Consider the following 288,358-nt stretch of genomic DNA (forward strand, 5'->3'; position numbering starts at 1 on the left):
AATTTTGCAGCATAATGTAGGGCCCAGTGTGAGAAAGCTGGGTCTCCCTCAGAGGTCATGGGTCTTCCAGCAGGACAATGACCCAAAACACACTTCAAAAAGCACTAGAAAATGGTTTGAGAGAAAGCACTGGAGACTTCTAAGGTGGCCATCAATGAGTCCAGATCTGAATCCCACAGAACACCTGTGGAGAGATCTAAAAATGGCATTTTGGAGAAGGTACCCTTCAGGACCTGGAGCAGTTTGCCAAAGAAGAATGGTCTAAAATTCCAGCAGAGCATAGTAAGAAACTCATTGATGGTTACCTGAAGCGGTTGGTCGCAGTTATTTTGGCTAAAGGTTGTGCAATCAAGTATTAGGCTGAGGGTGCCAATACTTTTGTCTGGCCCATTTTTGGCGTTTTGTGTGAAATGATCAATGTTTTGCTTTTTGCTTCATTCTCTTTTGTGTTTTTTCATTTAAGACAAATTAAATGAAGATAATAATACCAAAGAATTTGTGTTTGCAATCATTTTCAGGAAGAAACTGAGTATTATCTGACAGAATTGCAGGGGTGTCAATACTTTTGGCCACAACTGTATATGTAGTATGTATGTATTATGCAGTATGTATGTATGTTGTATGAATGTAGTATATATGTAGTATGTATGTTTTGTTTTTTTTACATTCAACACATTAGCCGGATGATGGGACTACTACTGTCCCATCATTGGCTAATGTGTCAATCACTGTCATTGTAGCAGGCATCGTCCGATGGGACTTATAGTCCCATCGGACAATGCCTGCACACCCACACAACTCCCAGCAGTTCTGCACAGACCCCCGGCAGGCCCGTACAGACCCCCGGCAGGCCCGCACAGACCCCCGGCAGGCCCGCACAGACCCTCGGCAGGCCCGTACAGACCCCCGGCAGCCCGCACAGACCTCCGGCAGGCCCGCACAGACCCACGGCAGCCCACACAGACCCCTGGCAGCCTGCACAGACCCTCAACAGGCCCATAAAGACCCCCGGCAGGCCCGCACAGATCCTCGGCAGGCCCGTACAGACCCCCGGCAGCCCATACAGACCCCCGGCAGGCCCGCACAGACCCCCAGCAGCCCGCACAGACACCCGACAGCCTGCACAGACCCTCAACAGGCCCGTACAGACCCCTGGCAGCCCGCATACACCCCGGCAGGCCCACACAGACCCCCGGCAGCCCGCACAGATCCCCGGCAGACCCGCACAGACCCCCCGGCAGGCCCGCACATCATGATGACATCATTTCAGCAGCCAATCACAGCCATGCCATTAGTTAACATGGCTAACACAACTGGCTGATAGCATTATGGGAACTTCCGATTCCGGTATTCGATATTGTAAAAATATCGGTACTCGGTATCGGAATTCCGATACCGTGAATATCGGCCGATACCCGATATTTGCGGTTTCGGAATGCTCAACACTAGCGGCCAACATGTTGGAGGCCGCAACACGTAATTATGTAAATCACATAGTCACTGCCACAGGATAGATGCTGCTTAATCTCAAAAACCTCACCCGTGCTATATGAAGTGATCGAGCAAGCCCCATGTTGTAAGATGTTGCATGTATAGCAATTCCTCAGTCCACATTTGTAGACGCCCAGAGTTGAATTTCTAGAGACAGCTTTTAAAAACCCACAAGTGAGATCTGTGGGTTTTTTAAGTTGCTGGGCGCTATTAAATTTCTTTCTTCTTTCTTACCCCTCCTAAAGGTAATACCAGGTTTTTTCAGTAACAAATTCTTTAAGATGGGGTCTTTGATTAAAAGGTACCAAAATTTTTCAAGGATGTCTCTTTTTTTTTTGAGATTAAGCAGCATCTATCATGCGGCAGTGAATATGTGAATTACGTAATTACGTGTTGTTGCAGCCTCCAATATGTTGGGCGCACAACACAAACTGTGAGAGCAAGATTGAATGGACACCGTCATAATACTAAAATCGGTTTCTTTCAGCATAGTTTATCGCGTCACATGTTACTAAAGCACAGCAAAAAATTCCAAATGACAGTTACACCCGTAGAAATGATACATTCTGGAATGCTTAATCGCAATCAAACATTAAACAAAAAGGAATCTTTTTGGATTTTTCGGTTACTAACCTTGTACCTGAATGGTCTGAATGATGTGATTGAGAAAGTTTAGAGATGCTATATCTACTGATATAGTGATTAGATTTTTTAGGTTTTTTTTTTTTTTATTCATTTATTTTTATATTTTTTTCCACTAGAGTTTAACCTCTTGGAATGTGAATTATATCTTTGACTTACCTCTGCTAAAGAGTTAAATCAATTAAGAGGAGTATGCAAATTAAGTGAAGGATTGGTGCTAGAAACAAACACCCCTCCCTTTCCAGTTGTAAAAAGGGTTTATAAAGACATGGTCATTGCTTTGGTATAGATGTATATTTTACCTGCTGAAGGCTTTTTTTTTAAGCCAAAACATGTTGTTTGTTTTTACTGTTACTCTTCAGAATAAAAATCTTTTTAAAAAATTTTTTTTTAAGTAAACCGATCTCTCACATTTCACTTTTTTCGGGAGCGCCGGCATCAGACTGGATTTTTTTTTCTTTTATCTTGTACCTGTGGACGACTAAGGATCGCCCCGTCGACCAGGAGCCATCCAGCAAACCGATTAATTGGGACCATGGTTTGGGACATTCCCCCAGGGCCAATACGTTGTTCCTTCAACCTCAACTTGGTGTGTGCATCAGCTTTGTATTTTTATTTGGGACATTTTTAATATTGCACTTAGATCCTGCGCGGTGCTGTCCCTTTTATATTCCCTATCCTCATGGTACTATATAAAAATTCTCCTAGAAGCAATACGTCTGTTTCTGTATAAAATGTTTGTCCAATATTGCTTCTCAGCTCATGACAACAGGGACTCCACAGAGCTCCACAGTCACACAGCTCTCAGGAACACTCAGTCTTTTTTCCCCAGCAAAGGTCTCAGGCTCCCAAGATGAAGAGTTGCAGTACACAGTCTCTTACAGTGTTCAATCTATTTGCTTCTCACAAGCTGCTCCACACACAGTGTCTCTCAGGGCAAGATCTCTTCTTCTTCTGGAAGCTTCCCTTACATCTCTAGACAGTCGACACTAGGCCCCACAACCCCAGCACCCACAGATCCCTGGTCACTCGCAACACCTGCTCTTATCTGCAGCAGGCAAGCACCACAGGGTTTTAGTGCTCGCCTGGTGTAATCACAGTTCACCCTTTTACATACTCTGCCACATCTCTACACAATATAGTATATACACTGCTCTATATTCCTTACCACGGTGTATAATATGGAGCTGTGTATATAATTGATTCTATCATACATTGTGGAGCTGTGTACTTCTGTCTTGAATACATGGAGTAATTCTCAGTATCTATTCTTATTTTGTATGTATGTATGCATGTATATACAGCTCTGGCAAAAATTAAGAGACCACTGCAAAATTTTCAGTTTGTCCGATTTTGCTCTTTATAGGTATATTTTTATGTAAAATATAAATTGCTCTTTTCTTCTATAAACTACTGACACGTCTTCAAATTTCCAAGCACTAAATTTTGTATTTATTTTCAGAAAATGAGAAATGGTCAAAAGAACAAAAAAATGCAGTGCTTACAGACCTCAAATAATGCTAAGAAAACAAGTTCATAATCATTTAGAAACAACAATACTAATGTTTCCACCAGTCTATCACACTGCTTTTTGGTGACCTTATGCCACTTCTAGTACAAAAATGTAAGCAGTTCTTCTTTGTTTGATGGCTTGTGACTATCCAGCATCCTCTTCGGTCAGTGGAGAGTCGTTTTTTCCCTCTGCTGATCTGTAGCTTTGTTGTCCCCAATGTCTACTGCTTGACTTTGTTGTAATGGAGTGCCATCTTAGAAATTTTAAGGATAGAGGCAACATGACACTCACTGTATCCCTCTGCTAGTAAAGCCAGAATTGAGCCCTTCTTTTCCTCACTCAAGACTTTTCTTTTCAACTCCTTTGGTATGGTTAAAAGTTATTTAAAAGTTATTTTTTCATTCCTATTACTTTTGGGATATTACTAGCATTTGTTTTGCCATCCAGCTTGTCCTATTGTAGGAGGATTGTGAACATCACAGCAGGGTTTTTTATACTTTCCTTCGTTAAATAAGATTTGGCTCAGGTGATCACCTATTCAAAAGCACATTAAGTAGAATGAGATGTACTCTGATTGGAATTCAACTGACACTGGAATGGAATGGCTGGCAGACATGTAGAGAAGCTGATATTCTATACAACTGCAGTAGTAGTAGCTTGTGTATGTATATCCAGTTGACAATTCCCGCATAACACTTTCATCAAATTCTATAAAGTTAACTTGCTACATTTTGGCAGGTGTCTTTAAAAAGTAGAGCAAGCACCAAGGGTAAAATCTTTTATTTTTTTTATGTCATGGTTCTGGATAAATAATTAAATTTCTTTTCACATAGTCTTTATAGAGTCAGATTTGTGAGATTTTTTTCTGTCTTTTTTTTGCTTATTTTGCTTTATTTCTTCGTTTTATGTTAATACACTGCTGCTTTTGCTTACACAATTTTGATTATTATTGAGACACAGATTACATTTTTGTTCATGCTGATTACCATTCCAGATTTTCCTATTGAGGTTTAACAATGGGCTTTCAGAGATTTTGATTTATTTCCAGCTACAAAATAAGGCCACATCCCAGCAGAATTATTCACCGTATATTCTGACTAATTGTTCTGTAAAGCTAACAGTAGCTATCAGGAGACCACACATTTGCATATGCGAAAGAAAATTGTTCTGATGTTTGTTATTACCATGTTGGTTGCTGTGCATGTCTGATAATTTTAGCATTTTACTGTAAGAAGAAATGAGCTTTCATGGATTGAATTTGACTAGCCAAAGGGCCAAAGATAATTTTGTATCCAAAGTAAATTAAACCAACATTTCCATGTAATACTTACAAAGCATATTAGCCTTATATAAACAGAGGAAAGACATTTGGGATACATGTGCCAAAAATGATTTTGCAAGCTGCCTTTTTCCATAGCATAGTGCAACATCTGGCACAGGAAGCCCAGAACACACAACAGTAAATGCATATCTAGCAGTCAAATGAAGGTAATGAAAAAATGAACAAAAGTATTATTCCGTTTCATATTGTAGTTTGATAAATAATGGCAGTTAACTAGCAAAAATACCATAAATTAAAACTGCTTTTGTTATTTAGTATCATTTAAAATTTTGCAATTTTCTTTTTGTAGCCACTGTTTTGCACACTTTATTGCTGGCTGTAGACTAAGTTAACCTGCAATTTATTAGAGATCTCATTTTGAAGATCTGTCCAGGAGTTTGAAACTCTATTATCTTTTGTTTTTGTGTGTGTGTTCCTATAAGCTGATTTATGACCACATCAAAGTTGAATGTGTTGGGAAAGAAAGAGACTGGAAAACCTAAATGTGTTTAAAGTTTAATGAAATTCAGCTGTAAAAAGTCATATCATTAACAGTCATAACATTATTTTCAGAAATAAAAACGTACAGATTTTTAGCAGTGTTTCTATACTTTTAAAAATAAAAATAACAGTACCAACAAGATTTAGGCCAGGTTCACATTGCGTTTAACCAGCCCGTTCAACGCATAGCATTGATGGGCTGGTTAAACGGTATAGCATAACGCAATCGTGTTATGCTATACCCGCTAGCGCTGATAATTCATCAGCGCTAGCGGTGACGGAGCATCAAATGCCGCAGCCCGCATCCGAGGCTCCATCACCGAATAACAGCACATCATGAACGCGTGCCGCTTTACGGCATGCGTCGCAATGCGCCCAACAATAGAGGGCAATGGCAGCGTTAATGGACTGCGTTACACCGCGTTATGCATAATCGCAGTATGAACCCAGCTTAGCAGTCAACATATTTGGAAATCTGATTTGTAATCTGTTACTCAAGTATGAATTAGAACATAACTAGTATTATTCATATATAACTTGTCCTTCCACTAACTTGTTGATCCCTATTTGCCTTATATTTTACTCAACCCACTTGGTGTTATTTCGGCTAAAAAAAACTTCAGCAGTGGCTTAAAGGGATTTTCCTTCAAACGTGAATTAGCACTTCTACTTAGGACAGATGATAAATATAAAATCTATGGGAGATTATTACTTGAAACTCTATTTGAAATTTGCAATGGCTGGAATCATGGCTGTAATTTTATCCTTCACATAGTTATTTTGAGTTGCAGTGCAATCCATATAATCTTCTGGTCTTCTGTTGTACTTGTGAGAAACTATTGGGCATTCAGAGTATTTGTACTAGTGAATGATGAGGGTGCCAGCAGTGGATATCACATTGAAAGATTTTTTATTTACATTATTTTATAATCATTTATACAGTATTTTTTATTTTAAATTTCTCATGGGCAACAGCATCTTTTGTAAGGCCATTTTGTTAGTTATTATAACCTAGTCTGTATGAGAATGTAGACACGAACATCTGTCAGTCCTGTCAAAATAATGCCCTCTGAGATCGTAAGCTCAGAAACCCAGGAATTAAGTTGATAAAATATAAATTGAATGTTTTTTCTACAAAATTAAAACTTGTGCTGACCAGCTTGATCTACTTTATAACATATGGTAATTTCTATAGAAAGGTTAACATGCTAAATGTGATAAGACTCATGTAATGATTTAACCTCTTTACCACCTCAAAGTGGTTTCCACGTTAATGACCAGGCTAATTTTTACAATTCTGACCACTGTCACTTTATGAGGTAATAACTCTGGAACGCTTCAATGGATCCCACTGAGTTTCAGAATGTTATTGGGACATATTGTACTTTATGATAGTGGTAAAATTTATTCGAAATTAATTGCATTCATTTGTAAAAAAATGAAATTTGGTGAAAATTTGGACAACTTTGCAATTTTCAATCTTTGAATAATTATGCCCTTAAATCAGAAAGATATGTCACACAAAGTAGTTCATAACATTTACCACATGAATGTATTAGACATTAGAAGGCACATAACTCAATTTCAAAATTGAGGTCTTTTGGTGCCAGGCTATCCAGAAGGAAGATTCATTTGGTCTCTGCTCTTGACATCCAGCCTATATGATCGCCCCCTCTCCAATGCATGGGAATAATTTGGATATCAAAATATTCTAACCCCTTATATGATTATGTATATCCTCAAAATGTTTTGACAGCAGGTGTTCTACAAAACCATTTTTGATGTTCTTCAGGTGTTTATCCTTTGTGACAATTTACTTTTTGTGCGTCCTACATAAATTTTTATCACATGTGCATATGATATAAATTTAATTTAATTTAATGACACTCGTAGTAGAACATGAGATCCTATCCCCAGTAGAATACATTTTTATGTCTTTCTATGTGTAGTAAAATTGAATAGACTGCTTTATTCTTCGGATCAGTAAAATTACAGTGAAATGCATTTACATAGTTTTTTTATTGTTTTGGCACTTTTACACAATAAAAACTATTTTAGAGAAAAAATTATTATTTTTGCATCACTTTATTCTGGGAGCTATAACTTTTTTCTGCTGATGCAGCTGTTTAATGATTTTCTTTTTGCGGGACAAGATGATGTTTTCAGCGGTAGCAAGTTTTTTATATTCATCTTTTTGATCGCGTCTTATTCCACTTTTTGTGTGTCAGTATGAGGACAAAGCATTGTTTTTTGCCATTTTTATGGTGTTCACTAAAGGGGTTAACTATTGGGACTGGTTTATAGGTTGTGTTCCAGAATTAGCGATGCCAAATATGTGTACTTTTATTGTTTATATTTTTTAATAAAAATAATTTTTCATGGGTGGAATATATTTTTATTTTTTTAAAACTTTTTTAACTTGTTTTTCAACTTTAACTTTTTTACTTTTGTCCCACTGTGGGATTTAAATTTTTTGCAGGCTGATCGCTTGTATACCATAGGGATGCAGGAGCATCTTTATGCTATGCAAATTCTCAGTGCTACAATGATAAACAAACTTGCTTCATCATGCTCTGAGCATGATCAAGCAAATTTGCTAGATGGCATTGGGTCACTATGGCAATGATCAATCCAAGGCCAGAGGGGTTTTCTGCCTGTTCCCAAAATGTTTTTATCAAGTTTGATTGCAGCATTTAAGGGGATAAAGTGCTGGGAGTGGTGCGTGATCGCTCCTGTCATGGCACTGAGTGCCAGGTGTCAGATGTCAGAATCAACTGATACCTGGCGGCGATAAAGCGTGCTTAGCATCTTTGCAGCAAAATCGCCTGCACATATCCAAATGGCACTGGTCAGTAAGTACCAGACCACAGGGACATATGGACATATGAACAATATATAGAACAATTTTATAGCAATGATATGTACCCAAGAAGATGTAATACTCTGTGTGTGAGCAATATGATATCGATAAATTTGGAACAAGTTTTTGGAGCCTTATATATAGCAACAAAATGTATTCCAGACCATGCAATAGTCTATAGAAAAGCATTATAATATCAATATATTTTTTAACAAGTTTTTTTGAGGCTTTTATAGCATTGAAAGGTGCCAAAGAAGATTAAATATTCTATGGGCGGGCAACTTAATACCGATAAATTTGTAACCAGTTTTTTGAGGCTTTAAAACCAACTGATTTAGCAATATAATAGCGATAAATTTCTAACAACTGTTTGAGGGTTATATACCAACAAAATGGACTCCAGAACAAGAAGTCTCTCCTTGATGACTCTCTAGTAAATAAGTTGTATGTTAGGGTTGGCGGATTGCACTACATTAAAATAAATTATGAAGTGCAATCGCAACTCGGGGTCCACCGTGCAGAGATGTGAAACTGCTGCTAGTGTGAACAATGGCGGTGCACATGGCGAGCGAATGCTCACGCACACACAGAGTTAACACCACTTAGTGTGAAACAAAATGCAGAGTTCCAAGCTCTGTTACTCCACAGAGAGGAACAGTAAAAATGAGTATAAAGTGCTAAGTCCTGTTATCCATCACAGGATAAAGCATGTGGACTGAACCCACTCTGCAACAGAACCATGTCAGTAGCACACAGTAACTAAACAGGTGCTGAGTAAGGAGCCCTAACTATGAGATGGACATGGTCTGCAAACTTTAGATGCTATGCCAAGCACCTAATTACCCCCATTGACGCTAGCTGCCTACCTACAAGTTCAGTCCAAAGTTATATGGACAAACAGCACATGCAGATTGGTACAAAGGTACAGTCTCCACACACATAACCACACATCAATGATACCAGCGTGCCCGCAGGTGCCGCTCGGAGCCTTTTGTGCACCAGGCTCTTCCCAAAACACTCATGCCCAGTCAGCCGAGACATCGCCTGCAGGCCAATCTGGAGCCACCACAGCACCAGTGCAGCAAACATCCGACCGCCAATGAGCAGGAGCCACATCACGGACATGATCAGTAAGGTGATTTCTGAACTTAGGCTCCAGAGCATCCGGTCGCCACTACCTATCGTTGGTTACCATAGACTTGGCTGGAGAGCCAGCAGTAACCAAATGAACAGCATGACCCTGAGAAAGATGCTGGGACTGACGTCTATGCTCAGCAGCACCCACAGTGGCCGAAGCTGAATGGGAGAGCGCAGAGGCAAACAAAGCTTGGGATCTACCCCATGTAGCGGGAAAATCCCGGCGCCTAACATTACCTCCCCACTAGCATCCCATCTGGTGACGCTTACCATGCTCAAAAGCCTCAATAAGCTTGGGAGCACAAATGTGCTCTATAGGCTCCCAAGTCCTTTCCTCAGGCCAATGACCCTTCCAGTCCACCCAAAAAAAAATTTTCCGCTCACCACCTGGGACCTGTCACTGGCATTGACCTCAAAATCATCCAAGTATGTATCCGAGCTCCCAGCAGGAGTCCTAGAAGACCGGCTCATATATACAGGTTTCAACAGAGACACATGGAAGGTGTCAGTGATGTTAAAATGTGGTGGAAGGCTGAGGCGATAGACTACAGTCAGCCTTGAAAGGACCTAGGTAGCGGGGAGCAAATTTAGTGGACTCTACATGCAGCCTGATGTTACGAGCTGACAGCCACACTAAATCACCAGGAGTGAAGACAGGAGCGGGATGACGATGCGTGTCAGCGGAGACCCTCATTCTCTCCTTAGAAATATTGATGTATCCTGCATGCGGTTCCAAATGTCATGAGCGTCCATTGCCCAGTCCACACCCTAGAGTCGGAAGACGAGACAGACATGAACACGGGAACCCGCGGATGCTGACCATAGTTTAGGAGAAACGGCATCTGCCCTGTGGAGTTGGAAAAAGCATAATTCAGAGCAAACTCCACCCAAGTCAGCAAGGACACCCAGTTGTCAAGCCTGGCTGACACAAAATACCGTAAATATGTAACCAGAGCCTGATTGGTCCTCTCCACCAGCACATTCGTCTCAGGATGGTACGCATATGAGAGATTGAGCTCTATGCTGAGCAGCCGACAAAACTCTTTCCACAACCGAGACATGAAATGGGGACCCCGGTTACTGACAATCTTGTCAGGCATCCCATGAAGGTGGAAAATATGCTTAACAATTAGTACTGCCAAGGTCTGTGCAGATGGTATGCACAGAAGGGGGATTAGATGCACCATCTTGGAAAAATGGTCAGCCGCAATAAAGTCCATCCCGAACATCTCCCAGGGCCTATGTGCCACTGACCAGGAATGAAGCAAGCCCACAGGTCTTAGCCTGGAAGGCCGATTCCTGGCACCTGAGACACAAGCTGGAACTTATTCCCTCACGTCACAAGCCATCTGAGACCACCAACAAGACCTCGCCAAAAGCTCAGCAGTCCTCTTGAGGCTGAAATGCCTGCCCAACTTGGAAGTGTGTGCCCAAGAGAGGACCTCTGGCTGCAGGTTAGGTGGTACATAAGGCTTGCCAATAGACACCTGCTAAAATAACACCGGAGCCACCGCTCAAAGACTCTCCGAAGGGACTATTAGCCGTGGCTCGTCCCCTTCCTCGGATGAGACTACAGAGTGGGACAAGGCATTGGCATGTAAATTCTACTTCCCAGACAAAAGATGGATAGTGAAATTAATCCGGGAAAAGAATTTGGACCACCTGGCCTAGCAAGAATTCAGCCGCTGAGCAATCTACAAGTAGAGCAGGTTTTTGCAGTCCTTCAAAACCTTGAAGGGATGGCGAGCTCCCTCTAGGTGGTGTCTCCACTCCGAGAAAGTCAACTTCATGGCCAGTATCTCCCTGTCCCCAATAGAAAAATTCCTCTCTGCCAGTGAGAAAGTCTTAGAAAAAAAGAAGCAAGGATGTTTCTGACCATGAGCATCCTTCTGGTACAGGACTGCTCCAGCACCAACAGAAGAGGCATCCACTTCCAGGATGAAGGGCTTACCACATCGGGCCAATGTAGCACAGGCGACCTAGCGAAGTGAGACTTCAGGGAAGTAAAGGCCTTAAAGACCTCATCAGATCTCTGCTTAGGATTGGCTCCCTACTTGATGAGGGCTACCAACAGAACTGCTAGGGTAGAGACGTGAGGATTGAACTGGCAGTAATAATTGATAAACCTCATAAAGCACTGCATCGCTTTAAGGGAATGCGGTTCCTGCCAGTTCATCACCAACTCCAGCTTGGCAGGATCCATTGCCAAGCCCTTGGCTGAAATAATATACTCTAGAAAAGGTAGAGACTCCTGTTCAAACACGCACTTCTCCAATTTGGCAAAAAGGGAATTGGCGCATAAGAGATCGAAAACTCTACAGACATCTCTTCGCTGAGTGTCAAGATCTGGAGAGTAGATAAGTATGTCATCCAGATATACCACTACAGACATGGATAACAACTCTCGAAAGATGTCATTATCAAAGTCCTGGAGAACTGTGGGAGCATTGCAGAGACCGAACGGCATTACCAAGTACGTACTCATAGTGACCATCCGAGTATTAAATGCAGTCTTCCTTTCATCCTCCTCTTGTATAAGTATTAAATTATAAGCCCCATGCAGATCCATCTTAGTAAAAATCCTAGCACCCTGCAGTCTATCAAAGAGCTTTGAAATGAGTGGCAAAGGGTATTTGTTTTTGACGGTGATGGCATTTAAACCCCTATAATCAATGCAAGGACAAAGTTCCCCATTTTTCTTCTGGACAAAAAAAGAACCCGGCCCCAGCAGGAGACACTGATTTCCTAATAAACCCTTATGCCAGAGTCTCCTTGATGCACTCCGACATAGCCTCAGTCTCCGGGAGAGACAAGCCCACTAGGAGGCTCTGCTCTCGGGATGAGGTCTACAGGACAATCATATGGGCGATGGGGAGGAAGAGTCTCCCCAGTCTTCTTAGAGAACACGTCAGCATATTGCCAGTAGTGCTAAGGAAGAGAGGGTAGATCTAAAGTGACCTCAGACGACCCACCCAGTTCTTGGGCCCTATGAAACTGTCCTTCACATGACCTACTCAATCTCAGTATGCTCCCAGGAGCCCAATCTATGTGAGGTGAATGGTTGCGCAACCAAGGTATGCCTAATGTACCTCATCAATACCCTCGGGGATGACTAGCAAGGAAATTATCTCCTGATGTTTTGGAGAGATTATGAGTGTAAGAGGAATGATTTGATGAGTGATTTGGGAAGATAAAGTGGACTCATTAACCACCCAGATGGTGATTGGCTTTGGGAGCATCACTAGGGGTAATAAGTGCCATTGGGCGAAGGTGGAAAACAGAAAATTGTCCTCACCCCTGGAATCCACACAAGCCTCAAAAATGTGAGTGGTCAATCAATGTGATAGAGTTACCTTGAAGATTAATTTGGAGGACGCAGCTGCCGTGTCTAGTGAGTCTCCTCTGATAGCCACTAGTTTCTCTGCCTCCTGGGACACTTGTTAGCGTAATGACCTGTCTGCCTACAAACAAAGCTGGTCGAACGTGGGCAAATGGAATGGAAACTAGATTCCGCTCGAGATACCTCCATGACCTTCACTGGCTCACTCGTTTGAGCTGGAGACTCCAAAGGATTGGTAAAACTTGGGGCCAACCAAATCCTTTGTCGACACTGGGCTCACTCCAATCATCGTTCAACGTGCCGATGACGATGTGAGTGGACACCGATATTTAGTCCTCCAGTGTAGAAGGAATCTCCCTGATGGCCAGAGCATCCTTTACATGGTCAGCAAGGCCCCTCCAGAAAACGGTATTCAAGACCTTATCTGGCCACTCCAACTCGGTCGCTAAAGTCTGAAACTAGATGGCAAACTGGCTGGCCAAAGAGGATCCCTGGGTTAACGCCAAGAATTGGAGCAGAGCATCATGAGTAACTCGAGGTCCTAAGAAGACCTGTTTTAGGGCTCCCAGAAATCTAATTGCGCTCTCAACCACCTGTTCATTACACTCTCACAGAGACGTAGCCCACTCCAATGTCCTGTCCAACAATGGAGACATGACAAATTCCACTTTGGCACGCTCAGATGGGAAACGTGAGGCCAGTAGCTCCAACTGAATAGCTCACTGGTTCATGAATCCCCTGCAAGCTGCTCAGTAAGGTGAATTCTGGACTTAGACTCCAGAGCATCCGGCTGCCGCTACCTATCGCTGATTACCATACACTTGGCTGGAGAGCCAGCAGTAACCAAACCAACAGCACAGGCCTGAGCAAGACACTGGGACAGACATCTATGCTCTGCAGCACCTGTAGCAGCCAAAACTGAATGGGAGACCACAGAAGCAGACAAGGCTTGGGATCTACCCCGTGCAGCTGGAGAATCCCAGCGCCTAATATTGTAGCCTCCAAGGTTTGCATTCCAACTATGTGTATCATCCCATCAAGTTTCAGTAATGTCTATTTTATCATATCTCTCTTCCTGTGTAAGCAGCTCAATTCTACTTGTTTGTTTCCCATGCTCTGTGCATTTGTATAGACACATTTTAGTTTGCAGTCTGTTTCTGTTGCTTCTCCATTTTAATTCAGAATCTGTTGTTTCTATTCTTTATTTCTATCTATCTCTAAAAGCAGGATTCTCATAATAATTCATTTGCTGAATACTTTTTCCTCTCTGTATAATTCCTATCCCATATTTCTCTAGTTTAAAGCTCTCCTGATGAGTTTAGCAAGGTTGAGTTTTCCTGTTTTTGTAAGATGCAACCTATCTCTAGTAAGGAGTCCATCTTGCAGGAAATTCACTCCATGGTCAAGAAGACCAAAACATTTCTCACGGCACCATCGATGTAGCCAGTTGCTCACCTGTAAAATCTTATTCAATCTCCTTGTTCCATGTCCATCCACTGGAATGATGGATGAGAAGACAACCTGTGCTCCCAATTCCAAGGTCTTCAAAATCTCTGTATATAGTTTCCAGGTGCTCTCTTGCTGTGTCATTTGTTCCTACGTGTACTAATAGGTATGTGTACTCATTTCTATCACTGAAGAGTTTTGATACCCTGTCAGACAAATCTTTTATTTTGGCACCAAGAAAGTAATCTTCAGTTGGCAGATAAAAGCTATTGTTCCTCTAAGTAGGGAAACCCCCTTGACCACCTCTCTCCTTTTCTTCTACACCACAGCACTTCTTTTCCTCCCTTCAAGGGGCTTCTGATTTCTTACTATTGTGTTCTTTGTGGGCAAAGCATTTTCTTGATGTACATCTTCATAGTTGTCATGGGTGAGAACCTGGTAGTGGTTCTTCAACAGTATGTGAGCTGACTGTCTCCTCATCCTCCTGCTTTTTTGGGTCACATACTTCCATTTCTCTTCTTCTGCAGGTACATTAAAAGGTGCTTATCTTCAGACATTTTGAATAGCTATTTCTACTCTGTCATAAGCTTCTGCAGGACCACCGAAAAGTTCTTCTCTATGAATATTCTGAAGAGATTCCTCTGCTCTGTCAAGGAAATCCTCATCTTCTTTGATACGCTTTAGTGTAGTTATTCTCTCCTGAAGACTTTGCACCTTTTCCTCTAACAGAGTCACAAGCTTGCATTTCTGCCATATAAAGTTTGTCTTTTCTTCTGGCAAGTTTTTAAACATATAGCACACATTGCAGCACACCATATGGGTAATCTCCTTCTCCATATTGAAGAAAACAAATTTCTGTGGAATCGCCGTAAAGATTTGAAGCATGGTTTGATGATTTCCTGCAAGCAGCTTGTTTCAGCTACACCCAAAGATCAACAGAATCGTGGTGACTCGTCACTTTTCCCAGAATGCACCAGGAATATGCAAATTATCTCCTACAAGCTTCAATTCTTGGTTTGATGATTTCCTCCAAGCAACTGGATCCGCTATACCCTCAAGGTGACTCATCACTCTTCCCAGAATGCACAAGGAATATACTAATTTTTATCCCTTGAGCTCCAATTTCTGTTTTGACTATTTCCTCCAAGCAGCTCGATCCAGCTACACCCAAAGATCCTCAGACTCGCAGCGACTCTTCACTCTTCTCAGAATGCACCAAAAATATGCAAATTATCTCACTTGAGCTTGAATTCCTGGTTTTACAATTTCTTCCAAGCAGTTGGATCCAGCTACACCTAAAAATCCTCAGACCTTAATTATCTCCCACAAGCTTCAATTCCTGCTTTGATGATCTCCTTCAAGCAGCTCAATCCAACTACACCCAAAGATTCTCAGACTCACGGCGACCAAATATCATATTGAGGAGAAGCAGGAATCTCAAAAATCATGTTGCTCATAGTAGAATCAGAGATAATCAGCTATAGAGAATTTTTGCACCCACTACCTTTTTCAGAAGTGTAGGTTCTTTCCGGTGTAATGAAAAAAAACTGTTTATGTTGTAAGATTATAAGACATGGAGAAAAAAGTTTTTCATAGGTCTCCACAAGGGAATCTTTATCCATTAAACAATTTGTCCACTGCAATTCTAATTCAGAAAATTTACTTACTGGAATGTGAATACACATTACAGTATGTAGGAAGAACAACCCAAGCCATACAGAATGAATGGACATAGACACAACATCAGAACGGGCATTGTACATCATAGCCTTTCCAGACAATTTCTCATTGCACATAGTAAGGACCCTACTAATCAGAGCTTCATCATATTCAAACAAATACCAGAAAATTCAAATAATAGATTGCAAAGACTGCTCAACAGGCAATTCTATTAGATTTTCAAGCTATCCACACTTAAGCCGGATGACTTGAATGAGTGCAAAGAAAATATATGACAATGCCAAGGGGTTTTAGGAATTTTTGGGGAACTTTAAAGAATTTTAGCATCCTTGATGACAAGGAACCAATTAACCATTATTTAACATGTCTTATGATGTAATTTAAATGTCAGCTTATTTTAACTTTTGTTTATTTTATAAAAAAATATACAGGATAAGTTTTGATCCTCAACACAACTGTGGTGCAATGCCATGGTAATCATTATAAATTTGCATTATTAAACTGTCACTGTTCCTGTAAACACTTGATTTTTAAGTTGATGCCCATAAGTGTGCATGTAATGGTCTGCATGCATTGCTGATGGTATATGGATGTTTTGAGCCTGAAGAAGGAGCCAGAGAAGCTCTGAAATGCATTGAAAATACATTTGTAAACATTACAGAACTCCTTCATTTGGATTGTAAGATCCTAAGCAGCACTATCATTCACCCACTGAATTTTTCTTCCCTTGTTGTGACACCATGGTGGAAGTGAAACTCTCTTTTTGGTGGGCTGCAGCAGTGAAAGTTCTTAATGCATCTAATAGCATTATTAACTAAGAACTGCTGACCCTGCCAAACCAGTAGAGACACACAGCCTATCAGTGAGGACAGAATCTGCAGTAATGTCATGTAGCAAGATTTTGCCTAACTTTTACGTTGTATGCTTTCTTCCATAGTGTCCCTTTCATCATCTATGATCCATAGCTGTTTTCCCCTAATGCATGCCATTGCAGGTGATTGGGAATAGTTAACTAAAACAACAGGCATTCTTAAAATGTGTATGTTCCCATTGCATCTAATAGGATAGGAAAAATACGGCATTTCCTAGGAATACGGCATCCCTTTCTATGAGAATTCTGGTTTGAGAAACATAAAAGAGGGAATTCACTTCTTCAGCTCTAATGTAATTTGAAACTAAGTATTGTAGTCCCTGCTTAGAGTTTTCAGATTTACACGCTGTGATCCATTGAACGAGTTTGGCTGTTAGTCATACTTCAAAAAAATTGATTAGAATCATATCTTGAAATTGTTTTTGAGCTTTCTATTTGACACTGTAATCATTTCCATTGAGTAAGTTATACAATAGTGCAGAAATTCCCTAATGACAGCTTCTGTATAAAATAGTGCAAAAACTCTTTAACACTAGGACTACTGGACTCGTGACCCCGCCTAGAACTACTGAAAGGAGTCATTTTGACTCCTTGCTTGTTTTCGTTTATTTTTAGAGTTTCATTTGTGGTTATTTATTAATAATTATATTTTTTGTAATGTATTATTATTGTGAGATCCAACAGTAATGCTTTTGATTGTTTTTTTTCTGCTTTTCTTATTTTTCTACAGAAAATAACAATAATTATAATAGACGTTTTTCAAACATTTTTTTTTATTCAAGTGCACACATATAAACAACAACTGAAGAACAAAAAGCAGAGAAAATGTAGGTGGAGGAGCATAAAAATGAAAATATGGCGCAGAATTCACCTTCTAAACATTTGGTGTTTCGCATTTTAGGCATTGCCTTTGATTTATGGCAGTACATTGCCCACACAAAGACTTACCACAAGTCTTACAATTGCCGACAGATCTATTTTTCTTGCACTTTTCTTTGATCTGGCAAAATTTTGTTTGAACCATCACTTCTGAGCATGTAGAAACTTGGGACGTGGAACCCTTTTCCCTATCTGTGACATAAGGACCACTCAACTCTCTCACAAGCGTTTGCAAAAATGCCTTGCGTGACATTTTTTGGTGGGTAATCTCCTTGAATATTATCCATGCATTTATACCCGCAAAGTCTAAGGCATTTTCAAATGCATGAACAGGCCATCTCCTTGTGCATGTTCGTGTGGTATATTTTCGTGCCATCTGATCCACTACATCTACTCCATATTTTGTTTCATTGTAAAACTTTACCGTTTCTGGAGTTTTTTGGGGGGAATCAGACGCAACAACAACATCAGGATGGACGGAACTCAAAATGACAACATTTTTGTTGGGCTTTCCTTGATATACTGTAAGTGTAAAATTATCTTCATTTCTAAACACTTTAGTGTTGTACAATTCCTCTTTCATGGATTTTATTTCTTTAGGCACTTCTCGCCTTATCTTGTTCAGTGTTCCCACGATGGTTGTTCCTTTGCTTTTTAGCTGTTTAGCTAATTTTACTGAAGTAAAATAATTATCGGTTGTAACATTGCGACCTTTTTTCAAAAACGGGTCCAATAACTTCATTACCACATGGTCAGCTAAACGGTCCTCAGCACGGCGTGTGTCATCTTTTGCCTAGATAAGGGAAGCCATTTGCCAGATATTTGTTCTCCTTATCAACAGCTAGCCAATATTTGTGGCCATATTTATCTGGTTTGGAAGGCATGTACTGCGTGAATGGACACCTAGTTTTGCTTGGGAAAGGTTGCTCATCCACCGTTATGTATGGGCCAGGTTTGTAACACGCAATACAATTTTCAATAAACCTGTCCCACACAGTAGAAAATAGAGCAAACTTGTCCGTTTGCAGTCTCTCCGATCGAGTAGATTTCTCATCAAATCTGATAAGATAAGAGCCTAGAGTAAACAAGCTATTTTGTTCAGTATTACACAGTAATACAAGCAGGTAAAACACAAGGAAAATGTGAAAAGTTGACATGTAAATTGAACTACATCTATATGAACATCAGGGTAAATAAGACAGAGTGAAAAAATTATGCACAAAACTTTATAGCAACATTTAGTGACAAAAGGACCTCAAAATATAGTAGGGAGTCAAAATGACTCCCTTCAGTAGTTCTTGGAAAATTTTGAAAAAAACGCGCAAATTTTGAGTTTCAAGCCGGAATTCTGAAAAATGTAGTCACAGAAGAGAAATAAAAAACGAAAGGAGTCAAAATGACTCCATCAGTAGTTCTAGTGTTAATACGGAGTATGTTATTGTATTATGTTCAAACTTGTTTATTGCTTGCTTTTTGGGTTTTCCTAGCAGGGCCTTTAATAATTCTGCATTTCGTGTGTAATAAAAACTATTGATTATTTGTCAAGATGATTTTCTTATTACTATCTCTTTTCCTGCATTATTTATATCATCCACCAAGTTATTTTACAAAACTTGTAGAAAATTGTTGAATTGCAATCTATTTTAAATCCTTTTGTATTGAAAAGTGAGCAAACAACACATCAATCAAGATTCATATTGAAAAAGAAAAAAATAAGTCATATCACCAGAAAAATATTATCTTTTCTTTCTCTGAAAATGTTCAATATTTGTACAAATATATATTAATTAAAAGTAGGCATGTTATACTTCCTCAAAAGAACCTTTTAGAGTATTATAGTGCAAAAAAGACAAAAATAGAAAATGCTGGGTATTTCTATGGAGTTACAGTTTTCCCAAAACAGACATCATGAGTACAGATGAGCGAACTTGTTTGGAAAATGTTCGGCAAGCTCAAATTCTGCAAGAACGTAGCTCATTTGGATTCGTGTTCGGAGTCCCAAGCATCTTTCCTAAAAATCATCAAAAGTCAGCCAAAGTAAGGAAAATGACCAAGTTCACTAAGGGCTCTTTCAGATGTCAGTGTTTCCGGTAGCAGCACAAGCTGCAAAACGTCCCACGCACATGCACATTGTTGACACAAGGATGACATCTCGGTGTCATCAGTGTGACACATACCGGCACCTGGAAATCAGCGGTACTGTTCGCGCTGTTCCCAGTTGCTGGGTGCTGAAGTGAAGATACCTCACATCACAGTCTCTTGCTCATGCTGAATCATTGATAGGATACACTGTTGAGAGTTGTATTCAACTGTTAACAGCGAGAGCAAGAGGCAGCTGATGGAAGTATTCATCAGTCTCTGGGTGTGCTATAAATAAATAATAATTAAAAATGACATGGAGTTTCCCTGTATTTTTGATAACCAGCCAGCCAAAACTGACAGCTGCAGGCTGCAACCCTCAGCTGTCAGAATGGTTGCAAAGAATAGATGGGTCCCCACTCCATATTTTTTAATTAAGTAAATATTTTAAAAAAAAAGTGGAGTCCCTCCTATTTTTTACAACAAGCCAACTTCCTGCAGACAGCTGGTGGCTGGTATTTCCAGACTGGTGAGGAGAAATGGATATTGGCCCCCTCATCCTAAAAGTAGCAGCCCAAAGCCAACCCAGAAAAGGCGCATCTATTAGATGAGCAAATTCTGGTGCTTTGCCCGGTTCTTCCCACTTGACCTGTGGTGGTGGAAAGTGGGATTCATATTTGTGGGGTTGATATCACCTTTGTATTGTTTGGTGACATCAAGCCAATGGCTTAGCAATGGAGAAGCATCTATTAGATGCCTCTCCATTAGTAATCCTATAGGAGATCATGGCTTCTGTGGACTGGGCAATAAACGTAAGTATGGTTTTATTTAGATTCATTAAAGGAGTCTGGGTATTTCTTTCAATTAATGGACTTTATTCTGCATGTGTGTTTTTTTTTATACTATTTGACTATGGGTTTAGTAATGGGGTGCCTTAGGTGTACTAAGGTGAAATTGCACAACAAATTGTTGGGTCCATTTTCTCCTTTTATCCTTGTGAGAATTAAAATGGTAAAGCCACATTTTAGAATTACTGTAATGTATCTGTAATGCACACTTTTTGAATACATGTTGAATACTTTAAAGGGCAGAGATTATTAAATGGGGTTGTGCTTGAGGGGTTTCTGACATACAGGCTCCTCAATATATATATTTTTTTTTTTAAATATGAAGTAGTTTTAATAAATATCTTTGAAAAATGCTATAAATTGCTGCAAAAATGTTAATCTTCTTAGAATTAAAAAAAAAAAAGGTTTCAAAAAGGGTGCCGACGTAAACTAGAGATATGGTAAAAATTTTATTTATTAACTATTTTGCATTTTAACCCCTTAACGATCAGGGGGGGTATTTTTGATTTTGCATTTTCATTTTTTGCTCCCCTTCTTCCCAGAGCCATAACTTTTTTATGTTTTGGTCAAAATGGCCATGTGAGGGCTTGTTTTTGTGGAACAAGTTGTACTTTTGAACAACACCATTGGTTTTGCCATGTCGTGTAACAGAAAATGGGAAAAAAATTTAAAGTGTGGTGAAATTGCAAAAAAAGTGCAATCCCGCACTTGTTTTTTGTTTGGCTTTTTTCTAGGTTCACTAAATGCTAATACTGACCTGCCATTATGATTCTCCAGGTCATTACAAGTTCATACAAAAAAAAAGGAAGCACACTGTAGCGCCATAATATGCAAACATGAAATATGAAAATTAAATTGCATTACTGCATTAGAAGTATGAAAATTTGAAAAAGTTAAGCGCCTAAAATGGCCAATTTATGTGTACCTGGAAGCCATTTCTCGTTTTCCAGGACCCTAACCTAATGCCAATCCTCACTTAGACTAAAGTCTTCATCTGAATGGGGACCTACAGTGGGGCAAAAAAGTATTTAGTCAGTCAGCAATAGTGCAAGTTCCACCACTTAAAAAGATGAGAGGCGTCTGTAATTTACATCATAGGTAGACCTCAACTATGGGAGACAAACTGAGAAAAAAAAATCCAGAAAATCACATTGTCTGTTTTTGTTTCATTTTATTTGCATATTATGGTGGAAAATAAGTATTTGGTCAGAAACAAAATTTCATCTCAATACTTTGTGATATATCCTTTGTTGGCAATGACAGAGGTCAAACGTTTTCTGTAAGTCTTCACAAGGTTGCCACACACTGTTGTTGGTATGTTGGCCCATTCCTCCATGCAGATCTCCTCTAGAGCAGTGATGTTTTTGGCTTTTCGCTTGGCAACACGGACTTTCAACTCCCTCCAAAGGTTTTCTATAGGGTTGAGATCTGGAGACTGGTTAGGCCACTCCAGGACCTTGAAATGCTTCTTACGAAGCCACTCCTTCATTGCCCTGGTGGTGTGCTTTGGATCATTGTCATGTTGAAAGACCCAGCCACGTTTCATCATCAATGACATTGCTGATGGAAGGAGGTTTGCACTCAAAATCTCACGATACATGGCCCCATTCATTCTTTCATGTACCCGGATCAGTCGTCCTGGCCCCTTTGCAGAGAAACAGCCCCAAAGCATGATGTTTTCACCACCATGCTTTACAGTAGGTATGGTGTTTGATGGATGCAACTCAGTATTCTTTTTCCTCCAAACACGACAAGTTGTGTTTCTACCAAACAGTTCCAGTTTGGTTTCATCAGACCATAGGACATTCTCCTAAAACTCCTCTGGATCATCCAAATGCTCTCTAGCAAACTTCAGACGGGCCCGGACATGTACAGGCTTAAGCAGTGGGACACGTCTGGCACTGCAGGATCTGAGTCCATGGTGGCGTAGTGTGTTACTTATGGTAGGCCTTGTTACATTGGTCCCAGCTCTCTGCAGTTCATTCACTAGGTCCCCCCACGTGGTTCTGGGATTTTTGCTCACCGTTCTTGTGATCATTCTGACCCCACGGGGTGGGATTTTGCGTGGAGCACCAGATCGAGGGAGATTATCAGTGGTCTTGTATGTCTTCCATTTTCTAATTATTGCTCCCACAGTTGATTTCTTCACTCCAAGCTGGTTGGCTATTGCAGATTCAGTCTTCCCAGCCTGGTTCAGGGCTACAATTTTGTTTCTGGTGTCCTTTGACACAGCTCTTTGGTCTTCACCATAGTGGAGTTTGGAATCAGACTGTTTGAGGGTGTGCACAGGTGTCTTTTTATACTGATAACAAGTTTAAACAGGTGCCATTACTACAGGCAATGAGTGGAGGAAAGAGGAGACTCTTAAAGAAGAAGTTACAGGTCTGTGAGAGCCAGAAATCTTGATTGCTTGTTTCTGACCAAATACTTATTTTCCACCATAATATGCAAATAAAATGAAAAAAAACAGACAATGTGATTTTCTGGATTTTTTTTTCTCAGTTTGTCTCCCATAGTTGAGGTCTACCTATGATGTAAATTACAGACGCCTCTCATCTTTTTAAGTGGTGGAACTTGCACTATTGCTGACTAACTAAATACTTTTTTGCCCCACTGTATGTAAATCTCCTCCTTAGACTGAAATCTATGTCTCTGGAGGGGTAGCGGCCCTGCTTTGATTAAAAACGCCTGCAGCTAACAGGTGGAGTGCTCAGTCAGAAGGTTAATGAATAGTAATTTCAAATAACTGAACGTCATATCCAAGCAAAAATATACAATGAACAGGTGCTTATCCTAGAGTCACCAACTCATATACATTCAAACAAAAATGGAAGCACATTGTAGCGCCATAACATGAAATATGAAAATTGAATTGCATTACTGCATTACAAGTTCATAGACATCAAACATGCCTAGATTTTTTTTTGTCTAAGTGGTGAAAAAAATGTCAAAGTTTGTAAAAACAAAAAAAGTTGCCATATTCAGAGATTCGTGGTGTCTTCCTTTTTCATGATCTTGGGCTGGGTGAGGGCTTATTTTTTGCATGCCAATCTGATAATTTTATTGATACCATCTTGGTGCAGATACGGTGTTTTGATCGCCTGTTATTGCATTTTATTTCAATGTTGCAGCGACCAAAGAAGCTTAATTCTGGCTTTATGATTTTTTTTCTCACTATGCCATTTTCCAATTGGATTAATTCTTTTTATGTATTGATAGCTTGGGCAATTCTGAACGCGGCGATACTAAATATGAGTATATTTATTTTTTTACTGTTTTATTTTGAATGGGATGTTAGGTGTCGAGTTCCCACCACTGCACAGGGTCTCAAGCCATGTCCTCTGTGGTCTCCCATTCTTCTGGAGCTGCAGAGGTTCTTGCTGAGCAGAAACGTTGGTCTCATCATCTTGCTCAGGTTAATGCTATGCGTCTGGTTGCTGCTACCACCCCAGGTTCAGCTATAGCATCCAGCATTAGTCAGCAGTGAGCAGATGCTCCTGGGACTAAGTCCTGCTTTTCCTCATCTGAGCATGCCCGTGAGACGATTGCTCATTTGTGGTCGGAGGTCACATGCTCAGGTCCTCAAGCAGCTCAGATCGGGCCATCAGGAAGGTCCCAGAAGGCTGTGGTTATAAAAGGATCTCACAGCCGCATGGCTGTGCGCTAGTATAGACAATGTAGAGTTTGTGTTGTATGCACGTATGAATGTCTCTGATGACTCATTAAGAAACCCCTACCCTTGGTACGCATGTGTTGATCAGCCTTGCCAGGTAGGAGGCAGAGTAAGGGCCTAGCTTCAGCGCCATGTAGTGGCTTTGCTTGCATGCCACTGTGCACTTGGGCTGCACTCCACAGTAGCCACCGTCTATTAGTGGCATTCTCAGTTGCGACGCCGTGGGCCTGGTGGGTCTAGAGAGGCTCTTACCCTGCATCCTTGGGGCAGAGTCTTGTGACCATACACTAGCGCAGACTCAGCTGTGCCCTGTGACAGTTAACAGGGTACAGCATTTGTGTTACGCAGTACAGTGGCTCTGTGAAGCAACAGAGCCCGCCGCTACTACGCACGGGGTAGCGTTTAACCCACGTGTGCCCAGTGCGATACTGCTATTTAGTGTCCGCCATTACCGAGCAGCAGTTAACATCTCTGCACGGTGGACCCCTGGCTGCGAACGTACCTTATTATCATCTCTTTATTATTTGGTGTGTTCTGCCAGCCATAACAGGGGGTGATTTGAACTTTTATATTTTTTAAATATTTTTAAAAACATTTTTTTTTCTTTTTTTCTTGCTTCAATTTTCTCCATGAGAGACTTGAATCTGCAGTTGTCTGATTGCCTCTGTTACATAGAGCAGGGCTGCAGCCCTTCTCTATGTTGCAGATATGCTCACTTGCTATGAGCCCTGACCACCAGGCGGTGCTCATAGTGATCCAGTAATGACAACCACAGAGGTCTTCTACTGAGCCCAGGTTGTCATGCTAACCTATCGGCGACCTGCGGACCTGTGACACGGGCGCAAATTGGAAAGTGTAATGACGCACATCCTGCGCGTGCATGTTAAATGCCAATGTCAGATGTTGACAGTGGCATTTAACATTTTAACAGCCGCTGGTTAATTGTGATTCCACCCACGGCTGTTCCGGGCACATGTCAGCTGTACCGATCAGCTGTCATGTGCCGGAAAAGGTGCAGGCTCATTGCTGGAGCTCGCATAAAACAAGGGGAGGTGTCCAATGACAGACTCTGTCCGTCATTGGGCATTAAGGGGTTAACCCCTTCACCCTTAGCCTGTTTTTATCTTCCTGAGCAAGCCAAATATTACAACTCTGACCAGTGTTAGTTTATGTGGTAATAACTCTGGAACACTTCAACATATACCAGTGTTTTTTCATGACACTTTGTACTTAACTTAGTAGTTAATTTTAGGTCATTATTTTTTGCATTTATTTGTGAAAAATTTAGGGAAATTTGACAAACATTTTTAATTTTTCACAATTTTCAAACTTTCAATTTTTATGCCCTTAAACCAGAGCATTATATGACACTAAATAGTTAATAAATAACATTAACCACAAGTTAACTTTAAATCATTATTATTTTTTAAATATCATTTTTTGTTAGAAGGTTAGAGTAGAGAAAAGTTCACCAATCTCTCAATTTTCCAACAAAATTTGCAAAAGCAATTTTTTAGGGACCACATCACATTTGAAGTGACTTTGAGGGGATTATATGACAGAAAATTCATAAAGTGACACCATTTTAAAAACTGCACCCCACACAAGCCCACCATCAATAAGATTTGAAATTTAACTTTTTACCATAAACATGTTTCTTTAGCCACAAAATTTTGCATTTTCACAAAGTTAAGTAAAATGGACAAAAAAAATTGTTGTGCGATTTCTCCAGAGTACTCAGATTTCATGTTGTGTTTGCAGAGTCCCTGATGTGCCTAAACTGAGCAAATTTCCCACAAGTGACCATATTTTAAAAACTATTACCCTCAAAGAACTTATCTAGATGTGTGGTGAGCACATTGAACCCTCAGGTGTTTCATAGAATTTTATAACATCAAGCCATGGAAATAAAAACTCACATATTTCCCACAAAAATGTTGCTTTAACCTGACATTTTTTTAATTTAACGAGGGTAACAGGAAGAAACAGATGCTAAAATTTGTTGAGCAACTTCTCCTGAGTGTGCCAATACCTCAAGCCAAAGGATCCCATTAGAATATTAAAAAAAACTTCACTAATTTAAAAGAATTTGCTATATCAAAAAGAGCTGAGCTCAGATTAAACCACACATAGTCACAAAAACAATACCTAGGTAGTTAAAGTGCTAAATGCTATCAGTATTTTAGAAGCTTGAATGCATTACTAAAGGCTCAGATATCTCCACACATAAACAAAGAGACCTAGGTAATTCATCTACTCAATGCTATTAGTGTTAATTAGGCACTGTGGGGCTGGAGGATTTGATGAGAGAGATCAACGTTCTCATGTTCGTATTTTACCCCAGGATACAGTTTGGTTTCTGAACCTTTGCAGTATTACCTCATACAGTAGTGTGGTTGCAGCCATTTCCATGTATTTTGGTCAAGGTAATGACATCTTGCACTTATAGTCAACCACCAGCATGTTGTCTTTACATTGGGCTCTGCTCTCATCCATTCTGAGCAGCTGCTCAATTAGTGACCTATGGGGGCATCTTTGGTTTCTGCACACAGTATCGCATGTGTCAGTGGCTGTGGCAGAGAGGGATTTCAAGATTTGAAGAGAGGGATGCTGGTGTAGGAGTTATCTACGTTGAGATGATAACCCTGATCCAGCAGTAGATGCATCAAATTCCACACACAGTTTTACCACTCACTTCTAAGACATGAGGGAATTCAGGGGGTTTAATTTGGCTGTCTCTCCCTTCATAAACTCTAAATCTGTGGATGTACCCTGTGGAACTTTCTCACGGCTTGTACATTTTAATTCCATTCTGGGCCCTCTTATACACCTTGTCAAATTTGTTGCTGAATTGATCAATGACTGGACGTATTTTGAAAAAACGGTCAAAGTTGGGTTCATGGGACCATCTTAAGGCGATCACTGTGCATTATTTCGCCAATGGTCTCAAAATGTGTCCGGGACATAGCCAAGGAGAAAACTGTAGTGTTATTTAATGTATCTGCACTCCAAAATTGCTGAAGTTCTAGCTCTTCACTATCCCATGAGAAGCGCAAGGCCCCAAAACATCATCATTTCTGCTGCATCTATGGGATTCCAATTAGCAAATGATTAAGTGGGATTTTGGGATAAAAAAATGTTGGGTGTAAAAATTTGTTTGGGCCACCATGAAATTGACAAAATCATTGGACAAAAAGACTTTGAAAAGTCAATTTCTGTAAGGTCGGTAATGTCAAATTAGATTCTAAATCGGGCCACAAAATCAAAAATCTAAAGCACATATTCTTCAGGGCATGAGGTCCACAGGGAAATCAATAACTGTGGTCTCACTTGCAGTCCTGATGTAGCTATATGGGGGTTCATTCTCTCTAGGGGAGTTGAATTGGAATGAAAAATAAAGGAATGTGGCATACTCTCACTCACTATCGGTGTCTGAGGCAAGGAAGGCATATGCCTCCTTGGATGAATATACTGTTTAGGAACAGTCAAACATTTTGTTTCTTTTATTTTTCACTAGGGCGATGTAAATTTTAAAAATGCATTGTGTAACAAATAAAAAAAAGAAAAGAAGAAAGCGAGAAAAGAAAAGAATAAAAAATGAATAAAAAAAACGAATATAAAAATTTTAAATATACCACATAATTACCACAGTAAATTTCTGAAGCTACACTAAAAAAATCCGCAGTGAACAGATGTCAACAAAAATAAAGTTACTGGAAGCATACAACTATGTATATTTTAGCAGAAAATGAACTATAGTTGGCAGAAAAAAGTCTGTTACGATAAAAATTCTTAACTAAAATTCTAAAGCTACACTAAATTAGTTTTTCTAGGCAGACGTCAGTAAATACAATTACTGAGTGCCCACAATGGAAGCTAATTATAATTCTACATTTTAGTTAAAATTAGCAATTTAGTTAATTGTTACAGTAAATTATTACTACAGATTATGTTGTTCCTAAATCTACACTATTATATTTTTTTTATTCTGTTTTTTAATTCTTTTTTTTTTCTTGCACTTCTTGGAGAAAACAAAAAATCTGCCTCTGCAGTGGATGCTGATCAGTGGATTGCAATACTGACCAGAGCGCTGTGGCCGCAGATTGCACACACAGAGGTGGTGAGAACATAGAAATGAAAACTTAAAAGGAAGAATAAATCCTGGCCAAAAATTGAGCACAGATGCTGATCAGTGATATGTGTCACTGATCAGCGCTCAGCAGCTGCAGGGGTGGTAGAAATTAATAATAATATACAGTGCCTTGCGAAAGGAAAAAATTTTGTCAGCTCACCAAACCGTAGCAAATGCGGAGTCTGGAGGAAAGCAATCAATCCTGGGCGGTGCAGGGAACTTGGATTCCGGAAAATCTTGTAGGCACAATACTCAGGAGGTGTTCCAGCAACTTCGACCAAAGGATGGTTAAAATCAAAAGACTTTATTCCAAAAAAAATGATTAAAAACAGAATAGAAGCATAAAAAACATATGGTTCACCATTGTGACAGACGCTTACGCGTTTCGGACTGGAGGGTCCTTACTCATAGCTTAACATCTTACAAGTATGCCTTGCAAGTGCCTTGCGAAAGTATTTGGCCCCCTGGAACTTTTCAACCTTTTCCCACATATCATGCTTCAAACATAAAGATACCAAATGTAAATATTTGGTGAAGAATCAACAACAAGTGGGACACAATTGTGGAGTTGAACGACATTTATTGGTTATTTTAAATTTTTGTGGAAATGCAAAAACTGAAAAGTGGGGTGTGCAATATTCTTTTCTTTCAGTGTAGCAAACTCACTCCAGAAGTTCATTGTGGATCTCTGAATGATCCAATGTTGTCCTAAATGACTAATGATGATAAATATAATCCACCTGTGTGTAATCAAGTCTCCGTATAAATGCACCTGCTCTGTGATAGTCTCAGGGTTCTGTTTGAAGCACAGAGAGCATCATGAAGACCAAAGAACACAACAGGCAGGTCTGTGATACTGTTGTGGAGAAGTTTAAAGCCAGATTTGGATACAAAATGATTTCCAAAACTTTAAACATCCCAAGGAGCACTGTGCAAGTGATCATATTGAATTGAAGGAGTATCATACCACTGCAAATCTATGAAGACCCGGTCGTCCCTCTAAACTTTCATCTCAAATAAGGAGAAGACTGACCAGAGATGCAACCAAGAGGTCCATGATCACTCTGGATAAACTGCAGAGATCTACAGCTGAGGTGGGACAGTCTGTTCATAGGACAACAATTTGACATACACTGCACAAATCTGGCCTTTATGGAATAGTGGCAAGAAGAAAGCCATTTTTCAAAGATATCCATAAAAAGTGTCATTTAAAGTTTGCAACAAGCCACCTGGGAGACACCCCAAACATGTGGAAGAAGGTGCTCTGGTCAGATGAAACCAACATTGAACTTTTTAGCAACAATGCCAAACTATATGTTTGGCGTAAAGGCAACACAGCTCATCACCCTGAACACACCATCCCCACTGTCAAACATGGTGATGGCAGCATCATGGTGTGGGCCTGCTTTTTTCCTGAGACTGAGACAGAGATTTGTTCTCCAACAATACAATGATCCCAAACTTAGAGCAAAATCTGCAATGGAATGGTTCACAAATAAATGTATCCAGGTGTTAGAATGGCCAAGTGAAAGTCCAGACCTGAATCCAATCGAGAATCTGAGGAAAGAGCTGAAAACAGCTGTTCACAAACGATCTCCATCAAACCTCACTGAGCTCGAGCTGTATGCCAAGGAAGAATGGGCAAGAATTTCAGTCTCTTGATTTACAAAACTGATAGAGACATACCCCAAGTGACTTGCAACTGTAATTGCAGCAAAAGGTGGCGCAACAAAGTATTAAGTTAAAGGGGCCAAATAACATTGCACGCCCCACTTTTCAGTTTTTGAATTTCCATAAAAATTTAAAATAACCAATAAATTTCGTTCAACTTCACAATTGTTTCCCACTTGTTGTTGATTCTTCACCAAATATTTACATTTGGTATCTTTATGTTTGAAGCATGATATGTGGGAAAAGGTTGAAAAGTTCCAGGGGGCCGAATACTTTCGCAAGGCACTGTATATGGATTGAGAAAAATCACTTTTTGCCAAAATTTCTGTGCAAATGCTGTTCATTCACTTGCCTCACTGATCAGAGTGCAGTGGCAGCAGGATTCACATGAGGTTAGGTTGGGCTGTTAGGGAGTAAGTAGGGTTGGGGAGGGAAGTATTAGAGATCAGGGCCTGGAGCAAAAGGCAGGGATCAAGTTTTTATCTTCAGTCTTTAGCTGTGAAACAGAACAGCAACGGCAGCAGCAGGTAAAGATAGATTCTTATGGTAGAACCATAAGAATTAGCAGGCAGTTCACACATCAGCACATCTGCCACTGCTCTCCACTAATTATTTCAATAAAAAGAAGGCAGGCACAACTGTGACCGGCAGATGACCCGACGCTGCCGGCAGTTTATTGGTTGGTTTCTTTGTTACTACCATTCTGAAGATTGCAGGTATAGGGGGTGGGTGCAGGGGAGTAGAACAAGAAGTATGATTGTTGCTGACTAGCAGCACCAATCAACATTGTGAATATGTCACTAAAACAGGGCTTTAAATGTATGATTGTTGCAGCAGGCAGTTCATAATTCACCGGCTAATAACAACAATTGCTGATGCGGGGGGACAATGATGCTCCTCTGGGCAATGAAGGAAGATGATCTGTAGCCATTTATACCTGATCACCTTGTCATAATGTATCACAGAGAAACAAATGCAGAATCATTGAGATGTCTAGAAGCATTTTAGAGTTCTTAACAAATAAAGTGACATGTCAGGACTGAAAAATTTGGCTTGGTCAGGAATTGGTCTTGGTGGTAAAGTGTTAATGTGTCATATTAGATAAATTATAAAATTCAGAAAGAAGGCTTAAATAAATCAACCTGTCAATCTATGGGGGACCCAGAAGTCAGACCTCCACAAATCTCTTCTTTTTAACTTATTTATTAATGACCTTGTGTGGGCATACAGAGTAGAATTTCAATATTTGCAGATGACACTAAACTCTGCAGGTTAATCAATACAGAAGAGGAAAATTTTATATTACAGGAGGATTTATGTAAACTAGAAGCTTGGGCTGATAAATGGCAAATGAGCTTTAATGGGGATAAATGTAAGGTCATGCACTTGGGCAGAAGAAATAAAATGTATAATTGTAAGGCTGCTGTGTTTGTAATTTGTTTACCAGGCATTACTCTGCATATCTCTGCTTTAACCCTTCGCTCCTTTCCCTCTAATGAGCTGGAATGCTGTTGTCAGTTACCTGTATGGATGCTGCTCAGTTCCTGGCTTCTTTGCGCAGCCATACGTGCGTGAATGTCTCCGCTGCGCTGCATGACCACCCGCATGTGCGGTCCCTGGCTGCTGCTGTAGAAGCTACCCATGGGTTGCAAGATCCTCTGCAGTTGTGCATGACTTACCACGTGTGTCCAGGCTTGCAGCCGCTGCCAGGTGTCCTTTGCTATGCTGATTTGAGTTTGGCTGTGCTTAGGGTGCACATGGCAAGACCTCCCCTGCTTTTATGAGGAATGGGTGTGTGTTTAAATTGCTGCTCCCAGCCTATCACTGTGAGGCAGCTCCTATAAAAAGTTCCCCTGCCCTGTGAGGCATTGTTAGAGCTTCAAATTAAGTTTCTGAGTCTTGCTATGTGTGCTTGGTGTTCAGCACCTGATCTGCCTGCCTGCAGACCAAGGTGAGCTAATGCCTGTTTTCCACGTGCTCTGGGGGCAGAGTACCCAGATCTGTTTCTGTTCAGTCTGTTATCAGCTTTGGGACAGCTGATGTCTGAGTTCCTGGACTTGTCCTGTTTGTGTTGATACCAAAGTCCTAGTACTGATTCCTGCTGTGTTATGTTCCTGAAATCCTTCGGTGTCTTGAACCCTGTATCCAGTGACTGTGACTCTTTGCTAACTGACTTTCTATGATCTAACCTGGGTTCATCTTGGAAGTAGGAGTCCGGTGTGTCTGCTGAGTTTCTACTACCCTGTACTCAGCTTGTTTTTCGGTGCAATCCCCGGCCGGCTCCAGTCCAACCCGGCAAGGCTTGCACCAGACCGCTTGAGTTCCTTTTTTGGTCGCTGCCAGTTATCCGGAGCCCGACAACTGTGGCTTCTTGTCTAGAGGCTGATGACCATGGCCTGATGTCCGATGTCTGACGACCGCTCCCAGATGTCCGGTGCCTGACATCCTCCTCCAGATGTCCGGATCCTATCTTTCGCTGCCTGATGCCCGGAGCCTGCCAATCGCTGCCAGATGTATGGAGTCTGATGACCGAGGCCTCATGTCCAGAGCCTGATGTCTGCAGCCTGATGTCCAGAGCCTTTTGATCGTTGCCAAATGTCCGGAGTCCGATGCAAGTGTTCTGATGTTCTATCTGAGATCCGAGTTCTGATGTTCTACCTGAGACCTGATGTCTTGATGTCTGCCTTGTGCCCTGATGTCTAGATGTCCTGCCTGAAATCAGATGTCCAACTGTCCTACCTGAGACCTGATGCCCTGCCTGAGATCAGATGCCCTGATGTCCGGCTTGTGTCCTGATGTCCGGCTCAAGTCCTGATGTCCTGCCTGAGTCCTGATGTCCTGCCTGATGTCCTAATTTCCTACCTGAGTCCTGATGTCCTGTTGTCCTGCTTGAGTCCTGATGTCCTGATGTCTCACCTGTGTCCTGACGTTCCACCTGTGTCCTGATGTCCTGCCTGAGTCCAGAAGTCTGTCCATGTTCCGATGTCCCATCTGTGTTCCGATGTCCAGCCTGTGTCTAGTTGTCCAGTCCATCATCCTGGTGGTCCATTTTGTATACTTGAGTTGGTTCCGCTCATGTTCCTAAACAGATTCCTCCTCCATGGTTCCCGGGAGTCACCAGCTCTGTTCCCCGGTGACGGTATCGCCAGTGAGCCCTGGATCTGAGCAGCTGATGCCCGGTGCTGTAGTGCCAACGATCCTGGACCTGTGCTATCCATATTTTGCTTATGTTCTGATGTCCTGCCGGTTTCGGAAGGCTGTCCGAGGTCTGATGTTCTCCTGCTGTGCCTGTGCTACATCTGAGGCCTGAGAGAGAAGCCATCCTAGTATGCCTGTGCTAGATAACCCTGGACTGCATCAACCCATGATGAACCTAGCCATCATCTGAAGTCTGCCTGAGGTCGGTGTTTGATGTTCTCCTGCTGTGCCTGTGCCTCTCCAGTGAGCTGAGATAGAGGTCCTCCTAGGATGCCCATGCCAGACATCCCTGGACTGCGTCAACCCATGATGAACTCTTGCCATCATCTTAAGCTTGTCCGAGGTCTGTATCTGATGCTCTCCTGCTGTGACTGTGCCACTCCTGAGGCCTAAGTGAAAGGTCCTCTTAGGATACCCATGCCAGATAACTCTGGACTGCGTCAACCCGTGATGACCTCTTGCTTTGTCTGTCAACCTGAGATGTGTTTCCTTCAGATTGTGTGCAACCTGTGACCTTGTGTTTAGATGTCTTTTTGCTTTATTTAAGTAAACTTTATGTTTTTTCATAACTGATGTTGTGCGGTGTCTTTTAGTTCTCCATGTGGCCATCTTGTCCGCTAGCTCAGCTGCCACAGAACCCAGTTGCTACCCTTCCCTAATCTTGGTAGGCCCGGGTCCCCCTCTGTGGTCAAGTGGGTCCACATTCCACGATCACCTGGGACAATACCCCATCATCGCTATGGTTCGACGAGGTGGGAGCGTCGGCTGGTAAGCCACACTGCATTCGCGATTGTAACAATAATTATGTGCTTAATTGTAAAACACTGGGCAAAACTGTCACTGAAAAAGACCTGGGTGTATAGGTGGATAACAAACTCACATTTAGTGGCCAGTGTCAGGCAGCTGCTGCCAAAGCTAATAAAATAATTGGATGCATTAAAAGAGGCATATATGCTCATGAGGAGAACATAATTTTACGCCTATACAAGCCTCTAGTGCGACCACACTTAGAATACTGTGTATAGTTCTGGTCTTCGGTGTATAAGAAAGACATAGCTGAACTAAAGTGGGTGCAGAGAAGAGCGACCAAGGTTATGGGTTAAGCACTGGGGGACCTCCAATACCAAGACAGATTATTACACTTGGGGTTATTTAGTTTGGAAAAACGAAGGGTTAACGGTGATCTTATTACAACGTATAAATATATGAGGGGACAGTACAAACACCTATTTGCTGATCTTTTTACTCTAAGACCTGTGACGGGGACAAGGGGGTATCCTCTACGTCTGGAGGAAAGAAGGTTTAATCCTAATCACAGATGCAGATTCTTTACTGTAAGAGCAGTGAGACTATGGAACTCTCTGCCGTATGATGTTGCAATTAGTGATTCCCTACTAAAATTTAAGAAGGGACTGGATGCATGCCTTTCTTGAAAAGTATAATGTTACAGGGTATATATACTATATTCCTTGAAAGGGCATTAATCCAGGGAAATAGTCTGATTGTCGTATGTGGAGTTGGGAAGGAATTTATTCCCCAGTGTGGAGCTTAGTGTTTTACAATTCTGACCACTGTCCCTTTATGAGGTAATAACTCTGAAACGCTTCCATGGATCCTGGTGATTCTGACAAAGTTTTCTCGTGACATTTTGTACTTCATGATAGTGGTAAAATTTCATTCAAATAACTTGCGTTTATTTGTGAAAAAAACAGAAATTTGGCGAAAATTTTGAAAATTTTGCAATTTTCCAACTTTGAATTTTTATGCCCTTAAATCACAGAGATATGGCACACAAAAAAACTTGATAAGTAACATTTCCCACATGTTTACTTTACATCAGCACAATTTTGAAACCAAAATTTTTTTTTGTTAGGAAGTTATAAGGGTTAAAAATTGACCAGCGATTTCTCATTTTTGCAACACCATTTTATTTTTACGGACCACATCACATTTGAAGCCTCTTTGAGGGGTCTATATGATAGAAAATACCCAAAAGTGACACCATTCTAAAATCTTCACCCCTTAAGGTGCTCAAAACCACATTCAAGAAGTTTATTAACCCTTTAGGAATTCCCACAGGAATTTTTTGAATATTTAAAACAAAATGAACATTTAACTTTTTTTCACTAAAAAAATAATTCAGGTTCAATTTTTTTTAATTTACCAAGGGTAACAGGAGAAATTGGACTGCAAAATTTATTGTGCAATTTGTCCTGAGTACGCTGATACCTGATATGTGGGGGGGAACCACTGTTTCGGCGCATGGCAGACCTCAGCAGGGAAGGAGCGCCGTTTGACTTTTTCAATGCAAAATTGGCTGGAATTCAGATCGGACGCCATGTCACGTTTGGAGAGCCCCTGATGTACCTAAACAGTGGAAACCCCCCCAAGTGACCCAATTTTGGAAAGTAGACCCCCCCCAAGGAACTTATCTAGATATGTGGTGAGAACTTTGAACCCACAAGGGCTTCACAGAAGTTTATAATGTACAGCGGTACAATTAAAAAATCATATTTTTTCCACAAAAATGATCTTTTCACCCACAATTTTTATTTTGCCAAGGGTGCAATTTGTCCTGAGTGCGCTGATACCCCACATGTGGGGGTAAACCACTATTTGGGTGCATGGCAGAGCTCGGAAGGGAAGCAGCGCCATTTGACGTTTTTGGCTGGAATTGAGATCGGACACCATGTCGCGTTGGGAAAGCCCCTGATGTACCAAAACAGTAGAAACCCCCCACAAATGACACCATTTTGGAAACTAGACCCCCAAAAGAACTTATCTAGATGTGTGGTGAGCACTTTGAACCCCCCAGTGCTTCACAGAAGTTTATAACGCCCGGGAGTGAAAATAAAAAAATCGTATTTTTTCCTAAAACATGATCATTTAGTCACCAATTTTTTCATTTTTCCAAGGGTACAAGGAGAAATTGGACCCCAAAAGTTGTTGTCCAATTTGTCCTGAGTATGCTGATACCTCACATGTGGGAGAAAACTACTGTATGGGCACATGTCGTGGCTCGGAAGGGAAGTAGTGACGTTTAGGAATGCAGACTTTGATGGCATGGTCTGCGGGTGTCATGTTTCCTTTGGAGAGCCCCTAATGTACCTAAACAGTGGAAACCCCCCACAAATGACCCCATTTTGGAAACTAGACCCCCTAAGGAACTTATCTAGATGTGTGGTGAGCACTTTGAACCCCCAAGTGCTTCACAGAAGTTTATAACGCCTGGGCGTGAAAATAAAAAAATCATTTTTTTCCAAAAAAATGATATTTTTGCCCCCAATTTTTTATTTTCCTAAGGGTAACAGGAGAAATTGGACCCCAAAAGTTGTTTTGCAATTTGTCCTGAGTATGCTGACACCCTATATGTGGGGGTAAAACACTGTTTGTGCGCATGGCAGAGCTTGGAAGGGAAGGTGCACCATTTGACTTTTTCAACGCAGAATTGGCTGGAATTGAGATCAGACGCCATGTTGCATTTGGAGAGCACCTGATGTGCCCAAACAGTGGAAACCCCCCAATAATAACTCCAACCCTAACCCCAACACACCCCTAACCCTAATCTCAGCCCTAACCCAAGCCCTAACCCTAGCCCTAGCCCTAACCCTAACCCTAGCCCTAATCCTAACACTAGCTCTAACCCTAACCCTAGCCCTAACCCTAATGGGAAAATGGAAATAAATACTTTTTTTAAATTTTATTATTTTTCCCTAACTAAGGGGGTGATAACGGGGGGTTTGATTTACTATTTATGGCGGCTTTTATGTTTGGCAGCTGTCGTACGCTAAAAGACGCTTTTAATTGTAAAAATAGTTTTTGCATCACCTCATATTGAGAGCTATAATTTTTCTGCATTTTGACCCACTGAGTCATGTGAGGTCTTATTCTTTGCGGGACGAGTTGACGTTTTTAGTGATACCATTTTCGGGCACGTGACTTTTTTTGATCGCTTTTTATTCCAATTTTTCGGACGCAGAATGAACAAAACCAGCGTTTCCTGAATTTCTTTTGGGGGGTGCGCATACACCGTTCCGCGTGCGGTAAAATTGATAAAGCGGTTTTATTCTCCGGGTCGGTATGGTTACAGCGATACCTCATTTAGGTCTTTTTTTATGTTTTGTCGGTTTTTTGCAATGAAAACATATAGAAAAAATAATTATTTTTGCATCGCTTTATTCTGCGAGCTATAACTTTTATAATTTTTTGCAGATGATCCTGTATGGTGGCTCGTTTTTTGCGGGATAAGATTATGTTTTCAGCGGTACCATGGATATTTATATGCGTCTTTTTTATCGCGCGTTATTGCACTTTTTGTTCGGTGGTATGATAATAAATCATTATTTTTTGCTTTGTTTTTTATTTTTTAAGGGGTTCGCTAAAGAGGTTAACTAATGGGACAGTTTTATAGGGTGGGTCACTACGGACGCGGCGATACCAAATATGTGTACTTTTATTGTTTTTTTTTCTTTTATTTTCAAAAAATGAATTTATTGGGGAATATTTTTTTTTTTTTTTACTAATTTATTTAGCGATTTTTTTAAAAATTATTTTTACACTTTTTTATTTTTTTTTACTTTATTACATAGTCCCAGGTGGGACATCACTGTCCTGTGACAGATCGCTGATCTGTCACATCACAGATCACTGTGACAGATCAGCAATCTGTCACAGACAGTTCTGCAGACTTCCTCATGCCTGCGCTTTGCAGGCAGTGAGGAAGTCAGCTCCCTACAGGCCCCCGAAGGCCCCCGTCGCCATCTTGAATCCGGGAGCCTGTAGGGAAGGAGTCCCCCGCAGCAGAGCTGTACATTGTGCTGCCGTGGGGGGCTCAGGGAAGCATGGAGGGAGCCCCCTCCCTGCCAATGCTTCCCTTTAACCCCCGGTACACCGCGATCGTGTTTGATCGCGGTGTACAAGGGGTTATCGTGTCGGGGGCGGTCCGTGACCACCCCTGACACATTGTGCCGGGTGTCAGCTGTGATAATCAGCTGACACCCGGCCGCGATCAGCGGCGCTCACCAAGTGGGTGCCGCTGATCGCATTAGACGTACTATCCCGTCCTTGGGGATTAAGTCCCAGGGCACATGGACGGGATTGTACGTCTAATGGCAGAAAGGGGTTAAACTCAACTATTTCTGAGTTAACAACTAATTAGAACTAAACTAGAAAAAGGCCTGATGCTATCGTATCGGGAGTGCGGTGAAATTAACATCTGTGTATGCTTAGTGGTGCTGACAGGAGCAGCGGACATGTCTCACCGTTTGCGCTTTCCAACATATCTGTTCTATATACAGTGGCATTGATGTGGCTACTAGAGATAGTTGCCGAGAGTTAATACACCTTGTAGCAGAATCTGTGGTGTGGTGTTCAGATTGTGATGCGTCATCTTGTGGTAGAAATGTGCAAACGGAATGTGTATTGTGGCAGAGTTTTTGTTGGCGAATAGCCAATCTAATAGCTTTAGAGCGATGTGACTCCTGAGCGAGACGTCTACGTTTATATGCCTGGCACTTGGTTCCAAGCCATCACTTTTTCTCCCAGTGTTGTGTCCCTGCCTTGTACCAGCTTGAGTCTGAGAACACCACTCGTACCTTTATTAATGCAGTTTTGGATTACCTTGGATTATACACTTAACAACCAACGTGTGGACAAACACTTGTGGTCAGGGACACTATATTTCCTTGACAGCACACTGGGTGAACATTTGGGGTCTGTGCGGGCCTGCCAGGGGTTGTGTGTGTGCGGGCTAAGTCCCATCGGGCTATGCCTGCTACAATGACAGTGATTGACACATTAGCCAATGATGGGACAGTAGTACTCCCATTATCTGGCTAATGTGTTGAAAGTAAAAAAAACATACATACTACATACATACTACATACAGTATGTACTACATATATACAACATACATACTTCATATATACTACATTCATACAACATACATACATACTACATATATACTACATTCATACAACATACATACTACATACATACTACATATATACTACATTCATACAACATACATACATACTGCATATATACTACATTCATACAACATACAGTTGTGGCCAAAAGTATTGACACCCCTGCAATTCTGTCAGATAATACTCAGCTTCTTCCTGAAAATGATTGCAAACACAAATTCTTTGTTATTATTATGTTCATTTCATTTGTCTTAAATGAAAAAACACAAAGAGAATTGTCCTAAAGCCAAATTGGATATAATTCCACACCAAGCATAAAAAAGAGGGTGGACAAAAGTATTGGCACTGTTCGAAAAATCATGTGATGCTTCTTTAATTTGTGTAATTAACAGCACCTGTAACTTACCTGTGGCACCTAACAGGTGTTGGCAATAACTAAATCACACTTGCAGCCAGTTGACATGGATTAAAGTTGACTTAACCTCTGTCCTGTGTCCTTGTGTGTACCACATTGAGCATGGAGAAAAGAAAGAAGACCAAAGATCTGTCTGAGGACTTGAGAAACCAAATTGTGAGGAAGCATGAGCAATCTCAAGGCTACAAGTCCATCTACAAAGACCTGAATGTTCCTGTGTCTACAGTGCGCAGTTTCATCAAGAAGTTTAAAGCCCATGGCACTGTGGCTAACCTCCCTAGATGTGGACGGAAAAGAAAAATTGACAAGAGATTTCAACACAAGATTGTGCGGATGTTGGATAAAGAACCTCGACTAACATCCAGACAAGTTCAAGCTGCCTTGCAGTCCGAGGGTACAACAGTGTCAACCCGTACTATCCATCGGCGTCTGAATGAAAAGGGACAGTATGGTAGGAGACCCAGGAAGACCCCACTTCTTACCCCGAGACATAAAAAAGCCAGGCTGGAGTTTGCAAAAACTTACCTGAAAAAGCCTAAAACCTTTTGGAAGAATGTTCTCTGGTCAGATGAGACAAAAGTAGAGCTTTTTGGGCAAAGGCATCAACATAGAGTTTACAGGAGAAAAAAAGAGGCATTCAAAGAAAAGAACACGGTCCCTACAGTTAAACATGGCGGAGGTTCCCTGATGTTTTGGGGTTGCTTTGCTGCCTCTGGCACTGGACTGCTTGACCGTGTGCATGGCATTATGAAGTCAGAAGACTACCAACAAATTTTGCAGCATAATGTAGGGCCCAGTGTGAGAAAACTAGGTCTCCCTCAGAGGTCATGGGTCTTCCAGCAGGACAATGACCCAAAACACACTTCAAAAAGCACTAGAAAATGGTTTGAGAGAAAGCACTGGAGACTTCTAAGGTGGCCAGCAATGAGTCCAGACCTGAATCCCATAGAACACCTGTGGAGAGATCTAAAAATGGCAGTTTGGAGAAGGCACCCTTCAAATATCAGGGACCTGGAGCTGTTTGCCAAAGAAGAATGGTCTAAAATTCCAGCAGAGCATTGTAAGAAACTCATTGATGGTTACCGGAAGCGGTTGGTCGCAGTTATTTTGGCTAAAGGTTGTGCAACCAAGTATTAGGCTGAGGGTGCCAATACTTTTGTCTAGCCCATTTTTGGAGTTTTGTGTGAAATGATCAATGTTTTGCTTTTTGCTTCATTCTCTTTTGTGCTTTTTTACTTAAGACAAATTAAATGAAGATAATAATACCAAAGAATTTGTGTTTGCAATCATTTTCAGGAAGAAACTGTACATACTACATACTACATACATACTATATTCATACAACATACATACATACTACATATATACTACATTCATACTACATACATACTACATACATACAACATGCTACATACTACATACATACTACATACAATACATTCATACATTCATACAATACATACATATAGACATACAGTACATATAACATAGAGTACATACTCACCATCACTTGTCAATTTGATTCCCGAAGCCAGTGTCATCTGTAAAAAATAGTAAAATAACAAACAACCAATATACTCCCTGATCCGCAGAAATCCATGAGTGTCCAATGACGATCTCCTGTGGAGAACAGCAGCATCAGCTGATGCGACCGCTCTCTAGGGGCTCCAGGAATACAATGACGGGAGGTAGGTATCCTTCCGCACTGCATTCCTCCGCCACTGTAAAAAAAATAGTCCCTAGTCTCACTTTTGGCATTGCTGTGTGAGAAAGTTCCCACGCAGCTTTTGCCATAAAGTGAGGCCGGTGAACTATAGTAACCTCTCAGTGATGCACTGCAGGAGATCGTTGTGGGACACTCGTGGATTTCTGCGGATCAGGGAGTATATTGGTTGTTTGTTATTTTAATATTTTTTACAGATGACACTGGGGGTCAAAGTGACAAGTGATGGTGAGTATGTACTCTATGTTATATGTACTGTATGTCTATATGAATGTATTGTATGAATGTATGTAGTGTGTATGTATGAAATATGTAGTATGTATGTATGTTGTATGAATGTAGTATATATGTAGCATGTATGTATTATGTAGTATGTATGTTGTATGAATGTAGTATGTATGTTGTATGAATGTAGTATATATGTAGTATGTATGTATTATGTAGTATGTATGTTGTATGAATGTAGTATGTATGTAGTATGTATGTATGTTGTATGAATGTAGTATATATGTAGTATGTGTGTAGTATGAATGTAGTATATATGTAATATGTATGAAGTATGTATGTATGTTGTATGAATGTAGTATATATGGAGTATGTATGTAGTATGTATGTATGTTGTATGAATGTAGTTTGTATGTAGTATGTATGTTGTATGAATGTAGTATATATGAAATATGTATGTAGTATGTATTTTGTACATATGTAGTCTGTATGTAGTATGTATGGTTTTTTTTTACATTCAACACATTAGCCGGATTATGAGACTACTACTGTCCCATCATTGGCTAATGTGTCAATCACTGTCATTGTAGCAGGCATAGCCCGATGGGACTTGTAGTCCGATCGGACGATGCCTGCACACACACACAACCCCCGGCAGGCTCTCACAGACCCCCAGCAGGCCCGCACAGACCGCACATCATGATGACATCATTTCAGCAGCCAATCACAGCCATGCCATTAGTTAACATGGCTAACACAACTGGCTCATTGCATCTGCACCTCAAAAACATTTCTAGAATTCGACCTTTTCTTACTTTTGACTCTGCAAACACTCTTACTGTTTCTCTTATTCATTCTCGTCTCGACTATTGTAACTCTCCTCTAATCGGTCTCCCTCTTACCAAACTATCCCCTCTCCAATCTGTCTTGAATGCTGCAGCCAGGATCATATTCCTCACCAATCGTTACACCAATGACTCTACCTTGTGCCAGTCATTACACTGGCTACCCATCCACTCCAGAATTCAGTATAAACTTATTACCCTCACCCACAAAGCCCTCCATAGCTCAGCACCACCTTACATCTCCTCCCTTGTTTCAGTATACCACCCTACCCGCGCCCTCCGTTTTGCTGATGACCTGAGGTTAGTATCCTCAATAGTCAGAACCTCCCACTCCCGTCTCCAAGACTTTACACGTGCCGCGCCAATTCTTTGGAATGCACTTCCTAGGTCAATACGATTAGTCCCCAATCCCCACAATTTTAAGCGTGCCCTGAAAACGCATTTATTCAGACTGGCCTATCGTCTCAACACATTAACCTAATCTATCCCTGTGTGGCACAGCCAAAAGTTTTACCATAACCAGATTTCCCGCATCATGTTCCCACATGCTTTATGCATCCATTAGCCCTCTGTGTCTGTACTGTCACACACTTAACATTATGGCTGGTCCATACAATCAGGGCAACTGTTACCACCCACCTTTCGTGTCTACCTCTTTCCTCATAGACTGTAAGCTTGCGAGCAGGGCCCTCTTTCCTCTTGGTATTTGTTATAATCTACTGTATGTGATTATTGTTATGCTGTAATGTCTATTGTCTGTACAAATCCCCTCTGAAATGTAAAGTGCTGCGGAATATGTCGTCACTATAAAAATAAAATTTATTATTATTATTATTATTATGGGAACTTCCGATTCCGGTATTCGATATTGTAAAAATATCAGAACTCAGTATTCTAACTCCGATACAGCGAATATCGGCCGATACCCGATATTTGCAGTATCGGAATGCTCAACACTAGTGATGAGCGAACAAGCTCGCCACTACTCGGTGCTCGCTTGAGATGCTCGGAGCTCACTGAGTATTTCTGGGGTTGCTCGTCTGGAGCTTGAGTCCCCGCCCTGCATGTTTGGTGCTTTTTAGAGAGCCAATAAATATGTAGCGATTGTCTGCCACACACTGTAATGCCGCAGCTATGTTGGTTGTGGGCTGTGGCATTATAGTGATTGGCTGGCTGCACAGCGTCATCATGTCTATATCAGACCTGGCACCGCCATGCTCGTCCCAGTGTGCTCCGGAATCAGGCAATGTAGTGAGAGTTGCTGCTGAGCTAGGGAGAGATTTGCTTGCTTCGTACTTAGTGTGGGTATGCCATAAATAATACACATATCCATCTCAACTAACAGTCCTTCTGCAGACTAATCCAGCTGCATACATATCAGTGCTAGGCAGGCAGGCAATGTATGTGGCAGACTGCAGTGCATATAGCAAGAGGGTCCATTCTAGTTCTGTATGCTGCTGTGACTGCCTATTACAGATATTTCTAGACATAGCCCCAGGTATCAGAGGCCAGGAATATTTTTTTATATATATTAATCTTGAATATTTTCTTTAAAAGCAATCCAGAGAACACCATTTTTCTGCTCCACTTGCTTGTTGGCACTGCAGAATAGAGCCAGATGCTTTGCATATTTCAGTGCTAAAAATACAGCTATTTTAAACTGGGGTGTGACCGTCACATGTATCACATATCAGTGTGCCAAAAATTATGCCATTTCAGGCCTCCATGTAAATTTTTAGCAGTGTCTAGGTATTGACACCAGTTTGCTGAAAAAAATAAGTTGCCTACAGACCAGATATTTCAGACAGGAGTTTGCCCGTCACACGGATCACATATAACTTCGCTCCAAATTCAGCCATTTGTAGTGAACATGGAAAATATTGTCCTCTATTTAAAATGGGCAAGGTGCGTGGTGAGGGACAGGGAACTGGATGTGATGGTGCATGCAGAGGCCGAGGCCGTGGGCAAGCTGAAATTGTGCCACAACAAACACCCATATCTTCTCGCATGACCTTCCTGTCCCAATTACTAGTGGACTGCAGCAGCACACCACTATTTAAACCAGAGTAGTGTCAAAAAGTTGCTGGTTGGATAGCGGATAGTGATTCCAGTCACTTTGCCACCACCATCATCCTGTCTTCTATATGGTGAAGTCTCAGTAGCCGTGAGTCTATTCCTCACCATGATAATCCTTCCTCCCAACATGCTGAGTGCCTGAAGACAACTGGTCCCACACTTGGACACTCCAAAGAGTTATTCACTTTTCCATTTATAGATTTGGGCCTCTCGCCTGGTCCACTTGAAGTGAGGCAAGATGAGATCGTGTGTAGCTATGCCCAAATATTTGAGCAGCCACAGTCTCACGAAGGCAATGATTGGAAAGTGTCAGAAGAGGTGGCTGTTGATGAGACACAATTGCCAGAAAGTCAAGAGGAGGACCAGGGTGCAGAAGTGGAAGACGAAGTGATGGATGATATAGTAACTGACACAAGCTGGCAGGAGGACATGCAGAGTGAGGACAGCAGCACACAGTGGGAGGGAGGTGTAGCACTTCAACAGGAAAAAAGCAGCAATATGGTGGCTGCAGACAGAAGTTGGGCACCGTTCTCCATAACACCAACACGAAGGAAGTTGCCAATCCAACTATTAGCTCTTCCCGAGAAAGGCTGTTTTTTAAAGACACTGCTGATAACCCCAAAAAGGCCATTTGCACCACCTACCAGGCGAGCATCAGCGGGGGTAGCAAAACTACCAGCCTGACCACCACCAGCATGATCAAGCACATGGCAGCAAAGCACCCGACTTTGTGGGTTGAACACTAGGGTCCAGAAACCGTGTCTGCCGGTGACACCACTGCTTCTTCTGCTGTTGTGCGTGCAAGCCAATCCCCTGTCCATAGTGCATGTGAAGATGCCTCCTGCCCTGCACCTGTCATTGCACACACTCAACTAGCATCATCAAGCACGTCAACATCCATGTCCCAATGCAGAATCCAGTTATCCTTACCCCAGTCCTTAGAAAGCAAGCGCAAATACGCAGCCAATGCCCCACACTACTAAATTCACACATTTTGCAACTGCTTGGGCTCGAAATGTTGCCTTTTAGGCTCATGGAGATGGAATCTTTATGCAACCTGCGGCTGTCCCTTGGTACTCAGTCCTCAGCTGCCACTATTTCTCCCGGTGTGCCGTCCCCGCATTACGCAGGGAGGGTACATCTTGCTGATGGCACACTGGGTTAACATAGTGGAAGAAAAGACCCAGCCAGACCTTGGGATGGAACACATCCTCCCGATGCTGAGGATTGTGGGCCCTATGTCAATCAGTCAATCATGGTTGTCCCCACAGTCTACAGCTCCTGTACCTCACCCTCCTACTCTTCAGCCTCTATCTCCGAAATGACCACATCAGTCACAAGCAGGAAGCACTGCAGCACTGCCTCAGCCAAGCGGCAACTGGTTGGGCTAAAGCTAATATGCTTAGGTGACAAACCACACAATGTTGAAGAGTTTTGGACAGCTCTGAAAGAGCAGGCAGATCTGTGACTGACACCACTGAACCTACAGCCAGGCATGGTCATGTGTGACAATGGCCGGAACCTGGTGGCAGCTCTGAGGTGAGACCAGCTCACACACGTATCATGCCTGGCCCATGTGCTTAACTTCATGGTTCAGCAGTTTCTAAAAACATTCTCAGAGCTGCTGGATTGGCTTGTCAAAGTATATTGCCTGTGTGCCCATTTTAGAAAGTCATATACAGCTTCCGCCTCCCTTGCCGTGCTTCAGCAGCGTTTGCAGCTTCCAGCTCAATGAATGTTGTGTGATGTCCCCATGCATTGGAACACTACGTTGCAGATGTTGGAAAGGATTTGTGAGCAGAAGAGGACAGTTGTTGACTACCAACATCAGCAAGGCCATCAGTATTCAGTTTATACTCCACACATAAGACCTCAGTAGTGGACATGGATGTCAGACATATGTACCATCCTCCAAAACTTTGAGGACTTCACCAAGATGGTCAGGGGTTATGACACCATAAATAGCATCACTATCCCTCTTCTCTGTGTTCTGAAACGCTCTGTGCTCGCAATCAAAGAGGATGCATTGCAGGTGGAGCACAATGAGATGAAGCAAGGAACCATACAGCGTGTATAAACACAGCCCAGCCTCATCTCATTCCAGCGTGGATTGGGTGACAATGAGGAAGAGGAGAATGAGGAAGAACAGGAGCTCATTTCATGCGCTAGAGATGGTACCACCTGCAAAACTGTCATACCGTCTGTTCAGCATTGATAGCCTGAGGACAGGGGGAGGAAGAGTAGGAGGCGAGCATGGCCAGTCGTCCTTTTGGTGATGACACGGAAGTCTTGCCTGTTAGTAGTCTGGCTCGTGTAGCTGAGTTTGTTACGCTGCCTTTCCTGTAACCTTAGCTTTCTTCAAATTTTGGGTGACAGTCATTACTGGTTGATGACACTTCTAGACCCTTCTACAAGGAGAGCTTTCTATCACTTATTCCCGAGGTGGACAGATCTACTTAAATGGTGCAGTATCAGAGTGCCCTTGTTGCGTAATTATTAAAAAAAATCCCATCTAAAACACTGGTTGCAGAGGTCACATTTCTTTGGAGAATCAAGGAGTACAGGTGAGAGAGACACAACTCCAATCCAGCAGAGGCAGGGGAACACTGGCAAAGTTCTGGGAGAGTTTCTTCAGACCATCCCATTGCACAGGCCGTGAGGCGCGGGGTAATCTCACAAGGAGTGCAAAGTTTTGGAATATGCTGAGGAAGTACCTTGCTGACCGTACCGATGTCCTTCGTGATTCCTCTGTGCCTTATAATTATTGGACATCCAAGCAGGGCATATAGCATGAACTGACACTATATGCCTTGGAGGTCCTGACCTGCCTTGCCTCTAGCATTTAGAGTGGGTCTTTGGTGCCGCTGGTGGATTTATAACTGATAAGTGCATTCGCCTGAAAATGTTAACAGGCTGACTCTTATGAAAATGAATAAGGGCTGGATTGGGCCAGACATCTCAACACCACCGAACAATAGCAGCATAGCATAAACTCAAATCCAGTGTCTTTTTTTGGAAGGTCTATTCCCATGCACCTCTTCACACCCACACATGAGTATACACTTCCTGATTTTGGCCATTTGCTGTTGTCCTCCTCCTCCTCATCTTCCTCAACCTCCACCACCATATCACCAGGGTGACCGTGGTCCATGATGCAACACCCACATAATTTTTTAAAAGGGTGTTTATGATGCCCGTACCAAAAAATATGGTTATACATTATGTTAATGTATACCCACCAGGGGTAAATGTTTTTCAGCCCATACACTTATTGCATGGGCATTACAAGTAAAGGAGTCCCGCCTCTTTCTATTGGGAACATTTTTTATGAGGCCCTCCTCCACATCTCTTCCAAGAAGGTTTGGAATGCCTCCAAATTTTTGGCAGCCCTTGCATTCACTGCATAGGCAAACACTATGAGAGACCCATTTCTTCAAAACGGGAACATTTTTTCATGAGGAACTCCCTCTAGATATTTTAAAAGGGGCATTGGAGTGGCTCCAAATTTTTTGCAGCCCTTGCATTCAATGCATAGGCAAACTATGAGAGACCAACTTCTTCAGAATTTGAAGATTTTTTTCATGAGTTTATCCTCTAGATCTCCTCAAAGGGACATTGGAGTGGCTAAAATTTTTTGGAAGCCTTGCATTCAATACAATGATACTCGGGTGAGTAACGAGTAGTGGTGAGCATGTTCGCTCATCACTAGCCACAACCATAAACATTACATTTGGAGAGATGTATGATGAAAAGAACACCATTCCTACTGTAAAGCACAGAGGTGGATTGCTGATGTTTTGGGCATGTGTGAGCTACAGAGGCAGAGAAAACTTGGTCAAAGTTAAAGGAAAGATGAATGCAGCACATTATCAGCAAATGCTGGAGGTAAATTTGCAATCATCAGCCCGGAATCTGCGCATGGGACGTACTTGGACATTCCAACATGACAACTATCCAAAACACAAGGCCAAGTTAACCTGTCATTGGGTACAGAAGATCAAAGTGAAAATTCTGGAGCAGCCATCTCAATCTCCTGACCTCAATATCATTGAGGCACTCTGGGGAAATCTCAAGCACGCAGTTCATGCTAGACAGCCCAAAAATTTACAGGAACTGGAGGCTTTTCACCAAGAAGACTTGGCAGTTTTACCATCTGAGAAAATAAAGAACCTCATCCACAAATACCACAAAAGACTTCAAGCTGCCATTGATGTTAAAGGGGGCAATACACGGTATTAAGAAGTGGGGTATGTGAACTTTTGATCTGGGTCATTTTGGATGTTTTGGGTTGTCATTATGATTTAAAAGCAGAAAACACAGTAGTTTGACAATAAATGGCTTCACCCAACCACTAACCATGAGTGGAGCAAAGGGTTAGGTGTTATCATTCATATTCTCTGAATAAAGGCTTCTCTACTAGGAAATTTTAGAGCACTTCATGATTTCCTCTACCGATAAGCTTTTTGCAGATGGAAATTTCATTCTCCAGCAGGACTTGGTACGTGTTCACACTGCCAAAAGTACCAATGCCTGGTTTAAAAACAACAGTATCACTGTGCTTGACTGGGTAGAAAACTCACCTGAGCTTAACCTCATAAAGAATCTATGGGGTATTGTCAAGCGGAAGATCAGAAACACCAGACCCAACAATGCAGATGACATGAAGGCTGCTATCAAAGCAACCTGAGCTTCTATAGCACCTCAGCAGTGTCACAGGCTGATCATATTTTGTATTGAAGAACTGAAATTAATTTTTTGTTGATTTTCTAATTTTGTGAGAAGCACTTGTATATACATGTACATGTGTATATAAAAAACATATATATAACTTTTTTATTATTCCCATGTGAAAAGATTTTGACTGTTGCAATATTGAGCATTTGTGAAATTTCACAATATTTTTTTGCAACAGATCAATTTGATCATCTTTACTGTTCACTACGGTAGTTTACATAGCTATTTTACCAATTTCTCATGAATCTAGTTCCATAACAGTTTAAAAATTGTTAAATTGTATGAGACATTATGTGAAAGATGTTACCAAATAAGCACTATATACTCTCCACCTTTCCTGATGTACATAATGTCAGGAACACCGCACTACACTCGCTCACTGAGCCAGTGTGTGTGTCCTGAGTACAGAAACAGTGCTAAAAGATACCTGTGGAGCAGGGCAGCAGAGGTGACAATGCGTGCTTCAAACTATCGGTGTCAGGATCCTGTCAGCGCCGGAAAGTAAAGATGCACAGGACCTGAGGACACTGAAGTTAGCAAGCTGGCACAGGACCTATGGTCATGTGACTGCAAGGGGGAGGGGCTTAGCATCCTGATTTCAGAGATGACAGGACACCATACAACAACTCAGTCAGGCAAAACGGAGGTCACACACACAGTACGGGCAAACGAGGCACAGGAGGGACAAACAGGCGGGTGGTCAGACAAAGCCAAAGGTCATACACAAGAGGGCGACGTGGAACCAAGGGGACAAGCAGAGAGAAGTCGGGTCACAAGCAGAGAGTCATTCACGAGAGGTAGCGCAGTACAAGAGGGACAGGCAGAACTCGTAACAGCGACAGAACCGGATCAAAACCAAACAAGCAAGCAAGATATCAGGCACAAGGCACACGTACGCACAAGGTCAACTAACTCAGCTGAGGGCAGGAGTATAACTGACACCGGACCTAGGACCAGTGAGCATTAAATAGCCGCCCTCTGCCAGAAAGAGGCAGAACAATTAACCCCCAATCTGATCAGGACGGGCCAAAGCGAAACTCTGTCCTGGATCATGACACATATAACATCAGAAAAATGTTCTTTTATTACGGTATTTATTTTGCCTTACTCTCATTTTATACCTTTTGTTCCTCAAGCGCACATCTTTATATGTGAATTTCTTACTGTATCTATAGCTTTATAATTATGTGTAATTTTCATATCTATATGAAGTTATTGTAAACATAAAAAGAAAAGAATAACAGACTAGCTTAGCAACACTTCCTTATGGTTGAGAAGTAATTTTAGATCCAAAAGTAGAAAGCACTAAGCACCGCTGTGCCACTCAATCCTCCATCAAAAATCCAAGAGATAAGGAGCACACGTTATGTTAAAATGCCACATAAACCCCTAAATCACAGAACATGTGCTCACTCCAAAAGAGGCAACATATAATGAATCCATATGAAAGAAAAAGAATTGATGGCACTCACCATTCAAATACAAAAAGGTTTATTCCAACATACAAGGCATCGGCACGGGAGATATGTGAAAGGTACGGACTACGGCTGTTTCGTGACCTGCCTTTTAACGGGTCCAGATGATCTGGACCTGTTTAAGCGCAGGAGCATGAAACGTTGGTTCTTATGTTTCAGTTGACCCTCTATAGTTTAGCAAAATGTTGACCGCTATGTTGATGAGTTTGCGTAGAGTGAAAAAAATCTGTATTCTGGATAAAAAAAATTTAAAAAAGTGAGCAGAATTCAATTCCACTATATTATATTTACTCATCTCTATTTAACATTAAATATAGAATATGATCAAATTATAGATATTATTCCATCTTCTCTTTGTCACACCAATTATGGATCAAATATTTAACATCCCTTGTGAGTCATGGATGGATGTGTGCAGGAGCAACTCTTAAGAAGGGCTTAAACACTGGCTATTCAATCTGTCACATACAGGTGCTCCTACATGATTTCTTTATGCTCAAGCTGATTCTTAGGCAAGACAACTCAATTTTAAAAGCCATGCTGCTTAATGTACCCTTCACTTGAATTATCATGAAATGAGACTGTGATTCCAGCTTACTTTGCATTAGTAAATGGTACAATTAGAAGACTTTCTATAATTTATTTTATCAGGGAAATATATCACTTTCATCACTTATGATCCAGGTTTTCTCCTTCTTTCAGTTTCTTTTTTTTGATCATTCATTAAACGCAATCTGTCACCCTATTTTGCTATGTAATCTGAGAGCAGCATGATGTAGCACCTGAAACAAAGGTTCCGGCGATGTGTCACTTCCCGTTCTGCATGTTGTAATCTTATACGATTACTACTGTTTTTGCAGAGAATACTGAGCCCTGTATAACCTCCCCCATAGCTCTGATAGACATCTTTCTCTGTACACTGTTCATTGACAGAAAGCTGATAATCAGTTATGGGGTTGGGTCACAAACATCATTTGACCAGGTGGTATGAGATACCTACTCACCTAGTCCTGTATTGATAATAATGATTTGTAAAATTCAGGCAAATCTGGCAAATTAGAATTTTAAATGATCTGTCCATTTCTACTATAAACACTTCAATTTTTTAATAGCTTTCTTACTTTGCAGAATTGTTACCACACCTGCCTGAAACCTTTGCACAGTAATTTATGTGTATATTTTTTTTAGTTTCATACTTATTATATTACTAACCAAGGTTCTTAATCATTATTTTGGTTTTTAGTGAAAAATCTAATCTATTTTCATGAGTTTTACAATGATGCAGTTTTACCTAGAAATCTGAGAGTAAGAGTTGCTTCAGACATCAATGCAAATTGGTTCGAGCACCCCAAGCGTAACAACCTCATAGACAGATACAGAACTGTAGCACATGCATTGGGAGACTTTTGGCCAATCCATGTATTGCGGTCCTTGTTTGGACCGATTTGCACCTGAAACAACCCTAAGACTATTGTGAGCCTCACCCATATGACAGTCTTCCTATTTATGGTTGTTTGGTTTTAATTAAAGCTGTATAAGTCTGAAGAAGATTTTATCAAGTATGAGAATTAGATTTTTATTCACAACGTCAAAACGGTATCTTTATGAGGTCAAATTTTTTTTTAAAATGATTAGACATTGAAATGTATTGTGAATAAAAAACCTTATTATCATCATCATCATTTCTGAAGAACTCATTTACTCCATCAGCGCAGTCCATTTATATGTTTATCCAACTGGATCCAATTTCTTATAATGTGACTCTCAGTTTGATGAGATATGTGTTTCAAACTCTTGCTTAGGTCTTCATCAGGCAAAAAATAGCTTAAACTAAAATCAAACAACTCTCTATTAAATATATAAAGCTGAGTGTTTATGTGTGTGTTTGTGTGTATCAATGATGATGACAGAATGGTTGCCATGGCAACAATGATGTCATAATAGGTTGCAATGGTGACGATGATGTCAGAATGGTTGCCATGGCGAAGATGTCATAATGAGTATATGGGCATGGAACTATGGGATGGAGGATGTGTGATGGGTATATGGGCACAGGACTATGGGATGGAGGATATGTATGATGGGTATATGGGCATGGAACTATGGGATGGAGGATATGTATGATGGGTATATGGGCATTGGACTATGGGATGAAGGATGTGTGATGGGTATATGGGCACTGGACTATGTGATGACGAATATGTATGATGGGTATATGGTCATAGGACTATGGGATGGAGGATGTGTGATGGGTATATGGGCACTAGACTGAGATGGAGGATATGTATGATGGGTATATTGGCACGGGCCTATGGGATCGTGGATTTGTATGATGGGTATATGGGCACGGGACTATGGAATGGAGGATAATCATTATAATTTGTTATAACTAACCACAGTTAGTTACTATGCCCGGGCAGCGCCGGGCTCTTCAGCTAGTAAATACATACATAGAAAGGCTGTTATATGCTTGTGCCCAGCCTACCTACATGTTCATCCAAGTTGATCCAATATCTCCTGGAGGTTTTATCCACCAGCCATGGGGCAGTCGCAGCTGTTTTTCTTCATGACTACATAGGAGTTATGCCTGTTACAACTCCTCCAGATGAGCGTAACCAGCTACTCTCTTTCCATAGGGTATCCCCCAATTGTGCACTTTCTTTCCCACTTCTAGATTTACACAATATAAGAAATAGCATTTAATGCTCAATATACTGTATATTAGATCATTTACTGTCATACTACAAGACTCAGCACTTCATAAGCATCCATCGCAAATGAGTCATTTTTATGGTACTTTTTATGGCACTTTAACACAGAAATGATAGTTTATTAAATATCTCATAACACGCTATATCTTGATGCATTATAACCATTTTACAGTTTCAATGAAAGTCACGTCATTTAAAAGATATAAGAAACTACTAATACAAATAATATACAAACTAAATAGTCTTAACAGATGTAAAATAAGTTTACATTTAATGTTTCTTGTTTTTTACTCAGTGTACCCAAGCGAAATGACAATCTCTTAAAGACTTATTACACCTTTTTTTCAAGTGTTATTACATGATTAAAAGAAAGTAGAATCAATTCTCTGCTTAAGCTAAGCATCTTCCATATTTACAGGTAAACACTTTCTGAGCAGAAGCGTGAACATTTCCTTAGGCAGTAGTAAATTAATTATGTCACATCACTGATTTGCCTTATTGTATGGTGAAACTAATTGATGTAATTTTGAAATAATGCACAATCATATAATTCAATTTATTGTGAATATAATTGATGCAAATCTAGGTTTAAATTGTAGGCTTCATAGCAGGATGGACTTGATTGATGCTGATTGTTTTACGCTTACCTTCCACATATAATATTGCAAACAGATTTTTCTCTTTGATTGAGGGTTTGGGTAAAGAGTTACGTGACATTTATCCATAATTAGCATAATCTTTAAGTAAAAAAAATGTTGTTATGTAATTGTGTTGAATGATGCACAGCTCAGTATGTAATGTAGTGAGTGTACATTTTGTAAAAATCTTACATTATATAATAATAATGATTATAATCAGAAAACTGAGTGGAGACTTTGTGCACATTACACAAAAGCAAAAAACATCAATCAAATAATTATACACCATGCAAATGCAAATTTCAACTCTAGAAATTCCAAACAAGGCTTGATGAATGAACCTAAGAATTGCATTTAGTGCAAGGATGCAGCATATCACAATACAAAAGTTCAACACAAGAACATAGAAAGCTAAGCACAGTGTTTATTTGTTTTTGCATTTGTAATGTCGACTGAAAAGTTCAACCAAAAGAAAAAAAGTGTATAAATAAATTGAAATAAATAGAGTGCTTGAAAGTTTATGAACCCTTAAGGATTTTCCATATTTCTGCATAATTTTGAAAACTACATCAGATTTTCACATAAGTACTAAAGGTAATTAACGATCAAACAAATCAGTGTAAAATATTAGATGTTGTATTGCTTTAAATGAGGAAAATATTGTAATAATACGTCTCTGGAAGAAACAAAAGTATGAAAAATTTTGTGTTCAGCACATGGCGTGACTGTGAAAAAATCACTGCATCTAAACACTTCAAGTAATTGTTGATTACTCCTGCAACTGATCTTAGAGGAATTTTAGCCAATTCTTCCCTACAAAACAGCTTCAACAGTGTTATCTTGGCTGGTTTTCTGCCATGAACTGCTCACTTTAGAACCTTCCACAACATTTCTTAATTATTAAGGTCAGGACTTTGACTTTGCCTTTCCAAAACTTTTATCATTGTTTTTCTATAACCATTCTTTTGTAGAATTACTTACCGTATGTGTTTTAGGTTGATCAGCTTACAGTTGTCTTGACATTTCAATTTTATTCAGGACTCATTGTTCATTGTTCCATTAAAGCCAGTAGCAATCTGTAATTGTTTATAATAGTTTGCAATAAATAGTAATATTTTGCAAAACGCAGATGGTCAACAATGTTCTTTTTGGAGAGCAGTAGTTTCTTCTTGCAATTCTGCCGCGCACATCATTGTTGTTCAGTATCCTCCTAAATGAGGATGGACTCATGAACATTAACATTAGCTAATGTGAGACATATGGTACTCCTTCCTCTTGTAGTGATCTTTGTTGGTAGATCACTCCTGTGGAGAAAAGTGCTAACTGTATTGAATTTTATTCAATTATATACATTCTGTTTGATTGTTGATTGATGAAGTCTAAGCTTTTTACAAATGATTTTAAAAGCATTTTCAGCCATATAAGTATCAGCAATTTTTTTCCTTAGGTCCTCTGAAATGTAATTTATTCATGCCATGATACACTTCAAAAGCATGTGTTATGAAGAACAGACTTTTATAGGTTTTTCTTCTTTTAAGGTCACTTCTTTCTAAGGTTTCTTCTTCATCACCTTGAGATTTTCCATTTTTGTGTTTTCATTTTTTGCTTGACTTCTTCTCAGAGCCATAACTTTGTTATTTTCCCATCAATATGGCCATGTGAGGGCTTGTTTTAATGGGAAAAGTTGTACCTTTGAACCACACCATTTATTTATTTTATTCTGCAATTGTTTTTTTGCCATGTTCACTAAATGCTAAAACTTACCAGCCATTATGGTTCTCCAGGGCATAATGAGTTTGTAGAAACCAAACATGTATAGGTTATTTTTATTTAAAAGGAATCTGTCAACCTCTGGGAAGCTTTTTAGCTGATAAGGTGTTACTGGCTTGCGGAACACACCAAATAATAACGATGGATTAAGGTGCATTCGCAGCCTGGGGTCCACCGTTCAGAGATGTTAAACTGCTGCTCGGTAATGGCGGAGAACTAAGTGAACAGCGGGGAGATATCCACTGACCCAATGTTCACAGCGAACTCTGTTACCTCACAGAGCTGCTGAAACAAATGCCGGAGCTTGTTAATACTCACAGGGCTCAGCTAGGTGAGCACTATCTAACTGTCACAAAACTCTGCCTCAGAGACTCGGGGCTAGAGTCCCTCTAGGCCACTAGCGCTCAGCACCGCAGCTGTGGTGCCAGCAAGAGAATGGAAAATATGAATTGCACCAAGTGCTCACTGCACCGCTCCGGCCACTAACCACCCAGAGCAGGGAGGAAACCACTTAACTAGCGCACGGCGGCGCTGCTGTAAGTTGCGCTGCTGCTTGTGCGGTGCAGAGGTGCCTTGTGCTGAATGGCACTGTATGGCGCTAACGCTCATGTGGAGAGCAGGATGCTCTGTGGTACATAGACTATACCACTACTGGCATGGACTCTGACTCGGTAACCCCTATACAACCAAAGGGAGGGGATCTTAAAGAGTCAGTCACCAGTCTCATGCATCCATCTTCACACACACAACTACCCATAGGAGTCTATACTAGCGCATGGCCGAGTGGCCAAGCGGCTTTTTTATAGCGGCGTCCTTCCGGGACCTTCCCAGTAGTGGACTAATCCGAGCAGGAACGGAACCTGCACATGTGACCTCCGACCTCCAATGAGAGGTCGTCCCACGGGCATGCTCAGTACCCAGAAGACAGGACTGGAGTTAGAGCAGAGCCAGAAGGAGCAAGCAGATGCCTAGCATCAGCCTGGGCAAGATGTCTGGACCAACGTCTCCGCTGAGCAGGAATTTCTGTGGCTGCAGAGGAATAGGAGACCGCAGAGGACATGGCTTGAAATTCCCCCTGTGCTGTGGGGGAAACTCGATGCCTAACATAAGGTTCCCATAACTATGCAAGTGCACGGTGCTTGTGTGGTACTACGGCGTCACAACTGCACGTCACAGGTGAGGGTGACTTGCTTGGGAGGGAGGTGGTATTTTAATGATGAGAAGAGGCAGGGATTTCTTACAGGAAACCGCAAAGCCCGGAGCCTAGAGTAATCAATAGCAGAGAACATTAAAAGTGCATTTCTCAACATCTAGACTGCAGCTGTAAAGCACACAGGTAAGACTGGTTTCATCATTTTATTAGCTGTATGCCCATAGTAATAGCTTAAAAGCATCCAGAGGGTGACAAATTCCCTTTAGGCTATGTGCACACGTACTTTTGAGAGCTGCGGATTTGTCCCCGAGGATTTGTAAAAAACCGCAGGTCAAAAGTCCTGCAGTTTACTTGTGGTTCAGCCTGCGGTTTAGCCCTGCAGTTTCACACCTCATAATGGATAAGGTGTGAAACCGCAGCGGAATCCGCACAAAGAATTTACATGCTGCGGATTGTAACCCGCAGCAAATCCGCGCAAAAAAATCCGCAGCATGTGCATGCGTTTTTGGTTTTACCATTGGAAACAATGGTACTGTACAACACAGCACCAGAGATGCTGCGGATCCGCAGCAGAATCCGCACCATGTGCATATAGCCTAAAGATTGTAAAAATAAATGAATAAAAAAAATTATGGCATCATTTTCTGTGACACCTAGAGTCTCCATTTTTTGGGATCTGGGGCTGGGTGAGGGCTTTATTTTTGTGCACTGAGCTGACATTTTATTAATACCATTTTGAGGTAGATATGATGTTTCAGTCATCTGGTATTGCATTTTATTGTGTTGTATATATTTTTTTGTACAGTATTTCGATTTTAAAAACTTTTTTTTACACTTTTACTGGCTTCAATCTCCTCCTTTAGAGATAAACGAATGTGTCAGAAAACTTTCTCCAATCTCAAGTTCGGCACGAACGCAGGACAATCAGATTCGTGTTCGCTTTCACAAGCATTTTTATTCAAAGTTGGTAAAATTCAGTCACAGTTCAGTAAATCATCGCACTGCTTTTGTATGACTTTGGCTAGGATAGTGGTGCTGTATAGTGAGCAGGTGGAATGGGGGCTGTGTTTGATGAGGGGAAGGGTGTGAAGGGAGTAAAGGTGCGTCTGAAGAGATTAAAGGAGCGGCGCACACTTTTTTCTCTTAACTTTAAGTGTGATTCCTTTAACCAATCAGGTAGTAGAAACCATCCACAACGTCATGACACAAGGTCGTCTGTAATTCATTGCCGAAGTCGCATGTCCCTGGCTCAGTGCCTCATTGCAGATAAGCTTTGTTGTTGCTCCTTCTGGCGGATGCCCAATGGACGCCACCCACAGTTGTTGGCACTCACTGGGTCATCAGTAAGTGCACGTACTTAGCTATTTAAAACCTGGCTTGACTGACAGGATGATAACTTACCCTGACGAAGCTACTATTTAGTAGCGACATGCGTTGGGTCTGGCGGACACAAATTGTTCATACACTGCGGTAAATATGTTTCTCTAAGGTTAGTTTCACACTAGTGTATGAAGGAGCTGTGGAGGGATGCTGACTTCCTCCATGAAGCTCCGCCCACTACAGCGTCTCAACCGTTCAGCTCCGCCTACGTCAGCATTCGGCCTGCGTACCCTATCTTTAGCAGTGGGTACGCAGGCCGTGCCAATTTATGTGGATGACTCCCCATGCATCGTTTTGACCGTGCGGCGAACTGTGCCGAACGCAACATGTTGGATTTTGTTGCTAAAGATAAGGTATGCAAGCTGCATGCCGACAGAGGCGGAGCTGAATGGAGGAGGCATGGCAGTGAGCGGAGCTTCACAGAGGAAGACCACATCCCTCCGCAGCTCCTCCATATGCTGGTGTGAAACTAGCCTAAAGTGAATTTTATTGACCTATTACTATTTGTTAATGATTATGTTGCTTTTCATATTGCCTCATTAGTTGGCTGTATTTTCTTCAAGAGGTGCAGGCATCTTAGTGAACCCAGTCCCTGTTTTATTAAGCTACTACCTCATTAGTATTATACTTGTATCCTTGACAACAGCAGTGGCATGATAAAATAGTAAAACAATCGAGAAACACACAAGTGCTTACTTATAAGTAAATGGGGTTATGTCCTCAACTGCTGAGGTCAAGTGAGGGTAAGTGTCAACCCAGACTGAAGATCAATAGATTAATCCCATCCATAAATACTCTGATGCATTTATAGTCGTTGATGAATTAGTCACTAAAGACATAAGGAAACTACATGAAAGAGAAACCAAGTTTATGCCTAGTAACATTAATCCACAGGAAAATAAAGCCATCAAGGATGCCAACAATAGGTAACCTCGTGGCCCCTACCATCCAACAGACTTTGAAAAAATGTGGTCATAAAACCCCAGTAAACCAACGGTTAGGGTTTACAACGTCTGGCAGTTGTTTGTGCTGCATTAGTGTAGGTTAACAGCAGGTTTGCAGGATGCAGTGATGAGACGCGAGACTGGTTGAACTTTGAAAAGCAAACTTTTTATGATTTAAAGCCGCTAGGGCTATACTAAGCAACCAAAAAGGGATAACAACAGTTGTCCTCGCAGGGACTCAGTACAACCAAACACTATTTGGAAAGAACACGACTAACCCGGCCGAGGCCAGTTACTATGTGGCTACGGTATGGCCGTCTACGGGTCCTTATACTCTATAATGTCACTTATCCGTCCTGACGTCCCTTGGCTGCTGAGGCTGCTGTGGCGTCTTTGATAAGGCTGCCTTGGCGTCGCAGCCCCTGGGCCCAGCTGCTGAAGATTTGGAGTAGTCTTCGGGTGCCACAGCGCCCAGGAGGAGTTGGGGCACAACAGGCCCTGATGGAGTCCTGAGAAGAAATAACCCCCTGTTGTAACAGCGGGGTTGCGCTTGTTAGCGAATTCAATGGGACTCCTGTCCCCAAGCAGGGTTGTGTCGCAGTGCTCATGAGTGGTGGTTTACTGGCCGCGCGCACAGCCTGGGGCTGTGTGCAGAGTGTATCTGTTGATGAGGAACAGGCACCAACTGCCGACTGCAGCGGGGTGAAGGTGGCTGTGAGCGGTGATAGACAGGCCGCAACCACGGGCTGACGTGAAATGGCAGCGTCCGCGGGTGGCAGCGGGCAGGCCGCAACTGCGGTCTGAAGGGGGATTGCAGCAGCTGGGAGAGGGAGTGGACAGGCCGCGGAGGGCTCGAGCTCAGCGGTAATGGCCGAGGATGACTGGGGGCAGATCGTAACCCAGGATTGGGGTTAAGAGAAGGTCCCCTGTCGGTAAGCTCAGCGTCTCTTTACTGAGGGCCGCTGCATATCTACCCTCTGCTGCTGGTCTCTTCTCTGAACTGTCAGTGTCCTTCCCATTCTCTCACGCCCCCTCCGTCTCCGGCTCCGTGTCTGACGTATCACCAACTGACTCCTCTGTGCGCTCCCTGTCCTTTTTATACTCGCCCCTCCCCTTGCTGTCCTGTCACTCTCAACAGTCCACTCTCCTCCTGTGTTCCACGGGTACTGTTTCCTTAGGAACTCAGATGGCGGTCCCCTTGGTTCCAGCCCGGACAGTATTGTGGGGGTCCTCCTCCCTACACTAACACGACTTTTAAGAAAATTTGCTGGTCCACGTTCATGGACTCAGGTGCGAATAGAAATTCCTGTATCAAAGAAAGTCTTTCCTGCCACACAACTGGGGTCATTTACATAATTGAATGTCCCTGTGGTAAACTGTATGCTGGACGTACAAAAAGGAAAGTCATGGTCCACATTAAAGAACACCTTACCAACATTCAAAAAGGTTACACGGGACACCCGCTGTCACGTCACTTTAAAGATTCTCATAATCAATCAGCCAAGGGTTTACTATTCTATGGCATTCAAAAAGTCCACCATAATCCTAAAGGAGGTGACTTTATCAAAACAAAGTTCAGAGCAGAGTCCAAATGGATTTATATCCTTGACTGTTTGGCCCCAAAAGGCCTGAACCATGAGCTGGAGATTTACGCCTTCCAGTAATTTATTATGACTTACTCTCCGCAAGGAGAAACCTTACTTCTTAGACCCTAGTCCAGAGACTCTCACCTTGCCAAATCAGATCTCATACTTTGCACTGACGAGAGCCAACAGCTCGAAACACCGTGTCTGCAAATTGAGATTCTGATTTGGCTTGTATCCTAAGTCATACTACAAGACTCGTTAAAGGGTTGATTGTGACTTGCAGGATCGCTACTACCAATAGGTGGCGCTGTAGAGTAAAAGTCCTCTTTCTTTCTGAAGAGGCAATTTGCATATTATTTTCCCAGAGGAGCATTGCACGGCGAATAAGTCTCCTTACCTTGACAAGCCACAGCTGGCATGTCACTCTCCGCAAGGAGAAACCTTACTTCTTAGACCCTAGTCCAGAGCCTCTCACCTTGCCAAATCAGATCTCATACTTTGCACTGACGAGAGCCAACAGCTCGAAACACCATGTCTGCAAATTGAGATTCTGATTTGGCTTGTATCCTAAGTCATACCACAAGACTCGTTAAAGGGTTGATTGTGACTTGTAGGATCGCTACTACCAATAGGTGGCGCTGTAGAGTAAAAGTCCTCTTTCTTTCTGAAGAGGCAATTTGCATATTATTTTCCCAGAGGAGCATTGCACGGCGAATAAGTCTCCTTACCTTGACAAGCCACAGCTGGCATGTCACTCTCCGCAAGGAGAAACCTTACTTCTTAGACCCTAGTCCAGAGCCTCTCACCTTGCCAAATCAGATCTCATACTTTGCACTGATGAGAGCCAACAGCTTGAAACACCGTGTCTGCAAATTGAGATTCTGATTTGGCTTGTATCCTAAGTCATACTACAAGACTCGTTAAAGGGTTGATTGTGACTTGTAGGATCGCTACTACCAATAGGTGGCGCTGTAGAGTAAAAGTCCTCTTTCTTTCTGAAGAGGCAATTTGCATATTATTTTCCCAGAGGAGCATTGCACGGCGAATAAGTCTCCTTACCTTGACAAGCCACAGCTGGCATGTCACTCTCCGCAAGGAGAAACCTTACTTCTTAGACCCTAGTCCAGAGCCTCTCACCTTGCCAAATCAGATCTCATACTTTGCACTGACGAGAGCCAACAGCTTGAAACACCGTGTCTGCAAATTGAGATTCTGATTTGGCTTGTATCCTAAGTCATACTACAAGACTCGTTAAAGGGTTGATTGTGACTTGTAGGATCGCTACTACCAATAGGTGGCGCTGTAGAGTAAAAGTCCTCTTTCTTTCTGAAGAGGCAATTTGCATATTATTTTCCCAGAGGAGCATTGCACGGCGAATAAGTCTCCTTACCTTGACAAGCCACAGCTGGCATGTCACTCTCCGCAAGGAGAAACCTTACTTCTTAGACCCTAGTCCAGAGCCTCTCACCTTGCCAAATCAGATCTCATACTTTGCACTGACGAGAGCCAACAGCTTGAAACACCGTGTCTGCAAATTGAGATTCTGATTTGGCTTGTATCCTAAGTCATACTACAAGACTCGTTAAAGGGTTGATTGTGACTTGTAGGATCGCTACTACCAATAGGTGGCGCTGTAGAGTAAAAGTCCTCTTTCTTTCTGAAGAGGCAATTTGCATATTATTTTCCCAGAGGAGCATTGCACAGCGAATAAGTCTCCTTACCTTGACAAGCCACAGCTGGCATGTCACTCTCCGTAAGGAGAAACCTTACTTCTTAGACCCTAGTCCAGAGCCTCTTACCTTGCCAAATCAGATCTCATACTTTGCACTGACGAGAGCCAACAGCTCGAAACACCGTGTCTGCAAATTGAGATTCTGATTTGGCTTGTATCCTAAGTCATACTACAAGACTCGTTAAAGGGTTGATTGTGACTTGTAGGATCGCTACTACCAATAGGTGGCGCTGTAGAGTAAAAGTCCTCTTTCTTTCTGAAGAGGCAATTTGCATATTATTTTCCCAGAGGAGCATTGCACGGCGAATAAGTCTCCTTACCTTGACAAGCCACAGCTGGCATGTCACTCTCCGCAAGGAGAAACCTTACTTCTTAGACCCTAGTCCAGAGCCTCTCACCTTGCCAAATCAGATCTCATACTTTGCACTGACGAGAGCCAACAGCTTGAAACACCGTGTCTGCAAATTGAGATTCTGATTTGGCTTGTATCCTAAGTCATACTACAAGACTTGTTAAAGGGTTGATTGTGACTTGTAGGATCGCTATTACCAATAGGTGGCGCTGTAGAGTAAAAGTCCTCTTTCTTTCTGAAGAGGCAATTTGCATATTATGACTTACAGTCACTTACTGTCCCCAATATTTAGTTTACATCAACTGTTTATCTCTCGTGCATATAACCTTGATTTTTAGCATTTCACTATTTTTTATTAAGGTTTATGTAATTTACATTTTGATCGGTATGCTTTTACCTATATATATATATAAATATATATATTTTAGAAACATCTTCTTTGAGTGGGTATTTTTGTTTCAAATGTGTTTCTACTGTACCGATCTTGCTTAATGGGTCACTGGCTATATCGCAGTGATTTTATAATGCTCAAAACAGCCACACACACCAATGTAGTTTTTTCAAAGTGATCAAATCTGTAACCACTAGGGTGACCGCAAAAAATCGATGTCGGAATTTTGTCCGTCTGGACCCCACAAAACGATTCCCCTTTCCAGATATTGAGATAGCCAAAATTTGAGCTCGATCAAACGACGTTAACCCGTGCCGCTCGTCGCTCAAAGTTTGAAAAAATCCAAATTGAGGTATTTTAAGATTTAGGTATTTTGCATAGTCTGTTAGACTATAAAGAATGTGACAACAACATTGCAGAAATAGACCTGATCAAATTTTCGACCCATTTGTGGTATTTGAATGCAGAGTTGGTGGGATTATCGTTTTTTGATCCCACCATTACAGACAATGAAAAGTTGTTAATGGCTAATAAATTGCTCAGTAGCAAAGATGAACCATCAGAGCACGCTAGGGTTGTAAATCCAAAAGTGAGGAAAGAAAAATTAAAAGAGGTAGGAAGTAACCGACTTTAACGACCTTCTGACAAAAGATGAAGAACAAAAGCAATATGTCCTGCAAGTTGTAAGCAAATGCCGAGCATTATATTCTGACGTTTCAAAAACTACTTTAACAAAAGCTCTAGAATAGAGTAGATAACTATGTAAAATTATCAACTCATGTAGGTTAGCGTGCTCTGATGGTTCATCTGTGCTACTGAGCAATTTATTAGCCATTAACAACTTTTCATTGTCTGTAATGGTGGGATCAAAAAACGATAATCCCACCAACTCTGCATTCAAATACCACAAATGGTTCGAAAATTTGGTCAGGGCTATTTCTGCAATGTTGTTGTCACATTCTTTATAGTCTAACAGACTATGCAATATACCTAAATCTTAAAATACCGCAATTTGGATTTTTTCAAACTTTGAGCGACGAGCGGCACGGGTTAACGTCGTTTGATCGAGCTCAAATTTTGGCTCTCTCAATATCTGGAAAGGGGAATCGTTTTGTGGGGTCCAGACGAACAAGATTCTGACATTTTTTCCCCCCCATATGAGATCCGGTCACCCTAATAACCACACTTAGGGTGGGCCCACTTGTTTATCAATTTAATATTTATTATTTTAAAAAAAATTAAAAAATTTTCTTTCCATCTATTGGCTCACTCATTTATGGTTTACGATTTGTGTGATGGAGCTAATATTTAAATATTACTACTTTTATTATTCATCTATTTATTTAATCGTGTCTCCAATGTACATTGTCCAGTTATGTTTTTTCCCCCTCTATTCTTCTGGTTCTGCGTAGTTTGTTTTATGTGTGTAGTTTTAATTTTATACTAATAAATATTTTTTCTTTTATGTAGATTTTTAATTACTTTCCTCAGCCATGCCTCTTTTTAACACTGTCAGCAGTTCCCACTAACTCTAGCAAGTCCCAGGAAATTATTATGACTTTTCAATCAGGCCTTTATTTTTATTCATGTTTTTTTCCTATGCATGCTGGCCTTTAACTGAGAGCACAGAGGGTATGCACCATCTCAATACTTTCACTTTGCGGTCATTAGGGCATGCGGGTGTTAATGGGGCAGACACCGAAGGTACTTATAGGCGCTGAACCTTGAGCACAAGCACCCTAACGAAGAAGGCTAATTGTGCCTTCGAAACGCGTTGGTCTCTTCTTCGTCCTTGCGCTGCCCCGTACTAGCTGTGATGTCCTACGCTTAGGTACCTGTTGGCCACTGTTTCCTAGTGGGTATCCAGGGACGCTGCCAACCGGAGCTTTCCCTGGCTCTACCCAGCTCTTCTAGCTGCCCCGCTCCCCTCCTGCCTCACGTGCAACTCACCAGCAGGTGATCTGAACTCCATGAACGGCCGCCTCATGGCATCGCCGACTCACCACCAGGAGATCTGAACCACATGAACGGCCGCCTTGCAGTATTGCCGTCTCTGAGTGGGACCCGGTAACTGCATACATCCTCCTCCTCTACAGCCACCGCGGGCATTTCCCACATGCCTGGTACTTTGGTGTGTGTTATGCTTACTCTACTGGTTTATGCCATTATTTATGAGGCTCATGTTTATTGTAGGCAGGGTAACTAATGCTGTATAGTGATATGTATCTTTATGGGGAAATTCACACCCTACAGCCTCACTGTTTGACTCCATTACCATTGTCAGTGTCTCAAACACTGGTCAAGTGACTCTCAGTTTGTTTGTACCTTTTGTTACTCTGCAGGAAATTTAGCACTTTTTGTGTTGCCTTGTCTACTACTGCTCACTGTTAGCATATACCCTTGAGGGGTTTTCATCATCCTTCTTTCAGGGTAACTCAGCCACTGTTTTCAGTATTTTGTGGTGTCCTCAAGCATGGGTCATATTTACATTTATGATAAAATAGTGCTTTGTACAGTCTCTTTTTACATTCATGTTTTGCACTTTCTATTTATGGCATGCATATATACTCCTACTTGGTGCACCTCCTGCTTATTTTGTCATGTCGCTATAGGATTAGCATTTTATTCACAGCATTAATTATTTTTGCCATACATAGGTGGCACCTCAGATTGGCATCATTTGGTTCCCCATCCAAATCTAACCTCACATAAATAATTTTTAACTATCTATTTACAGGATTTTTGATTGTGATATTTTTCTGTGTATTAATCATCTTGAATTATCAGGGGTATTTGCCCCTTTGGTGTATGTCCATGTATTTTCCAACAGTCACTCACATGGGTGATTGTTTTTAAATGTTTTTAGGGTTTGTCTTTGTCACTTATGTTTCTAATAAAGCCTTGTTAAATTTGATTATTTGTGTGTGTGCACTATCTCTTGCGTTACTTTTTTCTTCTGCTTCATCCAGTTTACAGAGCGTAATTAGTTGCACCCCCTTTTTATTCTCCATTATTGCTGGTGGTGCCCACTTCCTCCACAGACACTTTAAAACTGTGTTTTAGTGGCAAATTAGAAGGCCAAGTTATCAGTTAAATATCGTTAGGATTAATGTAGTCATGCACCCACTAGGCACAATTAGTTACTCAAAATCGTTTGTGCTAAAACTGTGTTTCAGTGACAAATGAGAAGGCCAGATTTCCACTTAAAAGTTGTTAGGCCTAATATAGTGTCGCAGCCATGACGCCCAAAGGAGTCAAAGCTCAAGGTAAATTTTTAAAAGACAAAAAATTACAAAATAATGGCACACAATATATATAAAAAACTGTCAATAGTGATGGCATACGTTATCAATATGCTACAAATCCACAATGTGATAACGGGTATAATCAACAAATGGAACAAGAGATGTATATACAGTAGAAAAAAATATATGGTGTTTGCATTGGAAAGACGTATGTATAATAGTAACATAAGAGTCAAAGATCATCCAGGGACATAAGTCTTTAAACACCATATAATCTAAACCATAAACTCATAGTAAGATCTTCCTGATGCTTATGCATGCACAGGTGAAATAAAGTGCAATTGGTATAAATAGAGATTTGAATATGGTAAAAAGACTGTCTTATACAAAGCAATTCCAAAAAAAGAAAATAACATAAAAAAGTTTGAAAGGGAGAAACAGGATATGCATCTCAGAGGGCCATCTTACCCATAGTTCCCCATGTGGAAATACATAGCAATAGCAATAATATGGGACTAACCCAGTTGTCAGCACTCTTTTGAACCATAACTATATGGGGATTATGCTGAAGATTAAGTGCCTTCTTGCTGCACATAGGTCGGGCTCTTACATGAGATCCAAGCCCATGCTGTGTTGGTGGTTGGGTAACACTGATGCTTGATTCCTCTGTCCTCTCCCCCCAACCACGAACAACAGAGAGGGTATGATTATCCTCTTCATCTCCTGACAGTGGCTCACCCATCACCTCTTCCCCCTCCATTTGTTCCTCAGTTGTTGTACCTTCACTAACCTGTTTGTCTGGTATCACCAGCCCCCCTTGTTCGCAGTAATCCACCCTTCTCTGGCATCCACCTGTGTGATGACAGTCAGAAAATTTGAGACAATGTTATCCATTCAGCATCCACATCTGCTTCCTCTTCTTCCTCTGGGACCACCACCTACTCCCACAGGCTATTGAAAGTCTGCTCCAGCATGTAGATGATGACTTTGTCAGCGCTAACCACCTTAATAGCCATTTGAAAACTGCATAATCAGAGGTCCTTAATCTGTGCCCACTCTGTAAATGCGATATGCACCACGTCTGTACTGCTTTTGGTCCAGGTTATATAACATGACATGACATACTGCACCAAGGCTTGTTGCTGCTGCCACAAGTGGGCACATTGCATCAACCTGTTAACTCACATGGACAAAGACTTTTGTATTGATGCAAGTAGATGACCTGAGGGGTGCGAACGGTGAAAGTGAGCACACAGCTACCGTTCTTTCTGCAGCAGCTCACCCAGGTCAGACTAGTAGTAAAGAAATTGCTGTACCACCAGGTTGAGGGTGTGAGCTATGCAAGGCACGGGGTGACTTTGCCTCATCAACGGGATGCCACCAGGTTCGCCCCATTATCGGACATGGCCTTCCCTGGATCCAGGTCCAGCGAAGACAGCCATTGTTTAAACTCGGCCTGGAGAGCTGTCCACAACTCTTCAGCTATATGACTGCGATCTCCAAGGTATATCAATTTTAACACTGCCTGATTGCAGTGATCCCTGGCTGTGCAGTATGAAGGTGTTGGAGATTTGCTATGCACTGTTGGATTGCATGTCTCATTAAAGCTGATGTTGAGGTCACAGGTGGAGGCCCTAGGGAAGGTGGAGGAGACAGAGACAGTGGAGGAAGTGTGAAAAACACAGGTTTGTCCTGCAATCCTTGGAGATTCCAAAAATTGTGGAGCAGCCCTTTCCCCTCCTGCCCCCACAGCCACCAGAGTCACCTTGTGTCAAGTCAGCAAGGTGTAATGCCCTTGGCTATGCTTACTTGTCCAATTGTCTGTGGTAAAATGCACCTTAGCAGACATAGATTTAGTCAAGTAACGGGTGATGTTGTCTGCAACATGCTGGGCTAGGGCAGGCACAGCTTTCTTAGAGAAGTAATCGTGACTGAGCAACTGGTACGGGAGGACTGTGGCAGATATCAGCTTTTGGAAACCATCTGCATCTACCACACAGAAAGGTAGCATTTCCATTGGCAACAGACTGGAGATGGTGGAATTAAACCTCTTAGCTTTGTCATGTGTAGGAGGAAGCAATCTTTTGCATGACCACAATTGAAAGACTGAGGGCTTGCTGCAGTGCTGAGAGAGGATGGAGAACAGTGAACCGAACAAACTACTAGACTGTGAGTGAGGTGTAGGCAGAGATTTTACGGTGGATTGATAAAGTTGTGGTGTGCTCGAGATTGGTCAAAAACAGCAGGCATGTCTGCTCCCATTGCAGCTGACGGGCTTTCACTCAGCTGACTGGAGTGGGTAAAGAAAACAAGGTTCTGCGGTTGGAAACCTGTGTGTCAATAGTTGGCATGAAAAAAGTGGTTTGGTACCGTGTTAGCCAGTAGAAAAAAATATATAAAGTGCTCTCAGTGAGAGAAACAAAATAGGAATCTTGTGTGATGTTACAAAGCAAGCTATTGAGACAACTTACGTCTCTTCATCAGGCTGATATAGCAAAATATTTGAAGAAACCTTATTTAAATACAGTGGAGAGCACATGCATGGTGTAATAAATGGACATTTCAATAAACAAACACTGAGCTTGAAGAGAGAATCCTTAATTAGTTAAGGACTTGATCTTTCAGAAGGTTTTATGGGTCATTACCATATCTGAGCTATTTCCTCCAAATAGCCCTTTGATCTCACTGAACTTTCACACCACTTATCTAATCTTACCTAATTCAGGATTCTCTCTTCAAGCTCAGTGATTGTTTATTGAAATGTCCATTTATTACACCATGCATGTGCTCTCCAAGGTTTCTTCAAATATTTTGTTATATCAGCCTGATGAAGAGACGTAAGTTGACTCGAAAGCTTGCTTTGCAACATCATTCACTATTATTTGTTAGCCATTAAAAGGTATCATACCCACAAGGTTCCTATTTTATTTCTCTCACTGTGAGCACTTTCTATAATAGTTGGCATGGTAACAGAGGAGAAAGAAGCAGCAGATGTGGTTGATTGAGTGGCTCATGGCTGTTGAAGTCCGCTGGTCTGCATTTTATCGCAGTGGGATTTCCAGAGTAATGCATGCTGAATGCACATGTAGAGGTTCGAGCATGTAGTAGACAAATTGCACTTTTACCTCTACCTCTAGTTTTTTTTGCAAAGTTGGCAGATAACATGACTCATCCTTTGCGATGTCAAAAAAGGCCCAGGCTAGGCAAACCTTGATGGCCCTGCAGTTGCAAACCCACAAATGCTGCTGGCAACAGCCACAGTTGTGGCTAAGGATGAAGTGCTCATTGTGTTTGCATCACTCCGTGTCTGCATTGTAAGGTGCAACATAACCTCCTCCTCTTCCTCCTCCTCTACCTCCTTAGATGACATACTCAGCTGCATGTCTCGATGTTCACGCCAAGTGGGAGCTACAACCTCATCATCATCCTCTGTGTTACCCAATTCCTCTCTCTGAGAGTTACCCCTCCTCCTCTTCCTGCCCTTAACAGCACAGTACAGTCCAGTTAGTCTCATAAGGATCACTTTTTCCCCCAGGATTAATGTATGGTGATGAGGATCAGGATGCTTCTCGTACCCTACTTCTTCTTGCCCCGGATCCAAGCTAAAAAAATTTGTGCATCAGTGCAGATGATTTCTTCCTCATGACTCTGTCAATCTTTGGAGTACACTTCGGTTGCCCATGGAATAGAATGTGTAAACAGCTCTGCAGACTCACCCATCTGTGGTTCCCTACATTCAGTTAGGAGGTTGGAGAGTTGTGACGCTGTGAGAAGTAAGGGTAATTGGGGGTGTCACCTTTGTGGACTGTACTGGGTGTGATGTTGAGTTTGAGGAAGAGGAGCAGAGGCCACTTGAAGCTGTGCTTGCCATCAACTCAAGCACATTCTCTTTATGGCCCTCATCAGCAAGGCGTACGTTTGTACGTTTTATTTATTATTTTGTATTGACTGATGAAAGTCCAGCATTAAGACCGAAACGTTTCTGTTACTACTTTGTGGATACCATTAAATTCCTTGTCTGATCACTTTAAGTTGAGTGCCGAGTTTCTTGTTATATACTTCATGTTGTGTGAACCTACTCTGGCACCTCCCTTTGGCTGTGCACACACCTATTCTTCACACTATACAGTAGAGTAGGACCCATCAGATAAAGGTCACCTTGCAATGGTTGATGGGCACACATGAATTGGCCAATTTATGTGCTAAGAACCTCCATTTTTGTAAGTGCTTCTTACTGAGTAATAACAGTTTATACTCAGTGTATTCAGTGATTGCATATATTTTGGCTTATACAGAGTGCTGCTGTCCTTTATTTTTTTTAGATAGATAGCTAGAAATTCAAAAATGGAGGCAGCACACCATTCACAGTCAAAGTGACATTTCGGCTCATGCTGAGCCTTTCTCAGTATGAGCCGAAACATCGCTGTGATGGGCTATTAAATTTAAGCACTTCTAACTTTGACTGTAAATGGTGTGCTGCCTCCATTTTTTAATTTTTACATAAGGTTTTGTGTATACCTTAGGGACTTTGCACATCCTTATTGTGATTTTCTGTGCTGCTCTTATTTTTTTAAATAGATAGATAGAATACAGTGCCTTGAAAAAGTATTCATACCCTGTGAACTTTTCTAATTTTTTTAAACATTACTTCTTCAAAAATGTATGTATTTGGATTTTATGTGACATATCAACACAAAGTAGCAAGTATTTGTGAAGTGTAAGGCTATGTGCGCCCGTTGTGTATTTGCTTCAGTTTTTAAGCACTTAAATGGACCAAAATGCAATGGAATACTTATGCAAGGTAATACAATTACAATCCTGAAGTGTTGTGCACATGATCAATAAATTTCAGGCCTTATTGGCAGAGATTAATTTTCTGCAGCATGTCAATTCTTTTTGCATTTTTGCCTGCATTTTGACACATTGAATGGACAGGAAAAAAACGCATGCAAAAACGCAACAAAAATGCATAAAAATGTGTGTATTTTCTGCTGTGTTTTTCTGCAGAAATCTTGCAGAATTTTCTGCTAGCAAATATGCAACATGTGCACATAGCCTAAAGGAAATGATACATGGTTTTCTAAATATTTTAAAAATCTCAATCCAAAATTTGTGGCATGTATTTCTTTTCGTCCCTCCTTAGGCTAGTTTCCCACTAGCGTTTATGAGCGCAGCGACGGCCTGCGCACGGCCGCCGCTAAGCCCCGCCCCCTGCCGCGCCCCTGCCGGTAGCTCCGCCCACCGGCGCATGACGCTGCATGCGCCCTGCGTCCCCTATCTTTATCACAGGGGGCGCAGGCCGTGCGCAGTATGCGTTTGGCGGCGCATGCGCCTTTTTGACGGTGCGCCGACGCAACCAAACTGCAGCAGGTTGCGTTTGGCGCAGGTCGGCACACCGTCAAAAGGACGCATGCGCCGCCAAACGCATACTGCACACGGCCTGTGCCCCCTGTGATAAAGATAGGGGACGCAGGGCGCATGCAGCGTCATGCGCAAGTGGGCGGAGCTACAGGCGGGGCGCGACAGGGGGCGGGGCTTAGCGGCGGCCGTGCGCAGGCCGTCGCTGCGCTCATAAACGCTAGTGTGAAACTAGCCTTAGTCAATACTGTGTAGGACTACCTGTTGCTGCAATTACTTAAGTCTTTTGAGATATGTCTCCACCAGCTGTGCACATCTAGAGGCTGAAATTGTTGCTCATTTTTCTTTTAAACTAGCTCTAGCTCAGCGAGATTGGATGGAGATCATCTATGAAAAGTAATTTTCAAGTCATAGATTTTCATTGAATTTAGGTATGAACCTTGACTGGGTGTTATGATCATGCTCACACACTCACATGGGTAACAGAAGAGGGAAAGCATTACCAAAGAGTTAAGCCATACCTGTACCCAATTGGTCTGTGTACAAACTAGAAAAGTCCCTAGCCACACAATTAAATACACCTTCTGGCTCCACAAAAGGCCATCAACGGGATTCTTGGACCTTCTGAAAAACCAAAGGGGAGACCGAAACACAAATCAGACAAAGGTTTAAGAAAGTGTGCAGGGAGACACAAGAACCCAGGGTCAGAAACTAAAACATGTTCACAAAGGATAGACAGGAAAAAATAAGGAGCATCGAAGGCCTGTCCCTGCTGAAGAAAAGCATCCACACAAGATGATGCAACCACCACCACCACATTTGAGTGGTTCCATGTTCTTTTTTTCAAAAATCCACCTGATGAAGATGGATCCTCCATCGAAACACATTGTAGTTTAACCCCATCTCTCATCTGATTCTCTTTCCTGCACTCCTAAGACATTTTCCATTTTCTCATTGCTCCTATCCTTCATCGGAGGTTTTTGGCTGGAGCTGCGGTGGAGACCTGACATCCTTGCCTGCCCCTGGGTTGCTTCCTAAGCGCTCCTCTATGACCGCTCATTACTGACTCTAATGTGACATACAATTTACTGTCATCTTTTGTGATTCTTGTACCTGCGCAACTACAAGTCCATCACATGCATATTACTGTTTTCTTATTTGCTATAGAGAGTTTCTGTTGTATACATTACTGTATCTAAATAATAATGGTCAGGATCCTGTCAGCATCGGCAACTGCCACGGCTGAGCAGGGTGACTTACCCACACTGTGGGAGAGCACGGGGCTCAATACGGTAGTGAAGGTTTTGTGAAGGGTTAATACTAAAATCAGAGTTGAAGTTTCGTTTTATCCATTCTCTGAAGGTTTCGTTTCTTCATTTTTGTTGCTATAAAATAAATTTTTATAATTGGCATGGGCTGTCATGAAACTAGACTGTTCCCATCAGGTGCAAGATAAGGGAGGCGGGAGTGTAAAACTCTGAAGAATATGCCATTATACTACTTTCTATTTGGATACGGACATAATGTAGTTTCCGGTTTTCTTGCAATATTATTGGCTTACAAAGTGAAATGATGCTATTGGTACTTGAGAACCTTGCATAATTAAGCAAAAGATTATAAAAGATGTGACTAAAATAAAGGGGCTTAGTGATCTGCCTTGATCCTTCCGTACAGAGACCCCCGTCTCCCTGTGGTCATTTGAGTTGCTAGCAACACTGTGGAATAATTCGGAAATCACTGGATCAACCGTGAAGGGTTAATTTAACCCTCCCAAAATAGCTACCTTGACAGTTTAAGCAGACAGGACCTGAGGCACGGAAAATAGTAAGGAGTACCAGGACCTACGATCATGTGACTACAGGGGGCAGGGCTTGGCGTCCTACTACTGCAGATGATGTAATGTACCTACTGCAGGAATACTGTAGTAGAGGAGAGGAAAGCGCAGGTCAGACAAGCAGAGGTCATACAGGAGAGGGCGGTGCAGTACCAAAGGGACGAGCAGAGAATAGTCAAGTCACAAGCAGAGAGTCATACACGAGAGGGCGGTGCGGTACAAGAGGGACAGGCAGAACTCGTAACAGGGACAGAACCAGATTAAAACCAAACAAGCAACAAGTTATCAGGCACAAGGCACACGTACACAAGAGGTCAACTAACTCAGCAGAGGGCAGGAGTATAACTGACACCGGACCTAGGTCCAGTGAGCATTAAATAGCCGCCCTCTGCCAGAGAGAGGCAGAAACAATTAACCCCCTGTCTGACCAGGACGGGCCAAAGCAAAACCCCATTATGGATCATGACAATTATTACTGCAATTTGTTATTGTATCCTGCAGGTTGCATGTTTGGCACATTATTGCCTAATAGGGGTTTGTTTGAAAGGGACACTCTTCGATTATAAATGAGTTTACTTGTTTTCCATGTTACTCAATAAAGTATTTTTTGTATGTTTTATCGCTATTTGGGTGTGCTCATCTATATGTGGTGGCTTTCTTTTCATGTTGTTGATATGTCACATAAAATCCCAATTAAATAAGTTTAAGTTTATAGGTGAAACGTGAAAAAAATGTGGAAAAGTTCATGGGGTCTGAATAATTTTTCAAGACACTACAGATAGACACCTGTCAATGGCAATCCTTTCACTCTTTTTTACTTGTCCTCTTTTCTATATATCTTACTTTTTAACTTCATTGCTGAAAGATTTCTTTTGTAGCAATGTTGCAGATTAGTACGCTTTCTTCCCTTCAAGCTGTTACTTAGCCAGTTGTTTTACTAGTGTTTTACTAGGCATATTTTATAAAACCAATCAATAGAATGATTTAAAGTAAGTTTAATAAAAACTATTGGAAATAAAAGTAGCTTTTTCAGCAAAGCACCTCATCTCTGAATAAGCTTTCTATTCCTCATAGATTTTATTTAAATTACTTTCTCCAGCAAAAGAAAATCACATTTATGCGTGTTAGTGTATCACTAGCCCATTTAACAATGAACACTCCCAAGCCTCTCATATTCTGTCTGCACTGTGAAAACGGTATTTTTATTACTTTCTTAAATGTCGTTTAAGGTCTTACTGTATTATATACATTACAGAAAATGCCTCATATGGCAGATAACACTGTACCTTCACGTTTAAAAATTAGTAATTTTCGAATATAAAGCCATCATAGGAAGCCGTATCTCCTTTCTTTCTTATGACTTGCATTCTCCTAAAGTAAATGAATAGATATGGTGGATTTTAGTGCATATGAGACTACATTTGATCATTTTTAGTTATTTTTTGGGGCAGAAAACTGTGAGTTGGAAACAAAATAAAAAAATAACATTTTAATGCATTTTTTACATATTTTTATGTATAAGGAATTGTTTTACTGCTTGATCCAGTTGACAAAGGCACAGCATATCTTATATAAAACATGTGTCAATCATTCACATAAAGCTTTCTTTTCTAGTAAAAAGAAATACAGAGCAATGTGTATTATAAGGGTTTTTTTCTTTGAAATCAATTTATAGCTTATTATAAGCATATTCTAAAGCATACCTACACTTTTACTAGAAATCGGATACAGTGCAAGACTCTGCACTACAGTAGCTTTTCTAAATCACTCTATGAGCAGTTTTTGATGATATTCTGAAGCATGGACCGCCTGATCTAAATTAGGTAGAATCCTCCTCTTACTGTTTGGCTACCATCTTCAAAGTGGTTGAGAGTAGAGATGAGCGAATATGTTTGGAAAACAAACGCCAAACATTAGAGATGAGCGACTTTGCCTTTTTTAGGGTCGAGTCGGGTTTGATGAAACCCGACTTTTGCAAAAGTCGGGTCGAACGAAACCGGACGACTATAGGGAAAAGTCGGAGACCGACTGAAACACGAAACCCAATGCAAGTCAATGGGGAAGCAAAGTCGGCAGGGTGTGGAGGAGAGTAAACACATCTACAGTGCCCATTTCAATGCCAAAAACATCAATTCTTATTACTGAAGCTTGTCAACCTTAATTTACTTCATAATAGTTACGCATTGAAAACTGGGGGTTATTTGGCTAAAGTTGTGGGGGTAGGGCTGGCTCCAGGTTTTCGTGTGCCCTGGGCCAAAGAGTGTCAGTGCGCACCTTTAACTCATACCACAACTCATGATGCTCCGATACGGCACAGAAATATAGGTATAGTACAATGACAAATACTTTACTGCTTACATGACATGACTGATCTATTTTAAATTGTACAATAGCTCAAAAAAAGGACAGTATATTACTCCATACAGTATTATGGCCATCACAGTGTGCGCCATACAGAATAATGAGCCTCATATATTTCTCCATACAGAATAATTGGTCAATGGTCAAATATAATGTTCTATACAGTATATGATGAGCTCCACATAATGCTACAGTATAAGATGGTCCCCATGGACGATGCTCCAGTGTGTTATGGGCCCAAATAAGGCTCCATATATAATGGGCCCCATTTCTAATGCTCCAGTGTATAATGTGCCCCATAGATGCTGCTCCAGTGTCTGATCTGCCTCATTTAGAATGCTCCAGTATATGATGGGCCCCATGATGATGCTCCAGTGTCTTATGGGCACAAATAATGCTCCATATATAATGGGCTCCATTTCTAATGCTCCAGTGTATAATGGGCCCCATAAATGCTGCTCCATTGTCTGATGTCCCCCATTTGGAATGCTCCAGTATATGATGGGCCTCATGGATGATGCTCCAGTGTCTTATGGGCACAAATAATGCTCCATATATAATGTGCTACATTTCTAATGCTCTAGTGTATAATGGGCCCCATAAATGCTGCTCCAGTGTCTGATGTCCACCATTTGGAATGCTCCAGTATATGATGGGCCCCATTTTTAATGAACCCAGGCATGGTATGTGACAAGAGCTCCATGGAGTAATCTGAAGTGTGTGCTGCCGCATCCTTCACTTTTGGTGTGGATGAAGGACACAAGGAAAGGGGTTGCTCCTGACCAGAAGCCTGCACTGACAACTCAGTGCTTGCATTTTTTGAAACTTCAGAAGAGGAGGCGATAGAGCTGGAGGCTGTTTCAGCAATGTAAGCCAAAAACAGTTCCTGATGCCCCGGCTTTAAAAGCAGTCTACCTACTCCCAGAAAAAGGAGCCTTACAGGCCTTCCGGAGCTAGACCATGACGCAGGCTCAACACCTCCTGCCTTATCTGCTATTGTGTTTTTGGCACTACCAGCAGATGCACCACCATCAGAACCAGGTGGCCCCCCATGCCCATGTCCGTGTCCTCTTCCACCATACTTCCTCATGTTTTGGAAAATGGACCCAAAATACCAGCAGATATATGGTACTGTATCAGAAGCGTACAGCTCTATACAGTCTAGGGATAAAAGTAAATCTCCGTATATATTTCATGAGTCATACACAGATGCTCACAGGCTCAGTAGGGAGTACACAATAAAATAAAAAGTTGAAAAAGGGTACAGTAACACCAGATACAAGGTATATATAGTATAGTGTAAACATTCCGAATCTCGGTATATATTTCAGGAGGCAGACACAAACGCTCTCAGGCCCAGTATGGATTACACAAGAATATGAAAAGCTGTAAATGGGTAATGTAACACAAGCGTACAGCTGTATACAGTGTTGGGGTAATCTTAAATCTCCAAATATATTTCCAGAGTAACAGACAGACGTTCAAAGGCTCATTATGGATTACACCAGAATCTAAATAGCAAAAAAGGTTACTGTATCAGAAGCGTACAGCTGTATACAGTGTTGGCCATATTTGAAATCCGGAGTCACTCCCAGACGCTCACTCAGTCTGGGTTTGACCATAATAAAAAATGTTGTAAAAAAGGTACTGGATAACAAGATTGCAAGTATACATATTATAGGGTACAATTGAAATCTCCATATACATAGTCCCTCTCAGACGCTTACTCTGTATGGATTTGACCGTAATACTAAATGTCGAACAAAGGTACTGTATAACAAGATACAAGCTGTATCAAGTATAGGGTAAAAATTGGTATCTCCGATTCACCGTATGTATAGAAGGCATAAACCACTCACGCTCACTCACAATGGATGATACCGTAATAAAATATTTTGAACAAAGGTACTGTATCAGCACATACCAGGTGTATCCAGTCTAGGGGAAATTGTAAATTTCCGTCTCTACTTCCGGAGTCAGACACAGACACTCACCGGCTCAGTATGTATTACACCAGAATTTAAAAAGTAGAAAAAGGGAAAGGTATTTGAAGCATACACCAGTATACAGTGTTGTGGTACTTTTAAATCTTCGTATATATTTCAATCTTAGTAAGCCAGTCCGGACTCTCCGCTACTGTAAACTACATGGGTACAAGTACAGTTGAGTTTTTGCAGAAATATGGGAATTGCTCATCGCGGGAAAACCTCCCAGTAGATGTTGCAGAGGTGATGCAGACCCTCAATTACTCTGTCTGTGGAGACAGCGAAAACGGTTCTTTGTGAAGAAAGGATTGCATTATCACAGTAGCGTGGATCACATTACCGTTACTCGCCTCCATCAAATTGTGATCACAGGGAGAGATGTAGACATGGTCCTCATTGCCTATCATGATGTGTCTGGTCATTTTGGAGTGCAAAAGACAGATTCTATTGGATTGGCATGAGAGGAGACATTGAAAAATGGTGGCAGGAATGTCACACGTCTGGGACAATCACAACTGTGAAAGGTGATCATAAAGCACCACTGCATCCGCTTGTAAGTTGACGGCCATTACAAATAGTAACCATTGATCATCTGAACGTAGAGGCCAGCAGGACAGGCAATAGCTACATCTTAACCATCATCGATCAATACACCAAATTTCTAGTGGCCATCCCTGTGAAGGATTTAACTGCCCAGACTACACAGCGGTGGAGCAGGGAGAGGTAAGTATTGCAACTTGCAAGTGATGTGGCCATGACAAAGCAGGGTAATTTGCCTTTGTAGCTTGGATCGCGGATGCTGGCCTACCAGTAGTCATCATCCTTCATCATTTTGGCAATGCGGGGGTCCCTTTTTAGGATCTGCAAGGCATAATCGCGCATGTGGGCCAATGTTCCAGATGTCAATAATGCACTGCCACTGCTGGGTGGAGGAGCACTTTCTGGCAAATCCACATACCTACATTTACGCACAAACACTGTACCTGACCTTGGAACGCCAACATTGTCTCTTGCCCCCGAGAAGCATCCTCCTGCCCAAAATAATCACCACCCTCATCCTCCTCCTCCTCCTCTTCCTCTTCTTCCTCCATCTCGTCCAGGACAGTTCCCTGACAAGACTGTCAGCAAGGCTGACTGTCAGCAAGGCTTCCCTCCTCCTCCTCTTCCTCCTGTTCCTCCTCCGCTGCAGATGCCTGATCCTTAATGTGCGTCAAACTTTGCACAAGCAGACACATAAGTGGGATGCTCATGCTTATGATGGCGTCATCTGCGCTTACCAGCCATGTGCATTCCTCAAAACACTGAAAGACTTTACAGAGGTCTTTCAGCCCTTGAACACTGCACACCCGACAATTCCATGTCTTCCCTCAAACTGCCTGCCCATGTATCCTCCCACAAATGCATTGCAGCCTGCATCTGTTCGCACAGCCTCTCAACCATGTGCAGGGTGTAGTTCCACCTTGTTGCAACGTCTATGATTAGGCGGTGCTTGGGGAGGTGGAGCAATCGCTGCAGCTTCTGCATACGAGTGGAGTGGATGGCCAAGCGATGGATGTGCGAGCACAGTCTTCACACCTTATGAAGCAGGCATGTTAACTCCAGATAATTATTAAGGAAGCACTTCACCACCAGGTTCAAAGAGTGAGCGAGGCAAAGAATGTGTGTGAGTTTTGCAAGGGCTATGGCTGCCACAAAATTACAGCCGTTATCACTGACTACCTTGCCTGGCTCAAGATGTAGACTGCCCAGCCATGACTCAATTTGTCGCTGCAAGTAGTTGGCCAGTACCTCCGCGGTGTGTCTGTTGTCGCCCAAAGACATCATCTTTAACACAGCCTGCTGATGCTTACCACTAGCTGTTCGATAGTGCGACTGCGCTCTGTGGACGAGCTTTTGCTTATGGAGGAGGGTTGAAAGCCTACAGCCAACTGTTTCCTATTCCGTGGGCTAGGCAGCACTGTTCCACCTCCGCTGTCCCCTGTGGAGCCCGCATCCACCACATTAACCAAGTGCGCAGTGGTGGACACGTAACGGCCCTGGCCATGCCTACTGGACAATGCATCTGTTGTGAGGTGCACCTTACCACTCACTGATTGCTTGAGTGCATGGACAATGCAGTCTTTCACATGCAGGTGGAGGTCTGGGATGGCTTTTCAAGAAAAGAAGTGCCGACTGGGTAGGTCATAGCGTGGGACTGCGTAGGCCATGAGCTCGCGGAAAGCTTTGCTTTCAAACAAACGGTAGGGCATCATCTCTAATGAGATTAGTTTGGCAATGTAGGCGTTCAAACACAGTGTATGTGGATGAGAGGATGAGTACTTTCTTGTCCTACTCAGAGTGTCTGGAAGAGTGAGCTGGACTGGAGAGCTGCATATGGGGGAAGTAGCGGTGGACCGGACGGAGTGAGAGGAGGTTGGTGATGGTCTTGGTGGTGATGGCCTAGATTCAGTGTTGTGTTGCAAAACAATTGTGATTCCCTGAGTGCTTTGGCCTTGCAACGACACCTCAACATTTAGTGCTGGTGGTGTACTTAACGGTGGTGGTGGTCTTACAGTGGGGGAAGCGATGGAGCGTTGCTGGCTACCTTCAGTCGGAGCAGGTGCACATGTGCTACCTGAGGTTTTGTAGTCCATCCACGTTTGCAAGTGCATGTTGGTTAAATGTCTAAGCATGCAACTGGTATTCAAATTTCTGAGTTGTTTACCTCGGCTAAAGGTCCTTCCGCACTTCTTACAGGTAACCTTTGCCTCATCAGTAGGATTTTGGACAAAGAAGTGCCACACTGCACTCTTCCTACTATGGTATACATTTGCTGTCCTGCAACTTTTTTATTTTTTGTTTCACGTTTTTGGACAGCTACGGGCCTGCCAGATAACCGCTGCTGCGATGTCAATGCCTGCTGCGGATCCTTCTCCTTATCTGAACTATTGCCAGCGCCACCCTCCTCCCCCAATGAATGTCAATCCGGGTCAAGAACTGGGTCATCCATCTCACCCTCTTCAAAGTCATCTGCACCTTCCTCTTTACCTTCCTCTGTGTCACCGTGTAAGGTGGTATAGTATGCGGAAAGGGGCACCTGAGTTTCATCAGGGTCAGATTCTGGCTCAGTAGACTGCGAGGGCAATGTAGTGCTCTGGGTCAATGTACTAGCAGAATAATCTAGCAGTGGCTGTGCATCTGTGCACTCCATGTCAGATTCATCTTGGACTGGGGAATTCAGGATTTGACTGGATAACTCAGGCATGGTATGCGAAAAGAGCTCCATAGAGTAATCTGAAATGTGGGCTGTCGCATCCTTCACTTTTGGTGGGGGTGAAGGACACAAGGAAAGGGGTTTTTCCTGACCAGAAACCTGCACTGACGACTCCAAGTTTGCAGGTTTTCAACATTCAGAAGAGGCAATAGCGCTGGTGGCTGTTTCGTCAATGTACGCCAAAACCTATTCCTGATGCACCGGCTTTAAAAGCGGTTTTCCTACTCCAAGAAAAGGAAACCTTAGAGGCCTTCCTGGGCCAGAAGATGACTCAGGCTCAACACCTCCTGCCTTAGCTGCTATTGTGCTTTTGCCAGAACCAGCCGCTGCACCACCACCATCAGTACCAGCTGTGCCCCCTGCCCACGTCCGTGGCCTCTTCCACCATACTTCCTCATGTTTGGGAAAATGTACCAAAAATACCAGCAGAGAGATGGTACTGTATAAGGAGCATCCAGCTGTGTAAGGTGTGTTGATTAAATCTACGTATATATTTTGTTAGTCACAGATGCTCTCACAGTATGTATTTGACCGCAATCCAACAAGCAGATATACGGTACTGTATCAGAAGTGTACAGCTGTATATGTTTTTTGTGTAACTAACAATCTCCGTATATGTATTTACGGAGTGTCACACACACATGCTGACTCTGTATAGATGTGACTGTAATGCGAACAGCAGATATACAATACTGTTTGAGAATCGGACAGCTCCATACGGTGTATGGAGAAATGGAAATGTCCGTATATGTATTTACGGAGTGTCACACACACGCTGACTCTGTATAGATGTGACTGTAATGCGAACAGCAGATATACAATACTGTTTGAGAATCGGACAGCTCAATACGGTGTATGGAGAAATGGAAATGTCCGCATATGTATTTACGGAGTGTCACACACACGCTGACTCTGTATAGATGTGACCGTATTGCGAACAGCAGATATACAATACTGTTTGAGAATCGGACAGCTCTATACTGTGTCTGTATGGAAAATTGAAAATCTCCGTCTATTTTTATACGGAGTGACACACGCTGTCTCTGTATAGTTTTGACCGTAATCAAACAGCAGATATACGAAACTGTTTGAAAAGCGGACAGCTCTATACGGTGTAGGTCTGGAAAAATGGAAAATCTCCTCCATTTTTTTTCCAGAGTCACACACAGATAGCTTGTGTTTGTCCGTGATACCAGCCGGTACACGGTAGTGTGTGAGGAGCGTACACTGCTATATGGTGTATGTATGGAAAATATTAAATCTCCGTCTATTTTTATACGGAGTGACACACGCTGTCTCTGTATAGTTTGGACTGTAATCAAACAGCAGATATACGAAACTGTTTGAAAAGCAGACAGTTCTATACAGTGTAGGTGTGGAAAAAAGGAAAATCACTTCTTTTTTTCCAGAGTCACACACAGATTGTATTTGTCCGTGATACCAGCCAGTACACGGTAGTGTATGAGGAGCGTACAGCGCTATATGGTGTGTGAAAAAATGAACGCTCGGTAACTGACCAGAACAAAATAATAAAAGTTGGAGTGCTTTGAAAAAAGCAGTTTGAACAGCAGTGTGAACACAGCAATGCAGCTATCAGGTAGCCTTAAAAGGCAGCCTAATCACCACCAGAGCTGCTGCACACAAAAAAAATCCTCCCCTATCACTGCACACTAACTGTACAGTGAAAAGCGCTATCAGCAGAAGCAATTTTTTTTTCTTCTTCCCTGCCTAATGCTCTCCCTATTCAGAACCAGCAGCACCACCTCTCCCTATTCTAAGATGGGCAGAAGTAAGATGGCGGTTGGCGGTCACAGCCTTTTATAGCCATTGTGACACCACACAAAGCCAGCCAATCACTTCAATGCCCTTCTGTAAGATGGTGGTGGCCGCTGCCCATGTCATCGCGTTGCCAACAGTGTGCGCCCTCCATCATTGGCTAAGAAAAGGCGCTGGAAGCATTATTTGAAACGCGACTTTGGCGCTCGGGTCGGCGACCACTTGGCCGACCTCACGCTAAGGTCGGGTTTCGATCGGCGAAACCCGGACTTCAGCTAAAGTTGGCGACCTTTGAATTTGACTGACCCATTTCGCTCATCTCTACCAAACATAAATTCTGCCTGCATATGGCACATATGGCATTGAAAATTTCATCCGATCCCTCTCACCCGGGACACTCCTCATTCCAACTACTCCCTTCAGGACGTCGCTTCAGAGTCCCCAAATGCAGTACCAACCGCCATATGAACAGCTTCTATCCACTCTCTGTTCAACAATTAAATCGTCATGTGTAGACTATATACTGTATCTGTCTTGTTAGATGTTACTTGTTGTATCTGTTGTTATATATTATGTTGCCTCTTTGCCACAAAGAATTCCTTGTATATATGTAATATGTACTTGACGATAATAAATTTGATTGATTGATTGATTCAGATTCGTGATCAGTAACACAAGCATTTTTCTTAAAATCTGAAAAAGTCGGTAACATTCAATTGTAGTCAGTGACACACACACACATATATATATATATATATATATATATATATATACTAGCTGAAAAGCCCTGAGCTGCCCGGGCATAGTAACTAACTGTGGTTAGTTATAGCAAATTATAATTATCCTCCATCCCATAGTCCCATGCCCATATACCCATCATACATATCCACGATCTCATAGGCCCGTGCCCATACACCCATCATACATATCCTCCATCCCATAGTCGAGTGCCCATATACCCATCACACATCTTCCATCCCATAGTCCCATGCCCATATACCCGTCATACATATTCCGTCCCATAGTCCCATGCCCATATACCCATCATACATATTCACCATCCCATAGTTGAGTGCCCATATACCCATCACACTTCCTTCATATCATAGTCCTATGCTCATATACCCATCATACATATCCTCCATCCCATAGTCCCGTGCCCATATACCTATCATACATATCCGCCATCCCATAGACCCGTGCCCATATACCCGTCATACATATCCTCCATCCAATAGTCCAGTGCCCATATACCCATCCTCCATCCCATAGTCCCGTGCCCATATATCCATCATACATATCCTCCATCCCATAGTCCAGTGCTCATATGCCCATCACACATCCTCCATCCCATAGTCAACGATTATGACATCATAATGAGCTGCGGGGCTTGCAACCTATGATGACATCAGCGTCGCCATGGCAACCATTGTGACACCATAATGAGGGGCGGGGCTTGATATGCACACACTTTTCCCCAGTATGTAGATAGGGGCAACATTGTTTGGTGAATTGGAACGCGCAGGGTTAAAATTTCACCTCACAACATAGCTTAGGATGCTCTCAGGGTCCAGACCTGCGACTGTGCCAAATTTTGTGGCTGTAGCTGGGACGGTGCGGATGCCTATCCCGGACATACTCACATACACACATACATACATACATACATACAAATATACAGTACATACATACACACTTTGAGCTTTATATATTAGATATACAGTCTGTATTTCATAGATAGATGGAAGAATAGCCAGTAATTCAGCAGTTGCGGTAGTGTAAAACCACAGCAGGAGCCAACAGGATAGAAGAGATGGATTACACACAGTAAATACAAATAGACTAGGATATATACACTCACTGGCCACTTTATTAGGTACACCATGCTAGTAACGGGTTGGACCCCCTTTTGCCTTCAGAACTGCCTCAATTCTTTGTGGCAGAGATTCAACAAGGTGCTGGAAGCATTCCTCAGAGATTTTGGACCATATTGACATGATGGCATCACACAGTTGGCGCAGATTTGTCGGCTGCACATCCCTGATGCGAATCTCCCGTTCCACCACATCCCAAAGATGCTCTATTGGATTGAGATCTGGTGACTGAGGAGGCCATTTGAGTACAGTGAACTCATTGTCATGTTCAAGAAACCAATCTGAGATGATTCGAGCTTTATGACATGGCGCATTATCCTGCTGAAAGTAGCCATCAGATGTTGGGGACATTGTGGTCATAAAGGGATGGACATGGTCAGCAACAATACTCAGGTAGGCTGTGGCGTTGCAACGATGCTCAATTGGTACCAAGGGGCCCAAAGAGTGCCAAGAAAAAAATTCCCCACACCATGACACCACCACCACCAGCCTGAACCGTTGATACAAGGCAGGATGGATCCATGCTTTCATGTTGTTTACGCCAAATTCTGACCCTACCATCCGAATGTCGCAGCAGAAATCGAGACTCATCAGACCAGGCAACGTTTTTCCAATCTTCTACTGTCCAATTTCGATGAGCTTGTGCAAATTGTAGCCTCAGTTTCCTGTTCTTAGCTGAGAGGAGTGGTACCCAGTGTGGTCTTCTGCTGCTGTAGCCCATCTGCCTCAAAGTTCGACGCACTGTGCGTTCAGAGATGCTCTTCTGCCTACCTTGGTTGTAACGGGTGGCAATTTGAGTCACTGTTGCCTTTCTATCAGCTCGAACCAGTCTGCCCATTCTCCTCTGACCTCTGGCATCAACAAGGCATTTCCGGCCACAGAACTGCCGCTCACTGGATTTTTTTTCTTTTTCTGACCATTCTCTGTAAACCCTAGAGATGGTTGTGCGTGAAAATCCCAGTAGATCAGCAGTTTCTGAAATACTCAGACCAGCCCTTCTGGCACCAACAATCATGCCACGTTCAAAGGCACTCAAATCACCTTTCTTCCCCATACTGATGCTCGGTTTGAACTGCAGGAGATTGTCTTGACCATGTCTACATGCCTAAATGCACTGAGTTGCCGCCATGTGATTGGCTGATTAGAAATTAAGTCTTAACACACAGTTGGACAGGTGTACCTAATAAAGTGGCCAGTGAGTGTAGATGTCTGTGCAGTGTCGGACTGGAGTAGTTTGGGTACACCAGGGAAAATCATTCTTGGGGCCCACCATGCCTAAGGGGTACAAGCTGCAGAGTGTTTCCTTAGCTTCCATCTTGTCAATTCTCAGAGAATGTTTTCCAACTATATACCTGTCCAAACAATCACATGAGAAACCAGCAAAACACTTATTTGTTGGGTGCAATGATTTTAATGCTCAATTTAAAACCCTCCTTATCGGCAGCAGATAATTTTGTGTAAAACAAGTCAAGTGCTGCCGAGAACAACACCATAATATAATTTGGGGCTTCTCCGCACAAATTAATTGTACGATTCCTCAAAGTCAAGCTACTGATAGAAAGGGCTATTTTCTTTTGCTTATTAGACAATGTTGGTACTTAGTGACTGTATGTCATTCCCGTATTGCATCATGAATTGACTGTATATAGTATATGCCCATATGACTGTATATGTATTTACCTATGAATAATGTTGTCCTATTATATCATGTTTAGTTTTGTGTTTCAAGTTCTTTGCTACTTGTGTGGAACACTTTGGGGGCATTATTTTATTTATTATTTTATACATCCAGTCACTTGCTTGCTTATGTGAACACAACACTTATTTATGCTTTTCTTTACAGCAATGTACTGAATAAGGCTGTGGATAGGCAGAAACATCACAATTGTTTTTTGTCGCTCCAAAAAAGAATTATTTTCCCTGCGCTACTTTGTGCTGTTATCTCTTTTTGTAATAAATATTTGGCATCACGTACAAGATAGCGTGTGCAGTGAATTTTGTTTTTTTCATATCTGGGAAGTTTTCAACCTGGATGGTGCCAAGATGCAACCATCCAGGCTAAGAACCACTGAGGAGTGAGCTACTGTGAGCACAGCATCAGTGACTAGCAGTGATGTCCTCGAGGTTACCATTGGTTACTGAGGCTGCGTTCTCAGCCAGGGGGGAACTGCGGTGACCTTGGTGAGATCACAGCTAGCACAATGAGAAAGTCTCACAGTGCAGCGCTGAGCTCAGAGAGTTCACTGCAGTTCAGCTTGAGAAATTTCTCCAGATGAGCTGTGAAGAACTCACCGCTGCAAAAGAGGCTTTTTCTCACTCCCCCCTTCTCCACACTGCCCCTCATCATCCCCCATTCTCCACACAGCCCTTAATCATCCCCCTTTTCCACACAGTCCCTCATCATCCCCCTGTTCTCCAAACAGCCCCTCATCATCCCCCCATTCTACATACAGCCCTTCATCATCCCCCGTTCTCCACACAGCCCCTAATCATCCTCCTCCACACAACCCCACATCATCATCTTCCCTATACAGCCCCACTCAAGTTACATCAACTCTTTCCAGAATAAATCCTCAGAGTGCTCACAGTGAAGTCTTGGGTCCTCATTACCATCTGTACAAAGGTTCATTGTGCAGCCTCTCAGTCCTCTCATCACATGGCTCTGTGGCACCATGTGTCTTTATTGCCACAAAAGGGTTAAATATGTACTGCTTTGTATGTGTTTTGTGAGCAATGGGAGTTATGCTTTCTCTGCTAGAGACCACAACACACACCCACAATTCACCTCCCTCCCTCATTTGTCTGAAGTTTAGAGCTTTGCAGACACACTCTAACTGGGAGGGGGAGGGGCCGAGTTGTTCTCAGTGGGAAGAAGGAGGAAGAAGGTCTTGGAAGCCATGTAAAGACATGTGCTCGATCCAGGAGTGAAAGCTAGAAGCATCAGGGACCAGCCCTTAGACCATCCATGCTTTCAGAGCAGGGTGGTAAGCTGCGAGACTGTGTGGATTTATACAACCAACAGCATTGTGTTTTCCCTGGGAAAGACTGCAACAACCTAGGATCAGTGAAGGATAGTGCAAGTGGGAACTTGAGCTGCTCACACACAGGATCCATACTGCAAGTTGCCGAAGGAGAAATACACAGTGAGTAGAGGCTATATCGGAAGTTCTAAACTCTGGGAAGCCTTGCTCCCAGAAGGGATTAGAATAGCAGGAAGTTACACTGAGTCACAGAAGGGAAAGATAGCTCCCATTCTGCTGAACAGACTGCAACCTGGTGAGAGATGTAATATCTCCTCTGAACTGCACCTGAGCAACAGTAAATGATAAAGTGACTTTCCTTGTCTCCTGCCTTATTACTCCGTGCCTTCTACTTGCATCACAATCTCTGGGGGTCTGCTCTGGTTGGAGAGGGTTTAACATCTGCACTGCCATCACCATCTACTCCCCCAGGGATCATCTGCAGTGCTGGCTATGCTACTGTCGAACACTCCAACTGGCATCACGAATCACTACATAAACTTTATCGCCATCCAATTCTACCCTTTTTACATGACTGCCTGGGGCCACGGACCGGGTCACCGCCACTGTGACATCTCCCATTGAAGTTAACGGACTCGGTACCCAGTATCCCATGGCCCCTCGGGCGCGTCAGCTCCATGGTGCAGCCTGACATTTTCCTCATCCAGCAACCTGAGCACATTGCAGCTTACTGCTATCAGGTCTTCACTGGACTCTGTAGAAGGCCATGCCCCTTCCAGTGACATCATTCCCTGCAAAAATCAACTCCGTTCTAGATGCTTCTGTGCTGTGTCTGCAGTCTCACAGTCTACTCTGTGCTGGCTTTGATGTGAGTGCCTTAGTCCATACTCTGTGCTGCAGCCATCTGCACTGCTCTCTCAGCCACAAATGTTGTGAAGTGAGTGCTTTCTCATCACCTGCTGCTGCCGGCTTTTTTTGATCTCATCAAGCACTCCGCAGCTGAGAGAGCGGAGAATGCAGTGAGAACAACAGAAGTGGCAGCAGCAGGTGATGAAAAAGCACTCACTTCACACCCCTTGTTGCTGACCAGTGCAGACTGCAGCCAGCACCAGTATAGAATAAGGTACTCACAGCTCATTGCACCCATTCAAAATAAAGGGGAGAGCAGGCAAATGAAGGAGGCAGGAATTCTGGTGCTGGCCAGGGGGTGAGCCCACTGGAGGATTCACCAGTTTCCTGGTGGATCAGCTGACCCTGTGTCTGTGAAAAATACAATTAGTACAGCGTGTGTGCAAATTACTGTACATGTGTTTAATCAATAAAAGATTATTTTTCTGAAAAAAATGGCATGGGCTCCAGTGTAATTTTTGTAAGTAGTAAAGGGAAAGCTGATAGCTGGGGGATGATGTATATTACCTGGGAAGGGGGTAATACCAGGCTATTAATATCATCTCACAGCTGTATACTTAGCCTTTACTGGCTATTAAAATGGGGGTCCCTAAAAAAAATTATGTGGGGTCCCCTGTAATTAATAATCAGCAAAGGCTATGCAGACAGCTGCAGGCTGATATTAATAGCCTAGGAAGAGGGCATGGATACTGCCCCCTCAGGCTAAAAGCATCAGCTCTCAGTCGCCCCAGAAAAGGCTCACCTCTAAGATGTGCCAATTCTGGCACTTAACTTCACTCTTCCCACTTGCCCTGTAGCAGTGGCAAGTGGTGTAATAGTTAGGGGGGTCGATGTCACCATCAGGTGACATCAAACCCCGAGGTTAGTAATGGAGAGGCATCAATAAGACGCCCCAATAACTAACCACATAGTCACATTGTATAAAAACACAGACACCCAAGTCCTTTAATTGAAAGAATGACACAGACTCCTTTAATAATCTCAATTAAACCATACTTATGACCTTGCCTAATTCCACCAAATACCTTGCTCTCCTGTAATACACCAAAAATAAAAAAAAAAACAATATACCATACCTGTCCGTCATTCTGTCCCATGCCATAATCCATGTCTGGGGGATAATTAGTAGTGATGAGCAAGCATGCTCAGTAATGCTCGGTGATCACTCAAGCATCGCAGTGCTCACGATGCTCGGCGAGCAGCGAACATTTACGTGTTTGCTCAGCGGAAGCACAGGTCCCCGCCCTGCATTTTTGGCGCTCTTTAGAGCACCGGTCAACATGCAGGGATTGTCTGCCATGCACTGTAATGCTGCAGCCTTGTTGGTTGTGGCATTACAGTGATTGGCTGGCTGCAGAGCATTATTAGGTCTATATCAGACCTGGTCCCGCCCTGTTCTTCACAGTTTTCTCTGGAATCACCAGTGTAGGCAGAGTTGAATGAATGACACAGACTCCTTTAATAATCTCAATTAAACAATACTTACGACCTTGCCTAATTCCACCAAAGCCAATGTACTCCTGTAATACACCAAAAATAAAAAACAACAATATACCATACCTGTCCGTCGTTCTGTCCCACGCCGTAATCCATGTCTGGGGGATAATTAGTAGTGATGAGTAGAGTTGAGCGAAATGGGTCGGTCAAATTCAAAAGTCAGCGACTTTCGCTGAAGTCGGGTTTCATGAAACGAAACCCGACCATAGCGTGAGGTCGGCCACGAGGTTGGCGACCCGAGCGCCAAAGTCGCATTTCAAATGATGCTTCCAGCGCCCTTTTTCAGCCAATGATGGAGGATGCACACTGTGGGCAGCGCGATGACATAGGCATCGGTCACCACCATCTTTGAGAAGGGCATGCCAGTGATTGGCTTTGTGTGGCGTCACAGGGGCTACAAAAGGGCAGGCACACCGACCGCCATCTTACTTCTGCCGATCTTAGCATTAGGGAGAGGTTGCTGCTGCTGTTTCAGAATAAGGGAGAGCATTAGGCAGGGAAGAAGAACCAAAAAACTGCTTCTGCTGTTAGCGATTTCCACTGTACAACACAATAGTTTGTGTGCAGAGACAGGGGAGGCTATATTTTTGTGCATCAGCTCTGTTGGTTATTAGGCTGCCTTATAAGGCTCCCTGATAGCTGCATTGCTGTTTGCACACTGCTGTGCAAACTGCTTTTTTAAAAACAAAAATACTTTTCTTCCTCTTTTCTGCACAGTTACCAAGCGTTCATTTTTCAACCCTTTTGTGTGCAGCAGTCCTGCTTATTAGGCTGCCTGCGTCCATAATTGGACTGAGAGCATCATTGTCAGCCTCCTAAAATCTCTAGTGAGATCCAAATTCTCACCAATACTATATACACCCTCCACCTTGTCATACACCATCCAATTTCAGCCTGTTACATTGAGGTGTAATCTCTACTGGGCCTGAGACAACAGTTCAGCGTCCTCAAATCTCTAGTGAGATTCAAATTCTCACCTATACTACATACACCCTCCACCTTCTCATACACCATCCAATTTCAGCCTGTTACATTGAGGTGTAATCTCTACTGGGCCAGAGACAACAGTTCAGCGTCCTCAAATCTCTAGTGAGATTCAAATTCTCACCAATACTGCATACACACTCCACCTTGTCATACACCATCCAATTTCAGCCTGTTACATTGAGGTGTAATCTCTACTGGGCCTGAGACAATAGTTCAGCGTCCTCAAATCTCTACTGAGATTAAAATTCTCACCAATACTATATACACCCTCCACCTTGTCATACACCATCCAATTTCAGCCTGTTACATTGAGGTGTAATCTCTACTGGGCCTGAGACAATAGTTCAGCATCCTCAAATCTCTAGTGAGATTCAAATTCTCACCAATACTGTATACACCCTGCACCTTGTCATACACCATCCATTGAGGTGTAATCTCTACTGGGCCTGAGACAATAGTTCAGCGTCCTCAAATCTCTAGCGAGATTCAAATTCTCACCAATACTATATACACCCTCCACCTTGTCATACACCATCTAATTTCAGCCTGTTAAATTGAGGTATAATCTCTACTGGGCTTGAGACAATAGTTCAGTGTTCTCAAATCTCTAGTGAGATTAAAATTCTCACCAATATTATATACACCTTCTACCTTGTTTTACAGTACCATATAGCTGGTGGTATTTTGGGTACATTTTCACAAAAATTAGGAAGTATGGTGGAAGAGGCTGTGGAAATGGGCGGGGGTTGCCAGCTGGTCCTGATGGTGGTGGTGTTGGTGGTGCATCTGTTGGTAGTGGTAAAAGCACAATAGCACCTAAGTCAGGAAGTGTTGAGCCTGCGTCATCATCTGGCTCCACATTCCCTCGAAGGCTCCCTTTTCTGGGAGTAGGTAAACTGCTTTTAAAGCCGGAGCTTCAGGAACAAGTTTTGGCTTACATTTCTGACACAGCATCCAGCTCTCTTGCCTCCTCTTCTGAAGCTTCAAAAAGTAAAAGCATCAATAAGTTTAATCTATAGGAGGAAAGAGCGCAATAGGGTCTTATCTGGGTAAACTTGAAAAAAAAAAGTAATTATACTCACCCTTTCCAGGAGAGATTTGAGCACGTAAGGTTAATAGTCAGCTTGCTGCACATCCAAGGGTCCAGTCCGTGGCCGCCAAAACATTAGTTTTATAAGGAACAAATTTATGGACTTTCGTTCACTGCTTGACCAACCACCACATCCAAGTTATGTTGAAGGATTAACCATTTATTTTCCAACGCGTTTCAAAGTGCACAGCACTTCTTCTTCAGGGGATGACATATCTGTCAGCCCCTGAAGAAGAAGTGCTGTACACTTTGAAACGCGTTGGGAAATAAATGGTTAATCCTTCAACATAACTTGAATGTGGCGGTTTGTCAAGCAGCGCACGAAAGTCCATAAATTTGTTCCTTATAAAAAATAAAAGCACTGAGTCGTCAGTGTGGGCTCCTAATCAGGAACAACACCTTTCCTTGTGTCCTTCACTCCTACCAAAAGTGAAGGATGCGGCAGGCCACACTACAGATTACTCCATTGAGCTCTTTTCACATATCATGCCTGGGTTATCAAGTCAAATTGTGAATTCCCCAGTCCAAGATGAATCTGACATGGAGTGCACTGATGCACAGCCACTGCTAGATTTTTCTGCTGGTACATTCACTCAGAGCACTACGTTGTCCTCGCAGTGTACTAGGGCAGAATCAGACCCTGATGAAACTCAGGTGCCCCTTCCCACATACTATACCACCTTACGCGGTGACACAGAGGAAGGTGCACATGAAATTGAAGAGGAGGTAATGGATGACCCAGTTGTTGACCCAGATTGGCATCCATTGGGGGAAGAGGGTGCCGCTGCCAATAGCTCAGAAGAGGAGGAGGAGGATCCGCAGCAGGCAGCGACATCGCAACAGCTGCTATCTGGCAGGACCGTATCAGTCCAAAAACGGGTTACAAAAACCAAAAGAGTTGCAGGACAGCTTGGCCAGACGGTCAAAATAGCACAGCGTGCAAGGCCTCAAAATGTCTTCCATAGTAGGAAGAGTGCAGTGTGGCACTTTTTTGAACAAAATCCTAATGATCAGGCAAAAGTTATCTGTAAGAAGTGCGCAAAGACCTTTAGCCGAGGGACAAATCTGAGAAATTTGAATACCAGTTGCATGCTTAGACATTTAACCACCATGCACTTGCAAGCGTGGACGGACTACCAAACCTCACGTACCACATGTGCACCTGCTCCAAAAGAAGGTAGTCAGCAACGCTACATGGCTTCCCCGACTGTAAGCCCATCGGTTAGCACACGACCAGCAGCAAATGTCGCGGTGTCGTCCAAGGGCAAATCAGTCAAGGAATCACAATGTTATTGCTACGAAAGACTGAATTTAGGCCATCAGCAACACCACCAACACCATCACCACCACCAACCCTCTCTCAGACCGCCATGTACACCACTAGTTCCACCATATGCAGCTCTCAAGTCCAGCTCACCCTACCAGAGACTCTGAGTAGGACAAGAAAGTACTCATACTCTCATCCGCGTACACTGGCTTTGAATGCCCACATTGCCAAACTAATCTCATTAGAAATCATGTCCTACCGGTTGGTTGAAAGCAAAGCTTTCCGCGAGCTCATGGCCTACACAGTATCATGCTATGACCTATCGTTCTTTTCACGCAAAGCCATCCCAGCCCTCCGCGTGCATGTGAAAGACTGCATTGTCCATGCACTCAAGCAATCAGTGAGTGGAAAGGTGCACCTCACAGCAGATACATGGTCCAGTAAGCATGGCCAGGGCCGTTACGTGTCCATCACTGTGCACTTGGTTAATGTGGTGGATGCAGGGTCCACAGGGGACAGCGGCGGTGGGACAGTGCAGCCTAGCCCACGGAATAGGAAACAGTTGGCTGTAGGCGTTCGACCCTCCTCCTCCTCCAGAAGCGAAAGCTCGTCCACAGAGCGCAGTCACACGAGCACTCCATCCGCAGCTGCCAGTGTTGCACACGAGGTGTCCCACTATCGAACAGTTAGTGGCAAGCATCAGCAGGCTGTGTTGAAAATGATGTGTTTGGGCGACAACAGACACACCGCGGAGGTACTGGCCGACTACTTGCAGCGACAAACTGAGTCATGGCTAGGCAGTCTACATCTTGAGGCAGGCAAGGTAGTTAGTGATAACGGACAGAATTTTGTGGCAGCCATAGCCCTTTCAAAACTCAGACACATACAGTACCTTGCCTGGCTCACACCTTGAACCTGGTGGTGCAGTGCTTCCTCAATAATTATTCTGAGTTAACAGCCCTGCTCCATAAGGTGCGAAGACTGTGCTCGCACATCCGCCGGTCGCCCGTACACTCCAGTAGTATGCAGAAGCTACAGCGATTGTTCCACCTTCCCAAGCACTGCCTAATTATCGACGTTGCAACAAGGTGGAACTCCACTCTGCACATGGTTCAGAGGCTGTGCGAACAGAGGCAGGCTGTAATTCATTTGTGGGAGGATACACGGTCAGGCGGTTTGTGGGCAGACATGGAGTTGTTTGGTGTGCAGTGGTCGAAGCTGAAAGACCTCTGTAAAGTCCTTCAGTGTTTTGAGGAATGCACACGGCTGGTAAGCGCAGATGACGCCATCATAAGCATAAGCATCCTACTTATGCGTCTGCTCATGCAAACTTTGATGCACATTAAGGAGCAGGCGTCTGCAGCCGAGTAGGAAGAGGAGGAGGGAAGCCTTGATGACAGTCAGCCATTGTCTGTTCAGGGAAGTCTCGTGGATGAGGTGGAGTAAGAGAGGAAGAGGAGGAGGAGGATGTTGGGATGATTATTTAGGGGAGGAGGATGCTTCTCAGAGGGCAAGACAAAATATTGGTGAGGTAAGGTCAGGTACAGGGTTTGTGCGTGACTGGAGGGATGTTGATTTGCCAGAAAGTGCTCCTCCACCCAGCACTCGCAGTGCATCATTGACACCTGGAACATTGGCCCACATGTCTGATTATGCCTTGCAGATCCTAAAAAGGGACCCCCGCATTGACAAAATGATGAACGATGACGACTACTGGTTGGCCAGCATCCTGGATCCACGCTATGAAGGCAAATTCCAAAACATCATGCCACAGGAGAACCTAGAGCTAATATTGGCTAACAAACAAGCAACTCTGGTAAATCATTTGTTTGAGGCATTCCCAGCACGCAGTGGCGGTGATGTTTCTCCCAAGAGCCGTAGGCTCGCTTTTGTCCTCCTCTTCCGCGGACTTCTCCAATTATTCCATTTGCAGCTGCTGAATGACCAACATCAACATGCTATTTTTTCCACCTCCCTAACTGGGCTGCCTCCCCCCACAAGGCTGGGGTCACCACCTGGCACATGCACCCTTGCGAGTGCCGTTTCCCTGGACAGGTGGGTGGGCCCTTTCTTGGGCAACGGCACTGGCACAGGGCCCCTCATAGTAAGCAAAAGTCTCTGCCGGTGGGAGGGCCCTCAACCTGCCATCAGACACACCGCCGTACTATGACGGGCCCTATGCAAGTGCCGTCACCACCGACTGGGCCCCCCTGCTTGCTCTGGATCACAGCACTTGCAAAGTTGAAATACTTACCTCTCCCTGCTCCACCGCCGTGACGTCTTCCACGTTTCCTGACAGTGACATTCTGGTCAGAGAGCGTGATGACATCACGTCTGTACGCCCTCTGTCCAAGTGCAGTGAGATGGAAGATGGGGACGATGAGGAGTTCAGACTAGTACAGGGATTCCCTAGCGGGGAGACTTATTTAATTGTTTTCAATGTTGGGACAGCAATTTTTGGGGAGCACTATACTCTGGACAATGATATATGAGGCCCACCATACACTGGAGCATTCCAAAGGTGGACATCAGACACTGGAGCAGCATTTACAGGGCCCATTATACACTGGAGCATTAGAAATGGGGCCCATTATATATGGAGCATTATTTGGGCCCATAAGACAGTGGAGCTTCATCCATGGTGACCAACATATACTGTAGCATTATGTGGTGCTCATCATATACTGTATGGAACATTATATGGGACCAATGATTCTGCATGGAGAAATATATGGGCCTCATTACTCTGTATAGCGCACTATGCGGTGGCCATAATACTGTATGGAGTAATATGCTGTCTGTTTTTGGAGCTATTGGAGAATTTAAAATGGATATCAGTCATGAGATGTAAAAAGTGAAGTATTTTTCATTGTACTATACCGCTATTTCTCTGCCGTATCAGAGGATCATGAATTGTGGCATGTGTTAAAGGAGCCCAGTGACACTCTTTGTCCCGGGGCCCACCAAAATCTGGAGCCAGCCCTACCCCCCCCCTCTACTTTAGCTAAATAACCCCCAGTTTTCAATGCCTAACTATTATTATAAAGTAAAGGTTGACAAGCTTAAGTAATAAGAATTGATGTTTTTGGCATTAAAATGGGCACTGTAGGTGTGTTTCCTGTCCTCCACTCCCTGCCGACCTTGGTTCCCCGTTGACTTGCATTGGGTTTCGTGTTTCAGTCGGCCTTCGATTTTTCACGATAATCGGCCGATTGCGTTCGACCCGACTTTTGAGAAAGTCGGGTTTTATGAAACCTGACTCGACCCGAAAAAAGGCAAAGTCGCTCATCCCTAGTGATGAGCGAGCATGCTCAGTAATGCTCGGTGATCGCTTGAGCATCGCAGTGCTCATGATGCTCGGAGAGCAGCGAGCATTTATGGGTTTGCTCAGCGGGAGCTCAGGTCCCCACCCTGCATGTTTGGCATTCTTTAGAGCACCAGTCAACATGCAAGGATTGTCTGCCATGCACTGTAATGCTGCAGCCATGTTGGTTTTGGCAATACAGTGATTGGCTGGCTGCATAGCATCATTAGGTCTATATCAGACCTGGCGCCGCCCTGTTCGTCACCGTTTGCTCCGGAATCACCAATGTAGGGAGAGTTGCTGCAGAGGTAGGGACAGAATAGCTGGTTTTTAAGTTTTTGTGGGTATTCTATTACTTAATACACAAATCCAGCTAAACCAACAGTCCTTCGAAGGACTAATTATGGGGTATATACTGTAGATAACAGTGCTAGGTAGGCAGGCAGTCTATGTGGCTATATGTACAGCGGGGGAAAAATATTTAGTCAGCCACCAATTGTGCAAGTTCTCCCACTTAAGAGAGGCCTGTAATTGACATAATAGGTAGACCACAACTATGAGAGTCAAAATGAGAAAACAAATCCAAGTCTGATTTGGCTAAATTTATTTTGCAAATTATGGTGGAAAATAAGCATTTGGTCACCTAAAAACATGCAAGATTTCTGGCTATCACAGACCTGTAACTTCCTCTTTAAGAGGCTCCTCTGTCCTCCACTCATTACTTGTAGTAATGGCACCTGTTTGACCTTATTTCAGTATAAAACATACCTGTCCACAACCTCAAACAGTCACACTCCAAACTCCACTATGGTGAAGACCAAAGAGCTGTTGAAGGACACCAGAAACAAAATTGTAGCCCTGCACCAGGCTGGGAAGACTGAATCTGCAATAGGCAAGCAGCTTGGTGTGATGAAATTAATTGTGGGAGTAATAATAAGAAAATGGAAGACATACAAGACCACTTGCAATCTCCCTTGATCTGGGGCTCCATGCAAGATGTCACCCTATGGGGTCATAATGATCACAAGAACAGTGAGCAAAAAACAGAACCACACAGTGGGACCTAGTGAATGACCTGCATAGAGCTCGGACCACTGTAACAAAGGCTACCATAAGTAACACAGTACACCGCCATTGACTCAGATCCTGCAGTGCCATACGTGTCCCTCTACTTAATCTCGTACATGTCCGGGCCCGTATTATGTTTGCAAGAGAGCATTTGGATTATCAAGAAGAGTATTAGGAGAATGTCATATGGTCTGATGAAGCTAAAGTAGAACTGTATGGTAGAAACAAAACTCGTCGTGTTTGGAAGAGAGCACCCATACATTTAAATATGCTCGAACAGAGTACCGAGCACCTGAGCATGTCAGTGCTCCCCCATCACTAATAATTTGTTTTCAACCTGGATGGTGCCAAGATGCAACAGTCCAGGCTGAAAACCACTAGTGAATGAACAGCTGCGAGCGCAGCCTCAGTGACTAGCGGTGATGTCACTGAGGCTCCATTCCAAGCCAGGATGAACTGCGGTGACCACGGTGAAATCGCCGCTAGTCCCGTGAGAATGTCGCACGGTGCAAAGGGAAGTTCACCGCAGTGAAATACTCCTGGTGAGGTTCTCCTGGTGAACTCGCCTTTGCACCATGCGACTTTCTCACGGTACTAGAGGGGATCTCACAGAGTTAACCACAGTTCATCCCGGTTGGGAACGGAGCCTCAGCAATGTCACCGCTAGTCAATGAGGTTGCACTCACAGCTGTTCATTCACCAGTGGTTTTCAGCCTGGACAGTAGCATCTTGACACCGTCCAGGTTGAAAACTAATTATCCCCCAGACATGGATTATGACTTGGGACAGAAAGACTAAAAGGTATGATATATTGTTGTTTTATTATTTTATTTTAATTACAGGAGATCAAGGGCTTCGCTGGAATTAGGCAATGCAGTAAGTATGATTTAATTGAGAATATTTTAATGGAGTCTATGTCGGTTTTTCAATTAAAGGATTATATTCTGGCTGTGTCTTTATTTAACATATAACTACAACATTAGTTAGGTATAGGTGTCTTATAGACACCTCTCTATTACTTAGCCATGGGCTTGATGTCACCTTACATTACAAAGGTGACATCAATCCCACAAATATTAACCCCACTTGTCACCCCACCGCTATAGGGCATGTGGGAAAAGCCAAGAAAGCACCAGAATTGGTGCATCTAATAGCTGTACTTTTTCTGAGCAGCTGTGGGCTGCTGTTTTTAGGCTGGGGGGCCTATGTCAATGGCCCCTTACCAGCCTGAGAATACTAACACCCAGCTGTGAGCTTTAGCAAAGCTGGTTGTCAAAAATGGGGGGACCACAATGCTGTTTTTTTAATTATTTATTTAAACAATTAAAAAAACAGTGTGGGGACTCATCTATTTTTGATGACCAACCTTGCTGAAGCTCACAGCTGAGGGTTGCAGCCATCAGCTGTGAGTTTTGCCTAGTTAGTTCAACAAAATAGGGGGAACCCACATTGGATTTTTCATTAATTTATTTAGTTATATCGCAAGTGGCAGCTGAAGAATACCCTGATCATCCACTCCTGCTGTCACTATTATTAGTGACAGCAGGTGTCGGATGATGGGAGTAAGAGTTCCAAAAGCCCCCAACTTCTTTTTTCGTTCTGAATTTAATATAACGTATCATTCTCCTCTGCTCATGCCGATCACCTGCAGAGCAGGAGACAATGATGAGAGCCGTCTTCAGCACCTCCCACCGGGCAGCAGTGCTTACTGTAGCACTTCTTTTTATTATTTATTGCACACACAGACTTCCTCTCTCAACGTTCAATTAAAGTAGACTCATTGCCACAGCTACAGGTTTCATCTCTGGGTCAGACACCGACCGCAGCACAGATCATCTCAAGTCCTTTGAATCGCTGCGTCATGGTGCAACCACATGGTATATGGCAATTATAAACTCTGACAACCTGTCTATCATGAATCATATGTCTTGTATAACTAGCTGTGGTCCAAGATATACTAATACTGTTTGTTAATATACATTTATGAATATTTTGATAAGCTTTCTATTATCAACTCTTTATTTATTTATCTTTTCATGTTGTTCCAATACGCAGTATTTTGTCCATCTCTTTCTATGAAAATTGGTGAAATTGGATATTCACAATTCACATTATGCATAGTGAATAGCGCAATGGACTATTAATGTTTGGTTTTTCATTGTTCCCTTTACCCGTGAAATGTTCCCTGTCCCATTGGCTGTAAGACAATTGTAAAACATGATTGATCCACCCCCATGCATAATGGTTGGTGAGTTGCTCTTTTCCTGACATTTTGTGCCTTTTATCAACACATACCTTTGATCATTGTGGTTAAAGAGTTCTAGTTTAACCTCATCGATCCACAGGACTTGTTTTCAAAATGCATCAGGCTTGTTTTGATGTTCTTTTGCAAACTTCTGACACTGAATTTTATGATGAGGATGCAGGAAAAGTTTCTTATGATGACTCTTCTGTGAAGGCCATGTTTGTGCAGATGTGGAACAAGGTACCAAACTCCAGAGTCTGCTAAATCTTTCTGAAGGTCTTTTGCAATCATGCAGGGGTGCTGATTTTCTGCTCTAGTAATCATACTAGTAGCTTTCACTAAAATTTTGCTTGGTCTTCCACACCTTATCTTGGCCTTTAAGGTCTGAGACCTAGATCAAAGTTATTGGAGCACACAAATCTCCAAAGTTTTCCAAATTTTGCATTTGCACATTTTCCTTTTTGTAATTTGTATAATGTAAAAAAAATGACTATATATAGTTAAGCAAATAATTATCTGATCACTTGCTGATTTCATAAATTTTCCCACAGGCAAATACATGAACAGTCTTTAATTTTAAGAGTAGGTTCATTTTAACATTGATAGATAGAATATCAAAAATTAAATCCACAAAATCACATTGTATAAATTATATAAATGTTTTTGCATTTTGCAGTGAGAAATAAGTGTTTGATCCCTACCAACTATTAAGAGTTCTGGTTTCTACAGACCAGTTAGACGCTCCTAATCAACTCGTAACCTGTATTAAAGACAGCTGTCTTATATAGTCACCTTTAGAAAAGACTCCTGTCCGCAGACTCAATTAATTATTATTGCATTTTACATTAGTTTTGTCATCCTGTAAGTGTGATCCTTTGGAGCTATAAACTGCTAAAACCTGAATTTAATGCAAAGGATATACTGTATATGGACCCAGTCTGACACAGAAAAGTTTTTGCAAATTGCATTTGTAGTTCACATATATTTTATTGCAAAAATGTTAGATTATCAACATCTTAGCTCTACAGAGGGAAACTGAGTTGTAATTTGTCATGCACATTAGTATTGAGTCTCTTGTTTGCAATAAATCTTTACTTTTACTCCTTTACCTAATTTGAAATATTTTCTATGTAAATAAAGTATTTAGAACAGAAGAGCATAGAAGAAAAATCACTGCTTTTATTGATGCCTTTAGAAACACTTGTGTGCAAAGGTCAATGCCATCATTAGAATGCAATGTCACATGGCTTTTGTTGGTAGTCCTTGCACTTGATTCTTCAAAATTTTGCACAGTATTAGAATGTGGTGAACAAGAGGAAAACAATGACAAGATTCTTACAGGTCATAGCTTGTCATTTACGTGTGTTTTTATTCAGGGACGTTAACGACTAATCATACTGCAAAATAAGTTACATTAGATGCAACATGCTCTGTCTCTTGTTTAATGACAGACAAGGCAAAATGTCAGAGCTGTCAATATGTTGCCAGAAAACGGAGTAATCCATGCATAAACATGCGATGATAAGAGCGCTTACACTTTATAATAGAGTGGGACAAATGATAAATGTTCCCCAGTAAGAAAGCCAAATCCAATAATGAACTCGAGCATTGTAATGATTGGTCTGTATTTCCTACAATAAAATCATTTTGAAAATAATTATATATTTAGTTTATGAAAAAGATGCATGTCCATCAACTTCAATAGAAAAATGGGACAAATAAAGTGAAAAGGTATATGTACAACCATATGCATGAATCAATCTGTCTTTCTCTCCTCATAAAATTTGTTGATATATTGGACCAAACTTTTAAACAACAGTTTTACATATTTACATTTGCAGTTATGTAATGTTTTTCAAAAAGTATATGGCTAAGTTCACATTGGGTCTTTTTTCTGTTTTTTTTAATGCAGCTTTTAAGCTAATTTTCATTTACGTTTGGCTGGTTATCAAAATACAGGGGAATCTGTGCTGTTTTTTTCACTTATTTATTTATTCATAGTGTAAGAGCCATCTGATGAATACTGCCATCACCTGCTCCTGCTCTCGTTGTTATTAACGACAGCAGGTGTAGGCTGATGGGAGTAATAGTTCCCAAAGTCACCACCTGCTGTCATTGTTCTCACTTGAATAAAACTCTCATCATTCTCCCCTGCTCGTGCTGATCACCGGCAGAGCAAGGGAGAATGATGAGTGCCATCTTCAGCAATCAGCACCGGGGAAAGTTCTTACTGTACTGATACTTCCCTGGCACCCCCTGTGTGGTACTGATGCGGCACACACATGGCACACGGTTGCCACAACTGTGCGCAAGAATTACACCCATGGACACTAACATCTCTACCGTTTTGATGATAGCGCAAGCACCATGGAAAAATTTATAATGGCACTTGCACTAATGTCAGAGAGGTGAAGTGAGTTCATTGGCTGTGAACTACCAGGACCTTTTTAAAAGCATCTGGAATGTGAGAGGTTTCTCATGCTCACAGTGACATCAAACAGGTCCTTCAAGTTCACCATGAGATACAGGGCAGCAGTACCAGTGGGCGCCAGTCAGCACAGGCATCACAGTACTGCATATGTTGCAGCGTCTGTCTATACGGTGCTGTGCACAGATAGTGTGCTTTACAGCAGTAAGCTCAGGCTAGTTGGAGGTGACCGCAAGTGTAGACGCAGTACACGCTCAGTTTAAAAGGGCACAGCTTTCCAGGGGGATCTTTCCCTTGCTCCATAGTAGCAGTCCCAGGCGCTTGTGGGTCTAGAGGGGCATGCTTCTCGTGTCTCAGAAGTAGTGTCCTGTGACTTCACGCTAGCACTCCTCTAGCCGTAGCCTTCGAGGTTTAACAGGCTTCGGCATTGGCTTCTGCAGACTCTGTGCAGTAACAGAGCCCATTTCCTATCACACCGGGTCAGTGGTTACCCGCCGGTGTCAAGTGAGCATTTTACTACTCGCTGTCCATTGTTGTATAGCAGTATACTATCTCTGCACGGTGGACCCCGGGTTGTGATCGAACCTTTTCATAATTTATATTTGGTGCGATCCACAAACCCTAACACATACTCGCCCATCACTAATAGCAACCATCTAAGGAATATGGTGAGCTCTCTACCATGGAGCCAGATGGTTAGCATGCGAAGGATTGCGTCATATGAGGAAAGGATTGATTCAAGGCTTGATGGGATGTGTCAAAAATTTATAACAAGAGGTTACCTGAAAAATGAAGTGTTAAGATACAAAGATAAGGCTTTAAAACTGACGCGTGAGGAAATACTTAGTGGATCACATACAGGGAAGACTCTTAGACATATTGCATTTGTCTCTACATATTGCCTGGTTAGTAAACAAATTGAGAAGATTTTAAGGAAACATTGGTCCTTACTACATCAGGGCCTGCCATCCATTCCAGAGTTTGCTCAACAGACGATTCTGTATTAAAGTCGAGGTCGTTATCTGAGGGATAGGTTGGTAAAATTTGATTTTGGTACATCAAAAATTGTGGTACAACAAACTCTATGCACCCCCAGTGTTCTGCCCTCTGAATATAGGGCAAATATGTTTGCATTATGTGCTGGTTTAGTTAGCACCATCTAGTGGTGGCTGAATTTATAGCTATGTCTTAAATAGATTTATAGCCTGTGTCTTTAACAGAGCAATGCATTGTGGGAATGAAGCAATGTATTCTGGGATAAGAGAGATGCAATTTTCTTCTGTGTATATCATAGTACGCATGTTGTTTACTTGTCCTCCTGTAACTCCACTACTTGAGTTCGTTATCCTGGTAAAGCATATCTGGTAAGATTAATATCTTTTCTTGCAATGCAGTCCGACGGAGATGTTATTAACTGTATGGCAGCCAGAGCTCAGCAGATGTAAATAGACACCTGTGTGTTTCTATGTAAAGTTTGCATCACACTGAACACTTTCTGTAATTGTGTTAGCTGTGTGATCATCTGCCTAATACTTACCCATGTTGTTTGTATTCTTTATAGTTTTACCGCATGTTCTATACTCTTCACCAACAAACAAGTTAGACTACAGAGAACAGTCTGCTTATTTTGGAAGATAGAAGGTGGTTTATTCTCTATGCTGGATTGCACAGCATGTCAGCGTGTATGAAGGCAGAACAGTAAAACAGATACTAGACGTCTGCGATAGTGAATACGACTTAAGGAGCACTTTTACCCACACCGCACTGCCTGCGGATACTGCAGCAGCTGCCATACAGTCACAAGTACCGAGAGTGCAGCCCGCCATCAAACGTTTCATCATTCCCGCCATGTGGTAGCCGCCGCACATAAACTGTTTCCCGCTAGTATGCTCAGCAGTACACATCTAAGCGCACAATGTCTCGGAACAGCACATCCTCACTCAAAACGAGATCATGAGCAAATTCTATCAGGTCGTCAATAGCAGAGCTCGCTGCTGTCGCTTGTGTTGAGGCCGAAGCAGCCAAAGCAAGATCCTCCTTCGCCAAATGAGAGATGCATCTAAAGCTGAGAGAAGCAGAGCATGAAGCAGAAATGACACACTTACAAGTCAAAACCATTGCACGCTTGCAGGCAGAGCAAAAGACGAAGAGTGCGCCGCCTGCGAGCATCTCTAGAAAGACTTATGACAGACAAAGAGATGGCAGCTGCGATAGCTAAAGCAGAGTACTTGGAAGCTGAGAAGGATCCTGATGATGAGAGACACAGCAACATTCTTGGACTATGATCTATAGCAACAAGATCCAGCGCAGCGCGTCACAGAGTATGTCCATCAACATTCCGGGGTGGATGACAGCCCTGACGCATCATATCAATCAGCCCATGCCAATTACTAGCAATCCAAATCCGAACCTCACTACCATAGGCGAGGAGAAGTCCAGCACAGAGATATCAACCACAGCTACCGTTCCACTGAGAAGAAGGTACAGATACCATCCCACCTTAAAGAGACACCACTTTCACCGACAAGGTACCCCACAGACTATTACAGGTAAGGTGATACACCACACACTGGACATGACTATAACACAGGCTCATGCCAGCACTGACCGAGCCACCATGGACTTTGCCCGTCGAGAACTGGTTACAAAGGGACTTGTAAAGTTCACTGATAAACCCGAGAACTATAGGTCATGGCGAGCCTCGTTCTGGAACGCCAGTCATGGTCTGGACTTTTCTTGTAGTGAGGAGTTAGATCTCCTAATAAAGTGGCTCGGAAGTGAGTCGGTCGAACATGCCAAAAGAATGAGAGACATTAATGTAAAGCATCCCTGAAGAGGTCTACGTAAAGTGTGGGAAAGACTTAATGAATGATATGGGACACAGTAGAAGTCATAGAGAATGCTTTATATAAAAGACTTGATTATTTTCCTAAGATAAAGGTTACCAAAAGCTTAGAGATTTGAGTGATTTATTGATTGAGTTACAGATTGCCCAGGAGGAAGGAGATTTGCCTAGATTGACATTCTTAGACACCGCTAAGGGTGTCAATCCGATAGTAAAGAAATATCCTTACAACCTACAAGAAAAGTGGATAACATGTGGTTCACGGTATAAACAAAATCATAATGTATCATTCCCTCCTTTCATTCTTGTCATGGTTTGAACAGGGTTCTTGCCCTGCACTCACAGGGTTAAGTGTTCGTGGCCTCTTTCTGGATCTGGGAGGGGTATTTATACTCACTCTTTACCAGGGTTCTCTGTCAGCTATACTGTTGTTCTGGTGTGTCTGACCCCTGGTGTGCGTGTATGCTGCGTTGCTTGTTTGCTTCCTGTGTATGACCCGGCCTGTTCCCTCACTCTGTACTCCGTCTCTCGCTTTGGTACTATTGTCTTCTCCGGTTCTGACCTCCTGGCTTGGCTATCGTTACTCCGTTACAGTTTGTCCCTATTGTACCGTCTATTGCCCGTTCTGGTTTTCTGACCTATTGCTACGTCCTGACTATCTTTTCTGTCTAAACCCCGTGGTACTGTATTGCTATCTGGTGCTTTGACCCTGGCTTCGTCTGGTTTCTGTCTCTGTCTATGCCCCTTGGTAACATTGCCCCGTAGTTACCTTTCTAGGAGTTTCCCTGCAGCTCCTAGATCTGTGGAGCTTAGGCCACACCCCCAGCAGTCATGTGCTTCAGGTCCTGATACTCTGAAGCACGCATCGTCACCTCTGCTGCACTGCTCCACAGGTATCTGTGAGTACTGTCTTTGTACTCAGGACACCCACACTGGCACAGTGAGCAAGTGCAGTGCGGTGTTCCTGACATTATAGCTGACCATTTCAGTTTTTTTTTCCCCCTCTGAGGGAAAAAAAAAAAAAAAAAAAAGTGGTTATCCTCATGGATCCCATACAAGCTTTGGCTGATCAGGTCAAGCACCTGACCCAGATGTTCCACAAACTTAATGTGGAACAGCGCACGATGGCCCAGACCCAGCAACAGTTGGTGGATACGGTACAGGGGGCTGCCGCTACAGGGGATTCTTGTGCTGGGGATAGAGATGTGTCATTGGCATTCCCAGAATCTCCGGTCAAATTGCCAGACCTTTTCTCAGGGGATAAAAAGGAGTTCAGGTCGTTCAGAGAAGGATGCAAGCTTTTTTTTTCTCTGAGGCCCCGCTCTTCCGGGGATGAGTTCCAGAGGGTGGGGGTCGTCATTTCCCTACTTCGGGGGGCTCCACAGGCATGGGCTTTCTCTCTCTCTTCCTCTGCTCCTGAATGCATGTCTGTGAATTTGTTCTTTGAGGATTTGGGGCACATTTATGATGAGCCTGATAGAGTGCATCTGGCAGAGGATATGGTGATGAATGTGACACAGGGAAGGAACTCTGCTGAATGGTTCTGCTCTGAGTTCAGATGCTGGGCAGCGGAGGTCTCCTGGGATGACGCTGCCCTCTGGGGTTTGTTCTGCAGAGGCCTGTCCGAACGTTTGAAAGATGCCCTAGCCCTTCATCCTCCACCGGATTCTTTGGAGGACGCTATGATCCAGGCTGTCCGCATGGACCGTAGGCTACGGGCAAGAGGGGTCATGCTGCAGGAGACCCCTTTATTCTCCAATCTGAGAGACTCTGCATCTAGTCCTGAGCCCATGGAGGTTGGTGCCACATCATTGGAGGGAAAAGAGAGGCGACACCGAAGAAAAAACAAATTGTGCTTTTACTGTGGATCCGCTGGACATTGGAGAAGGAACTGTCCTTCTTGCCCTTCTTCAGTGAAGCCGTCAGGAAAACGACTGAGTCTGGGTAACAATCGAGGAGGTTGCCCAGACTCCCAGGTACCCTTTTACTCGCTTACTAAAATTCTGCTTCCGGTGGAACTGGAACTTACAGGCGGTCTGGTTGGGACTACCGCCTTTGTTGACTGTGGTTCTTCTATTAATCTGATCGATGCCAAAGTTGTGAGTTTTCATAAGATAGGGACAGTCAGGTTAAAAGATCCTGTTAAAATCGTGGCAATTGATTCTTCTATCACCCAGGAGGGAATTTGTTTCATGACTGATACCTTTTCTCTGAAAGTGGGTTCCACTCACGTGGAAAAATTAAGATGTTTTGTCATAAATAATCTGCCGGCTGGACTGATACTGGGTATGCCTTGGCTTCAACGTCACAATCCTACTATTGACTGGGTCACAGGGGAGATCATTCAGTGGGGTTGTATGGCTAACGGTCTATGTTGAAACTTGACAACTCTTGTCACCCCAGTAAAATCTGTGTCAGTGTCGTCTGTCGATCTGGAAGGTATTCCGGAGTGCCTGAAAGATTTTGAAGACGTATTTTCTGAAAGTGAGGCTGAGGCGCTACCACCACATACAGTGGGGAAAAAAAGTATTTAGTCAGTCAGCAATAGTGCAAGTTCCACCACTTAAAAAGATGAGAGGCGTCTGTAATTTACATCATAGGTAGACCTCAACTATGGGAGACAAACTGAGAAAAAAAAATCCAGAAAATCACATTGTCTGTTTTTTTTTTCATTTTATTTGCATATTATGGTGGAAAATAAGTATTTGGTCAGAAACAAAATTTCATCTCAATACTTTGTGATATATCCTTTGTTGGCAATGACAGAGGTCAAACGTTTTCTGTAAGTCTTCACAAGGTTGCCACACACTGTTGTTGGTATGTTGGCCCATTCCTCCATGCAGATCTCCTCTAGAGCAGTGATGTTTTTGGCTTTTCGCTTGGCAACACGGACTTTCAACTCCCTCCAAAGGTTTTCTATAGGGTTGAGATCTGGAGACTGGCTAGGCCACTCCAGGACCTTGAAATGCTTCTTACGAAGCCACTCCTTCGTTGCCCTGGCGGTGTACTTTGGATCATTGTCATGTTGAAAGACCCAGCCACGTTTCATCTTCAATGCCCTTGCTGATGGAAGGAGGTTTGCACTCAAAATCTCACGATACATGGCCCCATTCATTCTTTCATGTACCCGGATCAGTCGTCCTGGCCCCTTTGCAGAGAAACAGCCCCAAAGCATGATGTTTCCACCACCATGCTTTACAGTAGGTATGGTGTTTGATGGATGCAACTCAGTATTCTTTTTCCTCCAAACACGACAAGTTGTGTTTCTACCAAACAGTTCCAGTTTGGTTTCATCAGACCATAGGACATTCTCCCAAAACTCCTCTGGATCATCCAAATACTCTCTAGCAAACTTCAGACGGGCCCGGACATGTACAGGCTTAAGCAGTGGGACACGTCTGGCACTGCAGGATCTGAGTCCATGGTGGCGTAGTGTGTTACTTATGGTAGGCCTTGTTACATTGGTCCCAGCTCTCTGCAGTTCATTCACTAGGTCCCCCCGCGTGGTTCTGGGATTTTTGCTCACTGTTCTTGTGATCATTCTGACCCCACGGGGTGGGATTTTGCGTGGAGCACCAGATCGAGGGAGATTATCAGTGGTCTTGTATGTCTTCCATTTTCTAATTATTGCTCCCACAGTTGATTTCTTCACTCCAAGCTGGTTGGCTATTGCAGATTCAGTCTTCCCAGCCTGGTGCAGGGCTACAATTTTGTTTCTGGTGTCCTTTGACAGCTCTTTGGTCTTCACCATAGTGGAGTTTGGAGTCAGACTGTTTGAGGGTGTGCACAGGTGTCTTTTTATACTGATAACAAGTTTAAACTGGTGCCATTACTACAGGTAATGAGTGGAGGAAAGAGGAGACTCTTAAAGAAGAAGTTACAGGTCTGTGAGAGCCAGAAATCTTGATTGCTTGTTTCTGACCAAATACTTATTTTCCACCATAATATGCAAATAAAATGAAAAAAAAACAGACAATGTGATTTTCTGGATTTTTTTTTCTCAGTTTGTCTCCCATAGTTGAGGTCTACCTATGATGTAAATTACAGACGCCTCTCATCTTTTTAAGTGGTGGAACTTGCACTATTGCTGACTGACTAAATACTTTTTTTCCCCACTGTAGACCCTTTGATTGTGCCATTAATCTAGTCCCTGGAGCCAAGTTACCAAGGCTCGCCTGTTCAATTTGTCCGGGCCCGAACATCTAGCCATGAAGGAGTACATTACTGAGAGTCTCCGCAAAGGGCATATTAGGCCTTCTGTTTCACCTGTGGCAGCGGGCTTCTTTTTTGTTAAGAAAAAAGATGGTGGTTTGCGGCCGTGCCTCGACTTTCGGGAATTAAACAAAATTACTGTGAAAAATACATACCCTCTCCCCCAATTCCTGATCTATGTAACCAACTCACCGGGGCCAAGTGGTTCTCTAAACTGGATTTACGTGGGGCATATAACCTTATAAGAGTCCGTGAAGGGGACGAATGGAAAACAGCATTCTTGACGACTGAAGGGCTGTTCGAAAACTTGGTTATGCCCTTTGGTCTCACCAACGCTCCTGCTGTTTTTCAGAATTTTATTAATGTAATTTTCTCTGATTTAATCGGTCGTTTTGTGGTTATCTATTTGGATGACATTCTGGTGTACTCGGTGGACAGTCAATCTCACTTGCACCATTTGCGGATGGTTCTCATGAGACTGAGGGAGAATCATTTGTATGCCAAGCTGGAAAAATGCTCATTTTTCATGCAAGAAGTATCCTTTCTGGGGTTGATAGTGTCAGGGGAGGGGTTCCGCATGGATCCTAAGAAAGTCCAGGCTGTTACGGAGTGGGTGCAACCTCATGACTTGAAAGGGTTGCAACGATTTTTGGGCTTTGCCAACTTTTATAGGAAATTTATTAAGGGCTTTTCGCAGGTGGTAAAGCCTCTAACGGACCTCACTCTCAAGGGAGCTGATGTAAAAAATTGGTCTGTAGCTGCAAAAAACTCTTTCATGACATTAAAAAAGTGCTTTTTTTAGCCCCTGTATTGGTACAACCCGACCCGTCAAGACCTTTTGTCGTGGAGGTTGACGCCTCGGAAGTGGGGTTGGGGGCAGTTTTGTCTCAGGGCCCTCCTACCCTTACTAGCTTGAGGCCTTGCACCTTCTTCTCTAAAAAATTTTCCTCTGCCGAGAGAAATTACGATGTCGGCAATAGAGAGTTGTTGGCGGTAAAGTTGGCTTTTGAAGAATGGAGGCATTTCCTGGAGGGGTCTGTTCATCCCATTACAGTCATCACTGATCACAAAAATTTGGCCTATATCGAGTCTGCCAAGAGATTGACCCCCAGACAGGCTCGGTGGGCGCTTTTTTTTTCTCGTTTTCAGTTTACCATCACATTCCGCCCGGGATCTAAAAACATCAAGGCTGATGCCTTATCCCGAAGCTTTGATTCGGTGTCCCCTCCAGAACCTCCCTCCTCCATTCTTCAGCCAGGAGTAGTGGTGGCCGAAATCTCATCTGAGTTACAGAGAGGGATTTTGGAGGCCCAGGCTCGGGCTCCTGGTGGTAAACCCCTGGGTAAATTGTTTGTACCGGAACATTTCCGTCTCGGACTTATGCAGGAATTTCATGATTCTGTGTTGAGTGCTCATCCTGGGATTGCAGCTACCCGGGGGGCAATTGCAAGGGATTTCTGGTGGCCCTCTATGGTAACAGATATTAAAAAGTTTGTGACTGCATGTGGGGTGTGCGCTCGTTCTAAAAGTTCTCAGGTCCGGCCGGCCGGGGAATTGGTGCCTTTGCCAATTCCGGATAGACCATGGACACATTTGTCCATGGATTTTATCACAAATCTTCCTCCTTCCAGGGGCAACTCAGTGATATGGGTGGTGGTGGATAGGTTTTCAAAACAAGCTCACTTTGTACCTCTCCCCGCGTTACCATCTGCTGAAACCCTGGCCCGCTTATTTATGCAGCATATAATTAGGTTACATGGAGTGCCTATGAATGTGGTGTCAGACAGAGGGGTACAGTTTGTAGCCAAGTTCTGGAGGGCTTTTTGCAAAAAGCTGGGGATTTCGTTGTCCTTCTCCTCTGCCTACCACCCAGAGTCTAATGGACAGACGGAGCGCACGAACCAATCGTTGGAGCAGATTCTGAGATGCTTGGCCTCTTCCAGGCAGGAGGACTGGTGTGAGGTATTGCCCATGGCAGAGTTTGCATTCAACGGTCGTGTGAGTCAGTCTACTGGGAAGTCTCCTTTTCAGGTCAACTATGGCTTTAACCCACATTTTGGAGAGTTTTCCCGTATGGATTCAGGTTGTCCTGGTGCTGAGGATGTGACAAAACGTCTTAGAATTCTTTGGAGGGAGGTTCAGAGGAATATTTCCAAGGCCCAGGAAAACTATAAGCGGTTTGCTGACAGGAGGAGGGGGCCAGGCCCAGCATTTGCAGTAGGGGAGAAGGTGTGGCTATCCACCCGCAATATCAAGCTTAATATACCTTCTATAAAGCTGGGCCCCAAGTTTATTGGCCCATACAAAGTTGTGGAGGTTGTTAACCCAGTAGCCTTCCGACTGCAGCTGCCCATCTCCTTTAAAATTTCTAATGTCTTACACAGGTCCCTGTTAAAGCCTGTGGGGACAGTGAGAGAGGATCCCTCATCAAATGCTCCGCCAGTGCTGGTAGAGGGGCAGCTGGAGTATGAAGTAGGGCACATTGTTGACTCCCAGTGGGTGCGCCGGAGACTCCAGTATCTGATACACTGGAAGGGGTACTCTCTGGAGGATCGGTCATGGGTTCCGGCCAGTTCGGTGCATGCCGATCGTCTGGTGTGGGCTTTCCACGCCAGATACCCAGACAAGCCTGGGGGTCCAGTGGCCCCCCATTAAGAGGGGGGTACTGTCATGGTTTGAACAGGGTTCTTGCCCTGCACTCACAGGGTTAAGTGTTCGTGGCCTCTTTCTGGATCTGGGAGGGGTATTTATACTCACTCTTTACCAGGGTTCTCTGTCAGCTATACTGTTGTTCTGGTGTGTCTGACCCCTGGTGTGCGTGTATGCTGCGTTGCTTGTTTGCTTCCCGTGTATGACCCGGCCTGTTCCCTCACTCTGTACTCCGTCTCTCGCTTTGGTACTACTGTCTTCTCCGGTTCTGACCTCCTGGCTTGGCTATCGTTACTCCGTTACAGTTTGTCCCTATTGTACCGTCTATTGCCCGTTCTGGTTTTCTGACCTATTGCTACGTCCTGACTATCCTTTCTGTCTAAACCCCGTGGTACTGTATTGCTATCTGGTGCTTTGACCCTGGCTTCGTCTGGTTTCTGTCTCTGTCTATGCCCCTTGGTAACATTGCCCCGTAGTTACCTTTCTAGGAGTTTCCCTGCAGCTCCTAGATCTGTGGAGCTTAGGCCACGCCCCCAGCAGTCATGTGCTTCAGGTCCTGATACTCTGAAGCACGCATCGTCACCTCTGCTGCCCTGCTCCACAGGTATCTGTGAGTACTGTCTTTGTACTCAGGATACCCGCACTGGCACAGTGAGCAAGTGCAGTGCGGTGTTCCTGACAATTCTATTTGTTGATTTTGTCACCAAGCAATCTAGGATTAGAAATGACCCTAGTTTTGACTTTACTCTGCACCTGGTGTAAAACCCAGTAGAACACCCGTGGCAGTCCACAAAACTAACATTGTTACCATAGGCCCTTCTCACAATGTGAATAAACCCCCTCCGGATGAGAGCAAGCGTCAAGATGTCAGTAAACATTGTCCTCTACACAAGAAACCACATCCTCTACTAAAAAGCAGAGCCTTCAGGGAGAAGTCTTTAGAGGATTGCAAAGGTTTCCTCAATGAGAACAACATCTGCTTCAAATGTTGTGCCACAACCTCTCACTTTGCCAGGAACTGTGAAGCTAGCGTGAAATCTGCAGAATGCAGCAGCACAGTTCACAATACAGCAATGCACCCTGGATTAGGGATGGGCGAATCTACTCGTTAGGACTCGTTACTCTGCGAGTAGTATGGGACTCACAGGAGTCGGTACTCTGCGAGTTTCCAAGCGATTACTCGCACAGTAACGAGTCCAATGCAAATAAGGCTAAGTGCACACATACCGGAACTCTCGCGGAAATTACCGCGAGAATTCCGGAATTCCATTCCGCGGGAAAATCGCATTTTAAATTCCCGCGATTTTCCAGAGGAAAAACTAGCATTTTGCAAGCTAATTACGCTTGCAAAATCTGTAGCATCGCTTGGAGAACTGATTGACAGGTTGGTCAAACTCGTCAAACATAGTGTTTGACAAGTGTGACCAACTTTTTACTACTGAGGCTGCCTATGCGGCATCAGTAGTTAAAGATAAAATGTAAAAAATGGTGTTATTCTTACCCTCCGACGTCCCGTGCAGCCTTCCCGCCTCTCCACGCATCCGTTCCCAGTAATCCTTTGCGAAAATGCCCGCGATGACGTCCGTTCTCGCGGGATCGCGATGTCTCGCGGTAATTCGCGATGACGTCGTGCGAATGACCGTGAGACTTCGCGATCCTGCGAGAACGGACGCCATCGCGGGCATTTTCGCAAAGGACTACTGGGAACGGATGCGTGGAGAGGCGGGAAGGCTGCGCGGGACGTCGGAGGGTGAGAATAATAATATTTTTTATTTTTAAATTCTATTTTTTACAGGGATATGGTACCCAAAGCCCGGAGGACAGTCTCCTCTCCTCCGGACCGTGGGTACCATCCGCAATTGTTCTGCTTACTTTCCGCATGGTGTGCACAGCCACATGCGGGAAGTAAGCGGAACAATGCATTCCTAAAGAGTAAAAAAAAGGCAGCACAGGAATCGCTGCAATACTCGCATCCCCATTCATTAACATTGGACTCGCAACGAATAGCGAGTTTCCAAGTCGGACTCGTTAGAGTCTAGCAATTCCGAGTATTTCAGGATTCGCCCATCCCTACCCTGGATCAACCCCACGAGTGTTGTCACAAGCAGAGGAGCATGATGAGAAGCAGAAAGACACCGCTGACATCCCTGAGGTCAGCTCTAAATGTATGGAGATCTGTAAGGGACTCACAGGAGGAAGGTCCTGTTCAAAAATCTGCCTTGTCCAAGTCTATCCTGCAGGCCACGAGGACAAATCCCTCAAGTATACGCAATCCTGGATGACCAAAGTAACAGGACCCTAGCCAGGTCCATCTTCTTTGACATCTTCAGCATTGTAGGCCCTGGTTCTCCCTACACCCTGAGGGCGTGTTCAGGTACCGTTGAGACAGCGGGGAGGAAAGCAACCAGATACAAGGTGGAGTCCATAGATGGCCAAACCTGCCTATAGCTACCGACCATCCTGGAGTGCAAACAGATTCCTGACAACAGGTCAGAAATACCTACACGGGAGGTGGCGACACATCAACCCCATCTTGTTAGGGTTGTGGATCGCACTAAATATAAAATATAATAAAGTGTGATCGCAACCCGGAGTCCACCGTGTAGAGATGGTAAACTGCTGCTCAGTGATGGCGAACACTAGCTGAACACCGGTGGAGTAGTGGAGTAACCGTGAGCCTGGTGTGCGCAGGAGCGAGCTCTGTTATAGCACAGAGCCGCAGAAAAAGACAACGAAGCCTGTTACCTCACAGACTACGACTTAGGGAACCGCTACTGTGGTGCCAGGGATTTACCCTAGAGTAACGCTGTGCCCTGTTAGCAGTCACAGGGTGCAGCCGACTGTTGTGTTACCACACTGCGTGAGTACAGCGCCGCCCTGGCGGATGCCACTAGCCAACTTAAGCTTAGCGCTGGAAAGTGCAGTAACTGATGATGTGATGACATAGGCAGCGGTCACCACCATCTTGGAGAAGGGCATGCAAGTGATTGGCTTGCTTTGTGTGGCGTCACAGGGGGTATAAAAGGGCAGGGACGCCGACCGCCATGTTACTCATGCTGATCTCAGAATAGAGAGAGCTGCTGCAGCTGCTGATTCTGTAGGGAGAGCGTTAGGAAGGCAAATAGAAAAAAAAAACTGCTTCTGCTGCTAGCGCTTTTCACTGTAGTTACTGTGCAGTGAAAGGTGAAGATTTTTGCTTTTGTGCAACAGCGCTGGTGGTGATTAGCCTGCCTTTTAAGGCTAGCTGCATTGCTGTGTGCACACTGGTGTTCAAACTGCTTTTTTAAAAGCAATCCAAATTTTATTGTTTTGTTCTGGTGAGGTAGTGAGCGTTCATTTTTTCACACACCGTACAGCGGTGTACGCTCCTTACATAGTACCCTGTACACAGTACACAGTACCTCTATGCTGATGACACAAATATCTACCTCTCTGGACCAGATATCATCTCCCTACTAACCAGAATCCCACAATGTTTCTCTGCTATTTCATCCTTCTTCTCCACTAGATTTCTAAAGCTTAAAGGGAAGGTGCCGTGTTTTTTCATAATTTAATGTAAAAAAGAAAATAGTATAAAAAGATATTGTCCCCTAAGCTTGACTCAGTGGTGTGTATGGTTTGTTTTTTGTACGGTATTAATGCAGCCACTGGGGGTTGCCATCTTACCTTGCTGGCTGATGAACTACACTTTCCATGCTTATTTACGGCAGTCCCTGGGCATAAGAGACAGCAGTCGGCTCCCGACCCTATCTCCTTAATTGCAGCAGCATCAGGAGTGAACTGGGCACGCCTCTGTGGGCAACTCAATTCACAGCTGTAGGTGTGGCTAGGCACCATCTTATTAGAGCTCAGTGCGTTCCTTTTAGCTCCAGTTACACTCCATTGCAAACCCTGGATGCTGTACTGTTCCAGCATAACGGCTTGGATGTTCACTCTGCACATACCAGCTGCAGGAGAGGAACCAGGATGAGCTGCTCTTTCCAAAACACCCGACCAGCTGCAGCCCCTGCTCTTGCAAAACATAGGAGGAGCTGCTCCCTGCTGTTTCAAAACACTTGGCCATCTGCTAGACATCTAATCCTAACCTGTGTGATACTGATTGCTGAGCTGTGTATCTAATCCTCTCCTGTGTGATACTGTCTGCTGATCCGTGTATCTAATCCTCTCCTGTGTGATACTGACAGCTGAGCCATGTATCTAATCCTCTCCTGTGTGATACTGACTGCTGAGCCGTGTATCTAATCCTATCTTGTGTGATATTGACTGCTGAGCCATGTGTCTAATACTCTCCTGTGTGATACTGTCTGCTGATCCGTGTATCTAATCCTCTCCTGTGTGATACTGACAGCTGAGCCATGTATCTAATCCTCTCCTGTGTGATACTGACTGCTGAGCCGTGTATCTAATCCTATCTTGTGTGATATTGACTGCTGAGCCATGTGTCTAATACTCTCCTGTGTGATGCTGACTGCTGAGCTGTGTATCTAATCCTCTCTTGTGTGATACTGTCTGCTGAGCCGTGTATCTAATCCTATCCTGTGTGATACAGTCTGCTGAGCCGTGTATCTAATCCTATCCCATGTGATACTGTCTGCTGAGTCATGTATCTAATCCTATCCTGTGTGATTCAGTCTGCTGATCCGTGTATCTAATCCTATCCTGTGTGATAGTCTGCTGAGCCATGTATCTAATCCTCTCCTGTGTGATACTGACTGCTGAGCTGTGTATCTAATCCTCTCCTGTGTGATACTGATTGCTGAGCTGTGTATCTAATCCTATCCTGTGATACCGTCTGCTGAGCCATGTATCTAATCCTCTCCTGTGTGATACTGTCTGCTGAGCCATGTATCTAATCCTATCCTGTGTGATACAGTCTGCTGATCTGTGTATCTAATCCTATCCTGTGTGATACTGACTGCTGATCCGTGTATCTAATCCTATCCCGTGTGATACTGACTGCTGAGCCGTGTATCTAATCCTATCCTGTGTGATACTGACTGCTGAGCCGTGTATCTAATCCTATCCAGTGTGATACTGCTCTCCTGAAATACTCTGTGCTGCTGTCACCCTGCTGGATTTATGTGTGAACTACATGGTGGTATTGTGTATGAACTATATGGCAGTATTATGTGTGAAGTATATGGTGGTATTATGTGAGAACACTATGGCAGTATTATCTGCTAAAAGGGGACCCATTCTAGGGTGGTTCTGACTGAGCACCTGCACACAGGTCAGGGGTAATAGTTAGGTGCAGTCAGGGGAGGGCTGGTGAGGCAGCTGAAGAGAGGGGTCTCATTTTTATTGCTACTGAATGGCTACATTTCCCCCCAGCCAGCTTCCCTGCGTCACCCCGGACTGCGCCTGTCGCCTCGCTTTCACACATTGCCAGGACAGGATCTGAGGAGGGGAATGTGTTCTTTGCATGCAAAGTCTGTCTGGATCAGAACAGGCCATCAATCAGCAGAAATGTTTCCTGGATTTCTGTGGTGCTGTCACCCTGCTCCTCCCCATATATCTCCCTCTGTGCCCCCCATAGACCAGCACTCTGCTCTCCTGAAATACTCTGTGCTGCTGTCACCCTGCTCCCAGAATCCTTGCTGCCTGCCATGCTCAGTGACGAAAGACCCCATTCCTCTCCTCAGATCCTGTCCTGTCGATGTGTGAAAGCGAGGCGACAGGAGCCTGATGTATGGTGGAAGGAGCAGGGTAACAGCAGCACAGAGTATTTTAGGAGTGCAGTGTGCTGGTCTATGCGGGCACCCTGTTCGGTGCCAGGGATTGTACATAGAGTGCTGTGTTTTATACACATGGATGGACTGTCTGCTCCACAGAAATCCAGGACACATTTCTGCTGATTGATGGCCTGTTCTGATCCAGACTTCGCATGCAAAGACAGTCAGTAACTTTGCAGGCCCCATCAAAATGGCTGCTCACTGTGTTCCTAGATGTCATCCTCTCTTTTAACTTAGCAAACACCCAGAAGGGGAGGAGAGGAGTGACATCACACCCATGTCAGCAGATTCTGCCCATAATTACTGCAGGGCAGTAATGTGAGCTAGTTGTACACTAGGTTTTTGTGCCAAATTTCAGTAGCTGCTCCCCCTAGTGTTAACAAGTGGAAATGCCATACTTTTAAAAAAAAATTTCATATTTTGCAAAATTGAAAACAAATGATAATATTTTTTAAGAAAATGTAAACATTAATTCTTTACATTTTTTCAATTGCTGAAAAATTTTTTTTGGGATGGCACCTTCCTTTAATATTAACAAAACAGAATTCTTCATCTTTCCCCCATCTCACTCAACTATCCCACTTTCTCCAGTCCCATAAGCTTGCTGCCTTGGGGTAATCCTTGACTCTTATCTCTCCTTCAAATCACATATCGAGGCCCTTTCCACTTCCTGTCGACTTCAACTCAAAAATATTTCCCGGATCCGTACATCCTTCAACCAATAATCTGGAAAAATATTAGTCCATCGGCTCATCATCTCCCGCCTAGACTACTGCAACCTCCTGCTCTGTGGCCTCCCTTCCAACACTTTTGCTCCCCTCCAATCTATTCTCAACTCCACCTGTCCCCTCGCTATTTCCCGGCTTCGCTCCTCTGTCAATCCCTGCACTGACTCCCCATTACAGTGAGACTCCAGTTCAAAACCCTAACCATGACATAAAAAGCCATCTACAACCTGTGTTCTCCATACATGTGTGGCCTAGTCTCCAGGTACTTACCTGCACGCAACTTCAGATCTTCCCAAGATATCCTTCTCTGCTCCCCTCTTATCTCGGAAAAGGAAAGGATATGTTCCTGATGCAGCAACCAGTTAAAATGAAAAAAATGTATTTTGACATGATTAAAAATAAAACAATAAAAACAACCTTGCTCACTTCTGGCACACCAGTGCACTCTTATTCATAGGATATAGTGAGAACATACAGACAGGTATAAATAAGGAACAAGCACCAATCCAAGCAAAGAAAATTAATTGATTAGTGAAATGCAGCAGCTGTAACACAAAACAAATGAGGACTGGACATAAATGGTTAATAGAATTTATTGATATAGAACAAATTAATTCCCTTTGGGAATTTTGTATTTAGGCACAATATCCAATAAGCCTCATCAATAAATGTTTATGTCAGTCCCCTCCTTGTCTGGGGCAACTGACTTTTTCTATGGCAAAACAGGTAAAATTAGTGAGGTCCCCTTTATGGATAGAAGCAAAATGTTTTGTTGCTCCAGAGTAGGAGCTACTGTTAGTGTTGATATTAGCGATATGTTCGGCAATACTCTTTTTGAATTTACGGATCGTGCAACCAATGTATTTGACTTGTCATGAAGAGTGCTGAATGCAGTACACCATGTGTTTGGTATCACAATTAATAAAATTGGATTTCTGATGATTTATTGAGGAGGATATAAAAAAATTTGTGGTCCAATGCAAAGGGGCATACATTACACCTGGTGCCACCACACTTGTGGAAACCTTTAACTGTTACCAAAGTTGAGCGATACCTTCCAATATCGGGAAATATTGGATTGGATTGGATGGGACCGATACCCCAAAAGTATCGGGTATCGCCGATTTCGATACCGGAAACTCATGCAAGTTAATGAGGCACAAATATCGGAATGAAAATAAACCCTTTCTTTCCTTGCACATCCAGTTCGGGAGGGGGGAAGAGTGTGGGCGGTGCGTGGGTGGAGACTTGCGTGTGTGTGTGTGGGTGGGGTCTGTACGGGCCTCTCGGGGGTCTGTGCGGGCCTGCCGGGGGTCTGTTGTGCGGGCTGCCTGGGGTCTGTGCAGGCCTGCTGGGGTTTGTGTGTGTGTGCAGGCATCGTCCGATGGGACTACAAGTCCCATTGGGCTATGCCTACTACAATGACAGTGATTGACACATTAGCCAATGATGGGACAGTAGTAGTCCCATCATTGGCTAATGTGTTGAATGTAAAAAAAAAACCCATACATACTACATACATACTACATATATACAACATTCATACAACATACATACATACTACATACATGCTTCATATATAGTACATTCATGCAACATACATGCATACTACATACATACTACATATATACTACATTCATACAACTTACATACATACTACATACATACTTCATATATACTACATTCATACAACATACATACTACATCATACTACATATATACTACATTCATACAACATACATACATACTACATACATACTACATATATACTACATTCATGCAACATACATACATACTACATACATACTACATATTGTGGCAGGGCTAAGGGTCGTGTAATCGATGGGAGATATGTGCCTCATAAATGGCTTGTCTCTATAATGTAAGGCATAAGTAAAACGTACCAGATATTATTATTGTTGTTTGAAGGACCTGTGGTGAGGTCACAGTCAGGTGACCAGTCAGCTGCTGAGTTCGTGGGTGTGGCTACAGCCTTATAATGTGGCCTGCTCCTGAACCAGGTAGCTGTATGTGGGGAGGACTAAGCCTACCATGTGTGCTGAGACTCCTGCTCTGAGTCTACAACCACGGACATTTTGTGCTATTTTGCCTGAGCTAAAGGCTACTTTTTGGTGTTACGCTGCCTTGTGCGTTTATGACGTGAATAAACTGCAAGCACTGTTGAATAACCTGTCTCATATTTGTCTCCCGCTGCACCTAAGCGAGTCACATCCCCACAATTGATGGTACACGTGCGGGCAGCGGTCCAGCAGAGACTTGAGACAGTTGCTGCATGTCCTGGGTGAAGTTTGCAGCGGGGCAACAAGCACTGCCTGGAATCATGCAGTTCCAGCAGAGCCAGCAGGAACAACGGCAGCAGATGCAGCTTCTGGCAACCGCCATCCAGGAGGGCAGGATGAGCGCCCCAACCCCAGGTCGGGCTGATGCCACCGACGTCGAGAAGGCGGTAAGACGCGCATTACAAAAAATGACCCCTGAGGATGATGTTGAGGCCTTCCTGCCGGTGTTTGAAAGGGTGGCTGAGAGGGAAAAACTTCAGCCAGAGCGGTGGGCGGAGGTACTGGCCCCATACCTAACGGGAGAGCCCCAGAAGGCGTACTTTGACCTGACGGTACAAGATGCCAGAGTATCCCAAATTAAAAGCGGAAATTCTCGCCCGCTTGGGGGTAACAATGACTACCAGGGCACAGAGAGTTCATCGTTGGGCCTATCATCGGGACAAACCCCCGCGCTCCCAAATGTTTGACCTGTTGCACCTGGTCCAGAAATGGCTGCAGCCAGAGTCGGCTTCCCTGGCACAGATGGTAGAGTGAGTTGTGATGGATCGGTTTGTGAATTCTCTGCCGAGACCTCTACAGACTTGGGTTGCCCAGGGTGATCCCCAAAATGCTGATGAACTGGTTGGGCTGGTCGAGAGATACCAGGGGATGGAAGGTTCCTTGGGGGAGCAGCCCATTCTGTATAGGGGGTCCCAGCAGGGGGCGGAGTCACAAAAAGGGGTGGTGCGTCCAAGGTCAAAAGGGGCGGGGGAGGCGGTGCCCAAGGTCCCCTCGGGTGTTATTTGCTGGAAGTGTCATGGGCCAGGACATATAGCGGCCCGTTGTCCCCAGACCACCGAGCAGATGGACTGCAGCATGGGACGCCGTAGTTCATACTACGCATATCCAGCCTGCAGTGTGAACTCGCTACCTAACAAGGGGCCACAAGCGTGTCCCGTGAAGGTGAACGGTCGAGCAGTAATGGCGCTTCTGGACTCCGGGAGCCTGGTGACCCTTGTGAGGGCCAGTTTTCCTCTAAACATACTCCCGGGTAAAAAGATTGGTGTTCGGTGCATACATGGCGATGCAAAGGACTACCCTATGGCTAGGGTGAATATTGAAACGGCGCATGGCACCGAGTCGCATGAAGTTGGCGTTGTTCGAGACCAGTGGCATCCTATAATTATTGGAAGGGATTTCTGTCTGTTTTGGGATCTGTGGGGGGTGGGTTCTGAGTGTGCTAGCCAGAGCAAGGAACCAATCCACCCCACTGAGGTATCGCCACCACCAGACGCAGACGAGTTTCCTTTATGTGTCCTTGATGGGGATGAAGAGGAAGGGTCCTCTGTACCTGACATCCCGGAGTTAGGGGTGGCCGGGGAGAATTTTGGGACTGCCCAACATAGGGACCCCACACTAAGGGAAGCCTTTAACAATGTCACCGTCATTAATGGGGTTGCACAAGAGCCGGAGCAGACACAAGGTTTCCCCTTTTTATGTTGAGTGGGGAATTGTTGTACCCGGTCACGAAAATAAGGGAGGAGGTGGCAGAGCAGTTAATAGTACCAGGTCCCTACAGACGAAAAGTGTTGGACATGGCCCATTCACACATCTTAAGGGGACACCTGGGGGTGGAAAAAACCCAGGAACGGATTGTATAGAGGTTCTATTGGCCTGGGTGTCACCGGGAAATAGTAAGCTATTGCAGGTCCTGCCCGACATGTCAGTTAACTGCCCCCACATCTCATTTTCGGAACCCTATTGTGCCACTGCCCATTATTGAGGTGCCATTTGAGAGAATTGCCATGGACTTGGTCGGTCCCTTAGTTAAACCAGCTCGGGGCCATCAGTATATATTAGTCATCCTGGACTATGCCACATGCTATCCTGAGGCCATTCCCCTGAGAAACTCCTCCACGAAGAGTATAGCCCGTGAGCTGGTCCATGTGTTTTCCCGGACGGGTTTGCCGAAGGAGATCCTGACCGACCAGGGGACACCTTTTATGAGCAAGGTAATGAGAGAATTGTGCAGAGTCTTGCAAATTTCCCAGTTGAGGACTTCAGTGTACCATCCACAGTCAGATAGCCTTGTTGAGATGTTTAACAAGACCCTGAAGAGCATGCTGAGAAAAGTCATAGAGGAAGATGGTAGAGACTGGGATTGTCTCTTACCGTATTTACTATTTTCTATCCGTGAAGTTCCCCAGGCCTCAACGGGGTTCTCCCCCTTCGAGCTTCTGTACGGCCAGCATCTGAGAGGTCTCCTAGATATAGCCAAGGAAACCTGGGAAGCCGAAGTCACGCCCCACAGAAGCGTCATTGAGCATGTGGCACTGATGCAGCAGAGGGTTGCGAAGGTGATGCCCATTGTTAAAGAACATCTCCGCCAGGCACAAGAGGCTCAGGCCAGGGTCTACAACCGGTCAGCCAGAGTGAGGCAGTTCAATCCGGGAGACCGAGTTCTCGTGCTAATCCCGACGGTGGAAAGTAAGTTCTTGGCCAAATGGCAAGGGCCATATGAGGTAGTGGAGAAGCTGGGAGATGTAAACTACAAGATCCACCAACCCGGAAGACGGAAGCCATACCAGGTTTACCATGTTAACCTTATCAAGCCATGGCAAGATAGAGAGCCAGCGGTAACTCCGTGCTTGCTGGGCAACCTAGAAGGGGAGGTTGGAGCCGTTACCATAGTGGAGACTCTGTCGAAGGCCCAGAAACAGCAGGGCCGGGAGTTACTCCAGAAAAACCGCGACCTGTTCTCAGAGTTGCCGGGGTGCACGAAGGTGGTGGAGCACGAAATTCTGACCGAGCCACATGTGCGGGTGAACGTGAAACCCTATCGTATTCCTGAGGCCCGGCGAGAGGTAATCTCCAAGGAGGCCAAGCGTATGTTGAAGCTCGGGGTCATTGAGGAATCCAAGAGCGGCTGGTCGAGCCAGATTGTCCTGGTCCCAAAACCTGATGGTGAATTGAGGTTCTGCAACGATTACCGAAAGCTGAATGAGGTCTCCAAGTTCGACGCTTATCCCATGCCACGCGTTGATGAGCTCATCGAGAGACTTGGACCGGCCAGATACATAACCACTTTGGATCTGACAAAGGGATATTGGCAGATTCCCATGGCACAGGAAGCCAAGGAGAAGACAGCATTCTCCACACCAGACGGGTGCTTCCAGTATGTCCGGATGCTGTTTGGCCTACAGGGAGCTCCGGCAACCTTCCAGAGGGCGATGGATAGAATCCTTGCGCCTCATAAGCTATATGCTGCCGCATATCTGGATGATATCGTCATCTTTACCCCAGACTGGGAGACTCACCTGGAAAAGGTCCAAGCAGTGTTTGACGCTCTAAGAGAGGCGGGGTTTACAATAAACCTGAAGAAGTGTGCCTTGGGGAGAGAAGAAGCCAAGTACCTTGGATATGTAGTGGGGCGTGGCGAGATCAAACCCCAAATCAATAAAGTGGAGGCAATTCAAACATGGCCGAGACCTCTGTCAAAGAAGCAAGTTAAAGCCTTCCTGGGGATTGTGGGATATTACAGGAGGTTCATCCCAAACTTCACCACAATGGCTGCCCCTCTAACTGATCTGCTTAAGGGGACAAAGTCAGTGATGGTCAGCTGGTCAGAAGAAGCAGAGTCAGCCTTCCAAGAAATGAAGGGAGCTCTTTGCAAGCAACCCATTTTGGTGGCCCCAGACTTTAAACGTGAATTTGTCCTCCAGACAGATGCCTCAGATTTCGGGGTAGGAGCAGTCCTCTCCCAAGAGATACGTGGGGAGGAGCATCCTGTTCTCTACTTGAGTAGGAAGTTGACTTCTTGTGAGAGAAATTACTCAGTTGTAGAGAAGGAGTGTTTGGCCATAAAATGGGCAGTGGACACATTACGGTACTACCTGGTGGGACCGAAGTTTAGGTTAATATCCGACCATGCCCCACTCAGGTGGATGAGGGAAACAAAGGGCAAGAATACTAGGGTCACCCGCTGGTTCTTAGCCCTACAAGACTTCAGCTTCCATGTAGAGCATAGGGCCGGGAAGCGACATGGGAATGCCGATGCCCTCTCCAGAATCCCTTGCCTGGTAGGTGAAAGTGCCAAGCCCCACGGCTTTAGGCAGAGGGGGGAGGTATGTGGCAGGGCTAAGGGTCGTGTAATCGATGGGAGATATGTGCATCATAAATGGCTTGTCTCTATAATGTAAGGCATAAGTAAAGCGTACCAGATATTATTATTGTTGTTTGAAGGACCTGTGGTGAGGTCACAGTCAGGTGACCAGTCAGCTGCTGAGTTCGTGGGTGTGGCTACAGCCTTATAATGTGGCCTGCTCCTGAACCAGGGAGCTGTATGTGGGGAGGACTAAGCCTCCCATGTGTGCTGAGACTCCTGCTCTGAGTCTACAACCACGGACATTTTGTGTTATTTTGCCTGAGCTAAAGGCTACTTTTTGGTGTTACGCTGCCTTGTGCGCTTATGACGTGAATAAACCGCAAGCACTGTTGAAGAACCTGTCTCATATTTGTCTCCCGCTGCACCTAAGCAAGTCACATCCCCACAAAATATACTACATTCATACAACATACATACATACTACATACATACTACCTTCATACAACATACATACATACTACATACATGCTACATATATACTACATTGATACATCATACATACATACATAGTACATACTACATACATAAAACATGCTACAGACATACAACATACATACTACATACATACTACATACTACATACAATGCATTCATACATTCATACAATACATACATATAGACATACAGTACATATAACATAGAGTACATACTCACCATCACTTGTCACTTTGATCCCCAAAGCCAGTGTCATCTGTAAAAAATATTAAAATAACAAACAACCAATGTACTCCCTGATGTGCAGAAATCCACGAGAGTCCCACGACGATCTCCCATGGAGAACAGCAGCATCAGCTGATGCGACCGCTCTCTAGGGGCTCCAGGAACACAATGACGGGAGGTAGGTATCCTTCCGCACTGTATTCCTTTGCCACTGTAAAAAAGTAGTCCCTAGTCTCACTTTTGGCATTGCTGTGTGAGAAAGTTCCCATGCAACTTTTGCCATAAAGTGAGACCAGTGAACTATAGTAACCTCTCAGTGATGCACTGCAGGAGATCGTCGTGGGACACTCGTGGATTTCTGTGGATCAGGGAGTATATTGGTTGTTTGTTATTTTAATATTTTTTACAGTGAGATGACACTGGCTTCGGGGATCAAAGTGACAAGTGATTGTGAGTATATACTCTACGTTATATGTACTGTATGTCTATATGTATGTATTGTATGAATGTATTGTATGTAGTATGTATGTAGTATGTAGTATGTATGTTGTATGTATGTAGTAAGTATGTAGTATGTATGTATGTATGTTGTATGAATGAAGTATATACTGTATGTAGTATGTATGTTGTATGAATGTAGTATATATGTAGTATGTATGTATTATGTAGTATGTATGTAGTATGTATGTATGTATGTTGTATGAATATAGTATATATGTAGTATGTATTATGTAGTATGTATGCTGTATGAATGTAGTATATATGTAGTATGTATGTATGTTGTATGAATGTAGTATGTATGTAGTATGTAGTATGTATGTATGTTGTATGAATGTTGTATATATGTACTATGTATGATTTTTTTTTTTTTTTACATTCAACACATTAGCCGGATGATGGAAATACTACTGTCCCATCATTGGCTAATGTGTCAATCACTGTCATTGTAGCAGGCATAGCCCGATGGGACTTGTAGTCCCATTGGACGATGCCTGCACACACACACAACCTCCGGCAGGCCCGCACAGACCCCCGGCAGCCCGCACAGACCCCTGGCAGGCCCGTACAGACCCCGGCAGCCCGCACAGACCCCCGGCAGCCCGCACAGACCCCTGGCAGGCCCGCACAGACCCCTGGCAGGCCCGCACAGACCCCTGGCAGGCCCGCACAGACCCCTGGCAGGCCCGCACAGACCCCCGGCGGCCCGCACAGACCCCCGGCAGGACCGCACAGACCCCCGGCAGCCCGCACAGACCCCCGGCAGCCCGCACAGACCCCCGGCAGGCTGTACAGACCCCTGGCAGCCAGCACAGACCCCTGGCAGGCCCGTACAGACCGCGCATCATGATGACATCATTTCAGCAGCCAATCACAGCCATGCCATTAGTTAACATGGCTAACACAACTATCTCATTGCATTATGGGAACTTCCGATTCTGGTATTCGATATTGTAAAAATATCGGAACTCGGTATCGGAACTCCAATACAGCGAATATCGGCCGATACCCGATATTTTCAGTATCGGAATGCTCAACACTACTGTTAACCAACTAGAGGTGGAATCAAAATATATGGGAAAATTGGGTGACATCATGTTCTATATCTATTGATTTTATTAGCGATTTACATCCAGTCCTCAATTGTTTTGTGTTACAGCTGCTGCATTTCACTGATCAATTATTTTACTTTGTTCTGATTGGTGCTTGTTCGTTATTTATACTTGTCTGTATTTCCTAACTATATCATATGCATTATGCAAGAAAAATAGAAAAAAAGGAAAAATAATTGGAGATATCATCATTATGGTGAGTTTGAATAGCCTAAGAAAAGTATGGAGCGATCTGAAAAAGTGAAGGATCAAATGTATCTAATAATCAACATTATATGCACAATTCATAGATGGTAAAAGTATTTAAGGCATTTAAGGTATGTCTCTATCAGTTTTGTACATCGAGAGACTGAAATTCTTGCCCATTCTTCCCTGGCAAACAGCTCAAGCTCAGTGAGGTTTGATGGAGATCTTTTGTGAACAGCAGTTTTCAGCTCTTTCCAAAGATTCTCGATTGGATTCAGGTCTGGACTTTGACTTGGCCATTCTAACAACTGGATACGTTTATTTGTGAACCATTCCACTGTAGATTTTGCTTTATGTCTGGGATCATTGTCATGTTGGAAGACAAATCTCCGTCCAAGTCTCAGGTACTTTGCAGACTCCAACAGGTTTTCTTCAAGAATGGTCCTGTATTTGGCTTCATCCATCTTCCCATCAATTTTAACCATCCTCCCTGTCCCTGCTGAATAAAAGCAGGCCCAAACTATGATGCTGCCACCACCATGTTTAACAGTGGGGATGGTGTGTTCAGGGTGATGAGCTGTGTTGCCTTTACGCCAAGCATATCCTTTGGCATTGTTGCCAAAAAGTTAGATTTTGATTTCATTTGACCAGAGCACCTTCTTCCACATGTTTGGTGTGTTTCCAAGGTGGTTTGTTGCAAACTTTAAACAACACTTTTTATGGATATCTTTGTTAAAGGGCTTTCTTCTTGCCACTCTTCTATAAAGGCCAGATTTGTGCACTGTATGACTGATTGTTGTCCTATGAACAGACTGTCCCACCTCAGCTGTAGATCTCTGCAGTTCATCCAGAGTGATCACGGGCCTCTTGGCTGCATCTCTGATCAGTCTTCTCCTTGTTTGAGATGAAAGTTTAGAGGGACGGCCGGGTCTTGGTAGATTTGCAATGGTATGATACTCCTTCCATTTCAATATGATCGCTTTCACAATGCTCCTTGGGATGTTTAAAGTTTTGGAGATCATTTTACATATAAATCCGGCTTTAAACTTCTCCACAACAGTATCACGGACCTGCCTGTTGTGTCCCTTGATCTTCATGATGCTCTCTGTGCTTCAAACAGAACCTTGAGACTAACACAGAGCAGGTGCATTTATACGAAGACTTGATTACACAGGTGGATTATATTTATCATTATTAGTCATTTAGAACAACATTGGATCATTCAGAGATCCACAATGAACTTCTGGAGTGAGTTTGCTGCACTGAAAGAAAAGGGGCCGACTAATATTGCACGCCCCACTTTTCAGTTTTTGAATTTCCACAAAAATTTAAAATAACCAATAAATTTTGTTCAACTTCACAATTGTGTCCCACTTGTTGTTGATTCTTCATCAAAAATTTACATTTGGTATCTTTATGTTTGAAGCATGATACAGTTATGGCCAAAAGTATTGACACCCCTGCAATTCTGGCTGATAATACTCAGTTTCTTCCTGAAAATGTTTGCAAACACAAATTCTTTGGTATTATTATCTTCATTTAATTTGTCTTAAATGAAAAAACACAAAAGAGAATGAGGCAAAAAGCAAAACATTGATCATTTCACACAAAACTCCAAAAATGGGCCAGACAAAAGTATTGGCACCCTCAGCCTAATACTTGGTTGCACAACCTTTAGCCAACATAACTGCGACCAACCGCTTTCGGTAACCATCAATGAGTTTCTTACAATGCTCTGCTGGAATTTTAGACCATTCTTCTATGGCAAACTGCTCCAGGTCCCTGATATTTGAAGGGTGCCTTCTCCAAACTGCCATTTTTAGATCTCTCCACAGGTGTTCTATGGGATTCAGGTCTGGACTCATTGCTGGCCACCTTAGAAGTCTCCAGTGCTTTCTCTCAAACCATTTTCTAGTGCTTTTTGAAGTGTGTTTTGGGTCATTGTCCTGCTGGAAGACCCATGACCTCTGAGGGAGACCCAGCTTTCTCACACTGGGCCCTACATTGTGCTGCAGAATTTGTTGGTAGTCTTCAGACTTCATAATGCCATGCACATGGTCAAGCAGTCCAGTGCTAGAGGCAGCAAAGCAACCCCAAAGCATCAGGGAATCTCCACCATGTTTGACTGTAGGGACCGTGCTCTTTTCTTTGAATGCCTCTTTTTTTCTCCTGTAAACTCTATGTTGATGCCTTTGCCCAAAAAGCTCTACTTTTGTCTCATCTGGCCAGAGAACATTCTTCCAAAACGTTTTAGGCTTTTTCAGGTAAGTTTTGGCAAACTCCAGCCTGGCTTTTTTATATCTGGGGGTAAGAAGTGGGGTCTTCCTGGGTCTCCTACCATACAGTACCTTTTCATTCAGACGCCGACGGATAGTACGGGTTGACACTGTTGTACCCTCGGACTGCAGGGCAGCTTGAACTTGTTTGGATGTTAGTCGAGGTTCTTTATCCAACATCGGCACAATCTTGCGTTGAAATCTCTTGTCAATTTTTCTTTTCCATCCACATCTAGGGAGGTTAGCCACATTGCCATGGGCTTTAAACTTCTTGATGACACTGCGCACGGTAGACACAGGAACATTCAGGTCTTTGGAGATGAACTTGTAGCCTTGAGATTGCTCATGCTTCCTCACAATTTGGTTTCTCAAGTCCTCAGACAGTTCTTTGGTCTTCTTTCTTTTCTCCATGCTCAATGTGGTACAGACAAGGACACAGGACAGAGGTTGAGTCAACGTTAATCCATGTCAACTAGCTGCAAGTGTGATTTAGTTATTGCCAACACATGTTAGGTGCCACAGGTAAGTTACAGGTGCTGTTAATTACACAAATTAGAGAAGCATCACATGATTTTTCGAACAGTGCCAATACTTTTGTCCATCCTCTTTTTTATGTTTGGTGTGGAATTATATCCAATTTGGCTTTAGGACAATTCTTTTTGTGTTTTTTCATTTAAGACAAATTAAATGAAGATAATAATACCAAAGAATTTGTGTTTGCAATCATTTTCAGGAAGAAACTGAGTATTATCTGACAGAATTGCAGGGGTGTCAATACTTTTGGCCACAACTGTATGTGGGAAAAGGTTGAAAAGTTCCAGGGAGCCGAATACTTTCACAAGGCACTGTGTGTGTGTGTGTATATATATATATATATATATATATATATATATATATATATATACACACATATATCTAATATATAAAGCTCAAAGTGTGTATGTATGTATGTGTGTATGTATGTGTGTATGTCCGGGATAGGGATCCGCACCGTCGCAGCTACAGCCACAAAATTTGGCACATTCACACGTCTGGACCCTGAGAGCAATGTTGTGAGGCGAAATTTTAACCCTGCACGTTCCAATTCACCAAACAATTTTGCCCCTATCTGCATACTGGGGAAAAAGTGTGTGCGCGTCAAGCCCCGCCCCTCATTATGATGTCACAATGCCCCTATTTGCATACTGGGGAAACAGTGTGTGCATATCAAGCCCCGCCCCTCATTATGATGTCACAATGGTTGCCATGGCGACGCTGATGTCATTATAAGCTATGAACCCTGCCGCCGCTCATTATAATGTCATAATGGTTGACTATGGGATGGAGGATGTGTGATGGGTATATGGGCACTGGACTATGGGATGGAGGATATGTATGACAGCTATATGGGCACGGGACTATGGGATGGAGGATGTGTGATGGGTATATGGGCACTGGACTATGGGATGGAGGATATTTATGACGGGTATATGGGCACGGGACTATGGGATGGCGGATATGTATGATGGGTATATGGGCACGGGACTATGGGATGGAGGATGTATGATGGGTATATGGGCACTCGACTATGGGATGGAGGATATGCATGACGGGTATATGGGCACAGGACTATGGGATGGCGGATATGTATGATGGGTATATGGGCACGGGACTATGGGATGGAGGATATGTATGATGTGTATATAGGCACAGGACTATGGGATGGAGGATATGTATGATGGGTATATGGACATGGGACTATGAGATGAAGGATCTATGATGGGTATATGGACACTCGACTATGGGATGGAGGATATGTATGCTGGGTATATGGGCACGGGCCTATGGGATGGAGGATAAATATAATGTGCTATAACTAACCACAGTTAGTTACTATGCCCGGGCAGCGCCGGGCTCTTCAGCTAGTGTGTATATATATATATATATATATATATATATACATACACACATATACTGTATATATATATATATATATATATATATATATATATATATTAGCTGTACTACCCAGCTTCTCCCTGGTTAATAACTGTTGTTAGCAAAACAGAATGCGTTAACAAAAATTTATTCTGCACACAAAAACCACAAAACAAATAGATAGAAATGTAATTATTAAAAGGCAAAAACTAAGCTAATAGAAGCATTTCACAACATTGGCTCTTGAGGAGTCAGTTCTTATTCTCTTGTCTGCAAGCCTCGCTTCCCTCTTCTAAGAAAGTTCATTGGCTCTTGAGGAAGCAGCTCTTGTTTTGATGTCTGCAAGCCTCGCTTCCCTCTCCTCAGAAAGTTCATTGGCCCTTGAGGAAGCAGCTCTTCTTCTCTTGTCTGCAAGCCTCGCTTCCCTCTGCTCAGAAAGTTTATTGGCTCTTGAGGAAGCAGCTGCTATTCTCATGTGTGTCAGCCTTGTTTCTCGGTCTTCACATTTTTCATTGTCCCGTAATGCAGCTTTTCTTTTTGCATCAGCTGACATTCGTAATGAGGCATTATTGTTGTAAAAATAGTCTGTAACTGGTGTGAAGATCTAGAGTTGTGGGTGTTAGTGATCACCTAGGCAGGTTAACGATGCAACAAGTTTTATTTGTATCCATACAAGCATTTCAGTAAGTCCAGGTAGACGACCCCAATGTAATGCCCCCAGTCCACGGGATCAGCAACAAGTCAGTAAAAATAGTCCATGGGATAATTCGTAGGGGAATATAGATCACACAACCGAAGCCCGAGAAAACTTAGTTCCAAGTTCGATAGTCCATTCATGGGTTTCAGGAGCGGCCTTAACTCTGCTCCTTTCGCTTCAGATCCCCAGACACAACTGCACTCCCCCATCAAGTCTCTCAACTCTACTCCCAACCCCCTAACCAAATCCAACATTCCAACCCCCTTCATCAATGTACATTGAATTCACAGCCAGTGAAGTCTCCGGCCAGTCTGGAGTGGTGTGAATCCAAGTGGACCCCCTGCCGAGAGAAAGAAAGGACATATTCCCCCACCAGATAAGGTCATTGCATGTAAATACAACATAAATTGAGTTAACTAGTCATCTGTGCTGGGAAAGTATTTCAGTTCCTCACATTCCTCCCCCACTTTTCCAGCACGGCAAGTATTGGGCTCCAATTCATGAAATTGTCTATCCTTCTTCTGCCGACAATTACCAGAGTTCGTGGCTTCCTCAGTCTGTCTCGATAGTCCATCAGCATTGCCGTGGTCTCTCCCACACTGGCGGGAGGTTATTTGGCTTGTCGAGGTCTTCTGATGCAGCGGGAATGAGTCCTTGGCTTCGGGTTGCGACACTGGTCCAGTGGCACGCCAACCCTGCTCCTAAGTTGTTGCCCAGCAACACATCCACAGGTAGGTGTCGCACTACACCCACATCCACCATTCCCTTGCTGTGTCCCCAGTCTAAATGTAGTCAGGCTGTCCGAATGTTCAGAGATTCTCCTCCAGCTACGTGGACTCGAATGTGCCCGGCATTCCCGGTGAGTTTTGCACGTGTGGCGAGTTTTGCGTGAGCCTAGTTTTGCATGTGGCGAGTTTTGCATGTGGCGAATTTTGCGCGTGGCGAGTTTTGAGTTGTGACTTTTGTGTTTTGACTTTTATGTGGCGAGGTTGGTGTATGTGTGGAGAAATGTGTGCTGAGGGTGGTATATGTTTTGAAGCATGTGGTAGCGTGTGTCGCATTTTGTGTGTGTGTGTTCATATCCCCGTGTGTGGTGAGTATCCCATGTCAGGGCCCCACCTTAGCAACTGTACAGTATACACTGTTTGGCGCCATCACTCTCATTCTTTAAGTCCCCCTTGTTCACATCTGGCAGCTGTCAATTTGCCTCCAACACTTTTCCTTTCATTTTTTCCCCGTTATGTAGATAGGGGCAAAATTGATTGGTGAATTGGAACGCGCGGAATTAAAATTTTGCCTCACAACATAGCCTATGACGCTCTCGGGGTCCAGACGTGTGACTGTGCAAAATTTTGTGGCTGTAGCTGCGATGGTGCAGATGCCAATCCTGGACATACACACATACATACAAACACACACACACACATTGAGCTATATATATACAGTATATATATACTAGCTGAAGAGCCCGGCGCTGCCCGGGCATCGTAACTAACTGTGGTTAGTTATAGCAAATTATAATTATCCTCCATCCCATATTCCCGTGCCCATATACCCATCATACATATCCTCCATCCCATAGTCCCGTGCCCATATACCCATCACACATCCTCCATCCCATAGTCCCATGCCCATATACCCATCACACATCCTCCATCCCATAGTCCCATGCCCATATACCCAACATACATATTCGCCATCCCATAGTCGAGGGCCCATATACCCATCACATATCCTTCATCTTATAGTCCCATGCCCATATACCCATCATACATATCCTCCATCCCATAGTCCCGTGCCCATATACCCATCATACATATCCACCATCCCATAGTCCCGTGCCCATATACCCACCATACATCCTCCATCCCATAGTCCCGTGCCCATATACCCATCACACATCCTCCATCCCATAGTCCAGTGCCCATATACCCATCACACATCCTCCATCCCATAGTCCCATGCCCATATACCCATCACACATCCTCCATCCCATAGTCCCATGCCCATATACCCAACATACATATTCGCCATCCCATAGTCGAGTGCCCATATACCCATCACATATCCTTCATCTTATAGTCCCATGCCCATATACCCATCATACATATCCTCCATCCCATAGTCCCGTGCCCATATACCCATCATACATATCCACCATCCCATAGTCCCGTGCCCATATACCCACCATACATCCTCCATCCCATAGTCCCGTGCCCATATACCCATCACACATCCTCCATCCCATAGTCCAGTGCCCATATACCCATCACACATCCTCCATCCCATAGTCCCGTGCCCATGTACCCATCACACATCCTCCATCCCATTGTCAACCATTATGACATCATAATGAGCGGCGGGGCTTGCAACCTGTGATGACATCAGCGTCGCCATGGCAACCATTATGACATCATAATGAGGGGCAGGGCTTGATACACACACTTTTTCCCCATTATGTAGATAGGGGCAAAATTGTTTGGGGAATTGGAACGTGCAGGGTTAAAATTTCACCTCACAACATAGACTAGGACACTCTCAGGGTCCAGACGTGTGACTGTGCCAAATTTTGTGGCTGTAGCTGCGACGGTGAGGATGCCAATCCCGGACACACACTCATACATACATACATACACACACACATTGAGCTTTATATATTAGATATAGTCTATTGTGATAATTACAGATGATAGAATTAGGATAAATTCGAATTCACCAGGTCACGTAAATATTACAGTGAAAAATGATTTATAGAAAAGTTGTTTTTCGTGAATTTAATATCTCTTATTTAATGTCATATCAGACACTGGATCATAAAAACAAAAACTTAAAAAAATAATTAAAATGCTTATACTCTCTTCAACACTCACCTGTCAGGTCATTCCCACTGCACTCTTCCCACGATCCAGTCCTCCATACCTCCATCACGTTAAATCTCCAGACCAATATTTACTGTAGGTATGGGCGAGCAGTCGCAATGACCTTCCGGGGCCTGTGGATGGAAGTCTCTGCCATGCTTCATGTGAAAGGGGAATGATGTGCTTCATCACAAAAGAAGTCAAGCCTGGTATACTGGCATATGAAATGGCTTAGCTTAGATCTCATTAGGTTCCTCTTAACATTGAAAATGAAACTCCATTAGTTAAACATAAAATAAAATAATAATGAACAAAACAAAAAAGGAGACTCTTAATGCGACTTCATCTAAGGCATGCTATGCCTAGATAGTTCATAATTACTTTACGATGTTATTCTTATAAAAAATAATTTTACGCATATATAACAAGTCTCCATGATTGTTCTGATATTACTAACAATTGCCTCATTTTTCAGAATTTGCATAGTTCATTAGGGAAGATCACTTTTATTGCCTAGAGCATACTATTCTTTGTTTCCAATTTGTGTTATACATTGAACACTTTTTTTTACAGTTTTCTTGATTACACTAAATTTATTTTACTCATTTATATAGCGCCATAAATTCCACTGTGCTTTACAGACATTATTGGCACTGTCCCCAATAGGGCTCACAATCTAGATTCTATATCAGTACGTCTTTGGTGTGGGAGGAAAGTGGAATACCTAGAGGAAACTCATGCAAGCATGGGGAGAACATACAAACTCCTTGCAGATATTGTCCTTGGTGGGATTTGAACCCAGGACAAGGCAGCAGTGCTAACCACTGAGGCACCATGCCGCTCCAAGTAAATACATATAAGCCTTAAAATGTAGCTACAGTATATACTGTAAGACATAATCTGTGGACACTGATATAATGCAATGCACAACACTGTGTGGTTATAGCAAAGTATTTGCATGTTACCATTCTCGTGATGATTTCCGAAAACAAGATTTTGTCCCCTCATTTTAATATTGTATGTAGAGATAGAAGAATTGTCCCCATCACTAGCAGTGCTACAGCCGAGAACAGAGTGGACACTTTTGACAATAGTGACAAGCACTGCATATCTATCTGTCTGTCTGTCTATATATCTATAAACGATCCCCATTTTTAGCTTACTATAGCTTTACAGTTTAGACTAATTTTCCTCCAATGAAGCTCAATGGGCTTGAATCTGAATTGTCAGATTTTTAGTGATAACCATTGACTAGAGACAAGTCATTTGACAAAATCTGAATTTGACTAATCGCGCAGATTTTTCAAGAAAATGTAATTTGCAGTGAAGGTATTCTTTGTAAATTAAATGTCCATTATTATGCTCTAGGGCAGGGGTGCACAATCATTTTTAGTCTGAGGGCCACATTGTCATTTTTTTTCTACTGAATACTCTGCAATAAAATTCAGTTGCTTTGTGTAGTACTAATATGACAATGCTACTCAAGTGGTGACTAAACAAGGAAATTCTCATATACACTTCTGTTTAGAATTGATCATTATTCCCTAGTTGCTGTTGTTCAGGTTATATTATATTTAGGAGCACATATTATTCTTACATCACACACATGCAGTACTCAAATCGCTCACTGTCAGACACTTGCCACACACACAACTCTCTTATATCAGACACATGCAACATATATACCACTCACATATCACACGCACAGGACACATTACTCCCATATAATACACAGGCAGCATGCACAATACTGACATATCAGTACTGTTGCACCATATGCCAAGTCCCTTTCTTTCTCTGCTGATGATGCTTGGAATATTCATCATCATCATCTGCCTCTAACAGTCGTAAATGGAGCAGACCTGCTCCTGCATCAGTTAACTAGGTTATTTGCAAAGATTGTTCTAACCTGCTACCACCGCCTTACCAATGACATGATCACAGTGTATAAATGGGTTGTCATGACAGTTATGAAAGTGCTCCCATGAAAGCCAGTCTGTGACTGAAGTTCAAGGAGACCATCATTTTTGCAAAGTACAATCAAATGGCCAATTAAAAGTTCAAGTCCTTCAAAGAGGTTACAAACTACAGTGAAAAGTAAACAATGAATGTGTCATGACTCTGACAGGATGGTTCCACCTCCATCCTAGTCAGGTCAGGGTTAATTTTAGTTCACCTCTCTTTGATTCTGGGGCGGCTATTTAATATTGGCAGTTCATGGATTTGGACATTCATCCATTCAATGCCGACTTTTAATCCCCATTGACTTGCATTGGGGTCGGGTTTCGGATGAAACTCCGACTTTTTTTGCCCTAGTCGGACCAGTTTCATCTAAAACAAATTTTGTTTCATGAAACCCGATCCGACTAAAGTCGCTCAACTCTACTGACACATGTTTCTCGTCCGTAATCGTTGTGCCTCTGTGCTTGTCTGCCTTGCTGTGTATAACAAAGTTTGTCCCCTGACTTTTGCCTCTGTATCCTGCTTTGTACTGCCCTGTTATCTGACCCCTTGGCTTGTCTCCTTTTACTCTCTGTCCAATCCCTAGGTACCATGCTCTCGTCTGGCTTTTGACCCTCGGCTCTATTTTGACTACGTTTACTTGCTGTGCCCTGTAATATGTGTGCTAAGCTGCCTTCACCGTCCTCATGCACGGTGACTACGAACCCCTGGTCACGTGCCTGCTTAGTCACAGGTCCTGTGCTCACTGCTTAGGCTCAGGTCTTTGCGCACTGCATGCCTGGCTCCTTCGCTTCCTGCGCTCATGCACAAGGCTGCGCCAGTGACATCATTGTTGTCATCACATTATCACTGACCTTTACAATTTTTCAGGGGGGGTTGTGTGGTTTTTAGGGACCCACTGCATGCTCTGTCAGATCAGGTATCTAACCTGAATAAGATGATGCAGAACCATTCTGTAGAGTAAAGAGCGTAAGTTACTTCTCACCAACAGGTACAGAGGGAGTTTGCAGATACAGTTAATGTTGTTTGGGGTGCCTTGTCTTCATCTGGCAATGGGGAGGGTACTGTGTCTAATGTTTCCTATCCTCTCCTGAACCCTCTGTCAAACTTCCAGATACCTTTTCTGGGGATAAGGAAAAATTCCGGGTGTTTAAGGAGAGTTGTAATTTACTTTTTTCCCTGCGTCCTTGGTGGTGAGAGTCAAAGGGTGGAGATAGTTATTTCCCTGTTACATGAGAGGCAAAAGTCCTGGGATTTCTCCCTATCCCCTACCGCCCCTAAGAGAATGTCTGTTGATCGGTTCTTCAAAGCTTTGGGTCTAATTGATGAACATGATCGAGAGAGACTGGCAGAGGACATGATTATGAGTCTTACCCAGGGAAAACGCTCTTCTGAGTGGTACTGTTTCGAGTACAGGCGATGGGCACCTGAGGTTTTCTGGAATGACTCGGCACTCATGGGGCTATTCCAGTGGGGTCTCTCTGAACATTTAAAGGATGCATTGGCCCTGCATCCACCACCCGACTCTCTGGAGAAGGCCATGATCTAGGCTGTCCATATGGACCGCAGGCTGAGAGAGCGGTGTCATGCAACGAGATGCTCCTCTGTTGCCAGTGAAACAGGATCCTTCGTAATTGATTGAACCCATGGAGATGGGGGCTGTTTCCATGAAGGAAAAGGAGAGATGTTGCAGAGAGAAAAAGCTCTGCTTCTATTGTGGGGAGCCGGGTCATTGGATAAAGAACTGTCCCTCCTGTCCACTGGATTCCAACGTCTCCTGAAACGACTATGTCTGGGTAACTGCCAAGGAGGTTACTCAGACCCACAGGTACTTTTTTCCTCAGACTTCAAAACTATTGTTAAAAGTGGAAGTTGATGTGAACAATTGTTTTTTTCCCTATTCTGCTTGTGTGGGTTGCTGGTCTTCAGTGAACTTGATTGACTTGAGGTTGGTGGCCCACTGTGAGATAGGGACAGTCAGGTTGGACAAACCCATGAGAGTGGTGTCTATTGACTCAACCCCGTTCATCAAGGACGGGATCCATTCTTTTACTAAAGAATTTGTCCTTAAGGTGGGGTCTGTTCTTCTGGAGCATATAGCCTTTTTCATTCTGGACAACCTCCCTGCTGATTTGATTTCAGGGTTTCCTTGGCTGCAATGTTATAATCCAGATTAAAAACACATGTAATTCACTGTCATTCTGTGTCTTCTTGTGTTTCAGTTAGTGGGTGTGTGAACATTGTCTTACCGACTTGTTCACATTTGTGCATGTTACATGTGTTTTTAATCTGTTTTTCCTTGCTTGGTATGGTTTCGGAGACCCCACCCCTCTCCTGTGTGACATGCACAAAAGAGCTGTCTCACACCACAAGCCCATACTAGACAGTACCTGTCTGTATCCTGCTCATATTAGACACTGTTCACATGTTCAGGTTTTAAGTACATTAGATAGGGACTGCTTCAATCTGAGTTACCGTGACGTGGTGAAGCGGCTTGGTATACATTTTTTTGCAAAAAAAGTATAGACTAAATACCAGGGTATTTGTCATCCAGCACTTGTTGATTACTGCCATATTTTTTATTGCAGAGTATTTTTGCAAATCTGTCATTCTGTGTCTTCTTGTGTTTAATGTTATAATCCAGTAATTGACTGGGATGCCAGGGAGATTGTTGAATGCGGATCCAACTGTGAAAACAGATGTCTGAATTATGTGTCTGTGTTGTCCATCGGTCTGGAGGGTATTCCGGTATACCTGATGGACATTGAGGACATGTTCTCCAAAAGTCAGGCCGAGGGGTTACCACAGCAGCGCCCTTTTGATTGTGCCATTGACCTGATTCCTGGGGCTAAATTGTCTAAGGCCCTGATTGTTTAATGTTTCTGGTCTTGAGTGGGTAGCCATGAAGGAGTACATATCTGAGAGTCTCCGCAAGGGGCATATCCACACTTCCATGTCTCCTGTTGCTGCAGGTTTTTTTTGTAAAAAAAAAAAAGACGGTGGTCTTCGCCCATGCCTTAACTTTTGGGAACTGAGAAACATAACCCCTCCTAACTGAGAAACATAGCCCCTCCCAATCATTCCCGATTTGTGTAATCAATTATCCGGGGCCAAATGGTTTTCAAAACTAGACTTGTGGGGGGCATATAACCTTTTCTGGGTGCGGGAGGGGGATGAGTGGAAATCTGCATTTCTCACCTCAGATGGGATGATCGAAAATTTAGTTGCGCTGTTTGGTCAGACCAATGTCCCTGTGGTTTTCCAAAACGTCATCAATCATGTGTTCTCTAGTTTTATTGGGTGGTTTGTGGTTATGTACTTAGATGACAATATGGTTTATTCACTTGATAAGCAGAGACATATTGGTCACCTTCGGGTGGTTCTTCAAAGACTCAGACTTTCTAAGCTAGAGAAATGGTTGTTTTTGTCCAGGAACTGTCTTTCTTGGGGTTCATTGTCTCTAGTGAGTGAGGCGTTTCATATGAATCCCAAAAAGGTGCAGGCCATTGTAGATTGGATTCAGCCCGGGGACCTGAAGGGCCTTCTGCACTTTTTGGGATTTGCCAATTATTACCGGAGGTTTATTAAATGGTTCTCTCAGGTGGTCAAGCCTGTTATGAATGGGTCACCGAGGAGGATAGCAGGACCAGGCTAAGCCACCAGAAAACCAGAGAGGTTGGTAGCTAAGCGGATTGCAGACCACTGATCCTATCCACACAACTAGCAGTATCTGTAGAGCGTACCTACAATGCCCTAGATGCCTCGGCACAGCCGGAGAGTTAACTCAGCCTAAAGTAAGAAAAAAATCTACACTGCCCCGGAGCAGACCCCAAAGGAATAGATAGCCCCCAAACATATTGTCAGTGAGACAAGATGAAAACACAAATGCAGGCAGAAAAATAGACTGAGCAAATGATGGGGCCCAAACTGACTAGACAGGACAGGAAAGGAAAGACACTGTCTGCAATCACGCAAAAAACCCTGAAAAATCCAACACGTCTGATGCACAAAAAAACACTGAAGTCACACGACTTCACCCCCCCTATATCAACACTATGGTATATACTGAAATCAAAGCAAAAAGAGACCAATATAACAGGGGACAGAACAAACTGACTCAGGCAATATCATATGGGCGGGGATCCAGCACAGCCCCAGCAGGAGCAAGCTGACCCGCACAAAGCAGAGACAGACAAAACCAGATCAAATGCAAAAAGATTAGCAAATGAACCACTTGGCTGAACCATGCAGAAACAGAGCAGGAGACATCAGACCTCAGAAGGCACAGGAAGAAAATGACCAGCAGGGATTGAGGGAAGTCAGCTGTTATGATTGAGTCACCGTAGGAGGCAAAAGCAGAAATGCTAGCTAAGTCCAGAAAACCAGAGAAGTTGGCAGCTACCAGATTGCAGACCCCTGAACCTATCAACACAACTAGCAGTAGCCGTGGGGGGTTCCTATGATGCCCTAGACCCCTCGATCACAGCCGGAGAATTAAATAGGCCTAAAGAAAGAAAGGGGAAATCTAAACTGCCCCAGAGCAGACCCCAAAGCAATAGGCAGACCCCAACATATAATGACGGTGAAGCAAGATGAAAACACTAACACAGACAGAAAGATAGACTGAGCAAAGACGGGGCCCAAGCTAACTAGATAGAAAAGGACAGGAAGGCTGCTGTCTGCAATCCGTGAAAAACCCTATGAAAATAAGAGCCAACAAACTGACAGTGAAAAAGGCCCTGAAGACGCTTGGCTTCAAAAAAGCTATGTCAGTACTCAGGAATATTCTGAAGACAGAGCTACAGGCAAAAGGAGATTCAGCTCACCCCAGCAGGGAATGGCAGAATACAGAAAAGCAAGGAAAACAACAACCAAACACAAATGCTAACAGGCAAAGCAGAAACTTAGCTTTAGAGGAGCAGGAATCAGACTGGTGTCCTAGAGGTCCACAGAGAAATCACCCGCAGGGCAGAAGGGCGTCGGCAGCCTTATATCCAGTCCGTGACTCCACTCAGCCAGTCATCCTCATTAGGCTCAGGTGCCTGATAATCGGGCTCATTACCTTCCTTTACCAGAATAGGGAGTTCACCAGACCTCAGTGACGAAGGGAAAAATGAACTCACAACAGTCAGTTGTCTTAAATACTCCAGTCAGAAATCCCAGATCTCCAATCGTCATCATCATTATCAGGTGGCAAGCCTCTGTCAATCTGACCAGCTCCACTACCTCCAGTAACCACCAGAGTGAGCCCAGAAAGAGAACTCGCAACACCTCTGTCAATCTGACCAGCTCCACTACCTTCAGTAACCACCAGAGGGAGCCCAGAAAGAGAATTCACAACACAAGCCCCTCATCGACTTGACACAAAAGGGGCCTGATGTTAAGAACTGGTTTGCCTCAGCATTTCTCACTCTGAAAAAATGTTTTATGACTTTCCCCGGTTCTGGTTCAATCTGGTCCATCTGAACCTTTTGTGGTGGAGGTTGACACCTCAGCGGTGGGGGTGAAGGCGGTGTTGTCCCAGGTGCCCGTCACCTTGACCAATCTGTGACCATGAGCCTTCTTCTCCAAGAAGTTCTCCCAAGCAGAAAGAAATTATGACGTGGGTAATGGGGAACTTCTTGCGGTTAATTTGGCCTTTGAAGAATAGAGGCATTTTTTGGAGGGGGTGGTTCATCGCATTACTGTAGTTACTGATCACAAGAGCCTGGCATATATTGAGTCTGCTTAAAGTCTGGCCCCTAGGCAAGCCAGATTGTCACTTTATTTCCCAGTTCCAGTTCTCTATCACTTTTCATCTGGGATCCAAGAATGTGAAGGCCTATGCCTTGGCGCGAAGCCTTAGATCCAGTTTCTCCCCCCAAGCCTCCATCCTCCATTTTTCAACCTAGGGTGGTGGTGGTGACTGATGTGTCTGCAGGTTTGGAATGGGAGTTTCAAGAAGCAGTCTCAGGCTCCCCTGCCCAAACCGATGGGAAAATTGTTTTTTTCCGGTTCAACTTCGACTCAGTATCCTCCAGGAGTTCCATGATTCGGTGCTGAGTGGACATCCAGGGATTTTGGCTACTCGTGGGGCCATCGCGAGGGTATTTTGGTGGTGGTGTTGTGAGGAAGTTTGTGTCTGCCTGTGAAGTTTGTGCCTGAGCAAAAACTCTCATAACCAGCAGGCCGGGGAATTGGTGCCTTTGCCAGTTCCTGATAGACCATGGACACATTTGTCCATGGATTTTTTCACCAATCTTGCTCCCTCCAAGGGGAATACTGTCAATTGGGTGGTGGTGGACAGGTTTACGAAGCAAGCACAGTTTGTACCCTTAGTGGAACTATCTTCTGCCGAGAACTTGTCTTGGTTCATTCAACATGTGGTTCATTTGCATGGTGTGCCCTTGAATGTGGTGTCTGACCATGGTGTGCAGTTTGTGTCCAAGTTTTGGAGGGCATTTTGTAAAAGGTTGGTATTGAGTTGTCCTTTTCATCTGCATACCATCCGGAGACCAATGGTCAGACCGAATGAACAATCAGTCGTTAGAACAAATTTTGCACTGTCTTGCCATTTCCAGTCAAGAGGACTGGTCTGATGCCTTGCCTTTAGCAGAGTTTGCGTTCAGTAACCGTGTTAGCCACTCTCCCTTTCTTCTGCAATTATGGGTTTAACCCACACTTTGTGGAGTTTTATCATCTGGACTCCAGTTGTCCAGGAGCTGATATTCCCGTACAGCAGTTGGGGAATTAATGGAAGGAGGTCCAAAAGAATATTGGGGAGGCTCATAGGAAGTTTAAGATTTTTGCGGACAGGAGAAGGACTGTGGAACCCACCCTTTGAGTTGGGGACAAAGTGTGGCTGTCCAAGAGGAACATTACACTTAACCCCTTCCTGACATCCGACGTACTATCCCGTCCATGGGACCCGGGCCCCTATGCCCATGGACGGGATAGTACGTCTACCACGATCAGTGGCGCCCACGTGGTGAGCGCCGCTGATCGCGGCCGGGTGTCAGCTGACTATCACAGCTGACACCCGGCACAATGTGTCAGGGGCAGTCACGGACCGCCCCCGACACGTTAACTCCTTGCACACCGCGATCAAACATGAGGGGGCTCCCTCCGTGCTTCCTTGAGCCCCCCACTGCAGCATAATGTTCAGCGTTGCTGCGGGGGGCTCCTTTCCTGCAGGCCCCCGAATCCAAGATGGTGACAGGGGCCTTCGGGGGCCTGCAGGAAGCTGGCTTCCTCAGTGCCTGCAAAGCGCAGGCATGAGGAAGCCTTCTGCACTGCCTGTGACAGATCGCTGATCTGTCACAGTGATCTGTGATGTGACAAATCAGCGATCTGTCACAGGACAGTGATGTCCCACCTGGGACTATTTAATGAAGTAAAAAAAAAATAAAAAAGTGTTAAAATAATTTTTAAAAAATCGCCAAATAAATTAGAAAAAAAAAAATATTCCCCAAAATAAATCCATTTTTTGGAAATAAAAAAAAAAAAACAATAAAAGTACACATATTTGGTATCGCCGTGTCCGTAACGACCCGCCCTATAAAACTGTCCCATTAGTTAACCCCTTTAGAGAACCCCTTAAAAAATAAAAATAAAAAACGAAGCAAAAAATAATGATTTATTATCATACCGCCAAACAAAAAGTGTAATAACGCGCGATCAAAAAGACGCATATAAATATCCATGGTACCGCTGAAAACATCCATATCTTGTCCCGCAAAAAACAAGCCTTCACACAGCATCATCAGCGAAAAAATAAAAAAGTTATAGCTCGCAGAATAAAGCGATGCAAAAATAATAATTTTTTATATAAAATAGTTTTCATTGCATAAAAGCGCCAAAACATAAAAAAAGACCTAAATGAGGTATCGCTGTAACCATACTGACCCGAAGAATAAAACCGCTTTATCAATTTTACCGCACGCGGAACGGTGTAAACGCACCCCCCCAAAAGAAATTCATGAAACGCTGGTTTTTGTTGATTCTGCGTCCCAAAAATCGGAATAAAAAGCGATCAAAAAATGTCACGTGCCCAAAAATGGTACCAATAAAAGCGTCAACTCGTCCCGCAAAAAATAAGACCTAACATGACTCGGTGGGTCAAAATACGGAAAAATTATAGCTCTCAATATGTGGTGATGCGAAAACTATTTTTACAATAATAGCGTCTTTTAGCGTGCGACAGCTGCCAAATATAAAAAACGCCATAAACAGTAAATCAAACCCCCCCGTTATCACCCCCTTAGTTAGGGAAAAATAATAAAATGAAAAAAAGGTATTTATTTCCATTTTTCCATTAGGGCTAGGGTTAGGGTAGGGTTAGGGTTAGGCCTAGGGTTAGGGCTAGGGTTAGGGCTAGGGTTAGGGTTAGGACTGAGATTAGGGTTAGGTGTGTGTTGGGGTTCGGGTTGGAGTTAGAATTGGGGGTTTCCACTGTTTGGGCACATCAGGGGCTCTCCAAATGCAACATGGCGTCTGATCTCAATTCCAGTCAATTCTGAGTTGAAAGAGTCAAATGGTGCATCTTCCCTTCCAAGCTCTGCCATGCGCCCAAACAGTGTTTTACCCCCACCTGTAGGGTATCAGCCTACTCAGGACAAATTGCAAAACAATTTTTGGGGTCCAATTTCTCCTGTTACCCTTAGGAAAATAAAAAATTGGGGGCAAAAATATAATTTTTGTGGAAAAAAAAGATTTTTTTATTTTCACGTCCGAGCGTTATAAACTTCTGTGAAGCACTTGGGGGTTCAAAGTGCTCACCACACATCTAGATAAGTTCCGTGGGGGGGGTCTAGTGTCCAAAATGGGGTCACTTGTGGGGAGTTTCAATAGTTTAGGTACATCAGAGGCTCTCCAAACGCACATGACACCCGCAGAACATTCCCTCAAAGTCTGCATTCCAAAACGTCACTACTTCCCTTCCGAGCCCCAACGTGTGTCCATACAGTAGTTTTCTCCCACATATGGGGCGTCAGCGTACTCAGGACAAATTGGACAACAACTTTTGGGGTTCAATTTCTCCTGTTACCCTTGGGAAAATAAAAAAAATGGGGACTAATTGATCATGTTTGTGGAAAAAATACGATTTTTTTATTTTCATGCCCGGGCATTATAAACTTCTGTGAAGCCCTTGGAGGTTCAAAGTGCTCACCACACATCTAGATAAGTTCCTTAGGGGGTCTCGTTTCCAAAATGGGGTCATTTGTGGGGGTTTCCACTGTTTAGGTACATTAGGGGCTCTCCAAAGGCAACATGACACCCGCAGACCATTCCATCAAAGTCTGCATTCCAAAACATCACTACTTCCCTTCCGAGCCCCGACATGTGCCCATACAGTAGTTTTTGCCCACATATGGTGTATCAGCATACTCAGGACAAATTGGACAACAACTTTTGGGGTCCAATTACTCCTGGTACCCTTGGAAAAATAAAAAATGGTGACTAAAATATCATGTTTGTGGAAAAAATACGAATTTTTTATTTTCACGCCCGGGCGTTATAAACTTCTGTGAAGCACTGGGGGGTTCAAAGTGCTCACCACACATCTAGATAAGTTCCTTAGGGGGTCTAGTTTCCAAAATGGTGTCATTTGTGGGGGGTTTCCACTGTTTTGGTACATCAGTGGTTTTCCAATCGCGACATGGTGTCCGATCTCAATTCCAGCCAAAAACGTCAAATGGCGCTGCTTCCCTTCCAAGCTCTGCCATGTGCCCAAATAGTGGTTTACCCTCACATGTGGGGTATCAGCGTACTCAGGACAAATTGCACAATAACTTTTAGGGTCCTGTTACCCTTGGAAAAATAAGAATTGAGGGTGAAAAGATCATTTTTGTGGAAAAAATATGATTTTTTAATTGTATGGCTGTATGTTATAAACTTCTGTGAAGCCCTTGGGGGTTCAAAGCTCTCACCACACATCTAGATAAGTTCCTTAGGGGGTCTAGTTTCCAAAATGGTGTCATTTGTGGGGGGTTTCCACTGTTTTGGTACATCAGGGGTTTTCCAATCGCGACATGGTGTCCGATCTCAATTCCAGCCAAAAACGTCAAATGGCGCTGCTTCCCTTCCAAGCTCTGCCATGCGCCCAAATAGTGGTTTACCCCCACATGTGGGGTATCAGCCTACTCAGGACAAATTGCACAATAACTTTTAGGGTCCTGTTACCCTTGGGAAAATAAAAATTGGGGTGAAAAGATCATTTTTGTGGAAAAAATATGATTTTTTAATTGTACCGCTGTACGTTATAAACTTCTGTAAAGCCCTTCTCTGTTCAAAGTTCTCACCACATATCTAGATAAGTTCCTTGGGGGGTCTAGTTTCCAAAATGCAGTCACTTGTAGGGGGTTTCCACTGTTTAGGTACATCAGGGACTCTCCAAACGTGACATGGCATCCGATCTGAATTCCAGCCAATTTTGCATTGAAAAAGTCAAACGGCGCTCCTTCCATTCTGAGCTCTGCCATGCGCCGAAACAGTCGTTCCCCCCACATATCAGGTATCAGCGTACTCAGGACAAATTGCACAATAACTTTTGTAGTCCAATTTCTCCTGTTTCCCTTGGTAAAAGAAAAAAAATTGAACCTGAATTATTTTTTTTGTGAAAAAAAGTTAGATGTTCATTTTTTTTAAATATTCAAAAAAATTCCTGTGACGCATCTAAAGGGTTAATAAACTTCTTGAATGTGGTTTTGAGCACCTTAAGGGGTGTAGTTTTTAGAATGGTGTCACTTTTGGGTATTTTCTATCACATAGACCCCTCAAAGTGGCTTCAAATGTGATGTGGTCCTAAAAATAAAATGGTGTTGTAAAAATGAGAAATCGCTGGTCAACTTTTAACCCTTATAACTTCCTAACATAAAAAATTTTGGTTCCAAAATTGTGCTGATGTAAAGTAAACATGTGGGAAATGTTAGTTATCAATTTTTTTTGTGTGCCGTATCTCTGTGATTTAAGGGCATAAAAATTCAAAGTTTGAAAATTGCGAAATTTTCAAAATTTTCGCCAAATTTCCGTTTTTCTCACAAATAAACGCAAGTTATTTGAATGAAATTTTACCACTAATATGAAGTACAATATGTCACGAGAAAACAATGTCGGAATCACCGGGATCTATGGAAGCGTGCCAGAGTTATGACCTCATAAAGGTACAGTGGTCAGAATTGTAAAAATTGGCCCGGTCATGAACGTGCAAACCACCCTTGGGGGTGAAGGGGTTAAGGTTCCTTTAGCAAAATTGGAACCTAAGTTTATTGACCCTTATGAGATCACGGAGATGGTTAACCCAGTGGCGTTTTGTTTGTGCCTTCCAGCATTGTTTAAGATCCCCAATGTATTCCATAGGGCCCCGCTGAAACCAATTGGGGCTGTGGAAAAAGCATCATTGGGACCCTCATTGCCTATAATGGTGGATAGTCAAGAGGAGTACGAGGTGGAGCGCATCATGGATTCCCGGTTGGTCCACTGTTCCCTCCAGTATCTTGTGCACTAGAAGGGTTATGGTCCTGAGGACCGATCCTGGGTTCCTGCCCAATTGGTTCATGCCGATCATCTGGTGCGCTCCTTTCATGCCTAGTTTCCTGGGAAACCTGGGGGTCTGGTGGCCCCCCATTGAGAGGGGGGTACTGTCATGACTCTGACAGGATGGTTCAGCCTCCATCCTGGTCAGGCCAGGGTTAATTTTAGTTTGCCTCTCTTTGGTTCTGGGGCGGCTATTTAATGTCGCCAGTTCCCGGATTTGGTGTCGGTGATTCTTTCGTATACTCGTTTTGTGGTTTCTGACCCAGGTTTCTCATGTGTAATTGTTGCGTCTCTGTGCTTGTGTGCCTTGCTGTGTATGACCCGATTTGTCCCCTGACTTTTGCCTCTGTATTCTACTTTGTACTGCCCTGTTATCTGACCCCTTGGCTTTTCTCCGATTACTCTCTGTCTAATCCCTAGGTACCATGCTCTCGTCTTGCTTTTGACACTCATCTCTCCTTTGACTACATTTACTTGCTGTGCCCTGTGCTCTGTGCACTCAGTTGCCTTCCCTGTCCTCATGCATGGTGATTCTGACCCCCTGGTCAAGTGACTGCTCCATGTCCTGTGCTCACTGCTTAGACTCCTTGGGCACTGCGTGCCTGGCTCCTTCTCTCCCTGCACTTGTACACGTGCCCCCCGATAGTGCCCCCTAAGCTGCGTCAATGACATCATTGTTGTCATCACAGAATGTTTTTAAAAATAGTAAGAATAAAGTTCAAATCACCCCTTTCACCCATTAACTCCTTTATGACATGCACAGTACATGTACAGCGCAAGTTGTATCTCTCCCATTGATGTTGACTTCGGCGCTGAGCCCACATCTCTCCCAGCACATGTTAGTCATTATGAACAGCTGACATGTGCCTCTAACAGTGTTGGGTGGAATCACGATCCACCCACGTATGTTAACCTGTTAAATGTCGCTGTCATTCTCTAACAGCGGCATTTAATGTGACCATGCCGGAAGTGCACCACTAATCCCGCCCATCATGTCACATGACCGCAGGTCAACAATGATTTGGCATGACAACACTGGGTCTGCAGCAGATCCCTGTGGTTGTCTTTGCCAGATGGCTTTGAGCACCACCCAGCTTTCGGCGCTCATAGAAGGAGAGCCTTTCTGCTACACACAAACGATCTTATCATCGTATGTAGCAGAGGCGATCAGAAGTTCCCAGAATCTAGTCTCCCATGGAGACTATTGAAGTAAGTCAAAAGTAAAAAAAAGGTTTTTCAAAATATTAAAAAAAATTAAAAACATGAAAAAGTTCAAATCACCTCCATTAGTCCCATTCAAAATAAAATAATTTAGGCCCTTAACGACCAGAGCTATTTTTGGTTTTGCATTTTCATGTTTTGCTCCCCTTCTTCCCAGAACCATAACTTTTTTATTTTTTTGGTTAAAATGGTCAAGTGAAGGCTTGTTTTTTGGCCAGACAAGTTGTACTTTTGAATTACATCATTGGTTTTAACATGTTGTGTACTCCAAAATGGGAAAAATATTCCAAGTGCGGAGATATTGCAAAAAAAGTGCAATCCCACAGCAGTTTGTTTTTTTTTTACACCATGTTGACTAAATGCTAAAACTAACCTGACAGTATAATTCTCCAGGTCATTACGAGTTCATAGACATCAAACATGTCTAATTTCCTTTTATTTAAGTGGTGAAAAAATATTCCAAAGTTGATACCCATGGCGTTTCCATTTTTTTTATCTCGGGATGGGTGAGGGCATATTTTTGTGTGCTGAGCTGATGTTTCCAATGATATCATTATGTTGCAGATACAATCTTTTGATCACCCGTTATTGTATTTTAATTAAATGTTGTGGCAACCAAAAAAACTTAATTCTGGCGTTTTTGAATTTTTTTCTCGTTACGCCGCTTAGCGAGTGGGTCGATTTTTTTTTATATTGATATATCAGGCGTTTCTGAATGCAGCACTACCAAATATGTGTATGTTTGTCTTTTTTATTGTTTTACTTTGAATGGGGCGAAAGGGGGGTGTTTTGAACTTTTATATTTTTTATTTCTAAAATATTTTTTTTTACCTTTGGCATGCTTCAATAGTCTCCATGGGAGACTAGAAGCTGCCATAACCTGATCAGCTTTGCTACATATAGGCGATGATCAGATGACCTGTATATAGCAGAATTACTCATTGCTATGACAGCTGAACACCAGGCGGCGCTCATAGCAATTTGGCATTGACAACCATAAAGGACTCTAAGAGGCCTCTGGTTGTCATGGTGACCCATCGGTAACCCGCGATCACATGACGGGGGTCACCGATGGGCAGATTTTTGGTGTGATTGCCGGAATCGCATGACAAATGTCACTGTCAAAGTTTGACAGTGGCATTTAATGGGTCAATAGCCATGGGTGGATCACGATTCCACCAGCTGCTGTTCCAGGCACATGTCAGCTGTTCAAAACAGCTTATGTGTGCCTGGAAAGATGTGGGCTCAGAGCCGGGACACTCGTGGATTTCTGCGGATCAGAGAGTATATTGGTTGTTTGTTATTTTAATATTTTTTACAGTGAGATGACACTGGATTCGGGGATCAAAGTGACAAGTGATGGTGAGTATGTATTCTATGTTATACAGTGGTGGCCAAAAGTATTGACACCCCTGCAATTCTGTCAGACAATACTCAGTTTCTTCCTGAAAATCATTGCAAACCCAAATTCTTTAGTATTATTATCTTCATTTAATTTGCTTGCAAGGAAAAAACACAAAAGAGAATGAAGCAAAAATCAAGTCATTGAACATTTCGCACAAAACTCCAAAAATGGGCCAGACAAAAGTATTGGCACCCTCAGCCTAATACTTGGTTGCACAACCTTTATCCAAAATAACTGCGACCAACCACTTCTGGCAACCATCAATGAGTTTCTTACAATGCTCTGCTGGAATTTTAGACCATTCTTCTCTGGCAAACTGCTCCAGGTCCCTAATATTTGAAGGGTGCCTTCTCCATACTGCCATTTTTAGATCTCTCCACATGTGTTCTATGGGATTCATGTCTGAACTCATTGCTGGCCACCTTAGAAGTCTCCAGTGCTTTCTCTCAAACCATTTTCTAGTGCTTTTTGAAGTGTGTTTTGGGTCATTGTCCTGCTGGAAGACCCATGACCTCTTAGGGAGACCCAGCTTTCTCACACTGGGCCCTACATTATGCTGCAAAATTTGTTGGTAGTCTTCAGACTTCATAATGCCATGCACACGGTCAAGCAGTCCAGTGCCAGAGGCAGCAAAGCAACCCCAAAACATCAGGGAGCCTCCGCCATGTTTGACTGTAGGGACCGTGTTCTTTTCTTTGAATGCCTCTTTTTTTCTCCTGTAAACTCTATGTTGATGCCTTTGCCCAAAAAGCTCTACTTTTGTCTCATCTGACCAGAGAACATTCTTCCAAAACGTTTTTGGCTTTTACAGGTAAGTTTTGGCTAACTCCAGCCTGGCTTTTTTATGTCTCGGGGTAAGAAGTGGGGTCTTCTTGGGTCTCCTACCATACAGTCCCTTTTCATTCAGACGCCGACGGATAGTACAGGTTGACACTGTTGTACCCTCGGACTGCAGGGCAGCCTGAACTTGTTTGGATGTTAGTCGAGGTTCTTTATCCAACATCCGCACAATCTTGCGTTGAAATCTCTTGTCAATTTTTCTTTTCCGTCCACATCTAGGGAGGTTAGCCACAGTGCCATGGGCTTTAAACTTCTTGGTGACACTGCGCAGGGTAGACACAGGAACATTCAGGTCATTGGAGATGGACTTGTAGCCTTGAGATTGCTCATGCTTCCTCACAATTTGGTTTCTCAAGTCCTCAGACAGTTCTTTGGTCTTCTTTCTTTTCTCCATGCTCAATGTGGTACAGACAAGGACACAGGACAGAGGTTGAGTCAACGTTAATCCATGTCAACTAGCTGCAAGTGTGATTTAGTTATTGCCAACACATGTTAGGTGCCACAGGTAAGTTACAGGTCCTGTTAATTACACAAATTAGAGAAGCATCACATGATTTTTCAAACAGTGCCAATACTTTTGTCCATCCTCTTTTTTATGTTTGGTGTGGAATTATATCCAATTTGGCTTTAGGACAATTCTTTTTGTGTATTTTCATTGAAGACAAATTAAATGAAGATAATAATACCAAATAATTTGTGTTTGCAATCATTTTCAGGAAGAAAATGAGTATTATCTGGCAGAATTGCCGGGGTGCCAATACTTTTGGCCACCACTGTATGTACTGTATGTCTATATGTATGTATTGTATGAATGTATTGTATGTAGTATGTATGCAGTATGTATGTTGTTTGTATGTTGTATGTATGTAGCATGTTGTATGTATGTTGTATGTTTGTAGTAAGTATGTAGTATGTATGTATGTTGTATGAATGTAGTATATATGTAGTATGTATGTAGTATGTATGTATGTTGTATGAATGTAGTATGTATGTAGTATGTATGTATGTTATATGAATGTAGTATATATGTAGCATGTATGTAGTATGTATGTTGTATGAATGTAGTATATTTGTAGTATGTATGTATTATGTAGTATGTATGTATGCTGTATGAATGTAGTATATATGTAGTATGTATGTAGTATGTGGTATGTATGTATGTTGTATGAATGTAGTATGTATGTATTATGTATTATGTATGTATTCTGTATGAATGTAGTATTATGTAGTATGTGTGTAGTATGTATGTATGTTGTATGAATGTAGTATATATGAAGTATGTATGTAGTATGTAGTATGTATGTTGTATGAATGTTGTATATATGTAGTATGTATGTAGTAGGAGATCGGAAAACCAGGGGAAGAGTCTTGAGGAGATTATTTGCATATTCCCAGTGCCTTCTGGGATAAGTGAAGAGTCTCCGCGAGCTCAACGATCACTGGGTTTTGGCCGTTGCAGCTGAAAAGAGGAGATCGGAAAACCAGGGGAAGAGTCTTGAGGAGATCATTTGCATATTCCCAGTGCCTTCTTGGATAAGTGAAGAGTCTCCGCGAGCTCAACGATCACTGGATTTTGGCCTTGCAGCTGAAAAGAGGAAATTGGAAAACCAGGGGAAGAGTCTTGAGGAGATCATTTGCATATTCCCAGTGCCTTTTGGCTCATCTTTCATGGTTTTTAAGAAATCTCAATATGGAAGAGGCCAGGAGCCATTTGGTGAGCTGCATTTCTTGCTACATGTTCACAGACTTACCAGTGGAAAAGCCAAACTTCACATGCCACAAATGCAAGCTTGTGTCCCTGTTGGAGGAAAAGTTGCAAAATCTCGAAGAGAGGTTAGCTACATTGAAGATCATTAACCCCTTCATGACCCAGCCTATTTTGACCTTAATGACCTGGCCATTTTTTGCAATTCTGACCAGTGTCCCTTTATGAGGTAATAACTCTGGAACGCTTCAACGCATCCTAGCGATTCTGAGATTGTTTTTTCATGACACATTGGGCTTCATGTTAGTGGTAAATTTTGGTTGATAATTTTTGCATTTATTTGTGAAAAAAATCAGAAATTTGGCGAAAATTTTGAAAATTTCACAATTTTCAAATTTTGAATTTTTATTCTGTTAAACTAGAGAGTTATGTGACACAAAATAGTTACTAAATAACATTTCCCACATGTCTACTTTACGTCAGCAAAATTTTGGAAACAAATTTTTTTTTGTTAGGAAGTAATAAGGGTTAAAAGTTGACCAGCGATTTCTCATTTTTACAACAAAATTTACAAAACCATTTTTTTTAGGGACCACCTCACATTTGAAGTCACTTTGAGGGGTCTATACGGCAGAAAATACCCAAAAGTGACACCATTCTAAAAACTGCACCCCTCAAGCTACTCAAAACTACATTCAAGAAGATTATTAACCCTTCAGGTGCTTCACAGGAACTAAAGCAACGTGGAAGGAAAAAAATGGACATTTTAATTTTTCCAACACAAATTTTCTTTTAGCATCATTTTTTTTCATTTTCACATGGGTAACAGGATAAAATGGATCCTAAAATTTGTTGGGAAATTTCTCCTGAGTACACCAATACCTCATATGTGGTCATAAACCACTGTTTCTGCACACGGCAGGGCTCAGAAGGGAAGGAGCACATTTGACTTTTTGAATAGAAAATATGCTGGAATATTTAGCGCTTGCCATGTCACGTTTGGAGAGTCGCTGTGTGCCTAAACACTGGAGCTTCCCCACAAGTGACCCCATTTTGGAAACTAGACCCCCCAAGGAACTTATCTAAATGCATAGTGATCACTTTGAACTCCCAGGTGCTTCACAAATTGATCCGTAAAAAAAAAAAAAGGACTTTTTTTCCACAAAAATTCTTTTTTAGCCTCAGTGTTTTCATTTTCACATGGGCAACAGGAAAAATGGATCCTAAAATTTGTTGGGCAATTTCTCCTGAGCACACCAATACCTCATATGTGCTCATAAACCACTGTTTTGGCGCACGGCAGGGCCCGGAAGGGAAGGAGCGCCATTTGACTTTTTGAATGGAAAATTAGCTCCAATCATTATTGGACACCATGTCTCGTTTGGAGAGCCCCTGTGTACCTAAACATTGGCGCTCCCACACAAGTGACACCATTTTGGAAACTAGACCCCTTAAGGAACTTATCTAGATGTGTACTGAGCACTTTGAACCCCCAAGTGCTTCACAAAAGTTTATAATGTAGAGCAGTGAAAATAAAAAATCATTTTTTTTCCTCAAAAATGATTTTTTAGCACGCTATTTTTTATTTTCACAAGGGTAACAGGAGAAATTGGACAACAAAAGTTGTTGTCCAGTTTGTCCTGAGTACGCTGGTACCCCATATGTGGGGGGGAACCACTGTTTGGGCGCACAGCAGGGCTCAGAAGGGAAAGAGCGCCATTTGACTTTTTGAAATTAAAATTGGCTCCAGTCGTTAGCGGATATCATGTCGTATCTGGAGATCCCCTGTGTGCCTAAACTTTGGAGCTCCCCCATAAATGACCCCATTTTGGAAACTAGACCCCCAAGGAACTTATCTAGATGCATAGTGAGCACTTTGAACCCCCAGGTGCTTCACAGAAATTTATAACGCAGAGCCATGAAAATAAAAAAAAAATTTTTCCTAAAAAAATATTTTTTAGTCCGCAATTTTTTATTTTAACAAGGGTAACAGGATAAACTGGACCCCACAAATTGTTGTCCAGTTTTTCCTGAGTACGCCGATACCCCATATGTGGGGATAACCACTGTTTGGGCACACGTCAGGGCTCGGAAGTGAAGTAGTGACATTTTGAAATGCAGACTTTGATGGAATGGTCTGTGGGCATCATGTTACATTTGCAGAGCCCCTGATGTACCTAAACTGTGGAAACCCCCCACAAGTGACCCCATTTTGGAAACTAGACCCCATAAGGAACTTGCCTAGATGTGTGGTGAGCACCTTGAACCTCCAAGTGCTTCACAGAAGATTAGAACGCAGAGCCATGAAAATAAAAAATCATTTTTTTCCTCAAAAAATGATTTTTTAGCTTGCAATTGTTTATTTTCACAAGGGTAACAGGAGAAATTGGACCCCAAAGGTTGTTGTCTAGTTTGTCCTGAGTACGCTGTTACCCCATATGTGGGGGGGGGAACCATTGTTTTGGGCACACGTCAGGGCTCGGAATGGAAGTAGTGACGTTTTGAAATGCAGACTTTGATGGAATAATCTGTGGTCGTCATTACGTTTGCAGAGCCCCGATGTGCCTAAACAGTGGAAACCCCCCACAAGTGACCCCATTTTGGAAATTAGACCTTCCAAGGAACTCATGTAGATGTGTTGTGAGCACTTTGAACCCCCAAGTGCTTCACAGAAGTTTATAATGCAGAGACGTGAAAATGAAAAAATCATTTATTTTCCACAAAAATAATTTTTTAGCCCCCAATTTTTTATTTTCCCAAGGGTAACAGGAGAAATGAGTCCCCAAAAGTTGTTGTGCAATTTTTCCTGAGTATGCTGATACCCCATATGTTGGGGTAAACCACTGTTTGGGCACACGTCGGGGCTTGGAAGGGAGGGAGCACCGTTTGACTTTTTGAACGCAAAATTGGCTGGAATCAATGGTTGCACCATGTCGCGTTTGGAGACCCCCTGATGTGCCTAAACAGTGGAAACCCATCAATTCTAACTTCAACCCTAACCCCAACACACTCCTAACCACAGCAGTAACCCCAACACATCCCTAATCCTAATCCCAACCATAACCCTAACTCCAACCCTAACCCTAATGGAAAAATAAAAATATTTTCTTTATTTTATTAGTTGTGCCTACCTATGGGGGTGATAATTGGGGGGTTTATTTACTTTTTATTTCATTTTGATCACTGTGAGAGTGATCAAAATGAAAGAATGGAATCTGCAGCCGGCAAATTCGGGCGGGCGCACTGCGCATGCGCCGGCCATTTTCCAAGACGGCCGGACCCGCGGGACACCGGGAGTGACAGGGGGACACAAAAGGTACCGGGGCAGTGAGGGGGGATCGGAAGCTGGTGGGGAGCGGAGGGAATGGGAGGGGGGGCAGATGATGACAGCGGCGGCAGATCGCCGCTGTCATTCAGTGGCGGGGGGCGATTGCCGGTGGGGGGGTCGAATCGGTGTCTCCAGCCATGTCCGATGCTACTGCAGCATCGGCCATGGCTGGATTGTAATATTTCATCAATTTTCATTGTTTCACTTTTAACAGCCAATCAGAGCGATCCTAACCACATGGGTGCAAAGTCACCCCCCCTGGGCTTGACTGCATGTTGTTCTGTTTCTACGGGTCGGGTGACATTTCAATGACCCCGGTCACCCGACCCGCAGGAACGCTATTTACAGCATGATGCCTACGGGGGCATCATGGGGCGTTTGGGCATGACTTTTCATGACGCCTACGGAGGCGTCATGGGTCATGAAGGGGTTAAGGAAGGTGAAGAGTTCTTAGACAGAGCAGAATTATCTCTTCCTGTTACAGAAAGAGAAGAAATTCGAAGTGCACCTGAACAAACAGAGGAATGGAGACATGTGACCCAGAGAAGCAGGAAGATCAGGAGGCAGTCAGCATCAATACTTCTCAGGAACCAGTACCAGGCTCTCACGCAGCAAAGCGATGAAGAAATACATCAGGATAAGACTTTGCCCACAAACAGCAACCTTGTACGCCTTCATAGTCCTCCTGGATGGAGAAAGAAAAATGTTGTGAAGAAGAAACGGAGAGTGGTGGTCCTGGGGGATTCCCTGTTGAGAGGAACAGAGGCCGCTATCTGCAGACCGGATATAACTTCTAGAGAAATGTGCTGTCTTCCAGGTGCAAAAATGAAAGATGTGTCTGACAGGATATTAGGACTCTTCAGACCTACAGATGACTACCCATCCCTGCTACTACATGTGGGGACAAATGACACCGCAAGATACGACCTGGAAACCATCTGCAGAGACTTTGAAGACTTAGGCAAGAAAGTGAAAGAACTGGGAGCGCAGGTGGTCTTCTCTTCCATCCTCCCAGTGGATGGCCATGGAACAAGGAGGTGGAATTAGATTCTGCAGGTGAACAACTGGCTACGTCGATGGTGCCATCAGCAACGATTTGGATTTCTGGATCACGGAGTGAATTACCTTTACGATGGACTACTTGCTAGAGATGGGGTGCACCTTACGAAGACTGGAAAACATGTATTTGGAAGTCGTCTTGCTGCACTTGTAAGGAAAGCTTTAAACTAGAACAACATGGGAAGGGAAGCAAAAGACCAGAAAAAGCCATACACCTGACAAATGCTATTGAGAACTCTGCTATTAGAAGTGGAAAGGAAGAACAAAGACAAAAGAATCTAATTTAATAAAAATATTGGAGAAAGAGAAAACAATCACAAACTAAAATGTTTCTATACTAATGCACAAAGCATGGGCAACAAACAAGGAGAATTGGAACTACTAACACAGGAAAAGAAATATGATGTCATTGGAATCACTGAAACTTGGTGGGACAATACACATGATTGGTATACAAGACTAGAAGGATGCAACTCATTTGCAAGAAACAGACTTGAGAAACGAGGAGGAGGTGTCGCATTGTATGTTAGAAACACGTATATCTGCAGAGATTGAAGCTTCAGAGACTGGGAGTTCTGTGGAAACTGTTTGGGTAAGAATACAAGGACAGAACAATGGAAAGGACACCATTGTAGGCATTTACTAAAGGCTGCCCGTGCAAGCTGAAGATATGGATGAACTCTTTATGCATCAAATGGCCAAGTTCTCCAAAAAATATGACATAGTTGTCATGGGAGATTTCAACTATCCAGACATTTGTTAGGAATCTCTCTCAGGTCAAGGAAATTCTTATCCTCTCTTGCTGACAACTTTATCTTCCAAAAGGTAGGGGAGAAAACAAGGGGAACTCCTACCTTGGATCTAATCCTTATAAACAGGGAGGAAATGGTTGAGGAGGTTAAAGTGGCTGGGACCCTAGGAGGTAGCGACCATGCTATTTTAGAATTTTGGATAACTAGAGGAGAAAGACCTGTGAAGACTCAGACGTCAAGGTTAGATTTCAGAAAGGCAGATTTTAAGGGATTCAGAAAGAGAATTGGAGGGATCCAATGGCTGGATATTCTTAAAGACAAACATGTCCAGGAAAGGATGGGAAATCTTGAAAAATGAAATTCTCAAAGCACAATTGCTAACAATTCCGAAAAGAGGGAAGAATAGGAAGCATTTAAGGAAGGATGAACACAGAACTTAAGCACATGCTAAAAAGGAAAAAGGAAGAAAAAATGTTTATAAAATGGAAAGAGGGAGGCATATCTAAAGAAGAATATAATGCTGTCTGCAGAACCTGCAGGGCACAAATCAGATTACTAAAGCTGACAATGAATTGAGGCTTGCAAGAGATGTCAAAAGCAATAATAAAGGATTTTGGGGATATATCAAAAGTAAAAGAAAAGTCAAAGATGCTATAGGATTTTTACAGGATGAAAATGATGAAATGGTAAGACAGGATGTTGAGAAGGCCGAACTTTTAAATTCCTATTTTGCATCTGTTTTCTCTCAGAAAGGAAATGTAACATCAACTGTTCTTCACTGTCCTATTAAGGGAATAGAAGAATCCAGGATATCTATAAACATAAAGATAGTGAGGAAACACTTAGCTAAACTAAATGAATTCAAGTCTCCAGGTCCAGATGAATTACACCCCAGAGTACTGAAGGAGATAGCAGAAGAAATTTTTGAACCTCTCTCCATAATCTTTTAAAATTCTTGGAGAACAGGAGAAGTCCCAGAAGACTGGAGAAGAGCAAATGTTGTTCCTATCTTCAAAAAGGGGAAGAAGGTGGACCCAGGCAACTATTGGCCGGTGAGTCTGACTTCTATACCAGGAAAGATCTTTGAACAAATTATTAAACAACATGTACCTGGATAAAAATGAAGTGATTAAACAGAGTCAGCATGGGTTTGTAACTAATAAGTCATGTCAGACTAACTTAATTTCCTTCTATGACGGAATCACTGATTGGATGGATCAAGGAAATGCTGTAGATATAGTATATCTTGACTTCAGCAAAGCATTTGACAAAGTATCTCATACAATCCTTATTGAAAAAATGACTAAGTATGGAATGGACAAGGCAACTGTTAGGTGGATTCATAACAGGCTTAGTGATCGGACCCAAAGAGTGGTCGTAAATGGCTGCACATCCAGTTGGAAGAATGTCTCAAGTGGGGTACCAGGGCTCTGTCCTGGGCCCTGTATTGTTCAACATCTTTATCAATGATTTAGATGAAGGAATTGAGGGTAAACTGATTAAATTTGCTGATGACACAAAGCTAGGAGGGATTGCTAATACTAGAGAAGAGAGAGAGGATTCAAAAAGATATAAATAAACTGGAGAAGTGGGCAGCAACTAACAGAATGGTTTTTAACAGGGAAAAATGCAAAGTACTACATCTGGGAAATAAAAATGAAAAAAGCATATACAGAATGGGAGGAATAGGGCTAAGCAACAGCACATGTGAAAAAGACTTGGGTATACTAATAGATCACAGACTGAATATGAGTCAACAGTGTGATGCAGCAGCAAAAAAAGGCAAATGCAATTCTAGGATGTATTAACAGAAGCATACAGTCTAGATCACGTGAAGTCATTATTTCTCTCTACTCCTCTTTGGTCAGACCTCATATGGAATATTGTGTCCAGTTTTGGGCACCACGTTTTAAAAAAGACATCAACAAACTGGAGCAAGTTCAGAAAAGAGCAACCAGAATGGTGACCGGTCTGCAAACCCTGCCTTATGAGGAAAGGTTGCAGGATTTGGGATTGTTTAGTTTTCAAAAGAGAAGACTGAGAGGAGGCTTAATAGCTGTCTACAAATATCTAAAGGGCTGTCACATTGTAGAAGTATCAACTTTATTCTCATTTGCACAAGGAAAGACTAGAAGCAATGGGATGAAACTAAATGGGAGGAGACACAGATTAGATATTAGAAAAAACTTTTTGACAGTTAGAGTGATCAATGTGTGGAACAGGCTACCACGAGAAGTGGTGAGTTCTCCTTCAATGGAAGTCTTCAAACAGAGGCTGGACAGACATCTGACTGGGATGATTTAGTGAATTATATGCATGTAGTGTGTATGTTTTTTTTTACAGTCAACACATTAGCCGGATTATGGGACTACTACTGTCCCATCTTTGGCTAATATGTCAATCACTGTCATTGTAGCAGGCATAGCCCGATGGGACTTGTAGTCCCATCGGACAATGCCTGCACACACACAGAACCCCTGCAGGCCCGCACAGACCCCCGGCAGGCCCGCACAGATCCCCGGCAGGCCCACACAGACCCCCGGTAGGCCCGCACAGACCCCCAGCAGGCCCATACAGACCCCCGGCAGCCCGTACAGACCCCCGGCAGGCCCGCACAGACCCCCGACAGGCCCACACAGACCGCCCATTATGATGACATCATTTCAGCAGCCAATCATAGCCATGCCATTAGTTAACATGGCTAACACAGCTGGCTCATTGCATCATGGGAACTTCCGATTCCGGTATTCGATATTGTAAAAATATCGGAACTCGGTATCGGAACTCCGATACAGCGAATATCGGCCGTTACCCGATATTTGCAGTATCAGAATGCTCAACACTAGTCACCAGTGATCACTGTGTTACCTGTACATTATATACAGAGCTCCTGTTTATATCATTGATCATTATATTACCTGTACACAGACACTGCATACTAAATACAGATCTCTTGTGTATAATGCCACGTATGGTGATAGCATTAAGTTTTTTATTAATGATCAGTATTGTAGTATTCAGTCACCATGTGGTGGTAATATGTGGTCTGGGAATGGTGTGGTGGTATTTGTTCCTTGTATGTGGTATTATAAGTCACTATGTGGTGGTAATGTGTGATCTAGACATGGTGTAGCGGTATTTGTTCCTTTTATGAGATATTATTGGTCATTTTGAAAATTGAAAAATAGATAAAAATATACCTAAATTGTATTGCATATTTTAACAAATATTTAATAGGTTACAGTAGCGTAGAGCCCGGCCAAAAGTGTCTACCCTGTTATGGTGGCCGCTTAAAAAAATCTTTTGTCCAAAGAAAAAGCTGCTGGCTATATGTGTGATCTGGTGATGGGAACTGTTAATGTGTGATAGGTGAGAAGTGAAGCTTTTCCAAGAGAGAGCAATGGGACTATGGACAGTTTGAGGGGTGGAGGCAGGGTTGAATGGAGCCTGGGTGGAGTCTCAATGGGGCCCCCGAAAATATTGCCAGTATGGGGCCCCGAAATTCCTAGTGGCAGCCCTGGGCAGAGGGGGGGCCGCATCGGGCCCGGTCTCCAGGGCCCGCCATCAGGGCATTACTGCCATGACTGGCGTATGGGGCCCGGTGGGCAGAGGGGGCCCGCATCGGGCCCGGTCTCCTCTGCTCACCGAGCCCCTACCAGCAGGTAAACCAGGCCCTTAGCGCATCCCTGCGGGTGGCAGCTAAACGCTATTGACATGCGGGCCCACCGGCCCGAACGTCAATAGTTAACAGCCACCAGCCAATCGGAGGCCGGCGTCTGAAGTCACAGTGAGTTGCCAGCTAAAGTGCGCCTCTGCTTCTGCTTCAGCAGCATGGAGGGACAGAGCCTCGCCTGCTGCTGGAGAGCGGCCAGGTAAGGAGAACTTGGTTTTTTTGTTCGTTTTTTTTTACAGCGGCGATCCGGGGGGCCGGGGGCAGAATGCTAGAGATTGGGGCAGAATGCTAGAGACGGGGCAGAATGCTGGACAGGGGCAGAATGCTGGACTGGGGCAGAATTCTGGACATGGGGCAAAATACTGGAGACTGGGGCAGAATGCTGGACAAGGGGCAGAATACTGGAGACTGGGGCAGAATGCTGGACATGGGGCAGAATGCTGGACATGAGGCAGAATCCTCGACTAGGACAGAATTCTGGTCATGGGGCAGAATACTGGAGACTGGGACAGAATGTTGGACATAGGGTAGAATGCTGGACACGGGGCAGAAAACTGGAGCAGAATGCTTGATATGGGGCAGAATCCTGGACTGGGGCAGAATCCTGGACATGGGGCAGAATGCTGGACTGGGGCATAATTCTGGACATGGGGCAGAATGCTGGACTGGGGCAGAATGCTGGACATGGGGCAGAATGCTGGAGATAGGGTAGAATGCTGGGCATGGGGCATAATACTGGAGACTGAGGCATAATACTGGAGACTGGGGCAGAATGCTGGACATGGGGCAGAATGCTGGACATGGGGCAGAATGCAGGAGACTGGGGCAGAATGCTGGACATGGGGCAGAAGACTGGAAACTGGGACAGAATGTTGGACATGGGGTAGAATGCTGGACATGGGGCAGAGTACTGGAGACTGGGGCAGAATGCTGGACATGGGGCAGAATGCTGGACATGGGGCAGAATGCTGGACATGGGGCAGAATGCTTGAGACTGGGGCAGAATGCTGAACTGGGGCAGAATTCTGGACATGGGGGCAGAATACTGGAGACTGGGGCAGAATGCTGGACATGGGGCAGAATGCTGTACATGGGGCAGAATGCTGGAAAATGAGGCAGAATGCTGGAGACTGCGGCAGAATGTTGGACATGGGGCAGAATGTTGGAGACTGGGTCAGAATGCTGGAGACTGGGGGCAGAATTGTGGATGCTGGGGGCAGAATGCTGGAGACTGGGGGCAGAATGCTGTACGCTGGGGGCAGAATGCTGGACGCTGGGGGCAGAATGCTGGACATGGGGCATGATTGGAGACACTGGGCAGAATGGAGATGCGGGGCATGATTGGAGACAGATGGGGCAGGGTTGGAGACAGATCGCACAGGATCATGGGGCAGGATGAATACGATGGAGATCATATGGGGAAGAATGGATACTCATGAGGGCGGGATGGGAGAACATATGGCTAAAGCCAGGAATGGGACACATGGGGGTCAGGATGGGGAATATTATTACCATAGGGGCTAATTAAGAGATATTATTACTGCAGTGATGTATTTAATTTTTTGAGGATACTGTTTTAAATGGGGGGCGGTCCTGTTGCTGTGCAGAGTGACACTATGTTGCCTTTTTTTCTTCATGTGATGTAATGTAGAAGTTGGGAAAAAATAAGTAATCTGTTCTACAAGTGGAGCTCTAGATATCTGTGTTATTTCCTGCAGAAACGAGTCGTGGCTGGAAGACGTGACGGCGATCTGTGCTGGATGAATGAAAAGTGAGGATGAAGGACTTCACCCAAAGACATCACTGGTGAGTTAGTGTGCTACCTATACACTGACACTATACATTGTATACTATATACAGAGGTCATGTGTATAATGTCATTGATTACTCTATTACCTGTACACAGACACTGCATACTAAATACAGATCTCCTGTGTATAATGCCACATATGGTGATAGTATTATTTTTTTATTAATGATCAGTATTGTAGCATTCAGTCACCATGTGGTGGTGATATGTGGTCTGGGCATGGTGCGGTGGTATTTGTCCCTTGTATGTGCTATTACTTGGTCACTTTGTGGTGGTAATATGTGGTCTGGTCATGGGGCATTGGTATTTGTTCCCTGTATGTGATATTATTCGGTCACTATGGTAGTAATCTGTGGTCTGGTCATGGTGTGGCGGTATTGTCACGATGACCCGTCCTGTGTGACGCGACTCGCAGGCCGGTAACTAAAACAACAAGACGCGGCACGTGATACTGTCCTGTGTGATACGGCCCACAGGCCAGTAACTAAAACAACAAGACACGGGGAAAGGGGAAACAGTTACAATGGTGGGCCCTGCGATAGGGAAAGGGGACGTGGGGACCTCCTGCACTCCCCAGAGTCAGTGTCCCTAACGCTCCTAACGTACCCTATGCCGGTTCTGCACCAGGCGCCGATCAGGAACCTGTCACCTTAGCACACCCTACACCTATCCCTTACTAGGGAGCTGGGTGGCGCAGGCACTGGCCCCACCGCTGTACTAATACACACTAAGGAAAAGCACAAACAGGGAAACCCAACTTAGCTTTACTCTGTTGCACTTGCTCCTGGCAATAGAGTCCACCACCAGAATGCAGCTCTCCTCCTGAATCGTTGCCACCAAGCTCTGTCAGAGCTACAAGGAAATCCCCTATGACTCCTTCCACACCAGGGCTAAGACAGTGCTGCAAGGAATGCTCTCCAGCTCCTTCCACCACCACGGATAATTGAAATGAACACTATCACCAACACTGATTGCTACACCTGTGACTCTTTTATAGCAGAGCCAGAGCAATAACACCTGCATTATAATCATGTGCACATAACTAAAGAAACAAGAGTGCAATGACGCTCACCACCACCAGGGGCAAACTTAGAACAAAAGACACCACAGTGCAATAATCCTAATGGCCAGCGGGGGCAAAAAACAAACTTAAGCACAGCTTAATAAAAAAAAGGTTACCTGTGCTTTTTATCAGTCCTGATCCAGCATGGATCATGACAGTACCCTCCCCTTAATGAGGGGGCTCTGGACCCTCAAGACCGCTCCACATCAGGGAACCACCTACAGCGGGGACGCCCAGAGTTCACCCCAGCAACTACCTGCACGTCAGGTTGATGACAAATGAGCCCACTGGTATTGGCAACGTTTCCGGAGGCACCACACATCTCCAAAGTGCTGACCTGGGGAACGAGTTGTGTATGTGCATGTTTGCTATGAGCTAACACTCCACAACACACTTCCACTGAATGTTTTTGGTGGCCACCCATACACGTTCGTTCACACACAGGTTCGGACCTGAACGTTTATTGCCACTCGTTCATTTGTCACCATTTGGAGAACTCTTTCTGGGATTGACAACAGAGTCGTCCCCCTGTGTCACCACACTCACACCCCCACACTTCACCAAGGGGTACACCACCCTCCAACCCCTTCCACCACGAGGTCTGCACCTCCCAGGGTTGGCCAATGGCGAGGGTTGAGACTTGCCCCTACTCTCCTGCAGCACATCTGCTGCTCTCACCGGAGAGGAAGGGGTCCATTGAAGAGAGACGGCAAAGACAGTAGGTCCTAGGCAGCAGCCCTCACACGACTGCCCCCAGCTGACCACTCCCCTCGCCCGCCAATCTATTACTGGGTTGTGTCTTTTCAGCCAAGGGAGGCCTAAAACAATAGGTACTGGCATTCCCTCCAAGACAGCATGACAAGGACTCCTCATGATGTCCTATATGCAGATTGATTTTCTCTACGACTTGGGTCAAGCTCCCCTGGCTCAGTGGAACAGAGTTTATGGCCTGGATGCTAATAGGTTGGGCTAGCATCCTACACCTCAGACCATTAGTCTGGACAAAGTGAGCATCCACCAGACTGACTCCTGGTCCGCTGTCCACAAGCACTGGTATCACCTTCGGTAGCCCGCAAACCTAGACTTCTGCTGACATGGTACCTTGGGAAGGAAAAATGGAGGAAATGTATACTCCCTGGTCGCCTCCCTCCAAGCGACCAGGGGAATGCGGCTTCTCAGATGGCACAGATAATTTGGCGTGCAATTGGCAAGCCCTCAGGACATGACCAGTCTGCCCACAGTACAAACATGCCGACACCACTCCCCGAACCATAGACAGCTCTAAATACAAACCAGCTCCTCCTACTTGAATGGGTTCATCAGGAGACTTGGCATGAACTGGGCAGGCTCTCATAAAATGGCCAGGCTTCCCACAGGAAAAGCATACTCCCCACCATGACGAGCCGCAGTCACCCTCTTTTTTGTATCAACAACACCGGGCTGTCTGGGTTCCTCCGTCCGCACTGGTGGGTCCTCCTCCCTAGCGAGGACATCAGGGGGCACTTTTTGTATACGTCTTTCCCTGAGGTGTCTATCCACCCAGATGGCAAGGGACATGGCAGCCTCCAGCAACCTGGGGGCAGCATACTGCACCAGAGTATCCTGCAACTTTGGAGACAAACACTGCACAAATTGACTCCTAAGTGCAGTGTCATTCCACTGAGTGTTAGTCGCCCACCTCCTAAACTCTGAGCAGTACTCCTCAGCAACCTGGGCTCCCTGTTTACACCTACGGAGTCGAGATTCCGCCAGGGCGATGCCATCAGGATCCCCATACACAAGTGCCAAAGCCGCAAAAAACTTGTCCACGGACACCAATGATGGAGAATCGTCCGGTAGGGAGAAGGCCCAGGATTGGGGATCCCCTTTAAGAAGGGACATAATGATGCCCACCAGTTGCTCTTCACTCCCTGATGAACGAGGGCGCAGCCTGAAATACAATTTACAGGCTTGTTGAAACTCCAAGAATTGATCTCTCCCTCCAGAAAATCTGTCAGGGAGGGATATCTTGGGTTCTGGCTGAGTCTGTTCCTGAACCAAGCCCCCAGAGCCCACCAACAGCCGCAGCTGCCGCACCAACCCTCCGCGCAGCCCCCTAATCTCATTAGTAAGGATCTGCAGCATTTGGGCAAAGGGCTGAACTGGGTCCATGGCTCATCAGAAAAAAAGTTATTGGTTGGTGATGTTACGATGACCCATCCTGTGTGACGTGACCCGCAGGCCGGTAACTAAAACAACAAGACGCGGTACGTGATACTGTCCTGTGTGATACGGCCCGCAGGCCGGTAACTAAAACAACAAGACACAGGGAAAGGGGAAACAGTTACAATGGTGGGCCCTGCGATAGGGAAAGGGGACGTGGAGACCTCCTGCACTCCCCTGAGTCAGTGTCTCTAACGCTCCTAACGTACCCTATGCCGGTTCCACACCGGGCACCGGTCAGGAACCTGTTGCCCTAGCACATCCTACATCTATCCCTTACTAGGGAGCTGGGTGGCGCAGGCACTGGCCCCACCGCTGTACTAATACACACTAAGGAAAAGCACAAACAGGGAAACACCACTTAGCTTTACTCTATTGCACTTGCTCCTGGCAACAGAGTCCATCACCAGAATGCAGCTCTCCTCCTGAATCGCTGCCACCAAGCTCTGTCAGAGCTACAAGGAAATCCCCTATGACTCCTTCCACACCAGGGCTAAGACAGTGCTGCAAGGAATGTTCTCCAGCTCCTTCCTCCACCATGGATGGTTGAAATGAACACTATCACCAACACTGATTGCAACACCTGTGACTCTTTTATAACAGAGCCAGAGCAATAACACCCGCATTATAATCATGTGCACTTAACTAAAGAAACAAGAGTGCAATGACACTCACCACCACCGGGGGCAAACTTAGAACAAAAGACACCACAGTGCAATAATCCTAATGGCCACCGGGGGCAAAAACCAAACTTAAGCAAAGCTTAAGAAAAAAAAGGTTACCTGTGCTTTTTATTAGTCCTGATCCAGCATGGATCATGACAGGTATTTTTTCCTTGTATGTGGTATTATAGGTCACTATGTGTTGGTAATATGTGGTCTGGACATGGTGTAGCGGTATATGTTCCTCTTATGTGATATTATTGGTCATTTTAAAAATTGAAAAATAAATAAAAATATACCTAAATTGTATTGCATATTTTAACAAATATTTAATAGGTTACAGTAGAGTAGAGCCCGGCCAAAAGTGTCTACCCTGTTATGGTGGCGGCTTAAAAAAACTTTTGTCCACAGCAAAAGCTGCCGGCTATATGTGTGATCTGGTGATGAAACTGTTAATGTGTGATAGGTGAGAAGTGGAGTTTTTCCAAGAGAGAGCCGTGGGACTGTAGACAGTTTGAGGGGTGGAGCCTGGGCGGAGTCTCAAGGGGGCCCCGAAAATTTTGCCAGTATGGGGCCCCGAAATTCCTAGTGGCAGCCCTGATTATCTCAGAACAGGACCATTTTTTAACCCCAAAAATTGTGCAACTTATCTTTATTCCAAAATCTATTAATTAAATTGTACTTTGTTCTTGAGAAAATGCTTTAAATAACAAAAAAAACTATGAATGTTTATCACTGAATTTGTGATAACCTGGATAGTCATATTAACATTTTATCATATAAAAAACTTTGCATAAACAAAATCCAAAAACAACTTCTTTTTTTTCTAATATTTTTGCCACATTTGGAATTTTTTTTGCTTCCCTGTACATCACATGATAAAATGAATGGCATCATTCCAAATAGAATTGAGCGACTTTGGGTCGGATCGGGTTCCGTGAAACCCGACTGACACAAAATTTGAGTCGGATGAAACTGGTCCGACTAGGCCAAAAAAAGTCGGAGTTTCGTCCGAAACCCGACCCCAAAGCAAGTCAATGGGGAATATAAGTCGGTATTGAGTGGATGAATGTCATCCGCTCAATGCCGACTTTTATTTCCCATTGACTTGCATTGGGGTCGGGTTTCGGACGAAACTCCAACTTTTTTTGCCCTAGTCGGACCAGTTTCATCCGACTCAAATTTTTTTTCATTGGGGTTTCACGAAACCCGATCCGACCAAAGTCGCTCAACCCTAATTCTAAGGTACAACTCGTTCCAAGAAAAATCCTTCTGTCATATTGCTGTATCAATGAAAAAATCAAAAATCAAAAAAATGAAATCACCATGTCGGGAAAGGATTTAGCAGGCTAATAATTGAAAGATGATTGTCTTTCATGCAGTCAATTGGTGGTTATTTAATTGCTGTGGTTGCCAATTAAAAATTAACCATCAGCCATGGTGTACCTACTTTCTCTTTCAGTCATGGTGTACCTGCTTTCTCTTTCAGGTCAGACACATGCATGTTACTGTATGTAGTAGTAGGTCCACACAGGATCGCTAACCCCCAACACACTGCTCATTAAGCTTCACCTACCTTCCATTAAACTGCACCATTTGGAGACTGGGAAACAGCGATGAGCAAAAAAAAGTGCATTAATTGTGCCAAAAATAAAAGTAGTAGAGGAGCAATATCCTTGGGTTCTTTCATGCTACATCGGGAATACTAGCTGTGATGATTCACTTCTTGCAACAGTGATGAAATGGAGCAGTGAGGACCAAACGTGGGTGGAGAGGAGCAGAGTGTTCAGAGAGGTGAGCAGTAAGGTGAATATAAGATTTTTTTCCAATTTTCACATTTTACAATTGTTATGCTCTTTAGTCTCAAGAGACCCCAAGAACATAATAAGGGACATCCAATTAAAGAAGAAAAGCTTTACTACAGATTGAATTTCACAGAAAAATGCATGCAATCTGGTGAATTTAAATTTTGCTAGACCTCTACCATTCTCTAAGGCTAGTTTCACACTAGCGTATGGAGGAGCTGCAGAGGGATGCTGACGTCCTCTGTGAAGCTCCGCCCACGGACTCACCTCCTCCGGTCAGCTCCACCTCCGTCGGCATGCGGCCTGTGTACCTTATCTTTAGTATTGGGTATGCAGGCCATGCTGATGTATGCAGATGCCTCCGCATGCATCATTTTGACGGTTCTTCGACCGCACCAAAATGCAACACGTTGCATTCGACGCTGGTCACTGCACCATCAAAACTACGCATGCGGACAACTACGCATGCGGACGCATCCGCATACATTGGCACGGCCTGCATACCCAAGGCTAAAGATAGGGTACACAAGCCGCATGTCGACGGAGGCTGAGTTGACTGGAGGACGTGCGGCTGTGGCCAGAGCTTCACAGAGGAAGTCCACATCCCTCCGCAGCTCCTCCATATGCTAGTGTGAAACTAGCCTAAGCCACTGAATTATCCCCAAAAATGTGATTGGCATTTAATAAATTTGTGTGACTTTCAATACTGAAAAGCTTGAAATTGTTAAATATACAGAATGTGGTGGTGAGGAGAGAGAGAACCTCGGTAACTTTAAGAGCTTGCACTTCACAGGCAAAAAAGAGTATCCTGCTAGGTTAGAAAAGCTTAGATTCTACTGCAGAGAGAGGACACTGCTGATCATAAGAGCTTACCTTACACTTTATTAGCAATAGAAAGAAGATTCCACTTACTGTAAAAGCTTAAGGTACTGTCACACTTAGCAATCCACCAGTGATCCCGACCAGCGATATGACGCGGTCAGGATCGCTGGTGCATCGCTAAGTGGTCGCTAGTGAGCTGCCACACAGGCAGATCTCACCAGCGACATAGCAGGGGTCGGGGGTCGCTACTTACCTGTCAGACGAGGCGATCCTGACGTCCTCTCGCCCGCGTCCACGCGTCGCCACAGCAGGAAGCTGACGACGAGAAACGGCCCAGGACGTTTTTGCGAGATCAGCGATAACCAGTGGGGGAGCGGTCAGAGGTAAGTATCAGACATAGCGATATCGCTGGCAATATCACTGCTACGTCACAAAAACCAGTTACGTTATAGTGATATTGCTAGCGATATCGCTTAGTGTGACAGGCCCTTTAGTCTCTATTGTAGAAAGAGATTATCTGATCAAAAGAGCTTACAATATACAGGTAAGAGAACAAAAGAGAAGAACTTACTGACCATAAGTGCTTACACTTTACAGGCAATAGAGAGAAGACTCCGCTGACCATAAAAACTTAGACTATAGCTGCAGAGAGAGAACACTGCTGATTATAAGAGCTTACGCTTTATAGTTGAGCGAAGACCCCACTGACCATAAACGCTCATCTGGAGAGAGAGGACCCTGCTGATCATAAGAGCTCACACTCTACAAAAGAGAGAGACCTACTATATGACTATTAGAGATGGAAAATTACTCTGCCATGTAAACTGTGCTTCATTTGAAACATCTGACTATTGATGGCCGGCCACTGCACAAGGTATGATCCATAAGATGTCATAGCTGCGTCGCATTACAGGGAAGCCCGTGTGGCAATGCAATATGATGTTTGCCTGCTCTCTGAGGTTTCAGCCGTGTGTGACACGTTGGGAAATTCCCTGCAAGTTGATATGCTCATTTCTATTGACAGCTATTAAAATGAATTCTAAATGTTTGTGGGCATTACATAAGTTCTGCACACCAATAGGAGTCTGTTTTAAATTTTGGCTAAAAGATCTGCTCTTTTTTTCAGTTACAGTACACAGACATACTGTACTTCATTCAACACCATGATATCTCATTTTCTGATCACATAGATTGTTATGCTGCTTGCCTTCAAACTGAGGCCCAATGTCATCTGTGAAATAACTGTTGGAATGGAAAAGAGCCAAGAATGTCATCTGGATTTCATTTTAATACAATAAATTGGATGGAAATTTAATTAATCCAAAATACACTGCATTATTAACCCTCGGACGGGACTAATGTGCCTGACAGGCGCTTCTCTTTTCCTTTCATTTCTCCCTCCTCACCAGATTGTTATGAAATCCCCTCCCTCCAGGTAGCTTCCTGGCTCTAGCTGCTGTGTGAAACCTGATACCACAGTTGGATTGCAGACCTTCAGGAGGGCATATATAAAGGGCCTGTTACACAAAGCTATATCGCTAGCGATATCGTTAAAGCGTCACCAATTTTGTGACACAGCTACATGTGACACTCACCTCCGACCGCCCCCCCCCCCCCCCGCTGGCTATCACTGATTGCGTGAGATCGGCCTGGTCCATTTCTCGTCATCGGCTTCCTGCTGGCACCGATGAGCGACTCCATGGACGCGGGTGGAAGACGTCACCCTCGACAGGTGAGTAACGACCGCCGAACATCGCTGCGTCGCTAGTGAGATCTGCCTGTGTGGCAGCTCACTAGCGACCATTTAGCAATGCTCCAGCAATCCTGACCGGGTCATATCATGGTCGGGATCGCTGGTGCATCGCTAAATGTAACGGGGCCTTAACTGTGCTGGCTTCTCATGCTCATTGTTCCCAAACACGTCACACTTTATAAGGTTGGTATTTTATGTTTTTAGTCATCACAATTGTTTATTTAGCTTGTTTTATGAATAGATAGTGCAAAGTGTGTGGATATTTTGTAGAAATAAGGCAGATTACAAATGATAGTGTGCTTCTCAGGCACATTGTTCCCTAACACATATTCTTTCTCTTGCTTCAGATTATCTGCTGAAATGGAGAGGAAAATGTATAATTTATCAGAACCCCTTTATGTTGAGGAAGTGAGAAACATGCTGCTAGATGATGATGATGATGCAGATCCCACACTGAATGAGGATTTAGGAGAAGAAAGTGAGTTTGATTCTCATGATGAGGTGGAAGTATGTGAAATTGATTCTGAAACAGAGCAAGATGGTGACAGTGATGAGGATGAAGAAGATGTAGAATCATATTATATGGGAAAAGATAAAAAAAAAATGGAACAAGAAGCCACCCATGAAAAAACGTAGGGAACCTCAAAACATTATCACTCACCTTCCTGCAGTTATAGGAACTGCAAGTAATGCAAAAACTGCAGCTGAATGCTGGAATAGTTTTTTCACAGATGACATTCTGGACTCTATTGTCACATACACAAACCAATATATAGACATTATAAAGAACAAGTTCATCTGCAACAGAATCATCAAGGCAACAGAATCATCAAGGCCACAGATGAAATAGAACTGCGTGCTTTTTTTGGATTGTTATACCTTGAAGGAGCTTATAGGGCAAATCTACAAAGTTTGGAGGAACTTTGGAGTGAAGATGGCGATGGAATTGAAAAATTTGGCCTTGTTATGTCTCTAAAAAGATTCAAGGTTCTAATTTGTTGCCTTCGGTTTGACGACAAAACTACCTGAACCGAACATAAAACATATGACCGGCTTGCTCCAATTCGCGATTTATTCCAAAAATTTGTGGAAAACTGTAAGAAAAGCTATTGCCCTGGGGCGAATCTCACTATTGACTAAATGCTCCCTGGTTTTTGTGGTAGATGTGCATTTTGTCAATACATTCCATCAAAGCATAGCAAATACGGAATAAAAATGTATGCCCTTGTTGATGCCAGTAAGATCTACACATACAACCTTGAAATTTATGCAGGAAAACAACCAGAAGGTCCTTACTGTGTCAGCAATAAACCCAGTGATGTTGTAAAAAAAATGGCTGAGCCCTTATTTGGATCGGGGCGCAATATAACAGCTGACAATTGATTTTCAAATTGTGATCTGATTGATTATCTGAAAATGCAGAAGCTTTCATATGTTGGAACTGTAAGAAAAAATAAAAAAGAATTGCCTACACAGTTTGTAAGTGTGAAAGGGAGAAAAAAGTACAGCAGTATGCTTGTATTCCATAATGGAAAGGTTTTGGTTTCCTATGTACCACGCGAAAAAAAAAAAGTACTTATTTTCTCAACACTTCATAATGATGGTGCCATCGATCCTGGGTCTGAGACACAAAAAAAACAGAGATAATTACATTTTATAATGCAACCAAAGGGGGTGTGGATACAGCTGATCAGATGTGCTCAACTTTCAGCGTCAGCAGAAACACCAAGCGCTGGCCGATGGTCATATTTTTCACTATGTTGAATTTGGGTGGTACAAATTCACAAGTCATTTACCTTGAAAACCAGCTTGAACCACTCCGTAGTTGAGTCTATCTGAAAAAAATTGGCCCATGAACTAGTGCTTGGAGAGCTACGCAGAAGTATGAAAACTATCGGTATCCCCTCTCGCCTTCAACTTCAGCTCAAAAGATTCCGCCCAGAAGATGATAGTGAAAATCCACCACCTGCACCACCTCCCAAAAGAAGGAGATGCACCACCTGCACCACGGAAAGTGGAAACAGAAGGCTTTCTAATTATGAATGTCACAAATGTCATAATGCAATCTGCCTGACACATGCAAAAATGATGTGTAATTCTTTGTTCTTTCTTTGCTCTGAAAATGTGTTTTTTTCTGGGGAAACTTCAGGATTTAATTCTGAATGAATATGTGTGTAATATTACTTTAGGCACCTTAAAATTAAGTTTGTTTCCCTAAATTTTCTTTATAGAGTTATTTGCCAGCGTCAAACTGGGGGCTATTTGATGGGAATTTTGAAATGTTTGTATTTCAGAGTTATTACTTTTATGTTAAGCAAATGGTCTTTTTTGAACATGATTATATGTAGTCTCTTTCATTACATCCCTGTGAAGGTCACTGATCACTTTTAGAGCACTGAAATTGCAAAAATTAGATATTATAGGTATTTTTCTAGTCTAGTCAGATATTGTTCCTGACGGAGGGTTAATTTTCCATGCTCTGTCTGAATCATGCAATTTCTGTAAATGATACAATACTTCCACGGCATCTTAGGGGAAGAGAGTAGAGCTCATAGTCAAAATTTGAAATAGACCTCTATGGATGACTTACTTCAATTAAGGCCATACAAACAAACAAACAATTATGATTTATGTATAACTATACCTTTAAATCAAAACACATCAGTTAATGAAAAAATAAAGTGGAATAGTAATGGGTGGTTGGTCTGTAATTATATGTTATTTGCCACGATACTGCAGAATTTTGTGCATATATAATTTTGATTTTTATTTAGCTTTCTAATAACATTATTAAAAGGAAATGAAAGATAATCATTTATGCAAAAAAATGACTAATAATGTAATTTCATCAGAGCTAATGGAAGTTGGAACATGCTGTTAATTATAAAAATACAAAAAAATAAATAAAAATTTAGCCAAAAAAATATCTTCCATGTAAATTCTGTAGAATTACCATAATGAATTTTTGCACATTCATTCGGTTTAAATGAAATTTGAGCTGAGTGCACAGGTGCGTTTTATGTACTCTAGTCTCAATCATGAATGACTATTTAGAATGTGATTTAAAATTCAAAGAAGTATTAATTTACAAAAACATCATAATTCAACAAATACGACCCAGTGCATACAAATATGGAATGCAAACTAAAAAGGACTTTTGCAACTAAGTTGTAAATAGCACAACTGATGTTAGTAACTTTTTTTTAGGTTGCATAGAAAAATATAATATACATTTCCAACTATAAAAGTGGTAAATATGCATAAACATATTGTAGAGATAGCAGAATAATATAAACACTATACACATGCAAATAACAGCTGAAGTTCAATATCATTGTGTGACATAATTGAGAGGTAGAAGATTGTATTTCACTGAATAAAAGGCTTTAACAAGAATATTGTTAATATTTATAAATGACATATAAATTATAGCGCTAGAATGATTATCTGTAGGCTGGGCGGAATAACTGCTCATTAGCCATAAGAGGTTTTTTAGCCTACAATTAATTATTCACAGGTTTTGTTATCAGCAACCAATTTACTTGCAGTATGTAGAAGACGAAAATGCCTACTCCACCTACAGCGAGAATAATTAGTAAAAACTTGATTGCAAAATTCTTTATTTTGTGTAAAATTTGACTTTTGCTAAATCTCAACATAGACCATTGATAAAATTTCAGTGTGAATGGGGTGTTACTATTTTTAGATGGCAGATGTCACGGAAGAGAAAGATATTGAGTGTGTGTCAAATTTCTGCTTGCCTAATCCATGTGAGATAAGCTACTGCAAGAAGAATCTGTCAGTATCTTCTAACTGTCTGTCGTTTGCTGAGGTTTAATTGTAATTGTTCTTATTGATCTACTGGGCTACACACATTTGTAGGTATAGGAATCCATATATAGAGATTTTGCATAGTAATATACGCATTTCTTTTTTTTTATTGTTAATCTTTACACTTTTAAGGTGCCCGATTCAGCATAATTTACACCAGAATTAAACTGTTGCAATTTTTCAGCTGTGCAAAAATTTGGTGACTTTTGGTGTTTTTAAGCCAGCATAAGCAAATAGCTTATTGAAAGATTGTGTCCTGACACAGCTGTACAAAAAAATTATAATTTGTTACTAAAATTATATTATAATGTACTCCGGTCAATTTATCTATCTGACACTTTAATGAATTTGATGGATCTAAAGCCTCCGTTACACACTGCGATATCGCTCGCAATATCGCTGTAAAGTCACCGATTTTGTGACGTAGCAGCGATATTGCTAGCGATATCGCTGCATGTGATACTTTACCTCCGACCGGATCCCCCGCTGATTATCGCTGATCGCACGAGAAGCTCCTGGATCATTTCTCGTCGGCCACTTCCTGCTGCGCTTCCTGTGGCGCCGACGAGCGACGCGTGGAGCCGGGCGGGAGGACGCAGCATCGCCGCGTCTGACAGGTAAGTAGCGATACCAGACCCCTGCAATGTCGCTGGTGAGATCTGCCTGTGTGGCAGCTCACTAGCGACCACTTAGCGATGTACCAGCGATCCTGACCGCGTCATTTCGCTAGTCGGGATTGCTGGTGCATCGCTAGGTGTAACGGTACCCTTACTCCAGTGGACTTGCAAGTCTTTATGAATCAACCACTATTGATTTAAACTCTGGTGAGTTTCCATGAAGCCCTATATATTCTCTTCTATAGCCAATACTGTACAACATAGCATTGAGTATTTAATAATTTTATTTTTAATAGATTTTGCATGAACATACATTATAGGTTCTCAATAGTCTGAGTGAATTAATAATTTATTTGAATTTCCAATGACAATCGTGGATCCATGACATTTTGAACACTTTGCAATTCGATTTGCGAAAACTCTGAGTGGGATAATGGCATCAGGCATGCCCACATAGTCTTTCCGATACTGCCTTACAGCAATAGTTCCCATGGTCTAGCTCTGCCAATCAGGGGGTCAATCATACACAGTATAAAAGAGAGGGGCTAGCAAGGGAACACTATATTATGTCTGTACTGTGTAGATATAGGAGTACAAAGCACACAGCATTGGGATAGAAAAATGCTTAATGTAATTTTGTTGTACTACTTCAGTGCTTATGTACCATATTGAAAATAGGAGTATTAATTTCAGTGTGTGAATGCTAATCTGAGGATTCAATAAATATATTGGGATTTGCTGAACTATAATGTAGTAACAAGACCTTAAAGGGATCTGTCACCCTATTTTTCCTCTACCAGCTGCCAGCACCAACATCAGGGGCTTATCTACAGCATTCTGTAATGCTGTAGATAAACCCCCGATGTAACCTGAAAGATAAGAAAAAAGAGTTAGATTATACTCACCCTGGCGTTCAGTCCGGTCTGATGGGTGTCGCCGTCCCGTCCGGTGCCTCCAATCTTCTAATGGTGACGTCCTCTTCTTTGCTGCATGTCGTGGCTCCTGCACAGGAGGGCAACAGGGCAACAGGGCAGAGCAGTGCGCCTGCGCAGGAGCCACGACAGGCAGCAAAGAAGACGCAACACCCATCGGACCAAGACTGGACCGCCCCTGGGTAAGTATAATCTAACTCCTTTTTCTTATCTTTCAGGTTACATCGGGGGCTTATATACAACATTACAGAATGCTGTAGATAAGCACCTGATGGCGGTGCCGGCAGCTGATAGGCAAAAAATGGGGTGACAGATTCCCTTTAAAGGGAACTTGACAGCTGATACATGATGCCCATTCCACAGGTAGCATACAGTTGTGCTCAAAAGTTTACATACCCCGGAAGAATTTTTGCTTTCTTGGCCTTTTTTCAGAGAATATGAATGATAACACAAAAACTTTTTCTCCACTCATCGTTAATGGTTGAGCGAAGCCAATTGTCAGACTACTGTTTTCTCTTTTTAAATCATAATAACAACCCAAAACATCCAAATGACACTGATCAAAAGTTTACATACCCTGGTGATTTTAGCAAGTTCACATGCACAAAAGTTGACACAAATGGGCTTGAATAGCTACTAAAAGTAACATCCTCACCTGTGACAAATGCCAGGAAAATTGTTCAGGATGCAAAGAAAAAACAACAAATACCATTAGCTGAAATACGGGACTCTCTGAAAACTAGTGGTGTGGCTGTTTCAAGATGCTCAATAAGGAGGCACTTGAAGAAAAATGGGCTGCATGGTTGAGTTGCCAAAAGAAAGCCATTACTGCGCAAATGCCACAAAGTATCTTGCCTACAATTTTCGAAACAGCAAAGAGACAAGTCACAAAACTTTTGGAACAGGTAATTTGGAGTGATGAGGCCAAAATTTTACTTTTTGGCCACAACCATAAACGTTACATTTGAAGAGAGGTCAACTAGGTCTATGATGAAAGGAACACGATTCCTACTGTAAAGCACGGAGGTTGATCAATGATATTTTTGTGATGAGTGAGCTACAAAGGCACAGTAGACTTGGTCGAAGTTGAAGAAAAGATGAATGCAGCATGTTATCAAATACTGGAGGCAAATTTGCAATTATCAGACCAGAAGCTGTGCACGGAACGTACTTGGACGTTCCAACATGGCAACAATCCCAAACACAAGGCCACGTGGACCTGTCATTGGCTACAGCAGAACAAAGTGAAGGTTCTGGAGTAGACATTTCAGTCTCCTGACCTCAATATCATTGAGCCACTCTGGGGAGACCTCAAGCATGCAGTTCATGCTAGACAGACCAGGAATTTACAGGAACTGGAGGCTTTTTGCTGCCAAGAAGAGTAGGCAGCTTTACCATCTGAGAAAAAAAAAAACCTCATCCACAACTACCACAAAAGACATCAAGCTGTCATCGATGTTATTGCCCCAATACACAGTGTTAAGAAATGGGGTATGTGAATGTTTGATCAGGGTCATTTAGCTTTCTTCTGGCGATTCGACCATGCAGCACATTTTTCTTCAAGTGCCTAATTATTGTGCATCTTGAAACAGCCAAACTGCAAGTTTTCAGAGAGTCCAATATTTCAGCTGATGTTTTTTGTGGGTTTTTCTTTGCATCCTTAACAATTTTCCAGCCATTTGTTCAGGATGTTACCTTTAAGGGCCTTTCTCACATAGCGAGATCACTAGCAAGATCGCTAAAGCGTCATCGATTTTGTGACGCAACAGCGATCTCACCAGCGATCTCGCTTTTGTGACACATACATCCGACCACCCCCCCACACTGGATATCGCTGATCGTAGTCGAATGGCCTGGGCCATTTTTTTCGTTGTTGGCGTCCTGCTGGCCAGCATGCATCGCTATGTTCGGCACCGACTAGTAACGTCGCAGAACTCATGGACGCAGGCGAAAGTTGTAAGAATCGCTGCGGTGTGACAGGTAACAGCGACCCCTGATGGATTGCTGTATAGCTGCTGCATCACTGGAGAGATCTGCCTGTTTGGCAGCTAACTAATGAACATTTAGCGATGCACCAGCGATCCTGACTGGGTCGTATCTTTGTCGGGATCGCTGGTGCATCGCTAAATGTAACGGGACCCTTAGAAGCCATTCAAAGTAATTTGTGTCAACTCTGCGTGTTATCAGGCCAAAATCACCAGGTTATGTAAGCTTTTGATTAGGGTCATTTGGACGTTTTGGATTGTCATTATGATTTAAAAAGAGAAAACACAGTAGTTTGACAATAAATGGCTTCACCCAACCACTAACCATGAGTGGAGAAAAAGTTTTGGGGTTATCACTTATATTCTCTGAAAAAAGGCCAAGAAAGCAAACATTCTGCCAGGGTATGTAAACTTTTGAGCACAGCTGTATGTCAGACTTTGGCTGCATGCTTTCAGCCATGTACTGTATGTTTAGCTTTGAAACTCTACTACATTTCAAAGGGAAAAGTGCAGGGTGGGCCATATATATGGATACACCAAAATAAAATGGAAATGGTTGGTGATATCAACTTCCTGTTTGTGGCTCATTAGTATATGGGAGGGGGGAAACTTTTCAAGATGGGTGGTGACCATTTTGAAGTTGGCTATTTTGGATTTAACTTTATTTTTTCCAATGGGAAGAGGGTCATGTGACACATCAGTCTTATTGAGAATTTCGCAAGAAAAAACATTGGTGTGGCTGGTTTTATCGTAACTTTATTCTTTCATGACTTATTTACAAGTTTATGACCACTTATATAATGTGTTCAAAGTTTTCCCCATTGTGTTGGATTGTCAATGCAACCCTCTTCTCCCACTCTTGACACACTGATGGCAACACCGCAGAAGAAATTCTAGCACTGGCTTCCAGTATCCATTGTTTCAGATGCTGAACATCTCGTATCTTCACAGCATAGACAATTGCCTTTAGATGACCCTAAAGATAAAAGTTTAAGGGGGTGAGATCGGGAGACCTTGGTGGCCTTTCAACTGGCCCACAATGACTGAGCCACTTTGCAGACACCCATAATTGATGGTATGGTGTGGAATATGGGGTACAATGTTAGTGGAGCCATTCTTCATCAATGGAAACCTCAATGCCATTGGATATCTGAAATTGCTACATGATGATGTGTTGCCCACTTTATGCACTGAAGATGGCACGTTCCCTGAGTATTTTCAGCAAGATGGTGCACCACCACATTATGGGTGTCAGGTTCGAGCATTCATACAAGGAATCTGACCTGCTTACACTAATATTTCATCTGCGGTGTTGCTATCAGTGTGTCAAGAGTGGGAGAAGAGGGTTGCATTGACAATCCAACACAATGGGCAGCACTTTGACAGATTTATTAATTGGTCATAAACTTGCAAATAACTCATGAAAGAATAAAGTTACACTGAAGCAAAGCACACCATTGCTTTTTTTTGTGAAATTCTCAACAAGTTTTATGTGTAACATGACCATCTTCCCATTGGAAAAATAAAGTTGGATCAAAAATGGCAGACTTCAAAATGGCCACCATGGTCGCCACCCATCTTGAAAAGTTCCCCCCTCCCATATACTAATGTGCCACAAACAGGAAGTTGATATCACCAATCATTCCCATTTTATTTAGTTGTATCCATATAAATGTCCCAACCTGTACTTTAAAAGCTGACCAGGGACCAAGCCGCACAGTGACCAGTCCAAAACTCTGGTGTCCAGTGGTTTTTCCCGACCTTCTGCTAATGATGGACAGATTTCTCCCTATACATGTACACAGGGAGGAACCCAATTTTCAAGGGGAGTAGGCAGGAAAAAGTCACCAGGCATTCTTCTTTTTAAGAAATCACCATGCGACTAGGTCTCTGATCAGCTTTTAAAGTGTGTTTTTCTATGAAAAAAACACAGAATCAAACAAAAATGACTGAAATCATACAGCCAGTGTCCTATACTTGCTGCCCATGGATCAGCAGCCATACATGAACTGTCAGGTTTCCTTTAATAGTTACATTTTGTTTCACACACTACAAGCAAAGTTGATCTGTATTAAACCATTAATTTCTAATTATGCAACTAATAACAAATTTGGAATTCAAAGCTCATGGGTCAAAGAAAATGATTTCTGTATGTTATGACTTGCAGGACAATTTTCTTTTACATGCATGTTATTTCAAGTTGCTACTGTCACCAACAATATAATAAATAGAGAATAATTTAAATCTTCAAAATTACACTTAATAATCAACCAATATATTTTCCCAAACATTGACATGTCATGGAGGTTGAAATTTTGATGGCTACATATGAAAAATTTGACTAATCTCTACATATAACGGACCCTATTTAGAGTTTCTGATTTTATCTTATTATTTAGTGTAGATAATCACAATGCTTTATTGTAAAGTATATTTCTCCATTTGACATCAATGAAGCCAACAGGTCTCTTAAAGGGATTGTCCAGGTTCAGAAGAAAGGTCCACTGTAACTCTTTGTGCCTACAGGCTGCATGGCTATATGGTCCTGATTCCCTTGTAATCACCATATGGCTGGGCAGTCATGTGACCGTATGTATTGCTTAGAAGCGGTAACTTGACAGCTAATCTTACTTTGCTTCCTTCAATTCTATGTTATTGAGAGAAACTGGGTGAGTCTAATCTGCATGGGTCTATAAGGGTGCAAATCGTATTCATGCAATCAATGTATGACCCATCCACAGCGGGAATACAGGATAATCATGATAGTGCACACATCATATAATCTCACGGTTTGTAAATCAGCAGTCACATCAAGTGAATGAAATCTTTTCTCCTGAGAATGGGCAACCCCTTTAAGATTTTCAAATGAGCTTTCTTCTCGTTATATGAAATTGCAGTTATCCTTACCTCAACTTGACCTGTTATGAAACAGGTTCCCAACATACAGTGGCTTGTGAAAATATTCATCCCCTTGTGTTTTTTACCTTTTTATATTACAACCTGTGTTTAAATATTTTTGTAATCTGATTTGTGTGTGCACATCAGCATTAAATAGTCTGAGTTGGTGAAGTGAGAAAAATATAGGCATAAATTAAATTTATGGGATGAAATAACTAAAAATTAGCATGTGCATAAATTCAGCACAATTTGATTTTTTTTTTCCATAATAATGAACGTTGAATGAATGGTGTCATTTAAAATCTAAACTAGCCAGAGAAGGTTCACCTGCCCTCATGAGCGGCCCATAATATTTTGCTGGTATCACATCACATGATATAACTTTTCAAATTAAGGGGGCTTATTATTGTGCCTTTAGAATAGCAGGGGCCAGGATTGCAGAAGCCAATTTGCAGTGAATCTGGATAATAATAACAATAGAAATAGCGAGAGAAAGTCATAACGCATTGAATAAACATTATATTTAGAATTTATTACATAACAGCAGTAAAGAATGGTTTTCATTCGTTTACACACAGCCTTGTAAGTTAAAGTCACTTTTACATTACTAAGACTCTGTGCTGCAGAGCTTGAAAAAAGCACAATAAAGTCGCTCAGGTCCTCAGAGTATTACAAATGTTTTTCAGGGCAATTGGATGCTCTTCGGTATATGTAATTTGCAGCAAATTGATTCATTTTAAATTCAATTTTGGGGAACATTTTGACAAAGATGATGAATTGGAATTCCTAAAAAATCCCTTATCTCAGCTAGCAAACAATGATTTTTAGGTCAGCTTAAACTTGACTAACATTAATAGAGCAAGAAACCATTGACCGTTCACTCATTGAACATGTCTATGTTTAATAAGTAATCTGAAAGCAGTTATAACAATCTTATGAAGTAAAAAGTTTAAACATTAAACTGTTTACTACAAGATCTAATCATAAATAATCCAGTGTCCTGAAGTTGGAGCACATGGGAGATGCACAGACAATGAAAGTACTGGGTAACTTTACAAGTCTTAGCACATTAAAATATCAGATTAATTTCTACATTTCACCCTAGGTAAGTTATAACTTGCTAATGTATGAAGGGATCACATCCCCAAAGTTATAGGTTTATATTGTACGTTACATCCATGAAGGAAATAATTATTTGATCCCTTGCTGATTTTGTAAGTTTGCCCACTGACAAAGACATGAACAGTCCATAATTTTAAGGGTAGGTTAATTTTAACATTGAGAGATAAGATATCAAAAACAAAATCCATAAAATCACATTGCATAAATATTATAACTTTATTTGCATTTTGCAGTAAGAAATAAGTATTTGATCCCTCTGGCAAACAAGACTTAATACTTGGTGGTAAAACTCTTGTTGGCAAGATCAGCAGTCAGACTTTTGTGCAGTTGATGATGAGGTTTGTGCACATGTCAGGAGTAGTGTTGAGCTTTCCGATACCGCAAGTATCGGGTATCGGCCGATATTTGCCGTATCGGAATTCCGATACCGAGTACCGATACTTTTTTCGTATCGGATACCGGAATCAGAAGTCCAAAATGCAATGAGCCACTTTTGTGGCTCTGATTGGCTGCCGAAATGACGTCATCATGATGCGCTGTCTGTGCGCATCATGATGCGCCATCAGTTCGGGCCTTCGGGGGTGCTGTGCCAACTGTCCGGGGGTCTGTACCGGCCTGCCGGTGGTCTGTGCAGGCTCCGGTGGTCTGTGCGGCCTGCCGGGGGGCTGTGCCGGCCTGCCGGTGGTCTGTCAGGCTCCGGGGGTCTGTGCAGGCATCATCCGATAGGACTACAAGTCCCATCGGGCGATGCCTGCTACCATGACAGTGATTGACACATTAGCCAATGATGGGACAGTAGTAGTCCCATCATCCGGCTAATGTGTTGAATGTAAAAAAAAAAAAAAATTACATGCTACATACATGCTACATACATGCTACATACATACAACATGCATACTACATATATACTACATGTAACATACATACTACATACATGCTAGATACATACTACATACATAATACATATATACTACATGCATGCAACATACATACAACATATATACTACATGCATGCAACATGCATACTACATATATACTATATATACTACATGTAACATACATACTACATATATACTACATGCTACATACATGCAACATACACACTACATGCTACATACATGCAACATACTACATACATACTACATACATGCTACATACATACTACATACATGCTACATACATACTACATACACACACTACATGCATGCAACATACATACTACATATATACCACATGCATGCAACATGCATACTACATATATACTGCATATATACTACATGCATGCAACATACATATATACTACATACAATACATACATATAGACATACAGTACATATAACATAGAGTACATACTCACCGTCACTTGTCACTTTGATCCCCGAAGCCATTGTCGCCTGAGGAATAAATATCAAAATAAAAAAACACCAATATACTTACCCCGATCTGCAGAAGTCCACGAGGGTCCCACGTCCATCTTGCGTGGAGAACAGCAGCATCAGCTGATGCTACCGTTCTCTACCAGGTCCAGGAATACAATTACGGAAGGTAGGTATCCTTCCGCACTGTATTCCTCCACCACTGTAAAAAAAAAAGTCCCTAGTCTCACTTTATGCCATTGCTGCGTGGGTGATGGTGAGTATTTACTCTATGTTATATGTACTGTATGTCTATATGTATGTATTGTATGTAGTATATATGTATGTTGCATGCATGTAGTATATATGCAGTATATATGTAGTATGCATGTTGCATGCATGTGGTATATATGTAGTATGTATGTTGCATGCATGTAGTGTATGTATGTAGTATGTATGTAGTATGTATGTAGTATGCATGTAGTATATATGTAGTATGTATGTTACATGTAGTATATATAGTATATATGTTGCATGCATGTAGTATATATGTTGTATGTATGTTGCATGCATGTAGTATATATGTATTATGTATGTATTATGTATGTAGTATGTATGTAGCATGTATGTAGTATGCATGTTGCATGTAGTATATATGTAGTATGTATGTTACATGTAGTATATATGTAGTATGCATGTTGCATGCATGTAGTATATATGTTGTATGTATGTTGCATGCATGTAGTATATATGTATTATGTATGTAGTATGTATGTAGCATGTATGTAGTATGTAGCATGCATGTAGTATGTAGCATGTATGTAGTATGTATGTTACATGTAGTATATATGTAGTATGCATGTTGTTTGTATGTAGCATGTATGTAGCATGTATGTAGCATGTAAATTTTTTTTTTTTTTTACATTCAACACATTAGCCGGATGATGGGACTACTACTGTCCCATCATTGGCTAATGTGTCAATCACTGTCATGGTAGCAGGCATCGCCCGATGGGACTTGTAGTCCCATCGGACGATGCCTGCACAGACTACCGGAGCCTGCACAGACCACCGGCAGGCCGGCACAGCCCCCCGGCAGGCCGGCACAGACCACCGGAGCCTGCACATACCTCCCGGCAGGCCGGCACAGACCACCGGAGCCTGCACAGACCCCCCGGCAGGCCGGCACAGCCCCCCCGAAAGGCCCGTACAGACCCCAGAGAGGCTGTACAAGGCAAAAATAGGGTTTTTCTTATTCCGATACCGGAAGTCCCATAGACTTGAATGGGACTTCCGGTATCGGAATCGGCGATACCCGATTTTTTTTTTTAGAACGGCCAATACCATCTGATCCGATACTTTTAAGTATCGGACGGTATCGCTCAACACTAGTCAGGAGGAATTTTGATTCACTCCTCTTTGCAGATCATCTCTAAATCATTAAGATTTTGAGGTTGTCGCTTGGCAAATCAGAGCTTCAACTCCCTTCATAAATTTTCTATGGGACTAAGGTATGGAGACTGTGCTTCTTTTTGAGCCACTCCTTTGTTGCCTTGGCTTTATGTTTTGGGTCATTGTATTGTTGGAAGACCCAGCCATGACCCATTTTTAATGTCCTCGTGGAGGGAAGGAGGTTGTCACTAAGGATTTTACGGTACATGGCTCCATCCATTCTCCCAGTTATGCAGTGAAGTAGTCCTGTGCCCTTAGCAGAGAAACACCCCCAAAACATAATGTTTCCACCTCCATGCATGACAATGGGGATGTTGTTCTTTGGATCTTAGGCAGCATTTCTCTTCCTCTAAACACAGCTGAGCTAACACTAAAGAGCTCAATTTTTGCCTCATCTGACCACAACACCTTCTCCCAATCACTCACAGAATCAGCCAGGTGTTCATTGGCAGACTTCAGATGGGCCTACACTTGTGCCTTCTTGAGCAGGGGGACCTTGCGGGCACTGCAGGATTTTATACCTTTACGGCGTATTGTGTTACCAATGGTTTTCTTGGTGACTGTGGTCCCAGCTGCCTTGAGATCAATAAAAAGTTCCCCCTGTGTAGTTTTAGGCTGATCTCTCACCTTCATCATGATTAAGGTTACCCCATGAGGTGAGATTTTGCATGGTGACCCAGATCGATGTTGATTGACAGTCATTTTACATTTCTTCCATCTTCTTACTATTGCACCAACAGTTGTCGCTTTCTCACCCAGCATCTTATGTATGGTTTGTAGCCCATTCCACCTTGCAGGTCTATGATCTTGTTCATGAAATCTTTAGAAAGCTCTTTGGTCTTGCCCATGTTGGAGAGGTTAGTGTCTGACTGATTAGTTGAGTCAGTGGACAGGAGTCTTTTATAAAGGTGCCTATGTAAGACAGCTGTCTTTAATGCAGGTAATGAGTCAATTAGGAGCATCTAAGTGGTCTGTAAGAGGCAGAACTCTTAATGGTTGGTTGGGGGATCAAATACTTATTTCTCATTGCAAAAATGCACATAAATTTTATACAATGTGATTTTTTGGATTTTATTTCTGATATTCTATCTCTCAATGTTAAAAATAACCTACCCTTAAAATTATAGACTGTTGATGTCTTTTTCAGCGGACAAACTTACAAAGTCAGCAAGGGATCAAATAATTATTTTCTTCATTGTATGCAATTTAATATAAAATACATTTGCATCCTTCAGTATTTACTTGTTAAATCTGTAATATATTTTAACCCTTTCATCCACGAGACTGTTTTCCTGACCAGGCCATTTTTTTTTCAATTCCAACCAATGCCATTTTATGAAGTAAGAACTCTGGAATACTTCATAGGATCCTAGTGATTCTGAGACAGTTTTCTCATGACATATTGTATTTGATGACTGTGGTAAAATGTATTTGATATGATTTGCGTTTAAAATTATTTGTAAAAAATACCGGAAATTTGGTGAAAATGTAGCAATTTTAAAACTTTCAATTTCTATGTCCTTAAATCATGGCTTTACGGCACTGAAAATAGTTAATACATAACATTTCCCATGTGTTTACTTTGCATCAGCACAATTTTTGAAACATATTCTTTTTTTATTTGGAAGTTATAAGGGTAAAAAGTTGACCAGAGATTTCTCATTTTTACAACTGAATTTACAAAACCTTTTTTAAGGGACCTTATCACATTTGAAGTGACATTGAGGTGCCCATATGATAACGATAAATTTTAAACATGTTTTTTGAGGTTTGCAAAGCAGCCAAATGTACCCAAGAAGATTTAATACTCTATGGGTGAGTAATATTATGCCGATAAATTTGGAACAAGTATTTTTATGTTTTTCTACCAACGAAATTAACCCAAGATGTCGTACCCTATGGGCGAGCAATATAATATCAATAAATTTTTACCTATTTTTTGAGGCTCTTATAACAATGAAATGAACCCATGAAGATGTAATACCCTATGGGTGAGTAACATTATACCGATAAATTTTGAGTTTTTGGAAGCTTATGTAGCATTTAAATGTACCCAAGAAGATGTAATACCCTATTGAAAAGCATTATAATGTGGATAAATTTTGAACACGTTTTTTGACACTTACGGTATACAGCAACAAAATGTAATTCAGAGCACGGTACACCCTATGGGTGAGTAATCTAATAACTATAACATTTTGAACAATTTTTTGAGCCTTATATAGAGACAAAATATACTCCAGACAATGGAATAGTCTATGGGTAATCAATATAATAAAAATCAAATTTTTAAAAAAATTTTTGGAAGGTCGTATACGAAATAAATGTACTCAAGGACACATAGCTGATAAATGTAACCCATCAACATTTTTAAACATTTTATTTTGTCTTATGTGTCACAAAAATGTACCCCAGGACATGGAATAGTGTATGGTTAAGAAATGTGAATAAACAAGCCAAATTTTCAAACGCTTTTTTGTACTGATACATGCCACTAAAATATGACATAAAGCACATAATACTGTATGAATGAGTAATCTAATCCTGAACTATTTTTGCACGCTTTCTATACACTTTAAATACCACTGTAATGCAACAATGTTAAACTGTATTGATCACTCCATCCCCATCTACTCCGAATGCAAAGCTTCATGTTTATTTGTGAGACACTGTTTAAGTTGGAACAGAGGCTGAATAGTGGCACTGACTATGGTGTCATCGCCACTCACCATCTTTGTGGAGTCCTCAAGTCATCACTTATGACTTGTGTTTTGAAACTGTTAAACTGTAAAGCGCTGCGGAATATGTTGGCGCTATATAAATAAAGATTATTATTATTATTATTATCACTCATTGAATCCATTACAATATTTTGAAAGTGTATTTGATGCACTTATACAGTCATAAAGGTTCTGCAAAAAATGCAAATCCAGACAGAAAATATGACTAGGGTCATCCACAGACCCTTCAAAGACAGCAACTGGTGGTCCTCATTAAAATATTGAATATTTCAAACACTTTGTGCTGCTGTCATCTGGTGGTTTTTAAAAGTTTGGACTAATCCAGGCTTTCTTTGTTCATTTTTATGATAGTGAACCTGTGTGCATTCTCTGTTGACAAGCGAAAACCCCTATCTGATATGCCCCAGGTGGAACTAAAAACCTGCCCAGACAATGCGTTAGTGGCAGGGCAGCACAACACTTCCAAGGCATAGAGGGACAGCTCATGCCTGGTGTCCAGTTTTGAGACCCAATAATTGAAAGTCACAGTGGAGTTAGGAAGTACGCTGGTTTGGCATTGCTTGACCATCTGTAAAAACTTTTCTTCCCTGTCTCCACCTTAATGATTCCTCTCCATCTCCTTCTCCCTGTCTTCCTCTTCATTCCTATCTTCAGCCAATCCATGTAGGAGAGACAGGATGAAGATTGTGTGACTACTAGCCTCTGTTGTACTTACCATCAGCTTCTGTTTCTCCCCTTTCTCCTCCTCCTAATTGTTACCCAATCTGCACTGAGCAGATGAGGTGAGACTGGGTTGGCTACAAACTCTCCATGTTATGTCCTCCATCCCCATCTACTCCGAATGCAAAGCTTCATGTTTATTTGTGAGACACTGTTTAAGTTGGAACAGAGGCTGAATAGTGGCACTGACTATGGTGTCATCGCCACTCACCATCTTTGTGGAGTCCTCAAAGTCTTAGAGAACTAAGCAAATGTCAGACATCCATTTCCACTCTTTTGCGAGGAGGCTGACCAGAATATCAACAGGTGTTTTGGAGCTGGTACTCAACTACTTGCCTCTTCTGCTCACAAATCCTTACCAGCATATTCAGTGTGGAGTTCCAGTGTGTGATGATGTCGCACACCAGTTTGTGGCCTGGCACTTGCATGGACTGCTCCTATACTGACAGATGGGCAGAAGCTGTGGCCGACTTACAGAAATAACCGCTGACACAGCATACATTGAGCACTAGCTCTGGCAAATCTTGGTATGTTTTCAAAAATCACTTAACTAAAAAGTTGAGCACGTGTGAATAAAGTCCTGGGAAAGAGAGGAAGAGGGGAAAAAAGAGGGAGAGTGCTATCTAAGTTTAGTAGATGAGTCAATTCTGCTTGCTGAGAAAAGTACAGCTTCAAACTTGCTCACCTAGTGTGGTTGTGCAAGGAGGCACAACACTGGGAAAAGTTTGCAAACAAGGGTGATCCTTCCACCGGTATCTTGCTTGGGTGTGTTTTTTCTGCTTCATCAACAGGCATAGTCACACCTGCCCCACGTCCTCGGCATGTGTGTGCACCACCAGCACTTCATCTTCTCTGTGCCTTAATGCATGCCATATGCATTTTGTTATTGCTAGGTCTCTTGAAAAAAAAGTTTACTTTTATTAAAGAAATAATATTGGTCACCTGCAGCAATCAAATCGGCTTTTGTGAGATAACTGCCCTATAATATAACAAAGAACACAAAATTTTATGGATAACAATTACATTCAATCCAGAAAAATGTTTCATTGCTTTTCTTCAGTTTTAGAGATCACAGAAATGGTCACAGACCACATAACACTGTATGTCCAAGAAATGAAGCCTACAAAATTTTTCAAACCTTTTGGTCACTTTTAAAGATCATAGAAATATTCACAGACAAAGAAGGCTGTGTTTCTGAGAAATGGAGGCCTACAACATTTTAAAAGCTTTTTAGCAGTTTTACAGATCACAAAAAATGTTCACAGACCACATAGCACTGTTCATCTGAGAAATGGAAGCCTACAAAAATTTTAAAGCTATTGGTCACTTTTAGAGATCACAGAAACATTCACAGACCAAGTAGAACTGTATGTCTGAGAAGCGGAGGCCTATAAAATTTATGAAAGTTTTTGTTCACTGAGATCGTAAAAATTTACACCACACTATGGAATAGAGTATGGCTGAGAAATGTAGTTCAGGAAAACGTTTCAATGATTTGTGGGTGTGTTATATTTCACAAAAAGGACCTCAAAGCACATAATAGATGACAGATTGAAATACATTCAATTTTCCTGCCTCCAAAAAAACTGCAGGTATACATTTGTCTACAGACTGGATTCTGTCACTCTTCCTGCTTTTACGACTCTCTCCTTTGGCTAAATGCAGAAGGTATGTGCTAAAATAGATTACCCCTTAGAAGAGCTGTTAGTATGATAGCTCAGCTTCAGCACCAGTATCAACATGACAGACCTCTGATAGATTATACCATGCCCACAGGCCTTGATAAGCACTCTCTTCCTCCAATACAATGTGTAACCACTGTCCTTTTATAATCTCTGATCATGTTGCACAGCCAGCCAATCATAGAAATGCCACAACCAAATTTATACATTACTCACAGGCAATCCCCAAATGATTATTGGCTGTGTAGCGGGCACTAAAGATTCAGGCTTGAGATTCGAGTTTTGCATTGAGCACCAACCATTACTTGCCGAGTAATGAACCCATCCAAGCACCTTGATACTCTAGTGATCACTGAGTATTTAAGGAAACCAGAATGGATAAACACAGAACTTAAACACATGCTAAAAGGAAGAAATAAATGTTTATCAAAAGGAAAGAGGGAGGCATATCTAAAGAAGATTATAATGCAGTCTGCAGAACCTGCAGGGCACGAATCAGATAATCTAAAACTGACAATGAATTAAGGATTGCAAGAGATGTCAAAAGCAATAAAAAAAAGGATATGGGGGACATGTCAAAAATAAAAGAAAAATCAAAGATGCTATAGGATTTTTACAGGTTGAAAATGATAAAATAGTAAGAAAGGATGTTGCGAAGGCCAAACTTTTAAATTCCTATTTTGCATCTGTTTTCTCTTGGAAAGGAAATGTAACATCAACTGATCTTCACTGTCCTATTGGGATATGTGCACACGTTGCGGACTGGCCTGCAAAATTTTCCGCACAGAATCTGCATTTCTTGGCTGAAAACGTAGGCCAAAATGCTTGCGAATTTCATGCGGAATTGATGCAGATTTCTTGCAGATTACTTGTGGATTTGTTTTGGATTTTCATGTGTATTTTGAAGTGCGGATTTGCCTTACTCTTTGTATAGTCAATGGGTGCAGAAACACTGCGTTTCCGCACAAAGAATTGACATGTTGCAGAAAAAAAACAGCGAATCCACGTCGATTTTTTCACAGCATGTGCAAAGCAATTCTCAAATTCCCATTGACTATCATTGTTACGGTACTACACTGCGGATTTGATGCAATTCCACTCGTCCAAAAACACTGCGGAAAAGCATCAAAATCTGTAACGTGTGCACACAGCCTAAAAGTAATAGAACAATCGAGGCTATCTATAAACAGAAAGATAGTGAGGGAATGCGTAACTAACATAGAATAATTCAAGTCTCCAGGTCCAGATGAATTAAAGCCCAGAGTACTGAAGGTAATAGCAGAAGAATTTTTTTGTACCACGCTCCATAATCTTTGAAAATTCTTGGAGAACAGAAGTCCGCGAAGTCTGGAGAAGAGCAAATGTTGTTGCTATCTTCAAAAGAAGATGGACCCAGGGAACTATAGGCTGGTGAGTCTGACTTCTATAACAGGAAAGATCTTTGAACAAATTATTACACAACATGTATGTAGGTACCTGGATAAGAATGAAGTGATTAACCAGAGTCACTTTGGGTTTGTAACTAATAAGTCATATCAGACTAACTTAATTTCCTTCTATGACAGAATCACTGACTGGGTGGATCAGGGAAATGCGGTAGATATAGTATATCTTGACTTCAGCAAAGCATTTGAAAAAGCATCTCATACTATTCTTATTGAAAAAATGACTAAGTATTGAATGGATAAAGCAATGGTTAGGTGGATTCATAACTGGCTTAGTAGTCGGACCCAAAGTGTCTACGAAATGGCTGCACATCCAGTTGGAAGAATGTCTCAAGTGGGGTACCACAGGGCTCTGTCCTGGGCCCTGTATTGTTAAATATATTTATCAATGATTTAGATGAAGGAATTGAGAGAAAACTGATTAAATTTGCTGATGACACAAAGCTAGGAGGGATAACAAATACTAGAGAAGAGAGAGAGACGATTCAAAAAGATATAAATATACTGGAGGAGTGGGTAGCAACAAACAGAATGGTTTTTAACATAGAAAAATGCAAAGTATTACACCTGGGCAATAAAAATGAAAAAAGCATATATAGAATGGGAGGGATAGGACTAAGGAACAGCACATGTGAAAAAGACTTGGGTATACTAATAGATCACAGACTAAACATGAGACAGCAGTGTGATGCAGCAGCAAAAAAGACAAATACAATTCTGAGATGTATTAACAGAAGCATTCAGTCTAGATCATGTGAAGTCATTATTTCCCTCTACTCCTCTTTGGTCATACCTCATCTGGAATACTGTGTCCTGTTTTGGGTGCCACATTTTAAAAAAGACATCAACAAACTGGAGAAATTTCAGAAAAGAGAGACCAGAATGGTGACAGGTCAGCAAACCATGTTCTATGATGAATGGTTAAAGGATTTTGGAATGTTTAGCTTTACTAACCTGTGGGCTTGATGTCTGTGGCCATAAAACAGCTGACGTCAACCCCACAACCATTATCCCACTTGCCATCACACCAAGGCAAGTGGAAAGAACTGGGCAAAGTGCTAGATTTGGCACATCTACTAGATATGTGCTTTCTGGTGCAGATGCTATATGTAGGCTGGGGGGCAACATCCATGGCCCCTTACCAGCCTGAGATTACCAGTCCCCAGTTGTCTGCTTTAGCTTTGCTGGTTGTTATTTATTTAAATAATTTTAAAAAATAGCTTGGGACTCCTCTATTCTTCATAACCAGCCATGATAAAGCTGACAGCTGAGGGTTGCAAACTGCAGCTGTCAGTTTTGCCTGCATTGGCTATCAAAAAAAGAAGAGACCCCTACATAATTTTTAAAAAAAAAATATTTATTTATTTATTGCGCAGACACTGGTTGATGAATACTTTCATCAGCAGCGCCTGCTCTTGCTGTTTTTAAGAGGTAACCTTTTTACTGCCAATCATAGCCGTTGTCAGATAACAGCAAGGAAACCAAAGCTCTCTAATGATCTTATCTCCAATTAGAGCCATAGTTTGCCAAGCTGTAATGCAGATATTTGAATTTCTACTAAGCTTGACTGTTGTTCCTGGTCTGCATTGGCCAGACATCTCTTTGTCTGCCCCTTGTATTTTTCTAACTTGCTACTTTTTCACATTCTCATTAGCCACCCTTTTACCTGGCTTCCTGTCCACTGTGTTTTATAATACTATGCTGTATGGCTGCTGCACTTTCTGGTCCTGCAATACTTGATATCTCCTAGCCTGCCTGAAATAATATTCTAGTGTGCTGATTGTGCTACTGCGACAGAAGTCATGCCAGCCACACAAATACTATAATACTGTGTTTTATAGTGCTATGCTGTTTTTCTAATGCTAGGGATGTCATTACTGGCCCTAAACTGCCTGTCATCTTCTTGCCTGCCCAATTTTTTTGCATTATTTGAGTTTTACTGCTGAGTTTTAGTGCTGCCACTGCTGATAGATACCCACATACATCTCCTGTGATTGTCTAATGCTATACTGTACTGTTGCTGTGAAGCATACCTTCTTCAGGGTAAAGAAACAAGAAACAGCTTACAATATAGGGAATGTTTTTTATCAACTTTTTGACAAATCACTGCTTCTTTTTTAAAACAAAAATCCTGTATCTGTTCTCTAAATAAAAGGGATCATTTTTGGATGTCTTGATAAAAAGTACTGTATTTTTTGGACTATAAGACACACTTTTTTCTCTCTCTCAAAAATGTGGAGGAAAATGGGGGTTCAGCTTATGGTCCGGATGTACCGGCTCTGATTGTGGCTGAGGAGGTGGGAGAATGGCATCGGGTCACAGGAGGCTGGAGCCAGTGGGTGTAGCTATCTCCAGTTTCTCGCTGCTAAAGACAAATGAATAATCACTGTATTCAACACCCATGGGCATGGAGGGCAATGAATATTCCTTTCTCTTTAATAATAGTATTTTGGTAAGATTTTCCCCCTAACCCCGGTCCTGGTATGCATGGCCCCATCCTTATAATAGGCCCCCACCCGATCCCCATCCTGGTATGCATAGCCCCATCAGAAAACATTAAAAAAAATCTTACCATTACACTTACGACCAGACGCTCCCTTGCAAAGTCCGCCTCCGGTGCCACCAACTGCTTTATGCTTGCAAGCAGCACATGACAGAGACATCATGCGCTGCTCACAAGCAGAGCACAGCTGCCGGAATACTCAGCGGGTCTGTGCACGCATAGAGCAGTGAGTATTTATTACTCTTCAGTAGTGCGCAGTGTCAGCCACCAGCTTCCTGCTGCTGCCGATGGTCACGTGTGCCCCTACATAAGAGAAATGAATATTCATGAACATTCATATTCATGGATGTGGTCCTGAATACCAGGATAAGGATGGAGCCATGCATATTAGGATGAGATGGGAGCCCTGCATACCAGGATAATGATGGGGCCATGCATACTAGGATATGGATGGGGCCATGCATACTAGGACGAGATGGGGGCCCTGCATACCAGGACTGGGCCATGCATAGAATCATTGAATCGTAGAGTTGGAAGGGACCTCCTGGGCCATCTGGTCCAACCCCCTGCTCAAAGCAGGATTCGCTAAATCATCCCAGACAGATGTCTGTCCAGCCTCTGTTTGAAGACATCCATTGAAGGAGAACTCACCACTTCTTGTGGCAGCCTGTTCCACTCATTGATCACTCTAACTGTCAAAAAGTTTTCTAATATCTAATCTGTGTCTCCTCCCATTCAGTTTCATCCCATTGCTTCTAGTCTTTCCTTCTGCAAATGAGGATAAAGATGATCCTTCTACAGTGTGACAGCCCTTGACATATTTGTAGACAGCTATTAAGTCTCCTCTCAGTCTTCCCTTTTGCAAGCTAAACATTCCCAAATCATGCAACCTTTCCTCATAAGACAAGGTTTGCAGACCGGTCACCATTTTGGTCGCTCTTTTCTGAACTTGCCCTCTGAGTAGAGGGCAATAATGACTTCTCGTGATCTAGACTGTATGCTTCTGTTAATACATCCTAGAATTGCATTTGCCTTTTTTGCTTCTGCATCACACTGTTGACTCATATTCAGTCTGTGATCTATTAGTATACCCAAGTCTTTTTCACATGTGCTGTTGCTTAGCCCTATTCCTCCCATTCTGTATATGCTTTTTTCATTTTTATTGCCCAGATGTAGTACTTTGAATTTTTCCCTGTTAAAAACCATTCTGTTAGTTGCTGCCCACTGCTCCAGTTTATTTCTATCTTTTTGAATCCTCTCTCTCTCTTCTCTAGTATTAGCTATCCCTCCTAGCTTTGTGTCATCAGCAAATTTAATCAGTTTGCCCTCAATTCCTTCATCTAAATCATTGATAAAGATGTTTAACAATACAGGGGCCACGACAGAGCCCTATGGTACCCAACTTAAGACATTCTTCCAACTGGATGTGCAGCCATTTATGACCACTCTTTGGGTCCGATCACTAAGCCAGTTATGAATCCACCTAACAGTTGCCTTGTCCATTTCATACCTAGTCATTTTTTCAATAAGGATTTTGTGCGATACTTTGTCAAATGCTTTGCTGAAGTCAATATATACTATATCTACAGCATTTCCCTGATCCACCCAATCAGTTATTCCGTCATAGAAGGAAATTAAGTTAGTCTGACATGACTTATTAGTTACAAACCCATGCTGACTCTGTTTAATCACTTCATTCTTATCCAGGTACTGACATACATGTTGTTTAATAATTTGTTCAAAGATCTTTCCTGGTATAGAAGTTAGACTCACAGACCTATAGTTGCCTGGGTCCACCTTCATCCCCTTTTTGAAGATAGGAACAACATTTGCTCTTCTCCAGTCTTCTGGGACTTCTCCTGTTCTCCAAGAATTTTAAAAGATTATGGAGAGGGGTTAAAAAATTTCTTCTGCTATCTCCTTCAGTACTCTGGGGTGTAATTCATCTGGACCTGGAGACTTGAATTCATTTAGGTTAGCTAAGTGTTTCCTTACTATCTTTCTGTTTATAGATATCCTGGATTCTTCTATTCCCTTAATAGGACAGTGAAGAACAGTTGATGTTACATTTCCTTTCTGAGAAAATACAGATGCAAAATAGGAATTTAAAAGTTTGGCCTTCTCAACATCCTGTCTTACCATTTCATCATTTTCATCCTGTAAAAAACCTGAAGCATCTTTGACTTTTCTTTTACTTTTGATGAATCCCCAAAATCCTTTATTATTGCTTTTGATGTCTCTTGCAAGCCTAAATTCATTGTTAGCTTTAGTAATCTGATTCGTGCCCTGCAGGTTCTGCAGACAACATTGTATTCTTCTTTAGTTATGCCTCCCTTTTTCCATTTGTTAAACATTTCTTTCTTCCTTTTTAGCATGCATTTAATTTCTGTGTTGATCCATCCTGGTTTACTTAAATGCTTCCTATTCTTCCCTCTTTTAGGAAGTGTTAATGATTGTGCTTTGAGAATCTCATTTTTCAAGATTTCCCATCCTTCCTGGATATTTTTGTCCTTCAGGATATCTAGCCATTGGATCCCTCCAATTCTCTTTCTGAGTCCCTTAAAATCTGCCTTTCTGAAATCTAAGCTTGACGTCTGAGTCTTCACACCTCTTCCTCCTCTAGTTATCCAAAATTTTAAAATAGCATGGTCGCTATTTCATAGGGTCCCAGCCACTCTTACCTCCTCAACCATTTCCTCCTTGTTTATAAGGATTAGATCCAAGGTAGCAGATCCCCTTGTTTTCTCCTCTACCTTTGGGAAGATAAGGTTGTCAGCAAGAGACGATAAGAATTTCCTTGACCTGTTAGTTTTGCCTGAGAGAGATTCCCAACCAATGTCAGGATAGTTAAAATCTCCCATGACAACTGTGTCATATTTTTTGGAGAACTTGGCCATTTGATGCATAAAGAGTTCATCCATATCTTCAGCCTACACAGGCGGCCTGTAGTAAATGCCTACAATGGTGTCCTTTCCATTGTTCTGTCCTTGTATTCTTACCCAAACAGCTTCCACAGAACTCCCAGTCTCTGAAGCTTCAATCTCTATGCAGATATACACGTTTCTAACATACAATGCGACACCTCCTCCTCGTTTATCAAGTCTGTTTCTTGCAAATAAGTTGTATCCTTCTAGCCTTACATTCCAATCATGTGTATCGTCCCACCAAGTTTCAGTGATTCCAATGACATCATATTTCTTTTCCTGTGTTAGTAGTTCCAATTCTCCTTGTTTGTTGCCCATACTTTGTGCATTAGTATAGAAACATTTTAGTTTGTGATTGCTATCTCTGCTCTCCAATATTTTTCTTATTTAGATTCTATTGTCTTTGTTCTTCCTTTCCACTTCTAATTGCAGAGTTCTCAATAGCATTTGCCAGGTGTATGGCTTTTTCTGGCCTTTTGCTTCCCTTCCCGTATTGTTCTAGTTTAAAGCTCTCCTGATGAGTGTAGCAATGCGACTTCCAAATAAATGTTTTCCAGTCTTCGTAAGGTGCACCCCATCTCTAGCAAGTAGTCCATTGTATAGGTAATTCACTCCGTGTTCCAGAAATCCAAATCCTTGCTGACGGCACCATCAACGTAGCCAGTTGTTCACCTGCAGAATCTTCTTCCACCTCCTTGTTCCATGGCCATCCACTGGGAGGATGGAAGAGAAGACCACCTGCACTCCCAGTTCTTTCACTTTCTTGCCTAAGTTTTCAAAGTCACTGCAGATGGTTTCCAGGACGTTTCTTGCTGTGTCATTTGTCTCCACATAAATTAGCAGGAATGGGCAGTCATCTGTAGGTCTGAACAGTCCTAATATCCTGTCAGACACATCTTTAACCCCTTCATGACCCAGCCTATTTTGACCTGGCCATTTTTTGCAAATCTGACCAGTGTCCCTTTATGAGGTAATAACTCTGGAACACTTCAACGCATCTTAGCGATTCTGAGATTGTTTTTTCGTGACCTATTGGGCTTCATGTTAGTAGTAAACTTACGTCGATAATTTTTGCGTTTATTTGTGAAAAAAACAGAAATTTGGCGAAAATTTTGAAAATTTCGCAATTTTCAAATTTTGAATTTTTATTCTGTTAAACCAGAGAGTGGTGTGACACATAATAGTTACTAAATAACATTTCCCACATGTCTACTTTACATCAGCACAATTTTGGAAACAATTTTTTTTTTTGTTAGGAAGTTATAAGGGTTAAAAGTTGACCAGCGATTTCTCATTTTTACAACAATATTTACAAAACCATTTTTTTAGGGACCACCTCACATTTGAAGTCACTTTGAGGGGTCTATATGGCAGAAAATACTCAAAAGTGACACCATTCTAAAAACTGCACCCCTCAAGTTACTCAAAACTACATTCTAGGAGATTATCAACCCTTCAGGTGCTTCACAGGAACTAAAGCAATGTGGAAGGAAAAAATGGACATTTTATTTTTTGCACCACAAATTTTCTTTTATCATTAATTTTTTTCATTTTCACATGGGCTACAGGATAAAATGGATCCTAAAATTTGTTGGGCAATTTCTCCTGAGTACACTGATACCTCATATGTGGTCATAAACCACTGTTTGGGCGCACGGCAGGGCTCGGAAGGGAAGGAGCACATTTGACTTTTTGAATGGAAAATATGCTGGAATATTTAGCGCTTGCCATGTCGCGTTTGGAGAGTTGCTGTGCGCCTAAGCACTGGAGCTTCCCCACAAGTGACCCCATTTTGGAAACTAGACCCCCCAAGGAACTTATCTACATGCATAGTGATCACTTTGAACCCCCCAGGTGCTTCACAAATTGATCGGTAAAAAAAAAAAGTACTTTTTTTTCACAAAAATTTTCTTTTGGTCTCAGTTTTTTCATTTTCACATGGGCAACAGGATAAAAAGGATCCTAAAATGTGTTGGGCAATTTCTCCTGAGTGCACAGATACCTTATATTTGGTCATAAACCACTCTTTGGGCGCACGGCAGGGTCCGTAAGTGAAGGAGCGCTATTTGACTTTTTGAATGGAAAATTCGCTCCAATCGTTATCGGACACCATGTCGTGTTTGGAGAGCCCCTGTGTACCTAAACATTGGAGCTCCCCCACAAGTGACACCATTTTGGAAACTAGACCCCTTAAGGAACTTATCTAGATGTGTAGGGAGCACTTTGAACCCCCAAGTGCTTCACAAAAGTTTATAACGTAGAGCAGTGAAAATAAAAAATCATTTTTTTTCCTCAAAAAAGATTTTTTAGCACGCTATTTTTTATTTTCTCAAGGGTAACAGGAGAAATTGGACCACAAAAGTTGTTGTCCAGTTTGTTCTGAGTACCCTGGTACCCCATAAGTGGGGGGGGAACCACTGTTTGGGCGCACGGCAGGGCTCAGAAGGGAAGGAGTGCCATTTGACTTTTTGAAATGAAAATTAGCTCCAATCGTTAGCGGACACCATGTCGTGTTTGGAGAGCCCCTGTGTGCCTAAACTTTGGAGCTCCCCCACAAATGACCCCAGTATGGAAACTAGACCCCCTAAGGAACTTATCTAGATGCATAGTGAGCACTTTGAACCCCCAGGTGCTTCACAGAAGTTTATAACGCAGAGCCGTGAAAATAAAAAATATATTTTTTTTCTTAAAAAAAATATTTTTAGTCCGCAATTTTTTATTTTCACAGGGGTACCAGGATAAATTGGACCCCAAAAGTTGTTGTACAGTTAGTCCTGAGTACACTGGTACCCCATATGTGGGGGGGACAACTGTTTGGGCACACGTCGGGGCTCAGCAGGGAGGTAGTGACATTTTGAAATGCTGACTTTGATGGCATGGTCTGAGGGTGTCATGTTACATTTGCAGAGCCCCTGTGTGCCTAAACAGTAGAAACCCCTGGCATGTGACCTCATTTTGGAAACTAGACCCCTCAAGGAACTTATCTATATGTGTGGTGAGCACCTTGAACCCCCAAGTGCTTCACAGAAGTTTATAACGCAGAGCCGTGAAAATAAAAAAATCATTTTTTTCCTCCAAAAAAAAAAAGATTTTTAGCCCGCAATTTTTTTTCACAACAGTAACAGGATGAATTGGACCCCAAAAGTTGTTGTCCAATTTGTCCTGAGTACGCTGGTACCCCATATGTGGGGGGGAACCATTGTTTGGGCACACGTCAGGGCTCGGAATGGAAGTAGTGACGTTTTGAAATGCAGACTTTGATGGAATAGTCTGCGGTCGTAATTACATTTGCAGAGCCCTTGATGTACCTAAACTGTGGAAACCCCCCACAAGTGACCCCATTTTGGAAACTAGACCACATAAGGAAGTTGCCTAAATGTGTGGTGAGCACACTGAACCCCCAAGTGCTTCACAGAAGATTATAACGCAGAGCCATGAAAATAAAAAATAATTTTTTTTCCCTCAAAAAATGATTTTTTAGCTTTCAATTTTTTATTTTCACAAGGGTAACAGGAGAAATTGGACCCCAAAAGTTGTTGTACAGTTTGTCCTGAGTACGCTGATACCCCATATGTGGGGGGAAAACCACTGTATGGGTACACGTCAGGGCTCGGAAGGGAAGTAGTGACATTTTGAAATGCTGACTTTGATGGCATGGTCTGCGGGCGTCATGTTACATTTGCAGAGCCCTTGATGTACCTAAACTGTTGAAACCCCCCACAAGTGACCCCATTTTGGAAACTATACCCCATAAGGAAGTTGCCTAGATGTGTAGTGAGCACACCGAACCCCCAAGTGCTTCACAGAAGATTATAACGCAGAGCCATGAATATAAAAAATAATTTTTTTTTCCTCAAAAAATGATTTTTTAGCTCTCAATTTTTTATTTTCACAAGGGTAACAGGAGAAATTGGACCCCAAAAGTTGTTGTCCAGTTTGTCCTGAGTACGCTGGTACCCCATATGTGGGGGGGAACCATTGTTTGGGCACACGTCAGGGCTCGGAATGGAAGTAGTGACGTTTTGAAATGCAGACTTTGATGGAATAGTCTGCGGTCGTAATTACGTTTGCAGAGCCCCTGATGTGCCTAAACAGTGGAAACCCCCCACAAGTGACCCCATTTTGGAAACTAGACCTTCCAAAGAACGTATGTAAGATGTATTGTGAGCACTTTGAACCCCCAAGTGCTTCACAGAAGTTTATAATGCAGAGACGTGAAAATGAAAAAATCATTTTTTTCCACAAAAATAATTTTTTAGCCCCCAATTTTTTATTTTCCCAAGGGTAACACGGGAAATTAGTCCCCAAAAGTTGTTGTGCAATTTTTCCTGAGTACGCTGATACCCCATATGTTGGGGTAAACCACTGTTTGGGCACATGTCAGGGCTTGGAAGGGAGGGTGCACCGTTTGACTTTTTGAACGCAAAATTGGCTAGAATCAATGGTTGCACCATGTCGCGTTTGGAGACCCCATGATGTGCCTAAACAGTGGAAACCCCTCAATTCTAACTCCAACCCTAACCCCAACACACCCATAACCACAGCCCTAACCCTAACACATCCCTAACCACAAGCCTAACCCTAATTCCAACGCTAACCCTAATTCCAACCCTAACCCTAATTCTAATCCTAATTCCAACCCTAACCTTAATTCCAACCCTAACCCTAATTCCAACCCTAACCCTAATTCAACCCTAACCCTCTTTCCAACCCTAACCCTCTTTCCAACCCTAACCCTCTTTCCAACCCTAACCCTCTTTCCAATCCTAACCCTAACCCTCTTTCCAACCCTAACCCTAACCCTCTTTCCAACCCTAACCCTCTTTCCAACCCTAACCCTAACCCTCTTTCCAACCCTAACCCTAACCCTCTTTCCAACCCTAACCCTCTTTCCAACCCTAACCCTAACCCTCTTTTCAACCCTAACCCTAACCCTAACCCTCTTTTCAACCCTAACCCTAATGGAAAAATAAAAATAAGAATATTTTCTTTACTTTATTAGTTGTGCCTACCTATGGGGGTGATAGTCGGGGGGTTTATTTACTTTTTCTTTCATTTTGATCACTGTGAGAGTGATCAAAATGAAAGAATGGAATCTGCAGCCGGCAGATTCGGGCGGGCGCACTGCGCATGCGCCCGCCATTTTCAAGATGGCGGCGCCCATGAACCGGACCCGCCGGACACCGGGAGCGACAGGGGGACTTAGAAGGTATCTCATTGGTCTTCTCCCTAAGACATGTTAACAGCAGTTATAGTAACTTTACTAGACAAGGCAAATCACCAGGTGTCACACAAAACATTAAACCAAATGTGTTTCCTGAAAACTAATATGGAAATATATGATAAATGTCTATTCACTTGTATAGCCCTAATACTGCAAACATTAGTTGGAACAGACCAAGTCAGCTAAGGTCTAACAAGCCACTGAAAATATGAGCTGAGTGCTGAATATTGTAGACTATGCATAGATGTTTACCTTGGATGCTGAGAATGCATTTAACCCCATGAAGTGGTCATTCGTCATCCAGTTTGTAGAAACAATCGTCTTTCAGAGAAGCATACCTACAAGTGCATCTGACAAAATTAGAATATCATCAAAAATTTAATTTATTTCAGTTCTTCAATACAAAAAATGAAACTCATATATTATATAGAGTCATTACAAACAGAGTGACCTATTCCAAGTGTTTATTTCTGTTAATATTGATGATTATGGCTTACAAACAATGAAAACTCAAAAGTCATTATTTCCATAAATTAGAATACTCTATAACACCAGCTTGAAAAAATTATTTTAAAATCTTAAATGTTGGCCTACTGAAATGTATGTTCAATAAATGCACTCAATACTTGGTCGGGACTCCTTTTGCCACTGGCTAATCGCCTCCATGCAACTTTGCATTGATGCTGCAATTGATGCCAAAGGAGCCCCCAATGAATTATTGAGTGTATTTACTGAACATACATTTCCATAGGCCAACATTTATGATTTTAAAATATTTTTTCAAGCTGGTGTTATAGAGTATTCTAATTTACTGAGATAATGACTTTTGGGTTTTCATTGGCTCTAAGCCATAATCATCAACATTAACAGAAATAAACACATGAAGTAGATCACTCTGTTTGTAATGATCTATATAATAGATGAGTTTCACTTTTTGCATTGAAGAACTGAAATAAATTACCATATATACTCGAGTATAAGCCAACCCGAGTATAAGCCAAGGACCTTAATTTTGCCATGGAAAACTGGGTAAGCTTAATGACTCGAATGTAAGCTGGGTATACATTGTCCCCTCCCTCTTCTATGTATGGCTCAGCTCCCGGTCCTCCACTGTGCTCCCCCATCCTCCTCCGTGCTGCACACATCCTCCATACTTCCAGTGCCCTCTCTGCAGCCCCCGTCCTCCTCTGTGCTGCCACCGTCCTCCTCCATGCTGCCCTGTCCTCCATGCTTCCAATGCTCTCTGTGCAGCCCCATCCTCCTCCATGCTTCCCCTGTCCTTCACCAGTCCTCCCCCATGCTGCCCCCATCCTGCCCCTGTCCTCCTCCTTCATACTCACCCTGCTGTGCCATCGCTGAACATCCCTGCATCCTCCGTTGTCCAGCGCTGACAGCTTCTTCCTGCCTTCAGCAGTCACATGGTACCGCTCATTAAGGTCATGAATATGCTTCCACTCCCATAGGTGTCCATATTCATGACCTTAATGAGCGGTACCATGTGACCTCTGAAGGCAGGAAGAAGCTGTCAGCGCTGGGATAACGAGCATGGAGGGGACGTTCAGCGAGGCATAGGAGGAGTGAGTATGACTTCCCAGCCACCGACTCCTGCTGCCGCTCCCCCTCCCCCGCTGGTTTCTGCTGAATGACTCGTGTATAAGCCGAGAGGGCATTTTCAGCACAAAAAAAGTGCTAAAAATTTCAGCTTATACACGAGTATATACGGTAACTTTTTGATGATATTCTAATTTTGTGAGATGCACCTGTAGGTCTCCTGCATAGGGCAGAATGAAGACTGTGCTTGCAATGTTAGCCATTGAACTAGCCATTACTAAGAACTTGAAGACAACATTAATCCCATGATAACAGCTTGGGTTGTAGAAGGAAATAGTAGTGACTATACATAGAAACTGTTTTTGTTGAAAAAAAAATATTTTTTAAAAACCAAGCATTTCCCAAATTTGGGACATCATGGAAATTTTGACTTCAAAACTCAAAGAATAGTGCTAAACTGTTATTTTGACTAATACAGCTTTGCCTAGATACAATACAGTAGTTCTTGTGTTGCTTTGTTTAGTTGTGTATATCTTTTAGTTATAGATAAGTATTGTTTTTTTTTTTATATTTTGTACTTTCCATCTTAGTCATATAATCTAGGATATCCACAACTTACTTTGTATAATTTAGTGACATATTGCTTATGGAATAAATCATTTGAATACTCATTAATGTGACTAATTGACCTGTTTGTTGGGAAATTTACTTCTGAAGAAACTAATAAAAACTGAACAAAAATGCTAAATGAAATAAATGGACAAGGAACAATTTTTAAATTTTTATCTTTTCACTGCCGAGCACCTTCAAATACGCCATGTTATGCATACTAACAACTAGTACTGCAGCAATCTCCATATATTACAGAAATGTGCGATGCATAGAAAACAGCATGTTTGTGGGTGGAAAGGAAGGAAATGCAAGTAGTTCTAACGATAACATTTATAGTAGCCTTATAATGTCACATTTTAAATGTATTTGTTACATTGTTATGTTTTCTAATTTTCCATTTTACTATATATACAAAAATCTTGTGTATTTCATACTGGCTACTGGGTCCATTATTAGACTTTCATTTCATGATGGGTATATGGGCATTAGCAGCAGTAGACTGATTCAGAACCTAATACATTTTTGAAGTGCTTAATAGCATGCATTCTTCAGGGGAAAAGTTACTGTGAAATGAGGAGGAGAAGGTGAGCTGTGACAAAGTCTATGGTGAATTAAGGTGTTACCTGTAATTGTATTATTGCCTGTGATAATATACCTGCAAAAGTCACCATTAGAGAGCAGGAAATATGAGACTAATATTAGGCCTTATGGTCATTTTGAAAAAGTACAAGCTTTCTGATTTCTTTATATGTATTGATATTGAGACTGAATAAAATATATTACAAAAATGTATAAAACATATTTAACGTATAAATCATAATTTAAATAGTAGACAATTTAAACTATTAATTGAGTACTGTAGTTCATTTTGTTTTTCTGTACCTGAAATGTTGTAATGTTTTGATCAGACCCACTAGCTTCCTCTTTTGTTATTAAAATAAAAAAATATATATATTTCTATAAATATACTCAATAAAAATGGAAAAAAGTTACTGTGTTATCACTACTGTGCTTAAAATTATATTAACAAACTTTTCTTTCTGAATGATTAACACAAGAAAGACATAAACTATATTAAGCAGATCAGATATGACAGAGATATTGACAAAATAAACTTATTAAAAATGACACAAAATTGATTTTGCAGAATGATAAAGGTTAGATTCTGCGAAAAATGCTTAATCCGATAGATAATATTGCATGAGTCATTTGGAAAGAAGACACACAAACCAAGGATGTCATTGTATTCCATGTTAAACTCAATATTAGCGTTAAGTTTTCACTGCCATACAGTACAAATTATACCAATATATTTACTACAAATATTTTTCCTCGAATTTGCCATGGTACATTGAAATTATTTGCAGCTTATGAAATTAATTTTATCTGTAAGCCAAAAATAGTAATCTTTAAAAATTTGGATTGGCAAGCTTTGCAGAATTTACTCAGAAAATGTGATTCTTTGTGAAACGATTTCTCGAGAATTAAAAGTACTCGAAGAGTAACCAATTGTCTTTAAAAAATGTAGATGAGACACTGAGGTCTACTAAACTGTATCCAAATCATTTTAAGCTCATTAATAAAAACACAGCCATGATAACTGTTCTCAACTTATAAAGTATAATTATAACAAGCAGCCTGTTTCCATGTCATGTCAAAGAGAACAATGGAAATTTCTAGCGCAAGAACCTACTGGTGAAATGTATCTGCTTTGGCCTGTGGTAAAGGCAAACCTAGCTGGACCATACATTTTTTTTAAATAATGGGCACAAGAAAGGGGTCTTGATGGCAATCATTCAATCAGGAGTCACTGTTTGCCCTCTTAAGTTTGTATGTTGTTTTCTATGGCTACCATGGTGACTAGATCATGTGTAAGTAGTATCAGAGATACATGCCTGGATCAATTACCCTTTCTGACCAAGGTGAGGTGGTGGAGAAAAATAATTAAAGTAGCCTTTATTTTAATAAATCCTAAGTATGATGTCATTCTTTGCTTGTTTACAGAATAGTATTGGAACTAGATCTGCTAAAACTTACCTTGTTGTGGTGGAGCAAAATCTTAGTTCCAAACAATACTGTTTGGAGGACTGCCAAAGTAATTCACCAGTCAATAACCAGAACGTCCACATTTTTACCCAAAATAAGATGGTAAATAATTATGGAAATAATAATTTATTTTTAAGGTGTGACAATTTTTTGACAGTTCTGCAACTAATTGTCTGAAAATGTTAAGCTTACTGTTAGGCATCGGGTTCCTGCAGCGGCTCGGCAGAAATCCAGAGCCTCACGTCTGGCTGTTGCTGCCACCTTTGGGTCAGCAATAGCAATGCAGGCTGCTTTGCAGGAAAGCGCTCCAGAGGCTAAGTCCTCTCCTTGCGCTACTGAGCATGCACACAAGACGATCTCCCATTGGAGATCGGGAGTCACGTGCTCAGGTCCTTCCCCTAATCTCATTGGTCCATCTCAGAGATCTGGAAGGTCCTACACGACTATAAAAGGTCCGCATGGCCGCTCGGCCATGCGCTAGTATAGACTCTTCTTGCTAGATGTGTGAATGGTGATGGATGTATGATTCTGGTGACTGACTCAGTATGATTCCCCTCCCTCTGATATTACGCATGTAGATAGGGAACTAGAGAAAGGGTCAGCACCAGTCAGTGGCAAGCCTTAGGCTACTGTGCACACCGCACCTCTACACTAGCATCCGGTGGTGTCACGTCTGTCATGGCACTATCACATTGCGGCTGTGTCTGCCACCGTGCTGCATTCAACAGCACTTACCGGCATCTGCAGTAGTGACACTGCACGCATGGTAGGTCTAGATGGACACCGTCCCCTGTCTTGGACCCGTGTCCTGTGACCAGATACCATGCGTGCTATTTCGCTGAGACCTGCGAGTCTAACAGGCTCAGTGTTTATGTTTATGTTACAGCACCTCTGTGAGTTAACAGAGCCCGCTCTGTGCACATCGGGTGAATTTGAACCTGTGCGCATTATACCGCCATATAGCGCATCTGTCATTGTTTAGCAGCAGTTTTAACTTCTGCAAGGTGGACCCCGAGCGGCGAACACACTTTATTATTTATTTATTTGAGAGGAAGAAATCAATCAGAATGTATTAACATTGTTTATGAAACAATGTGAAGCTGCAATGGTAAATCTATACACTATAGTCCATGAGAAAGTAATAGGAACCACAGCAGTCCTCAATAGACACAGAGAAATGGAGAAAGTTTGGAAACTGTTATTTTAACTTAATCCCTTGTTTGTGTCCTTGCTAGTGAGTTTTAGTACGAAAATATGAGGGTAATGTTGAAGCTATAGTTGACCATGTTCATACCTCAATGGCTCAGTAACTAAAATGTGTTCCTCACCATCTGAAAATGGCATATTTCAATGTAAAGCATGCTGCATTTTCTCTACTGTATATTCTAACAATCAGTACCTTATGTTGGTCACACCGACACTCCAACATATATGCATCTTAAAATTCTATTGCTTTGCTTTATGGCAAATAATGCCATGCTCAGTCAGGGTAGTGCAGGAGGTCTCCACGTACCCGTTCCCTATTGCAGGGCCCACCGTTGTAACTGTTTCCCCTTTCCCTGTGTCTTTTTGTTTTAGTTACCGGCCTGTGGGCCATGTCACACAGGACAGTTTCACATGACGCGTCTTGTTGTTTCAGTTACCGGCCTGCGGGTCGTGTCACACAGGACGGGTCCACGTGACACCCAGTAGGAGAACAGAGGGACTTAGTCTCTGGAGCGATCTGCTGCAAAGCAATCTCCTCTGCGGTAGATAGACAGCAGGAGACCGCAGAATGTGAGGCTCTGGATTCCTGCAGAGCAGATGCAGAAACCTGACTCCTAACAAAACCTTTCCCCCTGGGGGGTACACATCAACATAATGTGTAAACTTTTTTTTACGGGCATCATAAACACCCTTGAAAACAATAACTTGGTTTTCTACACAGTTGCTGTTGGGAAGGTGCAGGTTTTTAGCATAAATATGGTGGACGAGTTGTTGGATGTAGTGATCAGGAAAAGGGGCATGGTGATGGCAGGAATAGAAATGTACAGGATTAATAACAGGGGTCTATGGGAGCTATGAGATCCAGGATCTAGCCTACAATGATTAGTCATTTAGCCACCACTAATTACCATAATGCGTTTGCCCGTTAGAAGATAGGTGTTACAGATGCGCATCTGAAGCTTGGCCTTAAAGATGTCCATGAGAAATAGATTGCCAAAGGGGCATGTGTCCATATAAAAGGTAAAGTGCAAGATGCTCGTAAGATGATTAATTCTAGAAAGCAGCAGATCAGTGTTGGAGGAAAACCAAACAAACTGATGAATGCTTGTGAAAAAGTTTAAAGAGGAGTGCATCTGCCATTACTATCAACAGGTGGCACAAGGTTCTTCCTCTTCACCCATACATATTATATTACCAAGAATATCCAAAATTTCACAGCCAAAAAATGTCCGTTAATAATTAGCATCCAAGAGTCACAGAGGAAGATATCGTGTAGCTTTTCTTTGTCTGCGGTGCCTTGAAGCGCATCTGCTTGTTGAGTTACGGAGTTGCCGAGATTGTGTTTGTAAGAAAGTTAGATGCAGTTTGGACTCCTCATTGGGATGGGGGAGACACAAGAAAAGATAGGTGAACTCTGCAGAGACCACAAACACCCCTTTGCTAACAATAACGTGGCTGTTGCATCATAGAACAGATTCACCCTGGTGATCTAGTGGTGATGTCTGAAGAGACATGAGTATGGCCTCCGAAATATGTTTTCCCAGTTTAAAGGAGCGGGTCTCCTATACTTCTAATGTCCATACACTAAATGCATGGACTGAAAAACATGTTCCCCTGGGGGGATACTCCTCAACATATTGTGTAAACATTTTTAGAACGGACATCGTAAACACCCTTGAAAAAAATTACTTGGCTGTTGCATCACGGAACACGCTCACCCTCGCATTCTAGTGGTGGTGTCTGAAGAGATGTGGAGGATGGCCTCCAAAAAATGTTTTCACAGTTTAAACGAGTGGGTCTCCTGTACTGGTAATACCCATACACTAAATGTGTGGGCTGAAAAACATTTTCAGGAGAAGGAGGAGGATAACAAACAATAGCCAAAATCAGGAACCGTATACCCATATGTGGATGCGAAGAGGTGCATGGGAATATACATCCCAAAAAAAGACACTGGATTTGAGGTTATGTTTCGCTGTTATCATTTGGTGGTGTAGAGAAGTCTGGCCCATTCCAGCCCTTGTTAAATTTTTTTAGAGGCAACCTGTCAGCAATTTCAGTTGACAGGCAGATGCGCTTATCAGTTATAATTCCACCAGCGGCACTTAAAACCTGCTCTGACAAAATGCTAGCATCAGGGCAGGCCTGTGACTCCAAGGCGTAGAGAGCCAATTCATGCCACATGCCCAGCTTGGATACCCAATGATTTAAAGGCATAGAGAAATCAAGGAGGACGGTGGTACGGTCAGCAAAGTACTCCCTCAGCATATTCCCAAACGTTGCACTCCTGTGAGAGTGAGAGTGTCCCACGCCTCTGAGCCAGGGTGATGGGAGGGTCTGAGAAAACTCTCCCAGAACTTTGCCAGTGTTCCCCTGACTCTGCTGGATTGGAGTGGTGTCTCTCTCACCTCTACTCCTTGGTTGTCCAATGAACTGTGACTTCTGCCGTCAGCGTTTTCAGATGGGAATTATATAAATAATTCCTCAAGAATGGCCCTCTGGTACTGCAACATTTTAGTACACCTACTGTATCTGCTTCTGGAAGAAGAGATGGAAAATTCTCCTTGTAGCGTGGGTCTAGAAGTGTCACCAACCAGTAATCACTGGTCAGAACAGAAAGAAGCTACAACAGTTTTGACGCCCAATGGGGACCGTGGAAACCAGCTTATTCAGAATCCGTATGTGGGAGCTTCCTGGGAGGTTGGATATGAAGAATCCAGGCTGCAGCAGGTGAGAACATTTATTCTTACATTGATTCTGCATCTGCAGCCTCTCTAAGGATCTCTACATATCTCTGGGTAAGACTGTGCAACATGGTTCAAAAGAACCCACATCACCAGTGACGGGTGAGTATGTCTGTATGAGAGTTGAATAATAGAGTAATAAGATAATAATGGTCATCTGTATTATCTGTTAATCTGTTCTGGCAATATGCTAATATACTAACTGGTTGTGTACTGGTGTACTGTGTAGCACAAAGCCTGGGATAGACTCTGTGCAGTGTTTATTTTGGATTGGCAGTAAATCATATGAGGCTGTATTTGTATAGGACTGTGGTTTTTGGTTAGTTTGGTTTTCAGTGATTCTTGTTGTTTAAGAAGTTGGCTTTGGTGTTCTCAGAGTTCTCAGAGTGTCAGTGGACACGGCTGTAAGTTAAGGTGTGAAATCCAAAGCGCAAGATAGGCAGGCTGTGTGATTCCTTGTATGTATGTCTATGAGAACCTCTGAATGAGATGAGAGAGAAGTAAATGAGTATAGGGGATTTTTGTTATCTTCTCTTTGTAAAATCAAATGACCGCTGGAAAGTGAAGGAAAAAAAAAAATAAAAATCCCTGAATGAGCACGCATGAATGAATTTGATGAATTTGCACCATTCTGTGAAGATTGCACAGGAGTTCTAGGGATACTGAGCCAAGGGGCTGAGCCCTACAGAATTTTTTTTCATGGACTCCTAATATTGTTACCTTTCCAGTTCTAGTGCAAGGTCCAGGATGGGTACTTTACAGATATTTCAATCTGCATCTGAGATTCAATGAATTGAGCAATGATATAGCTCGTGTTATATGTGGTATGACATTGGAAAGTTTTCTGGAATCATTTGGCCAGGAAAGGGCAAGGTGTGGATACTCACATTATGCAGTTATTTGCCCATACAGTGAAGTTCAGTGATCACCAGAGATTGATGAGGGTTTTGAGGAAATTGATTCTGATTAAGTCTAAAGAACTACGGAATTCTGTGAAAGATGCTACATTCTGATGGGAGGGGGGAATGAAAGAGCTGCACGTTTTCTCTTCTCCCTTCTCCTCTCCCTCTTATCTCTGCTTAGTGTCTAATGGGAGGATTTACGGATCTGCGCTCAAAATTCCCTGTATTTCTATCCTTAGTAAGGTACGCGCTGAGAGATCTGTGGCTTGTTTAAAGCAACAGTGCTGTACAAAAAGGGGAGGAAAGAAACTGTGCCTATTTTAAGGAAATTTGTGGAAGATTGGTTGATCTTCAGTGTGATTGAAAGATTGGTAAAAGATTGCCCTGCTTCAAGTTGAGTGATTGATGCGTAGCTGAATGTGCATCAACAAAGGAGGTAGCCGACTGTATGGCTGATAAAGTAGGTTAGAGGCCTATCACACCTGGGCCTTCTTATTTTAGTCAGTGGGTTTTTTTGTTGTGGGTGAGAGGCGAGGGCAAGGAGCCTTCTGGATACACCTTGGCAGGCTCACTCTGACTTGCTATGTGTGGGCTGTAAGACAGAGGTCCAGACACACAGAAGGGCATTTCAGAAGAAAGATGAGCTGTCTAAGTTGAAGCAGCCTTCCCACAATCCATGGAGCTGGGCTGGAAGGAAAAAGGCCTATTCCTATTCTAGCCAGCTGATCTAACAGGTGAGATGCAGAGAGCCTTCTCGTTACATCCTGCAGGTCTACCGGGTGAGAGGCAAGGAGCCTTCCCGCTACACCTTGGCAGGCTCGCTCTGACTTGCTACGTGTGGCCGCCCATAGATAAGGTTAGGCACACTAGAAGGGTATTTCAGAACAAAGGTGAGCTGTCGGGAGAAAAAGGTTGAAGCCATGGGCAACTTTTTCTGTATACGGTCGGTGCCCCCGATGGGATCCAAGACAGCTATGCAGATTGTAAAAGACAGAGAAGGAAAGGAAGCAGTGAAAGATGTGGGACCAATATTGAAAAAGGCAAAAATGCCAGAGTGTGGATGTTTGGATGTACAGAAATGGCACAGTTTCAGAGAGGAGAATAGGAGGTGGATAAAAGACAAAAAGAAAAGAGCAACAAGTGAATAAATGGTGTCGTGTGGCAGAAGAAATACAACAGTATGGATATAAAGAGACTACAGTGGGAAGTAAGGTGTATTATGACTTTTTTGATACACAAAGATCTATGACTGCTAGCGCCCCACCTCTGCATAATCAGAGACCGAGACAAGACAGTTGAACTTGTAAACACTGTGGTCAGCCAAACGTAGGCTGGAGAAACTCTTGTATGACCTGTACTGCAACCCGACCTAAGCAAATTGCACTAAATCCTCTCCGGATAAGATCACATGTAGTGACAGAGGAAGCTGACGCACTAGAGAGAACATTGACTTTTGGGGAAGAAGCTACCAGTGGTCCTGAGGAAGAGGAAGCTGGGGAACAGCATGTCACCCCCACCGATCATCCAGTGACCTCCACGACCAGACCCATGACCAGAGAAGCACCCACATCGAGACCGAAAAGGGTGACTAGAATAGGATAGATACAGGAGTATCATCCCTGGAGCCCCTCTGATCAGCTGGCTATGTTAAAGCAGTTGCCTAACCCTGAAAACCAACCATTCCCATTTTATAGATAAATAAAGGAAATACAGCGGGCATATAAGTGTACCTGGGCAGACCTAGAGAGCTTGGTGAGTTCAAAGGCAGGTGACGTACTAGGACACATAATTAAGACACATACAGATATGACAAAGGATCAAACTATGGGCATGGATGATAAATCTGCATTGTCTGGGGAGACATGCTGTGAATCGCTAAAACAATGGGCTATAGTGAAACAGCAGTCCAGTCCATTCTCCTGACTGACATGACACAGCAAAAAGGAGAGAGTGTAGAGATGTACTTTGGACAGTTACAGCTGAAATGGGCTGACATGGGGTACAGTCCCATAAGCCCACTCAATGTTAAGATACTGGTAAATTCATTCATTGACGGCATGAGCAAAGGCTTACGAGATGCAGTACAGACAGCCAGACCTGAATGGAGAAATGTAGATCCAACAGAAGGTGGCTAAAGGAGTTGAACAAACAAGGACTATAAGGCGACCTGTCATGTATGCTGGAACACAAGGAAAACAGTGGAAACGTAGCAAGGGACCTAAGGACATAGAAACAGTGAGGTCCTGGAATTGTGGTGAGAATGGGCACTACACCAGCCATTGCAAAAACCCTGTAAAGGAGAGTAAGCAGGCCAATCTTCCACCTCCGTCGCATACAGACTAGAAAACTGGCAACCCAGTGACAAATGTGTACCCTGTTCTTGTCCCCTCCGGACCTGGTCCTGCCTTGATGACCACCATAACAATGCCGGGAGGGAAAGAGGCAGAATTTTTGATTGACACTGGGGCAGCCGGGACTGTGGTACACAGAGATTTGATAATGCCAGACATGGTTACTATTGAGATTGTGGAATGTGTGGGGGTAGAGGGGCAAGTGACAGAAGCCCCTATGACTAAACAAATAAGACTAAAATTACGAGATAGCCAAGAGGTGCTTACAAAACTTATTGTTAGTGACAATACCCCTACAAATTTACTGGAAGCAGATGTGCTGAGTGCGATCCAGGCCACCATACAGTACTCTCCTGAGGGTATTACAGTCACAAGTCCCCTCTCAGATAAACATTTGTGTAAGATTGTGGCAATGGTGTATATGAGAAAAGCGGTGAAACTAACACCTGACACCAAAATGCCTGAGGATGAGGAAATGGGACAGGTGCCAGACACTGTTTGGGCAAGGGGAAAAACTGATGTGAGTTGTTGCCCATTCCCCCTGTCATGATTAAATTGAAAAAAGGAACCACTCCTCCTTGTTTAAAGCAATACCCCTTGAGCCTAGCCAAATCAGTGGCTCTGAGCAAAGATATTGAAGAGTATGTTAAGGCAGGGGTTCTGGTGCAAAGATCTTCCCCCTGCAACACCCCTTTGTACCCCATTAAGAAAAAAGGACCGATGGGTTCCTCTGACACTTACAGGATGGTTCGTGACTTAAGGGTTATTAATGATGTTACAGAAAGTGTGACCTCAATTGTCCCTAACCCACACACAATACTGTCACAGATCCCAGCAACGGCAACATGTTTCACAGTCATTGATTTGGCAAATGCAATTTTCTCTGTACCCCTGCACCCTGACTGTCAGTATCTTTTTTCCTTTGCTCATGAAAGTAAACAATATTGTTGGGCAGTCCTCCCACAAGGAGGAGAGAACTCCCCTACCATCTATTTAACAGCAATGGCAGGGGTCCTTGAGCAATGGCAACCACCTCATCCACAGGTAGTACTTTTGCAGTACGTGGATGACCTTTTGCTCTGCTGCCTGGACCAGACGTCCTGCAAGGAAGCTACAATTTCCTTGCTATTTTTTTTTTTAGCAGAAAAGGGCTGCAAGGTCTCATGTGACAAATTACAGTATTGCAAACAAAAGGTGACATTTTTGGGACATTGTATTGCCGAAGGTACGAGACACCTGACTGAAGACAGAAAACAGGCAATTCAAAATCTCCCTCTACCCAGGTCACATCAGCATCTACGCACCTTCCTAGGTATAGTGACCTACTGCAGGCCTTGGATAACGTCCGCTTCACAAATGATGCAACCACTTTATGACTGCTTGTTATCAGACCCGTATTACCTCACTCAAGAAGCAATTGATTCCTTCCATTCTCTCAAACTGCTCATTGTATCAGGCCCGGCCTTAGGCATTCCAAATTATGACCAGCCATTTTTCTTGTTTTGCACAGAGCAGAGAGGACATGCTACCGCAGTACTGACACAACGACATGGAGGGAAACAGAGACCAATAGCTTACTACTCAGCACAATTAGACCCAGTGATCAGAGGGTCACCTACTTGTGTCTGTGCGGTAGGAGCAGTTGCACTACTACTAGGAAAGGCATGTGAGATCACACTGACATTTCCTTTGACAATCTATTCCCCACATGACATCCATTCCATACTCATACAAGTTCAACCAAATCATCTGTCTATGGCCAGACAGCTCCGACTTGAGTGTGCTCTACTAATTCCTGAATATGTCACCCTCAAAAGGTGTAACGTTCTGAATCCTGCCACTCTCCTGCCTGTGGATTCAGAAAAGGAGGAATTGGTGACCGTATTAGCGAGTGAGGAAGAATATGAACATGACTGCATAGAACTGATGAGTCAGGAGACAGTTGGGTTTGCACATGTTCATGAAAAACCTGTTCCTAATGCAGATTTTGAGTTTTTTGTAGATGGCTCCAAATACCACCAGGATGGACAATTCTACACTGGATATGCAGTAGTATCCTCACATGAGGTAATCCGAGCGGAACCACTCCCTCCTCACATGTCGGCGCAGGAGGCAGAGTTGAAGGCACTCACTGAGGCGTGTAGAGCCGCTGCAGGTAAAGTCACTAATATTTGCACTGATTCGAACTATGCATGGGGAATAGCCCATGATTATGGCCCTATCTGGAGAAGCAGAGCGTTCCTTACATCAGCCGGTAAGCCCATTAAAAATGCAGAGCTGGTGAAACAATTGATGGAGGCATTGATGTTACCAGTCCAGGTTGGCATTGTCAAGGTAAAAGCACACACAAAGAGTGACTCCATGGAGGTAGAGGGCAACAGAAGGGCGGATGAGGCTGCTAAAGTAGCAGCAAGGTGGCCTAGGGAGCAGTGGACGGTGGCGGGGAGTCAGCGTATTCCAGCCACACTGAGCCTAGATGTCCTGAAATCTCTCCAGCAACAGGCTGCCCAAACAGAGAAGAAACACTGGGGGAGACTGGGAGCTGAGCTGAACTCGAACGGAGTATGGGAGAATAAGGATAAGTTGTGCCTACCGAAGTCCCTGTTCCCGATTATGGCGCAAGCAACACATGGCCCCACTCACGCCTCAAAAAGTCACATGTGTGCCATGGTAGATGCCTTCTGGATCGCTCCTGGTTTCAGTTACGCAGCCGCAAAACTTTTACAATCATGCCTCATCTGTGCACAGCACAACCCAGGTAAAACAGTAAAAGTCCCTAAGAAAGCGACACCTAGGCCTCTCTACCCGTTTCAGAGACGCCAGATTGATTACATACAGCTACCAAAGGTAGGAGTGTATGCAAATGTCCTAGTATGTGTAGATCTCTTCTCTGGTTGGCCGGAAGCCTATCCGGTAAAATATGCAAATGCTAAAACAACTGCAGACAAACTGATGAAAGAACTGATCTTCAGGTATGGTGTCCCAGAAACCATAGAAAGCGATAGGGGTACACACTTCACGGGAGAAATAATGAGGGAAGTCATGCAGGCCCTGGGTGTACAGCAAGCATTTCATACACCATATAGGCCACAAAGTAGTGGGAATGTGGAAAGACTAAATGGGACACTTAAACTGAAAATTCAAAAGGCCATGGCAGACACAGGAAAGAGCTGGGTAGAGTGCTTGCCTCTTGCACTCTTTTCAGTCAGACACACTCCAAATAGAAACACAGGTTTGTCTCCTTTTGAAGTCCTGTTTGGTAGTGCACCAAAGACTGGTCTGTACTTCCCACAGGTGCTACAAATGCAACAAGGTTCTATGACAGCCTAGGTCCAGGCCTTGCAGTAAAGACTTAATGTGGTGCATAAACATGTGTTCTCATCCATTCCAGATCCTAATGCCAGTGCAGATGTGCATCAGCTGAATCCAGGTGATTGGGTGGTTATACGCAGACACGTGAGAAGGAGCCTGGACCCACGATTTGACGGCCCCTTCCAAGTCCAGCTGACCACATCCACCTCAGTAAAACTTGAGGGAAAGCCCACCTGGATCCACGCCAGTCAATGCAAGAAGGTCCTTTCACCAGCAGAATGACTGTTCTCCTAATCATCTTGCTGACAGTGACAGGGTTACTGCACTCTACAGAGACACAGGACAAACTCTTAAATGCTGACTGGGACAACAAACTTATTCGGCATCATGCTTTTCTTATAAAAGACATGGAAGGACAGAAACCAAAAGACTGTTGGATCTGTACACACAGCCCAGTATCTGCGAGGACTATGCCGTACTTAGCCTTACCTCTGGAGCCATGGGAGGTATTAACCCCACACTGCATACATAATGAGACTTGGACTCAATCTAGGTTTTGGTGAAAAGATGTGCCCCGTGATATATCTGCCTCATTGGCTGTAATCAGATGGGCCGCTAATCCCTGATTTCAATTTAATATAACGCGGCCTAAGGTACAAATGTGGTGGCGGGAATATGATTCAAGAATCTGGAAAATCTGATCGTCCAGGTAGTCGGTAGCTTCCACTAATTTTTACCACATTTGTGTTATGAAGGGGTATATTAGCATACTACTGAATAATTTATTTGTTATCCCCATTTCTACTAGATGCGGCCTACAATTTGGCCGGGGCTTATTGTCTGCAGCCCTTCTATACAAAGTATGAATTGGAACTGCTGCTGTGTCTATTTTACTATGAGGAACTATGAAAGTGGCTGGTGTCAGTTTGGCAAGAGTGCAAACCCCTCTTATGTCTGGGCTCACCCACCTGTAGGCACGATGCATGATTTACAGGAAAACAGTTTCAAGAACTAGGGTAACAGACAAACAAAACATTTGAATAGAGGTCTCAAATGCCACAATTTGTAGCAAACAGAGAGATAACGAGTCAGACAGAGATACCACACTTCTCAATATGTGGCCTTTATTTTTATTATTTTACAGAAAAATAGTTTCAAGAACTAGGGTAACAGACAGCCAAGACAGTTAAATGGAGGTCTCAAATGCCACAATTTGTAACCCTCAGATAGATGAATATTCAGATGGAGATACCACACTGTTCAATATGTGGCCTGTATTTTTATTATTTTACAGCAAAACAGTTTCAAGAACTAGGGTAACAGACAATCAAAACATTTGAATGGAGGTCTTAAATGACACAATTTGTAGCCCACAGATAGATGAGGAGTCAGACGGAGATAACACACTAAACATCAAAAACTCACTGACACTAAAAGGTGTTGTGAGCTCATCTGTTCATTCATCTTTTGTGTCCAAGGATCTCCCTCTTCTGGTGAAGGAAGGTAGTGAGGCTGATTACCAAACACCTGATCAGGTGGATGGTGACTGGGTAATGGGAACTTCTGACTGGATATTATTCAGCGGACGCCCTTCTGAGTCGCTGGTGATTTCTCTGCTGGATTCTTGGAGACCAGTCTGATTCCTGCTTCCCAAAAATAAGTTTTTGCTCTGCTATTGAACTTATTAGTTTTGGTTTTGTTTACCTTGTTTTTTGGAGTTCAGCCATCCCCGGCCGGGGGTGTGCTGGATTCTTTTTCCTTGATCAGTGTTCTCTTTTGCTCTGCTTCCAGAATATTCTGAGTGCTGATATAGGGTTTGAAGTCTAGTGACTTCAGGGTCCTTTTTGCTTATCAGTTGTGTTGGTAATATTTTTAGCAGGGTTTTCTCGGATTGCAGACAGCAGCTTTTCTATCCTGTCCTTTTTAGTTAGCTTGGGCCCCATCGTTTGCTCAACCTATCTTTCTATCTGTGTTAGTGTTTTCATCTTGCTTCACCGTCATTATATGTTGGGTTCTGCCTTTTGCTTTGGGGTCTGCTCTGGGGTAGTCAGCTTTTTCCCTTTTCTCTCTTTAGGCTTATGTAGACCTCCGGCTGTGACGAGGTGTCTAGGATCACCGTAGGAACACTCCACGGCTACTGCTAGTTGTGTGATAGGATTAGGTGTCTGTAATCCGTTAGTTTCCAACCCCTCTGATTTTCTGGGCTGAGCTTATGTTTTGTTTTTTCCTCCTCGGTGACTCAATCATAACAGAATCACCAGCCATACCGCAGATTCTAGGGTACTCAAAAGCAGGAAGGAATTGTTTAAAAAAAAAGAAACAAAAAAGGTGTCAGAATTTTTTTTTTGTGTATATTTTTCCTCTTTTTCTCTGAGGCCGTAGGAGGAATATTTTTTTTTGTCTGATGGAGTTTAAGCAATTGTCTGATCGTGTGGAGCAGCTTGCTGCTGAGGTGCGGGGAATTTCCGCCTATCTTGCTCGTTCACATGCTGCTGAACCAAAAATCCCCACTCCTGATGTGTTTTTTGGGGATCGGTCTAAATTTTTGAATTTTAAGAATAATTGTAAATTATTTCTTGCCTTGAAGCCTAACTCATCGGGGAGCTCTGCGCAGCAGGTTAAAATTGTCATCTCCTTGCTGCGCGGCGATCCCCAGGATTGGGCGCTTTCTTTAGTACCAGATGATCCTATTCTAACTAATGTGGATGCATTTTTTCAGGCCTTGGGGTTGTTGTATGATGAACCTAATGCGATTGATCAAGCTGAAAAGACCCTGTTGGCATTGAGCCAGGGTCAGGATTCTGCAGAACTGTACTGTCAAAAATTCCGAAAGTGGGCGGTCCTCACCACTTGAAATGATGGTGCCTTGGCACCTCTCTTTCGGAAGGGTATGTCAGAAACAGTAAAAGATACTATGGTGGGATTTCCTGTTCCCTCTGGTCTTGAAGATTCTATGTCATTAGCCATTCAGGTTGATCGGCGTTTATGTGAACGTAAAATTATATGGGAAATGCTGCCACCTGTTGAACAAATGTCTGAACCTATGCAATGTGATAGAGTTTTGTCTAGGGCGCAACATCAGGAGTTCAGAAGGCGTAATAAGCTGTGTTTTTTCTGTGGAGATGCTTCTCATATTATTTCTGTCTGCCCTAAACAAGAGCAACGTTTTGCACACACATTTGCTGTAGGTGGTGTACAACCTAAGTTTCTTCTGGCAATTACTCTGATCTGCTCCCTGTCCACATTTTCAGCTAAAGCCTTTGTGGATTCAGGAGCAGCCTTGAACCTAATGGATTTAGATTTTGCTAAACGTTGTGGTTTCCCTATGACACCCCTGCGGACGCCTATTCCTTTGAGGGGTATTGATGCTACTCCTTTGGCGAAGAATAAACCTCAGTTTTGGACCCAGGTGGTAATGCAGGTCGCCCCAGACCATCAAGAAAATTGCAGATTTTTGGTGTTGCATAATTTGCATGATACCATTGTGCTGGGGTTCCCCTGGTTGCAAATCCATAATCCAGTTTTGGATTGGAAATCTGTGACTTTGGTGAGTTGGGGTTGTCGGTGTGCTCTTAGTGACACTCCTGTTTTCTCCACCTCTCCCCAGTTGCATGAGGTTCCTGACTATTTGGCTGATTTTTATGATGTGTTTAGTGAGCGTAAGTCTGCATCTTTGCCTCCTCATAGGAGTTATGACTGTGCAATTGAGCTGAGTCCAGGGTGTAAATTTCCCCAGGGTCGACTTTTTAATTTATCTGTACCCGAACATGAGGCTATGCGTTCTTATATTAAGGAGTCATTGGAGAAGGGTCATATTAGACCATCCTCTTCACCCTTGGGTGCTGGGTTTTTTTTTGTGGCCAAGAAGGATGGTTCATTAAGGCCCTGTATTGACTATCGCTCCCTTAACAAAATTACTGTTAAATATCAGTATCCGTTACCCCTGATTTCTGACCTATTTTCTAGAGTTGAAGGTTCTTGCTGGTTTACCAAGCTTGACCTCAGGGGGGCTTATAATCTTATTCATATTAAGCATGGGGATGAATGGAAGACAGCGTTTAATACTCCGGAGGGACATTTTGAGTACCTAGTGATGCCTTTTGGGCTCACTAATGCCCCTTCTGTCTTCCAGTGCTTCATGAATGATATTTTCCGGGACTTTGTGGATAAGTTTCTGGTCATCTATTTGGATGATATTTTGATCTTTTCCAGGGATTGGGACTCTCATGTGGAACATGTTCGGACTGTGTTCCGGATTTTGAGGGAAAACTCCCTGTATGTTAAGGGATCGAAATGTCTTTTTGGTGTACAGAGGATTTCATTTTTAGGATTTATTTTGTCTCCGTCAACTATTGAAATGGACCCGGTCAAGGTACAGGCCATTTATGATTGGGTGCAGCCCACTTCTTTGAAGGCTCTCCAGAAGTTTTTGGGTTTTGCTAATTTTTATCGTAAGTTTATAGCCAATTTTTCTGTTGTTGCCAAACCATTGACTGATTTGACTAAGAAGGGCGCTGATTTGCTGAATTGGTCTCCAGAGGCTGTTTCTTCTTTTTAGGAGCTGAAGCGGAGGTTCACTTCTTCTCCGGTTTTGCGACAACCCGATGTCTCACTTCCATTTCAGGTGGAGGTGGATGCTTCAGAGACTGGTGCAGGAGCTGTTTTGTCCCAAAAAGATCCTGTAACATCTAAAATGAACCCCTGTGCCTTCTTTTCCCGAACGTTCTCTCCTTTGGAACGCTACTATGATGTGGGGAATCGAGAACTGTTGGCCATGAAGTGGGCATTTGAGGAGTGGAGACATTGGTTGGAGGAAGCTAGACATCAAGTTGTGGTCCTCACTGACCACAAGAATTTGATCTACCTTGAGTTGGCTAAATGCTTGAATCCGAGACAGGCCAGGTGGGCCTTGTTTTTCACACGTTTTGATTTTGTGGTCTCCTTTCTCCCGGGCACTAAGAACGTTAAGGCTGATGCCCTCTCTAGGAGTTTTTTGGCTGATTCTCCTATTGTGATCAAGCCTGCTACCATCTTAGGTGAGGGGGTGGTTCTTTCTGCCATCTTGCCTGATTTGAGATGTGCTCTGGAGAAGCTTCAGGAGGATAAGCCTGAGCGTTTTCCCAGTGGTAGGCTGTATGTTCCTGACCAGTGGAGGAGGAAAGTGATGTCTGAGGTTCATTGCTCCGCGTTGGCTGGTCATCCAGGTATTTTTGGTACTAGAGATTTGGTGAGTCTGTCTTTTTGGTGGCCTGCCTTGTCTCGTGATGTCAGAAATTTTGTGCAGTCCTGTGAGACTTGCTCCCGATCTAAGCCTTGTTCTCGTTCTAGTGGGTTGTTGATGCCTTTGCCAGTACCCAGGAGGCCATGGACCCATATTTCAATGGATTTTATTTCTGATCTGCCTGTCTCTCAGAGGACGACTGTTATCTGGGTGATTTGTGATAGATTCTCTAAGATGGTCAATCTTGTACCACCCCCTTAGTTGCCATCTTCCTCAGAGTTGATGCCCTTGTTTTTGCAACAGGTGGTTCCCTTGCACGGGATTCCTGAGAACATTGTATCGGACAGAGGAGTTCAGTTTGTCTCTAGATTCTGGAGGACCTTTTGTTCCAAGTTGGGAATTCAGTTGTCCTTCTCCTCTGCATTTCACCCTCAGACCAATGGGCAGATGGAGAGAACAAACCAGACTTTGGAGGCTTTTTTGAGATGTTTTATATCTGCTGATCAGGATGATTGGGTCTCATTTTTACCCTTGGCCGAATTTGCTTTAAATAATAGAGCTAGTTCTGCCACTTTGATGTCACCCTTTTTCTGTAACTTTGGGTTTCATCCTCAATTTTCTTCAGGGCAAGTGGAGTCTTCTGCCTGTCCAGGGGTTGACACTGTGGTGGAAAGAATGCAGCATATTTGGGACCAAGTGGTGGATAAGTTGTCTCTTTCCCAGGAAAAGGCCCAGCGGTTTTCTAACCGGCATAGGACCATTGGTCCCCGTTTTAAGGTGGGTGATATGGTCTGGTTGTCATCAAAGAATATCTCTATGAAAGTGGCTTCTCCAAAGTTTAAACCTAGATTTATTGGACCTTACAAGATTTTGTAGATTATTAATCCGGTCTCTTTTCGGTTGGCTCTTCTTGTCACATTTAAGATTCATAATGTGTTTCATAAGTCCTTGTTGAAGAGGTTTGTTGAACCAGTGGTTCCTATGGCGGCACCTCCTGACCCTGTGTTAGTTGAAGATAACATGGAATATGAGGTAGAGAAGATACTGGATTCCCCGTCTGGCTAGACGGAGAATCCAGTATTTGGTTAAGTGGAAGGGTTATGGTCAGGAGGATAATTCCTGGGTCTCTGCCTTGGATATTCATTCCGAAAGATTGGTGCGTGCTTTTCATCGAGCTCATCCTGATCGGCCTGGTGGCTTGGATGAGGGTTCGGTGACCCCTCCTCAAGGGGGAGGTACTGTTGTGAGCTCATCTGTTCATTCATCTTTTGTGTCCGAGGATCTCCCTCTTCTGGTGAAGGAAGGTAGTGAGGCTGATTACCAAACACCTGATCAGGTGGATGGTGACTGGGTAATGGGAACTTCTGACTGGATATAAGGCAGCCGACGCCCTTCTGAGTCACTGGTGATTTCTCTGCTGGATTCTTGGAGAGGTAGCAAATTGGTATATCATGATCAATAAAACATAACCTTTAATGATTCTTTAAAAACCATACATCAAATCAAAACAAACATGTGCCAAAGTGCAATTGTGCAGTGTTCTATTAAAAACAAACCGTTTTGTAATAAATAAGGTACCATATGGCCCTGGACATTATCGTATTTCTTGTCCAGGTGTTTCAAAACCTGGAATCTCCGACCATATGAGCCTTGTATATTTGTAATTGTGTGCCGACCAGGCCTTTATGTCATCAGAATTAATATTACTTAATAGACATATATCCAGCCCGTATATAAATTAGCACAGCATATGTACAGCATCGGTCAAATGCATAAGCATAAAATCACCTCATGAGCAAATTGTATCCATTTATGATACCACTATAGAAACTGAGACCGCTGTACTTATCTTTAAACGCTTCTATAAAGAACGGATGATCAGGTAAGGTCCATCTGAAAACCCAAAATCGTGACCCGATCTCCAGACTTGTCACCCAACGTGTTTCGTCGATGCCTGACTCATCAGGGGTATTGTGACACCTTCTTCTGGCGCATAGCCAGATGGCTATGCGCCAGAAGAAGGTGTCACAATACCCCTGATGAGTCAGGCATCGACGAAACGCGTTGGGTGACAAGTCTGGAGATCGGGTCACGATTTTGGGTTTTCAGATGGACCTTACCTGATCATCCGTTCTTTATAGAAGCGTTTAAAGATAAGTACAGCGGTCTCAGTTTCTATAGTGGTATCATAAATGGATACAATTTGCTCATGAGGTGATTTTATGCTTATGCATTTGACCGATGCTGTACATATGCTGTGCTAATTTATATACGGGCTGGATATATGTCTATTAAGTAATATTAATTCTGATGACATAAAGGCCTGGTCGGCACACAATTACAAATATACAAGGCTCATATGGTCGGAGATTCCAGGTTTTGAAACACCTGGACAAGAAATACGATAATGTCCAGGGCCATATGGTACCTTATTTAGTACAAAACGGTTTGTTTTTAATAGAACACTGCACAATTGCACTTTGGCACTTGTTTGTTTTGATTTGATGTATGGTTTTTAAAGAATCATTAAAGGTTATGTTTTATTGATCATGATATACCAATTTGTTACCTCTAATAATCTGACATTGGTTTGAGACACCCCCGCTATATAATTTGGATTCTTGGAGACCAGTCGGATTCCTGCTTCCCAAAGATAAGTTTTTGCTCTGCTATTGAACTTATTAGTTTTGGTTTTGTTTACCTTGTTTTTTGGAGTTCAGCCATCCCCGGCCAGGGGTCTGCTGGATTCTTTTTCCTTGATCAGTGTTCTCTTTTGCTCTGTCTCCAGAATATTCTGAGTGCTGATATAGGGTTTGAAGTCTAGTGACTTCAGGGTCCTTTTTGCTTATCAGTTGTGTTGGTAATATTTTTAGCAGGGTTTTCTCAGATTGCAGACAGCAGCTTTTCTATCCTGTCCTTTTTAGTTAGCTTGGGCCCCATCGTTTGCTCAACATATCTTTCTATCTGTGTTAGTGTTTTCATCTTGCTTCACCGTCATTATATGTTGGGGTCTGCCTTTTGCTTTGGGGTCTGCTCTGGGGCAGTCAGTTTTTTCCCTTTTCTCTCTTTAGGCTTATGTAGATCTCCGGCTGTGACGAGGTGTCTAGGATCACCGTAGGAACACTCCACGGCTACTGCTAGTTGTGTGATAGGATTAGGGGTCTGCAATCCGCTAGTTTCCAACCTCTCTGATTTTCTGGGCTGAGCTTGTGTTTTGTTTTTTCCTCCTCGGTGACTCAATCATAACAAAAAGGACTTTAAAAATCCTCCAAAAATATACAAAAATCACTGAAAGAAGGCAGAGATGCTTACCTGCCTAGGCCTCAGAACAAATGCACTATCAGGGTGCAGTGGACCATCTAATTATGGCAGCAACAAAGGTGCAAATACTAGTGCACAAAAGACTCCAATCTGTATGTGGCATAATTCACACACAGGTGATGCAGAGCATCTGGCTTACAGTCTATTACTAACGCCCATACTTTTAGATTAGGCGGGCCACCCAGTGCATTCCAAATGCATCCTGTGTGAACAGAAACCACAATTATGGAGCCATTGGGCCCAACTGCACCCTGAAAAATAGATAACGTGCACAAACGGAAGTGATGCGATCATGTGTTCCATGGTTGAACGCACAGCTAGGAGATGCATATTCGGCTGAGCATGTGACTGGAAGTGACGCAGCAGTATTCCGTTCCTGTCCATAATAGGGAGATGCCGATACATTGCAGCAAGCATAGGACAAAGTGAATGGTCTCCAGCATCCCACATTGTGCCAAACTCGGCCTCAGCATAGTGCGCCCCCTAATGGGGTACCAGAGAAAGGCACAAAAATCAGCGCCACCTCTGGTCCAGACTGTGCTGGTCATGCTGAACAGAGAAAATGTCCACAGGGGTCTAAAGCACAGTGAACAATATACATAACAGGGAAATTGGAAAATATACAAAGGTTTAGGTAGTATACTATGTCATATACATAATAAAATATTGGGAGTCCTGTATGGGAGAAAGAACACAGAGTATAATGGTGGCTTAGGGATGTTCCTAGACAAAATAAAAATTGTCTGAAGATCAAATACCCAATGAATTAAAACATTGAATTGTACTGCTAGGAATATCAGACTGTTAGATAAGAGCAGCAGAAGGTAACACAGAAGCGTCTGTCAGGCTGTCAAAGACTGCATGGCCAGATGAAATCAGTACTAATATGACATAAATTATTAATGGTATAAAAGACTGAGGCCGGACATTCATATTTTAATAAAAGAAACAGTAAACAACTGCTCATTGATGCCCCCAGGGGATACGGTATTTAATTTATAGATTCATCTGGACTCTAAACGCAAAAGGGCAGGAGTCATATCTCCACTGCAGATATTAAAGGAAATCGAGTCTAGTCCAATAACTGTCGTTCCATTGATTTTGCACCTATGATATTGCATGAAACGTGATGCTACCATTGACAGTTTTTTGCCTGCTTTAAGGTTTGACTCTCTCCAAGAGACATTGGAAAAGTGTTGTTGTATCCTTTTTCACACCTCTTGTGAGGTTTGACCCACATAGGTAAATGGTAAGGGAAAATCATGGATTACACAATGTTCCTTGTCCGGTAATTCATGTACTTATCCAGTGTATGTTTCTTATGGTTCACTGGATTGATGAGAGTATAAGTGGAGGGCATAAAAAACCATATGGAACAGGCTTTCTTGCCCTTCATGCAGAAAGCAGTGGTCTGTCAGGTACAAAAAATTGCAGTTTCAGAACCAATAGTAAGATAGACCAATTCTTTTTAGTGAATTGTAGAATTTGCTCCACTGTTGTAGCTGGTTATCCATCTAACAGCAGAGTCCTCAGTTTTTGGTTTAGGCCGGTGTTCTGCCTATTATTGTGCAGCAAATTAATTTATATTGTAGTATCAGTTATAACCATTAGAGGTCAATAAGTACCCATTTGTCCTGCCACTGGATTCAGGAACTTTTCCCCTTTAACAAGTAATGTATTCTGATTAGTACCGCCCCCTTAGATTCCCGGGCAAGAAGGTTGCAGACATTTTCTCCCGAACCTTTGAGTCTTACACATGTGCTCCTGACTCTCTCCCTACAAAGCACTGCTCCTGACCAGCAGATTCCAGTGAGGGTCAAAAGTACCTGTGTGTTATGTAAGAATCTGTATATGCAGCCACAGTGCAATGCACTGTGTAGTTAGGTATTTTGTGCAATGTATCCTGCACTTTATTATAATGCTTTTGCACTGCTTACAGATAGACTGCACTTCTGTATAGAGCAGAACAGTGTTGCAGCATTTCTGTATTATGCTATTTCTGTGCAATTTCTGTAAAGCCCCAGTTGCTAATGTTAATTGTACCCTGTATCATGCTATTGTCTCTGATATCTGCCAGTACTGATACACTGTTTATTGCCTTGTAGTTTTTACCTTTAACATCTACTCTGTGATCTTATATCATCCATTCTCCTCCACATCGACCATTATTGTCAGTGATTGTCCAACATTATTGACCAACGTCATCGTTCACTGTTACCAAGTTCACATCATCACCTCAATAACTATAGACTTAAGCATCCATACAGTCTGTTTACTGGGGAAGTGAATGAGGTTTAGCTGTATGCTGAAATCCACACAGCACCATACGTGGAGGAAGGCAGAATAGCCAGCGTAGGTCAACTCTTTAAAAACATCTGGCTCGACTAAAGGCTTGATTAATGATCCTTTTAGGGTAGCCTCTAGGTTTTTAATCGAGACAAAAGATCATCAACCTGAAATAGAAAGTCAGAGGCATTACTACAGGATGGAAGCTGTTGTAATACAGTATACTGTTGGTTGAGGTGGTCTTGCAGTGCAGACTTGAGCAAATGCGGATATGCTCTAAGGTAAGCTGGACATTCAAGCAATTAAGAGAAATTGGGGAAATATGTGACATATGTCTTATTAGTCATATATAATACAGTTATTAGCTCTAAGTGTAGAGATTAATTCAACACCCATAGTCTCTGGACCTGTCCAGAGCAAGAGGATATAACCAATGTACCTGAAACATCTATAGACATGTCTCAAGTACAGGTCCAGAGGATATATGTGTGTTCCTTTTCACCACCCCATATAGAGGTTGGTGTAGGGGGGGAATGACGCACCCCCATTACAGTCTCTGAAGTCTGCTTATAGTACACACGGTCAAATATGAAGTAGTTGTGCCTGAAAATTTATGACAACAGGTCCAACAGAAAGGTGCAATGGATGGAACTGGCTGGCTCAGAGCCCAACAGAAAGGATGCCACCAGCTGGAGTTCCAGCTCAAGTGGTTTACACGTAAAGAGGGACTCCACATCCAAGGAGACCAAATGTGTTTCCAGGGGATGTGGAGCCCCTCCAGAACTTCCAACAGTTGCATGGTATCCTGAACAAAGGAATTCAATTTTAGTACAAACGGTTGTAGGTAAAAATAAATGCATTGGCAGGGTCTATCACTAAGACCCCCGATACCGGCCACACTGGATCTCTCCGGGGGTGTAGACATTGACATGTGGACCTTTGGTAATAGATGAAAGTAAAGTCATGCTCACCTTTATCGATTAAACCCTGTCTAAATGTTTATTCCACTAGGGTGTCCAGTTTCTTAAAAATCTTGTTCATCATCAAAGAGGCGGATAAGGGAGACAACATAGTGTTACGGCCCATTGACTTATACCTTTCAGAGGTCAATAGACAATTAAACAACAAGGATTTTTACATTTTGTTCCCTCAGCTCCCGCTATTATTTTTACCCATGAAGCCATAGGAATATAGCATTACACTTAGGGTCAGGGGTCAGATACTCTCCTCATTGTATTCTGGTTTGTATTATCCTATTTAATGTTTCATTATTCGTATACTATCTTATCACCACCCTGATAATATATATCTTGGTACTTTACATGATATTCTCTATGAAGAATTTGACTGTTTCATGTATGTCCACCTGATGTTTCTCTGGGGCCTATTTCATCATAGTCCTTTTGTATGGATTCACATATTCCTTTTGTGAACTTTTTTCAGTCTATAATATCTCCTTTTTCACTCTTTTTGGAGGAGACTCACTTTTTTACCCAAATATTCTATTCATGGTGACTTGGTTTCTATTGTGGCTTATCGTCAAGGGAAAGTCGTGTTTTCACTGTGTATAAATGGTTTCAATGTATTTTTTTCACCAGTGTTTGTGTGTTGCATTAATAAAAAAAATGGACTATTGCACCTTATCCTGTGTTAAATGAAGAAAAAAAACTTGTCACTCAAGGTTGAATTTGGCATGAGAAAAAGGTTTAATCCTTTGTGCATCAGACAAACACGTTAAACATTTTCGGTCCACAAGAGGACCTTCATCAGAACTGGTAGAATAGGTGCTAAGTTTCTATATTCTCATATGGGTATCTTGCTGTATGCTGATACTCCAAAGAGGATGCAAATTTCCTGGATGCCAGAGAGGAACTTGTGCAGGACAGCGCGTTGTGCTGTGCGATCAATGTCGCTGAGGATGAGCGCTCATCCTGTGTTGTCATCATCCTTATAAATCCATCATCTTCTTTATCTTTATATGTATACATATCCCTGTGCTTAGTGCCTTATTATACACTCAATTTCATTTCTTCCTTTTGTTTTTTTTAGTGTATGGCACAACACTTGTATATATTTTGTGGTGTTTGCTCATACCTTACTTGTGTCTCAAGTCCTGCCTATCACACAACCATCAAAATAGTTTTAAATGTCAGTATTTCTGATTTAGTTGACAATTTTCTTAGTGTTGGATATGTCCTAAGTTCCTATTCCACCTCCTGATTTTCACCTTTAGATTTTCCCTGACTCTGAGTGCCAGTATTTCCTTTGCTGCCAATATAGTGCCCCTACATCAAGCATGTCTCAAAAATTACCACCATCAATACAGTTAGGCTTTTGAGTAATTTCCCCCAACTTCTCCTTCCTGTGTCATCTAAATTAAAATGCTGACCTCATCAAAAATGTTAACTGGAAGACTTTATTGTGAAATATCCTTAGCAGTAAAGACTGAGATGAACAATGTACCATATGGTTCATGATGTCTTCCACTTCCTGGGTGCGAATATGCTTGTCAGAGGCAAATGACCTGCATTTGCTGGTGCTACTGCCTGCACAGATGATGTCTGCCATCCTGGCTAATGATAAACCTCTGATTTCTGGAGGGCAAGAAAATACAAGTAGCTCCAATCAATGTCTAGAAACTACTGAATTGGACCATAGACAAGGGGTGCGTAAAGTGATTCACTCATTTCTAAACATTTTTTTCAGTGGAATAATAGCTTTATCTCCCTATCTCGATTATGAAGCTGTGAGCTGGGATCCCTTCTAAGCGTACGTCTCCATGTTACAGATTGCTAGCACCTTGAACGCAGCGGATACTTTCCCCGCCCAAAGTGCTGCCCCCTTTTGTACGCACAGTGATTCTGCATGTGTTCATTGAACACACGTGGAATCACCACATCCTATAAATAAATAGAGATATATAGACATGCTGCGGTCTATAAAGATGTGCCGCATGTGCGTATACACAGATCTGCCACCTGCATCTTTGTATGCATAATGGATATGGGAGTTCATAAAATCCCATCCACTATGCTGTAACATCTGGACACTGTCGATTGGATGCTGCGGCTGTATGCAGTGTCCAATCCGCAGCAAATACGCCACGTGGAAACATATCCTTACTGTCCAAATTCACAACAAAATGGCTGCTGCATATTCCTGATTCTGATTTTATACAGATTGTTATAGACTCTTATGATTGACTGTGGTTTACAGTGTGATATAACAGCTTCAAGGAAGCTATACACCTGTTCGAATCAAAGGAAGCCAATTTAAAATTGTCTTGCATTAAATGAATTTACTCATCTCTAGTGTATACCACATTTTGCGGACTATAAGACACACTGGACCATAAGATGCACCCCAAATTTTGGGGAGGAAAAGAGGACTTTTTTAAATATAATGGGGGTCTGTCTTAAAGGGAACCTGTCACCCTACCAGGGCCGATTAAAGTAAAAGAGCCACCTTTAGCAGCACTAAGACTGCATTCTGTGAAGGTGGTTATTATCCCTAGGAATGCTGAAATAATGACTTTGATAAATTTCCTGCCAAACCTCTATTGAGTCATGGAGGTATATTTTCTCCCCCTGATTCAACCGTCTTGCAGCCATCCATCACCCCCCTCTTGCCTCCGGGCACCGCCTCCTCTCTTTCTCATTACATCACCGGCGCCTGCACTCTGCAATCATTTATCTGGCATGCGTTGTGCACGCTGCCCGGGAACTTACATCAGGTGATGTAAAGATATCGCGCCTGCATGTAGTGGAGGCCATAAATCCCGCCCCGCAGTGTGTTATGATGTATTCACACTGCGGGGCTGGGAATCTGGCTCCAGCGCAGTGAGGATCTCTGCGCCTGTCCCCAAAGAGGCGGACTCTTTCCTCCACCGGAATACGTCGGCATCCCCACAGTTTAATATATTTAATATATTTTAAATATATTATGAATAAACACGTATTCTACCCCAAACTGTTGTTTTTTATCCTAATTTGCATTTTTGTATTATCTGGTTTTTAATATGGTATATTAATAAACGTTAAACAAAATTTTTGAATAAAACATTCACTAATTAATATTCACACCAGTCAGAATGTAGTTCTTATTTTTTCTGGTAGCCAGATCCTACATTGGTGAATTAAATACCAATAAAAACTGGGAAAAGAAAACGTGCAATAGGGTCTTATCCAATGACAATGTGGTGTCAGGAAAAAGGGGAGATACACTCACCTTGCTGAGTTGCTAAATGGCAACACACAAATGGCATGTAACAGCTGCTGCACAGATACCGGTCGAGAGGACGAACACAGGTTTAAAAGAAAAACTAATGGAGGTATCACTTATGCGCTGCTGAAATGGAATATCCTTAGAATAAAAACATTTAATAGAACAGGTTAAAAGTCAACGCGTTTCAAGGTCATGCAGGACCTCTACATCAGGACAAACCTGGTGAGACTGTATAGTGGGGTTGTCTTTTATCCTGTGTTTCTTCAAAAAGCCGCCAAAAAGGGCACAAGGTGTGTCAAAGTTCAAATATGTCACGAGGATTAATGCTGATATCAGCTTATTTTCTCATTTCAGAACCAAAATACATTTAACACCAAAAATATTGGTTGCTCTGATTGGGTCACCGTGGAGGAAAACAAAACCAAGCTAAGGCTGGTTTCACATTTGCGTTTTTTTGCGCTGTAAAAAAACGCATACGTGCGCATGCGTTTTTTCCCCTATATTTAACATGGGTGCACATACCTGCGCGCTGGCATGCGCACGTATGCGATTTTCATGCGCTGCGTTTTTTTGGGGTGTGCGTTTGTATTTTACAGACGCAGCATGTTGCATTTTTTGGCCCTGCAAAAAAGCGCATGCGCACGTATGCGCACGTTTTGCGCTAAAAATGGCCATTATAGCCTATGGATGCGCATACGTGCGCACTGGCATGCGCATGTAAGCGTTTTTTTAGCGCTGCGTTTTTTTGGTAGTGTCCACTTGTTGTACTAGTTATAATCTTCTAAAGTCAAAAAAAAAGTCTATATAAAGGAGGTGCCTGCCAAAACTCTGCCACTACTACACTGACAGATTGGAGAGCAGACAGTCAACAAGGAACCCATCTTATATCAGCGAAGAATGTGAGTATATTACATTATATGCCTGTCCTTTTAAATTATGTATGTACTAATGATTTTTATTATTTTTACATGCAGTATGTCTTCAGAATCCGAGTATTCCCCATCGCGGCAGGAATTGGCGCAAGCAGACCGTGAGGTGATTATTTTCGTGCATCTGGTAAGTATATCTGCTGCTTCTCCAAATCTCTTACGTTTTTTTCTACTTTTTTAAGACATCGTCATCATCATCTTCTGCGGACGGGACTAGTGAGGGCGAAGAGCAGGAGCAGCGAAGCCAAGTCCCGGTGGTGATACGGAATGTATGTATCAAATGATTTGTAATGTTCTTTATTTTTTATCTTCTATTTTTACTCTTTTTTATGTTTCTTTTTTTGTAACTTTTTATTCAATTTAAATTTGATTATTCTAATGAATGTGTTTTGTCTAGGTTCCACAACGGGATGAAGACGTCTACCTGGATAATGAGCAGCTCATCAGCCTGGTCCAGGAGCGTTCGCCGTTGTGGGACAGCCGTGACCGGCTGCACAAGGACATTGTGGTGACCCGGCGGCTATGGAATGAGGTGGCCGCAGCGTTGATGGATGGCTGGGATAGCGCCACAGCATCCTCCAAAAAGGCGTTTAGTGAGTATTTCCCTGCTCTGTATTGTGCCGCAGTGACTGTTGTCCTTGACGGCACTGTTGGGTTTCGTGCTAGGCATATTCTAGCAGGAAACCCAACAGTGTCATTGGGGTCTACAGTGACTGCTTTGAGTATTGTATTGCTACATTGTGCTGCAGTGACTGTTGTCCTTGACGGCACTGTTGGGTTTCGTGCTAGGTGTATTCTAGCAGGAAACCCAACAGTGTCATCGGGGTCTACAGTGACTGCTTTGAGTATTGTATTGCTACATTGTGCCGCAGTGACTGTTGTCCTTGACGGCACTGTTGGGTTTCGTGCTAGGTGTATTCTAGCAGGAAACCCAACAGTGTCATCGGGGTCTACAGTGACTGCTTTGAGTATTGTATTGCTACATTGTGCCGCAGTGACTGTTGTCCTTGACGGCACTGTTGGGTTTCGTGCTAGGTGTATTCTAGCAGGAAACCCAACAGTGTCATCGGGGTCTACAGTGACTGCTTTGAGTATTGTATTGCTATATTGTGCCGCAGTGACTGTTGTCCTTGACGGCACTGTTTTTTTTTTAACAACAGTGGACAAAGTCCGAACACGTTGGCGTTCGATCAAGGACCGCTTCAACAGTGATGTTCGTGCTGAGGGCCAGGTTCGCAGTGGATCTGCGTCAAGGACCAGAACTAGATACCGTCACTATCACGCGTTGCAGTTCCTAAGACCGGTCCTTGCCACGAGATCGTAAGTATTATAAATTTTGGGTTTTTATTTTTATTAATCTGTGTTTTTCTAATCCACAGCTGATGCTTCTTGTAAAGGCATGGTAGTAATGATTTTCCTTTATTCCACAGCACCTGGAGCAGCACCCTGCAACCTGGCCCTGGAGCGGTCCTTCCTCGGACGTCCTCTGACCCGTCCCAGCCATCCGACAGCCAGGAAGCACCTTGCAGGTCAGCCACACACACAGCTGGTGACCAGGAAGCTGGGCCATCAGGTGTTCCCCTGTCCCAGGTCTCTGCCACTGGTTATGCGGGCACTGCCCGCCAGCGGCAGAGGGCCTTGGACAGGAATGTCTTGCCCGAGTTTATGCATTTGAGCGAGGCCTTTAATTCCAGCCTCAAGTCACTGTCCGACAGAGTTGAAAGCGGTTTTGCACTCATGGAACGTGGTTTTAACCACTTTGAACACCGCTTCAATTCTGTAGAACAGCGCCTTGACCGTCTGGAGGCCGACCTCAACAGACCAGCACACCATTTTTTTAGTAAGATTGAAAAGGGCATGGCGGAACACCTTAGTCCTGAGCAACAGCTGAATGTGCTGCAGGCCTGCAACAATGCTTTCTTGCAGGCTATGCAGCATAATCGGTACGGTCAGCAGTCAGTGGTGTCATTTCCACCTGTGCCACCATTGACTCGCTTCACCTCACTACCGACTTGTGCTGCATACCACTGCACGGACACCTCTATTCAAAGCCAGGACACCCACCGTTACACCACCACAAGTCTGAGTGCAGCTGGTCACTTCACCGACACCACCATGGCAAGCGCTGCTCCTGTCTGGAGCACCACCGCCACTCCCATGCATGCGTGGAGCTCAGCCACCACTAGGCAAACATGGAACAGCCCTGCCGCTACAACAACATGTAGTAGCCCTGCCACCACCACTCTGCAAACCTGGACCATCACTGCCGCCACCAGTCCTCCTGCAAGGACGAGCACTGCCAACGAAGAGCAGCAGCAGCAGCCACCTCAGCAGCAGCAGCCACCTCAGCAGCAGCCACCTCAGCAGCAGCAGCAGCCACCTCAGCAGCAGCAGCCACCTCAGCAGCAGCAGCAACCACCTCAGCAGCAGCAGCAGCCACCTCAGCAGCAGCAGCAGCCACCTCAGCAGCAGCCGCCACCTCAGCAGCAGCAGCAGCCACCTCAGCAGCAGCAGCCACACCAGCAGACGGGGGACCTACACTCAATATTTGCCCCTAGTTCAAGGCGAAATCTATCAAGGCGGGCATTGGGCCAAAGTCGGTCCAGGCACACAAGCCTACGGCGACATGCCATTACAACTAATGTACCTGAACAGATTTCCTCTCCTCCAAGTGTTCCTAGTTTAATTCCCTTAACTGGACTACCTTCCCCCACAAGTTTTGTTGCCCCTTCCCCTCAAACACCGTCTTCAACTGCAAGTGTTGCATATTCCCTGCACACCCCCAAATTGAAACCATCTGCCCCCAAACGCCGTAAAAAATAATTTTTTGGTTTACTTTTTTTGATTAAAAATAAATTTACATTTGTGGTTCACCATTACAAAGTTTCATTAATGTTGTTTGCGCCGCTCACACACACTGATGGGTAAATACATGTTAAAAACCAACCCAAGGCCTAGTATAGTCATATGTGAAATAACACGGACTAGTATAGTCATACCAAGGCCTAGTGTAATAACTCTAGTTTTACCAACTTGGATCTGGTTTCATGAAAAACAAACTGTTGAAACTTGTCTAAAAAATAAGTTTCTTTCTAGTTTCACCAGTTTGTTTTTTGTGAAACAAGATGCTAGTTGTTAAAAATCGAGTTATTACAGTAGGCCTTGGTATGACTATACTAGGCCGTGGTATTTCACATATTACTATACTACTAGCCCCAAGGCCTACTATACTCATATTTGAAATACCACGGCCTAGTGTAGTCATTCCAAGGCCTAGTGTAATAACTCTAGTTTTACCAACTAGAATCTGGTTTCATGAAAAACAAACTGTTGAAACTTGTCTAAAAAATAAGTTTCTTTCTAGTTTCACCAGTTTGTTTTTTGTGAAACAAGATGCTAGTTGTTAAAAATCGAGTTATTACAGTAGGCCTTGGTATGACTATACTAGGCCGTGGTATTTCACATATTACTATACTACTAGCCCCAAGGCCTACTATACTCATATTTGAAATACCACGGCCTAGTGTAGTCATTCCAAGGCCTAGTGTAATAACTCTAGTTTTACCAACTAGAATCTGGTTTCATGAAAAACAAACTGTTGAAACTTGTCTAAAAAATAAGTTTCTTTCTAGTTTCACCAGTTTGTTTTTTGTGAAACAAGATGCTAGTTGTTAAAAATCGAGTTATTACAGTAGGCCTTGGTATGACTATACTAGGCCGTGGTATTTCACATATTTCTATACTACTAGCCCCAAGGCCTACTATACTCATATTTGAAATACCACGGCCTAGTGTAGTCATTCCAAGGCCTAGTGTAATAACTCTAGTTTTACCAACTAGAATCTGGTTTCATGAAAAACAAACTGTTGAAACTTGTCAAGTTTCAACACTTTGTTTTTCGTGAAACAAGATCCTAGTTGGTAAAAATCGAGTAGGCCTTGGTATGACTATACTAGGCCGTGGTATTTCACATATGACTATACTAGTAGGCCCAAGGCCTACTATACTCATATTTGAAATACCACGGCCTAGTATAGTTATTCCAAGGCCTAGTGTAATAACTTGTAAGTTGGAATGGAGCAGATTACATTCATCCACTCAATGCTGACTTGTATTCCCCATTGACTTTCATTGGGGTTGGGTTTTGAGGGTTGTGTTTTGAGAAAATTGAGAAAATCACATACTTTTTTTTCAACTAGTTGCACAATTTTCTCTTGAAAAAATTTGGTTTCCTGATTCATGGCCTGCAGCTTTGCTCGTTCCAATATATTTCACGCAGACTAGCAATGCTGCATTTTAACTCGTATGTGTATTTACCTGCCCAGGTGTGTGAACATCAAAAAATTCAGTTATACATGGGAAGTTTTTTATTTAATTGGAGTTTAAAAAATATAGTGCACTCAGTAATGGTATCAAATAAGGTTTTTTATTACCATAAACAAACAAAAACATTACACCATTTCATCTTGCCAGTGCACCCGTCCTACATCAGAAATAAAGTAGGCCGCAAATTGGTCCCTCATTTGGCCAACTTCAACGGATGACCTGAGAGTGTGCTGAGTGAATTCAGGCAATGGGTTAGGAGCATCATCGTCCAGTTCAAAGGTCGGGTGCTCTTTAGCCATCACAAAGTTATGTAGAACCACACAGGCCTTCACCACCTCATCGACTGTTTCAAGTTTAAGATTAATGGCCGTGCCCAGAATTCGCCATCTGGAGACAAGAATCCCAAAAGCACACTCGACAGTTCTTCTGGCCCTGGTCAGCCTGTAATTAAATATTTTTTTGGTGTGGTCCAAGTCCCGGCTGGAGTAGGGTTTCAGTAAGTTTCCGCACATTTGAAAAGCCTCATCGCCAACCATTACAAAGGGCAGTGGCGGAGCTTCAGTGTGAGGAAGAGGCCGTGGCATAGGGAAATTAAATTGGTTGCCATACAACCTCCGGCCCATGTCTGAGTTTTTAAAAGCCTGTGAGTCATTACCACGGCCAAATGCTCCAATGTCCACTGCTACAAACATACATCCGGCATCCGCAATCGCCATGAGTACTATTGAAAAGTACTTTTTGTAATTATAGTACTCAGATCCCGTTCTTTGGGGTTTGATGATCCGTATGTGTTTACCATCAACAGCTCCCAAACAGTTGGGAAAATTGCATACTGTCCAGAATTTGTCAGCAATTTCCATCCACTTTTCAGCGGTGGGCAGGGGCATAAATTCTGGACAAAGAACATTCCAGAGAGCCCGGCAGGTGTCAGCAACAATTCCAGACAAGGTAGAGATTCCAATACGGTACTGGAAGTGTAGTGAAGATAGGGTTTCTCCAGTCGCCAGGAATCTGTGAACAGACAAAGAAGTAAAATTAATATTTATGTATATTATTTTAAAAAACTATAAAATAAAATATTAGTACATTCACGAAAACTAATTACCCAAGGTTTTGAATACTAAATTTAAAAAAAAACCATCAGACCGCACCCCTTGGTTTTTAAAACATACCGTAATGTCACCAGTAGCCGTTCCTCAGGAGGAATCGCACGACGGAGCTGTGTGTCCTGTCTCCGGATGGATTGTTGGACACGAGCAAGCAAATCCATGAAACTTTCGTGGGACATCCGGATATAATCTGTAAATTTCTCCGGGTTTGACTGGAGCTCGCTGTAGAGGGTGTGGTATGCCCCACGGCTCTCCCGGAGTTCAACAATCGGATGTATCCACATACGCCGCCGTCTTCGCTGCCTCTCTCTCTTCCTTTGTTCATGGCAAGCAACTGCATACGCCTGAGCCATCGCGATGTCCAAATCCAAGTTGAAGTGAAAACTCTTCCAGCGCAGATCCATGGTCACGAGAAGAATCAAGCAAATGTGAAGAATACTGTAGACAGGGTCTATATATTAACATACCACACCCACAATGCAGTCCCATTGGTCTTGTGTGTTGTTGAATGGTTGTTTTTTCTTTTTTGTGGGGTTTTTCCAAAATCTGTAAAAAAACGCAAACGCACAAAAAACGCATACAAATGCACAAAAACGCTGCGTTTTTTTCCTGCATGCGCATAAAAATGCTTGAAAAAAACGCAGCGTTTGTATGCATTTGTATGCGTTTTTTTAATGCGTTTTTTTGCGGGAAAAACGCGCTGCAAAAAGAAGCAAGTGTGAAACTAGCCTAAGTCACAGAAAACCAGAGAGGTTGGTAACTACGTGGATTGCAGACCCCTGATCCTAACCACACAACTAACAGCAGCCGTGGAGCGTACCTACGATGATTCTAGACGCCTCGTCACAGCCTGAGGACTAAATAAGCCTGAAGCAAGAAAAGGGAACATCTAAACTGCCCCAGAGCAGACCTCAAAGAAATAGACAGCCCACACACATGTATTGTTGGTGAAACAAGATGAAGACACAAACACAGGTAGGAAAATAGGCTGAGCAAAGGATGGGGCCCACACTAACTAGAAAGGACAGGAAAGGAAAGATACTGTCTGCAATCACGCCAAAAACACTGCAAAAATGTCCAACATTTCTGATAGCAAAAAAAACCCTGAAGTCACTAGACTTCACCCACTATATCAGCACTATATCAGCACTCTGGCATATTCTGAGAACAGAGCAAAAAGAGGCCAATCTAATAAGGGACAAAAAGCAAGCTGGCACATACAGTAACATAAGAGAGGAAATTCAGCACAGCCCCAGCCGTGGCTGGCTGACCACACAAAAAACAGAATAGACCAAACCAAATCAAATGTGAACATTAGCAGAGACAACTTAGCTAGAGATGGCAGGAACTGAGCTGAAAACTAAGACCTCAGGAGGCAGGAAAAAAATCACCAGCATGGGAATAGGGAGTCGGCTGTCTTAAATCCAGTCAGAGACTCCAGATGTCCAATTCTCTTCCTCATTATCAGGTGGCAGGACTCTGTTAATTAGATCAGCTTCATTACCTCCTGCCACCACTAGAGGGAGCCCGGAAAGAGCACTCACAACTCCTCTGTCAGCACAAACAGTTCCCTCACCAGAAACTAGAGGCAGACCAGAAAATGAGTTCACAACAATTGGTATGATTTTAAAATGTCTTTACAATTAAAAGTCTTGTTTTTTGTAAAGACATTTTAAAAGCATGCCAATATTTTTGGTGTTAATTGTTTGGCGGCTGGTTTGGTGGCTTTTTCTACAAACACAGCATAAAAGACAGCCCCACCATACAGTTCCACCAGGTTTGTCCTGATGAAGAGGTCCTGCATGACCTTGAAATGCATTGACTTTTAACCTGTTTTAATAAATGTTTTTATTCCAAGTATATTCCATTTCAGCAGCGCATAAGTAATACCTCTTTTCATTTTTCTTTTATAAATTGGTGGAATAGGAGACCATCTTACACGACATGCCTGGAAAACCAAAAGGGTTTGAGTGCGAGCCCATAAAGCAATGTTCTGTGCATCTATGCACAGACACCCTGAGGAGGGGGAACCGTATATTCCCCGAAATGCATCGGACAGCTTTTTGGCCTCTTAGATGCTCCGTAGCTTTAATGATATCTCAGGCTGCAAGGCACAGTCGGCCATTTTTTTCTATCGTCGAGTAACCAGGGACGCCACCGACCAGGGCACTCCCTGCTCTGCGTGGCTACATTGTGGTCCCCCACTGCAATAAACTCCACCATCCCACCGTGACAGCTCATTGCCTTATCTCATGAATGGGCATATTTTCCATGGTCTGGAACCGGGGTAGAATACAAGCTGGGTAAGACTGCTTTCACATGTCCATCGGTGGCATTCCGGCGCCGTGCGGCAAAAAGATGGAGTGCCGGATCCAGCCGTGAACGGAGGGACCGGAAGTATATGCTGCGCATCTTATGGCGCCTGACACGGCTATGTTGCAAAGGAGTCGCCGGGGAAGAAAAGGATCCACGAGCTGGTGAACGGGGTATGAAAAAGAGAGAGAGAGAACGGGGTATGAAAGAGAGAGAGAGAACGGGGTATGAAAGAGAGAGAGACCGGGGTATGAAAGAGAGAGAGAACGGGGTATGAAAGAGAGAGAGAGAGACCGGGGTATAAAAGAGAGAGAATGGGGTATGAAAGAGAGAGAGATATCCGGGCATGCGCACAGGGCAAAACCATGCATGCGGTGGCCGGATCAGGTAGAAGCCTGATCCGGCGGCAGGAATGTGCCATTGAGAAACATTGTCCCGCAGAGCCGGAAGGGCCGCATACGTCCATGTCCGGCTTTTTTCGCCCGACAAAAAAACACTGCAGCACCCGTCCTGTCCGACCGCCAGACAGAGGAATTCAGTCGGATCCGGTAAAAACCGGAACAAACGGAAGCATATGCGGCGCGATCCGGCGCATGTGCTTCTCAATGACAAAAAACGCATCCGGCGGTAAAAAAAAAAACGGATCCGTTTTTTTACACACATGCCGGATTGTGCCTGATGGCACAAATCGGATGTGTGAAAGAGGCCTAAGTGACAAGCCTTCAGGGGCTGAAAGTAATTTTTCACCTGCCCACCTGCAATTTATCCCTTCCTTATATTAGGCATCTTATACATTGCCAAAGTGATCTTTTCCAGCGGCGTCAATATACTTGCCCTTTAGTGAAGTTCCATATTGTACATCTCGTTTCCTTTGTGCAAGAACTAATAGAGCCATTCACCTTTATAGCACTATGCACCTTATGTTGTAGTTTCGGCTTTGGACACTCACTCCTCATTATTAAATCAAGTATTGATTTTAATTATGGTATACAGTGGGTATGGAAAGTATTCAGACCCCTTAAAATTTTTCACTCTTTGTTTCATTGCACCCATTTGGTAAATTTTAAAAAAATATTTTTTTTTCTCATTAATGTACTCTTTGCACCCCATCTTGACAGAAAAATATCATAAATGTAGAAATTTTTGCAAATTTATTAAAAAAGAAAAACTGAAATATCACATGGTCATAATTATTCAGACCCTTTGCACAGATGCTCATATTTAAGTCACATGCAGTCCATTTCCTTGTGATCCTCCTTGAGTTGGTTCTACTCCTTCATTGGAGTCCAGCTGTAGGACTTGATTTGTAAAGGCACACACCTGTCTATATAAGACCTCACAGCTCAGAGTGCATGTCAGACCAAATGGAAATGAGGTCAAAGGAACTGGCCAAGGAGCTCAGAGACAGAATTGTGGCAAGGCACAGATCTTGCCAAGATTTCAAAAGAATGTATGCAGTACTCAAGTTCCTAAAAGCACAGTGGCCTCCATAATCCTTAAATGGATACTTTTACCTCCTCTAACCTTCTAGTCATTCTTTCCTACCCCACAGGCGAAGCTCTATAGGAGAACTATGAGGTGACTTTATTCTAAACCCTCATATGGCTTTGTCAAAGAAAAAATAAAAAATAAAAAAAAGTTTTAGGACTTGGAAAAGGGGACAAAACATAAAAAATTCAGGGTCTGTAAGAACACGGGGAGGCATGGAGGCTCAGTGGTCAGCACTGCACCCTTGAAGCGCTGGGGTCCTGGGTTGAAATCCCACCAAGGACGACATTTGCAAGGAGTTTGTATGTTCTGCCAGTGTTTGCATGGATTTCTTTCTGCTAGTCCGGTTTCCTTCCACATTCCAAAGACATACTGATAGGGAATTTAGATTGTGAGCTCCATCAGGGACAGTGCCAATAATGTCTGCAAAGTGCTGTGGAATTATTGGCGCTATATAAATGAGTAAAATATATAAATAAACATGTGTTTAGCAGTAAAATACACCTGGTGTTACCATAACACCCTTAAAAAATACTCAGAGAAAGAAATGATCCCATCTTAAAAAAACTCCAACAGATATTTTTTCAGAGGATTTTTTGGCCAAGTGGAATGCTATTATATCTCAAAGTTCCTTAAAATTACTGGACCTTATAACTTCATATGAACAATCAAGATTAAACCAGTAGAAAATTGTGATAGATAAAATCAACATCAATTTATCCAAGTTTAAAAGCACTCATTATGATTCAATCCTCAAAAAGATGACTGATTGTCTTGGTATAGGACATTGGTTAATGTCCTGCTCTATTAGGGTTAACTTTTACTGGCCTCTCTTTGGATCTGGGAGGGGTATTTATACTCACTCCAGACTAGGACTCCCTGTCAGCTATACTTTCGTTTTAGTCTGTGTGCCAGACCCCTTGAGTGTGTGTGTACAGTTGCTTCTGTTTGCTTGCTCTCCATGCAGTACACTCTCTCTTGGTTTTCTGACCCCTTGCTCTCTGTCTGATAATCCCTCTGTTTCTTCCCTCATATACCTCGTTATCTCTTGGTGTTTATATTGGCACTTTTACTACTCTCCAGTGTCTAAACATCTTCTCTACACTAGGCGTCTGGCTCCACCCCCAGCCACCTCCTACCCTATAATGTGGTTCAGGTCCTGTTTGTACCTGGTGAGTTCCCCGCTCTGCTCTCAGCTCCCTGGCTGCGGCATGCAGCCCTCTCTGCAGCAGTTATCCCCGGGAGTCGTGACACTGATAAGTTAAATGCCTAGAAGGATTTCATTATAAATATCAAAAAATCCAAATTCAATAAAGATTCTCTAGGCTGTAAAAATATAAAGTTTATAACTTGAAAAGTAAACATCTGTTAGAATCCAATCATAAGTCCATCCTCAAGAATTGTCATACATGGCGTCAACCTGAAGGAACACAAAAAATCAGTCTCTTTCTCTTATAATAAATAATAATAAATTTTATTTCTATAGCGCCGACATGTCCGCAGCACTTTACATTTCAGAGGGGATTTGTACAGACAATAGACATTACAGCATAACAATAATCACATAGATTATAACAAATACCGAGAGGAATGAGGGCCCTGCTCGCAAGCTTACAGTCTATGAGGAAAGAGGTAGACACGAAAGGTGGGTGGTAACAGTTGCCCTGATTGTATGGATCAGCCATAATGTTAAGTGTGTAACAGTAGAGACACAGTGGGCAAATGGATGCATAAAGCATGTGGGAACATGATGCGGGGAACCTGGTTATGGTAAAACTTTTGGCTGTGCCACACAGGGATAGATTAGGTTAATGTGCTGAGGCGATAAGCCAGACTGAATAAATGCGTATTCAGGGCACGCTTAAAATTGTGGGGATTGGGGACTAATTGTATTGACCTGGGAAGTGCATTCCAAAGAATTGGTGCAGCACGTGTAAAGTCTTGGAGACGGGAGTGGGAGGTTCTGATTATTGAGGATGCTAACCTCAGGTCATCAGATAAAAGGTGAGTAGTAGATGGGGAGAGGGGAAGAGCAATGGGGATGTTGAAATCTCCCATAATGAGGGTAGGTGTCATGAACTCATTTTCTGCTCCACCAGTTGAGAGTTCCCCTTTATTTCTCCCTCTGGTGGTGACAGGAGGTAGTGCTGTTGGTTTAAGTGGTAGTGATCTGCCACCTGATGAGGAAGATAACGATTGTATCTCTGGAGTATCAGACTGGATATAAGACAGCCGACGCCCTATCCCGGTGCTGGTGATTCAGTCTGCTTCTCAGGTCCTGGACTTCAGCTCTCTTCCAGTCTTCTCAAGTTAAGTTTGTTTTTTGCTAATGTTCACACTTGCGCTTGTTGGTCAATTCAGTTTTTTGTGTAATCAGCTTACCCCTGCTGGGGCTATGCTGAATTTCTACTCCTATTAATCAGTATTTGCCAATCTGCTTTTTGTTCCTTATTAGATTGGCTTCTTTTTTGCTCTGTCTCAGAATATTTCAGAGTGCTGATATAGGTTTAGAAGTCTAGTGACTTCAGGGTTAATTTTGCTATCAGAAGTGTTGGACAATATTTTTGTAGGTTTTTTTGGCAGATTGCAGATAGTGTCTTTCCTTTCCTGTCCTTTTTAGTTAGCCAAGCCCCATGGTTTGCTCAGACTATTTTCCTGCATTTGTTTGTAATTTCATCTTCTTTCACCGTCAATACATGTGGGGGGCTGTCTTTCCTTTGGGGTCTCCTCTGAGGCAGTTAGTTTTCCTCTTTTCCTGCTTTAGGCTTATGTAGCTCTCCGGTTGTGATGAGGCATCTAGGACCATCGTAGGAATGCTCCACGACTGCTGCTAGTTGAGCGGTTAAGTTCAGGGATCTGCAATCTGCATAGTTACCAACTTCTTTGGTTTTCTGAGACTTAGCTTGTTGTTTATTTTTTCCTCCTCAGTGACGCAGTCATAACAGAATCACCAGCCATACTGCAGATTCTTGAGTACTCAAAAGCAGGAAAGAATTGTTAGAGAAAGAAAAAAAAAAGTGTCAGAATTTTTTTTTTTATTATTTATTTTTTCCTCTTTTTCTTTGGGGCCGTAGGAGGATTTTTTCCTAATGGAGATTAAGCAACTGTCTGATCGTGTGGAGCAGCTTGCTGCTGAAGTACAGGGAATTTCCACGTACCTTATTCAGTCACATGCTGCTGAACCCAAGATTCCTACTCCTGATGTGTTTTCTGGGGATCGGTCTAAATTTCTGAATTTTAAGAATAATTGTAAATAATTTCTTGCTTTGAAGCCTAACTCATCGGGGAGCTTTGTGCAGCAGGTAAAAATTGTCATCTCCTTGCTGCGCGGCGATCCCCAAGATTGGGCTTTTTCTCTGACACCTGAAAATCCTATTCTAACTAATGTGGATGCATTTTTTCAGGCCTTGGGGTTGTTGTATGATGAACCTAATGCCGTTGATCAAGCTGAGATAACCCTGTTGGCATTAAACCAGGGTCAGGATCCTGCAGCGTTGTACTGTCAAAAATTCTGAAAGTGGGCGGTCTTTACTACATGGAATGATAGTGCATTGGCAGCTCTCTTTCGGAAAGGTTTGTCAGAGACGGTAAAAGATGTTATGGTGGGATTTCCTGTTCCCTCTGGTCTGGATGGCTCTATGTCATTAGCCATTAAAGTTGATCGGCGTTTACGTGAACGTAAAACTACAAGGGAGGCACTGCCACTTTTTGAACAAATGTCTGAACCTATATAATGTGATGGGGTTTTGTCTAGGGCGCAGCGTCGGGAGTTTTGAAGGCGTAATAAGCTGTGTTTTTTCTATGGAGATGCCTCTCATACTATTTCTGTCTGCCCTAAACGAGAGAAACGTTTTGCACACACATTTGCTGTGGGCAGTATACAACCTAAGTTCCTTTTGGCAATTACTCTGATCTGCTCCTTGTCCACATTTTCCACTAAGGCTTTTGTGGATTCAGGAGCAGCTCTGAATCTGATGGATTTGGACTTTGCTAAACGTTGTGGTCTGTTCATGACGCCTCTACAGACGCCTATTCCTTTGAGGGGTATTAATTCCACTCCTTTGGCGGAGAATAAACCTCAGTTTTGGACCCAGGCGATAATGCGAGCTGCCCCAGACCACCAAGAAAAGTGTAAATTTTTGGTGCTGCATAATTTGCATGATACTGTTGTTCTGGGGTTCCCCTGGTTGCAAACTCATAACTAGAGTTGAGCGATACCAGCCGATACTTGAAAATATCGGATCGGAATGGATCGGCCGATCTTAAAAAAAGTATCGGTATCGCCGATTCCGATACCGGGAACCAATGCAAGTCAATGGGGCCAAAATATCGGAATTAAAAAAAACCCTTTCTTTCCTTGTAGGTTAATTCTACATGCAGAAAAACAACTAAGAATAATGTAGAATGTATTGTGGGAGGTGGAGGAGACATTAAAGCCATAGAGGTTTAGCCCAATCAAATGGAATAGCAGGAATTAAACTTTTTTTTTAAAGATGTTAGGAGTTACAAAGATATTGACTATGTTAGCCTCATTTATATTTTGCCAGACATGTATGTCTTCTTCTTCTTTCTTCTTTCTTCTTCTTTCTTATTCTTCTTCCTTTTTTTACCTTCTTCTTCTTCTTCTTCTTATTCCTTTTTTTACATTCTTCTTCTTCTTCTTCCTTTTTTTACATTCTTCTACTTCCTTTTTTTACATTCTTCTTCTTATTCCTTTTTTTACATTCTTCTTCTTCTTCCTTTTTTTAAATTCTTCTACTTCCTTTTTTTACATTCTTCTTCTTCCTTTTCTTACATTCTTCATATTCTTCTTATTCAACAATTATTATTCTACATATTCAACTTCTTCATCTTCTTCCTATTCTTCTTCATAATATTCTTGTTTGTGTCAGGCATTCCTGTAGTTGTTATCTAGAAAAGTTAGAAGTTTACACCTTCCGTTCTGCCTGTCACAAAAGATTTACAACAGGATTTGTCCGCGTTCAGTTTGGCCTGCAGCAGCAGGCCTTTTCCAGGGGCACCACGAGGAGGAACGGACTCACCCCCATACACTGCTTAGTCTTCTTCTGCTTATAAATAAGATAATATCATTTGCTCAGAGTATTAGTCTTATGCTTAATGTTCTTCTGCTTTGTTTTTTTATGCTTCTTTGTCTTCTCTCTCTTGTTGTTCTGCATCTTGGTGGTTGTCTTCCTGTTCTTTGTCCTCTTGAACCAGCTGACGGTACTGGCACCCGGAGGGGCAGCAGAAGGAACAAGAGCCAATGGCACTACCGAGGACCAGCTGACGGTGCTGGAACCCGGTTACTAAGCAGGAGGTACCTGTGCTACAAAGCACTACCAAGGACCAGCAGACGTTGCCGGAACTCGGATACCGAGATGGAGGCACCTAGGCCAAAGGCTCTGACGAGAACCAGCTGACGGTGCTGGAACCTGGAGGGGTAGCAGAAGTTACCCCTGAAAAGCAAAGTTGGCATGCCGCAAGCTGGCCGCAGTTACCGAATCACACAGTCCTACAGGGGGTGCTTGTCCTACTGGCACTACGGAACAAGCCTTTCTTACCAGAACCCGCAGTCCACATAGGAAGCACCTAAACTGCTGGCACCCTAGCCTCGGCTAACCCAACCGCAACACGACATGGCAACTTGGGGTGGCAAACTGACATTGACACTTCCCGGAAAAAGCAGGCAGGGCTGGAACCAAGCTGGGCAGGAGGGAGTACCCGTGCCAAAGTCAGTTATGAGCAGCAACTGGCGATGTTGGAGCCCAGGACAAGCACTTAGCAGGCTGAGGCCTGATGTGCTGTCAATTGGGAGGCAGCAGGACAGATTGCCATCAAAACAGCAGGGGAACAGCTGACGTTACTGAACCCCACAAACACAGGAGCTAGTGTTTTACTCTGTGAAGACGGCACTTCCGAGCAACAACTGGCTGTGTTGAAGCCCAGGGACAAGCACGGAGCAGGCTGAGGCTGCATTGAAGAAATTTTAAGATCGGTTGTAGACTTCTACTAATTTTAACCAAGCTCCACTTAGGCCTGTGGCTTCACTGATTTACGTATTTCCCCTGTCCTCCAACCCCGCCAGTTACAGCTCCGAAGTGGTGTCTGCACAATCCACACTTGTTCCTGTGTTACAGGTGTTCAGTCCGGTCAGTTAATCCCCAGATGTGTGTCCGGCAATGTCGCCTGCTCTGTCCACATTCCCATAACTAGTTAACACAGGAACAAGTGTGGATTGTGCAGACGCCACTTCGGAGCTGTAACTGGCGGGGTTGGAGGACAGGGGAAATACGAGAGACAGTGGAGCCACAGGCCTAATTGGAGCACGGTTAAAAATCAGTAGTGGTACGACTGTGTAGGCAGCAGGAGACTTTGCCATCCACACAGCAGGGGATCAGCTGACGTTACTGAACCCCACTGAGACACGGGAGCAAGTGTCTCTTTCCGTGTGGACGGCACTTCCGAGCTACAACTGGCTGTGTTGAAGCCCAGGAAATAGGAGGGTGTAGGCAGAGGCCTACTGTATTTGGAATGTGGTGACAGCAGGAGAGACTGCCATCCACACAGCAGGGGATCAGCTGACGTTACTGAACCCCACTGAGACACGGGAGCAAGTGTCTCTTTCCGTGTGGACGGCACTTCCGAGCTACAACTGGCTGTGTTGAAGCCCAGGAAATAGGAGGGTGTAGGCAGAGGCCTACTGTATTTGGAATGAGGTGACAGCAGGAGAGACTGCCATCCACACAGCAGGGGATCAGCTGACGTTACTGAACCCCACTGAGACACGGGAGCAAGTGTCTCTTTCCGTGTGGACGGCACATCCGAGCTACAACTGGCTGTGTTGAAGCCCAGGAAATAGGAGGGTGTAGGCAGAGGCCTACTGTATTTGGAATGTGGTGACAGCAGGAGAGACTGCCATCCACACAGCAGGGGATCAGCTGACGTTACTGAACCCCACTGAGACACGGGAGTAAGTGTCTCTTTCCGTGTGGACGGCACTTCCGAGCTACAACTGGCTGTGTTGAAGCCCAGGAAATAGGAGGGTGTAGGCAGAGGCCTACTGTATTTGGAATGTGGTGACAGCAGGAGAGACTGCCATCCACACAGCAGGGGATCAGCTGACATTACTGAACCCCACTGAGACACGGGAGCAAGTGTCTCTTTCCGTGTGGACGGCACTTCCGAGCTACAACTGGCTGTGTTGAAGCCCAGGAAATAGGAGGGTGTAGGCAGAGGCCTACTGTATTTGGAATGAGGTGACAGCAGGAGAGACTGCCATCCACACAGCAGGGGATCAGCTGACGTTACTGAACCCCACTGAGACACGGGAGCAAGTGTCTCTTTCCATGTGGACGGCACTTCCGAGCTACAACTGGCTGTGTTGAAGCCCAGGAAATAGGAGGGTGTAGGCAGAGGCCTACTGTATTTGGAATGAGGTGACAGCAGGAGAGACTGCCATCCACACAGCAGGGGATCAGCTGACGTTACTGAACCCCACTGAGACACGGGAGCAAGTGTCTCTTTCCGTGTGGACGGCACATCCGAGCTACAACTGGCTGTGTTGAAGCCCAGGAAATAGGAGGGTGTAGGCAGAGGCCTACTGTATTTGGAATGTGGTGACAGCAGGAGAGACTGCCATCCACACAGCAGGGGATCAGCTGACGTTACTGAACCCCACTGAGACACGGGAGTAAGTGTCTCTTTCCGTGTGGACGGCACTTCCGAGCTACAACTGGCTGTGTTGAAGCCCAGGAAATAGGAGGGTGTAGGCAGAGGCCTACTGTATTTGGAATGTGGTGACAGCAGGAGAGACTGCCATCCACACAGCAGGGGATCAGCTGACATTACTGAACCCCACTGAGACACGGGAGCAAGTGTCTCTTTCCGTGTGGACGGCACTTCCGAGCTACAACTGGCTGTGTTGAAGCCCAGGAAATAGGAGGGTGTAGGCAGAGGCCTACTGTATTTGGAATGAGGTGACAGCAGGAGAGACTGCCATCCACACAGCAGGGGATCAGCTGACGTTACTGAACCCCACTGAGACACGGGAGCAAGTGTCTCTTTCCATGTGGACGGCACTTCCGAGCTACAACTGGCTGTGTTGAAGCCCAGGAAATAGGAGGGTGTAGGCAGAGGCCTACTGTATTTGGAATGAGGTGACAGCAGGAGAGACTGCCATCCACACAGCAGGGGATCAGCTGACGTTACTGAACCCCACTGAGACACGGGAGCAAGTGTCTCTTTCCGTGTGGACAGCACTTCCGAGCTACAACTGGCTGTGTTGAATCCCAGGAAATAGGAGGGTGTAGGCAGAGGCCTACTGTATTTGGAATGAGGTGACAGCAGGAGAGACTGCCATCCACACAGCAGGGGATCAGCTGACGTTACTGAACCCCACTGAGACACGGGAGCAAGTGTCTCTTTTCGTGTGGACGGCACTTCCGAGCTACAACTGGCTGTGTTGAAGCCCAGGAAATAGGAGGGTGTAGGCAGAGGCCTACTGTATTTGGAATGAGGTGACAGCAGGAGAGACTGCCATCCACACAGCAGGGGATCAGCTGACGTTACTGAACCCCACTGAGACACGGGAGCAAGTGTCTCTTTCCGTGTGGACGGCACTTCCGAGCTACAACTGGCTGTGTTGAAGCCCAGGAAATAGGAGGGTGTAGGCAGAGGCCTACTGTATTTGGAATGCGGAGACAGCAGGAGAGACTGCCATCTCCACAGCAGGGGAACAGCTGGCAGTGCTGAACACCACTAACACTTGAACGAATGTGTTTGGCTCTGTGGAGATGACACTTCTGAACACCAACTGACGCTGTTGGAGCCTAGGATCAGGCGTGGAGCAGGCTGGGGCCTACTGGATTTTGGCAGGTGAAGGCAGCAGGAGACTTGCCATCTCCACAGCAGGGGAACAGCTGGCAGTGCTGAACCCCACTAACACTGGAACGAATGTGTTTGGCTCTGTGGAGATGACACTTCTGAACACCAACTGACTCTGTTGGAGCCCAGGATTAGGCGAGGAGCAGGCTGGGGCCTGTTGCTTTTGGCAGGTGAAGGCAGCAGGAGACTTGCCATCTCCACAGCAGGGGAACAGCTGGCAGTGCTGAACCCCACTAACACTTGAACGAATGTGTTTGGCTCTGTGGAGACGACACTTCTGAACACCAACTGACGCTGTTGGAGCCCAGGATTAGGTGTGGAGCAGGCTGGGGCCTACTGGATTTTGGCAGGTGAAGGCAGCAGGAGACTTTCCATCTCCACAGCAGGGGAACAGCTGGCAGTGCTGAACCCCACTAACACTGGAACGAATGTGTTTGGCTCTGTGGAGACGACACTTCTGAACACCAACTGACGCTGTTGGAGCCCAGGATTAGGCGAGGAGCAGGCTGGGGCCTGTTGCTTTTGGCAGGTGAAGGCAGCAGGAGACTTGCCATCTCCACAGCAGGGGAACAGCTGGCAGTGCTGAACCCCACTAACACTTGAACGAATGTGTTTGGCTCTGTGGAGACGACACTTCTGAACACCAACTGACGCTGTTGGAGCCCAGGATTAGGCGTGGAGCAGGCTGGGGCCTACTGGATTTTGGCAGGTGAAGGCAGCAGGAGACTTGCCATCTCCACAGCAGGGGAACAGCTGGCAGTGCTGAACCCCACTAACACTAGAACGAATGTGTTTGGCACTGTGGAGACGACACTTCTAAACACCATCTGACGCTGTTGGAGCGCAGGATTAGGCGAGGAGCAGGCTGGGGCCTGTTGCTTTTGGCAGGTGAAGGCAGCAGGAGACTTGCCATCTCCACAGCAGGGGAACACCTGGCAGTGCTGAACCCCACTAACACTGGAACGAATGTGTTTGGCTCTGTGGAGACGACACTTCTGAACACCAACTGACGCTGTTGGAGCCCAGGATTAGGCAAGGAGCAGGCTGGGGCCTGTTGCTTTTGGCAGGTGAAGGCAGCAGGAGACTTGCCATCTCCACAGCAGGGGAACAGCTGGCAGTGCTGAACCCCACTAACACTTGAACGAATGTGTTTGGCTCTGTGGAGACGACACTTCTGAACACCAACTGATGCTGTTGGAGCCCAGGATTACGCATGCCGCATGCAGAGGCCAATGGGCAGCGGTTTTTATGGAGGTTGTTGACTACTACTGATTCTAACCATGCTCCACTTAGGCCTCTGGCTCCACTGTCTCTACCATTTACCCTGGCCTCCAACCCCGCCAGCTACATCTCTGAAGTGGCGTCAGCACAATCTACACTTGTTCCTGTGTTACTGGTGCTCAGTCCCGTCAGTTGATCCCCTGATGTTTGTCCGGCAAGTTCGCCAGCTCTGTCCTCATTCCCACTACTGGTTATGGGAATGTGGACAGAGCAGGAGACCTTGCCGGACACACATCAGGAGATAAACTGATGGGACTGAGCCACAGGAACACAGGAACAAGTGTAGATTGTGCTGACGCCACTTCAGAGATGTAGATGGCAGGGTTGGAGGTCAGGGGAAATAGTAGAGACAGTGGAGCCAGAGACCTAAGTTGGGCACGGTTAAAAATCAGTAGTGGTTTGAATGTTGATGGAGCTGGTGACTTTGCCGTCCACACAGCAGGGGATCAGCTGGCGTTACTGAACCCCACTAACACAGGAGCTAGTGTGTTTCTCTGTGCAGACGACACATCTGAGCGACAACTGGCTGTGTTGAAGCACAGGGATTATAGTTCAGGTGGTAGAAAAATGAACACACCAGCAGACCTGGATACAGTTGCCAACCACTAATTTAGTCTGTAAGAAGAATGGCAAAGTCTTTGGAGATCCAGGCCTTGTTCATTTTCAGAAAAGTCAGCCGGTCAACATTATCGGAAGATAGTCGCGTGCGACGGTCTGTTAGTACACCACCTGCGGCACTAAAGACACGTTCCGATAATACACTGGCAGCAGGGCAAGCCAGCACCTCCAATGCATACTGGCTAAGCTCTGGCCATGTATCCAGCTTAGAGACCCAAAACTTGAAGGGGGAAGAGCCATCTGGGAGTACAGCGACAGGGCAAGACATGTAGTCTGACACCATCTGACGGAAGCGTTGCCTCCTGCTGACTCGAGGCGTCGCTGATGGTGTAGACAATTGTGGTGGACACACAAAACTTTGCCACATTTGGGCCATAGTGGTCTTGCCTTGTGCTGCGGCGCTGCCTCTGCTCCCTCTTTGTGCAGAGTTTCCTCCACTGCCTCGACGCACAGAGCTGCTTTGTAAAGCACTAGCAACAATGCTGTCGGGTGGAATGGAAAACATTATGGACTGCACCAGTGACTCTTCGTACTCCCGCAGTTTACGCTCCCGGTTCAACGTTGGTATGAGCCTTTGTACGCTGTCCCGGTAGCGAGGATCTAGGAGGGTGTACACCCAATAATCAGCCGAGACGAGAATGTGGGCGATGCGGCGGTCGTTTCTCAGGCACTGCAGCATGAAATCAACCATGTGCTGCAGACTCCCAACTGCCAAAGAACCGCTGTCCCCTGTTTGAGGCGTGACCTCGGCCTGCTCTGCATCACCCCACCCTCGCTGTACATACTGAGTAGAGGTTTGTGTACCTCCCTCCTCTGGTGAGATGTCTTCCTCCTCCATCGACTCCTCCTCATCCTCCTCACAAAGTGTCCCCTGCCTAGGCCTTTGTGAGGAAACACGTAGCGCAGACTGTCCAGAAGCAGATGGCATTTGGGACTCCTCATCCTCCACCTCTTCCGAAACCTCATCCCTTAGTGCTTGCAGTGTTTGTTGAAGCAGGCAGATAAGGGGGACAGTCATGCTGACAAGTGCATCATCTGCACTCGCCATCCGCGTGGATTCATCGAAGGCACGCAAAACGAGGCAGATGTCCTTCATAGAGGCCCACTCAATGGTGCTGAAGTGTGAACGGCTCACAGTGCGACTTGTTTGCGCCTGATGCAGCTGGTACTCCATGACTGCTGCCTGCTGCTCACACAACCGCTCCAACATATGTAACGTTGAATTCCACCGGGTGGGTAGGTCACATATGATGCGATGTTCCGGAAGGCCAAATCATCGCTGCAGAGCAGCGAGGCGCGATCTTGCCGTGCTGGAACGTCGCAAGTGAGCGCACTCTATGCGGACCTTGTGCAACAGTGCATCAAGATCCGGATAGTCCCTCAGAAAGCTCTGCACGACCAAGTTAAGCACATGTGCCAGACATGGGATGTGTGTGAGGTTGCCTAGGCCAAGAGCTGCCACCAGATTTCAGCCATTGTCACACACTACCAAGCACGGCTGAAGATTCGCTGGCCCAAACCACACATCACTCTCCAGCTTGATAGCATTCCAGAGCTCCTGCGCTGTGTGGCTTCGATTCCCCAAAGAAATTAATTTGAGTACAGCCTGTTGACGTTTGGCCACGGCTGTGCTCATATCGGTCGTAACAGGCTCCTGCTCTGCTGTTTCTGAGGAACTTGAGTAGGAGGAGGAGTCTATGTGCACAGACTGGAGTCCTGCAATCCGTGGCGTTGGAAGAACACGTACAGCGCCACTCTCCAGATCTGTACCCGGCTCCACAACATTGACCCAGTGGGCAGTGAGGGAAAGGTATCGTCCCTGTCCATGGTTACTGGTCCACGCATCGGTGGTCAGGTGGACCTTGCTACTAACGGCGTTTAGTAGCGCATGTTTTATTTTGCCCTCAACATGTTTCTGCAGGGCAGGGACGGCTCACCTGCTGAAATAAAAGCGGCTGGGCACGTTGTATTGGGGGACTGCCAATGCCATTAAGTCCCGGAAGGTGTCAGTGTCCACCAGCCTGAATGACAGCATTTCAACTGCCAGAAGTTTGGCAATGCCAGCATTCAGAGACTGTGCTCGGGGATGGTTTGCCGAGTGAGGGCGCCTTTTATCCCATGCCTGTGCTACCGATGGCTGTGATGGATGGGAACGTGCTGCTATGGGTGGAATCTGACAGGGTCTCCGGACAACAGTGGCAGAGGTTCTTCCTTGGCGATCCTGTGAGGAAGCCGAACCAGCAGTGTGTGAGCTGGAGGAAGAGGCCCCAACACGAACTGAAGAGGTGGTAGGTGGTGCTGTACGTTGGCCTACGTCTTCAGGGTGTCTCTGCAACTCCAACTCGTGCTTGGTGCGCACATGTTTCCACATATTTGTGGTATTGAGGTTGCTGACATTTCTCCCTCTTTTGACTATCTGATGACACAGCTTGCATTTGACAAAGAAAATGTCATCTGCAACTGTGTCAAAAAAGGACCATGCACTGCAACTCTTGGGAGCGCCCGTTTTGCCTTTGGAATGAGGAATGCTCCTAACGGGTGCCGAAGTGGAGGGTACAGGCAACCAAGTCTTCCCCCTCCCTCTGCCTCCTGTTTTGGCCGGTAGGGGAATCTCTTCCTCCGAGCTGCTCCCACTACCTTCCTGTTCCTCACGCCATGATGGGTCAAGGACCTCATCATCTTCCCTCCCCTCTTCAAACAGCTGCTTCTCCGGGGTTGTCTCGCCAGCACCGTACGCACCAGAAAGTGGCAACTGAGTCTCGTCATCATCTGATGCGTACTGAGGTGTGCTGACCATAGGCACTGGCCCACTCGCCTCTTCAGATTCAGAGGGACAAAGAAGTTGCGCATCACTGCATACTCCCTCTTCTTCACATTCAGGAATGCTGCTTGGCTGGCCCCCTCTTTCCAAGCCAACAGATTCCGAGAACAGAAGTAGAGACTGTGATGGCTCCTGTCCATGTCTCTCTGACTGCCTGGGCACTTTGGCAGGTGGTGAAGAGACAGATGGTTGCTCGTCGGTGCTCTGATCCTGAGAGGATGCGGAAGTAATTGAAGTCGATGCTTTAGCTGCCATCCATCCTACAACGGCTTCAATTTGTTCCTCCCGCAGCAGTGGGGTACGTTGAGGTCCTACAAAGCTGAGCATAAAGGACTGTTGCCTGCTAAAACTGGGGGATGCTGACTCACTGGTGCCAACAGCAGGCACAGAATCCCCACGTCCTCTACCTGCAGAATCCCCACGTCCTCTCCCTGCAGAATCCCCACGTCCTCTCCCTGCTGAAACTCCACGCCCACGGCCACGTGCCTTACTCCCTGCCTTCTTCATCTTGCTATACTGAGAAAGATAGGCAGAAAAGTACAAAGGGGGGCCTTAGTGTGCTTATTCCTGAACAGCTGGTTACAGGTACAAGAAACACTAATTTTATGAAGTGTGTGTGTGTGGACTACATTTTAATAAGAGCTGATGTGGCCTACACAAGTTCCAAATGTAGTGTTTGGTGAACTTTTTTTGTGGTTTCTTTGTTGGAAACAAACTCAAAGTATGTGAACAAAGAATTGAAACTGATAGTATCACCAACTTTTTGGAGCTATTACAATGCAGGCAGGTAACCTACAATGCAAAAGATGAGGCTCCAAAAAAATTGGGTAATACTAATCTGGCTGCGCCGGCAGGGCACAAGCCAGAAAAAAAGGCTCCTCTATCTACTCCTATATAGTGTTTGCAACCAACCAATGTTGATGGATACGGATGGATGCACACTAATAGGAGAAGAAAAAATGAGCTGCACTCAAAGACAAATATGTGTGAGGCAGTGACGCACGTTGAGCGTCCTACAACCAGACGTAGCTGCAGGACACTCTACTCAGCGTGAGCTGCACTCACACACAGTCAGAGACCTCTCAGACAGCCGTCAACAGTGCAGCTAAGTGGGCACTGGCACTGACAGGCTGCAGAAAGGCTCCGCTGTGTACTCCTATATAGTGTTTGCAACCACCGTAGATGGAGACGGATGGATGCACACTAATAGAAGAAAAAATGAGCTGCACTCAAATAAAAATATGTGTGAGGCACTGACGCACGCTGAGCGTCCTACAGCCAGACGTAGCTGCAGGACACACTACTCAGCGTGAGCTGCACTCACACACAGTCAGAGACCTCTCAGACAGCCGTGAACAGTGCAGCAAAGTGGACACTAGCACTGAAAGGCTGCAGAAAGGCTCCGCTATCTACTACTAGTGTTTGCAACCAACGTATATGGATACGGATGGAAGCACACTAGATTGAAATTATGTAAAAAATGCAGCTCAAAAAATAAAAGATGTATGAGGCAGCAGTGATCACACTGGGTGGCCTACAGCCTGACGTGGCTGCAGGACCCACTCCACAGCGTGAGCTGCACTCACACAGCCCTTGCAGACAGCTGTGAACACTGCTGCTAGGGCAAAGAAGGCTACAGTGGTGGTTTATGTAGCCTGGGTAAAGCACTAGATGTTTGGTGGAATCGCTATTTCTAACTGTCCCTCACAGTCTTCTACAGCAGCCTGTCCCTAACTGAATTCACAGCAGAGTGACCAGAAATGGCGGCTGCGGTGGCTTTTATAGTGCATCATGACATCATTTCGGCAGCCAATCACAGCCATGCCAATAGTTAACATGCCTACATGCCTAACAGGATGTGCCCACACTTCGGAGGATTCCCATTGGCTTAATCAAAGCAAGCAGGCTCATAGCATGATGGGAACTTCCGATTCCGATTCCGGAATCCGATGTGACAAAAGTATCGGAAGTCAGTATCGGAATTCCGATACCGCTAATATCGGCCGATACCCGATACTTGCGGTATCGGAATGCTCAACACTACTCATAACCCAGTTTTGGATTGGAAATCTGTGTCTTTGGTGAGTTGGGGTTGTCAGCGTGTTCTTAGGGACGCTCCTGTTTTCTCCACCTCTCCTCAGTCTCATGATATTCCTGATTATCTGGCTGATTTCTCTGATGCTTTTAGTGAGAGTAAGCCTGCGTCTTTGCCTCCTCATAGGAGTTATGACTGTGCAATTGAGTTGATGCCTGGGTGTAAATTTCCCAAGGGTCGGCTTTTCAACTTATCGGTACCCGAACATGATGCTATGCGATCCTATATTAAGGAGTCGTTGGAGAAGGGTCATATTAGACCATCCTCGTCACCTTTAGGCGCTGTTTTTTTTGTGGCCAAGAAAGACGGTTCTTTAAGACCATGTATTGATTATCGTTCCCTTAACAAGATGACGGTAAAATATCAGTACCCGTTACCTCTGATGTCTGATTTATTCTCCAGAGTTAAGAGTGCCTGCTAGTTTACTAAGCTTGACCTCAGGGGGGCGTATAATCTTATTCGCATCAAGCACGGGGATGAATGGAAGACGGCGTTTAATACTCCGGAGGGACATTTTGAGTACCTGGTGATGCCTTTTGGGCTCTCTAATGCCCCTTCTGTCTTCCAGTCCTTTATGAATGATATTTTCTGAGACTTTGTGGATAAATTTTTGATCATCTATCTGGATGATATTTTGGTCTTTTTTAGTGATTGGGATTCCAATGTGGAACATGTCCGGACTGTGTTCCGGATTTTGAGGGAGAATTCCCTGTTTGTTAAGGGATCGAAGTGCCTCTTTGGTGTACAGAGGATTTCATTTTTGGGATTTATCTTGTCTCCATCGACTATTGAAATGGACCCGGCCAAGGTACAGGCCATTTATGATTGGGTTCAGCCTACTTCTTTGAAGGCTCTAAAGAAGTTTTTGGGTTTTTCTAATTTCTATCGTAAATTTATAGGTAATTTTTCTAGTACTGTCAAACCACTGACTGATCTGACCAAGAAGGGAGCTGATGTGCAGAATTGGTCTCCTGAGGCTGTCTCAGCATTTCAGGAGCTTAAGCGGAGATTTACTTCAGCTCTAGTTTTACGGCAACCTGATGTCTCACTTCCATTTCAAGTGGAGGTGGACGCTTCTGAGATTGGTGCAGGAGCTGTTTTGTCCCAAAAAGACCCTGTGACTTCTAAGATGAATCCCTGTGCCTTCTTTTCTCGAAAGTTTTCCCCATCTGAATGCAACTATGATGTGGGGAATCGGGAATTATTGGCCATGAAATGGGCATTTGAGGAGTGAAGACATTGGCTGGAGGGAGCTAAACATCAATTTGTGGTCCTCACCGATCACAAGAATCTGATTTATCTGGAGTCGGCCAAACGCTTGAATCCTAGACAGGCTAGATGGGCCTTGTTTTTCACACGTTTTAATTTTGTGGTCTCGTTTCTTCCGGGCACTAAGAATGTTAAGGCAGATGCCCTTTCTAGGAGTTTCTTTGCTGATTCTCTTAATGTGACCGAGTCTACTACTATCCTAGGTGAGGGCGTAATTCTTTCAGCCATTTCGCCCGATTTGAGACGCGCCCTGGAGGAATTTCAGGAGGATAAACCTGAGCGATGCCCTATGGGAAGATTGTATGTTCCTGACCAGTGGAGAAAGAGAGTGATGTCTGAAGTCCATTGCTCCACATTGGCTGGTCATCCGGGTATTTTTGGTACCAGAGATTTGGTGAGTCTGTTGTTTTGGTGGCCTGCCTTATCTCGTGATGTCAGGAATTTTGTTCAGTTCTGTGGGACTTGTTCTCGGTCTAAACCCTGTTCTCGTTCTAGTGGGTTGCTGATGCCCCTGCCGGTGCCCAAGAGGCCATGGACCCATATCTCAATGGATTTTATTTCTGATATTCCTGTCTCTCAGAGAATGACTGTTATCTGGGTGATTTGTGATAGATTTTCGAAGATGGTCCATCTTGTACCACTCCCAAAGTTGCCATCTTCCGCTGAGTTGGTGCCCTTGTTTTTACAACAGGTGGTTCGGTTACACGGGATTCCTGAGAACATTGTGTCCGATAGAGGGGTCCAGTTTGTTTCCAGATTCTGGAAAGCCTTTTGTTCCAATCTGGGAATTCAGTTATCCTTCTCCTCCGCGTTTCATCCCCAGACCAATGGGCAGACTGAGAGAACAAACCAGACCCTGGAGTCTTATTTAAGATGTTTTATATCTGCTGATCAAGGTGATTGGGTCTCATTTTTGCCCTTGGCTGAATTTGCGCTGAACAATAGAGCTAGTTCTGCCACTCTGATGTCACCCTTTTTCTGTAATTTTGGGTTTCATCCTTGATTCTCTTCAGGGCAAGTGGAATCTTTGTCCTGCCCAGGTGTGGACACTGTGGTTGTGAGAATGCATCAGATATGGGACCAAGTGGTGGATAAGTTGTCACTCTCTCAGGAAAAGGCCCAGTGTTTTTCCGACCATTGGTCCCCAGTTTAAAGTGGGTGATATGGTTTGGTTGTTGTCTAAGAATATTCCTATGAAGGTTGCATCTCCAAAATTTAAGCCAAGATTTATTGAACCTTATAAGATTTTGGAGATTCTTAATCCTGTTTCTTTTCGATTGGCTCTTCCAGTTACGTTCAAAATCCATAACGTATTTCACAAGTCACTGTTGAAGAGGTTTGTTGAGCCAGTAGTTCCTGTGGTGGCACCTCCTGATCCTGTATTGGTTAAAGGCAATGTGGAATATGAGGTAGAAAAAATATTGGATTCTTGTTTGGTTAGAAGGAGACTCCAGTATTTGGTCAAATGGAAGGGTTATGGCCAGGAGGATAATTCTTGGGTCTCTGCCTCTGATATTCATGCCAATAAATTGGTTCGTGCTTTTCACCGGGCCCATCCTGATCGGCCTGGTGGCATGGATGAGGGTTCGGTGACCCGTCCTCAAGGGGGGGTACTGTCATGAACTCATTTTCTGCTCCACCAGTTGAGAGTTCCCCTTCCATTCTCCCTCTGGTGGTGACAGGAGGTAGTGCTGTTGGTTTAAGTGGTAGTGATCTGCCACCTGATGAGGAAGATAACGATTGGATCTCTGGAGTATCAGACTGGATATAAGACAGCCGACGCCCTATCCAGATGCTGTTGATTCAGTCGGCTTCTCAGGTCCTGGACTTCAGCTCTCTTCCAGTCTTCTCAAGTTAAGTTGGCTTTTTCCTAAAGTTCACACTTGCGCTTGTTGGTCAATTCAGTTTTTTGTGTAATCAGCTTGCCCCTGCTGGGGCTATGCTGAATTTCCACTCCTATTAATCGGTATTTGCCAATCTGCTTTTTGTTCCTTATTAGATTGGCCTCTTTTTGCTCTGTCTCAGAATATTTCAAAGTGCTGATATAGGTTTAGAAGTCTAGTGACTTCAGGGTTAATTTTGCTATCAGAAGTGTTGGACAATATTTTTGTAGGTTTTTTTGGCAGATTGCAGACAGTGTCTTTCATTTCCTGTCCTTTTAGTTAGCCGGGCCCCATCGTTTACTCAGCCTATTTTCCTGCCTTTGTTTGTAATTTCATCTTATTTCACCGTCAATACATGTGGGGGGCTGTCTTTCCTTTGGGGTTTGCTCTGGGGCAGTTAGTTTTCCTCTTTTCCTGCTTTAGGCTTATGTAGTTCTCCGGTTGTGACGAGGCATCTAGGACCATCGTAGGAACCCGCCACGACTGCTGCTAGTTGTGCGGTTAAGTTCAGGGATCTGCAATCTGCATAGTTACCAACTTCTCTGGTTTTCTGAGACTTAGCTTGTTGTTTATTTTTTCCTCCTCGGTGACTCATTCATAACAGGTAGGGATGTCACAGGAGAGAAAATGTGGAAGCCAAGTGGCCAAATGATCCAGGAACTGATGGGAGGGGCCAGGAGGACGATACACCACCACCACTCGCATGGAGAAGGGGGTGTAGAGTCTGACGGCATGGACCTCAAAATAAGGGAAGACTAGTGAGGGTAGTTGAGGGATAACCTGAAAGGTACATTTCAGTGATAGGAGCAGACCAACGCCTCCACCTGCTCTATTGTCTGATCTTGGGGTATGAGAGAAGTGTAGTCCCCGTATGAAAGAGCAGCAGCAGCGGTAGTGTCTGACTGCTGGATCCAGGTTTCAGTAAGAGCCAGGAGGTTAAGAGAATTAGAAAGGAAAAAGTCATGAGTGAAGGAGAGTTTGTTACACACTGAGCAAGAATTCCAAAGTGCACAATTAAGAGAGACAGATTTTTGGAAGTGCATTGAGCAGCAAGGTGGTGTGCTGGTGAAAGGGGAAAAAAAAACAAAAAACTCTTTTAAATCTTCTACCTGAGCGAGTGTGAGCGAGCTGAGTGTGACCTGAGCATAAGTGCGAACTGTGGTAAGTGTGTGACTTGAGATTCTGTGACTTTGGATTCAGGGAGTTTCCAAGGGAGGTCTTACTGAATTGCTGTTATATTATATTAATACTTTTTTTTTTTTTTTTAATTTATTTTTGCTTATCTTATTGTCTGGTGCAATCCCCATTAGGATGTGCTCCACTATTGCCAATGCCATCCAGTGCACGTCTTGCCGCATGTATGAAATCCTTGAACAGCCGGTTGAGGGTGCATACTGCTGTGCAAGATGTGAGCACGTTGTGCATTTGGAAGCCCAGATACTGGATCTAAATGTGCAGCTGGCAACACTGAGATCCATAGACAATATGGAAAGGAGTCTTCTGCTCACTGAGCAGACGCTCAATGGGATAGATGAGGGGGGGGATGCTAGGTTGGAGCTGCAGGACAATGAAGCAGATAGCTGGGTGACAGTTAGAAGGCGGGGTAGAGGGAAGAGCACCAGGGTGGCTAGTCCTGATCTGGCACACCCCAATAAGTTTGCTAAGTTGGCAGATGAGGGGAGTGTTAGTGCAGGAGTAGCACTGCTGCAGCAAGGCATGTCCTCTGAAAGCCGGAGGAGTGTCTGCTCCAGTAAGGGGGGAAATAGGAGAGCAGGGCAGGCCAGACAGGTTCTGGTAGTGGGAGACTCAATTATTAGGGGAACAGATAGGGCAATCTGTCACAAAGACAGGGATCATCGAACGGTGTGCTGCCTACCTGGCGCTCGAGTCCGACACATCGCTGATCGGGTTGACAGATTACTGGGAGGGGCTGGTGAGGATCCAGCGGTCATGGTGCACATTGGCACAAATGACAAAGTTAGAGGTAGGTGGAAGGTCCTTAAAGATGATTTCAGGGAATTAGCCTGTAAGCTTAAAGCAAGGACCTCCAAGGTGGTATTTTCGGAAATACTTCCTGTACCTCGTGCCACACCAGAGAGGCAACGGGAGATTAGGGAGGTTAATAAGTGGCTCAGGAATTGGTGTAGGAAGGAGGGGTTTGGGTTCCTGCAGAACTGGGCCGACTTCTCAGTTGGCTACAGGTTCTACGCTAGGGACGGGCTGCACCTCAATGGGGAGGGTGCAGCTGTGCTGGGGGAGAAAATGGCTAGAAGGTTGGAGGAGTGTTTAAACTAGGGATGGGGGGGAGGGTATTCCTTTTATAGGAGGGGAAGACAGTGCAGCTAGAGACCTGGGCACAAATAATGACATTGGGGGTGGGGGTGGCATGGGGGTGGGGTTAGAACAGTTAATAACTTAAGAAAGAATAGAGGTACAGAGAGATACATAAAGTGCATGTATACTAATGCCAGAAGCCTCGCCAACAAAATGGAGGAATTGGAGTTAATGTTGTTGGAACATAATTATGACATGGTGGGGATATCTGAGACATGGCTGGACGAGAGCCACGACTGGGCGGTTAATTTACAGGGCTATAGTCTGTTCAGAAATGACCGAACAAATAAGCGAGGGGGAGGCGTGTGTTTATATGTAAAATCATCCTTAAAACCCATCCTTCGTGATAATATATATGAATCTAATGAAAATGTAGAGTCCCTGTGGGTAGAAATAAGGGGAGGGGGGAAAAATAATAAATTACTGATAGGGGTTTGTTATAAGTCTCCAAAAATAATGGAAGCAACAGAGAATATCCTCATAAAGCAAATAGATGAAGCTGCAACTCAAGGAGAAGTCATTATTATGGGGGACTTCAACTACCCTGAAATACATTGGGGAACAGAAACCTGCAGTTCCAGCAAAGGTAATAGGTTTTTGACTACTATGAGAGACAATTACCTTTCACAACTGGTTCAGGACCCAACAAGAGGGGGGGCACTGCTAGACCTAATATTAACCAACAGGCCAGACCGCATATCAAATGTAAGGGTTGGGGGTCACTTGGGTAACAGTGATCACAAATTAATAAGTTTTCATGTATCCTTTAATAAGATGTGTAGTAGAGGGGTTACAAGGACACTAAACTTCAGGAAAGCAAATTTCCAACGGATGAGAGATGATCTTGGTGGAATTAACTGGGATGATATCCTGAGACATAAAAATACACAAAGAAAATGGGAGACGTTTATTAGCATCCTGAATAGGACCTGTGCACAATATATACCGTATGGGAATAAACATGCGAGAAATAGGAAGAAACCACTATGGCTAAATAGAGCTGTAAGGGGCGCAATAAGGGACAAAAATAAAGCATTTAGCGAATTAAAGCAAATAGGTAGTGATGAGGCATTAACTAAATACAGAAGATTAAATAAATTCTGTAAAAAGCAAATTAAGACAGCAAAGATTGAGACAGAGAGACTCATTGCCAGAGAAAGTAAAAATAATCCCAAAATATTCTTTAACTACATAAATAGTAAGAAACTAAAAAATGATAGTGTTGGTCCCCTTAAAAATAGTCTGGGTGAAATGGTGGATGAGGATGAGGAAAAAGCCAATATGCTAAATGACTTTTTTTCAACAGTGTTTACACAAGAAAATCCCATGACAGATAACATGATCAGGGATAAAAATTCTCTGTTAAATGTCACCTGCTTAACCCAGCAGGAAGTACGGCGGCGTCTAAAAATCACTAAAATTGACAAATCCCCGGGCCCGGATGGGATACACCCCCGAGTACTGCAGGAATTAAGCACAGTCATAGATAGACCATTATTTTTAATCTTTAAAGATTCCATAATAACAGGGTCTGTACCACAGGACTGGCGTATAGCAAATGTGGTGCCAATATTCAAAAAGGGGACAAAAACTGAACTTGGAAATTATAGGCCAGTAAGTTTAACCTCAACTGTGGGTAAAATCCTGGAGGGTTTTCTAAGAGATACTATACTTGAGATACTATACTTGACCCAATATCAACATGGGTTTACAAGGGACCGTTCCTGTCAGACTAATCTGATAAGCTTTTATGAAGAGGTAAGTTCCGGACTGGACCAAGGGAATGTAGTGGACGTGGTGTACATGGACTTTTCAAAAGCTTTTGATACGGTGCCAAACAAAAGGTTGATACATAAAATGAGAACAATGGGGATAGGGGAAAATATGTGTAGGTGGGTTAAGAGCTGGCTCAGGGATAGGAAACAAAGGGTGGTTATTAATGGAGCACACTCAGACTGGGTCACGGTTAGCAGTGGGGTACCACAGGGGTCAGTTTTGGGCCCGCTTCTTTTTAACATATTTATTAATGACCTTGTAGGGGGCATAGAGAGTAGAATTTCAATATTTGCAGATGACACTAAACTCTGCAGGGTAATCAATACAGAGGAGGACAATTTTATATTACAGGAGGATTTATGTAAACTAGAAGCTTGGGCTGATAAATGGCAAATGAGCTTTAATGGGGATAAATGTAAGGTCATGCACTTGGGTAGAACGAACAAGATGTATAATTATGTGCTTAATTGTAAAACACTGGGCAAAACAGTCACTGAAAAAGACCTGGGTGTATGGGTGGACGACAAACTCACATTTAGCGGCCAGTGTCAGGCAGCTGCTGCAAAGGCAAATAAAATAATGGGATGCATTAAAAGAGGCATAGATGCTCATGAGGAGAACATAATTTTACCTCTATATAAGTCACTAGTGCGACCACACTTAGAATACTGTGTACAGTTCTGGTCTCCGATGTATAAGAAAGACATAGCTGAACTGGAGCGGGTGCAGAGAAGAGCGACCAAGGTTATTAGGGAACTAGGGGGTCTGCAATACCAAGACAGGTTATTACATTTGGGGTTATTTAGTTTGGAGAATCGAAGGCTTAGGGGTGATCTTATTACAATGTATAAATATATGCGGGGACAATACCAAGAGCTTTCTAATGATCTTTTTACTCTTAGACCTTTGACGGGGACAAGGGGGCATCCTCTACGTCTGGAGGAAAGAAGGTTTAAGCATACTCACAGACGCGGATTCTTTACTGTAAGAGCAGTGAGACTATGGAACTCTCTGCCATATGATGTTGTAATGAGTGATTCCCTACTAAAATTTAAGAAGGGACTGGATGCCTTTCTTGAAAAGTATTATATTACAGGGTATATACACTAGTTTCCTTAATATTGCGTTGATCCAGGGAGCAAGTCTGATTGCCGTATGTGGAGTCAGGAAGAGATTTTTTTCCCCAATGTGAAGCTTACTTGTTGCCACATGGGTTTTTTTTGCCTTCCTCTGGATCAACATGTTAGGGCAAGTTAGGATAGGATATGGGTTGAACTAGATGGACATAAAGTCTCCCTTCAACCTTAATAACTATGTTACTATGTTACTATGTTACTATGTTAGATGGCATGCAGGGAATATTAATAAGATTAGAGGGGTTTCGGAGTGTAGCAGTTGGGGGGGTTGACTTTCTATAACATGGGGGACCAGGGTTGGGAGCAATGTCTCCTGCGACTAGTAGGAGGATAGATAGAGTGAGCAGATGGTTAAGTGATTTGTGAGAGCGTCTCTTATGTTGAATGGTGGGACTGACTGGATCTGTGCAATTTAACAATATGAAAAGAGCATAAGTGCTATACATAGGAGAGGAAAGAAGCGAGGGGCCGATATGGATGGAGTGTAGAGAGTTAATGCCAGGGCGGTGGATGTGTGTGAATGCAGCGGCCAGGATATAAATTACACAAATGCTTATGGTATATATTTGTTGTATTCCAAATGTACAGGGAGTAGATGTATATAAATGTCTTACCTGTCTCCTGCCCTGTCTAACTGCCATGTTATAACTGCCAGTACCTTGATACATGTACTTCGATTACATGTGCATATATGCCCCCTGCATAAATGCTCCCCCAAACTATGTCTGAATATATAGGAGGCTAAGGCTTAGTTTTTTTGGGGGACGCTCTCTCTTCTCGTTAATCAATCAAACTAAATTGAGACAGCAGGACCCAATAAAATGTTGTGGTGAGATAAATAAATGTCCAGCACTACATGGATCATAAAGCACTTTGAAAAGATTCTTGACCTCACAACATAAGGGTACAAGCAGAGTAAGTTGAAATAACTATATACCAGATATAAGCTTGCATAGCTGAAAACACATATATAGCATTCAGGATTACCTGCTTGCTGACATTGAATGGAGTGGGGAAACACAGGAATTGATTCAGAGCAGAGATTGAAAGAGCTGGTTACCAGATATAAGCTCTTCTTCTGAGCATAACGTTACTGATTGTGAAATAGATCCATCAAATTCTGGCCCTATTGTGAGATTTCAGAGGCCACACGTACCAATAAAAAACATACCAGGAGGAGGGAGGGTAGGAGAGCAAAGAAGAAACTCTTAGAAACGCTACCCCATGAAACACAGGAAGCGGAGCTACTATCCCTAGGCAAGTTTCTACAAAGTGTTTTGAGTCTCACTCCAACCATTTTATCATCTACTCAAAGAGATGTCTTAGCCAAAGGCTTGAATTTTGTTGCCAGTCAGGAGTTTGACCTTTTTCACACTATAATAGATATCAACAATTTTATCAGACTGTTAATAGTGAAGAAACATTTCTTCTCAGACCAGCAATATGGCAATGATGATGAAATATCTGTCAATGTTCAACCTTCAAATGATATTGCATCCCTCTTTAATTGAACAAAATGCCATACTTACCTTAAGATTAATACAAGATGAATAGAGTTCTTGGGGTTGGATCCAATACAGGGACATATACAGTGGCATTGAATTAAAAATAAAAATTACTTTTATTGTGAACAGTTAAGCAAGTTGAAGATGATGTTATCTCTTGAAGGCTTAAATTTAAAGACAACTCATTTCATATTTATTTTTTTCATATTTTACATTTTAAAAATTGCATACAGAAAAATTAGCATCTTGCCTGGTTAGCACCTGATAGTACCCCTCACAGCTTGTAAATGCCTTTTGTAGCTAGACAAGAGTCTTTCAATTCTTGTTTGAGGGATTTTCATCCATTTTACTTTGGAAAATTCTTTCAGTCCTGGGATCATCCTACATGCACTACTCTTTTGAGGTCTAGCTACAAATTTTCAATGATGTTCAGGTCAGGGGGCTATGAGGGCTATTGTGAACCCTTCAGCTTGTGCCTTTTGAGGTAGTCTATCGCAGAATTTGACATGTGTTTATGATAATTATCAATTTGTAGAAGCAATACTTTTTTCAATGTCCGTTTCTTTTTTAAAGGTGATGTTATGTGTGCATCAATAATTTTTTAAAATTTCATTAAATCTGTTCTTCCCTCTACCCGTGAAATGTTCCCTGTGCAATTGGGCTGCAACAGAACCCCAAAGCATGATTGATCCACTCCCATGCTTAACAGCTCATGAGATTTTCTTTTAATGAAATTCTGTGCCTTTTTTTCTTCACACACAGTGGGGAAGATAAGTATTTAAGTATTTGAACCACTGCTAATTTTGCAAGTTTTCCCACCTACAAAGAATGGAGGGGTCTGTAATTTTTATCGTAGGTACACTTCAACTGTTAGAGACAGAATCTTAAAAAAAGCAGAAAACCACATTGTATGATTTTTACAAAATTCATTTGCATTTTTTTTGCATGAAATAAGTATTTGATACAATAAAAAGCAGAACTTAATATTTTGTATAGAAACTTTTTGTTTGCAATGTACCATGCTGCATGGTGGGGATGATGCTCTTGGGATTGTACTCCATCCTCCAAACATGGCGAGTGGATACCAAAAAGTTCTGTTTTAGTCTCGACTGACCAGGTGACCTTCTCCCATGCCTCCTCTGATTCATCCAGAATGTCTTTGGTGAACTGGATTGAGCATGGAACTTTGCGTACCCTGCAGGATTTTAATCCATGATGGTGTAGTGTGTTACTTATGGTAATGTTTGAGACTGTGGTCCCAGCTCTCTTCAGGTCATTGACCAGGCCTCCCCATGTAGTTTTGGTCAGATTCCAGATCTTTATTAGAATCATCCTTACTCCACAAGGTGAGATCTTGCATGGAGCCCAAGATCAAGGAAGACTGACTGTCATCTTGTGTTTCTTCCATTTTCTATTAATTATGTTAACAGTTGTTGCCTTCTCATCAAACTGCTTGCCTTTTGTCCTGTAGCTCATCCCAGCCTTCTGCAGGTCTACAATTTTGTGCCGGGTGTACTTAGACAGCTCTTTGGTCTTGGGCATGGCAGAGAGGATGGAGTATGATTGAGTGTGTCTTTTTACAGGTTCAAACAGGTGAAATTTTGCAGGTAATGTGTGCAGAATTAGGAGAGCTTCTTAAATAAAAACAAACAAGTCAGGCTAGAATTCTTGCTGATTGGTACAGTATTGCTCCCTGCCCTGCCTATGGAAGATAAAATCTGCTGACAACAGCAACGAACATAAAAAAGGAGGCTTATGAGAATCTAGTTGCCCTGTTCAAACAGCACAATACCAGTGACACGGTGGATGAGGCTGTGGTGAAGAAAAAAATTCAGGGCCTACGCACTGTCTACAAAAAAGAACTAAATAAGGTTGAGAAGTCCACAAAGTCTGGTGCCGCTACAGAAGAGGTCTATATGCCCAAGTTATGGTACTACGACTTGCTGGCCTTCACACATGACCAAGAGATACCACCCCGAATGGTATCGATGATGGAAGAAGAGCCAGAGATCCGGCCTGACTCCCCTGTTGGAGATGTAAGTACCTTATTTGCTTCCCTCTAAATAGCATTTAAACTTAGTATGTACATTGCATAGTTGAATTGAAAATAGTAACTCCAGTTTTACATGATTAGTTTTGCAGATTACAAAAACTTATCTCTTCCAGTACAGATAAGTATACTCCTTTACTTGTTTAGGCCCACTCAGCTTTCCAGTACCAATGAATGCCATTTCGTATCCTGTAGTACTAGTCCCATCCTCACATTTGTTTCCAGTTCACGTGAATGCTTGTGACTGCTGCTCATGATATCCAATGCAAACGCATAAATCTATTTGGGTGTTGCTGTATGATGCACAATAACTTTTGGTTTTTGCTTTACCATGCATTTTCTGTTCACGCAGGAGCCTGGAGAAGCTATGCCAACACCAACATGTGGCAGTACACCAATAAACACTGAGGAGGCTAGTCAAGATGCTGCACCTCCATCTATACCTCGGCAACTAACAACATCATGTAGCAAAAGAAAGGTCACCACCTCGCTGACTCCTGAGTTCATTGAACTGGCAAAGAAAGTTTTAACCCAGGAGAACAAACCCGCCATTAGCGGCTTTGCACGCTTTGTGGATGACAGAATTCGTACGCTGGATGAAACCCAAAGGATGCAGGCCGAAAGATTAATGTTAGAGGTATTAAATAAAGCGACAGCAGGGAAACTGACTGACACGTATGCTGTGTTCGATAGAAACACATATCCCCAGTACTCCTTGACACATATACAAGAGCCTCTTGAGAGCACACCGTGGAGGGGGATTGAGCCTCCGCAAAACCTGAACCTTGGGCCCCCACAGTATCCCATGTTACCTCAGACTTCCCAATTTTTTACTCCGCCAAGGCAACGCTTTAGAGATTCTGACCTTTATTACCAACAATTGTAGTTTGAGTGATGTTTTCATTTGTTTACTGTTTACTTTTGACATATAGTATTTATTTTATTGTTTACATATTTTTTACTTTAATAAAAATGATATTTGGGTAACTGGCTGGGTGGAGGTCAGGTCAGGGCCGCCATCAGGGCTTTACTCCCGCTAAAGGTCCCCAGATATAATGGTTATGTTTTTATTAGTTTATTTTAATTTTTTTTATTTTTTTAATTTTTATGAAAATGTACCATATATACTCCTGTATAAGCCGAGATTTTCAGCCCATTTTTTGGGCTGAAAGTCCCCCTATTGGTTTATATGCGAGTCATATACCAGGGCGGTGGGCGGGGGAGGGGGAGCGGGGGGGGTCAGATACCATACTCACCTCTCCTGGCTCTTCTCTGCAGCCTCTACGTCTCCCTCTGCCGTCTGCTTCCTGCATTCAGCGGTCACGTGGTACCGCTCATTAAACAAATGAATATGCGCAATTTAATGAGCGATACCACGTGACCAGCTGAATGCAGGAAGCAGACGGCAGAGGTAGAAGCAGGGGCTGCCGCTGCAGAGAAGACCTTTCGCTAGGAGGGGTAAGTATGATGGGGGCAGAGTGATATTCACCTGTCCCCGTTCTAAGCTGTGCATTGCGGTGTCTCCGGGTCCTCCTGCTGTGACGGCAGAGGGCACAGTGACGTAGTCAATGCATGCCCTCTGCTGTCAATGCAGAGATCTGGGAGACACAGCGGTGCGCAGCTTGTAACAGTGACAGGTGAATATCGCCACTGCCAGGGGCTCAGGACACCGGCACCTGGCCCCCAGCGACGGAGAGGTGAGTATGTCATTTTTTTATTGCAGCAGCAGCAAATAAGGGGTATATATGGAGCATCTTATGGGGCAGCATTAACCCTTGTGGAGCAGCATATGGGGGTATTTATGGGGCAGCATTAACCCTTGTGGATCAGCATATGGGGGGTATTTATGGGGCAGCATTAACCCTTGTGGAGCAGCATATGGGGGGTATTTATGGGACAGCATTAACCCTTGTGGAGCAGCATATTGGGGGTATTTATGGGGCAGCATTAACCCTTGTGGAGCAGCATATGGGGGGTATTTATGGGGCAGCATTAACCCTTGTGCATCAGCATATTGGGGTATTTATGGAGCATCTTCTTGGGCCAGCATTAACCCTTGTGGATAACTTGATCTCAAGTACAGAAAACATTCTTTTGGCAAAAATCCTGGTGTACCACAAGGATACTAACGGGAATGTTCCCTATGGAGCTCCCTAATAGCTAGAACAAACAGAAAAATGGAGCCAAAATCCATAGAAATAACAAGAAATCGGTATAAATCTTGCTTTTATTGATACAAATATTTAAAATCCATCACATAATAGTACAAACAAAGACAAAGCCATTTGACACAGGTCAGAGTGCACCATAATTAGAATAAGACGTGCTGCATAGTGAGCATCAGAAATCGAGATAAGGCCTGTACAATACCCTATGAACCCCACCCATATATCCACAATTATATAATATGTCTAAAAAGACAGTAATAATAGTAACCCAAACAAATGGGGGAAATGTCGTGGGACCCAATCCCATATGGGGGGTATTTATGGGGCAGCATTAACCCTTGTGCAGCAGCATATGGGGGGTATTTATGGAGCATCTTATTGGGCCAGCATTAACCCTTGTGCAGCAGCATATGGGGGGTTTTATCTAAGAAGCATCTTCTCGGACCACCATTTAACCCTAGGCTTATACGCGAGTCAATACGTTTTCCCAGTTTTTTGTCAGCTTATACACGGGTCAGCTTATACACGAGTATATACAGTATATTTGAATTTTTTTGTGTTTTTTTATTTTTTTATTTTTAGAAAAAAGCTGACACTACAGCGGATATAAACTCGCAACATATATGTGTTTATATATATCATATATATAATTTTTTAAACATAAACAGACCAACCAAAAAAAAAATTAATGGCTGCCACCCTGTTGTTGGGCCACCACATACCTCCCCAGCATCTCTCTATGTTGGCGCACAACTTCCAACATCCGCAGGTGTGATGCCACCAGGTCCTCTAAGGTTGTGATTTCTGTTAAGGGAATGGTAATAGTTAACCAGGCTAATTCTGTTGCAATATCTAAGTAAAGGTCCATGTTTGTGGTTTAACACTTACGGTTTTGGGCAGCCTCTGGTTCCTCTGATGAGGCGCTGACAGCCCATCCGGAACCTGTGGCAACACCGGCTAGGGAGACACACAAAACTTTATATTACACGACAGCCCAACACCCTTTCCAACTTGTAGGGAGCTTATATTATGTGCTTCAATTACCGGAAGTTGAAACTCCACCAGTGTCATGGAGTGATGCTGGGGAGAAATCATCTTCTGGTGGAGATGACCCCAGATGTGGAGGCGGGGTGGCAGCAGGAGACAGCGTGGCAGTAGGAGACGGGGTACCAGCTGCAGATGGCTGTGCTGGTGGGGACTGCGGTGCAGCTGCAGATGGCTGTGCTGGAGGTGAATGTAGCACAGCTGGAGATGGTGGTCCTAGGGATAGGAAAAAAATGTATTGAGAGGAATATTCCTTCAACTTGATTTGGGCTTTTTGGGCGGGCCTTTGGCTACTTTAAATAAAGCGTTCTCTAATGTTATGTGTTATGCTATGGAGCATGGCAAAGCTCTTTTATGAACTAATGGGGCACAATGTGTAAAAAAAAAGAAAAATGAAATGAAAAAAGAAGATAAAAAATAAAAATGTCAATGTCAGCCCAAATCGCTTTTTGGCTTTTACAATCCTCGCCCCCGTTGGGAAAAAAAAAATTTGCCCGATATATAAAAATAATTGATACACAATAGTTAGCAGATTTTTAAATATATTTTAGTGGTCCTGTGTAGACATAAAACTAAATGAGGAAAAAAAAAAGGCCTTTTTCTTTCAACAAGTATAGCCTGAAAAAAAATATGACAGTGACATAAAAATGATTATAAAAAAAACCCAAAATGACCTGAAAGTCTGAATTACAATAAAATTGACAGCTCTTTTTTGGCACAGGTAAATAACCAACAAACAGAACCTCTTCAGATCTGCTCAACAACACTCACCATGATCCATTTGAATTTGCTGACGGATGCTGGCAATCCACTCACTTGACCGGAAGCGCTGGTCTCCCAGCTTCTTTCGGATCTGGGTTGTCAAGCGCTCTATCCCGAATTGGCAGGATAGGCCCCTTTTAATCCTCCTTAGCACCACCTTTTTGTGGTGCATGGGATGCGCATGGTGTTGGGTGCAATCATAGTCCCGTGCATCACATATGGTAATGAGGTAATGGACCTCGGCCTCCCCCCAAGGTGCAGAACGCTGCCTAGCCGCCATGTTTGCTATTATGGGGAACACACCGCATCAACGACACCCACCATGGGTATGGGTCTCTATACATCTAAGGCTATGTGTACACGTTGTGGATGCTCCCTTGGATTTTTCCGCACAAAAAACGCAGCTCTTTGCAGAAAATGTATGTGCGTTTTTGGTGCATTTTTGCTGCATGTTTTTTTTTATTAAAAGGGAGAAAAATAGCATGGTCTCCTGTGCAATTTTATGCACCAGAGGAGGAAAGCCGACTACCGGGGGCCAATATTTGTAGTCTGGGAAGGGGGTAATACCCATGGCCTCTTCCCAGGCTATGAATATCAGCCTGTAGCTGTGTGCATAGCCTCTACTACTGGCTATTAAAAGAGGGGAACCCCCCCAAAAATGACGTGGGTCCCCCTATATTTTATAGCCAGAAAGGCTACGCAGACAGCTGCGGGCTGATATTAATAGCCTAGGAAGGCGACATGGATATTGGCCACCCCCTGGCTACAAATACCAGCCTGCAGCCACCCCATAAATGGCGCATCTATAAGATGCGCCAATTCTGGTACTTAGCCCCTCTCTTCCCACTCCCGTGTTGTGGTGGGATATGGGATAATATAAGGGGTTAATATCAAATTGCTTTTGGAAGGTGACATTTAGCCCTGTTAATAATGGAGAGGCGTCAATAGACACCGATCCATTATTAATCTTATATTAATAAAGGGTTAAAAAACCAAACACATAAGAATAAAGTCTTTTAATGAAATAAAACACAAGACGGTTTTCATATTTTTATTACACTCCCAGATCCAAGCAACGCCCTCGTCTTCTAGAAAAAACGAAAAATAATAAACCAACTGTATACTAAGGGTTAGGGTTAGGGCTAGGGCTAGAGTTCTGTTTGTTATATGTATGTATGTTCTGTATGTTATATTTTCTGTGTCTTATATGTTGTTTGTTCTGTATGTTATATGTACTGTATGTTAAGTAATTTATATGTTCTGTATGTTATATGATGTATTTTTTTCCCTTCAACACATTAGCCAGATGATGGGACTACTACTGATCCATCATTGGCTAATGTGTCAATCACTGTCAGGGTAGCAGACATAGCCTGATGGGACTTGTAGTCCCTTTGGACGATGCCTGCATACACACACACACATACATACACACACATACAGCCCCACAGCTCCCCCGCAAGACCCCAGCAGACTCCCCGACAGCCCGATGAGCCCCACACAGGCCCCAACAGACCCCCCTCCAGCCCGATGAGCCCCGCACAGACCTTAAAATCAATGTGGCTGCCACACGTATGCGCATAGCAGACAGCTGCGTGCACAGGCCCTTATTATTAAAAGAACAACAAAGCTTTTGCAAAGCAAAATGTAAAGTTTATTAGAGAAATCATTACAGATTATGAAAAAAATTGTATAAATGTGGTCTGTAGCCCACTAGATCTGATGCTGCCAAGTAACAGCACCAGGCCCATTAAAATATTGACAGTAGTTGTCTTGGCAGGCCATGGCATCATCCTTGGTTCTGCCGTGTACGACTGGTTGAAGTCCTGCAATTGCGGGATCATTTGCATGCCAGTCACTGAGCACCACTTTACCATTACTTTGGTTGTCAGAGTCCACAAATCCAGGCTGACTGTAAGCAATTGCATCATGCCACCAAAGGAAGTTGTGCAGCACGCAATAGGCCAAAACAACAGAGTCTATAGTTTAAAGCTTCAGGTTAATCGGAAAACTCTGAAGCAGTTGGCCATGATGCCAAAGGCATTTTCTATAACCCGTCATGCCCTTGACAACCAGTAATTAAAAGTTTGTCTTTCCTCCGTAAGACTTTTTTAGGGGTACAGTTTTAGTAGATTGGCATGAAGTGGGAAGGCTTCATTGCCGACAAAAACAAAATTAAGGTTGCCTGTTGTCTCCAAGTTGGGAGGCAATTGCAGGTCACAGTTGTTCAATTGCTCTCCAAAACGTGTGTGCTCTAAAACACCACCATCAGAAACCCTACCGTTCATGCCAGCATCAACATTAATAAATTCGTAATTGGCGTTAATAAGGGCCATCAGGATGATGCTAAAATAGCCCTTATAGTTGTAGAAATAGGATCCGCTGTTTGGTAGTTGAGTGATCAGCACATGTCTCCCGTCCAAAACCCCACCACAGTTGGGGAACTGCCAAAGCTGCTCAAAATCTGAGGCAATTTTTTTCTATTCCGCCTCCGTTTTGGGAAACTGCATGTAGCTCCATAGACTGTGGACAATTGCATTACATGTCTCTGGAATTAAAACACTGAACAGGGACCTTCAAACAGCTGAAGAAAATTGTAAATCTTGCAGTGAGTGTCCGGTGGCCAGGAATCGCAGCGTGACTGCCAATCTTTCGTCTGCCGGGACAGCAGCATGCATTGCTGTATCCTTCCATTGAATAAGTGGCTTAACACTTTCCAGTAACAGTTTGAAGGATTCCTCTGACATCCAAAGATAGTTGCGGAAATCATGAGGATTCTTCTCCTGAAGCTCTCTTACAAGTTGCATGAGGGAGAATTTGGACCTCTGCTCCAGCCATTCTCTGGTCCACATGCGACGCTTTCCTTTGGAACACCTCTCTAGCATCTGTGCCTCATCAAAGTGTATGTTCACAGATAGAAGCCAAGCAGCCCTCCATTTGCTTGCAAGTGTTATATCATGACCACAATGTATAATAGTTATAATTAAATATGATAGATAGCTGACCTAGAAAAGGAAATGCTACAAAGATCCTACAATTGCGGTGGCTGGCGCGACATAAAAAGTTGTAGAATAGAGTTATGATTAAATATAATAGATAACTGACCTATAAATGGAAATGCTACAAAAATCCTACAATGGCGGGGGCGGGCGCGGCCAGAAAACTAAAATGGCTGCCCATGCCAAAGCGTATGTACACACATAGAAGCCAAGCAGCCCCTCATTTGCTTTCAAGTGTAAAAGCATAAAAATAATGTAGAATAGAGTTATAATTAAATATAATAGATAGATGACCTAAAAAAAGAAAGCGCAACAAAGATCCTAATTTGAGATCCCATACAAAGTCTACCCTGCAAGACGGGGCAACCACAAGGTGTAGTAAAATCCACGAATAAATAGCGCAGTAGCGTCTCAGACAGGGTCGCTGAAGCAAGCGGCGTAGTAAAATCCACTAAGTTCGCACTAGTGACTCGCACGGGAACGCTGCAGGAATACTGTATAATACGATCCACAGCGTTCAGGAAGAATGGATGGGAGCGATGCTACGTTGTCCTTTATGACGAGGTTGCAGTAGTGGCCACCAATCTGAGCTGAGTGGGCGTTGAAAAGAAAAAGCGAAATCACACCTGCGTCGCAGAGCTCTGAGTCGCCAATGAGGTCGCTCATTGTTGATTAAGGGAGTCAAACACAGCGATTCATGCTGGCCAGTGGGACGCCAATGATCAAAAAATGGCCCAGGACACTCGAGCACGATCAGCAACATCTCAGCGGGGACCTGGTCGCCGTTGCATGTCACACGTAGCGAGATCGCTGGCGAGGTCGCTGTTGCGTCACAAAATCAGTGACGCTTCAGCGACCTCACTAGGGATCTCGCTATGTGAGAAAGGGCCTTAAGGGTATAGCTATCTTTATAGGATCTTTGGATGTATTTTTCCACAGTCGGTAGCATCTCCCTTCTTAAAAATAGGAATAAATTTGTCAAGTCTTTGGGCCATGTACCGGTTGCCCATTTCTGTGACATAAGTGTGTGACATCAACTGCTGCTTTAGAATACTTTATTAGCTCTATTGGAATATTGTCACATTCAGGTGCTTTGTTTTTATACAGAAGCTTTATCACAGCAACAACTTCGTTTTTCAAGATGTTCAGTTCGCTTTCTTTCCAGTCCCAGTTTTTTCCTGTATCACTTACCTTGTCTATTTTTCAGTAGTGCCCTTGCTGCTTTTATTCAAAGCTAGATAGTGCATTCAGTTGTCATATTAAAAGCCAACTGAAACATCTTTTGCACTCAGAAAAGACCTTGATTCATGAATACATTTGTACAGCAATACATAGTCGCTAGAACATCATACAAGATGCAAGAACAAATATTACGATATTTAGTCCTTTTGTGAGAAGTAAAAAGGCTCAATTAGACAATCACTTTTTGACTTTGCAATCAGCATACATCAATACAGCCAAAAAAATTAAGCAAAATCAGCATTGCAACGCAAAAATTAGACAAAAGACTTAATAGCTTATCACATTATACTGTAATTTTAGTATAAAATAAGCCAGAGTATGGAATCTCATCATCTAGTCAAGGTTGCCACTATTCAACCTATTTTTTTCAGGTAGTGATGAAAGTATAAATCAAATTTGTGCTTTGTCTCTGCATTGAATTTAACATCACTGCAGTAACTTTAATAGAAAGACCACATAACATATCACAGTGATGTGCAGTACATGTATTTACATCAGTACATTAGGATAACATCTGATTAATAGTAACAAATACTGAAGAAGTAGGGATGCTGGGTTAACGTAAAGAAAACAAGAATGCAATGATGTAAAAATTACTTTTAGCCGTATTTTAGTCAAAACTTAGAACACATATCAGAAATTGAAAGCTAGCAATTCATTTGAAAAAATAAAGTGAACCTGTCAGCTGGATTGTGATTAGTAAACCGACAGTGTCAGGTTGGCACTGTTATACTGATTAAAATGATACCTTGGTAGATGAAATCCATCTTGAGGTTGTTGTTTAATCTTAATTTGCAGTTTTCAGTTAATGAGATTTTTGTGCTTTGGGGCAGACCTTTGGGGGCTTTGTGTTGCTCTGCTAATGTCACCACTAATGTCACCACAGCAGTGGTAATATTAGTGTTATTAGTATTGTGGTTTTTATTGATGATCAGTATTGTAATACTTTGTCACTAAGTGGTAGTAATATGTGGTCTAATCATGGTGTGGTAGTTTTATAGTTTGCATTTGGTATTATTCGGTCAGTATGTGATAGTAATTAGTGATGAGCAGAGATCAGCGAATTTGTTCAGAAAATGATCGCCAAACAAAAATTCGATGCAAATATAGCACATTTGGATTCATGATCGTAAATCCTAGCAAAATTTCATAAAACCAGTAAAAAATCGGTAACATTCAGTAAAAGTGCGGGAAAATATTTGCCTTGCCATCAAAATATTTTCCGCACTTTAGCAACGATAATGGTGGTGTTTTATGAGCGTTTGGCATGTGTTTGATGAGGCGAGAGGGTTTGCAGAGCTCTGACGCACTGCGTTATTGCACAGCAGTAATTTTTTTCCCTAACTTTATGTGTGCACATTGCGGCTAGCCAATCAGGGCGCAGGAAACACCCACAATGTCCTGACACAAGGCTTGTGTCATTGGCTGCTGAAATCACATGTCCCTCTGTATATCAATAGCTGACATGTTGTTTTAGTGCCATTTTGACACAGATACAGTGCAGAGAGGTTGCTCCTGACTCTACCACTGTTTGCATCAAGATTTCAGCTATTTAGATAGGCAGTTGTATATCAGTTAGATAGTGTAGCTAGATAGTGTCCAGTGTGGCTGTAAAATTTAACTTCCAAATTTTGGGGGGGCGTAACTGAGGTTCTCAGAAAAAGCCGGCTGGGTACATGTCCTACAAGTGTGTTGTGCACTGCTTCTATAGTGCTTTATGCAAGAGTATAGCATTCTAAATAATATTATATCAGTAGCTAAACATGTAAAAGCATGCTGTATCCCACATTGTAGACAGACAGATAGATAGATAGATAGATAGATAGATAGATAGATAGATAGGTGGTTGCATATCAGTCAGATTGTGTAGCTAGATAGTGTCTAGTGTGGCTGTAAAATTTACCTTTTGGATTATTTATTTATTTCTTGGGGGGGCATAACTGAGGTTCTCAGACAAAGTCACTAGGGCACATGTCCTTTAAGTGTTGTCATGGTATAGGACATGGTTAATGTCCTGATTAGAGTTGAGCGAAACGGGTAGAAAAAATTCAAAAGTCGCCGACTTTCGCCAAAGTCGGGTTTCATGAAACGAAACCCGACCTTAGCGTGAGGTCGGCCACGAGGTCAGCGACCATCGCTCCAAAGTCGCATTTCAAAAGATGCTTTTGCACCCTTTTTCAGCCAATCAGGAAGAATGGACACTGTGGGCAACGTGATGACATAGGCAGCGGTCACCACCATCTTGGAGAAGGGCATGCAAGTGATTGGCTTGCTTTGTGTGGTGTCACAGGGGGTATAAAAGGGTGGGGACGCCGACCGCCATGTTACTCATGCTGATCTCAGAATAGGGAGAGCTGCTGCAGGGAGAGCGTAAGGAAGGCAAAAAGAAAAAAAAACTGCTTCTGCTGCTAGCGCTTTTCACTGTAGTTACTGTGCAGTGAAAGGTGAAGATTTTTGCTTTTGTGCAGCAGCACTGGTGATGATTAGCCTGCCTTTTAAGGCTAGCTGCATTGCTGTGTGCACACTGGTGTTCAAACTGCTTTTTAAAAGCAATCCAAATTGTATTGTTTTGTCCTGGTGAAGTAGTGAGTGTTCATTTTTTCACACACCGTACAGCGGTGTACGCTGCTCACACAGTACCGTGTAACGGCTGTTATCACGGCCAAATTGAAGCTATCTACGTGTGTGACTCTGTAAGGAAAAGTCGAGGAGTTTGTCCATTCTTACAGACCTACACCTTATAGTTTTGTGCTTTTTTCAAACAGTTTAGTATATTTGCTGTTTGATTACATTCAAAACTAGAGAGAGACAGCGTGTGTCAGTCCATATACAAAAACACGGAGCTTGACAATTTTACATACACCGTACAGCGGTGTACGTGCACGCTCCTCTCTCAGTGCCATGTAACGGCTGTTATCACGGCCAAATTGAAGCTATCTAAGTGTGTGACTCTGTAAGGAAAAGCCAAGGAGTTTGTCCGTTCTTACAGACCTACACTCTAGGGAGATTCCAATTCTGCCCAATTCTATATACACCTTGTAGTTTGTCATACACTAGGCAATTTCTGCCTGTCACATTGCGGTGTAATATAAACAGGGCCTGACAGAATCCAACTGTGTCCTGAAGTCTAGAGAGATTCAAATTCTCCACAGTCATCTGTACACCTTTCTTACACCATCCAGAATCTGCCTGTCACATTGCGGTGTAATATAAACAGGGCCTGACAGAATCCAACTGTGTCCTGAAGTCTAGAGAGATTCAAATTCTCCCCAGTCCTCTATACACCTTTCTTACACCATCCAGAATCTGCCTGTCACATTGCGGTGTAATATAAACAGGGCCTGACAGAATCCAACTGTGTCCTGAAGTCTAGAGAGATTCCAATTCTCCACAATCCTCTATACACCTTTCTTACACCATCCAGAATCTGCCTGTTACATTGCGGTGTAATATAAACAGGGCCTGACAGAATCCAACTGTGTCCTGAAGTCTAGAGAGATTCCAATTCTCCACAGTCCTCTATACACACCTTTCTTACACCATCCAGAATCTGCCTGTCACATTGTGGTGTAATATAAACAGGGCCTGACAGAATCCAACTGTGTCCTGAAGTCTAGAGAGATTCAAATTCTCCCCACTCCTATATACACCTTGTTTTACAGTACCATATAGTTGGTGGTTTTTTGGGTACATTTTCCCCCAAAATGAAGAAGTGTGGTGGAAGAGTCCGTGGAAGTGGGCGGGGGTTGGCAGCTGGTGTTGGTGGTGGATCTGCTGGTAGTGGCAAAAGCAAAATAGCACCTAATGCAGGAGGTGTGAGCCTGCGTCATCGTCTGCCTCCACAAGGCCTCGGAGGCTCCCTATTCTGGGAGTAGGTAAACCGCTTTTAAAGCCGTAGCTTCAAGAACAAGTTTTGGCTTACATTGCTGACTCAGCCTCCAGCTCTATCGACTCCTCTTCTGAAGTTTTAAAAAATAAAAGCACTGAGTCGTCATTGGAGGCTCATGGTCATGAACCACACCTTTCCTTGTGTCCTTCACCTCCACCAAAATTGAAGGATGCGGCAGGCCACACTACAGATTACTCCATGGAGCTGTTTTCACATACCATGCCTGGGTTATCATGTCAAATCGTGAATTAGCCAGGCCAAGATGAATCTGACATAGAGTGCACTGATGCACTCAGAGCACTACATTGTCCTTGCAGTGTACTAAGGCAGAAATTGACCCTGATGAAACTCAGGTGCCCCTTCCCGCATACTATACCACCATACACGGTGACACAGAGGAAGGTGCACATGACATTGAAAAAGAGGTGATGGATGACATCAGTTGTTGACCAAGATTGGCATCCATTGGGGAAGAGGGTGCCGCTGCCAATAGCTCAGAAGAGGAAGAGGAGCATCCGCAGTGGGCATCGACATCACAACAGCTGTTATCTGGCAGGCCCGGAGCAGTCCAAAAACAGGTTGAAAAAACCAAAAGAGTTGAAGGACAGCTTGGCCAGACGGTTAAAATAGCACAGAGTGCAAGGCCTCAAAATGTCTTCCATAGTAGGAAGAGTGCAGCGTGGCACTTTTTTGAACAAAATCCTAATTATCAGGCAAAGTTTATATGTAGGAAGTGCGCAAAGACCTTTAGCCGAGGGAAAAAACTGAGAAATTTGAATACCAGTTGCTTGCTAAGACATTTAACCACCATGCACTTGCAAGCGTGGACGGACTACCAAAACTCACGTACCACATGTGCAACTGCTCCCAAAGAAGGTAGTCAGCAACACTGCATTGTTTCCCCCACTGTAAGCCCACCAGTTAGCACACCACCAGCAGCAAATGTTGAGTTGTCGTCGCAAGGGCAAATCAGTCAGGGAATCACACTGTTATTGCAACGAAAGACTGAATCTAGGCCATCAGAAAGAACACCAACTCCATCACCATCATCAAACCTCTCTCAGTCCTCCATGTCCACCGCTAGTTTGACCATATGCAGCTCTCAAGTCCAGCTCACCCTACCAGAGACTATGAGTAGGACAAGAAAGTACTCATCCTCTCATCTGCTTACACTGGGTTTGAACACCCACATTGCTAAACTAATCTCGTTAGAGATGATGCCCTATCGGTTGGCTGAAAGCGCAGCTTTCCGCGAACTCATGTCCTACGCAGTACCACGTTATGACCTACCCAGTCGCCACTTCTTTGCTCGCAAAGCCATCCCAGCCCTCCACCATCATGTGAAAGACCGCATTGTACATGCACTCAAGCAATCAGTGAGTGGAAAGGTGCACCTCACAACTGATGCATGGTCCAGTAGGCATGGCCAGGGCCGTTACGTGTCCATCACTGCGCACTGGGTTAATGTGGTGGATGCAGGGTCCACAGGGGACAGCGGTGGTGGGACAGTGCTGCCTAGTCCACGGTATAGGAAACAGTTGGCTGTAGGTGTTCGACCCTCCTCCTCCTACTCCTCCAGAAGTGAAAGCTCGTCCACAGAATGCAGTCGCACGAGCACTCCATCCGCAGCTGCCAGTGTTGCACACGAGGTGTCCCCCTATCGATCAGCTAGTGGAAAGTGTCAACAGGCTGTGTTGAAGATGATGTGTTTGGGCGACAGACACACCGCAGAGGTACTGGCCGACTACTTTCAGAGACAAACTGAGTTATGGCTGGGCAGTCTACATCTTGAGGCAGGCAAGGTAGTTAGTGATAACGGCCGGAATTTTGTGGCAGCCATAGCCCTTTCAAAACTCAGACACATACCTTGCTTGGCTCACACCTTGAACCTGGTGGTGCAGTGCTTCCTCAATAATTATCTGGAGTTAACAGGCCTGCTCCAGAAGGTCCGAAGACTGTGCTCGCACATCCGCCGGTCGCCAGCACACTCCAGTCGTATGCAGAAGCTGCAGCGATTGCTCCACCTTCCCAAGCACCGCCTAATTATCGACGTAGCAACAAGGTGGAACTCCACCTTGCACATGGTTGAGTGGCTGTGCGAACAGAGGCAGGCCATAATGCATTTGTGGGAGGATACACGGGCAGGCACTTTGAGGGCAGACATGGAGTTGACAGGTGTGCAGTGGTGGAAGCTGAAAGACCTCTGTAAAGTCATTCAGTATTTTGAGGTATGCACATGGCTGGTAAGCGCAGACGACGCCATCATAAGCATGAGCATCCCACTTATGCGTCTGCTCATGCAAACTTTGTCGCACATTAAGGAGCAGGCGTCTGCAGCCGAGGAGGATGAGGAAGAGGAGGATGGAAGCCTTGATGACAGTCAGCCATTGTCTGCTCCGGGAACTCTCGTGGACGAGGTGGAGGAAGAAGAGGAAGAGGAGGATGATGATGGGGATGATTATTTAGGGGAGGAGGATGCTTCTCGTGGGACAAGAGAAAATGTTGGCGTGGCAAGGTCTGGTACAGGGTTTGTGCGTGACTGGAGGGATGTGGATTTGCCAGAAAGTGCTCCTCCACCCGGCACTCGCAGTGCATCATTGACACCGGGAACATTGGCCCACATGTCAGATTATGCCTTGCAGATCCTAAAAAGGGACCCCCACATTGCCAAAATCATGAACGATGATGACTACTGTTTGGCCAGCATCCTGGATCCACGCTAAAAAGGCAAATTCCAAAACACCATGCCACAGGAGAACCTTGACCTAATATTGGCTAACAAACAAGCAACTCTGGTAAGCGGTTGGTTGAGGCATTCCCAGCACACAGCAGCGGTGATGGTTCTCACATGAGCCGTAGGGGCAGAGGGCAGCTTGGAAGAGGTGTTGGTGGTGCACACATCAGAAGTGGAGTTGGAGACAGGGTTTTCATGACCATGTTGTGGACTGATTTTTCAAGTCCCGCTCACACGACTGGTAATACTGCATAGATTGAAAGTGACAGGAGACAGCACTTGTCAACAATGGTTACAAACTACCTCTTGTCCCATATCGATGTTCTCCCTCACAGGTCATTCCCATTTGACTATTGGGCCGCTAAACTGGACACCTGGCCTGAATTGGCACAATATGCCTTACAGGAACTCGCTTGCCCAGCTGCAAGTGTGCTAACGGAAAGAGTCTTCAGTGCTGCTGGATCAATCCTGACAGAAAAAGGGACCCGTCTCTCAACCCAAAATGTGGATGATCTAACCTTCATTAAAACGAACCATGCATGGGTTTCCAAGGATTTTCTCACACCTAACCCTGATGACACATAGGTTGCCAGAAAAATGGCTTTCTTTGGTCCTCCTCTTCCTGGGACTTGACCAATTTCACCTTTAGCAGCAGGTGAATGTCCCACATCAACATATGCCATTTTGTAAACCTCCCTAACTGGGCTGCCTCCTCCCCCCATGGCCAGGGTCACCACCTAGCGCACGCAACCATGCGAGTGCCGTTGCCCTGGACAGGTGGGTAGGCCGACTCTTGGGCGTGGGCACTGGCACAGGGTCCCTCATAGTGCAATCAAGTGTCTCTGATGGTGGGGGTGCACACCCGCCGTCAGACACACCACCGTACTATGAGGGGCCCAGTGCCAGTACCGATGCCCATGAGTGGGCCCACCTTGCTTGGGCATGGCCCCAGCATTTGCAATGTTTACCTCTCCCTGGTCCTCCGCTGTGTAGTCTGGGCTGTCAAATCCTTCACTGGGTCAGCCACTACAAATTTGGTGAACTGATAGAAGATGATGGTTAAGACGTAGCTATGCCCTGTCCCGCTGGCCGGGCTCTAGCTTCAGATGACCAATGGCTTCCATTTCTTATGGACGTCGATTCACAATGAGATGCAGTGGTGGTTTCTCATCAGCTTTCACAGTTTTCCTACCCACAGACATGGGACATTCCAGCGCACATTTTTAAATGTGCCCTCTCATGCCAATCCAATTGAATCACCTATGGGCAATGGCTTCTGTGTTTTGC

This window comes from Dendrobates tinctorius, unplaced genomic scaffold, assembly GCF_039654945.1.
Source record: "Dendrobates tinctorius isolate UK_male_01 unplaced genomic scaffold, ASM3965494v1 ptg000064l, whole genome shotgun sequence".
Classification (NCBI taxonomy): Eukaryota; Metazoa; Chordata; class Amphibia; order Anura; family Dendrobatidae; genus Dendrobates; species Dendrobates tinctorius.